Source organism: Meles meles, chromosome 9 (assembly GCF_922984935.1).
Source record: "Meles meles chromosome 9, mMelMel3.1 paternal haplotype, whole genome shotgun sequence".
NCBI lineage: Eukaryota > Metazoa > Chordata > Mammalia > Carnivora > Mustelidae > Meles > Meles meles.
Window position 1 is genome coordinate 18,924,277 of NC_060074.1, and position 242,809 is coordinate 19,167,085.

At 41.5% G+C, this 242,809-nt stretch overlaps 2 protein-coding genes and 1 long non-coding RNA gene across 18 annotated transcripts; 2 read left to right on the forward strand and 1 right to left on the reverse strand.

Annotated features, from left to right (window-relative positions):
• The first annotated feature begins 87,871 nt into the window (after positions 1-87,871).
• CREB1 (cAMP responsive element binding protein 1) lies at positions 87,872-151,177 on the forward strand. 3 transcript variants are annotated; one of them, XR_006820264.1, is made up of 10 exons: positions 87,872-88,089; positions 106,434-106,555; positions 112,734-112,880; positions 113,617-113,658; positions 119,872-119,972; positions 124,992-125,134; positions 130,243-130,425; positions 132,448-132,598; positions 144,960-145,528; positions 146,838-151,177. XR_006820264.1 is itself a non-coding variant. In XM_046018788.1 (9 exons), exons 2-9 carry the CDS (start codon positions 106,442-106,444, stop codon positions 145,102-145,104), a joined length of 1,026 nt encoding a protein of 341 aa, XP_045874744.1. In that variant the 5' UTR covers positions 87,872-88,089; positions 106,434-106,441; the 3' UTR covers positions 145,105-151,177. The 3 variants fall into 3 exon arrangements, 2 of the variants coding, with proteins under 2 accessions (XP_045874744.1, XP_045874745.1); XM_046018788.1 differs by having other exon boundaries at positions 144,960-151,177; XM_046018789.1 differs by lacking the exon at positions 113,617-113,658 and having other exon boundaries at positions 87,873-88,089; positions 144,960-151,177.
• Positions 102,424-169,276, reverse strand: METTL21A (methyltransferase 21A, HSPA lysine). Of its 11 annotated transcripts, XR_006820265.1 has the most exons (5): positions 168,026-168,146; positions 166,974-167,153; positions 166,466-166,577; positions 109,512-109,588; positions 102,424-102,966 (listed from the first exon to the last, which is right to left on the reverse strand). XR_006820265.1 is itself a non-coding variant. In XM_046018800.1 (4 exons), exons 2-4 carry the CDS (start codon positions 167,118-167,120, stop codon positions 109,575-109,577), a joined length of 273 nt encoding a protein of 90 aa, XP_045874756.1. In that variant the 5' UTR covers positions 167,121-167,153; positions 168,026-168,146; the 3' UTR covers positions 108,859-109,574. The 11 variants fall into 11 exon arrangements, 10 of the variants coding, with proteins under 10 accessions (XP_045874756.1, XP_045874750.1, XP_045874746.1 ...); XM_046018800.1 differs by lacking the exon at positions 102,424-102,966 and having other exon boundaries at positions 108,859-109,588; XM_046018794.1 differs by lacking the exons at positions 102,424-102,966; positions 109,512-109,588; positions 168,026-168,146 and adding exons at positions 156,565-158,224; positions 168,878-169,276.
• On the forward strand, positions 168,234-233,879 carry LOC123950644. 4 transcript variants are annotated; one of them, XR_006820268.1, is made up of 6 exons: positions 168,237-168,368; positions 190,079-190,202; positions 226,753-226,870; positions 231,524-231,794; positions 231,983-232,030; positions 233,379-233,879. It is a non-coding gene; the product is annotated as an uncharacterized LOC123950644 (long non-coding RNA). The 4 variants fall into 4 exon arrangements; XR_006820267.1 differs by having other exon boundaries at positions 231,538-231,794; XR_006820269.1 differs by lacking the exon at positions 226,753-226,870 and having other exon boundaries at positions 231,538-231,794.
• The last annotated feature ends 8,930 nt before the right edge of the window (positions 233,880-242,809 follow it).

Genomic DNA, 242,809 nt, shown 5'->3' on the forward strand with positions numbered 1-242,809 from the left:
CTCTTATCCTAGACCAAAGTCCTGTCATAAGTAGCCCAGAGCTTCCTTATTTTTATATTTCCAGTGCCTGATGCAGTGACTCGCATATAGTATGCATTCATTCAATAAATATTTATCAAAGGTTCACTGTTTCAAAGTACAGTACTGTTTCTGAATCCATTTACCTAAAGCAGCTAGTATGTACATCAAAAATTGTTCCTCTGATTTGCTTTTTAAAAAATAACTTTATTAGGGAAATGTTTGCTAGCTTCCTCCTACTTACGTTTCTGTAAGTTGTTAAACTTTACATCTGCAGTTCCTTACAAAATGTGGTATAATTTAGATTTTTCACTAATTCAGTCCTTTCCAAAAATTAATCTGATCTAGTGAAGCTTCGCTGTGTTAATCCAGCATTTACGTTTTCAATTTTGGGTTTAAATATACACATTCTTAAATGCAGACTCCTCATCTCCCATAAATTCACCATGGAATTGGTCATCATAATCCAAGAAAGGTGAGGCAGTGGAAGTAATTATAAATAAGCTTTTGCTGTATATTCACATTAAGACTAATGTGGCACTTATTCGGGGTGGAGAGTACACAGGTATTTGTCAGAAGATCTTTCGTATTTCCTATACTTTTTAAAATTTTTCAAAATTGAAAAAGAAGGATGAAACATTTGGAAGCTGCCTTGAAGGCTGTTGAGTGGGAAGCTGCTCTGGACCCAGCAGTTACGATGATCTGGCAGTAGGCAAGAAAGCCAAGGACAAGCAGGTCAAACATACAGAAAGAAAGTCAATGTAAGATGCGGATGAGCAGGCTAGAGCAGCAAAGGCCAGCACTGGACTCATCTTTTAACTACATGTCGTAGTAAGCTGGCGGTGGACCAGTGTGTTGTTTTGTTTTGTTAATGGTTGGTCGGTTTTTATATCTGTTAAATACCCAGAAAACACCCTTCAAGTCACAGTCTTACATCCATTCTCTTTAAAAGGACAGACATGCTCAGAAATGATGAGCTTTCCATGTCAAGCTAGGATCCGATGCTTCCTTAGCCTTGTTTGTCTTTGTGCCTTCTTTTTTTTTTTCCCCTTTTTATTTATTTTTTCAGCGTAACAGTATTCATTCTTTTTGCACAACACCCAGTGCTCCATGCAAAACGTGCCCTCCCCATCACCCACCACCTGTTCCCCCAACCTCCCACCCCTGACCCTTCAAAACCCTCAGGTTGTTTTTCAGAGTCCATAGTCTCTTATGGTTCGCCTCCCCTCCCCAATGTCCATAGCCCCCTCCCCCTCTCCCAATCCCACCTTCCCCCAGCAACCCCCAGTTTGTTTTGTGAGATTAAGAGTCATTTATGGTTTGTCTCCCTCCCAATCCCATCTTGTTTCATTTATTCTTCTCCTATCCCCCTACCCCCCCATGTTGCTTCTCCATGTCCTCATATCAGGGAGATCATATGATAGTTGTCTTTCTCCGATTGACTTATTTCACTAAGCATAATACGCTCTAGTTCCATCCACGTCGTCGCAAATGGCAAGATTTCATTTCTTTTGATGGCTGCATAGTATTCCATTGTGTATATATACCACCTCTTCTTGATCCATTCATCTGTTGATGGACATCTAGGTTCTTTCCATAGTCTGGCTATGACTTCAAGCTCTATTACAAAGCTGTCATCATCAAGACAGCATGGTACTGGCACAAAAACAGACACATAGACCAGTGGAACAGAATAGAGAGCCCAGAAATCGACCCTCAACTCTATGGTCAACTAATCTTCGACAAAGCAGGAAAGAATGTCCAATGGAAAAAAGACAGCCTCTTCAATAAATGGTGCTGGGAAAATTGGACAGCCACATGCAGAAAAATGAAATTGGACCACTTCCTTACACCACACACGAAAATAGACTCCAAATGGATGAAGGACCTCAATGTGAGAAAGGAATCCATCAAAATCCTTGAGGAGAACGCAGGCAGCAACCTCTTCGACCTCAGCCGCAGCAACATCTTCCTAGGAACAACGGCAAAGGCAAGGGAAGCAAGGGCAAAAATGAACTATTGGGATTTCATCAAGATCAAAAGCTTTTGCACAGCAAAGGAAACAGTTAACAAAACCAAAAGACAGCTGACAGAATGGGAGAAGATATTTGCAAACGACATATCAGATAAAGGGCTAGTATCCAAAATCTATAAGGAACTTAGCAAACTCAACACCCAAAGAACAAACAATCCAATCAAGAAATGGGCAGAGGACATGAACAGACATTTCTGCAAAGAAGACATCCAGATGGCCAACAGACACATGAAAAAGTGCTCCACGTCACTCGGCATCAGGGAAATACAAATCAAAACCACAATGAGATATCACCTCACACCAGTCAGAATGGCTAAAATTAACAAGTCAGGAAATGACAGATGCTGGAGAGGATGTGGAGAAAGGGGAACCCTCCTCCACTGTTGGTGGGAATGCAAGCTGGTCCAACCACTCTGGAAAACAGCATGGAGGTTCCTCAAAATGTTGAAAATAGAACTACCCTATGACCCAGCAATTGCACTACTGGGTATTTACCCTAAAGATACAAACATAGTGATCCGAAGGGGCACGTGTACCCGAATGTTTGTCTTTGTGCCTTCTTAAACTTCTCTGACAATGGTTTCTAAATTATCTAGGGTGTCCCAAGGAAAAAACAAAGATAGATGGATAAATAGAAATTTTTACAATACTCAGGGTGACAACAGAGAGAGAGAGAGAAAGTCCTCCCTGATGATAATTAGCTTTAGTCTGTACATGAGATTGTGTTACCCTTGTCTTGGCATGCAAAGGTTACTCTTCTTCATAAATTTTATCCCACCTATGGACCAATCTAATTATAGCAAATAATTTCATCAATTCACAAATCTGCTTTTCTCCAACCTGCCCATTATTTTCTATATTTCAGCAATAAGCTAGTACAAAAATTGCATGTTTCATTACCAAAGCAACGTGTCTCTAAAAATGATGCATCCCTAAGTCAATTTCTTCCCACCCTGCATCAAGAGTGCTATATTCCTCAGTCTTCCACACCATAAAATCTCTATTCAATAAAGAGTGGTTAATTTTTGATCAGGGAAGTGGGGGTTGTAATATTTTTACAACACTGGCAATATTACAAAAACAGAGAAGCAATATTTTATTTGTCAGTATGTGATGGTAGAAAAAGCACCAGATTGGGAGTCAGGGAATCTAGAGACCGATTAGTTTTGCGACCTTGGGCAGGTCTCTTTATCTTTCTGGGGTTCAAGATCATCATCTATAAAAATATCACTCATCTTCTAAGGTTATTTGGGGCTCAAATAAAATAAGTAAAAGTATTTGAAAATTGTAAAGCGCTATATAAACATGGACTATTATTATTATTATTATTATTTAAAATAACACACAACTTTTTAAAGGTTTAGCTACTACACCATTGGCATGTGACTCTACATTCCTGAAGAAAATGCCAAGATTGAATCTACCTGCCATATGTGCCCCCATTTTTACTATTTAGCCCCAAACAAATCTTTCTGCTATCTCCTTGTGTGGGTTGTTTTTTGGTTTTTTTGTGGTTTGTTTTTTTTTTTTTTTTGGTTGGTTTTTTGTTCATTTGTTTTGTTTTGTTTTAGACTTTGGTTTTTTGTGGTTTGGGGTTTGTTTTGTTTTGTCTTGTCTTGTCTTGTCTTGTTTTGCTGTGCTGATATCTGACTTATTGATTTTGTAGCTTTCCTCCATAAGGGGAAGTGAAAATTTTCATAGGTAGAAATTCATCTCCATACATGCTGTCATTCCATCACTTCAACACACCGAGGGAGACAGCCTACAGAACCCTAAACCTCTCTTTAAAGACCCCAGTGATATATGAACATTCATTTCCAAGCGCTCCCTCTAGAGCCGTTCCGATCCGGGCAGCTCTGGGACTGTTTGAACGCGGTCTATATGAAGTCGTTTCTCAGACACTTCTTCTCACTGTCATGTCGCCAACAGGCTGAATCAACCACATGCAGTAATGAAAACATCCTGTATTTATAGGAGTATTTCTCCAAGGAACATCCTTCAGCAGGAATGCCTGAAAGAGTTCTAGGAATTGAAGGACATATTTCAGACATGTCCAACCTGTCTCGAAACCCCTATAAAAATGGTCAGGATACCAAATTGTGCCTTTCCCCGCCTCATGCTGTAAAATGAAATGAGAGAGTTGTTTGGCTTTATGGCTCTCGATGTCATTGTGTCTTTTTGCTATTACACGGGTGTAAAAAAATAAATAAAAATAAGCTATATTAAGCATTATGCCATGTTGCCATCTCACCAAGCAGCTACATAACTTCAACTATGATTTTGTTTTATCTTAAAGAATTTTTTTAAACATCAGTCTGTGCAAAGTTGTCTACAAACATATAATTTTTAGATTTCCCCCTACCTCAGACAAAGCTCTTGGCATCCAGAAATACTGGGAGGAGAGAAAAAACGATGTGGAGGATTTATACCAAACCAAAGTTTACATTTTTCCCTTCCTTAAAGTGAAAGGGAGTTAGGCTACATTTACTTTAAGATCCTTGTACTGCTTTAATTCTTGAAATACATAACAAAAAGCAAACTAAACAGTTAATTATTGCACGATAGAAGATAAAATAGATATTTTTCAAAAGTTTTTCCATGGGTAGCCTTTATTTAAAGGGACCTAAGAGCAGAAAGGCTCCCAGAATTTCTGGGACAAGTGGTTGTTGATTATTTCCTAGGTCATGGGTAGGAGGGGAATTGGAGGTGAATTCTCCAGAGGAAGGTGTTTGCACACCAAAGGCCCTGTAATGGGCATTCATTTCACAAAGGTAGATAAGATATCAAACCCTACTTGGAGATTGGTGAAGGTAGATCTAATACATTGATCAGGGATCTTTTCTCAAGCGTTGGTACTGACCCAAATAGTCTAACTTTCAACCATCCTCTTTTCTGTCCTAGCCAGATTGGGAGAACTGCTCATAATTCTGGAGTTCTTTGCTTGAAACACACATTTAAAGAGGTGAAGTAAATAGAGGTAAAAAAAATATCCTTGATCACTATTTAATACCATGAAGACTGAACATAACCACTATGCTTTGAACATCTGTGGGCAGGAACTAGAAAGATGCATGCATTTCCTTAATCCAGTGTGGCCAAAAACGGTTCTCTGTTCTTTCCATGACCCTTGTCCCTTCCTACCTGCACCCCAAGATGTGACTTCAGCATAGTTACTCAAAGTGATATCGCTTCTTGAAATGTGGTTTCTATAAGCAAAAGGATGTTCTACTCTGAGGAATTATGGCATAGGGAACAGCTATGCCTATATTATGTAGGACCTTGAGAACCTACCATTCCAATGATCCTCTATCATTGCCCTCTAAAGGTGGAGACAGGAGCAAGAGTTTTACCAGTCTTAGCCATCCTAGTACCAGGAAAATGGAGTTAAAACAGTGATGGAATAGGGGGAGATGACTGGAAAGAATGAGAGAGAGAGAGAGAAAGGAAGGAATGAAGGAAGGTGGAAGGAAGGAAGAAAGGGAAAGGAAGGGAAGGGAGAGGAAAGCAAAGCAAAGCAAAGCAAAGCAAAGCAAGGCAAGGCAAGGCAAGGCAAGACTGCTGTTATACCCACTAAAGACTGATTCAGTAGACCTAAAAGGCAACCCACTGGAGGAAATTTTATATCTCATTTTGGACTTTGTGCGTATTCATGATGATCATCTTAAGCTGAGCTCTTTTAAGTAATATACCCTTTCTCAAGCCCTCTTAGATGTTGTAGGGTTATAAGATCCTTATTGCAACATACAAGTTCCAGGAGAAGAAAGCAAAACCCAGAAAAGCTATGTAATTTGCACAAGGACACAAAGCTAGCAAGCAGAAGAGTTAGGATTCCAGCCCAGGGCTGCCTGACACCAAAGTCTATGTCTTAGTCACCACACAGCATACCTTCTCACTAATGGCGATATTCCTGCTATGTCTCCTCTGACCCACTAATATACATAAGTTACATAAAAATTCTACTTTCATCATTTTCTTTAAAACAGCTATTTGTTTTGATGATATGTTTATTCACATATTTCTACATGCACCGCAATATTTGAAATAACTTCTTCCACTATTCATTTCACATTTATTCAACACATAGCTCCTAAGTTCCTAAGCTAAGCCAAGCATTGTGCTGGTGCTTTAGGAAGTCACAGTCCACTGGAAGAGATCACATTAAAATGAAAATAAGTGCTTGGTTTCCCATGGTACAGTAAGGCGTAACCAAGAGATTAGAGCTTGCTTATTGAGCTGCAATCCAAAACCACATTATTGGGCTATAATTTCCTATTTGATTGACAAGAAAGGACTGAGCAACTGGCCCAAGGTCAAGCAGCTAGTCAGCAGCAGTTCATTTCACTTACTTTATTGTCTCTGACATACCGTGTTTTCATGATTCACCCTCGCTTAATAGCCTTATGTAATGTTCAAAACATATTTTATGTTTTGCAGACATTTTTTTTTAAATTTAAGACCAAAGAAGCAAAAGTGACGAAAGCTAACGTGGGGCTGGATCACATTCTGACTGCGAGCTTCAAGGACAGCAGAGAGCTACAAGGTTTGGCTTCCCCCCAAGCATATTTCCAGGCTATGGAAGCAGTTAATTCTGCCCTAAATGCATGCTGTGTCCTCATCTCCTCAGTAGCCCTCTATCTGGGCTAAGACTTAATTGGTTTGGGTTGGGTAATTCATAGTGCCTCATTAGGGCATCAAAACACATACTAGGCTCTCTAGTAATTTTCTCCCCTGAAAGAACATTGATTGGCTCCTTCATTGGGAAAGGAATTAGCTAAAGGACTCTAGGGTTTGTGCAAGGAGATTAAGTCCACAATGGATCATTTCAAAGTGTGTTTTACAATCAGATTTCTTTGAGCCTTATCTGTGTGATCAAATTTCTCTTCTCTTGCTAAAATCTCCTGCACACCTACCCAATAACAAGTGAATGTTAGTTACCTTGAAGAAATTACTCTAAGGATTTTAAAGTTTTCGCTGGCCAGTCTTCCAGTTTTCTTTTGTCTGAGTTGAACATTGTTAATGCACTGATAGGAAAACCACTGAAAGATGGCTCTTCTTACTCTGCCTCCTTCTCTCCCTGTAACAGACTCAGTCAGTGCCCTGTCCATAGTCATTCACCTCTATACCAATGCTAACTGTGCATACCTACAATTCTCCACTTACATTTTCTGGCTTCAACAGATGGGTCAGCACTCCTGTGGAGCAAATCAATGCATTGGGATGTTTGTGCCCCCGGAATGAACCACGGACAGAGGGTATTTGGTGGATAAATATCCCAGCTTCCTGGGCAGAATAAGCTCCAGCTGCCTAAAGTGATGACTGACCTAAGAACACACCCTTTATTGGCCTCTTTCCTTCCCTGTCTTACTTCCTCACTCCACTATAAGTGTTTCCTGGGATCATCTCCCCAAAATTTCACTTCCACTTGACTCCTTGTCTCAGGATCTATTTCTGAAAAACCGAATGGAAAACACTTACCATGGTCCAGTCTTTGAAAGTCTTTGATTTCACCATCTGACATTTAAAACTTGTCATTGAAACAACTTTCCTGTTGTGGTAGGGGCAGAGCTTTCTCAATCGGCTCTGTGTTCACCAGATAATCCAGACGTATCTTGGTGGGCAAACTCCTCAGGAGCCTGTCTTCATTACGGTTCAAGAAACTTCCTGGAAAATAACTTAATCTAAAAGACGAGAGAAATGAGACCTACCCAATAGGCCCAAAACCTGAGATCACTATTGATGTGAAGACACGATGTGGGTTGGCCAGTTTTGAGCAGCATGTGAATAAACCTTCTATGTTTTCCTACTCAGGATATCCTTGCTCCAGACCCACAATCTTCTGAAGGCCCTCCAGTAGAAAATGGTAGGGGCAAGGGGGGAGAGTAATGAAAAAGAAGTAAACGAAACTAGAATAAATGAAATTGTTGCTTTCCTTAACAATTTCTGAGGGAGATCAAAACAGAAACTTGCTCTGTTTTTCGTTATTGTATCCTATTTTTACCCTCAGATCAGTATGTCATGGGGAAGCATTAGTAAAACTTTGATCAGCAACCCATAAATACAACTTCCCTGACAACAGCCAGCCTTGGTGCAGCCAAGACATCCAATTCCTAAAAACCTACAAACTCTTCTCTCAAGATAATATTCTGGGACTTTCCTACCGGAAAACAAAGGAAAGCCATTCCCTCCCTCCACTCATACAAAATATGTATTAGGCATATTGCTATTGACAGTCTTGAGAGGGCTGAACTGCTGGCTTTCTTTGTTATCCCTTGCTTTCTTATAAAATTGGTATGATCCCTAGTATCAGCATGAACAAAATTGTGAATGGGACCTACTCATGGGATTATGGATTCTGAATCCTCTGGGAGTGTCCCATAATGCCCCTGTCAGTTGGTTTTGCCTTTGGGTATCTAATTTAACTGACAAATCTGAAGAATCACATGGAGGCAGCCACCTCCCCAGCAACTTCACAGATGGGAACCCTGCAGTGAGTAAGTTATTCCAGCAAGTTTGACATTAGCTTATGTTGAACATTCTCCTGACAGGTCTGCTCATTTCTTAACAGCATAAAACAGCTCACTGTTATTAGGCATGAGTCTCCCTTGACTTGATAAATACTATGGCCCCATTTTTGGCTCTTTTTATGGACGTCCTAAAGGCATCTGAATATGGCATTTTACATTTGGCAGACACTGATCAACAACAATTTTTTCTAATTAGTCTTGGAAGCTTCAGCCTTAAATGCAGAGGGTCAAATACTCCAACAAGTGAAGGATATCCAGCTCTATGGACAAGTGCACTTTCGAGGGTGAATGGAGGTAGGGAGGGCATTTATACTGCCTGGGCACATGTGGGTACATTTTGCAAAATCAACTTAGCTGCAAATTTTACCTGAAATCAAATCATGTCTTGGCATTATGCCTAGCAGGCATTATATAGTTGTTAGCTTCCATCACAAGAACAATTACTTCACATTATGACGCAGACCAGTTTTAAAAGTCCTCAGGCCAGCAAAGTCTTCCCAGGATGCAGCTAGCTAAAAAAAAAAAAAAAATCAGTAGATGAAAGAAGTGCAATACTTGACACTTTCAGCTTTTATTAATATTTTTTCAGTCAATTGGCAACAGGCACAGAGCCCTGGCACTACACCAAACACCATGTGTATAGTGCCCAGAGAGTACAAATGAATGAGGAAGACATGACCTATGGGCTCAAAAAACATGAAGTCTACAGAGAGAGTCAGACCGTACTGACTAAGCACTCTCATAACTGGAGAGAAAACACAGAACTATAGGTGAAGATGAGATCATGATTGCAAAGAACCTAGTTCCATGCCAAGGAGGCCTGTAGTAAAGACTCAGTGAGGAGTTGCCATTATTATTATTTTATTAGAAAGCTTAATTCCATGAATACTGAGAAGGAACAAACTCAGATTGGAGGGGAATGAATTCTGCATCAGATCATGAAGGATTGGGAAGTCAGGTTGGAGTAGAGAAAACATGGGATCCATTCCCACCAGAGAGAGCTGCTTAAACCACAAAAGAGTTACAGAAGTGGGTCAAATTCATACAAGGGGCAGCAGGTCTGACTTACCTCAAATATTCCAATAAGGAGAGGTAAAAATGGGAAGTTAGCATTCTTTTTAGTGGGTGGGCATTCTCTTTAGTGACTTAGAAGAGTTTAGATTTAATAGAGTCAAAAAATAATGATCTTCCATTGATTTTTTAAGCAGACTGGTCACACAATTTTCAGGGCCCAATGCAAAACAAAACTTTGGGGCCCCTTGTTCAAAATTATTAAGAATTTCAAGACCATGAGGGCAGCTGGCTGGCTTAGTCAGGTCAGAACCTCTTGATTTCAGCTCAGGTCATGGTCTCTGGGTCCTGGGATCGAGCCCTGTGCCAGGCTTCACACTCAGTAGGGAGTCTGCTTGAGAATTCTCTCCATCTCCCTCTGCCTCTCCTTCACTTCTCTCTTTCTTTCAAATAAATAAATAAATCTTAAAAAGAAGAAGAGGAAGAAGAAGAATTATTTTAAGACCATGACGGAAGAGTATTAAACCAAGTATGGAACCTTTCTGAGTCAAGAGCCCTGTGTGAATGCACAGATCAAGTGCCTGTGAAATCTGCCTTATCATTCAGGGCATGATGGTGAAAATACTTCCCAAAGACTATGATTCTAGCCTCTGCTCATGAGATGCATTGGAGAAGGGAAATACTTGAGGTAGAGATACCCACAAAGTGGCTCTATTATAATTTGCCAAGAGACATTGCAGAGAAAAGTTTGGGAGAAGTTGACAACAAAAAGATGGAAGGCATAAAGGACAAGGAGAGGTTGAGGTTAAAATCACCTCAAGTTAAGTAGGAGGATTAGAACAAGGGAAAATATGGTAGGGATGCTTTTAACTGACCAGCTCATTTCATTAACCTATGGTGTTATTCCCTCTGTAAAATGTGCTGACCGATGTCCCAGCACACTGCATGCTAACTCGAGATGGAAGCTCCAGAAGGGCAAAGGTTTTTGCCAGTTTTGTTCACTCCTATATTCCCGGATAACTGACATATAATAGTCAGTGCCTGGCATATAGCAGACACGAAACAAATGCTGAATGAATGAACGAACCTGTACTAGTAGATACCTAAGACACTGTGATTCTACTATGAGTTGAACTCCTTTATCCTATGCAAGGACAGTTACTTCCCCAAACCTATTAATGCCATTTGTATTTGCTATTACAATCATGTGACTTCATCAATTACAGAAAGCAGTGAAGTGTGTATGAGAAGAGAGTTGTTTTTACAAAAACAAAGTTTTTACATCCTTAGAAAGACACAGTAAAAGCTGGTTGTTGGGAGAAATTGTATCAATTAGACGTGGAAAACAAAACCATGAAAGAAGAGGGAAAAATACATAAAATTCTAGAAATCTTGCCTCCGGTGGCTTTGCAATTGCTCTGCATTCTCACTCCACTTTAAACAGATGAAAACGGGAAACTGTAGCCTATTACGGATATGCTTAATGCAAGAAACACCATGCAGATGTCGTGTAGCAAACTCAGGCTGAAGAAAAGGTCTGAGCCCTACACCAAAAGACAGGTGAAGACTGTAACATATATGCCAAATGTTTGCACGATGTCTTTAACATTTTTTGTAATTTCTACTTTAACTGAGGTTTTTTTGTTTGTTATTTATTGTTACCACTTATTGAGTATCTACTATGTGCTGGACTTAGTAATACCTGCTCTATTCACATTATATGTGGTGCAACCCAGGTAGTAGTACCCTTATTCCCATTTTATAGACAAAGAATCTAACACTTAGTTGTTTTAGTTAAGTTTTTACTCACCTCAAGGCTACACAGAAAGGGCCAGAGCTGGATATAAACCCAAAATCTTCTGGCTCCAAATCCCAGCATCTTTCTACCATATCACAATTAAGTGATTTGCTCAAAGTAACTGAGATCTTCTTACTATAAACCTAATTTACTTTCCATTACATTAAGTTAACTGAATATTTTAATGAGCTGACCAACCACGAGGTCTGATTGCATCAGATAAGAATAAACCAAAATAAAATTGAATAAATAAGTGAATACATAAGCAAACTAACCTAAGGGAGATAAACTAAAATGTCAGCATATTATGCCAATGGCCTAATTATAGATTATAATTATATGTTATGTAATTATAGTTATAGATAATAGATTTTATTTATAATTTAATTTCTTTATTATTTTACATTTATATTTAACATATATTTTAATTTCTACTGACCCAATTATTTGCATTCCCTATCCTGGGAAGTTCCTTCCTGATATCAAGCTACCCGGCTGGTGAATTTTAATCAGAATGCTGATTGGTGAGCCTAGAGTAAAAATTGCTTTGGGAGGATGTTTTATGCAAACTCTAGAAAAGCCTGATGAAATATCCCTATTCCAAAACGAAATATACTGCTTTGATGACCAGATAATGAAAACCCCAATTCAGTACCCTTTTACATCAAAAGTATGAGTTCCTTTGGAGTGGAGAAAGTGGTATAGAACAAAATTGATAAGCTATATGTGATACGCAAAATGTCCCCAAAGACATCCAAGCTCTCCTCCCTGGAACCTGTGAATATGTTTCTTTGCATGACAAGAAGGGCTTCACAGATGTAATTAAGGTCATGGACAGGGATTATCCAGGTGAGCCCAATCTAATCACATAAACTCTTAGAAGCAATGAATTGTATTTTCTATCACACACACGTTTATATTTTTCACAACTCTGCTGAACATTTATTTCTTATGTAATTAGGGGAAATGTTGTGAATTCAGAAGAAAAGGAAAAAAAAGGAAATAGAAAATATCTTTCCAAACTAAAGCACCTGAGAATGAACAGGCTGGTTAGAGGGAGGCATAGGACACGTCAGAACTTTTTTTTTTTTAAGATTTTATTTATTTATTTGACAGAGAGAGAGAGATCACAAGTAGGCAGAGAGTCAGGCAGAAATTGAGGGGGAAGCAGGCTCCCTGCTGAGCAGAGAGCCCGATGAGGGGCTCGATCCCAGGACCCTGAGATCATGACCTGAGCCGAAGGCAGCGGCTTAATCCACTGAGCCACCCAGGCGCCCCGACACGTCAGAACTTTTATTTGTCAAGACTATTTAGGTTGCAAGTGACAGAAGACAGATTGGGTCACATGCCCATCCATGGACCAGTTATAGTTTCAGGAGTGTGGTGCACCAACTCTGGGTGGAAAAGCCACCAAGTTCACATGGGGTGTGGGAGCGGAAGACACGCAAAGAAGGAGTAAAGAAGGGCTTACTCTTCAAACGGTGTCCCCAACCCTAATAGAAAAAGGCAAGGTCAGGTGCATGGGGGTGGGGAGGTCCTAACGAATGGTAGGAAGAGGAATAAAGGCATGATGAGCTCAGTGTTCAACACATTCAAGTCTTCATGTCAGAAATTATCTCCAGTGTAGATGTTCAAAAGGCAAATGGAAATGGGTTACCAGAGAAGTGTCGAGATTCACAAGTCATCTGCGCTGACGCTTACAGTTTTGTGAAGACCCTTTCTACATCGAGGGCAAAGATCCACCTCAGATATCTTGAAACCAAGCAACTGAACAAGTCCAGGGTAAAATGCAGAGGATCCACTGGATCTGGATGGTGACAGGTGTCTGTCTCGCTCCCTCTTCTCAGTTCTACTTTGTCTGTGCCGATGTCATTCCCAGATACGCCCTTCCCGCAGGCAGTCCGAGCAGTCTTCCACCCCATTCATGACACCCGTGCAGAGCCCTGCCCTCACAACAGGCCCCGAGAAGGGCCTGGTGCTCTTTGGACTACCTTCGTGTCACATCTGGAAACAATCTCTGTAGCAAGAGAGGAAAAAACACATGGATGGGCCAGCCCTGGATCATATGTCCAATCCTAGAGCCTACAGGAGGGGCCGGCAGAGATATGCCAACTCAAAGTGACAGATGAGCATAAAACGTCCTTCTCCCTTTCCTTTTTCTTTTGACTTCATCCCCGTTTCAACCCAGTATGTCAACTGAGGTGCCCTCTACCTTCCGCTGCACACTCCACGACTGCTCACTCGCGTACTCGCCGAAATTAGATTTGTACATCCATCTCCTTGTCATCACAACATAGGGAGTTAGTTCCACATCTTGGGCCCCAGTTTGACACCAGTTCTTCCCTAGTGAAATCCTATGCAGCCGGTGTTCCTCCAAATGTGTGCAAAACATATTATATTCCTTTGATCAAAATTATACAAAGAACCAGATGTTCACTTTTCATTATCTTACAGATAACAGTCAGTGTTTGAATGACCTTACCTGGTCTTTCATTGTCCTTGTCCTTTGAATTCTGTTTTGGGTCATGTGTCCCCACACACAACTATGGTATTTTTCTCAGATTATTTTCTTAGATTGAACTCAAACCTATGAACATAGTGATTCAGTTTTCTATTGCTACAGTAACAAATTGCCATTTTGTATCTTCCATGGGTCAAAAGTCTGGCCAGAGCGGGGCTCAAGGGTTTTTCTCTGTTCCAGGTCTCACAAGACCAAATCAAGAGCTGCATTCCTTTCTGGAGATCTGAGGAAGAATCTACTTCCAAGCTTTTTCAGTTGTCAGAATTTCATTTCTTGCAGTTGTAGGATTGCAGTCCTTGTTTGCTTGCTGGCTATAAGCCAGGGGCTGCCTTTAGCTCTTCAAGATCTCTCTTCCGTCCTTGCAGGTGGCTCCCTGTGCTCAGAGCGGGTGACAGTGCTTCAAACCCTTCTCACACTTGGACTCTCTTGGATTCCTTCTCCTGCCTCTTATCCCACTGCCTGTCTTTGACTCCAACCAGAGTTCTCTGTTTCGTAGGGCCCACCTGGATTATCCACATCCATAATCCTAATTGCAGATACGAAGCACCTCTTGCCGTGCAAGGAAACATTCACAGACTCCAGGGAGCTGGGTTTGGACATTTTGGAGGGCCATTTTGCCTATCACGTATAGCTCATAAATTTTGTTCCATAACACTTCCTCCACTCCAAAGGAACTCATACTTTTTGATGTAAAAGGATACTGAACGTGAGGATTCCACTATCCAGTCATCAGAGTGGTGTATTCAGTTGTGAGGTAGGGATAATTCATCTGACTTTTTAGAGTTTACATGAAATATCTTCCCAAGGCAATTTTTACTCTATGCTCACCAATCAGCATTCTGATTATAATTCACCTCCCAGGTAACTAAATATCATGAAGGAACTTCTCAAGACAGAGAATGCAAATAATTAAGTCGATAGAAATTCAAATAAATAAATAAATATAAGTATAAAATGATATATAAATGTAAATTAGAAATATATATATATATTAAGTTAAAATAAAAGGATGACATTCTGATATCAACTGGAATTGGTAGTATCTATCAACAACTAAAAGAACGGTGGTGTCTAGGAGGACTAAAACTCCCAGCATTCTCACTCTGATACAGTGGCTTCACTGAGGCCATCCTGTGAGAGACGTGTCACCAGAGCCATACAGCACCCTCATCATCTCTTCACCCAATCACCACTGAAGAGAGATACCGGAAGATAAGTTTTACACAGATGCTGACTGACATCAGCATAGAAACTTCTTCAAGAATAAGTAGGGGTGGGGGCACCTAAACAGCTCAGTTATTTAAGCGTCTGTCTCTTGATTTTGGCTGAAGTCATGATCTTGGGGTCGTGGGATAGAGCCCTGTAGGGGCTCCACACTCAGTACAGAGTCTGCTTGAGATTCTTTCTCTCTCCCTCTCCCTCTGCCCCTCAGCCATGCTCTCTATCTCTCTCTCTCTCAAATAAATAAATCTTTGGAGGGGGGAAAATAGTAGGTAGGGATGAAGAGAGGGGTAATGGATGTCCCAAACAGGGAGGAACAAGCCATTCTGTAAGAGATGCCACTTTCCTAGCCTGCCTCTCTGAGTATCTTGACTGTAATTGTTAGTGAGATTCACTTGGCATCTCACATTTCTGGAGATGTTCTTTATCAATGGCTTTGCAAACATAACTAAAGAATTCCACACAGCAGAATGGAACCCAACCCACCTACCTACATACATATGTATATGCATATACATGTATATGCGTGCACATATACTTGTATATGTGTGTGTGTGTGTGTGTGTGTATGATTCTACGTGGACTTGGTATAAATTTACAATCCCTCAGGTCTCCATTGCATCTCATGCTATCTGTGTGGCCAATGGGTCTGCATCAGTCCTAAACCCAACCCCCTTTCTTATCCATATCATCTTGGTTTTCAAGCAGCTTTTATATTATCATTTGACACTATTGTGTCAAAAAAAAAAAATTTTCCCTTCTTCTCTTCTAGGTTCTTTGGCTGGTGTAATAAGTAAATCGACATAAGACAAATCAATAGGAGAAAAATAAATTTAATTTCATACATACAAAAACCCCCGAAGATATGAGACTCAATGGTAGTCAGAGAACGGAGGCTTAAAGGTCATCTTGAGCTAGGCAATGGGAAGGGGTGTGGGCCTTCCAGATGTGTGCTGGGGGTGAGGGGGTAATTCACAGAAAGATAACAAGAGCTGATATCTGCTAATCAGATGTTTGCCCTGCCATGCAAGCAAGCCTTTCTGATAGGAAAAAAGGTTATCTCTCTTTAGAAATAGCTCTCTTTCTGAGCCAGGTCCCCTGTCTAAATTCATTAAGGCAGTTAATGGATAGGTAAAAGTTTTTCCTGAGTCTGAGGGCTCTGGACAGCCTTCAGCTCAAAGTAATCCAAATACTAAAGTGGTCCATTGTGGGGGCAGCATACTCTGTTCCCCTTCAACACCAAACACTACTTTTCCTTATTGATCACAACTCAACTTACAGGATGAGTGTGCCCATCCACATGCTTCATCACCTCCCATCCGAATTCTTGTAACAGGACTTTTTTTTATTACTATGTTACTCTCTTCAATACTGTTTTTTTACTCTCTCTGTACTTGTGTGTTTATTGTTATTTATTACTGTATTACTTTTATCACTTGACAAGAATTTGTGCACCCTCTGTAGACTCTTAAATCACCAGTTGAGGAAGAGAACCAGCAGGTCAAAGAGGAAAGAAGAGCCCCTCGCCAAACTCCAAATGCAGCCAGACACCATGAATATATCATAAAACAGGTCGACTGCCTAGGACTTTTCATAAAGCTTGATTTTCATTAGATTCCCCTCCAACTTTTCCATAATCTAGGCTTCCTGCCCTGTGTTAATTATATCTCTGACCCAAAACCAACAAACTAAGAGGCTGCATGTTGTGATGGAAAGTGTGCTGGACCAGGCGCCAAAAACTGTGAGGTTTAGGGCCAATTCTGGAGCTAACCAGCTGTGTGACCTTGAACAAGTCACTTCATCTCTCAGAACTGTTGTCCCCTCACTTCTTCAAAGAATAGTGAATGAAATTAAGTCTATAATTTCTTCCCAAAGTTATGTCATTCTTTGATTCCAGTTTTCTTTATTCATACCATTAATACCCTGTATATAACAACATTGTCTACAATTTTTATACACCAGCCTAAATTTTTATTACAATTTTTTGCCTAACATAAATTATGATTCATGAGCTATCTAACACTAAAAATGAATCCTACATGCAATTTCAAAAACAATTTTGTTAAATTTATTTGAGGTACGATTCAGTGAATGAGGTATCTGACGTGCCACAGTGAAAATAAACCTTGGTTTTAAAACCCAGCAAATAAAAACCAGATCTGAAAAGCTGGAGCTAAGACTGGCTGGGGTCCATCATCTTTAGGAGAATAGAGGGACTTAGATCATAGCATTTGCCTAAGAACTGGGCAGAAAATCTGGAGCAAGAGGGCAGGGGGTGGTAAATTGGTGGGAAAATTGAAGATATATTTTCCCCAGCTGTTGGAATTTTCACGCTGTTGAGTTTTGAGGTTATAGTGTGTAACTCAAATATGAAACATCACTGGGAGGAAGGGAACTCATTTAATATTATGTTAGTTGTAGAATTATAACTAGGTGTAAAGCAAAGAAAGTAGTTATCTATTATTCATTCCTTCTGAATAGACATTTCCTGTCTGTGAATACAAAGCATGACTAGAATTCACTTGCTGAAACTCAGAGATGCTACAAGAGAACATTTCATTTTCATTTGATCTGACCTTGTGTATGATAATGGAGCTCCTTTAAAACACTGACGCTTGTCTGTTCTCCTTGGATTGCACCAGGGAGAATTATTCCTACGCCTGGCCTCCCAGGAGAGGAAATTAAACTTAGAGGGTGTCAGTGACTTGTCCAAGTCATGCCAATGCTGTCTGTTTAGGCAATCTGGAAGAGATCTGGCCACAAAACCAAGTCAAGTTAGTTATCTGTGTACTCTATGTGACTGCCTATATCATAAGAAGAATTTCTCTCACTGACATCTGAGACCACCAACTGGGAACTGGCAAGTCAGACTGACCAGAAATTAGCATACCTTGCTCTATCCACACCTCTCTAGCCGCTGAGGGAACCTGAGAAAGTAGCTTATCTTTAGAGCCGAGGCAGAAGAGTCCCAGTGAGAGCCGTTGTATAGGACACAGGCGTATGTGAGAGAAACATACTGGACATCAGTGCCCCAGCCATAGACGGATCAGACACGTCTGAGTCTCAGGGCCACCTGCTGGATCAAATGCCCTGTCTCCTCCCCAAGGCCTTGAACTGAACCAAAGCCTAAACCCCAAGCTGCAAAGAACCTCAATAAACAGAGATAAAACTCCCTTTGGTTCTCCTCTTTTGTTTTTGTTTTCTCCAATTATCTTATGCAATAAATCAACTTTAAAATTCAGTCAGTTCTGACCTAGAATCTAATCTACTCATTTTCTAAAAAATTCTTAAATCAAAACATAATCTCGTTGAACTGAAGTGTCATCTGGTTCAGCCCCTCCATAATTGATGGCTTGATGGGTGGACAGATGAGTGGGTGGGAGGATGCGTGGATGGACGGGCAGTAGATGATAAATGAAATGGATGAATTGCCTTTCCTGGGCTCCAGTTACCGGCTCCAACCTCTAAAACTACAGAATGTACATCTTCATGTAGATAACCCCTTGCTAAAATCCTGTACTGATTAAAAAGTGAATGTAAATTTTCTCTGATGAGCTTTTTATCATGTTCAGAAGAAGGAGAAGTCTGATATAAAGTAGTAAAACAAGAATAAACAAACCTATAATTTGGAGTAGCAGCTCTGGGGACAATAACAAGGTTTTCCAATCTCCCAGATCATAATTAACAGTGTAAAGAATTAAAGGGAAGTTCAGGAAGGAGTGCTTAAACCTTTTTGTAAATTTAAAAACAAGTAATGATCTCCATTGCTGTTCTCCAGGTTTATTCAAATTTGGACAATTAGGACAATTAAACATAAAACAGAGACAGTTCTAAAGAAGGAGCTGCAACAAAGCAGAATAATTGCTGGTACGGGCTATCAAATTTACATAAAAAAAGATTAAAAAGCTGATTTACATTTAAAAAACAAGATCAGGCAACATCTAAAATAGATAACACAACCCGCTGAGAAAAGCTCTTTTCATCAATAAAGGGGAAGCAAAGGTGATTATACATAACAAAACTAATCTTCTATATTGCTTTAATCACCTAAAACCACTTTAACTGTTTATTTGGGAACTGTTACGTGAAAAAAAAAAAATATTGCATGTAAAAGTGTCTAATTTCCAGGTTGCAGTAAAACATAGACACTGTCAGAATCCTGGCCACACACCCCTGTTTATCACCTCTCTCTTCTCTAGATCCTGTCTTCTCTTGGTTATCAAAATTCTCACCAATTACAAACCTGCCCTACCCATTGCAGGACTTGAAAATTTGCCCTGTAATTGGTTTAACAGATGCTTCCAGAACAGCAGTTCTGTTTATTGTTACAGCATCGCTCGAACAAAGTAGATTGTAAAGCCTTTTCCTTCCTGGACTGAGCATCTACGTGGCATTTTGAACTTTTTTTTCAAATCAAAGAATATAATTACCTGAATTGCAATATCTGCTGTGATCAGATCCTTTGTTAATATTTGTTAATATGTAGGGTTCCCCCGCCCCGCCGCCCAAGAACAGTTATTTATTCATGAGTTCAGTACTTTCATGATTTGAACTTAAAGACTCAAAAACACTTCACAAAATCGGGGGCTCAAGGCCATTAATATATGGTGATGTTCTTACAGCTTCTCGTGAAACCTCCCTAGCAATTAAGAAGAAAATTGCAGTTAACCTATCCCAATTACAACTTAGGCTAGGAAAAACAGACAGAAGCTGGAAATTGGGATAAATAGATAAATTCCATTTCAGTTCCTTTATAAAGAAGTGATGAAATACTGATGATACCAGGAGATTTTAAGTATCAAATGATGGGGTTCAGGGCATATTACCCCAAAATATGGCTCCTCTGTATATTGACCATCTTAAGCTAAAGGAGTTAGAGAAACTGAAGGGTCGGAAGGACTCTCTGCCCTCCCTCTTCTACCTCCAGCCGGTTATAGGACCCTCAGTTGAGAGACGCCCTCCCTGTCCCCAGAGGAAAGGAGCAGCCTTGTCTCAAAGAGGAGCAAGCAATCTGAACAAACAACAGAGGGGCTTGCTAGGTTTCCCCTCAGGTTGCTGCCTTTAGCTCACACTCCTTTGTCCTGTCACATTTCCCCACAACTTTTTTTTTTTATTTATGTATTTATTTGACAGACAGAGATCACAAGTAGGCAGAGAGGCAGGCAGAGAGAGAGGGGGAGAGGGGGAAGGAGGCTCCCTGCTGAGCAGAGAGCCCAATGTGGGGCTCTATCCAGGGACCCTGGGACCATGACCCGAGTCGAAGGCAGAGGCCTCAACCCACTGAGCCTCCCCACAACTTTTAATTCCATTATCCAACCTAGTATGAACACACTCCAGCCCAACTCCTTCTGCACGTCTTCCTTTCCTTATGAAGGCTCCCATAACACATAAACTCATATTAAAATATTAAATGAATGGGTATGCTTTTCCCTTGTTCCTCTCTCTGCTGTTACAGGGGCCCCAGCTGAAAACCTAGAAAGGTAGGAGGAAAACATATTTTTCCTCCCTACACAACAAACCACAGATCAAACAGCAGGAATGAAAGCAAAACTGAAATTTAAGACAAGAAAGAAGATAGATTTGACTTTAAACCGTTTTACAAGTTCTCCCAAAACTCTACAAAAATGCTCAAATCCCTGTAGCCCCTGTGGCAAGTGCCTACTGTTTGCTACCTATGATTGCATGTGTTTGTGAATCAAATAGCCAGTATTTGTATGTTATAAAAGACTTCAAATATCTAGCCATGCTGGGCATCACTTTTTTTCTTATCAAATGAATCCGATTTCCCACTCATTTCTATTATAAATAGGAAATGAGATCCCACAGGAAACAAAGGAAGAGAGATTATGGCCAAAAAAAAAAAAAAAAGAAGAAGAAAAAGAAGAAGAAGAAGGAGAAAAACAGAAATGATAAAAAGGGGGTCAGCAGGGAGGACATTGGGAGATGGAGAGGAGAAGGAAGTTGAGGGAAATTGGAAGGGGAGGCGAACCATGAGAGACTATGGACTCTGAAAAACAACCTGAGGGTTTTGAAGGGGCGGGGGTGGGAGGTTGGGGGAACCAGGTGGTGGGTAATGAGGGCACGTATTGCATGGAGCACTGGGTGTTGTGCAAAAACAATGAATACTGTTATGCTGAAAAAATAAATAAATAAATGAGAAAAAGGAGGAAAAAAAAAAAAGAAGGGGGTCAGCAATGTAGCCTCTCCTGAACTGTGGTCCCCAGGGTGCTGAATTCCCCAAAAACAGAAAATACCACATACTTTAATGTGGAACGACATCAGTTAACACCTCCCCTTATCGGGTCTGTATATTTGTAACTTCCTACATCTGATTTATTTAAAAATAATACCTATAAAAAGTATCACAAAAGGTAGAGGACAAAATAAAATTTAAGACAAGCCATCAATCCTCACTCATACAGAATGAAACAGTAGCATAACAAGAACTCCCTTAATAATAGGATTCCAAAACTTTAAACCTCTACTGATACTTGTGGTTGTACTAATGCATTTCTTTCCCTGGGAATGGTCCTAAAGTACTTCCTAGGGATGAGAGAAACCTAGGATTAGATCCAAGAGAGAGAGTGAGCTAAAACGAGGTTATAGCTTCAGTTTTGCCACTAATGTTCTCTAGGACTTGGGGTTAGAGGCTAACCCCTCAGGGCGTCTAAGTTCACCCTTCAGGAAAAGGGCCTTGCTGGCTTTGCTGCCAAGCTCCAAGAGAAATGAAAAGATGAACAGAAACTGCAAGTCACCTTGGATCCCTTGGACAGAGGTTCTACAAATATTTATTACTGTTGTCAATTCACAGTAAAACATGCTGCACCCTGGACACGACTATTTCAACCATACACACGATGCTACCAGGAAGAGAAGACAAAGCTTGCTTTCACTAAGTACCATATAGACAAGAATCGGTCAGCAATCACCCACGTCATATTTTTATACGTCCATGCTATGCTCAAATGTGGAATATATAGAAGATACAGCCCGTACTTTAAGAAGCAAGCAAGGTAAAAAGGAAAACAGGGTGAAAACATACAGAATCATAAAACATATAACAAGAAATGCTATAAACAGAAGAACAAACCATGTGGATGGCTCTCACAGGCATAATGATGACTGAAGGAGGCCAGATTACATACTGCACGATTCCATTTTATACGAAGTTCAAAAACGCACGCAACTAGTCTATAATTAGGTGAGAATTGTGGTTACCTCTTACTGGCGGGTGGATGCTAATGGACTGAGAAGGAGCATGGGGTGCTGGAAATGCTCTAAATCTTGATCCAAGTGGTGGTTTCTGGGGAAAATACAATATGTGAGAATTCATCAACCTGCACGCTTAAGATGTGTGTGCCTTTTATGTATGTACGTTATACCACATAATTTTTTTTTAATTTTTAAATAAAGAAGGGCTCCTGGAACCATAAATTCGAGTCTAGCTCTGTGGAATTATTATGCATGAATGTCAGCGAGACATAAGAGTGACCAGAGTGGCCAGAGAGGGTCAGGGTTCCTCAGAGGTTGTTTTAGTTTTCTGTATGGTGAGGGGCTTGATTCGGCAAAAAAGAAGGGAGAGGCATTCCCCAAAAGGAACAGCAAGATGTTCCCAGACAGTCCAAGGCTACGAGGTTTGCAAGTCATCACAAACACCACAGACCAAGGACTATAACCAAAGGCTCAAGGATGAGAGATCTGACAAAAACTCTCCACAGAACGAATGGCAAACAGTTTTCATGACTCAAGAATTTGGGTGACTTCAGCTGCCCGGAGACAGTTAAGGGTCAAAATATTGAAAGTCTTCTCACGCTGGTAAAAGTCAGAACTCACACAACTCTTCCCGCCGCAGACGTCTCAGATGCAGTCATCAAAATGGCATCTGTTTATTCCAAGAGCATCCGAGAAGCAGCCACTGCCAAATCACTTGGTGCACGGAAGAGGAAGAACACCTTTCTCTCTCCGCCTCTCACACTTCCCATCCTTTCCGCAAAAAAATCAGAGGAAAGGCTGGGCTTCCTGAGGCACAGCCTGAGATGGGAATTAAGGGGTGCATGATGTATGGAGGACATATCCAAAAGTAAAGAGCTGTCAGAAGGTGAGGGGAGCCGGCTGGGGAAGGAGGCCATCAAGAGGGGAGGAAGGGAGGTGCACTGGCCACGACGCTGCCCTTAAGAGGAGGAGTTTTGCCTTCTGCCCCCTCCTGTCAATCATTTACTACAGGATGGGTGGAGAGGACGGTAGCCTCCAGTTAAAGAGGTTCCTGATGGCCCACAGCAGTTTTCAGAGAAAGGGAACCTGGGGATAATATGCCAGCCGGGTGGAAGGAGGTAGGTTGGACAGTGGCCACTATAGACGCTACCGGAGCCCTGCGCCCATCTTTAAATTAGCAAGTCACGTCAGCTATCAGACCAGCCATGACATTGTCCTCATGGTCTGCACAGTCAACTTCTCAGAAACTTGTTTGTTTCTCCTACAAAAGAAATCTCATCTTCATATCAAAGATGCGACTGGTTTTTGAGATACTTCATATCTCCGGTGTTAACATCAGTAGTAAAACAAAGTGATGATCATTAGCACCAGGTTGTGGTAATAGGTTCAAGTTTGCTTTCAGAAATGAATTCCCTTCCGATCCCAGGAAATTTGGGAGGAAGAGAGAAACAGAATCAAAGTTCGGGAGGGGGACAGAAAGTGTCTTCTCTCAAGCTATAAATCATAGAAATTGAATTAGATCATCTCAAATTGAGGGACAAAAAGCCAGTTACAGATCCATTTCATGACACTGGCTGACATGGATTCCATTTGGGACTCACTGAGTAGCATTACTTATTCTGAGTGCTCCTCTGACAATGCAAGCACTTAGCATGAAGACATGTGCAACGTTACTGGAGGACAGCGGGAAGAGCGCAATCCCACGGTCTGCCTGGAAAGCAAACTGAGCGTCAGGCATATGCATTTCTGAAGGGTACTCTCAGTGTCTCTGTGAAAATCTGCTTTTTGCATAGCTCAGAATTCATAAGATCCCATTCTCTTTCCAGACACAGTCAACACAATCAAACCATTTTGATCTCAACCCTAGGGCAATAGATCAAAACTAGAAACTAATTAAGTATACGGTAACTGGATCAGTCAGGGCTGCAGCGAGGTTCCCTAAGGAGATGTTCATGAAGAGTTTATTTGCGGGTTTGGGTAGGGTTAAAGAAACCCCACAGGGATAGCGAAGCATCCTGGGGTCTATCAACAAGAGGGCTGCTACCAGCCCTAAGTGAGAGGGGGAGGGAGCTGCCCAGTGGGGCTGACTCTGGGAGAGGATGGACACCTTCTAGGACAGGGCTGGCCAAATGAATACCCCAACCACTCAATTCTCCTACCTTCTGACTACCTGTCAATGCCACACTTGTCCCGATCCATCCAGAAGCCACAGAACCCAGCCAGGTCTGCCCAATATAGTCCACAAAGGGCAAGAGCAGTTTGGAGAAAAGCAGAGAGCAGCTCTAGGGCAGCAAGCGGATAATACCCAACTCTCCTACACGTGGAGTTGATACCTTTATAAACAGGTTGGAAGTTACAGTTTGAAGGAAAAAAAAAAAAAGTCCTTCCCTTCAATGTATTCCTTCTGGGAAGTGCTTCATGTATTATTGATAATAACAACTGCCATATGCCAGGCACTGTACCAGATGCTCTACTGTTAGTTATTTTATGTTATTTAACCCTCATCATAACTCCGTGTGATGGAAAAGATTAGCTTCATTTTGCAAATGATCAACTTGAGGCTGACGGGGGGCCAAGTACCCGGCTTCTCAGGGAGGAAGCACAGGAGTCCAGGAGAGAGCAGGGACCCCCTGATGTCCAAGCCCTCAGGCAGTCTGCTCTCCTTCCCTCTAGCAAACATGCTGCCAGGGCTGAAAACCCTTCAGAAGTCCTCCTCTGAGTTGCTTTCTCTTTAAAAGAGTGCTTTTAAAGCCTTAACCCCAGCTCCCGAATCAGTCCCATTACTTTATAGTCACACATTTTTAACAACAGAAGATGGTGATGATTCATCGTCATCACGTTCACCAGATGTAAGGCCAGATGATGCTTGACTATTTCTAAAAGCCAACTCAGATTCACCCTCAAAGGACAGAGGATATTAAAAGTAAGGATTGAAAAACAATTCCAAGAAAGAAGGCTCAAAAACAACATCTGTAAGGCTGGACATCCCGATTCGGAACTCGAGGCCTTTCAAACCAGCGGCGGTTTTCCCACAGAAGAATCCTAGACCTCCAAAAGGGGCCCACTCCCTGTTTGGAGGAGCAGGGAAATTGGAAAGAACCAATCTCCTGAAATAGGGCAACAAGTAATTAAACTTTTTTGTGCACTGCCTAACCTCTCTCTGCCCTACCCCACCCTTCAGATGGAAGTCAACAAGGGACAGGAACTGGTTACCTTCTCCAACGACTCTACCCAGCTCTGGCCACTGAGCCTGGCACATCGTAGACCCTCAGTAGATATCTATTGAATGAATGAATGAATGAATGAGTGACTGAGTGAATGAATGAATGGAATTCATCTTCCTTCCTAAAGCATGACCTTTGTGTAAATATCCCATACCCTTTGGTGTCATTCTGTATGAAGAAAAATGGATAATGATGAACACAAAGTGCTTTGTTCCCTTCCATACAAGATGAGCAAATCATCTACGGAATTATCTATGGGAAAGTAAGAAACAAATAACTCCCTCCTCATCTCCTCCTCGACACTACACCCCCACGCCGGCTTCCCTCTCTCCCTCACACCCTCAAGTGTCAAAACAATCACCAGCTCTGTTTGGCAGACATCAAGCATCCTTTTCTTGCGAGGCCATCCAAAAAACTAATGAGTATTATTACATCTCCTCCACGGCCGTATAATCGGCTAATACTAAAAGTGCTAAGAGAGATGGCGTTTTGCTGGTTCACATCTAAAATTTAGACAATCAACCATGAATGCCTCAGGCTGATCACATGCTGGGAGAAGCAATAATAATACGTCTGGCCAGATTTCCCTGCCAACTGGAAGGCCCAGGTTGGGGGGCAGATGTGCTGAGGAGGTGATGCATTTGGTTTTCAGTGGGGAGGGTCTGTGGCTCTCATCTGTCTTCCGCACCCCCATCGGTCAGCTCAGAGCTCAGCACTCACGCCAGCTGCTTAAGGACCTGCTCTCGTGGGTATTCTCCAGCTGCGGGGAAGGAAGCACGCCCTACGGAGGAGACAGCCCCACGCTGTTCCGTGACCCTAGTGGCACGCTAGATTTTGCTCAGAGGCTCCTTTTCGCTGCGGAGTCGACCCTTCCTCTCCCCACAGCCCGAGTTCCGTGGCATTCTCATAGGCAGTTTCAGCACCCCGCCCCCCACTATGCTAGGGAAGTCGAGCTCCTGCATATGGAATCAGCCTGCGGATTCCGTGTCGGCTGGAAACCACGGGTGACCAGCTGCAGAATCAATAGGCCTCTGTCGCTGCCACGTGAGGGAGACCCCAAGCTTATCAGCGGCATCATGATAAGTACCTATTTGCCTGACATCTCCTCAATCAATAACTTTGTTATTGTTTGCATTATCTGACTATATGTTTGGTCAATATACCCAGCTAATGGGTAACCCGAGCCAGGATTGCATTTCAATTTTTTTTTCCTTAGGTTTAACTCTCTGTGCGCAAGGTAGGAACTGCTAAAGGAAACTCCCAGCTCACTTTGCCGTCTCTGAGTTTTACAGAACCTCGCCAAGCCATGAGCTGTCTGAGACCAGGAAATTCATGGTGCCCATGGTTAACCCAAATTAAATAAACCCTGTCTTTCTTTGCTAGTATTTTTATTGGTTTTCACAAGGATTGGCAGGTGGTTTTCTGCATGTGTGTGTTTCCTTTACTTAATGCACTGGAGAGAGGAGAATAAACTTGCTAGCAGGTGGGTTAAAATGTACGATGCAAACGGTGTTAGCTGGGTGGAGAATGGGTATGGGTCTGGAGAGGTTTTGAACCCCTTCCTATGATTAGCCTAAGAAATATACAGTAACACCACAAGAAAAGCAAATGCTCTTGAACTGTGTCACAAGTCGGCTCCATGCAGCATACTGGAAGGGCCGGGCCATTGTCGCGCAAGTTACTGGCAAATGGCCCAGCACATGGCCGTGGCTTTAGCCAGCCCCTCACCCTTCTTGGGACTGCACGCAGCTCTTGGATGAGATTGGGTTATGGCTAATCATAAAAAAAGAAATAAAACTTGTAGTAACAAAGTGTGCCATGCACAGAATGCTTTGATTTTCTTGTCACATTAAAAATATTTACTAGTTTCTCCAGTCCAGATTTAGGGGCAACCCCAAGTACGGAGGGAATCAACAAATTATTCACTGACCAGAATGAGTCTGGTAGTATCCTCACCTGTTTTATCATTCTGCCTTTTAGCTCCTTTTTTTTTTAAGATTGATTCTAATAAGTCATTCATATATAACTGCATTGATAATAGGGTAGAAATCTACAGATCAGAGGCAGCTTTCTTTTTTAATAAATGAACTTTAAAAGTGTGCTCTAGGAGTTTGGAGTTGCAAACTAGGTTCCCTGGTTCGTGAGCTCCTGGCGCCCATGAGCCAGCCCTAGAGCACAAGCAGTCTGGCCCCTGAGTTTACAGCTGAGGTCAGACAGGTGGATGACTGCTCAAGTCAACACTGCATCATCCCAGCCCTGGATCTTAACTCCTTGCCTTCAGCAACCCTGCTCCACAGGCCTCCCACACACCTTCTGACTTTGCCAGCCTTATTTCTCCACTTCTGTTCCCTCATCTGTTCGTTTCTTTGCTGTTCGTTACTGAGCACATGGAGAGAGGGGGCAGCTGCTCAATGTGAGGCAAACCCTTGCCTTCTTTCTTCAACCCTGTGTCATTCGGACCCCATTTGTAGTTTGTAAGGGAGAGGAAAACAGGAGGAGGGGGGTGGGAAACCAGACAGTGCCAGAGAGTAAAGGATGACATAGGGAAGGTGAGGGGGTGGTTCTTGTCTGTCTACTCAGACACAGGAGATGTGCATAAATGCCTGCCCCAAAGCTCCCCTTCCCTCCTACTCTGACTATTAACTTAACCTAAAGTCCTAACAAGAATTGATCCAGCTAACAAATAGATCCAAAGGGGCTAACAGGGCTGATATGGGTGTACCATGGGAAATAACGAGTCATGGAACACTATGAATGAAAAACATGCATAATCAGTATACATGACCTAGACGTGAGGGGGTGGGTAATGATCCCAAGACATGGGCTCCTTTGTTTCACACCATGACTGATGGAGTTCTGCATATGCGATCCCAAATATACACCTTGGTCTACTGATACCTTTAAGCTCCAGGCGTTAGAGATGCCGCAGGTGTAGGAAGGACTCTCTCTGACCTCCTCATCCCCTGAAGCGGGTCATCCATAAGAGCCTCGTGTGAGAGGTGCCCTCCCTATAAGAGAAAGAAAGGGCATCTTTATCTCCCAAGACGGAGGGACGCTGAAAGGAATCCAAACCAACAGACCTTGCTACATTTCCCCCGCTTCACTGCTTTGAGCTCCTACTCTTTGCCCTGTCATTCTTCCCATGGCTCTCCAACGTCGTGTAGAAACACTCAGTGTGAACATGTCTTCAGGTCTTCGTTTCCCGATGAAGGCTCCCATGTCACATAAAATTGGTATTAAATAAATGTGCATGCTTTTCTCCCGCCTATCTATCTTTGTCAGTTTAATCTTCAGACCCAGCCAGAGACCCTATGAGAGTGGAGGAAACCACTTTTCCTTCCCCTCCATGACATTTGTCACCGGAACGCGTATGCTGCAGACCAGGCCATGGGATCCAGACCAGGGTTCTAGCAACCCACACTGATGGGCTTGACTGAATCCGAGTTACTTCATTAACCTTCTTGTCTTTGGGCTAAAACCAAAAGCCAAGATTCCACGTGTGTGTCCTGCTGTTTTTCCTTCAGGCACGTGACCCAATCTTTACACTAGGGGAGGGGGGCCTGGGGAGAGAAGGTTGTTGAGAGGTGCTGCATGACCCCCCCCCCATGATCCTCAGGGAGAGCTCAAGGGAAAAGGAGGGACCAGCGAGGTTTGTGGGGAACCTTCCCGCACGTGGCATGCTGAGTTGGTGACAGACTCGGTTCCCCAGCCTAAATGCAGCCTGCTCCTTCCCCGCCGCATAGACATGCTTTGCTTTGTTGACGACTCCACAGTCTACAGCCCCAAACTCTAACCAGGTGGCCCCATTCATGAACTGGTAGGTTCTAGTTCATGATTTGCCCTTTCCAACACAGAGTTCTGATACGGGACTGACTCTAGGCTTCCCAAGTCCTGGCCAGCAGGTAACAGGATGCTGTCGAATTTAAATTCGTTTAAGGAAGCCCGTCCTCTGCACTATAAACTGAAACAGAGCGGCTCAGCCTCTCCAGTCATCTTCACATATGTGTTTCTTGCACACAGAATTACGTGGGAAGGTCAAAGTCTGAGCTGATCCGCTCTACTTCCAATCTCTTGCTTGTTTCGCTGGCAGGCAAGTGCCTGACTCTGGTATATTTTGCCTTGGTCCTACTAACACATTTCCAAGCTCTCTTGCTGCCACATTACTTGAACCAGGTCAACTCTGGGAGGAGAGGTTTGCTTTTCCTTCCTGTAACCTCCGGACTGATTTAATTAAGCATCTCTTCCAGCCCCGATTTATAGGCTGCAAAGTGTTCTCACAGCAGCCCCTCGATGTGCTGTGTTTTTCAATGAGCAGAAATGCAGTAAGTCAAATAGAAACAGCATTCTGAGTGTCTGCTGCCGCCCCGAGGGCAGTTCCGGCAAGCGCATCCGTCTCGAACGTTTGACAGCAAAGGCTTCGATAAATGTGCCGGGGTTTCCCTTGGTAACTGAGCACAGCTCTTCAAGTCGGCTGAGAGGGTCACTAAATCCACCCACCACCACCACCTCCAGGGCTCCTGGGGAAGGCAAAGCTTTCTCCCCGCCTCCTGCTGTGAGGAAATGACCTTTATACCTTATTTTATAAATGACACAATTTTTTTCAAGGTTAAAACTAAAAATAAGAAAACCCTCACCTGTAAGGGTGGGAGGGCTGAGGAAAGTAAAGAGGCAAACAGAAAGGATGTCAACAGTGTACCTCTCCAGAGTGGATCCCCAGTGACCTTGGGTTCTCCCATCAGACCCCAGATGTCCTCCCCCAGCTGGACAATCCTGACCCCCAACCTGCCACCAGGAAAAGAAGGAAACCAAATTTCCCATAGGAAATGCCCTCTCCTAGTCTCTCAAAAGCTTTAACCTCAAAATGAAATCTGACAAAAGAAACAAATTAGGTAAATTGCAGCTCTGAGGGTTTTGCGTTGTTCAGATCAAAGACTCTGTCTGCAGCACCTTTAGGCCCTGGCGCAATGATCTTCTGAAGCCAGAGGCAGAAATAAAGTTTTCCTCCCTTCGGCTCTTCTCACTGGCCGGGCTGTATTATCTGGAGATAATGAATGGACAGTGGGAAACCGAAGGACTCAGGGACACGCAGGAGCCCGGTGTCCACGGAAGGCAGACAAGTAAGTAACATGCGTGAATGAAATCAGATCTGTAAGAAGTTGTATGTGATCTCTCCAAATTTTTTAATGTTAGCAGCTCATTCGATTAAACACACACACTGCTATTCCTTTGATGTTTACTGAGCACTATGTCCCGGGCATTTATAAAATCCACGATAAAGTATACCCTCACTACAGCCCTGTGAGCTAGACGCTGTTCACGGGTGAGGGAAAGTGGGTCTCTTAAGGGGCAGGACCGACACCTGCCGGTAGCTGACATCCCATTTTATCCATCACCCCAGACTGCCCCGCCAGGGTTCCCAGAGAAGCTGGGGTTCCCTGAGGTTAAAGAATGTGGCCAGGATCATAAAAGTGCAGGGTGATTTTTTAAACAGAAATCATCAAACTACAGAACCAGGAAAGAATGTGAAAGAGACATGCTGGAAAAGAAAAAAGAAACACGAGAAAAAAAGGTATCTGCCCTTTTAAGACAAGAACAGCCTGTCTTAATGGCTGCCTAGACCAGAAGATAAAGATGTTTTATTGAGAAAATGGTGACTGTTCCAGCATAAATAATGCTGTTTCTCTTATTATTCCTTGTGTTCGAAACCAAATGGTGGAAAACCCTCCAAACAGTTATCTATGAGGTTCAAGTTCAGGCACCGTTGTGTGATTAGTGTGGGCAATGCTGCCCTCTCATGGCCAACGTCTCAATAACATGAGTCTCTGAATAAACTCAGGACGTTTTCTTATTTTCCCACAGTACCTTGAAGAATTTGCATCCACTTAGCATCGCATATGTGCATATAATATACGATTTACACGACACAATACCCTCTGCACATTTTTATATCTATATCTGGAATTGTTTTATAGGACACCAGAGGAAATGAATGGAAAATAAAATCATGGTGCTCTTGGGCTCCTGGGCCTTCAGAATTCAGTTCCTCAGGGAGAAATGTTTTTTTCATAACAGAGAACTTAGAACTCCAGAACAGAAAATTTGTTGAATGTCTCTACTCCAAACACGATCCGATGGAAATGACTCTCCCTGCCTATGCTAAGAAGTAGGATTTGTTATATTTGAAGAAAAACAAATCAGTTCATGAACATATTTTTAGAGAAAAACAACTGTTCATGGTTGTGTGTAGAAAATAACCTTCTAGTTTCCTGCAGGAAGAGACCACCTGTAATTACAGAGAAACTGCAGCCCAGGAGGAGACCATCAGATTTACCATGCCAAGGGTAGACACCGCAAGGTAATTTTCTTAGGCCTGAGCAACAACTCCCAGAACTACTGACCAGAAGCCTGCTGTCTCCAAGGCTGTCCCATGAACCCGTGTCCCATGAGAGGGCACCCTTACGTGGGAGCCATGATGTGGAAAGTGAGTAGGCAGTAGCCCGAGGAGAGGAAATGTCTTTCATGGAAACAAAGTTAGGAAGTAATTTGTAAAGAGGAAGAAATCGGGCCACCATCAGGTTCCCTCTTGAGGAATATTTCCAAGTTGAAAGGAAAATTTTCACCCACAAGATCAATTGTTATTCCTGGTGGAACTATGAATCTAAAAACATTTGAGGCTAAATATTAAGTACACCAAGGATACACGGACACCTGCAAGGCACACATTACTTGCTAAAATACCAGTGTGGACAACACTGTGTTTGTTTTTAATTGAGATATTTTCCATAAAAATATTTGCCATAATATTTCCAAAATATTTTCCATAAAAATCCCAGTTTGGGTTTTTCAGTAAAATCAGAAGACCAGACACCAATGGGCCCACTCTTCCACTACAGCTGAGGTGGGTTGTCCCCTGTAGAGGGGAGCATGCGTCCCATGATTTGCCACAGTCCCCACCACTCCCAAATGGATACCCAGCCCATTTTATTGATTTATAATACTTGTCTGTGCTTTGCACTCCTTCCTGTTATAGGTACCCTTTTGCTCTAGTTCAGAGAACTGTGATACACACGTTTATCCTCCAGCGGCCACGCACCTCAGCACACTTAAATGGCCCTCCACCTTGCAGGAGGGGAGGGCAACGTTTATGAGGTCTCATTCTAAATTGCTCTCTTTTCATTTCAGTTACACTTTCCCTCCACTGTCACCCTTTATCACAACTTCCCATAAGGATTTTAGGCATTATCTGAGTTACCGGTTACCCCTAAAGCACCTAAAGTTTTGGTAAAGAAAGTTTTTATAAAAATCTATATTTAAAATAATTAAAACAGGCTAATGGAAAGCACATTGAATTAGGAAGCAGAAAACCTGGGATCTTATTCAAACCTCTTCCTCTGATAAACTCGGTAGCATTAAGTAATCCACTTAAACCCTCTTTACCTTTTAATACTTTATAAATAAGAGATAATAATCCTTGCTCCTCCTACCTTGCCGGGATTTTGCAACAATAACCATAAATCAGGAGACATCTGAGTCTACAGAGGAAATGCACCCTATAAAGACCAAGACGGCATGACCATGATGCAGCAGTAGGCAGCAAGGAAATGTTAAAGTGTTATTCAGAGTGGACTGTCTGAAAAAGGAAGCTATGTAATCATATCTTTGGAGAATATACCTCAAAATGTTAATCCTCGTTCTATCTAAGTACTGGAATTTGGGATGGTTTCCCCCCCTTTGGCTTATCACGACTTTTGACTGTCTTTATAATGAACATGTGTAGCTGTGTAATAAAAAAATATAACAAATAATAACAAAAAAGACAGAGGTTGGGAGAAAGGAACTAAAACTTCTTACACTTTTAATTTTAATAGACTTGAATAATCATTGATTTCTTCTAGAACCATTTTTGAATTTCTTTTTTTACAGTTCATATATGATTTATGCTAGAAACCTAACATTAAAAACTCCTGGGAAGTATTCTCAAACATACCGCCAACCAGCAAGCGGACCAGACCAGCCGAAGTGACATTTCATTAGCTGTTCTGTGCCTTTCCCGTCCTTGCATTCGTCTGATCAGAAACAGTTAGGCAGACTGATCCAAGCACCGCCAGAAACTTAATCTCTGACTCCCCCTTTTATTACAGACAAGGAGCATGTACACATCTGTGCCTGTCTTCCGCATCAGCAGCGTGGGCGTTCTCGTTTTTAATATCCTCTAATAATTTTGACCTTTGTAGAGAAACTGACCCTACACTTTCAGATTAAAGAGCAGCGTAAACCAGGGGTTCTTTTTTTTTTTTTTAAAGATTTTATTTATTTATTTGACAGAGAGAGATCACAAGTAGGCAGAGAGGCAGGCAGAGAGAGAGGAGGAAGCAGGCTCCCTGCCGAGCAGAGAGCCCGATGCGGGACTCGATCCCAGGACCCTGAGATCATGACCTGAGCCGAAGGCAGTGGCCTAAACCACTGAGCCACCCAGGCGCCCCAAACCAGGGGTTCTTAACTGAGGGTGATGGGCATGCTCCCTGCTCCCTGCAGCAGGGGACGTCTGGCCATATCTGGACACATCCTTGAGTGTCGCACTGGAATAGGCACGCTACTGGCATCTAGTGGGTAGAGACCAGGGATGCCTCCAAATATCCCGTGGTGCCCAGGAAAGACCCCACAGCACAGGATTTGTGCTGGGGTTGAGAAGTCTTGCCTAAGTGAAAAAGCTTAAGTTCACTTGTAAGTGCCATGCGAGTCTTTCTGGAGTTACAAGGATGGTCATCAACCTTGTGCCTAGTAACTAAGGAGGGAGAGGTACATCTAGCCAATTTAAATTACCTGATCATTTGGTATTTCACAAACTATTTGCTAGTCCTTTTCATAATAGCAACTGCTCACTATCGAATGAGATCCTTGTTTCTTAAAATACCATGTATTTGAGGGGCACCTGGGTGGCTCAGTGGGGTAAAGCCTCTGCCTTGGGCTCAGGTCGTGATCCCAGGGTCCTGGGATCGAGCCCTGCATTGGGCTCTCTGCTCCGCAGGGAGCCTGCTTCCTCCTCTCTGCCTGCTTCTCTGCCAACTTGTAATCTATGTCTGTCAAATAAACAAAAACAAATAAAATCTTTAAAAAAAAAAAAAAACATGTATTTGAATTCCGTGGACAGTGACACCACAGAAGAAAAATCCGGGAAAGAGTCATAAAGAGCTTGATTTGTCACTGTTTACATTTCTCTTTGCTCAGGAAGATGAGAGAGAGAATGAGCTAAATGCTTTGCTGGAATAAAATAAAACCCACACCCACAACATCAGATAATGCTGTGACAAGACATCACTCCCTTGAAATTCAGAAAGAAACATCTCACCAAGAAATGTAGAAGCTCAGGGTTGCATAAATAAAAAGGAATTTTTTTTAAAAACTTATTCTAAAAAACAGTGTCCTTAACAAAGGGACATCAAATCTACACGAGTTTTTAAAACACTCAGGTTGAAGTAGAACAAAAGCAAATATATTTAGACACAAATGCTGTAAGAGTTTTCCTTTGAAAATCACTCTCCAGAAATTTCTCCCATTAGGCGAATAAAGGGGGTTAAATGCATTCTCAGATTTGCTTATTAGTGTAGATTATTGTCTCTTTTTTGTTTGCAAACAGTACAAGACAAAACAACGTTTCATCAGTCAAGGATTTTATTCAGGATAAAAATTAGCAAGTTATTGGGGGGTGAAAATTTTTACTCACTTTTAAAAGCACTATTCACCTACAGATAAGTTATGAAATAAGAACTAGAAAAAGAAAGAGAGGAGACTCATGGAGACCTTGCCTTTATTGTCTTTGAGCTGAATCCTTGCTATTCATTATTAATGTGTTATGTTCCTAATAGTCATTATAATCATTATAATTTATTTGCCTGATTATTCCCTTTTTGACCCATAGGTCATGGAGCATCTTATTTATAATTCTGGTTCAAGAGGAAATGGCAGACAAGGAAGAACACAAAATAGCCTCATTGCTCCATTGATTAACAAGGAGTTGGGCCCCCAAACCCTTGACCTCACTCTTTGGATTTGGTGCAACAGAGAGAGGGAGCAGCACACTCGAGGGAGGGCCAGGCAGGACGTTGGCTAAGGGTGTAGCACTGACTCTCATGTAGCTTAGATACCAGATACCGAGAAAGAAAATAGCGATGAAGATTAATGAATAAAATCTATTTCAGGGGCGCCTGGGTGGCTCGGTGGGTTAAAGCCTCTGCCTTCAGCTCAGGTCATGATCCCAGGGTCCTGGGATCAAGCCCCGCGTCGGGCTCTCTGCTCCGCTTCCTCCTCTCTCTCTGCCTGCCTCTCTGCCTAGCTGTGATTTCTCTCTGTCAAATATTTTTTTTTAAATTGCTTTCAAATCTATTTCAAACCACTTCCGGGTAGGGCAGAGAGGCCTAGGAAGGACCCAAAAGGGGCACGAGAGACAGATGAAGTCAGCATCTCTCTTGGCAGGTCCCACTGCTTTTCTGTGATTGGCACCCAGCTCAAGAGTACCTCGCGCTGGTTCAGGGCAGTCAGCCCGCAGAGCTGCTTCTCCCAGTCTTCAAAGCCATCTCAGCTGCTCCCTTCGTCCCCTCTGGCCCAGACAAAGAGGTCAGAACAGACGGGAACAAAATATGCAAAGAGGAAGGGGCGGGAAGAGGAGATGACTAGGAAGCATTCACGAAAACATGCATGGGACAAAAACAAGCCCCTGCTTCTAGACAGATTCTATTTTACTTCTATATAAACAATTAGGAATATGATACAATAGTAGCTCATTTTTACTGTTTACTATGTGCCATGTTCTTTCTAAGCACTTAGCATATAATAACTCCTTCATCTCCACATCAGCTCTCTATAGTTTGTACACCCTCACCCACTTTGCAGATTGAGAAAGTGAGGCATAGATCCCTCGTGACAAGCTAATAAATGACAAATCTGGAAAAGGAATCTGCATAGTCTGATGTAGGAGCCCATGCTCATCCATCACTGTCTTTCGGAGGCACTCACTCACCCATTACCTATCCTGGATGGCTATTGCTACAATTTGTATTGCACAGAGAGACTGAAAAGCAGAAAGACTATGTGAGCATCCCACAAATCATGATGCAGTGAGAATCCAAGCGTCTCATGCCCCTATTATGTTTTTCTGCGGGACTGATCATATTTAACCAAACAATTGCATGAAAACACCCCTAGCAATAAGTCCAGGTCAAAAATACATTAACATTATAAACAAATAAAAAACAAAACATAAGTGAAGCTATTATACTCTTTGCACCAGCTAGATTGTTCTCTCTTCTATGTACACGAATGCCTGAAATTGCAACTACAAGCTCTTCAAGGGTAGAAACATTTATTTTGTTTATAAACATCCTACCATGCTGACGTGAAGTGTGCTTGGTAATTAGCAGGATAATGACCCAATCAATCGAACCATCAATCAATCCACACTTACTTGTTGAATGCCGACTCGGAGGTGCATCAGGAGATGAAAGGTCATAAGAGAATAGATCAATCTTACTTCCATTTTACGGCAAATGGCATACAGCAAATGCTTTTATTTTATTTTTTTAAGATTTTGTTTATTTGACAGAGATTACACGTAGGCATAGAGGCAGGCAGAGAGAGAGGAGGAAGCAGGCTCCTCGCAGAGCAGAGAGCCCGATGCGGGGCTTGATCCCAGGACCCTGGGATCACGACCTGAGCCGAAGGCAGAGGTTTTAACCCACTGAGCCACCCAGGCGCCCCGAATACTTTTAAAATCAGGAATAGAAGCATACTGCCCTTACTCGGCTCTACTTGGGGCGGCATAGTACCTGGCTAAAAGCCCGCGCCTCTCCCAGGTTCCCTTATGGATGGAGGCGACTGTGGGAATCGGAGCTGGCTGATCGTTAAGGAAAGCAAAAATCACAGGGCAGAGCTTCTCTGCCCTTCACTTTGCGCTTCCTCCTTCTTTCCTTGCCTGGAGCGCAGCCACAATGTGGGGTAGGGGAGCCGAAGTGAGGAGCGGCAGGAAGGAGCCCAGGTCCTTCGTGACTTCATCAGCACCAGCATCTGCTCTGGACCATCCGCCCAGATTCTGTGTCATGTGAGGAAAACACCAGCGTTCCTAGTCTAAGCCGGAGAAACCCGGTCTCTCTTCCATGAAGGCGAACAAAATCCGAACTAAAGGGTCTGTCCTTTCTCTTACAAGTTTTGAGGAGCACATGTCTTCAGATTCTATCTATATGGTTACATGCAGACATACTAGAAAAAGGGAAAGAAAGGCCAAAAGAGCTACAATGAAGCATTACTGATTGCACCTTATGTAACTTTTACAGGTTTGATGATTTTTGGAAAATATGTGGAAGGAGAAACTATATGTTTGTTACATTTTTTTCCTGCAGTGCCCCCCCCAATCTGTTTACTTTTTACACCTCATTTTTACAAAATCACGGTTCATGTTATTTTCTTCTTATAGTCTTTTTTTTTTTTTTTTTCAGAGAGAGAGAAAAAACATGAGTGTGGAGGAGGGGCAGAAGGAGAGGGAGAGAGAATCTCAAGCAGACTCCCTGTGGAGCACAGAACCCAACATGGTGCTCGGTCTTACCACCCTGAGATCATGACCTGAGCAAAAATCAAGAGTCAGATGCTTAACCGATCGAGCCATCCAGGCACCCTCCTCTTAAAGTCTTTTTCTTTTTCTTTTTTTTTAAATATTTTATTAACTTATTTGACAGAGAGAAAGAGCACAGGTGGCAGGTGCGGGGGGGTTGGAATGGCAGAAGGAGAAGCAGACTCCCTGCTGAGCAGAGAGCCCAATGTGGGACTCCATCCCAGGACCCTGGGATCATGACCTGAGCTGAAGGCAGATACTTAACCAACTGAGCCCCCCAGGCTCCCCTTACTTCTTTTTTTTTTTTTAATATTTTATTTATTTATTGACAGAGAGAGAGGTCACAACTAGGCAAAGACGCAGGCAGAGAGAGAGGAGGAAGCAGGCTCCCCGCGGAGCAGAGAGCCCGATGCGGGGCTCGATCCCAGGACCCTGAGACCATGACCTGAGCCGAAGGCAGAGGCCTAAACCACTGAGCCACCCAGGTGCCCCCCCTTACTTCTTTTTAACATGAGACTTTTGAATGATCTCCTACTTAAATTTTCCATTTGATTTTAATTTCCATTTCTTGCTCCAAAACGAAACCCTAACAGGACATAGGACCTTCTAGACCATAATGAGTTTGAAACATTAGTTAATTCTTCAAGTTGAAATCTTTATCACTCCTGAATCATAGGTGTTCCACTAAAAAGTCTTCATATAACTTCTAAGGAGGTTAAAATGACTGCTCAACTATGGTGAGTGCTGTGAAGTTGTAAACCTGACAATTCACAGACTTGTACCCCTGGGGCTAATAATACATTATATGTTAATAAAAATTTTAAAAACATTAAAAAAATAAAAAACAGCATCTCGGGGCACCTGGGTGGCTCAGTGTGTTAAGCCTCTGCCTTCAGCTCAGGTCATGATCTCAGGGTCCTGGGATCAAGCCCAGAATCAGGCTCCCTGCTGAGCTTCCCCCTCTCTCTCTGCCTGCCTCTCTGCCTACTTGTGATCGCTCTCTCTGTCGAATAAATAAACAAAAGCTTAAAAAAAAAAAAAATGGCTGCTCAAAAGTATTGCTGAAGGAGTCAACATGCTCCTTCAGATATTCAAATAGCGCTCTGGTCACTGCTTAGCCTTAGACTCCAGTCACAAAGAAAAAATATTTAAACTCAGTAAATTTTAAAAACATTATATATACTTTTAACCCCACAGAAGTTAAAAAAAAAAAATTGGAAAGTTAAAGATGGCTTAAAAAAAAAAAAACTTTACAGGGGCACCTGGGTGGTGTAGTCACTGGGCTTCGGACTCTTGATTTCACCTCAGGTCATGAATTCAGGGTCTCTCTCTCTCTCTCCCTCTGCCCCTTCCCCTGCCCTCTCCCTTTCTCTCTCTTAAATAACTAAAATCTTTAATAGATAAATAAAATTTTAGAAAATTTTACAAAGTTAATATGTCAGTATATCATCAGATAGAATCTAGAGTCACAGTTGTATATCTCAAGTAAAAACACCCCTCGCTGTGTTTAATTGCCTCATTGTGGAAAGAAAAATTGGCTTGGGATTAGGAATATATCAGAATGACTGCTTTATTTACCTCAGACATCAGTCCTCTTCGCCTTTTAGTGTCTAAACCTAACTTTGAACTTGGTCACAGGAAAAAAAAAAAATAGCCCAAAATAAACTTACTGAATGAAGAGCCAAAGTCAGAAAAACTTGCCTGGCCTTTATTCAAGTTATATAAACTCATAAGTAACTAGGAGATGAAGTTTGGGGCTGATGAATTGCTTGATGGCATGGGAAATTTATTTTCTATGACAGTCTCTGGTTTGCAGATGCCTACATTTCGTACATCTCCTAAGTACAAATGACTGCACCAGCCAGGTGTCTCCCAAACCCCCCTTTCCTCTACCCTGTGTTCTTAAGGATTTCGTTCTCCTTCTGTCTCTCCTCTCCCTCCTCCTCCCCAACTACAACCCCTGTGCTATTTCAGGACAAATCTGGGGGCGGGGGACAGTCAAGGAGAAAACAAAGAAAATGTGAGGGAGGACAAAAAAGTAAACCTTCATCACTCACTTCTTCTGTCCCTTATAACTTTTTACATGGCCTGCCATGGGGAGAGGAGTCGGGGGAGGGGAGAGAAGCCTCCTACCAAACATACAAGGTCCTTTGTGGTCTGGCTCTAAATTGTCTAATGTAATATAATGTAATTTCCTAAATGGACTAATTCCTAGAGGAACCCTGCCCAGCTGAGCATCAGCATCAGCCCACTGTGGGCTAGGAGACCCCTTGACCCCCTAGGCTGTGCATTCTTTTTCTGTGCTCTTCCCCCATTTAATACCTTTTTACAGTGAGCAGCTTGAGAGTAGAAGACATCTTTCATCTGTATTTCCAGGACCTAGCAGGCTTGCTCAGTGACTGGCTCAAAAAACCAAGTGGTACGTAAAAGATAGTTGTTGTAAGACACACAGACCAGTGGAACAGAGTAGAGAGCCCAGATATGGACCCTCAATGCTATGGTCAAATAATCCTTGACAAAGCGGGAAAAAATATAAAGGTGGAAAAAAACAGTCTCTTCAATAAATGGTGCTGGGAAAATTGGACATCTGTGTATAGAAGAATGAAACTCGACCATTCTTTTACACCATACACAAATATACACTCGAAATGGATAAAAGACCTCAATGTGAGGCAGGACTCTACCAAAATCAGAGAGGAGAACACAGGCAGTAACCTCTTTGACATCAGCCACAGCAACTTCTTTTAAGACATGTCTCCAAAGGCAAAGGAAACAAAAGCGAATGGACTTTTGGGACTTCATCAAGATCAGAAGGAAACAGTCAACAAAACAAAGAGGCAACCCACAGAATGGGAGAAGATATTCACAAATGACAGTACAGGCAAAGGGCTGATATCCAAGTTCTATAAAGAACTCCTCAAACTCAACACACACAAAACAGATAATCATGTCAAAAAATGGGCAGAAGACATGAACAGACACTTCGCCAAAGAAGACATACAAATGGTTAACAGACACACGAAAAAATGTTCATCATCACTAGCCATCAGGGAGATTCAAATCAAAACCACATTGAAATACCATCTTACACCAGTTAGAACGGCCAAAATTAACAAGACAGTAAACAATATGTGTTGGAGAGAATGGGGAGAAGGGGAGCCCTCTTACACTGTTGGTGGGAATGCAAGTTGGTGCAGCCACTGTGGATAACAGTGCAGAGATTCCTTAAAAAATTAAAAATAGAGCTACCCTATGACCCTGCATGCACTACTGGGTATTTACCCCCAAAGATACAGATGTAGTGAAAAGAAGGGCCATCTGTACCCCAATGTTCATAGCAGCAATGGCCACGGTCGCCAAACTGTGGAAAGAACCAAGATGCCCTTCAACAGACAAATGGATAAAGAAGATATGGTCCATATATACAATGGAGTATTAGGCCTCCATCAGAAAGGATGAATACCCAACTTTTGTATCAACATGGATGGGACTGGAGGAGATTATGCTGAGTCAAATAAATCAAGCAGAGAGATTCCATTATCATATGGTTTCATTTACTTGTGGAACATAAGGAATAACACAGAGGATATTGGGAGCTGGAGAGAAGTTAGTTGGGGAAAATCGGGCGGGGGGGAGATGAACCATGAGAGACTGTGGATTCTGAAAAACAAACTGAGGGTTTTGGAGGGGAGTGGGGTGGTGAGTTGGGTGAGACAGGTAATGGATATTAAGGAGGGCATGTACTGCATGGACCACTGGGGTGTGGTGCATAAACAATGAATTTTGGAACACTGGAAAAAAATAAAATTAAATTAAGTTAAAAAAAAAATAGTTGGGGGCGCCTGGGTGGCTCAGTGGGTTAAAGCCTCTGCCTTCGGCTCAGGTCATGGTCTCAGGGTCCTGGGATCGAGCCCCGCATCGGGCTCTCTGCTTGGCAGGGAGCCTGCTTCCTCCTCTCTCTCTCTCTCTCTGCCTGCCTCTCCACCTACTTGTGATTTCTCTATCTGTCAAATAAATAAATAAAATCTTTTAAAAAAAAAATAGTTGTTGTAGCCTGAACGCATGGCGCCAAGACCTTTCTAACTGCTTCATCCCAGAGCCCTGTTCTGGCCTTCACCCTACTGTCCCTCCATCCAAGTAACACTTAAAAGTAACTCCTACTCACGGAAGAGGGAAGGTGAGGTGAATTGAGCTGCTTTCTTGAAATGGAAATGAAGCTACTTAGGTCCTTTCACTAGGATAAGTCACTGAATTATCAACTGTGTGAACCTTGGTCTCTAAATAGAAAAAAAGAAAAAAAAAGAATTCCCTTAAATGGGTGGGGTTTTTTAAGAGAACAAAGGTGAAGATATGGTTATAGATAAAAACAGTCAACATGCAATTAGCCTTTATTCTTTGGGATGCTACTGTAAATATGCTACTTCTATTGTAGTCTTTAATACTTCCATTAACTCTATGAGGTCTTGAAGCCCTCCCTCAGATAGAACTCAGGTACCCTTTCTCTAATCCATTAATATCCACTCAACAAAGTATTACCAGGCATTTAAAAAAAGAAAAAAAAGTGTGTGTGGGTAGCTCAGTCGAGTGTCTGCCTTCAGCTTGGGTCATTATCCCAGCGACCTGGGATCAAGCCCTACAGCGGCTTCAGTAGATAGCCTGCTTCCCCCTCTCATTCTGCCACTCCCCCTGCTTGTGCTCGCCCTCTCTCTCAAATAAATAGTCTTTTAAAAAATGTGTGTGTGTGTGTGTGTGTGTGTGTGGAATCTTAAAAGAAAAACTCATAGAGAACAACAGATTAGTGGTCATCAGAGTCAAAGAGTAGGGGGAAGGCAGAAGTGGGCAAAGGGGGTCAAAAAGTACAAACTTCCAGTTGTAAGATACACAAGTCCTGGGGTATAATGTACATCGTGAGGACTACTGTACTGCATATTCGGAAGTTTCTGAGTGAGTAGATCTTAAAAGTCCTCGTCACAAGAAAAGAATATTGTAACTGTGTGAGGTAATGGATGTCACCAAACATACAGTGGTGACCACTTCCCAATATATAAGTATATCAAATCATCATGGTGACCACCTGAAACTTAGACAAGGTTATGTGTCAATTATATCTCAGTAAAGCCTGCGGGGGGTGGGGGGTGAGTGGAGCAGCTTCCAAAAGAAAAACAAGTAAGTGTGACAGGTGGGTGGAAACACAGAGCAATGGGTATTCATTAGTAAGAACAATAAGATCAACAGTCTATGCCCCTATAACCTCCAGCCATACAAACATGTAATAAGGTCTGAAAGGGAATCTCCAAAAATGAGACCAGTGTGACTGGAATGATGAGTAGTATCTTTTTTAGATATGTTATTACTATTGACAAAAGCTTATAATATAGTTTAAAATGTACTTTTAATGAATTGGACATATGCTTCAATGCATATCAAGACCAACACATATGGGACTCTCTTAGAGAATTCTTTTTTTTTTTTTTTCCTTCTTTTCGCTTGTAGGTTTTTGTTTGTTTGTTTGTTTGTTTTTGAAAGTAGACTCCACACCCAGCATGGAGCTCAAACTCACAGCCCTGAGATCGAAGGTCAAGCACTTCACCGACTGAGCCAGCCAGATGCTCCTCTCAGAGAATTCTTGACTTTCCTTTTGCCTTTTATTTTTAGTCTCTCCCTTTTCCCCCAAATCCCTAAGCGCAGTGCTCACTTCAGACATTGAGAAGAGTGGAGGAAGGGAAGACAGAGAATTGACTTTTGTTGAGTTGGGTAGGAAGACGGGGGGGCTGGGGTGGTATTTTGGCCTCAACCTCCATCTCTCCATCAGCCTCTCCCAGTTGACTAGGAACAATGGATGTTAGCTCCATCTTATGTAAAATGGGACATAAATACAACTTCAAACCCTTTTTCCAACCAAACCAACACCCTCAAGCCTGGGTATAAGAAAATTCTGGAGTCACCAGCAGCAGAGTGTCTACTGTAGAGCAGGCCTCGGGAGGCTCTTCCTTCTGGGAACAGAGGAGAGAGTCTCGGGCCAGAAGCAACCAGACTGGCAGTAAAAGAGGAAATAAAAAAGGTCTTGGCAAAAAATCAGTGAGTGATGACTCTAAAGATGATGAGGATAAAGAGCTGTCTCAACTCAGAGGTTTGGGCAGGCTGGTTTGGGCTGCCCCTCCCCACCATATCTCCTGGCCCCCAATCCCAGACCACCCACCCACAGAAATACTCACCCTAGGCTGTCCGGTCAAATAGGGATCCTATCCTGCCAACCTTTAAGGGCTCAGAAATGTGAGAATCCCCTACCCTACAACAGGGCTGGAAGGGAGGTAGGGGGCGGGTCAGGCCAAGGCTGCTGTGGGAGGATCTGTTCCCGCCTATCTGAGCCAGAGCAAACTTTCACAGAGAGTTTTCATTGTTAGCGTCATGGCCTCGTTTTCTTGCCATATTCTCTTTCCCAGCACATAATTGCTTAAACAGGACTTTATTTTTTTAATTCAGATTTTAAAAATAGATTAAATTAAAACGTCACAGATAGAGTTAAATCCTCCCAGCACTCCTCCCCTGATTTCATTGCCTGTCCTCCATTCTTCAGGGGTGATCACTGCCCTGAATTTGGTGCTTCTCGTTCCATGCATGATAGCATATATCTATCAGTAACATATAGTTCTTTGGGGGTTTTTTTAAAGATTTTATTTATTTATCTCAGAGAGAGAACAAGTGGGGGGGAGGGGCAGAGGGAGAGAGAGAAGCAGGCTTCCCACTGAGCAGGAAGCCCAGTGCAGGGGCTGGATCCCAGGACCCTGAGATCATGAACTGGGCCGAAGGCAGACGGTCAAGCGACCGAGCCATGCAGGTGCTCCAAGAACATATAGTTTTGTTTGCATATTTTCAAACTGTACATAAATGGTACCCCAGACCTGCATCTCTTTTACTCAGTTCTTGCTCAACATTGTTTTTGAGATTTATTCATATTAACATGGCTATAATGTATTTATTTTTAAAGATTTTATTTATTTATTTGACAGACAGAGATCACAAGTAGGCAGAGAGGCAGGCCTGGGGCGGGGAAGCAGGCTCTCTGCTGAGCAGGGAGCCCAATGCAGGTCTCAGTCCCAGGACCCCAAGATCATGACCTGAGCCAAAGGCAGAGGCTTAACCCACTGAGCCACCCAGGCACCCCGGAATTTATGTTTAAGAGTAGCATTCTATGGTATGAATATATCACATTACTGTTATTATAGTAGAGTTGACTATTGAACCACGCAGGTGAGCCGAAGTCCTACACAGTTGAAAATCTGCATATACATCTGACTCCTCAAAAACTTAACTGCTAATAGCCTACCATGCAGCAGAAGACTTAACCTAACATAAACAGTAGATTAACACATATTTTGTGCCTGTATTATATGCTGAATTCTTACACTAAAGTAAGCTAGAGGAAAAAAACGTTACTAAGAAAATCATGAGGAAGAGAAAATAGAGTTACAGTCCTGTACTGTATTAATTGAAAAAAAAAAATCTACATGTAAGTGGACCTGCACCGTCCAAACCATGGTTTTCAAGGGTCAATTGTATTCTATTCCCGTTATTATTGATTGTAGTATTTCATTGCACTATTCAATTATGTGAAGATACCATCATTTGTTCCTCAGTTCTTCTCAGAGTGGAAGAGCTGGGTGGTCGCATCGAATGTGGTAACGTCAGATAAAGTGGCTGAACCGGCGGGTAACTCTGCTGGCTGTGGCTGAGCGTTTCAGAAGGGTCACGTTCTCAGACATACTTGATATTATCAAACTCTTTGGTCTTTGCTCCTGAAATGGAAATGATATGTCATCTCATTTTTGGCATGACCTTTATTCACAAATTGAAAAAGTGTTTTTGTTTTTTTGTTTCGTTTTTTTTGTTTGTTTGTTTTTTTGTTTGTTTTTTTCAAAATACTCTTTTAGGTCAATGGTTCTCAAAGTGTGTTCGGGGAACCGTGGAAGGTCCCTGGGACTCCTTCAGGCAGCCACTGAGGTTACAACTATTTCCTAAGAACACCAAGAGGTTACCTGCCTTGCTCGTTCTCGTTCTCTGAGAAGTGTGCGGTGGAATTCTCCAGAAGTTCCACGACATGCGAAGATGCCACAGACTGTGTGATCACCCAGCTGTCCTCTATTAGAAAGACATTAAGGAGACTGGCAAAAGTCTAAAGCGATGCCATTCTTCCGAGTTTTGAAAAAAAACTGATTATTTCTCATTTTAAAAAATACAGTAACATATAATGGGTTTGTTATCGTTCTTACATGAATTAATAAATATCTTAACTATTTCGATTTTAATTTCCAGTGTGTTAAGTATTACTAGAGATACATATAAACAAAAGCTCTTTGAAGTCCTCCATAATGTCTCAGAGTATATGGCCCATCCCCGCCCAAGACCAAGAAGTTTGGAAGGCACTGGCAGAGAGAACACACCTTTGTTGCCGCTTCCCACTTAAACAAATTCCAGCTGACTTTTAGAGGGTGCTTCCTGCCCTGGGCCATCCTGCTGAGTGCCCAAGGGTCAGTTTTCCTTTCTCCCTCTTGATACTCCTATAAAGCAGGTACTGTGGTTGGCCCCAGCAGAAGAGAGTGAGCTTAGGCTGAGGGTAATGGGGGGGGGGGGTGTGCCTGAGGTCAGGCACTGGGTTGAAGCCCAGCCCTGTCGCCCCCAGAGGTCTTCTGCCCTTCACCAGGAGAGGCTCTGTCCTCTTGCTTTACCCGCCCAGCCATCTTCTCTTAGTCATTCTCTGAGTCAGCCCCCTTGAAACTATCTATTCATCTTTGCATCATCTCTTTTCCCTTGAAATGATCTGAATTCCCTTCCCGAGGGAGCAGAGGGGCCGGGCCTCTGAAGCCAGCTTCCTACAGCTGGGGTTGCATGCAGTAAGTGTGGCCAGCCCCCAAGCCAGGAGTCAAGGGACCTGCACGGGATGCAGGCCTGGAAACAGACCCTCCAAAAGGGCAGTGCAGAAAGACACAATATTTGCCAGATGGGGTCTGGAAGGCAAGATTGCCAAGGTCTAGGAATAGAAAGGTAAATCCTTTGCCTCTGGATTTCTTTGCCCCAGGGCCCATAGGTGGGGAGGAAGTATTAAATCAGACTTCTGCCTCTTACTCATATCCATCTCTTAATCCCTCTTCCCACTCACTGACTTTCTCCATTCAGCAAGAACAGCGGTGTGATGAGTGGGGAGTGATGGGGTAATAGTAACAGCTAACATTTATTGGTTCAAAAGGACGCAGGTGCCTGGAAAGGGGGCTGGAGGAGAAAATGACAGCCAGCTCTTGAAGGGTTGGGATTTTACACGGAAGGTTTAATCAAGGGAGCAACCTGCTCAGCTTTGCTCTTTACAAAGATCCTCCGACTGCAAAGTGGAGAATGGATTGCAAAAGAGCAAAGACGAGGCAGAGAATAATGGCATCTGGAATCAGCATAGAACTAGTAGGGATGGACGCAGTCAAGTGATGGCAAGGCCGGAAGCAAAGATAGGAATGGCTTCCGGTATGCCTAGAATTACTGCCATAGTCTCCTAACTGCACTGCTTATCACCAGGCTGCTTTTTCCTTGTAACTAACCCTGAACATCACCACCAGATTAACTTCGCTTAAATATCCACTTATCACATTGAGGAGTACTAGACAGCCTACTGATCAAGTACATTTGCTCTGGAGCCAAACCGCTTCGGTTCAAATCCTACAACAGCTACTTTCCCATGCCTGGTCTCATTTAAAAAAATGAGACACTGAAAAGAGTGTTTACATCACAGGTTACTGTGAGTCAGTACACACAAGAGCACTTACACCACTGTCTGTATATAGTAACTGTTCAATAAAAAATGTATTACTATTATAGCATTTGTGTCCTCAAAAGCCTTCAACAGAAAACCTTCTATTTCCAGGTTGCCTGTGTGGTTCAGTCAGTTAAGTGTCCGGCTCTTGATTTCAGCTCAGGTCATGATCTCAGGGTCATAAGATTGAGCCCCCCTTCCCCCCTCCCCCACCCTTTGGGCTCTGTCAGTGGAATCTCCTTGAGATTGTCTCTCCCTATCTCTCTGCCCCTCCACCACCACCCTGGTTTGCATGCACTTGCTCTCAGGAAGAAAGGAAAAGAATAGAATAGAAAGAAAGACTTCCTATTTCCATTTGCTAAAATTCCAAGCCCTGCCTCACCGGAGCCTTCATAACCCAGGGTCACCATATTACCCAGCCCCATTAGATTCTATTCTCCAAATATGTCCGTAAACACACCGGATACAGCACTTTCGTGCCTTGGTCACATTGTTTCCCTCATTTCAAATGCTTTTCGTTTCCCCATCTATCCTCCCCAATCTGTCCCTTAAATGCTCATCAGCACTTCTAGAAAAATGACTCCAAATGCAGTGACTGGTGACCACACCTGTGTAATCATTTTCCCCCATGCAGGACGGCATGTCATTCCTCCCAGGAGGCTATCACCCCAAATAACTCACAAAGCCACTCACGCTCATACTTGTCACTGCTTTCTAAATGCCAAGTACTCACAGAAGGCCCAGAGCATAAACTTGTCTTTCCCATGCTTCGTGGAGCACTATGGATGCCCTCAGAAGCCCATAAATAAGAAATAACTTTGGTATGAGTTAAGTTTTCATCAGGACCATCAGCTATGAAATATTTAAAGGCTCTCTTGGGTTATTAAACCAAACCAATGTTGTGTGTTAAAAAGAGATAAGACCAAAAATATATGAATTAATTGACCAAAATATATTTTAAGGGAAGCAAAGTCTTACCCTCGGCAGGACTTCATAAAGCACACTTCATGTCTTTCGTTTTTATGCCTTTATTGAGATACGACTGACCAATAAGAGACTGCACAATATTAAAGTGCACAGTTTGATAAATCTCATGTTCTTTTAATCACAAAGCTTTGCAACAATCAGCATTTGTATTAGACTACTTAAAAGTCTCTTATATTTTCAAACATGATCATGTAATGATAAAACCCAAGTTTTATCATTGAGAAAACTTTTTGCGCAGTAAGACTTTCTGCACCTGTAAGTTACTAGAAATCCCCCTCGGCTGGGAAAATGTGTTCCAGAATTAGAAACTCAGACACCGAAAGGATTTCTTTTCCACTGACAAATTAGAGCTTTGCATTTTCAAACCAGGACATTGGAGGCACTTGATTTGTTCTTGGCTGGAAATAAAAGATTTCCTCTAAATTGGGCCCCTCGTTAACTACAATCTCTCTATAGATTATACTCAGTTCAATAGGAGTTTATTGAGAGAGAGGAGAACTTCTCTCACTGTTCTCAGAGGGATTCGGAGTGAGAGAGTGCCAACCAGCAGACCCTGGCAAATGTTTACTTTCATTGATTCCTTTATTCAACCAGCATTTATCCAGCCCTTGCTTTTTGCTGGGCTGGGTAGCCCTGCCCATTAGTCCCTTAAAAACTATTTTGAGACGTAAGATACAAACGGTCAGTCCCTGGGGCAACTGTGAACGGTAGGAAGCCAACATGGGAAGGAGGCTGGCAGGTAGGAACCCAGTGTACCTCATATGCGCTTTCCCCGCTGCCATGACACCCTGGTTTATATGGTTTGGTTTCTGACTCAATTTCCCAGATTCTTAACTTCTGTTTTTTCCCTGGAATATTCTTTCTGGAACTAAAATATTTCCCTGAACTCTAGCCTGCTTAGGTAAGCTCCAACTGTCAAGGACTTCCTTCAAAAAACAAAACACACACACACACACACACACACACACACCAAAACAAAACAAAACAAGGCAAAACTGGCTGGCTCTTATTTCCTGATCTTTTAGCTGCTGGTTAATGTCCAGTTGCGAATGGACTCGTCCTCCAAACTGGCCTGACCCCTGAGTCACCTTGGGCACTTGTCCAAATTATCGATTCCTGGGCTCCAATCCAAACGTATCTGAATCAGAAATTCTGGGCAAAGGGAGTCTTCCCAGAGGAGGAAGATGAGGCTCAGAGAGACTACATTACAGACCAAAATCCATACATGTGAGGGCAGAGCCAGGGTTAGACGCCAGATTCGCTCAGTCCCACCTTCTTGATGTTGTAACTCGACACAGGACAGCGCGTGAGCCGTGTTGGCTGCAGCCCCACCCGCTGTCTTCAACCACGGCCTCCTTAGTCCACTTCCTGGAGTCACACGTGTCCGTCTCTTCCGAACCTAATCCCGGGACCCAAACTCAAAAGCACCGTGGACCCGAGGGCGCGGGGGAGGAGTAAAGCGGCCCGCGGCCGAGCATGCGCAGTGTAGGGGGGGCGGAGACGCTGGGACGCCGTGGAGTTCCCCCCACGTCCGAGGGGGCGGCGCTCCTCAGCCCTCGGCGGTCTCCGGGTGGGACGATGGGCCCCTGTTCCCTGCAAGCTCCAGATTTTCAAGTGAAATCTCGAAACGCCGCTCCCGCGACGGCATTACACTCGTCCAGCACTCCAGCTCTGAGAGAATCTGCGGTTGGCCTAGAAGAAGCAAGTCGCCAGGCTGTGGACGGCGGCGGAGCGGCGGGCTGGGCCACGTGGCCGGGAGCTCCAGGCCGTGTCTAGGAACGAGCGTCTCGGCCCTATAACCAGAAGGAGCTGAATTCTAACCGCATCCAGCCATGCGAGCTTGGGAGAAGATCCCAAGTTCAGGAAAACACGCACTCAGTCGGCATGTTGTTGTACCTTTGTGAGATCCCAGCAGAGGATCCAGCTAAGCCACGTCCTGACTCCCAACCTCCAGAAACTGCGAGATAATAAATGTGTGCTATTTTAAGCGACTACGGTTGCGGTCATTCTTACACAGCAATGGGAAACCGATACACCCTCCGAGGTGTGCTTCTCGCAGGCAGCGCTTCAAGCTGCAGAGCTCCCTCTCTCCATCTGCCACCAGCATTCCCATCCCTGCCCACCCTGATCTCAGCGGACTGCCAAGAGAGAAGTGAATCTGGCCAACAGACTTACCATTTACGGCTTCCCTCCCCCTGCTAGGGAGTCTTTGCATTTCGAAAGAGAGGGCTTGGAGTGGTGCTGGCTAAATCAAATATACGATGGACTCGAAATGATGGAATTTCAGAAAAATCACTGCAGAAAACTAAAAGGAATTTGGTGCCTGGAGATTGTCCCAGTGGGCCTACGGCCATACCATAGTCTTTACCTAGGAATAAGCCTGGCCAGAAACATTCTACACTTGGAAAAGGAGCCAGGAGCCACATTGCCACTTATTAAGAAGACTTACTAGGGAAACCTTCATTTTCTTCTCTGTCAAGCCTTCATTTTCTTCTGTCAGACAAGGGTGGACCACCCCTGCCCCCCTCAAAAGGTTTTGTGAGACCATGCCCATTGATATGTGCATGTAAAGTAATGGAAAATATATACCGGTCTCTGCCCCCAGGGACTGGCACAGAGCTCCCAAACCTTGTAATTTCCTGGGTGTTAGGAACGTCTTTTTGATTCTCATAAAATGAAATCTCGGTGGGCTTCTGGATGTCTCCTGGATGAAGGATGGTCACAGGAAAGACAAGCCATGATTAGAAACTTGGAATTTCAGCTCCACGCCTTCCCCCTCCATTCTTTTAAAGAGGGAGAAGAGCAAGAAATGGAGTTAATTGCGATCCTGTCTCATAAAGTTGTCCTAAAATCCCAATAACGTGGGGTTCGGGGAGCTTCCAGGCCGATGAACTCATCCATGTCCTGGAGGGTGACACACGCCAGCTCCGTGGGAACAGAAACTCCTGCCCTTGGGACCTTCCCAACCTCGCCCTATGTATCTTTTCACCCTCCTCTTCATCTGTTTCCTTCATCAAATCCTTTCATAAACTGGGAAGTGTGTTTCCCCGAGTCCTGTGAAGTGTTCTAGCAAACTAATTGAACCTGAGGAGTGGGTCGCGAGAACATCCACTTTCTAGCCAATCGGGTAGACGTTGTGGGCAGCCAGGGACCTATAATCTGTATCTGATGTGGGGGGCCATCTCCTGACTGAGCTTTGACCTGTGGGATCAGGCCCTGATTCTAGGTAGGCAACTCAGAGAATTTCTGCTGAGATCACACATCTGGTGACCAGAAGTGTCAGAGGCGTCCAAATGGGATAGCCATGTGAGACTAAAGGAAAACACAGGGAGGGAAAGACTGTGTTTTTCTCCTCAGTGTGAGAGCACTCCGAGTAAAGAAATAGAGCCACAAAAACAAAATGAAGTGGTAAAGCAATCACAGGTCACTTAAGCCAAAAAGATCCCAGTGCACATGTTCTGATCTCAGCCCTGCAGCTTCAGTACTGACCTTGCCCATGTCTGTTGTCAGACCTCTGTCTCCTTGCTACCTCTCAGTATCAGCCAGAGGCTGACATTTATTTCTCCCAGCTTCCACGTATCTGACAAAAGCCAGGGAGGGACCAAGATGACCCTCCTCTCACATCCCAGCGTATAATTAACCAGGGAGGAAGAGGCCTCCAAGGAAGGTCACACAGATGTCTGAGGAGTCCCCTGACACCAGACCAAAAACAGCCCGTCAAAGTCCCCAGCCTCCGAAAATGAAACCACCCCTAGGGAGACCCACAGCCCGAGTCCTTCAAACCCAAGCAGTCAGGCCCCCAAGAGTTCTAGAACTCTTTCTCATCAGCAGAGATCCACTGCATCCAAGTCCATGTTTCAAACAGCAGGAGCAAGCAACCACTTCTCACATTAGGCGAAGTGTTTTATTGTATTCAAATGGATAAGAAAAAAGAGTGGGAAGGAAGGAAAGAGGATGGCTTGTCCTCTTTATAGTCAAATAAACAGAGAAAACACAGGAGAAGCAATAAGCCATTCCTGTTTTAAAGCCAGGGGTCGACGTCAAGGATCACATGACTGCTTGGAAAAGAGAAAAAACTCTCATTCCTCAACTAAATTATTAAATTGTAGAATTTAATAAGGATAATAGCATAATAGGAATTCAAAAATGGCCACTACAATATGAAACATTTACTGAATTCCCCACATGCCTGGTGCTGTGTGAAATGTTCTCCATACGTGCTCTCAATCCTCGTGTTGGCCCCGAAGAAAAGCTACCACTAGTGCCCCAAGTTCGCCGCTGAAGAAACCAAAGCTTGGTGAACTTATACAATTAATACAAGGTCATACAACTAGCAAGGATAGAGCTGGGCCCCCAAGCTGGCAAGGTCTGCCTCCAGGGCTTGTGCTCTTCCCCATAGTGCCATCTTGTCCCTCAAAACAGAAGTGTACAGCTGTGCGCCCGCTTCCTCAGAAGGGCCAAGGATGCTGACCACAAACCTGCCCTTGCTTCTCCCACCATTGTTCTTCCAGGAGTCTTGTCAGATGGGATTCTCTCTCCAGTTCCTCAAACCTCACCATGACCCTCCCCTCTTCAGAGAAAAGATAATAAGCCCCACACAATAGCTGTTAATATTAACAGCATCAACACTATGGGGGCTTTTTCTTCTCCAGAAATAAAGCATACCATTCTCAGAAAGTGGGAATCTTCTTTATTGGAGACAATCTAGATAATTCAATTTCCCCTGCAGCTTGGTGCCAAACAAACAAATGGATATAGTCTCGGAATCCAAGGAAGAAATTGTTGACTTTGCCTAGAATACTTTTCCCTGCATGGCCGGAACTTGACCCAAAAGAAATACCCTTTTATATTGTTGAGTTACTTTGCAAGACAAGATGGGATTTTGATTGCCATCTTCTTTAAGGACTTAAAATTAGTAAGCAAGAGAGAGACTTGGGAGCTAATATGCTTATGGTGGCGTCGAAGAAAGAAAAACAGGTTAAAAGTTAGGAAGTGTTTGCAACCTGAAATGAACAGTGCTTTTTGAAGAATATAAAGTTTAAGCAGAAATGAGAGCAAAAGCTATAGGAGCCATGGTGGCCTCTGCATGGCCGAGTAGATGACCATTAGATAGACATCTGATAACTGAAAAAGGTCAGTGTTAGCTTTGATGTTGCTTTCTCAGCATTGTTCTTCCACAGGGAACACATCTAGTCTTTCGTGCTGCTGGGAGTTTCCAGGATTACAGTGTAGAGGTCTATCTAATTATAAAGAGGAACGAAGAAGCCAAGGAGGGAAGCCCAGAAGGAAGACTGACAGAAAGAGGAAGAAAGGGGAAAAAAGTGGAAAAACAAAAACACAGACTCCAAGTTAAACCCAGCAGGTAGGAGTCAAATCTTCATAACAGCAACAAAAATTTCATAAAATTAAGATATTAAAAAACATAGAAATGAAAAACATCCAAGAGCATACAGGAATTATTGGTATCAGAATCTGACCTGTAATTCAGAGGACAATAATAGTGATGTTTAAGGCCACAGGAAGGAGTAGAAGAGTAGGGTAACACAAAATATTATTTTGAATGATATTTGTACTATCTGGGTACACTAAATAACACTTTTCCAATTTTTGGTTTTCATAGTAGTAGCTGTCATTTGTTGAGTGCCTGTGTACCCGTTTCTGTGCTGAACACTATTTATAATACTCTATCTGACTTAATCTTCCCAACAGGTATACCAGATAACTATAATTATCCTCATTCATACATGAGAAAACTGAAAATGAGAGTAAGTTACTCAAAGATACACAGGTAGTAAGAGGCAGAACAGCTTATGAATGCCAGCCTTGTGTGGCTAGCTAGACTCCTCTCAAACCCGCCTGGTCATGAACATCAGCATCGCCACCACCAGCATGCAAACACCTGTTGAGCAGTTTCTACCGAGTATCACTTCTAATCCCCACCAAAACCCCTTGAGGTGGTAACTCTTGTTAATCCTATTTTATAGAAAGGGAAATTGAGGCTCAACGTGGTTAAAAAATGCCTAAGTTCACCTAGCTAGTAAGATGGTAGAGTTGGGATACGAACTCAGACAAGCTGACTTCATGTGCCAAACCACTGCACACTTCAGTATTCCCTACATTTCAGAAATAGGATACTTTAAAACGTTCCTGTGCAAATAACATGGAACTAGCCTTTTCAATGAATGTGAATGAACAGCTTGCTCTAGAGTGTACTCTGAACGTGAGAATTCGCATCGAAGTCAGCTCAAACTCAGTTATAGGTCATTTAATGCAGAGATCTCTTGGCTGTGTTTCCACATTCAAATTTTGGTGAAAAAAAATTTCTGCAATGTCTTACTCATGATAAATCACACCAGTAGTCTATTGGAGTTAGAAATCAAGAAAGAGCTGATGCTGAGTTTTACTATCTTCCTAAAGCAACAGTGAATTAACAAATTAAAAGAAATATACTAAACAGAAAACAGTAAAGGAGGTACCTGGAAACCGTTCCCCTCTACAGGCTTTGAGGTGGATATGTATTTATGGATACAAACAACCTGGGCCAGTATGTCTCAGTAACTGATTGGGACTTCAGGTATATTTGTCTAGCAACAAACAGGAAAAATCATAAACTTTGAAGAGCTTAGCTGCTCTCTGCTTTTCCACTCGCTTTCTGCACTTACACTTTCATAATATGTTGGCTACGTTACAGTATTTATCAAACAACCCAGAGGTCCTCTAGAAAGTCCACATTTTATGAAACATGAATTAGTCAGGATGAGCCAGGCTGTGCTACGTGAAAACATGAGTCAGTGACTTACTCAACAGAGTTTAATTTCTTGTTCATGCAGAGCACCATGTCAGTTGAGCAACTCCCCAGGAGCCTCTGTCCTTCATTTGGAGATATCAGTCATCCTAGACAGTCACCCCGGCTGCTTCCATGGAATGGCTTCAGTATCTCAGCACCTGGCTTTCAACCTCACAACAGCAGAGGGAGGGGATGAGAGGGAGCTGTTGGATCACCCAGAGGCTCTTAAATGCTTTAGTTTAGTATTGCACAATGCTACTCCACTGCCAGTTCATCAGCCAGCGTGGCCCTCATGGGAAAGGGGGCCAGAAGCGCAGGGAAGCACACGCAAGCCTAGTGAGGAAGAAATATCTAACACAGAGCATTATACACACATCTCCCTATTGCTACCACCACCACCACCACCACTACGGTTACTACTCCCACTTATTTATCATAACCAAAGTTTGTTTTATTCATTTTTTTAAAGAACAAACTTTGGGTCTCACTAATCAATTCCACTGTGATTATTTTGCTTCATTGATTTTGTTTTTATATGTAATCTTCTGAAAACTCATCCACTCTTTAGGATTTATTTTTGTTGTGTTTTTTGTATGGGGTACTTTATGTTCAAGCTTTCTTGTTTTCTAATAGCCTGTACACTATAAATTTCCCTCTGAATGCCACTTTGGCTGCTTTCTGTGGTTTTGATACATACTACTATCATTGTGGTTCCATTCTGAATATATTGCAATTTTACCCTGATTCCCTTTTCATCCCAAAAATGAATTATTTAGGAATGTGCTTTGTTAATTCCCCAATGTATAGATTTTGAATGACTCTCTTGTTGTTAATTTACGAATACATGACATTGTAATTAAATAACATGGTACTACCTATACGATAACAACAACAATGAAAAAAAAACACTTAACAAGTAATTTCTTCTGTAGCCTATTAGTGCTACATTTATCTCATTCTCTAAAGCAAGGTAAAGAATTACATTGGGAGCTTTCACCAAAAAAACCTATAGCCAGATGCTTCGTCAGACTACTACTCAGTCAGAATCTCCCAGGGCAAGTCTAGGCATTGTATTTTCACCTGCCCTTTCACAAACACCACTGGTTGAAAACCTCTGCTCCTACTGTTTTGTAGATCTGGAGTTTGAGGAGTTGAGAGATTAGAAAAAGATAGCAAGAGGAGTAGATTGCATTGTAGCAGAGTGGAAGAATTCTTCTTGGTCATAGTAAGTAACTGTTCATCACTGCATTTCCCTTATCATTGCATGCACAGCTCCTAGCACAGGAAGGGCACTAATAAATGTGGATGATTAGATTAATCAAGTTACCTATGCAACTAGGAGCATTACACAATGACAGCTCAAGGTCTGTATTATAGAAATAAAGCCTTATTTCATCTTCTGAGTCATCAATCACTAGAAAGATGTGACAAGGTTTACATTACTTTTGTATATTCTCCCCATACACAAAGTTGAGGACATAGTAAACATTTCATAAATATGTCTTAAATGTGTATACCTTTTTCTACTGCTACTGGAACAAATTGTCACAAACTCAGTGGCTTAAAACAACACAAATGTATTATCTTGGAGTTCTGGAAGTCGGAAGTTCAAAATGGGTCTCATGGGACTAAGCAAGGTGTCGGCAGGGCTGCATTCCTTCCTGGAGGCTATAGAAAAGATTCTGCTTTTCTTGCCTGTTCCAGCTGCTAGAGGCTGTACTTTCCTTAACTAGTGAGTCCCTTCCATCTTCAAAGTCATCAAAGGCTGGTCTTTCTCACAGTGCCATTTCTCTGTTTCTGATTTTTTTGCCTCTGCCTTGCTCCCCTAAAGGAATCTTGTGATTACATCTGGCCTGCCAGATAATCCAGGATAATCTCATTCTTTTAAGGCCAGCTGATTAGCAACTTTAATTCCATCTGCAACCTTAAATCCTTTCGCCAGGTAATATAACATATACACTGTTTCTGGTGATTAGGACATGCATACCTTGGGGGGGGGGCATTATTTTGTCTACCACAACATGTAAAACAAAACAAAACCAGGAAGAACAAAGTAAGAAATAACAGTGAATGGACAAAATAAGGTGGTAACATTAATACCAGTAATAATAGTAATTAGTAACAAGATTCTGGAACAAAGTAAAAAAAGTTCTCTATTCAATGCTATAAGCCAGTTTCAAGTGAGTAGGTGCACACACATGCACACACACTCACAAACACAGGACTATCCTGGTTAACTGATGCCACACCATTTACTAATTAGACAAACTAAATGAAAAAGGAATGACATTTTGTTCCATACAGAACTTTTGTAGAAGAAGTTCTTGGGTGCCGGTGGCTCAGTCTGCTAAGCATCTGCCTTCAGCTCAGGTTATGATCCCAGGATCCTGGGACTGAGTCCTGAATTGGGCTTCCCGGTCAGACAGGAGTCTGCTTCTCCCTCTGCCCCTCCCCCCACCCCTCACTCCTGTGAACTCGTGTGAGCTCTCTCTCTCTCTTTCTCTCTCTCTCTCACACAAAAATAAATCAATAAAACCTTTTTTTTAAAAAAGTTCTCAAATTCTTTCTTCCTGAAAAAAGATTATTTTCTTGTCCATTCCAGTTTATCTCCAACATTTCTGGAAAATTTCTAGGAGGATGGATAAAAGTCTCCCCATCTGCCCATCACTGTCCAAGGATGGTTAGTGACGGTCCCAGGGCACTCACAAAATGGAGCACCACTGGCCTGAATTAGAAGGGGAGGCTGGTCGACATCACCCCCTTATGCAGAGAGGTAGAGAAATCATTCTGTATGGTTACCCAACCAGGCTGCTGGAGGAAATTTTATGGCTAAAACTCCATGGAAACCAGTTGTTTGGACAGTGATTCCCCAGAGATTTTAGAATCAACTTTTTCATCATTTGAAACCTACATATTGGGAAATCTCTCCAAACTATTGCACAAAAAAAAACAATCACACTGAATCAATACTGCATGAAAAGCTATAACAGCATAAAATAAATTCTTCATTGCCATGCCTTGTAAAGAGGCCTCTGAATGTGATTTTAACAATTCTTCCTGCCTGGGAACCTCTGTTATTTTCCTGTTCCGCAGAGTAGGTAGAATATCAGTATTCTTTTTATATGGTTGGGTAATTTTTTAAAAGGTTTTGGGTTATTGTTTCTGCTGTTTTGTTTTCATTACCGTCAGTAGTCCCTTTTTTCATTTGAGTTGGCAGTGTGGCTTCCTTTAGCAGCTTCCTTCCCCTTCTCATTTGTGGAAATAGTAACTAGGATACCAAGCTAGTTAGAATTATAAGTAAAACGAGGTTAAAGAGGCTCCTAACAAAGCTCTTTCTTGCAAGTGCGTGAGATTTCAGCCCAAACCAGAGTGACATCGCACATGGGGCGGGTGGGCAGTCCAGCTGGAATTTGTAACTCTTTGACATCTATTTGGCTACTCAGAAGCTATTTTTACCTCTTTTCTATTTTTGCTCTGAATAGGTTAGTGTAAAATTGTTATGTTTTGGCAAGATGAAATACTGCTATATTTTTCAGTGTGCCAAAGCCTTGAAACAGGATAAAAGTTCCTCAGTTCTGGGACTGGGAAGCGGGAGAGGGAGACCATCCGCCTTTTAGTGTTTATGACAACTTGATAGAAAACCAGGACTATAGTCTAAATGCCCATTAATAGAATAGGCAGCGTGACTGTTCTGTGTAATGGTGAAGATACAAACTGTGTGTATCATAACCACATACACTGACTGGAAAGTGTGTCCATTGCCATATTGTTTAGTGAGGGGAGGAGGGAGCATGCTCATAGAAGAATGTTGCCCTCTTTGTCCCGCAGCAGTCAGTCCTGAGGTAGATTTCATAAGGCCCCTCAGGAGATGCTAGAAGGTCGCCCTCCACACCGTCCCACTCGGTAATGCTTCCTTATGCTGGCTGTCCCTCTTTCCCAGATTCACTCCCTCTGTCCTTATCCCTGCTCCCTGCCATCACCTCCCCGGGCCACTGCACAACAGCCTGTGTCTCAGGTTTTGCCTTTGAGAGAAGCCAGGTTAAAAAAAAAAAAATGATGCCTTCAAATGAGAACGGGATGTGTGGAGCCCCTGCACCCATCTTGCAACCCTGAGGGGAAGACCAAGAGAATGGCCAAGAAGTTGATGCACACAGAAGCATGGCATCGCTGGGCTATAGAACAACTGTGTACTTCTAGACATCTTGTTTTGTGAAAAGAACAAATCTCTATTAAGTCAGTCACAGTTGGGTTTTCTGTTATCTGCAGCTGAAGGTACTTTAAATGATATTTATGGTCAGTCAACATCCTTCCTGGGAATGCTCTATTTAGAGTTAAAGACAAGGGCTAAGCCCTCTGTGTGGGGAAGCGTGGAGTTGGGAGCCAGGCAGCCTCGGGTGACCAGACTGCCAGCTTGTGGAGAACGCTGGTCTGTGAGAAGCAGAGAGAAAGACAGAGACATTGAGTCCTGTGGTTTAAATTCTTCTGCCAGTGAATTCCTCTTTTTGCCAGAAATGGTTGATACAGAGTTTCTATCGCTTGGAAACAGAAGTTCTACCTAATTGAAGTGTGAGCTCATTCTTGTTTCACAAATAAAAGGAGGGGGGTGTGTCTTCTATGAGTGTGTGTTCATCTCAGCCTGCAAAAAAGGTATATAGATGTACTCACAGCGACCAGTAATCATTTCTCCGGGAGAGTCAAAATAGAAGTGAATAAGGGCATATGTTACCATTTTTACTTTATAAACTGCTCAGTGTTTAAACTTGTTATTACCAGATTGTATCATTTGTGCAACTTTAAAAGACTAAAAACTTCAGAAACTGTGAGCTAATAAGTATGTGTTGGTTTGCACTGTTAAATTTGAGATATACAGTAATTGGAAACTAATAGACATGATTCATTACAAACCTGAGAACCACTGCTTACAAATGACCCAGCAAACCTCAGACAGACAACCACAGATTCTAACACCACATAAAACTTGTAACAATGTGCCCAGTAAGGAACTGATGCTGGGAAGTTGTCTCCAATCCGCCTGTGATCATAGCCCCCAACGCCACATAATTTCCATTACTACTCCCCAAATAAATCCACAATGTAAGTTTAAAAACAACAACAACATAAAACAGCATTTTGCTATACATGTAAGAGAAAGTTCAAGTTCTCACCCCTTTCCAGCCCAAGGTATTTCTAGACAGAAAAATCTACAGCTGGGGCGTCTGGGTGGTTCAGTCCTTTGAGCGTCTGCCTTCTGCTCAGGTCATGATCTCAGGGTCCTAGGATTGGAACCTGGAGTCAGGCTCCCTGTTCAGCAGGGAGTCTGCTTCTCCCTCTGCCTGCTCATGCTTTCTCACTCATTCTCATTCTCTCTCTCTCTCTCTCTCTCTCTCAAATAAATAAAAATTTAAAAAGAAAAATCTAGAGCTACCAACTCCATGAGTCGGTGCAAGTAGCCTGGAGTGCTACGGGAGGTGGGATGTATGCCAGGCCAAGCTAAGCCCCGAGGCTGGTGGGATGCAGCCAGGACCAGAACGGATGGGGTCATGGGAAACAGAAACAGCTGGCTCAGCCACAAGCCACTTGGTAAAGGGACCAAAGCACAGAACTGTAAGGACACGTCATTCTCAGGGTGGAGATGGAGCACAGACAGCTGAGAGAAAGGCAGGTAACAGTTCTGAGCAATGCCAGCAGGACCTCAAATGTCAGCCAGAGGATGCCAGGAAGAGGACACAGGGAGAGGACCAGCAAGATCTTGTGTGAGGCCAAGGGGCTGGAGATAGCATCTGAGGAGAGGTGAGACCCAGAATTCCAGTCAGGGAGACTGAGGCAGAAATTCAGGGGTAAGAATGGCAAGAGCTACACATGCGTATTTACTCCATGCTGAGTGCTCTGAACTCCTATCCCACTTAATTGCCCGCAAAATCCTGTGAGGAGGGAATGTTATTATCTCCATTTTTCAGATGAAGAAATAAGGTAGACAGAAATTATGTGATTTGCTCAAAGTCACACAGCTAGTCTACTAGTCAGCTCAGGCTGCTGTAACGAATACCACAGACTGGGTGATTTAAAAAGCAAAATTTATTTTCTCAGCATTCTGGAGGCTCAAAGACCAAGATCATGGTGCTTGGCAGGGTTGGTTTCTAGTGAAGCCTCTCTTTCTGACTTGCAGATGGCCGCCTTGCTGTCCCCACACAGCCCTTCTTTTGGGTAGAGAATGGAAGATCTCTGGCTTCCCTTTCTCTTGGTACAAGGACACGAGTGCTATGAGATTAGAGACCACCCTTACAACCTCCCTTAACCTTAGTGACCTTCTGAAAGGCCTTATCTCCCAATGCAGTCACATGGGGAGTTAGGACTTCAACAGATGTATTGGGAGAGGGGAAGGAGGGGACCCATTCAGTCTGTAATAGCTAGCCAGTAGCAAGCAGTGTGACTCCAGAGCCCAAGTCTCTTTGCATGTGTGTACTTTTACATTTTATCAAGGTACAATTTACAGATTATGGTTCAGTGACTCCTGAATAAATGCATACATGCAAGTGCCCCACATTCTTAGCGAGAAAAATACAGCACTTGTGACCACCGCACTCTCCCCTGCAATCCGCTGACGGGACACGCTGCCGCTGGTGGGAGTCATGGCAGCCAGGAGTCACTCCTGTCACTGCAGACACAAGGTTTGCTCCCAGTGAGACTCAATTCCGATCTCCCCCCACCTCTCTCTCTCTCTCTCTCTCTCTCTCCTTCACACACACACACACCCCAGGCTCCTTGCCTGGGCAGAGCTCCGTTTCCCAGGGGATTTCACTCCCTCCCTCTCTGCCTAAGGCAGTGTTTCTGGCATCTCGTCTCAGGCTCCTGCTCTCAGCTGACAGACCCACAGTGGTTTCCCACCACAGGACCCTCATGCCTCCTCCTCTTTAGTGAAAAAGCACCCCCCACACACACCATTGACCTGCGCCTTGGAAGTAGTAGTGGTGACTTCCAGCTGTTCCCATTCTTTGGGTTATCTCACCCTCCATTGTCTGGCTTCTCAGCTCTTCGGTCTCCGTATAAACACTTACCTGCATTAAATTCCCTGTTTCAAACGCTCAGCATGGTTTCTCTTTTCCTGGTTACACTTTTATAGTATACTGATCTGCTCCCGACTTGTCAAGACCAGACCAGCCCCTGGAGTGGTTCTAGGCATTCATTGGAGCCTGGGCTCAGAGGGTGGAGGCTGGAGGGTCCCTCAACACAGATTTCCCCAAGAGGGTACCGGAGGCTGAATTTACATTTGTTCTGCACCTGTTGACAATCCTCTCGGGCCACCTTGTGAGCAAATGAGCACTTTCCTCCAATTCATTCATTGCCCAGGGCTTGCCTGTTTTTCAGGTGGACCTCTGCCAGCTGTCAAGACTAGAGTGTCTGTATCACCTGGTTCTTCAGCTATCGTCATGACACCAAGCTACTGATTGGATTTGCCCGACTGCCACTTATTTTCCCAAAAAACATGCTTGTCTGTATGAAGTGGTTGGGGAGAAAGGAGTGACTAAGGAGAGCAAGACGGGACACTGGAACGAGAGGGGTCTTCAACAGCCTGTGGGTATTCCCTGGGATGCTGTCAACCATCTTAGGGAGCAGGAGTAGGAGCCCACACGGAGGCTTAAAGGACCTATTCCCGGTCACTCTTGTTTCGGTTACAGCAGCCACTGGCTGATATAAAATCCATACGGAGAAGATACCCAAGACTACAGCAGAAGGACCTCCATCTTTAGTTTGGCTGCAAAACTAAGGCTTGTCTTCCAAAAGCCTTTGGCTTTAGGAAGGAGAACCAGGAGGCAGGCTGCACCCCAGCTGGCTCACCGCCCTGTATCCCGGGACTTCTCCATAACGGTAACAGCTGTGAGTCAAGTTTCCTTTGCTGGGCCCACACCACCTAAGTGACAGGCTGTGGGCCTGTCCTGATTGCAGGAGCAGAAGCAGAAGCCCTGCTGTCGGGGGGGGGGGGGGGGGGGGAAGGGGGGGGCGGCGGTCAAAGGAAAGCAGACAGTCTCCACTTCTCGTTCACTCTGCGTGATAAATCACTTCACCCGGGAGAAACGTTGTGAAACAACCTGGCAGCTCATGGGAGAAATGTAACCCAAAAAAAAGAAAGCAACGAAGAAAGAATCCTGTTAGTCACAGAGCTTTTCATCTGAACCAGCGAACAGACTCTGGCTTTCTGCGGGAATAATGAAATCGCAGCTCTGCCCTGTGTTAGCTCCTCCAACAAAGGCAGCTCCGGAGAATGTAACTCTTCGGGGCTTCTGAGTTAGATTACTTTTCACCGGGTGAAGGCATACGTGAAAAGGAGAGACCCAGTGCCCTTAAAGAAATCAAAGACGGAAATAAGCTTGCTATTCAAACAAGGAGAACACAGGCTGTGGGGCGGCTCCCCTCTGGCCCGTTCCACACCTGGTGAGCAAACGGCAAGGTCTCCGCCCCAGCTGGAATTTTCCCACAGTGCACCGGCAAGTTCAGAGGCTCAGGAGAACACCAGCGCTGTCTTCTGGACCTTGGAAAACAGGGTGAGAGGGAAGGCCTGTAGGAGATAGTCCATTCCAAAGGAAAATCGCAGAAGTTAAAAGTTATAAGAGAAAAAAAAACCTCCAAGCAGGCGGCTGGAGCTATTTTAGGAGTAAAGAAATACTCTTTGTAAGAAATGTTTAGAAACACACACACGTACACATATATACACACACATACACACAGAATGTATGATATCATATCTTAGGAACAAAATGCTCTCTCCACAATAAAAGGGCCGGTACAGAACTGATTCTTTTAACATCGTGTAAGCCCAATGCATGCCACCTAAGCAGCAGTCCGTTTGAGGTAAAGAAATTGGGGCTTGGTAACTCCATCTTAACCATTCTTCACCTTCCCACTCCTATTTGGCCAAGCTCCTGCCTTCAGGGCCCTCTTCCTCCAAAGGCATCCAGGACTCTCAGGATTCTCTGAGAAGACTGTTCCTCTAAATTATTCATAGTACAGAGCTACTTACTTCCACCCTTCCCTTCCCAGAAGTATTTGCTACATGAGAATCAGTGAAAATGAGCAATGCTTGAACGAATAATCACTCCTGGCAAAATTTCAAGCACTCTTAGAGATTTCACTGGGGGTGGAGAGAGTAGAGTCTCTTCTCTCAGCCTAAGTAACATAATGCATAAAAATATACTATAAACTTGGCCTCTTTTAGAGCATTAATTCACATTGTATGGATATGAGAACATTATTTTTGAAATGCTGGCTTTCAAAATTTGAGATCACAACTTTCAATCAAAATAGCCACATAGCTAAAAAAGGTCAGCAAGTAAATATTGATGGACTTATTTCCAAATTGTGTCCTCCTCATGTTTGAACTTTTATATCTATAAAGGTATGAGAAAGCTATTTACAATAAACAAGACTTTCTAAAATCCTGTTTGATCTGCCATGCTTCTTTTCTAGCCATGCACCAAAAAAACCTTGGAAATGCTTTCTCCAAATTCATGTTCTGGTCCTGGTAAGGATAAAACACAATAAATGATCTATGTCCATAGTTACAATGATAAGGGGTTCCTACTATACAAATGACATTCTCATTCCTGACCAGGGCAGACTTTATTACCAGACAGATACAATAATCCTTCTCAATCACATGCTCTTTTTTGTTGTGACTTGGCCACTCCTCCTCCCCTCTGTAGTTGGAGTCCTCTCCCCTTGAATCCGGGCTGCTTTTGTGACTTGCTCTGACCAACAGAATCCGGCAGGAGGTACTCGGTGTGATTTCTAGGCTTAGAACTTGAGAAGACTTAGAATTTCCATTTCACCCACTTGCAACTCCAAGCCTCCAAGTAAGGAAGTTCAGGCTATACTGCTAGAAAGAGTCTCCTAGAGAAGTTCCAAGGTACCCAGCCCTGGATGTGTGAGTGAAGCCATGTTGCATCCTCCAGCCTTAGTCATGAGTGGCCCGCACATGGAGAAGAGAGGCAAGCCTTCTGCCCTGGGTCCCACTTGAATTGCAGACTTACAAAATCCAGGCAAATTAATGCTTTAAGCTTGCTTTGGGCTAGCATTTTACATAGCAGTAGATAACCAAAACACCTAACCTCTTACAAAAATGACAAAATGGTGTATACCTATCCAGATCTGACATATCAAAGGCGAGATACTTGACCTCAGAAAGCATAATCTGTCTCAGTACAAACATGTAAATGATCAAAGTCCAAATTGTGCTCCAAATCAGAGGCTGCTCCCCAAATAGTCATGTTCCCCTTTTAGGGTAGTGGTTCTCAAAGTGTGGTCCTGGACCAGCAATGTCAGCAACACATGGGAGCTTGCTAGAAATGCAAATTCTTGCCTCTTACTGAATGAGAAACTTGTGCTTCAGCAAGTCTTGCAGGTGATTCTGATGCATTTAGAACTGCTGTCCTATAGCAATAACACTTGTGATACGTAGCAGGTATATCAGGCCACCTGGATAAAGATTAAGTACAATGGCTGGGTAAGGCCACTAAGTTTCGGTCAATAAGAAATAAGCAAAAATGGGGAAAGGAGTGTTCCCTTGTCTGTCTCTCACCTTCATGCTGGCTGAAATACAAATGTGATGACTGGAACCCCTGAAACTGTCCCAGACCATGAGATGTTCCTAGGGAATGAAATCATGCCCCACAGAGCTACAAGATGGAAGGAGCCAGGGTCCTGAATCTATGGAGCCACATTAGCTCTGGACTGATGCTCTGACTTCCAGAACATGACAAGCGAATTCTTATTTTGCTTATGCCTCTGTTTCTTAAACTTTCTGTCCCTTCCAGTTAAATCTGACCCTAATGAATACACCATCCCAGTAAAATAAATAGTCCTTCTTCCCCTCACCTACAGAGATATTCTTTACTATAAAAATATTTTATCTTCCTTGTTTGTGATAAGCTATCTTTCAGATTATTTCTTTAGTTGTTTATTAACTGTCTCCCTATTTGACCAGAAGTTAAATGATTGAATCCTTAACATTTAGCACACCTCTGCCTTCAATAGAGACTTGGTGAATATTTATTGAATCAAATGGACAGATGCAAGGATGGATGTAGGCAAACCAAATTTGTCCAGTTTTTCAGCACTAATAAACTGACCAAGCCTTAAAATAAATCTTTTTTTTTTTTTTTTTTTTGAATACTGAACATCCAGGGGTGCGTGGGTGACTAAGTTGGTTCAAGCATCTACCTTTGGATCAGGCCATGATCCCGGGGTCTTGGGATTGAGCCCCATGTCAGGCTCCACAGTCAGTGGGGAGTCTGTTTCTCCCTCTTCCTCTGACCCTCCCCCTGCTTGTGCTGTCTTTCTCTCTCTCAAATAAATATAAAATCTTTAATGATAATAATAATACATTAAGGAAGTAATTAATAGTGAACACCCAGCAAAATGATCCCCCCCAACATCCCACTTCTGTTCCACATTTTAATGCAAAGGAAATAATAATAACAATCAACAATTTCGTAAACCCTCCAATGTGCCAAAGACAAATTCCAGTAGAGGAACAATTTACAGTATACTTGACCAGTACTCCTCAAAACTGTTGAGGTCATCAAAAACAAGAAATCCGGGGAGATTGTTACAGCCTAAGAAGATACAAATATTGGATGTAATATAGTATCCTGCATGGATCCTAAAATAGAAAAGGACATTAGTTAAACACTATGGAAATCTGAATAAGCTATAGACTTTAGTTAACAGTAATGTATCAGTATTGGTTCATTGATTGTAACTAATGTGCCTACTAGTATACAATGTTCATAACGGGAAACTGAGCTGGAGGTAGGGTGAGGGGAGGATATTTAAGTGTCTATATTCTTGCACGGTCTGCTTGCTTTTTCTGTGAATCTAAAACTGAGCTACAAAAATAAAGCCTACTAATAAAAGAAATATGCCAAACACTTACAAATATTAACTCCTGTTACACATACTAATTCTCATAAAGACTAAAATAGGTATTATGGTAAAACCTATTCTACAGATACAAGAGTATACTAAGATCAGTTTCCCCAACACCTTGAGGCTTAACCTATATGTTTCTTCTGGACCACAATTTACTTGATTTAGTCATTTTAATAATGCATATTGACTAACGTTTGTCACCCAGGGACTGAGCTTAGGTGATTCTATGAAAAGAGTCAACATTGGGAAGGTAGGAAGGGTCTCATACCTGCCTACTGAAACTCAAAGGGTGCAGGTAAACTTTGTAAAGAGCATACAATTCTAAAATGTGTTATATTTACGTGTTGACACCACATACACTCTTCCAACAGCTAGAAACAACTGAGCTTGTCATCTAATTATCAAGAATAATTATTTAATATGAAGCCACCAGATGGCACAGATTGTTAAGAACACAAATCATACATTGTAACTTAAAAAGCTGCTTTGAGAGTGGATTTGAGTCTTGTCCCAAGTACTGAAATAGCTAGGGCTCTCCCTCCAAGGACAAACCCTGGTCTGCACTGAAAAAACACCTCAAATGAGAAAAAATATCTATGTCATTGAATTCCTTTCTAAAGATAATCAATATAAACTTCTCTAACTACTATTTTGGCTAGCAGAACCTTAGAATTTCATTACTGGCTACCCTACTGACCAAAACAAAGTTTGAGGCTGGTCAAACTGAAATTCCTGGCCAATGCGGTTGGACGGTGAAATGTTATCAGTGCTCATGATAATAATAGGGTACACCCAGACAGAACTAAGCTTTGTTGAAACATTTGCTTACAAAGTTCATTGCCTATGGGATTTAACTTCCTTACTCTGAACGGTAATCATAGGTAGTGTCCAATCTGAATTTCGCCTTGAAACAATACCCAGGGGAGGACTTTGCGTCTGTGATTTCATGCTTCTCATGATACCTTCAGCCACCTCAGTCTGTTTACTGGGAAACAAGTTCAGCTGAGGCATCGGCTCCTTCACAAAATCTTTCTTGACCTGCTCAGTGCAGGCCATTTCCATACACTCCATTGGCACCTGGTGCTGACCTCGGTCATGGGATTTATCACAGTTCAGTGCACTTCAACAAGTGTTGAGGGGATGCCTCTCAGGCACCATTCCAGGCCCTTGGGAATCACCAGTGAACAAATTAAAGGTGTCTGCCCTTGTGAGAAATCTAATAAACAATGCACCGTAATCAATAAGTAAATTTTATCATATGTTATTCTGTTAAGTGCTATGGGAAAAGAAAACATGGACTGTGTTAAGGGAGGCGGGGTGGGCTAGGGTACAAAGGGAGGTTCGGGTTGCCGTATTAATTCGGGTGGCCAAAGGTAGACTTCTGTGAGAACCCGAGCAAAACCTGAAGGAGGTAAGGAAGTTAAGCCCTCGGATCCTGGAGGCAGTTTCCATGCAAAGGAAAGAGAGGGCAAAGAGAGCATGCCTGGTGAGACTAAGAACCAGCCAGGAGGCTAGTGAGTCTGGAGGAAGTGTCCAGAAGGGAGTAGGAGGGGAAGTGGGGGGCGGGGGGTGAAGCAGGGAGCATCAGTTATGGAAGGCCAGGGGAGGGGGGCACTGCAAAGACTTTGGCTTTTACTATGAGTGAAACCCGCAGCTAACACTTGGTTTCAGGTAGAGGAGGGACAAGAGCCGACTTAGTTTTGCATGATTCATTCAGGCCACTGTGTTGACGGCAGACCTGTAACTGGGCCAAGACAAAAGCAGAAAAACCTGTTGGGGGTGATTATAGGTGAAAGACGATGATGCCTTGGGCTAGAGAAGCAGCGGTGGAGAAAGGCATGTGGGAGCCAGGTTCTGGATTTGAAATCTTGGTGGGATTGGATATGGGATGTAACAAGCAACAGACAGACAAAGGTGACTCCAGGAATTTTGTCCTGAGCAACTCCTACAATGGACTTAACCATGAACTAGTGTGGGAAAGACCATGGAAGAAGCGAATTAGGATGTGGTGTGCAAGAATTGAAGGAAGAGTGTGAATTTGGTTGTTGCCTGAGAATGCTCTGTGGGCGCTTCCCGGAAAGACAAGAAGCGCAAGGACAGGGCATGGCAGTGGTTTGCAAGAAAATCTGGGATTGCGCAGAGGATTCATTTCTAATTTCCAACACTTGATATCACAGAAAATGTTGTGAGAAAAAAACATGGAGATCCACGTCTCTGTGTCAGAAAGTGATTCTGAAGAATTAGACTCTGAACATGCAATGGTTCCTTTGCATATATATGGTCTGAGGATGAAATACGATTTTTTTGTTGTTGTTGTTTGTTTAAAGATTTTACTTATTTGTTTGACAGACAGAGATCACAAGTAGGCAGAGAGGCAGGCAGAGAGAGAGGAGAGGAAGCAGGCTCCCCGTCGAGCAGGGATCCCAGGACGCTGGGATCATAACCTGAGCCAAAGGCAGAGGCTTTAACCACTGAGTCACCCAGGTGCCCCTGAAATACGATTTTTAAAATCTGTCCAAATCACTCTAAAATTTTTCAATAAATAAAAAATAATTATGATAAGAAATCATCATGTAATGGTTTAATTGATGGGTTTTTTCTTCGTGACACAAAACTATCTTTTAATTGGATACAATAAATATGGTGATAAAAATATCTAATACTTACTAATCTCTTACAGTGAGTCAGGGACACCGCTAAGTGAGATAAAGGGGTTTTTTTTTTTTTTCATTCCACCTCATGACAATCCAACAAAATAGTTCCATCCCCCACCCCACCCTTTATAGAGGAAGCTCCAAACGGTGAAGAAAACCAATGTGTTTCCTGCACGCCTCGTACAATCTCTGTACTCTGCCATTGTTTTTTTTCCCGAGACGACATTCTCTGCCTCTGGTTTAATAAGTTCCTCCCCTTTAAGAATTTTAAGAATGCCATCTTTAGCCCAGGTCTTCCTTGCCTACCCCCTCTTCCACTCAGCCCTCTCATTCCAGTCTTTCGTGTCCTGTGTTTTCCATGTTGAGTTTGGTTCACTCTGTTCAAAGCAATGAGCAGGCATGGAAGGAGGTGCATAGGTAAGACTCTGTCCCCGCCCCGAGGTGCTTGGAGTCGTCTGATGAAGCAAATTAATACCTGAATGGGGACTCTACCTCCTTACACACAAGAGGCGTTCCGCCTGCGTATGTGCAGCAAGCTCTGACGGGAGCAACAATTGAGGACAAGGCCTTGTGGAAAGAAAAGGTGTTTTTAAAACTCCTTTGGCTGTGTGCTGTGTTATGGGTCATTCCGGTAAACACTCTGGAGCTGCAGCAAGCCGCTTAAGGAGTGTTTTGATTATAAGTCTTTTCACACCTTGCGTCATGTCAGCCTAAAGCACGAACACTATCTGTTTAATCTTGGGCCAACAATGACAGATGAGGTTATATAAAAGTGAAACCAGGATATTGTACGTCGATTAGAGTTCAATTTAAAAAAAAAAAAAAAAGTCCTGAAAATGACTCAGGGCTGCCTTCCTGGAAGAAGTAGAAGAAACTGACACACAAGCACAAAAGTATTCTAATGGCTCGTTTCAAAACCACAGTGACAAAAACTGTTTAGTGTTGTGCCATAGAACAGATGTTGGGAATATTATAGGATGTCAAATGGTACCATATTAGACAATAACATTTATAGATCCCTTAGATGAAATTTACACAAGGTAAGTTTACCGTCGAGAAGGACAAAAAAAAAGGATGGGATCCATCCTGGAAGAAAACCAGTCTAGAGAGGAAGACTCCATGATCCTAGAATAAGATGTTACCCTGTTAAGGGCCAGGGCTGGGGGCATGCCAAATTCTAGTAAATTCAATTCTATATAGCCCTCCTTTGTAGTTTAAGAAGACTAAGGGACCTCTTATTTTAAGAGGATCTCAGAACTGTGAAGATATGCGTTCCAACCCAACAGATTAAGATGAAACAAAGTTGTTTTTCTGATCTGCAAATGCAGAACCCTAATGATATAACATCTGCTTGTGCTGAGGAAGCATGCTTGTCTTCCTGAAAGTTCTGTTGGCAGAAAGTTGTTTCCCGGAAGAAGCAACGTTGTAGTTAATTCAGCATACAGAACCATACAGTAAATTGTCATCGATAAGTCCCTTACAGAAAAAAAAAGAGTATGTCAAATACTGAAATATAACAATCTGGCTGACAGGACCAGGTTCCTTGCTAAGAAAATTCTACACGGAGAAGGACACTGGGAATAATGACATCGACATTTTTAAGTGTTCTCAGGCTCATTTAAGCCTGGTGACATGCACAGGTAAAAAGATTTATTCTGTCCTTCCCTATCATCCTTACACATCCAAACAAGAAAACTCTTGCTAAATTCCTTGTAGAAGGGGAGAGAGTGAAGAGGAGTTACGAGCATGGGTGGGAGGAGCTTTTGAAACTACACAGCCCTCCTCCCCCTACTCCATCTTTGGATGTTATTGGTAGAAATGTGTTATGTGAGAGAAAGAAAATTTGAAAACCACTCATCAAGTCCCTAATTGCACAAGTCAAATACCTTGATAATGGCGAGTTTTAGGAGACGCAGTGACTCCTGTCTCCAGAGCTAACCAGGTTTTGACAGCCCTTCACTGTGCAGAGATTGGCTGCTGCTCCGTGTGTGGTTTAAACCTCTATATCCTGCTCCTGAGTTTAGGTAGTCACAACTCCTGTTAGGGCAGGAGTCAGCTGTGTTCTTTTTCAGTGTCACCAGGACAACGTTTATGATAAAATCACAACTAGCAGAGACCAGAAGGGTTTTTTCAAGACACATATGAACTTCAGCGCTAAAACAGACAGAGTTACTGACGACTTCATCATTTTTGCTCATATACTGAAAAGAAATGTCACTATTCCAGGGAAGGAATGTGCTCTGGTACTTCTGAAGTGCATCCCATGATAAACTGTATTTTGCTTTATCGCTGTAAAGCACCACTTGTGAAGCCTTCAGCGACAGTTAGTATGGACGTTTTTGTCTCCTTTTAATAAGCTTTGGGTAGCGTGAGCATAAAGCCTGAAGGGAAAGAGGCAAGAACCTAACGAGCCAGTTAAAAAAGGCAAGAGAATCCCTATGCTTTTATATTGCTATTACTAATGCCTTAAGTATTTGACTATTAACATGAGAGCCGTGCAGTCAAAAATGCAGCATTTGGACAGGACTGCAAAAAAAGTAATCTTGTTAGCCTTAGAAAGTCAAAAGTCTTCACCTCAGGGTTGCTAATGCTGCTTTCCCATGGTTTCTTGGAAAACACAACTGTTTTCTTTGGACTCTTTCCAGGTGCTTTATTGAGGGGCAAGCTGGATGAAGAGGAGGATATCGTAAATAACTTTGCCACCTAAGGACAAGGAGCGCTGACCTCAATATGCTTCTGTTCTTTCTACATAATATTCTCCAAGTATAATTGAGCAGAAGGCAGCACCACTGGAGGGGTAGCATGGGTCATTTGCTGATTGTCCTACGACAATAATTCTCAAACGCTTTCATCCTAGAGCTTTACTTTAACACCCTAAATCAGTGCTTCTAAAACTGTGGCAAAGGACCACATTTTTGGGGGGCACCTGGGTGGCTCAGTGGGTTAAGCCTCTACCTTCAGCTCAGGTCATGATCTCAGGGTCCTGGCATCGAGCCCCACATCAGGCTCTCTGCTCAGCAGGGAGCCTGCTTCCTCCTCTCTCTCTGTCTGCCTCTCTACTTACTCGTGATCTCTATCTGTCAAATAAATAAATAAATCTTTAAAAAAAAAAAAAGACCACATTTTTTTAAAACTTCCAGTCCAATGCAGATGTTTGCAAAATACAGTAAAAACGAATTACTAGGGGCGCCTGGGTGGCTCAGTGGGTTAAGCCGCTGCCTTCGGCTCAGGTCATGATCTCAGGGTCCTGGGATCGAGTCCCGCATCGGGCTCTCTGCTCAGCAGGGGCCTGCTTCCCTCTCTCTCTCTGCCTGCCTATCTACTTGTGATCTCTCTCCGTCAAATAAATAAATAAATAAAAATCTTTAAAAAAAAAAAAACGAATTACTAGGAAAAAAAATTTAAAAACAAAGAATAAAAAATAGAACCCTCACATTTTGTACTATTGGTGTTTCAACAGACATAAAATACTCTGTTGAATTAATCAATTTTAATTAATGAATAATTAATTCATTGTTATTGATTAATTAATTAACTTATTAAAGCTTATAAATGTTTGCTCTCAATTTCTGTACTCAGCTTGTGGCAGACAGGTACCCAAAATTCCCAATTACAGTTTCAGAAGAACTGCCTAACCACACACATAAGGCAAACATGAGACACACACATGTCACAGAGGCACAAACACACAGCACACCGTGTAGGTAAGCTTCTACCCACTTAAAAAATAATATAGGGGCGCCTGGGTGGCTCAGTGGGTTAAAGCCTCTGCCTTCAGCTCAGGTCATGATCCCAGGGTCCTGGAATCAAGCCCCGCATCGGGCTCTCTGCTCTCCCTGCCTGCCTCTCTGACTAGTTGCAATCTCTGTCTATCAAATAAATAAATAAAATCTTTAAAAAAATAATAATAATATAAATTTGCCTTAAATTATTACATTGCATAGTGTTTGAAAGAACTCACTTTGTACCAAAAAAGCTGATGAGGAAACAGCAGTCTCTTACCCCACCACTCCAAACCTTCTAGCGTCTACCCAGACAGGTGGTCATTTGACAGTCAGACCTGTCACAAAGCTATCACTGTCCGTTCCTCCTCCTCTGCCAGACTAACCTTCCTCCTGACACTCTCTCTTTCCTTCCTCACAGGTGCTGCTGTAGATATTCCTTTTGGTTCTCTTCTCTGCAAGGGTTCCCTTTTAGATAGAGCATATTCTTGTTCAAAATATATGCTGCTCCTGCAATGAATGGGTGGATTGTACTTCCTTACCCTCCCGACAGCCCACGCCATGACTTGCGATGTTCCACCCTGTGGAAGGAGTTTACATTTCTGCCATGTTAAACTCAGAAGTCACCATGTCACTTGCCAATCCATGTGTCACCCCAAGGTAGAAGCATAAGAAAAAGATGAGATCTGTTATCTCTCTCTCTCTCTCTTTGTCTCTGCCACAAGGCTAGCCATAATGTCCCGGGTAGAGAGTGACAACAGAACTACATGGTGAACACTTGGGTGAGTAAACGTTAGACCTTTATTGTAAACCGTGGAAATTTTCACGTTGGTTGTGACTACATCATACCCTAAGCTGACAGATACATGCTTGTTTCCTGGATCTTCTTTCTTAGTTTACTCCCTCATTTTGGTAATGCTTATCTTCTTATAGTTTCCTGAGGAAATGTTCATGATGGGCAAAAATCTAGCATGTCTACAAATAACAGTAAACTGCATACGGCATTTGAAATAATTTTCCCTCAAGATCAGAACACACTAACACATTGCCTTCAAGCTTCCAGTGATGCTGTTGAGAGTTCCAGGCCCTTCTCATTCCATGTCCTCTGTACATGCCTTCAGCCCCTCGCAGAGGCATTTACTTTCTTTTTGTTTTTATACATGGTATTCTAAAATTGTATGGTCATACACTTAGACAGGGGCTCTTTTCAAGAGATTTGAATATCTCCTTCAATCTTAATGCTCATGTTTTTCAAATCCAGGAAAGTATCTTTGATAATTTTTCCCCTAAGACCACCGTTTATCCCCCCACTTTTTAAAAAGAAGAATCTAGTTTTATCAAAGTTATACATGTTCATAGTTTGAATACCACAGCCTTCTCACTGAATATTTACCCTACCCTACAGATAGCCACTGTGAGTTTTTATAGCTGGTTCTTCAGATTGACCTCCTTACCTCTACACATGTTTTATTGTGGCCACTTGGTACTTCTGCTTTAGGCATTACTTATTGACTTTGTTTATGGAAATGAGGGTTTATTTTCCTCCCTCTCTGCATGCCTACCATATACATAGTCTTTCATTGTAGATCATAATTTTTTTTTTTAAGATTTATTTATTTGAAAAAGAGAGATGTGCAGGGGGAGGGGCAGGAAGAGGGACAAGCAGACCCCATGCCCAGCACAGAGCCCAACAGGGGGCTTGATCCCATAACCCTGAGACTGGGTGGCTCAGTGGGTTAAAGCCTCTGCCTTCGGCTCAGGTCATGGTCCCAGAGCCCCGCATCGGGCTCTCTGCTCCGCAGGGAGCCTGCTTCCTCCTCTCTCTCTGCCTGCCTCTCTGCCTAGTTGTGATTTCTCTCTGTCAAATAAATAAAATATTTTTTAAAAAAGTGTCAGTTGTGCAACCATATGAGCCACCCAGCCGCCACTATCATAATTTCACTTAGATTAATAATTGGTAGTTGCGGGGCGCCTGGGTGGCTCAGTGGATTAAGCCGCTGCCTTCGGCTCAGGTCATGATCTCAGGGTCCTGGGATCGAGCCCCGCATCGGGCTCTTTGCTCCGCAGGGAGCCTGCTTCCTCCTCTCTCTCTGCCTGCCTCTCTGCCTACTTGTGATCTCTCACTGTCAAATAAATAAAATAAAATCTTTAAAAAAAAAAAAAAAAATAATTGGTAGTTGCATTTTTAGAGCCTTGTATTCTATTCTATTAGAGCCATATAATAAACTATAATTAATTTCCCCTCCTGCCTAACCTTGTTTTTCTAGAGCTAATAATTGTATTGTTCTTTTCACTTACGTGATTGTCTAAGCACATGTCACTAATTCAAAACTCTCCACCACTTTAACTCTCATCTCAATATCATCAGACTTATCAGGCTTTCTGGTTGGTTGGTTTTAGTTGGTTAAATACTTTGTTAGTTTCTCTCTTTCATGCTGATCAAGTACCCCCAAAAGGAGGTCCCTTTCTGCACTTCTCAAGATAGGACAGAATATACTTTAGTTAGCAGTTTGTTAACTGGACTTATAACTTACATTTTATAATTTACATTTTAAAGCCTCCTCTTTTCCTGGGCTCTGTAAATGGGATGCATCAGGTATGACCTCCAATTCCTGAACCCTTCTGGGTTTCTATAGGACAAGTTGCTTCCTTCTTGTTGCTATCCCTTCTCCCTCCTGCAGGCACTCAGCTATCCGCTTCTTCCGTCTTCGATCTGTTACTTTTCTTCCATCGATTGCATCTATAGCATGTGCTGAATTTTCTGAACTGCTATGGTTTCCTTTCCTGTTCTTTTTGTCCTTAGGGAACTGAATTAATTTCTTATTGTCAATGTAACAAATTACCACAAACTTAGCGGCTTAAAACACAAATTTATTATCTTATAGTTCCAAAGGTCTGAAGTCTAAAATCAGTCTTGGTAGGCTAGAGTCAAGGTGTTGGCGGAGCTGTACTCCTTCTGGACACTCTAGGGGAGGATCTGTTTCTTTGCCTTTTCTAGTTCCTAGAGACTTCTGTATTCCTTGGCTAATGACTTCATCATCTATCTTCAAAACAGAGCACCTTTCGATATCTTTTTTTCTTTCTCTCTGACTTGAATTCTCTTGCCTTCTTTTTTCCTTTATAAGGATCTTTGTGATTACTCAAATAATTCAAAATAATCTCCCCCTCTCAAAATCCTTAACTTTGTTACATCTGCAAAGTTCTTTTTGCCAGGTAAGCTAGCATATTCATAGGTTTTGGGAATTAGGACATGAGTGTCTGGGGGCAGGGTGGCATTATTCTGTCTATACCATAAGGGTTCATAGTTTTCTTACTCCTGTACTATGGAGAGTCAGGAAAGAATAGATCAAAAAGTGTGTATTTAATCATCTTGTTTGATCAGGAGCCCACTAGTATGTGTCCCAGTTCATATCTCTAAAACTCTTTTCCTATCTACTTCTGAAATAGATATAAGTAAGGAGAGCATATAATAGAAATAACCAATTATCACTAAAGCCCTCAATCTATATACAAGATTAGGACCTGCCTGAGAATGTTTTCATAAACACTGAGTGCCACTGGTTGGGAGAGGAGCCAGCAGAGTGGAAATGAGAAGAAAACAAGTAAAAAGTGATAACCAGAACAAAGGGGAGGGGGGGAAAAGCCTTGCAGAGGAGGTACGTATGTTAAGATTATGAAATATGGCTGTCAGTAATATAGGTGTTACCCATGGCCTAGTAGATACAGATTTGCAATGGGAATAGGAAGATAATGTTATATATGAAAAAAAAAAAAGGAAGATAAATTTAGAATTGGAAGCTCTAAATTCAAATCCATCTTCAAATTTACAGTTTTATCTTGTGCAAGTCAATTAGGTATCTTGAATACATGGCCAAGGAAACTGAAACCCAGAAAAGTTATCTCAGTTTTAAATTAGCACATAGATATCAAAGACCCTAGGGGAGACATCACATAGCAGTTGAATGATAGTTGAATCTGAGTCAGAAAGAAGAGCCAAATGAAGCTAACATTATGGCAAGGGCAATGATAACATGGAAACCCAATAGCTGAAGTGCAGGCTAAAAGAAAATGATCTTTTCCATTTCAGGCTAGACAGACAAATTTGGCCAGAAGAAAATACACCTTAATGCGTGGATATAATAGTCTATGGAAAAAAAACACTTTTATTCATTCACTCAAAACAATTTTACTGAACTTCTCCAATGTGAAAAACATCATGCTAGGCATTTCTCCGTGAATAAGGTGGATGTAATCTCTCCCCTCATAGAGATTACAGTCTAGCAGGAAACTAGACAATTAAATCATGACCAGTAAGTGTGATAGGCACCTTGATGGAAACAAAAACAGGCCCCTAAACTGGACCTGGGTGTTGGGGTTGGGGGTAGAACAGTTAGGTAGGGCTCAGAGCTAATGATATACCCTTCAAAGCTCAGCTAAAGAGTAGGAGCTAGTGAAGTAGGGAGGGAAGGGAATGATTTGGCCGTGTCTCAAGGAGCCTACTCCTTGCTGAGGAAGGATGGTATCTTGGAAGATAGTTGGCCTGATTACACACACACACACACACACACACACACAAAGATTTTATTTACTCGATAGAGACAGAGAGCACAAACAGGGGGAGCTGCAGGCGGAGGGAGAGGGAGAAGCAAGGGAGCCTGATGTGGGGCTCAACCCCAGGACCCTGGGATCATAACCTGAGCCGAAGGCAGACTCTTAATCAACTGGGCCAACCAGGCGCCGCTAGTTGCCCTGATTTTTGTCTTATATAGGAAAATGTCAATAGGCAGATGACAGAAAAAAAAAAGAGTTTGTATTCCTACGGGGCTTTCAGAATGGTAGACTTATGCTGATGAAATCATAATTACTCTGTTTTCCTTTCAGTGCAAAGCTCCTCCTCACTGTCCCCTCTACAACCAGGCAGGGGAGCACTGTGGTTGAGAGTAAAGCTCTGGAACCCAACTTCCTGGGCTCCCCTTCTGACCTTGACATTTCCTAGCTCTAGGACCTCAGAGACATTTCTTTGCCTTTCTGTGCTTCAGCTTACTCATCTATAAAATGGTTTTTTTAATAAGATTTTATTTATTTATTTGACAGACAGAGATCACGAGTAGGTGGAGAGGCAGGCAGAGAGAGAGGAGGAAGCAGGCTCCCTGCTGAGCAGAGAACCCAATGTGGGGCTCGATCCCGAGACCCTGGGATCATGACCCAAGCCGAAGGCAGAGGCTTTAACCTACTGAGCCACCCACACGCCCCTATAAAATGTTTTTAGTGTTAATACTTACCCTCATTGGTTTATTGTGAGGATTAAATTAATTAATACAGCAAAAGTGTTTAGAACAGTGCTTGGCAAAAAGTAAGCACTCAATAAATCACCTGTTACCACTACTGATTTCAATCACCAACCACTGGCCCTTTTGTAATTTCGAGGAGGATAAGAGGCCATCTGATTGTTTATGTAGCACTGCACTCAGTCACAGGAAGTTGAGAATGTCACGGCACTGGTAGCTTACCATTTAGTCCTCAAAATAGAAATTAAAAGTCACCAGAATCTTGCTGGTCAGTTCTTCAGTTCTGACTCTAGGACATGGGAAAATCAGAAAGCTTCAGAGGTCCTCACCTCCTTCGGGTTATATAGAACCAAGACAGAGATGGCAGAGAGCACGGCCAATGCTGAAGTCAAGCCCCGTGAGAAGGCAGTACCTGGGTGGAACCCTCATGATCCAGACTGCAGTATAGAAACTCAGTATCTTTGGATGCTTCCAGAGGTGATCAGACTGAAGGAGACCTGTTCTGCTAACCAAATACCAGGAGATTAATACTGAATCCAGAATTTCAACTACATTTGGTCAACAAATATTTGAATGCCAGCTATGTACAAGACACTGTTCTAGAGGTTAAGGACACAGCAATGGAAAAAAGAGACAAAAGTCCCTGCCCTGGAGGGATCAGATGGGCAATAAACACAATAAGTGAGTTAAGTACATAGCACGCCACAGAATGATAGGTGCCACGGAGAAAAATAAAGTGGCAAAGGGAGAGAGGGGGAGCAAAAGAGCAAAGGAAAGTGGAGTGGAAGGTGAATGATTTTCATCAGGGTAGTAGGAGAAGACCCCACAGAAATGGAGACATCTGAGCAAAAACCTGGGGAGATTAGGAAGACATGAAAACGCCTGGAAGGAGCATTTCAAGCACAAGAAACAGCAAGTGCACAATCCCCAAGGAGAAAGCAGGGCCAAGATATTTGAGGAACAGCAAGGTGGCCAACATGACCAAACAAAGAAAATTAAGGGGGAGAATAACAGGAAGTGAGAGCAGAGAGGTAATGGGAATTGTAGGCTAATTGCAAGAATCATGGCTTTCGCTCTGAGTGAGATGAGGACCTGCTGGCTAGTTCCGGATGGTGATAGCATGGTTACTTCGTGTTTTGAAAGGATCGCTCTGGCTGCTGTGTTGAGTACAGAATGAAGGTTAAGGGTAGCTGATACAAATCCTAGTCAAAGGTGACGGTGGCGGTGTCAGAGGAGATGGGGAGCGTGGTCATATATTTTGAAGGGAGAGCAACACATTTGATGACAGGCTGGACATGGGGGTATAAAACGTGCTGAGTCAACTTCTGCCGTGAGTACGACGGAGCTGCTGTTAACTGAGATAGAGAAGGTTGTAAGGAGAGAAGGTTTTTGAGGGGAGAGGAGATCCAGGGTTAAGTTTTGTTAGAATGGAAATGGATTAAACATCCATTAAACATCCAAGTAGGAATGCTGAGATACTTAGTTGAACGAGGGTCTGAAACTAGGGAGTTGTGAGCTTACTTATATCTACCGTCATAAGACCGAAAAAGATCAGTAAGGGAGAGAGTACAAAAACAGAGTTCCCAGGACCCTGGATGGCTCAGTTGGTGGTGTCTGCCTTCACCTCTGGTCATGATCTCGGGGTCCTGCCATCGAGTTCTAAGTCGGGCTCCCTGCTCAGGGGGGAGCCTGCTTCTCCCTCTGCTCCTTCCTGCTGCTTATGCTCTCACTCTCTTGCTTTATATCTCAAATAAATAAAATCTTTTTTTAAAAAGAACAAAAGAAGTCCAAGGACAATGTCCTGAGACATTCCAATATTAAGAGGTCAGTGAGCAAAGGAAACTGAGAACAGTGACCAGAAGTGTAGGACAAAAACCAGGAGAACACAGCGTCCCGGAAGCCAAGTGAAGAAAGTGTTACAGGGAGGAGGGAGGCATCAACTGTGTCAGATGCTGCTGACTGGTCAAGTGGGATGAAGACTAAAAACAGGTCATTGGATTAAGTAACATGGAGAGCAGTCAGATGGAATGCTGGGGGTAAGAGCTAGTTGCAGAAGATTTAACAGAAAGTAAGAGAAAAGGAATTGGGACAGTGAATATAGAACTCTTTCAAAGGTATTTGCTGTAGAGAGAGCAAAAAGAAAGAAGAAAGAAAGAAAGAAAAAGAAAAATGAGACTGTAGTTGCAGAAGGAAGTGGAAATCAAGAGTTGTTTTTTGTTGTTGTTAAGATTAATTTTAAGAAGCAAGGTATTAATTTACATGGAGAGCTATTACTTATAAACAGACCAGGAATCATTGTAACAGTTCAGTGCTTTCTCTTCTCTGTTGGAAAAGTATCTGGAAAGTACAATGAGAAGCACAAAATGACTTCCTGAGCATTGATAAATTTTACTGATTCCAACTACAAAGAGCCTCAAGTATCCCTCCACACTTTGCAGGAGAGGAACTCAGTAGATCATACGCTAGCATCCACTGGGAAGGGACCTCTCCCTTGACCAGTGCTGGAGAAACTCTAACCATGCTTTCATTATTTTGAAACATTACTAAGCATCTATTATATGCCAGTTACTAGGGATGCAAGTTCAACAAAACAAAACTTTGCCATTAGGGAGCTCATGGTTCAATGAAGGATGAAGACAAGCAAATGAATAGTTACAATATAATCAGTATTAAAAGAGTTACATGAACCTATAAGGGTCGAAAAATTAACTCAATAGTTAACTATTTAGTAGTGGGGATATTGGGGTCATTCATGTTTTTTTTTTCTTTTTGGTGTTATAAATAGAGAGATGTTAATGATTTCAATTATTTCCTGACCCAGAAATATTTACTGGTACCTATTACATTAAGTTTAAGATTATAAGGTAATTATGAAATAAGAAGAAAGCCTTTTATACACCTCTTCATTTTAACTGAAAAAGCAACCAAGAAAATAAATCTGAACAGTATAAACCATCTAAGATCAAAGACAGGCAAGTTGGAAATTCATTCAACAAATATGTATTGAGCACAGGGTATATGTTAGGGCATGACTCTAATACTTCACATACATCAGTGAACAAAATGAAGTTTTATTTTAAAACTTAAAATTTATTTTAAAACTTGTTTTAAAAAAAACTTGTTTTTTAGCAGAGAAGCCAGTCAACAATAAACATAAAAAGTAGTAAAATAGTATGTTTGAAGGTAATAAGTGCCACAGAAAAAAATACTAACAGGATATGGAGATTCCAGAAAAACGGGCTGGGTACGGGGGTGTGTTTGAGGTAGGTGAAAAGTCGCAATTTTAAATAGTATGGTCAAAAAAAAAAAAAAACAAACAACCCACAAGGAGATGCCCTTTTTCATCTATAAATGAGCAATCAGAGTAAATAAAGATGGACTGAGGTGGGTACTTTGATACATTGCTTAAAGGAATGTAAATTGCTATAAACTTTTTGATTAGCAATTTGATAATCAAGGACTTAAAATGCTTCATGATCTTTGCCCCAGTAATTTTACTTCCACTCTGAGGAAGTATCTCTAAATAAAACTTCATGAATAAAGCAAAAAATAGATAAGTTAAGAAAGAAAGAAAGAAAGAAAGGGAGGGAGGGAGGAATGAAGGGAGAAAAGTCAGTAAGAAACTGCTTTCTCCCTCAGCAGATTTGAAGTGAGGGAGTTAACTCTCTCCATATTTGGAAAAAGAACATTTTAGGCACTGAAACAGCCCCAAGGTGTTAAGGCAGAAGTATGGCTGGTGTATGGCCAGGCAAGAAGTAAGGAAACTTCTTCAGAAGAAATTGCAGTAATCCAGGCAAGAAATGAAGGTATTATAGACTTGGCTCACTCACAGTTGAAGGTGGTGAGCAGTCAGATTTGGATACATTTTGCAGGTATAGCCAATACATTTTCCTAAAGGAATAGATGTGAGGTGTGAGAGAAAGGAAAGCACTAAGAATCATCCAAGATTTTTAACTTCAGCTATTAGGGTGGGAAAATCAGGGAGTAAAAATGTGAGGGGGAAATTCAATTTAGATTTGGATATTTTGAGTTTGAGGTGTCTATCAACCCAGTTTAAGATAATAACCAAGTCGGGGCGCCTGGGTGGCTCAGTGGGTTAAAGCCTCTGCCTTCGGCTCAGGTCATGGTCTCAGGGTCCTGGGATCGAGCCCTGCGTCGGGCTCTCCGCTCAAGTGGGGAGCCTGCTTCCTTTCCTCCTCTCTCTCTCTGCCTGCCTCTCTGCCTACTTGTGAGCTCTGTCTGTCAAATAAATAAATAAAAATCTTAAAAAAAAAAGATAATAACCAAGTCAAGTTGTGCATAGGTACTTGTTTAAATGAGCCTGGGGTTCCTACTGTCTTGTGGGGAAGGTATGATTGTGAAAGTTGTCAGCATATACCTAGTGTTTACAGCCCTGAGACTGGATGAGAGCACAATGGAGTGGACAAAAAGAAATGTCAGAAAAGGAGAGGTTGAGGATTTTCGTATCCTTTAGACAGGAGCAATGTTTTATTCACTACTCTGCCTTCAGTTTCTAAGAGTGCATGGCACAAAGTAGTTGTTTAACCGATACTTTAAGAATAAATGAAATAGTTCACCACGGCCTTAGGGTTAGGTAGGAAAGCAAATTAAGTCATGAGAGGTGATGAACTAGAATAGGCAGGGTTCATGAAACGACTTTGTAGTGAGAGTGATAATTGGGTTCAACAGCAAAGGCAAGAGAGAAAAATAACAGGAAAAGGAAGCCGTGGTTAGAGAGAAGCTCTTAGATATCACTTTCTCCTTGAACCTTTTTATAATCAACTTATAAGACCTTTCCCCTTTTCTGGATCTGTCTCAGGGCACAAAACTTCTCCTCTTTTCCCAATATTGATCATATTTTCCAGGGGTATGACTGAGTCAAAAATAAAGTCAGCTTCGAAGTCACAGAGACAAAAAATGGATGCTGAAAGTTTGACATTTCTCCTTCATTTTCGTGGTTCATAGAGATGCTAGAGAAGATTAGATGAAATTAAGAGACTCAATTTCAAGTCGGGAGTATGTCCAAATGTTTAGTAAAATAACTTGCACTTGGATGAATGGATGATTGAATGAATGAGTGAATGAACAAACTTAGGTGAGAACAGAGGCCAAAAGAGCAGAACTCAAGGAGAATACAGGGTTTATAACTGTTGGTGGCCCATAGGTCTGACCACAGGGCACAAGGAAACAAGGGAAGTGGGCCTGCAGTCAGATCGCACCCAGGAAGTTGGCAAAGTCAGATATGAAGAGATAGGGCCTAACTGAAGATCATCGTGAACAGATGGGAAGAATGTGAGGAAATTTTGAAATAAAAAATTACCAGTTTGATTGGTGATAAAAAATAGGCTATGAGTAAATAATTCCAAGAATTTGGTATCATCTATAGGGTAAGAAGAGGAAGATGATAAGTTCAATTTTGAAAAAGTATTTAACACAAGGATAAGACGTGCAAGTAAAAGCTAGTAATATGTAACATTTTAATCAACTTATTTTACATTCCAAACATTGTTCCAAGAACACATTCCATCAACGGTCTCATTTAATTATCATAATAACACAAGGATGTAGGTGCTATTATCATCTTTATTTTGAAGATGGAAAAACTGAAAGACAAGAATGTACAATTTGCCCAGTGTCGCGTAGTTAGTAAGTGGCTGAACCAGGACTTGAACACCAAGATATTAAGGAACTTTGCCCAGGACCAGACATATTCATTATTTGTTCAATAAATAACAAGTACTGCTACATTCTAGAAATTGTTGCTAGTGCTAGGAATGGGAATGGAGGGGGAAGAGCTGGTGGTGAACAAGACAGACATAATCCCTACCTGCACAGACCTTAAATAAGTATGTATGTTGAGTTAGAAAAGAAAGTGAGAAGTTACAGTTTGGTATGGGGAATGGGTAGCAAAAAAAGAATTCCAGAGGAAGGGAACAACATCTTTAAGTACCTTTAGATGAGAGCCTGCAGTAGGGAAAAGAGAGAGAGAGAGCGCCTAGAAAAAATAAAAAGACTAATACAGCTGGAGTGCTGAGAGCTAGGACAGTTGGGAAATCTGGAGAGAATGAGAAGCCCCTATGGCAGAGGGTCTGGTGTCCATGATAAGGACCTTAGACTGTTTTCAGTAAGCAAAGGGAAGTCATTAAGAATTCAAGTAGAGTAGTGACTTGGTCAGATTTATATTTAAAAGAAAAAAAATTGACTCTGGCTACAGCATGGCAAATGGATTGGAATAAGCCAAAAGCAGTTCTGTTGGACCTAGATGGTAATCATTGCAGGACTTCAAACAATGAAGGTTGATTATACTAGAGTATGAAAAGTAGCCACAGGAAAGGAGAGGTCGCAAATCAAATTTTTTAAATTTTTAAAAGATTTTATTTATTTATTTTAGAGTGAGAGAGGGTGTAGGGGCTGGGGAGGGTGGGGCAGAGGGAGAAAAAACATCAAGTAGACTCAGCACTGAGCACAGAGCCCAATAGGAGATTTGATCCCCACTGACTGAGACCATGACCTGAGCCAAAATCAAGAGTCGGATGCTTAATCGACTGAGCCACACAGGCAACCCACGAATCCAATATTTTAGGGCAGACAAGTGTAGGTGATTTGGATGTGTGTCAGAAGTATCTTAAGTTTCTGGCTCGAACTGAGTAGATGGGTAGGATGCCCCTTACTGATCCAAGGGCTGTGAGAAGAGGATTTTGGAGGGAGTATGATGTAGGTTGAGTTCGACATGGCCCAGTCATCCAAATGAAAGTGTCACGAAGCCAGTTGGAAATATGAATGCAGAGTTCAAGAGCAAGATCCAGGCTTGAGGTATGAGTTGGACAGTCTTTGGCAGAGGGTACCTGAAGCTGCTGGAGGAGGGTGAGACCACAGAGAAAAGTGCACATGAGGGCTGGGTTATCCAAATATTTGGATAAATATTGCGTTATCCGATATTTGGCTAACAGAGAAGCTGCTTGTTAAAGAACAATCAGAGAAATGAGAGGAAAACTTTGAAATAAGAGCAGAGGGAAGAGAATGCTTAAATGAGGGTGTGGTCAATAGTTTCAAACGCTAGAACGAGGTCTTGGAAGAGGAGGACTGAATCTTCAGAACTGCTTCAGGTGAGTCGAAGGAGCAGAAGCCAGACTGGGGAGGGCTGAGGAATGGGACATGTGAGACTGTCCAGTGGGTAAGACACAACTTCGGTCCCAGCTGGAGAAAGATTTAGGGAGAGAAATATTTTTACACAAAGGAGAGACTTAAGCGTGTTCAAGTAATAGAAAAGCCAGGAGTGAAGGAAGGGTTGATTGTAACAGGCGGAAGGAGGGATCCTCTCCAGCCCAAAGTCCCTGGGAAAGCGGGAGATCTAGAGCACCAGGAAGAGCAACTCAGCTTTGTGACAGGAAGCCCTTAGGGGATGGGGCTCAGTCACATCTGAATCCACTCGGTCCCCTCGGCTTCCTAAAGATAGATTCGCCTTAAAGGACAGAAGAATTACAAGACAGGTGAGCCCGGGGAGAGGACTGCAGAGTTCAAGAAAAAGAAGAGTCAGAAAGGTGGCCTTGAGCGACCTCTGAGAAAGCAGTTTCAGAGTCAAAGGAACGTTAGTCACGCCGTCGGGTCTACCGAGCGGGCGAAGGGAAGGGCGCAGTGGCTGCAACCCACTGCGGTAAGAAACGGCGGTGAAGAGACGGCGACCCGAGACGTTGCCCGGAAAAAAAAAAAAAAAAAGGCGGGCAGGTTGGGGGCGGGGTTCATACTTCGGAGTGTCCCAGAGCAACCTCGGTCAGGACAGGTCATTTTTCGGGGATCCCCAGGGACCGAACAGGTTATCACGGCCTGGCTGCTGGGCTGCGCGTCGCGAGGTGCCACAAGTCCCGGGGCCTACGTCCCCCGAGATCGAACAGTGGGACGGGCGGCCGCCAGGTATCTCCGCGGACTCTCGGAGAGAACAGGCCGCGGGCCGGGCAAGCCCTTCCCACCCCGGCGCCACAACGCCGGGGCAGCGCAGGGGCCCCGGATCCCGGCTCGCGGCCCAGGCCCTAGGCTGCGGGGCGTTTGCAGAGCCTCCGCCACCCTCCCTCCGGGCTCGCCTCGCTCTGGCTCTCAGCAGCGTCCCAGACCGGGCGGCGCGTCGGCCACGTCCCCGCAGCGTTTTGAAAGTTCCCGGGGTCGGCGGCGCTCAGGAGCCGGGGCTCAGGCCCCCGCCGCCGCAGCCGCCCTAGAGCCCGCCGCTTACTGCCACCGGGGCAAGCGCGGGGGTTTCCACCCAACGGTTGACACGCGTCAGAAATTCCCCACAGAGCCACACACAAGCCGCCTTCCTCCTGCAAATTGCCGCCGCCGGGTTTTATCCGCCAAAACCGCGAGGTGGGGCTCAGACCTCTCCTCCCCAGCCGGTCCCTTCCCACCTTAGCCACCACCCAAGTCCAGGCGGAACGCCTTCGCCTCGGCCGAAGGACCCCGAAGGCCTTCGGCAAGTTCCGCCTCCAGCGCGGGGGGCGGGGCCGCTCGAGCTCCTCCGGGCTGAGCTCGGCTGTTTCCGTGCGCGGCCGCTGCGCACTCGGCACTGGGCGGCGCTGGCTGGCTCCCTGGCTGCGGCTCCTCAGTCGGCGGCGGCTGCTGCTGCCTGTGGCCCGGGCGGCTGGGAGAAGCGGAGTGTTGGTGAGTGACGCGGCGGAGGTGTAGTTTGACGCGGTGTGTTACGTGGGGGAGAGAATAAAACTCCAGCGAGATCCGGGCCGCGAACGAAAGCAGTGACGGAGGAGCTTGTACCACCGGTAAGAGGAGCAGGAGGAGGAGGCAGGAGCCGGAGAGAGCCGGGGGGACGGAGGGGGGACGGGGAGGCGCCGGACACCCGCGCTCGGGGCCTTCCCCTCGCAGGAGGGGCCGCGGTAAAGATGGAGCCTCCGCCCGAGCCCCACAACATCGCCGCCGCTCGCAGCGAACAAAGAATAATGGCGGCGGACTGGAGCCAGCGGCGGCCGGGGCGGCAGCGACTCTGCCTGCAGCCAGCGGCGGCGCTCATGGCGGGGGGCGGCGGGCGGCGGGCGGGGTGGGAGCCGGCGGCCGGGGGTGTGTGCGGGCGGCCGGCCGCGGCGAGCTGGCGCCCGCGTTCCCGCCGCCGCCGCCGCCGGGCCGGGCCGGGCGCGGAGCCGGGAGCCGGGAGCCGCCCCGGGGGAGGCCGCCCGCCGCCCGCCCGGCCCGGCGCTGCCCCCCGCGCCGCCCGTCCGCTCGCCCGGCCCCCGCCGCCCGCCTCGCCCCCGGCCTGGCCCGACCTGGCCCGACGGTCCGCCGGGGCAGCGCCGCCGGGGTGCCCGCGGGGGGTGGAGGAGGAAGAAGGCGACAGTTGAGGGCAGAGGAGGTGAAGGTGCCTGCCTTCCCGGTAGCCTCGGTGGCTGCCATGCCCGCTTCGCGAGGGGAAGCGCTGCAACGTCTGACCTACTCTTCTCTCCACTCTCTTTGTGCAATAAAGTTCGAAACCAAAGGTTTCCTCTCGTCCTGTATTTTATTCGTGCCCTTTCCCCCCGCTCCCACCCCATTGGGGAGACACCGTTTTCTGTTCTTTTCTGCTTAGTTGACATGATGAGAGCCGTGCTTTTAAATATAATTTTTGACTCTGTCCCTCACTCTTTTAAGTCAGTAGTCATGGAAATGCATTCTTTGGGGAGGAAGGGGGGGTGCTAAGAAAAACATATTTGTAAAACTTTTTAAAAAAGCTGTTGGGATCCTGTAAAAGGGAAGCTGGTGTTTGAAAACAGTTTCGGTTTTAACCCTTTTCAATAAGGTAATAATCCTTGAGATCTATCATTCTGAAACACTTCTTTGAAACGAATGTTAGCCGATGCACTTTTGTTTTACATCACTTTTGGGGTTAGGAGTAACCGAGTTTGGGTCCTCTGGGTCTCCCACCCCCTACCAAGGTTCCCACATTTCTGTCTAAACTTAAATAAGAGATTGATTAATACTAATTCTAAAAATAGGCATTTAGAAGTATCCAGTGTTTGCCTTCCAGGCAAGAAGTAACTCCGGCGGGGACCGACAATAGTTTAAGCCACAAGGCTTATTTTTTCTTTGCCTGTTGGGAAAAAGAAACAGCAGAGAAGTCACTGACACATTAAAGATTAAAAGACAGTTTTGAAAGGACCTGGAATATGACCTATTTAAGTTTGTGATAGCTTCCTAAGAAGTTAGAATTTTATCCTAGCCTTAGCTTGCATCAGTTCAGCCTTCTAAAGGGTTGGTGTAAAAGATACTTTGGTTGTCAGCTATTGAAATCTTTTTACACTCACGGCTCATTTCCTGCTTTAAAAGTAAAGCCAAAGCGGTTATTTTAGGTGGTGCAAAAGATGAACAAGTTATTTGTTTTAAAAATACTCTCATAGTAGGATAGCATTGTGATTGATATATACAAGGTTTCTTCTTAAGAATAAATACTGATTGATAATAGAAGCCCTGTCTTTTGGTTTTACTGTATCCAAGTCACTTTTTCAAAGCCTGCTTTACTCTGTTGTAAGTCATTTAAAAAAACAACAACAAAAAACATCTTAACAATATGTTATTTCTGAGAAACTTAATTAAGATACAGTTAAGAGTGTTTACATAAGGATTGGGGAGGTGATTTTATTTACCAACACCGAAGTTGTTACAATATCGATGATGCCATAGATTACTGTTTTTCCTTTGATTTTCTGCAGGCCAGCATCAGTTGAGTAGAATTATTTTTCCCTTATACAGACTATGCCAGTGACTCTTTTTGTGAATTTAAAGGGAAAGAAATTTTTTTCGGATGGATTTTTTTCTTGTCTTATCCAAAAAGTCTTTTGAATTTTGTTTTATTCATAGATTCATAATCTGTAATTCTTAGCAATTCCAAGTGGAATGTTTCAGACTTTTATATTCATTAATTTTTGAATGTTCACTTGGAGCGTGGTTATAAGTTATACTTATGTCACTTCTCAGGGAATTATAAAAATTACAGTTAAATCTGTACTCTTTTTTTTTTCCTTTTTTTTAGTGGTTACATCTATTCAGAAAGTGAATAAAAAGATCTTTGACTCAGACGGACTGAAAAATGTTAAAGGGCCACTTCTTGTGGAATTTAAAATTCTGGTGATACCCCTTTTTGAATGAATTTTTTCCCCCCATGTAAGAACCTAAGGAAACTTAGAAACCTGATTCATAAAATGGTACCTTCCCTTTCCTGCTTTTGAAATTAATTTTCTTGATTATAGCTGACTAATAGAAATTTTCATTTTTATGGACAAGTAGCTTTATTTTATAATCTCCCATCCTAAGGCATTGGGTTTTATTTTTTGGGTATAATGTGGTTATAATAAAACCAAGTATGCCCCACTTCATCTTATTTTACAAGTTTTAGTCATTTTTTTCCACAGTAGAAAAAATTGTAACATAATGGCTTTCAGTGTATCGCTGAAATTTATAATTCAGTTTATTCCATAAAATAATTTATCAGATATGGCTATATAGACTTGCTTATAACAGCCTGTGTAAGTCTTACAAGCATGTGTTTCTTGATGTACAGTGTTGCTTCCAGTGATGGCTTCTTTATTAAATAGTTAGGCCTCTAATCTGAATTTAAGAATATACTAGATAATCTGGGAATGGAAAAAATGCAAGGGTTTTTTTTCCTTACTCATGTGTGAACTCATCTGTACTGCAGAATCACTTGAGGCAGTAGTTGGTGGTAATTCAAATATTTAGTTGCCTGTGACAGAGTTAGTTAGTGGAAACAGCATTGGGTTTGGACTCACAGGCCTGGGTTTCATTCCTTCTGTTGCCACTGCTATCATGTGCCTACCCTCAAGAAATTTTGTGACCTGTGGGAGTTTCTTAATCTTTCAACTTTGGTTTCCTTATCTGTTAAATTAGAATACCACCTACTTTATAGAGCTGTGAGATAATTATAAAGTACCTCCTTAGGGACTTAATGATAGCTATTCATTTTAAAGCTTTTTTAACTTACTGGCTGTGGGACCTTAAGTAAATTTCTTCTCCGTTCCCCAATTTCCTTGGTCACAAATACACTATACCTACCTCACAGAAATGTAGGTGTTATTTAAGTTAATACATATTAAATGCCTAGCATTTCACAAGTGTTCAACAAACATTTCCTATAATTTTAAAATTATTCGTTATTATTACATTTAATAGACCCAACTAGAAACTGCAACAAATCCAAAGATGAATTACGCTGTTTTATCTCTACCCTCAAGGAACTTTTGGGGACACGATGACTAATGAGGCAGAATATATATCATAAGAAAGCAATCAAAGGGGAGATCACCCTTGGTGAAATAATGGAAGAAAGGAAGATTATATATTTATATTTCCAATTTTATTTTTTTAATAAGTAATTCATTCAGGAAGTCCATAACTCAAAGCATGTAAAATGTAATACAGCAGATAGTCATGTGATACACCCTCGTGCTCATTCCCATTGCCCAATTGTTTCCAATTTCTTTGTCCTTTCAGAGGTAATTCTATCCATATAAAAGCAAATACTCTGTATTCCCCACCCTTTGCCCACACGTTTTTGTTTTTTTTTTTTTAACAAATGCTGGTATACTATAATCAGTGTTCTATTATCTTCCCTTTTTTTACCTAAAATGGCTTGGCCATTGGTTTATATCAGTACATAAAGAGCGTCACCTTTTTTTAATGAGGCATCTTATTGTATGGATATACCTGTATTTAGTAATCAGTAAGTTGATTTTATTTTTGGGTTTTGTATGACCTTTTAAGCTAGGGGCTTCTGTCATTATGCCTTTATTTCTTTTGAATGAGAAATACCAGTTTCTGACAGGAAGTGGTTATTTGAACTGCCTTACTACCTTTTTAGCTCTAGTTTTTAAAAGTTTTAGTGAAATGATTCAGATATGCATAAAAAGGCAAGTGTGTAAGAGTTAATTCACAAATTGAGTTGTCTGAATTTAACTCTTGTTAAGATTCTTGTACCTTGAACAGACTTCCTTCTATTATTGCAGCCAAAAAAGTGTCTATAGTTTTTTTTTCTAAATGAGAAAGAACATCTCATGTAGTCCAGTCTTTTTTTTTTTTTTAAAGCAGACTATTCTCATGCTGTATTACTGCCTAGCAGTGCTGATAAGGGTGCAGCTTTTTCCCTGTGTTTTTTTTTTCCCCTTCTCATGATGATTTTCCAGTATTTCTTAGTGTAATCATCAGTGAGTTTTATATTTGATACCTAGGTAAGTAGCAATAAATAATAGCTAATAATATATAAATAGCAAGAAATAAATGAGTTTCACCTATATGCTTGAGTACTTAGTCTTTACTGCTTAGGTGATTGTGTGGTGTGTGAGTCTGTGTGTGTGTGTGTGTGTGTAAGTCCCCGGTCGACCAGTTGGACAAAGTAATACTCAGTTCAACTAGAACACAAAACAAGTTTCAGTACAAGTACATTTTACATGCAGTTAGTATATTTATCTTTAAAATACAAATTCTGTAAGTGTTTTAAGTTGATTAAACTTAGAAAATGATAACTAATAATCCAGCAGCAGGGACATACATAAGTCTCTTATCTTTCAAAAAAAGCCATTAAATGAAACCCTTGTGGTATATTTCATTTTCTGTATGCTCAGGCTGACAGTTACATGTGTGAAAGTTCTTAGTGTAAGAATATTGCCTTACTAATATTTTCATGATTTACAGTATTTTATATAAAATACTGACATATTGGTTTTTACCTATTCAGGGACTAAAATGTTTACAAAGCAATCATCTTTACAGATTTGAGGGGATGGAGATTCATAATTGAAATCTAAAGGCAGCGAATTTTCCTTCTAGAACGTATATGTGGGAACCAGGGACTTAAATAGTTTCTCACAGTATCCTGGAATCAGTAAATTGTCTTCTGTGGTGGAGGTAAAGATCATGAACTAAAGGGACAAACTGATAATGTGAAAATGACTGTTTTCCTCTGCCAATTTTATGTGCTTAATCATGATAGAAGAGCTTAATCCTAGTCAACCTCTGAAGCTAAAAGAAGAAAGATGGTTTTAAACTTATTCTATATTGATAGCTATAAATATTGGTTTTTGAGATATGTTTGAAACATGGATAAAGAGTAGCTGTTGGATTTTCTTACTCAGAATGCTTCTCTCCCCTTAATAAATATATATACTCTTCGTTTGGCATTCTTAGCTCTGCCAGATATGGCCCTGTTGAGATGCATTTTGTTATATCTTACCTAGAGTCTTGTTCACCTGTGTTCTAGGTTATCAAAAAGAAGGTGGGGGGGGGGATTCTTTCGTATTCTGGTGTTTATTCCAACAGATAAGTAAAAGACACTATTTTACACCTCCAAAGCTAAAAAAAATTACCTTTAATATATATTTAATCAGTTCTTGGGGCTTAGTGACATGAATTTCAATTTAAAAAGTAGAACTCCTTGATAAACTTTTAATTGCCTGAGTTGCTTTTTCTTATGGTTGAGTTGAAATAATAAAGGAGTTTACTGTGAATGAGACGGGCTGTCTGAACAAAGATGAAAAGCAGTTTTCTGGGGTGTCTGGGTGGTTCAATGGGTTAAAGCCCCTGCCTTTGGCTCAGGTCATGATTCCAGAGTCCTGGGATTGAACCCCACATTGGGCTCTCTGCTCAGTTGGGAGCCTGCTTCCCCCACTCTCTCTCTGCCTGCTTCTCTGCCTACTTGTGATCTCTGTCTGTCAAATAAATAAAATCTTTAAAAAAAAAAAAAAAAGGAAAGGAAAGCAGTTTTCTTTCTGCTGTTGAATTAGAAAATTATGATCTCTGAATAATCTAATAAACAGCAAGGTTTAGAGAGTAAGAGATCTGAGGGATTGATGGTGAGTTTTTTGCCAAAGGGCTAGAATTAAAGACTGATACTTTGTTATAGAAGAGAGAATTAAGTAGAAACTTAAAATTGCTAAAAATGACCTTGGTGTAGGAGTAAAGGACAGATCTGAAAGTTGATGGTAATAGGAAATTTTTTCCCCAGAGGTTAGTGAATCTTCTCTGAAACTAAGATTTCTTTCTTCAATTTTAATAGTATTTCTAATGAGCTGGTTATCTGGGTTTCTGGCTATAATTATATGATGGTATAGATGTAACTAAAAATGCTCGTAATTTAGCCAAAGCTGAATAACCATTATTTCTGAGGGTTGTTATCCCTGTTTCTGTAGATGATTGGCAAATAGGAGACTCAGAAATGCGTTACCTCTGAAGTGAAAATTGTTATTTGTTCCGAACTATTTGTACTCCTAAAGGAGTATCATTTCCTTGAAAGTATCAGTAGCAGCTTTGTTTGCTATGACGAGTAATACTAATGCTTTGGTTTAATTTACTGTCATTTATCAGTCTAGTCACTTATTTGGTGAACATTTATTGACCATTGACTTTATACTAAGCAAAATAATTGTAAGAAAATTTATTCAGGTAAGTATTTTTATAGATATTAAACGAAGTGTCATGCTGGTTGCTTGTAAACAGTGAAACCTGAGTATGTGGCTTCTGCCCGCAGGGAACCTACTTACGGTATAGTGGAGAGGACAAAAGGAGTGTAAGGAAGAAGGGTGTATGCATGGCACAGTGTCAGTTCTTCACTACTGTCTTGAAGAGCTGTGAGTTCAGAAGAGAACGAATTTACTGAGGAAAAGTTTTATGAGAAAGACTATAAATTGAATACTAAAGAACTTGGATGGGTAGTGAAAAAAGGTAGTATGTTCTAGGCAGTAGCAAGGACAACAAAGATGAAGACATGGAAGTAGAGTTGGGTAAAAATCAAGATACAGCAACTTTCAGTGAAACATTTTATTTGAAGTACCATATTTTGAGATTTGTTATGAACAGTTTATTATGATGTCTTTATGGGTATTACTCATAAACTCTACTATACTGGGGAATTCAAACTTAACACACTTTTGCCATTGAGGGAGTAGTAACTCCTTCATTTTTTACAGATGACTACACTGAGGCCTAGAGAGCTTAAATGATTTATTTGCTGGTAGAGCCTTTTCCCTGAGCAAGACATAACAGTAAGCATAGTCTTCATCACTGTTTTTCTAGCATTATTTCTTTTGAAGAAAGTTTTCATGTTTCTGGCTTTATTGATGATTACTGGGATTTCTGTTCCTAAACAGTAATAGTTTAGGTTTATAAAATTTCACTTGGAAGGAGTATTCTAGCCAAGGTATTAAAAAAATACATTGGTTTCATTATCTTACTAATTAGATCTACATCAATAGGAGAGATGCCTGACTGGCTCAGTTGGTAGTTTGTTGACTCCTGATCAAAGGGTCATGAGTTCAAGCCCCACATTGGCCTTGGAGCTTACTTTAAATAAATAAATAATTAAATATTTTCTTAAAAGACATGCAGCAGTAGATAGATTACCATAAATAGCCAGCTCATGCTTTATTTTTTCCATAATTCATTGTGTATCTTTCATTTCGAACTGGAATTTTATGGTTTTAAATCATTGTTATTAAATACTTGTTTGAAGGGAATTGGTAGGCAACCTGGTTATAAAAATTAGTTTATACTTGCCCAGCTCTCTCTCTCTTTGTGTGTGTGTGTATATATCTTTTTATAGAACACGTATTTTATCTCTTGTTAGCTTGAAAGCTCTTTGAGAGAAAATTTCTTACCTGTTTTAAACTCTAGTCCCCATAGTTTTTGGCAGAACACTTATTATGTAATAGGCACAGAAAATGTATTTGTTTAATGAATGATTCCCTCTTGGAAGGGTCACAGCTTTGAAAGGCAGGATTAAAAACAGTCCCCCTGTAGGGATGCACCAAGTAAAGGAAGCAGACGTACATGCTTCAGACAGTTAAAATAACTGAAATTACAGATTTTTTTTTTTTTAAGATTTTATTTATTTACTTGACAGAGATCATGAGTAGGCAGAGAGGCAGGCAGATAGAGAGCAGGGAAGCAGGCTCATAGCTGAGCAGAGAGCCTGATGCGGGGCTCCATCCCAGGACCCTGGGATCATGACCTGAGCTGAAGGTAGAGGGTTGACCCACTGAGCCACCCAGGTGCCCCCAGATTTATTTTTTAAAAGTCAAGGAAATTGGGCTCATTTTTCCATAGCTTAAAAAGAAACTTTTCTACTTAAAGTTTTCATTAAACTCTGATGCTTTACCAATCCTTCTTGCCTCTGAGGCATGAGAAATGGTATTATTAATCAAAACGACCTTACCAGAAATCACTACCAGGTTGGGTTAAGAAAAAAAAAAACAGTACATCACTGATTGGACTTGTTTTTGATTCTTTCAGGAATAAAGATACGTAAACTTGAAGTGAATATTTTATCAGAACCGTACATAAAGTCTTTGCTATTGTCTGCATGTAATTTATCAGCTTGTAGCTTTACCATGGCTAATTTTTAAATGTAGTCCAATATATTCTTGGTGCATTAGGTGCTTGGGCTTTTTCTAGCAAGCAAAACATAATAAAAATGCTTAGCCAAAAAAATTGCTTAGCATGTGGCTTAATTATCCATGCTGTTCCATTGCCAAATACAAAGAATTCTTCGCATTTTATAATACTGGAGGTTACGTGGTATACCTCTGCAGTCTTATAAACTCCTTGCAAATCTCTTAACATGTCTAATTCTCCATCTGTGAAGTGAGAGCTAAAACCGGGATTCCTGTCTTATAACTCCTCCTGTAACACATGCTGTCTCACTTCAGGAAAAGTGAATTGTCACTCTTCCATGTCTAATTTGTAAATAATTCACCAAGAATAGCATTTTAAAATATAGTTCAAAACAGACCTGTCAAAATAATGAATGTTAACTTTATAAACACCCTTGGATATTCATTTTCCATTTGAATTTAGTGATTTTCACATAGTTCCTCTGGTTTTATTGAGCAAATGGAATAGTAGGCTTTAAATATTTAACTTCAAGGCATAACTTTTGTGGGTCCTTACAGTTTTAGCGTTGAGCTAGTTTATGAATCAGAACTTAAAATATGAAGACAGTTTCACTTTTTAGTCAACACAGAAATTGCTTTTCTATAAGTAACTGCTCGTAGGAGGTGTATAATCCTTTTTTCCTTAAAAAAAAAATCATCTCCAAAAAAATCGGTTTAGTAGAACTTCATATAGGAAGTTTATGTAGGATCACATCTTTGAAATGCTTAAGGTGTGAAAAGCTGTAAACATAGTATTGGATGAGAAAGAAAGGAAATTGGGAAGGGAATGGGATCAAATGTTATTACCTAAAATAATGCACAGTCATGGTTGCTGCCTTGCTAAGCAACACTGTCTCTTGGTGACCAGATACATGAAGGCTTGTTTGAGAGCTGCGAGTAGTCAGTCTTCCTTGAAGGCAAACAAGGCAAATATATTTGCTAGTACTTACAAAATAATGACTTTGATTTGAGAAAACACTAAAGCTTTTCTCTTGAAAGTTACTGTAGAATTAGTCACATGTTATAGGATGGCTGTCATCATGCAGTACATTTCTATAAATCACATAACATGTTTCTAATTCACTTCTGTTAAAATATTTGAGAACAGTGTCTTTTTTTCTGATTTTTAAACTATTACTTTAATTTTATTTTTTTTATTAACATATAATGTATTCTTTGCCCCAGGGGCACAGGTCTGTGAATCATCAGGTTTACACATTTCATAGCACTCACCGTAGCACATACCCTCCATAATGTCCATAACCCAGCCACTTAATCCCTACCCCCTCCTCACTCCCCAGCAACCCTCAGTTTGTTTTGTGGGATTAAGAGTCTCTTATGGTTTATCTCCCTCTTGTAGCACATGCTACATATTTAAAAATAACTTATTAAAAATAGCATCCAAATACTGTGGTGATTACAGAAGTGCAGTAAATTGTAAAATATGAATATTGAACTTAAAGCAGGTTCTCTCACTTCAATCCAGTGAATAAGTAAGTCAGGGAATTAACATTATTAAATGACATTGAAAAGTTTCCCTGTTACTGTATGTTGCCTTTTTTGGTAGTAGTGGTTGGGTGATACTGATATTTACTATTAAAAACAAAGAATTTATTAAAATATATACACAAATTTTCAGGCTTTTATTTTTCTCTTGTAAATGTTTAAATCTCATCAAGTTCAAATCACACAATTAACTTCAGGTACAACTTTTCTTGCCTTTAATATCTAGACTAGAGGCGGAAATGTGGATTTATTCTCCTAATTAAGGGAGAAAGACTTTGGTAGGAGCACAGAGTAAACTTTCTGAAAACTCTGTCAAAATTTACTTAGTTTAATAAAGACACCAGTTTATTTTAGTTTATCACGTTTCCTGTCCATACTCTTTCTTAAAGATGTATTTAACTTTATTTTGATAGTATGTGATTATTCTAATTTAATAAAATTTTAGAATTGAAGTTGGTATCTGTGTTGCGGGGTGTGTGTGTGTAATGTACATGTACGCATACCTACATGTTATGTATACACATGCAACATTGAATCAGCTGTTTTCCTTTCAAGTTTCAGTGAAGAGATACTAAATTTATTACCACAAGACTATTTATTATTAGCATCAGAAACCCAGAGCATTGCTAAATTTCCAGTATTGGTTGCATACACCTCATTTGCTCTAGATTAAGCATACGATAAGTGACAACTGTTTCCAAGTTAACAACCCCCCAAAATGTACAGGGGTGGGGTGGGGGAGAGAGGGGAGTAGGCAGTGCAACGTAGTTACTGATTTCTTAGAAAGCCAAAGTCTGTTGTGTAACACCTGGACATTTTGTTACTTTATTTAGTAAACTAATCATAACACTTTAGAAAATGGTTTAATCAAGTCCTCTTGGAGTTGTTGAGAATGTGTTAGCAATGCTTTGAGTCAGTTATATTATCCTAAAAACTAAGTAAGAGGTACAAAATATGTACAAGATATTCTGTACCACCCATAGCTGTTTCTAGGTATTCTTCTGTAAAATATTTTTAGTATTGTATTTGACTATGACAACAAAATACTCATATAGTTTTAAAATCATGTGCCCAAATGTTCCTTTTGCTATGGTTACCTTAGAGACCTTAGATTTCTGCTTGTGTGATTTCCTTAAATCCCTGGGCTTTTGAGTTTAGGCGGAGTCAGCCACTTGCTAGGGTGCAGGAGGAGGTTTTTTCTCATTTATAATGAAGTTCATTTACGTTTTTAACAATCACAGTATTCATATGTTCCATTAGTTATGGATGCATTATTCTTCAGTCAAAATTCATAGTTCATTTCTCTGAATATGGTAGTTATCCATCTCATCCTAAACTGGATTGAATTGGTTATAGATTTAAGGGATTAAAAAGTAAATTAGGTTGGGGAGATAGATGGGTTTATTTTTTATAAACTTGAATAGAATGTTTAGGATCCTATGGACTGGGGCACTTCCTAAAAGTCAGAATATTTCAGGAGGAAAGAACAAGGTAAAGATCTACCGCATTTGTTTCTTTTGTTTAATGATTTTTAGCAGAAAGTGAGAATATGGGCTTGCTTTCTTGTTGATGAACTTCGGTTAACTTGGTAGAGGCAGGTAGGTATGGAAATAGTACTTCCAGAAATTGTCTATGATTTGGTATAGTTTTGTATAGGTGTTGAGTAGGTGAATTAAAATGCTACTTTAGCAACGAGATTTTCACTTGTTAGCTTTAAAACTATTGAAAATCCTCCATCCTTCTCAGCTTGCTTTTTATTTATATGTATGTTTATTTTAGAGAGTGAGAGAAGGAGAGGAGGGGTAGAGGGAGAGAGAATTTTTTTTTTTTTTTTTTTTTGACAGAAATCATAAGTAGGCAGAGAGGCAGGCAGAGAGAGAGGGGGAAAACAGGCTCCCTGCTGAGCAGACAGCCCAATGCGGGGCTTGATCCCAGGACCCTGAGATCATGACCCGAGCTAAAGGCAGAGGCTTTAACCCACTGAGCCATCCAGGCGCCCCAGGAGAGAGAATCTTAAGCAGGCTCCACACCCCACATGGTGCCCAGTGTGGGGCTTGATCTCACAACCCTGAGATCATGACCTGAGCCAAAGTCAAGTCAGACACGTAACTGACTATGCCACGCAGGTGCCCTTCAGCTTTATTTTTTACGCAATACCTCTCACCATCTGATTTATTACACACTTTACCTACTTTCTCTTCCTTGCTCCACACACGAGAATGTAAGTTGCACAAAGTTTTAAAAATTTATATTGTATATTTCTTTTTCCCCAGTAATTTGACAGTGCCTGAAATATAAGTCCTCAGATATGATAACCTAATACAAGTATAATATATATAATGCCAGTTGTTAAAACTGAAGATATTGTTGGTTTTATTTAAAGTTACTAATGGTGAATTCTCTCAGGATATGTTGGTATATAGAGTAGAAGTAAAATTCATTGCGATATGAAAGTTCTAAACACAGTTACTTTAAAGAGACATTATTTTTATTTTTATTTTGTCCTAGTAGGCAGTTGCTGATTGCTTTTTGAGTGACTTTTCTGATATCATTTGCCCTCTCTCCTTCCTTCTATATAATATCTGGCACTAGCCACTGATTCACTCATTTCTCTAAAGGCATAGTAATGTAAGCCTTTGCTCATGCCATTTTTCTTACCAGAGAAGTTATCCTCCTTCCCCAGATTTATGGTGCTGTGTCCATTCTCAGTGCTTCTTTGGAATTCCCCCACTCTCTTGACTATTGCAGAACATTTTCTGTTCTTTTAAATGTCATGGAAGCACTCATTTGACACTTTACTGAGAGGTTTATCTAAACTACATTCTAAGGTTTTAAATACTGTCTTTACTGTATGAAGGATACAAAAGTGGTACAGTCTTAGGTAAATTTCTTGAAGCTTTCTAAGATGAGAAGGAAAAACTTTGTCCTCTTTGAAAATTAACAAAAGGGGACTATAAAACTATTTAATAATGAACAATACTTGTGACCAGATCAATGTAATGAGTAAAAGAGTTGCTCTCCAACATGTGAGAGAATCTTTATCGACTAGTAGTCTGGTCTTGTAGCATTTTTTTTTTTTTAAGATTTTATTTACTTATTTGACAGAGATCACAAGTAAGCAGAGAGGCAGGCAGAGAGAGAGAGAGAGGAGGAAGCAGGCTCCCCACTGAGCAGAGAACCTGATGTGGGGCTCGATCCCAGCACCCTGAGATCATGACCTGAGCCGAAGGCAGAGGCTTTAACCCACTGAGCCACCCAGGCACCCCTGTAGCATTTTTTAAAGGTACTGCTAATTATGTCAAGTTGTATTGTATTCTCATGATTTTATAAATCAGTAAGTGGTGATAGCTCTGTATTAATCCAAGATCAAGAGGCTAGATGACCTATTCTTAGTGAATCTGTCTTTTACTGTCTACATATATTACTATAGAGTAAAAGGAAATACTTCATTTATTATATATACTATTTTATTAAGTGGCCTGCATAATTATGTTTGCATACATACATCTTGTGTCATTTCCTAGGATCAGAGCATTTAAAATTGGAAGAGCTCTTTAATTCATCTTCCTAGTTTTTACAGATGAGGAAACCTAAAGCACAAAAAGTTTAATTTTTCCAATGATCACTTGGTGACAGATCCAGCTTTCTATCAAGTGTTTAGGCTCTCTTTCCCCACTACTCACAGCAGCATTATTTATTTCTCTCAATAACACTAAGAACCACTTCGCTTTTTATTTTTTGTATTAAGAGGGACAACTCTAAAGAGCATTATATAGCAAAATGACACATATCTTTGTGAATTGGTTTAAACATTTTTGTTTCCTTTACACATAATACTGTTTTGAAATTTATTATAAATTTATGGTTTCCAAAGGATTATGTTAATTTTTAGGGGATAAATCATGAAAATTCCCAAATCTTAAATATCCCACATTTTGTAACTCTGAATTATTGGAAAAACAAGAATCCCCAAACTCAAGCTAATACTAGATTTTCAGTGATTTCTTTTTTTTTAATATTATTTACTTATTTTTTGTTTATTGAACAGACAGAGATCACAAGTAGGCAGAGAGGCAGGCAGAGAGATAGGAGGAAGCAGGCTCCTGGCAGAGCACAGAGCCGGATGTGGGGCTTGATCCCAGGACTCTGGGATCATGACCTGAGCTGAAGGCAGAGGCTTTAACCCACTGAACTACCCATCGCCCAGATTTTCAGTGATTTCTAAGCTCCAATCTGTTTCTAATATTCCAGACCCAGTATTTATAGAACATTCTTTCTGAGTTTTTATGTACCTGATCTTTTACTTATTTTATAGTAGTATTCAGTCTTTTTATTTTTGTATTCCTTGAAAAGCATTCATTTGTGTAGTGAATCAAGAATCTCCTTTCTTGGGACACCCAAGTGGCTCAGTCAGTTAGGCATCTGCCTTCGACTTGGGTTGTGATCCAGGGTCCTGGGATCAAGTCCTGCATCCATCTCATTGCTAGGTATGAGCTTGCTTCTCCCTTTGCCTGCTGCTCCCCTTGCCTGTGCTGTCTCTCTCTGAAAAATGAAATAAATCTTTAAAAAAAAAAAATCTCGTTTCTTCAAACAACTTCGGAAATCCACATATTGGCTGTAGTAATTGATCATGTGTCTGGATACTACACTTCTGGCTGGACTGCTCCTTGGTTGATAGGAAAATTGAAGACTGTAGATGTGATACTGTAGTATCTCTTCCCTCACCACCTGAAGATAGAAAAGAACAAAAGTTTTCGAAGTCCAAAAAGAATACACCCACTTTAAATATTAGTTTAGTCTAGTTGAGAAGCCATTTCAGTACTTTCGGGTAAAGGCCAAAAGAGTATGTCTGTGTTAGTTCAGTCATTGAATTGTTTATCTGAAACAAATTTTTATTCCTTAAATAATTCTCACCTGCACTTTGAGAATTTTCTGATGAAAGACTTTGGATTTGTTGCTTTGGATATTGATATCTACTTGAGCTAAGAGTTATAAAAATTAAGAATGCTGTACCCTTCTCTAAAAAAAGATTAATAGTCTGCCTGAATGAAAGAAATGATAATAAAACCCAGGCAGTTTATATGAGAGAATCATATCCGTTGGAAATATCACTCTTTTTGTTTGTTTGTTTGTTTTTTAAGAATTTTACCAAGTTGGGGAGTGAAGAAGAATGCAAATCACATTCCTGTTTTGAATGTATCCTTGTAGCTATAATTATTTATGTTAACTAGTGGTTTTGTGTCTTTATTATAATAACATCACATTTTATTTTCTGCAACAAAAAATTATAATGATGTCCTATACCTTAAGTGTCAGAAAAAAAGTAGTCCTAATTCTTGTATAATAAACAAAAAGAAAAGAAATATGATCTGTGCCATAGATTGCTTTTAATCAAATGGGGAAGTTAAAAATATATGGATGACAGCACAGGTTTAAAAAAAAAAAAACAAAAAACATGGCCTGAAATAGTCTTTCAAAAATGGATGGTGCATACTCTCTACAAAGAATATATTATGATGATAAATTTGTATTTGTTTTCATTCTCATTAAAATGATGGCGTAGGGAGAAGATGAAAAAAAGTTTATGGAATTCTGCCCTTATTTAGCTTGACTCAGTTCAGTCTTGTCCTCAAATGGATTCACTGCTTGTTCCCGAGATTAGGTTTTAATGTTTTCACATGCCATTTTCTTGCAGACCAAAAGCATGAACAACATTTAGGATACATAAACCAGTTTGTTGTTGATGTTTTTTGTTATTTTGATGTCTTTCTTAAATTTTTTAGTTTAAAAGAGCACAGATTGTAAGTATATAATTCCAGTTATCACAATTAAAATAAAATTATTTGATAATTTTTTAATATTTTTACTCTTTGGAAATGTGGGGTAAACAATTTAGGCAAGATATAAATAAAAATAGTTTCATATAAAAAATATCTAGGATTTATGGAGAAAGACAACTATCATATGATCTCCCTGATATGAGGACCTGGAGATGCAACATGGGGGGTTAGGGGGATAGGAGAAGAATAAATGAAACAAGATGGGATTGGGAGGGAGACAAACCATAAGTGACTCTTAATCTCACAAAACAAACAGGGTTGCTGGGGGGGTGGGTTATGGACATTGGGGAGGGTATGTGCTATGGAGAGTGCTGTGAAGTGTGTAAACCTGGCGATTCACAGATCTGTACCCCTGGGGATAAAAATACATTATATGTTTATAAAAAAAATAAGAAATAAATAAAAAATTTTAAAAAATATCTAGGATTTATAACTTTTTTTTCAACAGGTATCTCAAAATCATGATTGAAATACAGTTTTTGGTTCAGTTTTCAAAATGTTATTCATGACTTCTGGTATTAAAATCTTAAATTGTACAAGTAATCCTGAAACGATGCTGATGGAAAGAAAATAAATACTAAAATATGTAAAAAGTAGAAGGTGAAAGTCATCATCCTATCCAATTCTACAACATCTTCCTCTCCTCAGAGCTACCACTTACAATTTAGTATATAACTCATCATACCTTTTTTGATGCACATACATGGGAAACGTTTTATAACAATTCGTTTTTGCTTTTTTTCTTTTAACATAAATAGAATTCTCTTTTTTACAGTATGCTCTGTGACTTGCCCTTCTCAGTTTGTCTTAGAAAACTTTATATGTCATGACATTACAGCTAGATTTTTCTCTTTCATCGCTATGACTTCTCAAAAGGTCCTTCGAATGATGGATACTCGATTCCAGTATTTTACTTTTATAAAAAAAAATTCTACAATGAATATCCTTGCATACATCTTGTGAACTAGTCAGTAATGGAGTTTCCTATTGACTAGTAGTTTCTCCGTATTCTAGGTGTTACTGTGTCGATTATACATGGCAGGTATTTTCTCCCTGTGCGCTTGTCTTGGTGTCTTTTGTCATTTGAATGTTTTAAATGATTATGTAGTCAGGTCTGTTGATCTTTTCATTTGTCATCTCTTTTATGGATTCTGTATTTCTAAATTATTTATACTTCTTTCCACAGATATTTTTACTTCCATTTTTACCTGTCACTTGTAAAACTTTTTATAGAACCCTGTGAATGATGGAAAATATATTAGTATGTGATATGTTCTGATGATGTGTAGTAATGATATAAGGATTGGTTGCAATTTTGATGATCAGTTTCAGAGTTATAAAATAAATGTAATAAATTCTGGAAAAGTATTGGGGTTTTGTGTTATTTATGGAATTGCTATAGGTAGTCATCACTATTAATAAATTCATTTTTGACAGGTAATATGCCAGGCACTAAATGATAACAGTAGAACACAAGTGAGAAGTAATCCCTTTTTTTGTGACTCCTTTAGACATGATTATCACCAAAAGTTTATTTATTTCTGTTATCAGAAATATCTGCATGTAGCTGCTGCTGCTTAGAATTGTTCTCCACTAACTCTTGCTGCCATTCAGTGCCAGATTACCCAACAAATATACTACCAAGCAGGGTCCCAAAGTAAAAAAGAGCAGCCTTGATTAACTTACTCAAAATTTCATTTCATGTTTGTGTGCATGTGTAGTGTTGCACACTGTACATGGGGTGAGGAGTAGAATGCTAAGACCTATAGTGTTTGGGGTCTCTGATTTGGCTTTGCGTCTATTTATCCCACCTTTCTATCTTGATACCCCACAACCTGGGCTGCTTTTGTCCCACCACCAGTAATTATCTTTGAAGAAGCTTATACTGTTATGTTTCTGCCCTATAATAGAAGGGAATGCCCTCATATGAAGTACCTTGAAGCCAATATCTCATAGACCCTGATATCAGCTCACTTCTACTCTCTACCTTCTCTCCATACCTGATGAGTACAGTTTGAAAAAAATTAGAATTTTACTGGCACCTTCTTCCCCTTGTTAATAGGGGAGATTCATGAAAGGGAGGAATTCCTTCTTTCTAGATGAAATAACAAGGGAAAAGAGAGGTTTTTTTTTGTTTTTTTTTGGGAGGAGGTTTTTTGAAGGGGTTAGAATTTTACAGCTCAGCAGACTTGGATAAGTTTACAATAATTGAGCTAGATTATGTTTTAACTAGATTTCTGAGTGCATTTTCTAGCCTAACCACACATATACCTATTTATAACCTGAAATTTGCCTTTAAAGTCACAAAAGCATAAAGCACTGTAGTGCTTGTAACACTCTTCCATATTATTGTAGGTAACTAAATGACCATGGAATCTGGAGCAGAGAACCAGCAGAGTGGAGATGCAGCTGTAACAGAAGCTGAAAACCAGCAAATGACAGTTCAAGCCCAGCCACAGATTGCCACATTAGCCCAGGTATAAAATACATGGAGAGATTCCAAGTTATGTCTCTTCCAAGAGGAATATGTTTTAGACAAGAGGATTTAGTTTTTATTGCAGAGATAGGCATAGAATTGAGCAGAGACATTCTTAGGATTAGCATAATTTTAGAATGACTCAGTAACGGAACAGAAAAATGTATTGTTAAAACATTATTTGTAGTGACCTGATTCAGAATAATGACATTTTAACTAATGGGTAGAGATTATCTCTCCTAAACGAGGGAAGAAAACCTGATATGGTAACTGCTTTTTTTTTTTTTTATCACACAGATTTATTTTGAGGCATGGGAATTTAGGTAATCTGAGAGGCTAAGTTTTCTATGTGCTTAAACTAAAAAATAGGATAAGCAGATAAATTGACACACAAGTAAATTTCAAGGATGATAAGTTTTGTTTCCTTTATCTTTTAAATATAATTTATGATTCCTTTATTTTGTCTTTGTCTTAAACATTCTACCTCTAGAGTTATATTCTTTCATCCTTATTTTTTATTCTGATTTATTTTTCCTCAAATATTTTATTAACCATTATTTGTATATATAAGAAATTAAGTTACTATAAGAACATTATATAACTTTATGCCTTATATAAGAAAGGTAGTTATAGATATATAGATAAATAACAGACATAAACCTGCTAGGTAAAGGAGTATGATACTGCCTCTTTCTTTTTTTTTTTTTTTTTTAAAGATTTTATTTATTTATTTGACAGAAATCACAAGAGAGGCAGGCAGAGAGAGAGAGGAAGGGAAGCAGGCTCTACGCTGAGCAGAGAGCCCGATGTGGGACTCGATCCCAGGACCCTGAGATCATGACCTGAGCTGAAGGCAGCGGCTTAACCCACTGAGCCACCCAGGCGCCCTGATACTGCCTCTTTCTGATAAAGGCTCCCAGGAGAAAATAATCCTAGCAGAGGCTCTACAGTGTTGAGCTTCAGCTTCCTGAAGAATTTAAAAGCCCTCCTAAGGAAGTCCCTGAGCAAAAATGAGTCTTGGCTAGTAGGGGGCTGACCGCAAGTGGTTACTACACTGAATTAAAGTGTGGCCCAAATACTGGATCTCCAGCAGGAATATAGTCAGAAGTGGGCTGCTCTGTGTTTTCTTCTGAGAGTATTAGGGTTTACCTCCAACCCTCAGGAGTAAGGCAAAGCAGAAAATATCTGGGGTTAAAGTAAATACTTGGATAAGGCAGATGGAGGAATGAAGGGGAAAGAGCCAGGACTTCATCAGTACATGGTCAAGGCAAACATGCACAGATCAGAATCTGGGCTCACCCAAGCATTTGACCCTATGGTAAAAATAAGATACAATCCCAGAAAGGATCTTGGTGATGACAGCCCTCCACATAACTGTCTTTGGGGGCACTTTTCTGTCTGATCCGGTTGTCCTCTTAAGTCTGTTATACAGTACAGCCCTGGAAATTGCTTTCCCCCTGCTTTCTATTATTGAATTTGTGTTTTTGGTATAATAAAGCATGTTTTCCAGTGGTTTCTTGAGCAGTTTGGGTAAAAAATTCTTGGTAAGGATATCCTTTTTCTTGGGGCACCTGGGTGGCTCCGTTAAGCATCCAACTCTTGGTTTCCGCTCAGGTCATGATCTCCCAATCCTGGGATGGAGCCCCATGACGGGCTACACGCTCAGTGAGGAGTCTGCTTCAGATTCTTTCTCCTTCTCCCTCCACCCCTCTCCACGTGTGTGTACTCTCTCTCTCTCTCAAATCAATAAATAAAATATTTTTTAAAAAACGATTTTTCTTCCAAAGTTTGAAGGCCTTGATCCCCAGTCACCATGTGGTCTTGCTGTTGGAAAAGACTAAGTCCATTTATTTTCCCTCTCTGGTATCTTATTTCTCTTTGTTCACAGTGCTTCACTATTTCATTACTAGGGTCTTGGTTTGAATAGTTTTTATCCATTGTGCTGCATATTTTCAGTGGGCCCTTTTTAGTGGAAGCTCACGTCTTCAATTCTGGGCAATTTCTTTAAATTATTTGGTTGAAGATTTTTCTCTCTCTCCTTTTTTCCTTGTGATCTAGATGTTATACCTATAGGATTGTTTCTCTGATTTTCTCATCTTTTCTCTATTGCTTTCTCTTTGTCTTTTTGCTCTGCTTTGTGGGAGACTTCTTCAGTTTGATGTTCCAACCCATTTGTTGAACGTTTTATTTCTGCTGTCATGTTTCCAAGAGTTCCTTTTGTTCTCTGAATAGTCCTTTTGTGTTTTAATAGCATCCTGTTTATGTTTAACAAAGGGAATATTTTCTATCATCTCTGAGAATATTAATTAGGTTTTAAGTTTTCTTCTCCCCACATAGATTTTCCTCTGTATAGCTTTTTGCCCTTCAATTGTTTCGGTCTCCATCTTTCATATTAGAAGCTTTCCTCAAATGTTTTATAATTGTGGTTGTCTGCTCAAGTTTAAACTGTCGGAAGCTCTAAGTGTGTTGGGGGCCTAACAACTATGAGTTGTGTGTGAGCTTCACTATAGGGTGGTTATGGCCTTCCCAATGTCAGTATCTTTTAAGTCTTTGTTTAGCCCCTTGTCACTGATTAGGTTCCTCCAGGAAGGCTTTATTGATCCCTTGCTTATAGGGTAAAGACCAGGGAGCTAAGAGAGAGTAGACTGGAGGTTAGTAACCCAGCCTTCAGCAGTGTCTGTTGTAGGCAGTCAGGAGATCCACTACCCAGAAATTAATTCTCCATTTTTCTGTCAGCATGGGGTAGATTAGTTATTCTTCCGCAGAGAGTGTGGGGAGGGGATCCAGTTGCTTCTCAAAGAGCCTTCAATCAGCCTTCCTTATTTTCAGCTTCTCCCTTTACTCCACCTTCCAGGATGACTTAGATCCTGAGCCTCTTAAGGATTTTGTGGTTCAAATCAGGCTTTCCCTGTTTCTATGTCATGAGTTGGCCTTCTGAGGTCTCCCAAGTTCATTACCATTCATCCATCTTCTTTCCAGCCTCCAAAACTCTTACTGTTATCTCCTATCCCATTCTTTGCTCATGTAATTGTGCCTGTAAAAACAAAATCAATTTTATGAAGTTTAATTGAAGATTCAGAAAGGAGCAAAATAATATACACATGTTTAATTTATCATCCTTATCAGGCACTCCTTTAGCATTTACTTTGAAGAGCAGAATGACATGATGTTTGAGTTTTAGAAAAGCTGGTTTTCTATTCCTATTTGTGTAGTTTTTGTTCTTTTTATTCCTAATTACAGAGTTTTTTCACTTGGTCATCCAAGTCCTTAACACATACATGATGCATTTTTGTCATAATTACCTTTCATAATTCTGATACCTGGTATTTTTTTGTTGTCAGTATTTAATAATAGAAAAATACGATAAAATTGTCAAATCCAAGACTAGTGATTTGAACAGTGAACAGGAAAAAATTCAGCCCAGCTAGCAAAGGAAGAAAACCAATCTAAAACAATAATGAGATGCTTTATTTTACTTTTAGAATTTATGGAGTTTTGTTTTGTTTTTTTAAGTGTGGGGCTTGAACTTTCAACCCTGAGATCAAGACCTGAGCTGAGATCAAGAATCAGATGCTTAACCTACTAAGCCACCCAGGCACCCCTACAGAGATTTTTTTTTAAGTGGGAAGGAAAAAAATACATGAGAATGTAAACTTTTATGGATTTAACTAAGGAGTTGGGTAAAAGGATGATCATTGCAGCTTCCTTGTAACAGGCAAATTTGAAAACCTAAATATCCAATAATAAGGAATTTATTAAACAAAGTGATTTTTATTGTACAGCCCTAAAACCACTAAAGAAAATTATTAATGGTATGAAAAGATATTTATAATGGATTTGAAAGATTAAATTAGATTCCACGATTGTGTGTTATAAAAATTGAGTGTGTGTATGCACCTTTAAAAGCACCTAGATCTTCAGCAAAAATATTAACAGCGATTAGCTCTGAGTGGTAGGAACATAAGGGATTTTTATCTTATCTATCTGTATTGTTTACGAAGTTATAATGAGAAGAACTGTTCTGTAGAATGATCCGGGTACAGAAGAGATTAATTAGCTCCTTGAGTTAGCTTGTTATATTTATTCTATAAAATAGAGAAGAGGATATAATAATTGCTTCAGATATCAGAAGAGCCCTTGTACGGAACTAAGAAGAAATACTCTGAATAACTTAGGGTTGTGGTTCTCAAATTTCAGTATGGGGAAAGTGTCCTTAGGTCCACCAAGAGTCTGACTTTATAAATAGGCACATGGTGTAACTCTGTTGGAGGTAGTCCATGAACCACATTTTGAGAACCAGGTAAAACCAAACGAAATTTACAGTGGCCAGAGAGAAAATGATTATATTAAGGAGGGACGTCCTAACTACCCAAAGATGGATACTCATAGTTTTAACTTCTCATTTCATTAGGGATCTTTCCTGCCCAAGCTTCTCCTTACTTCCTGTGTTCTCTGTTTCAGTTGATAGCATAGTTTATAGATTCTTAGCCAAACATGAAATACGTGGGTCATCCTGGATTCCTGTCTCACCTCCTTCAAGCAGTCATTCCTGAAGCTCTTTCTAGTCTGCCTCCTGAATTTTCCTTGAATCAGTTCTCTCATTCTCCTCTATACCACAGCTAGCACTTTCCTTCTGGCTTTATCATCTCACCTTACTACTACTATATAAGCTTTCTCAATCTCCTCCCCTCCACTTTGTTCTTTCTCTGAAATAAATGTTTTTCATACTGCCACTGAAGTGATCTATCTAAAATTCAAACCTCACCATGTGATACTCCAGAGTGTGAAAGCTGTTCAGTGCCTTTCCCAATCTCAAGATATAGCGCAACTTTTTTAATGGGATATATATGGTTTTTCATGACGAGCTCATTTAGCCCCTGCCTATTTGTGTTACAATTTTATCTTGCCCTGGTTCCTACATTCATACAGTAACGCGCTTAGACGGTCCAGTAGTACTAACTGTCATTTATCCCTTCTTCCCCGAAATTCTGTGCCTCTCCCCTGGGAGTCAAAATATGCCTAATTTGTAATCTTTATTTCAAATTTGCATTTTTCCCTTTTTAGGGGAGGTTGGGTAGCTTTCCTCAGTGTGTGTATTTTTCTCTTGGCAAGCCTCCTTACGTCACTGGGTTTTATTTATTTGTGTTCTTTTCCCCATGCCTTCATACATGTACCCCAGTAATTTCCTTCATGTTTGTAGTTTCAGTTCTGACATTGCTCTTAGCACATGGGTCCACAATTACTGTTTACCAAATGAGCAAAAATTATTGAATCTCTGAATGTGTTCAAGCATCGGAACAAGAAATACTATCTGATACATACAGATATGACATAAGAGCTCTTTGGACCTGGATATTGATTCATTAAAATTGCTTTCTTTGTGCCTCAGGAGAAAATTGCTATCTCTTAAATTCACTCAGTTCTGTTCTTTTATTCCTTTAAGAGGAAAATAAATCCTTAAAATATCAACTGTCCTATCAGTTTGATTTGGGAAGGGTAGAAATTTTCAGTTTATAATACATATTAATACTTTCTCACTAATAAAAGGAATACTTGTAATTAGTTTAAAAAAGAGAGGACTCTGCTGTATATTTTTAGATGTATATTTGTTCTAGACTTAGCTAAGTTTTGCCCAAGTCTGAGAGCAGTTGTGTTTTGGAATATGAGTTATTTAACCCAAAATATTCTTAAGACTTTTATGTTTCTTCAAAGCTAGCATAGCTTTTGACCTTGGGTAAGTTACTTAATCTCTTGAATAGTTGATATTTCTGACTCTAAAATGGAGATAATCCTTATTATCCAGTCATGATTTCTTCGAAGAGCAAAATGAGAAACTGGACATGAAAGCAGGTAGGAAAATTTAAAGCACCATACAATTAAAGTGTATTTAGTATTCAGAGAAAGTCTGTGTTACAAATTTTAAATATTACCAAAAAAGCCTAAATTGTAAATATTACACTAAAATAGTTTTTTGTCATGTGGAAGGATTTGAAGGGGGAGGCATGTACAGTTTTTTGTTTTTTTATATTAAATGTAATCATTAGTTTCTTTCACACCAGTGAAATACTTGGCTAGCAGAAGTCATCTTTTTCCTGCTAAAAAAGTTGCTTCATACTGAACGTGACTACTCTCAAGAAGGTATCTGTGATGATGATTTTTTTCCATGTTCAACACCATAGGTATCTATGCCAGCAGCTCATGCAACATCATCTGCTCCCACCGTAACTTTAGTACAGCTGCCCAATGGGCAGACAGTTCAAGTCCATGGCGTTATTCAGGCGGCCCAGCCATCAGTTATTCAGTCTCCACAAGTCCAGACAGTTCAGGTATGTGTATAAAAAAGTTCTGCATCTACTTTCTTAACTGTCATTTATAGCCATATCTCTCTCCTTTCATTAGTTATGGAAATAGGAACATATCTAGTTCAGAGTTTATTTTGTTTACGGTAAAGGAATATGCTGCGTCTGTATAGTCACCTTATGTATAGAAACACATATACACAGAAGAACCGACATAAAAAAAACCTTTTCTTAAGCTACAGAAGAAAAAGACTTGATTGGGGAAAATCTTAAAGTACATTGGGTAAAGTGGAAACGTTTGGGAAAGACTAAGGCTGATATACCTTAGTTCAGGAAAATTGAGATAACAAAAATAACTTTGTAATTATTTTCTAAACATGAAATTGGAAAAAATAAGCCCTTGTCAAAATTAATAACCTAACGTAAGATACTAACTTGAATTTAGAGATCATAGAAAGCATTACAAAACCAGCTATGTCTAGGGGTGTAAGTTAGAGTATATAATTTTGAAATAATGATATATTCAGGGATTACACTGCACATGTTTATCTAATTCTTTGGAGAGATTGTTCCTTTGGATTGAATCCAGGGATAATAAAAGCGCACAGAGCTCTGAATGAAGGTGACTACTCTACTGAACTGTAGGGAACCTCGAGTAGTAGACATCTTTGCAGTGAGCTTATTGAAAGAAGAAAAAAGACTTGAACGTTCATTCAAGTAGGCCATAACCCCAGCCTCCCATTTCATATTTTTTGCTTCACAGTCTTCCTGTAAGGACTTAAAAAGACTTTTCTCCGGAACTCAGGTGAGTCCTAGGTCCTAGATTTGGAAAGAACTATTTTTAGAAAGGAAGGTGAGAAATTATTCTTTATGTTGTTATCCTTCTATAAACATGCAATTTAAGGTTTGCATAAAGATCTTAGAGATCATCCAGGTCTAGGCCGGACTTGTTATCTGCCCAGCCCTTAGTGTATTGCTCACTTTCCCCGTGTATCTTTTCTCCTCTCCTCCAAATGGTAGTCCAGCATTACTTAAACACTAGGGAAATGGAAGCCCTGTCTCCCAAGGTAACCAATTTATAAAAAGGGGTAATTGCTGAACTGTGGTGAGCCAGAATATACCTTTCTAAAAACTTCTACCTGGTGGTCCCAGTTCCATCCTCAGAAACTAATTAAGCAAATTTAATTCTTTCTCTTTTGGACCACTTCTTCTCCCTTGTCTCTTGCGCCCTTCCTACTTTTTAAAAAAAAACAATGTCCAGACTAAACAAAAGTCTATTTTTCTTCAGTCATTTATTATACGCTGTAGCTTTTATTGCTCTTTACTGTCCTTGCTGTCATCCTGTGGATGAGAGCTGCTGTGTTTTCTTTGAGTATGGTAGCCAGACTGATTGATATTTGTAGAGGGGAGAAGTGCTTCCTTTGCCCTGGAAGCATTTTGTTAATGTCCTCGAACGGTATATTTGATTTAGTCAGCCGTGTATTGTGTTATTGAGTCCTTGAGCCACCATTACCCACCTCTACTTATGCTTTTGGTTCGCTTGGACACTTACATGGAAGAGAAAAAAAGAATGTTTTCATGTAAAAATATCAGCATGTGTGAATTTGCATAGTGGAAGATACTCGAAATGGAATTTGTTACCAAGATGGAGACAGTGTTGTCCTGGTGAAAACTAAAGAATGAGACATTTCTGTGAAATCACACTGACTGACCAGTAGTCTCCGATCCTTTGCCTCAGTTTTTATATCATTGAGTGCTACGTTACTGTTCTCCATACGATGCCATTACTAATTCCCCACTCATTTTCTTCTTGGTAATAGTGGAAAGAACCTGACCTGCTATCAGGAGACCTAGATTCCAAATCACATTAAACCTTACTTTCTCTTTTTCACTTACGAGTAGGAGACCTCTCTATAAAGAACACACCAACATTTTCAAAACTTAAGATTATAATTTTTGGTCATAATATGTTATATATAATTGTCAATTATATTTTTAATTTTAATCTTTACTTTGTGACAATAATAATTTGGACCTGGGGATTGTATGGCTATTAACTTTGTAGAAGTATTTATTCATCTTCTCAAGAGCACATTTTTCCATCAAGGTGAGCTATATTTATAACTGAAAGCCTGAATTCTACAAATAGAGACACAATTTTTTTCACTTTATTTTTTTCTTTAAAGGGCCTAAATCATGAAGAATACATTAAACTTCATGGGTCATTTTAGCTGGTTAACAGGGATTAGTATTTTGGTAACTAGGAAGTAGTTTACATCAGAAGAGATGTGTTTAAACAAAGAGAGAAATGATCCCGCGAACTTCTACATGGGAAAATATGAGTATTCTAGAACATCATTTTCAAAAAATACAAGACACATTTCTCTTGATGTGAGAATAAGATATTAGGATCTGTTTCTGTTTTTAATCTAAGAATATTAGAAATTACACTGTACTAATATTTCATATATGGCTTGACATTAGTGCCCTAACTTTATCCTTATGTATGTCAAGTCTCACAGATTATATGAGAATCCCTGCAAAAATAGTGGGAGTTACACGAATGTATAGAAGTTAACAGTGGCATCTTCACTTTTCATTTGTTAGCTTTAAATGCATTTTTAATAAAGTGCAGTTTAAACGTGTCAGAATTATGGATTATGTTACCTTAAATTATTACAGTCATTTCTTCAACGAATTTTTATTGATCACATGCTATGTGCCAGTCACTGTTCTAGGTGCTATGAAAGACAGCAGTGAACAAATAATACTTCTCTATTCTCATGAAGATCACATTTGAGCGAAGAGAAACAATGAAAAAATAAAATATGTCAGGTGAGGATAAGTGCTGGGAAGATAATGAAAGCAGGGGAAGGGATAGAGAATGTGGAGGGAAGGGGGTTCTGTTTTATGTAGGGTGGTCAGGGAACACAGTGAACAGAAACCAGAAGGCAGTGCAGGAGGCTAAGCCATGCAAACAGTAAAGCAAGTCCCAAAGGCTTAGAAGTAAGAATATGCTTCATATATCAAGGTATTATATAGTAAAGAGATGTGGTTCAAATAGAATGAGCAAGGGGAAGAGTGGTTGGATGAAACGTTTCATAGAGTCTTTATAATACTTTTTAATATGATGGGAACAGTAATAACTTTGTGCAAAAATAGGATCAGTAGTTATTATTGCAGCAAAGTATTTAAGAGTGGTCTAACATGAGGCTGAGTTACATGTTTGTGTTTTACATGAAACAAGTGTTCCAAAGTTTCTGGTCTTTTTAATGATGGTGAGTAAGGATTTGCAAGGGATTTGTTATCTAACAGATACTTTTGAAAGAAGAAATCCGTCTCAACTATCCTGGGAGAAAATGACATTTTAACAATGCAAGAGGGTAACTAACTGCTTTTTGAAAGAAAGTTGTGCTGTGGAGAGAGCATTTTGAAAGAAGTTCGGAAATTTTTTCATACTTTTTTTTTTTTTTAAACTGCAGTTAGTATAAATTTGTCAGCTCAAAACTCAAATATATATATAAAAATCTCTGGAAATAGAATTCTTTAAACTATTTGTAAGTCTTCTAGAATTTCAGTAGGTTTTGTACTTGTTAAAATATAAAACTGTAACACCGATTATTATTAGCATACAATTATTAACAGCCAGGGAGATGAAAATACACTAGGTAAATCTCATCAAAGGTTTGTATAATTGATAGATGAAAATGAAAAACGATGTTGTATTTAGTAAGCCCAGTCAAAAATGCACTTACTTTTATGTCTACTTCTCATGAGTTCCCCTTTTCAACAATAGCAAATGCTAAATCAGGTTTTAAAAAGCCCAAGCTTAGGATCAGAGGTACTGTTATAAAATATTAAGTGATTTTTTAAATGAAGCATATTAAATCACATCGTTCTTGCTCTATAAAAATGGGATGATTTACGTTTTAAGAAATTTACAAGTATTTTGATACTTATACTCCTCTCTTTAAAAACCGTTTTTCTTTTGGTTTTGTTTTTGTTTTTTTTTAAGATGTTATTTATTTGGCAGAGATTACAAGTAGACAGAGAGGCAGGCAGAGAGAAAGGAAGAGAAGCAGGCTCCCTGCTGAGCAGAGAGCCCGATGCGGGGCTCGATCCCAGGACCCTGGGATCATGACCTGAGCCGAAGGCAGAGGCTTTAACCCGCTGAGCCACCCAGGCGCCCCTAAAAACTGTTTTATTATAAAAACGACAGTTAAAATTTACAGAGGAAATATATATGCTTATGTAAAATTTTCCTGTTTATAAGGAAAATCTGCAGGTGAAAAGAATTTGGAAATCATTCTTCTAGATGTTTATTAATGTTCTTGATCCAGGGAGTAAATAACTATATCTAAACCATAAGTCTGAGTTTCAAAGGGACCATGTGTAACTTGAGAAAGCATCTAATTTGGTTTTAGTCACTGTATATTTAATTTTGAAATTTCAAATATCTTCAAAATGGGAAGATTGTCCTCCTTACAAATAGGAGGTATGGGTTTTTAACAAACTAAAAATTGAGAAATAAAGATCTAAAACTTTACATCTACAAGTTGTGATTGGCTTTTGAAAATGCCTCAACTTCTAAGTGGTAAGGTTAAAGACCTATTTAAGGAGCTAAGTAGAGGGTTAATGAAAGCGATGACAGGAGGTGAGGGACCAGAGGAAGGGCCTCTACCAGTGGAATGTGGTGGTAGTTTGTGATACCTATGGTTGGGATAGCATTTTTATCTGGGTATTTCTAATAACAGTTAATTATATTTTAAATTGTAATTAATAGTTGTTATTTATAAAAAGGATTTTTTGACATGATTTTTATTAGTCTCAGAAATGTAGATCCAGTGTGTGCCTTGGATTTTGTTTTTGTTTTTGTTTGTTTTGGTAGGCAGTCCATAGGAAGTGGCTTCATAGCTTATAAATTCTCCCTGGATAATATTCCCAAAGAGGAAACGTTATATTCGTTATGTGTTACTGAATAATTCTGAATTCCCTTTACATGAAAATAGTTGTAATTATTACATAGTGACAAGTTAATTCCTTCTATCTGAAATCACAAAATCTTTTAGATGAGAGAAAAGAAGGCTTTTTTCCCTGCTAAAAGAGCAATAGATCCACTGAGTTTGGAAAAAGAAACAATCAAAGGCCATATATTAAAATGCAACTTTAACTTATTTCATTTCAAAACTTCCCTGTGGGTAGTTTATATAGAATGTTTTAAAATTATTATTTTAATGACTTTCAACTTGGGAGATTATGCCTATGTCACTATCTGTCCTTAAGAAAAGGTGGTAAGGATGAGAGTCATGCAAAGAAGGCAGAGAACAATAGAGGAACTGAGGTTCTGAGAAGTACTGTGAAGGTAAACACTTGTCACAGTACTGTCCACTTTGAGTTCAGTCTTGTTAGTCCTTGAAATTCTGACGCTCTTCTAAGGTCTTCATAGCTCCTCATCTGCTGTACCTCTGAGATGAGTGGGAATTGTTCTCTGTGCTCCTTTGGCAGTAAGGGTAGCATTATTACTCTGCACGGAATCACAGACTAAATTCAGACTCACACATCTTTTTATCTGTCTTTCCTGGATTCATTAAGTGTTGCCTTTTAATGTGTAGGTCGTTAAGAGTTCTTACACTTTAAAGTGTTTGGGTGGGGCACGTTACTTGATGGTAGGTAAATTCTGAGAGGCATGACTAGATTTACCTAATTTCATTTTAAAGTGAGTGCCTTTTTACAAAGTGCCCTGTCAAAATGAGTCCTTACTCTCCAGAACTCATGAGCTCAGACCACAGAGGAGTCCGTGTGGGATTCCTCAGATTCCTCTGAATAGGTTTTTTCTTGTTGCCATTGCCCTAAATTTTGACATGGAGCTGAACCACACAGACTCTGCAGCCTTCAGTAAATCTAATTATTCTCTCTGTGATGGCATCATGCGCATCTAGTCAGGAAAGAGCAGAAGACTCCTGCTGATGAGACTGGAGAAGCTTCATGGTATATATTTTGATACATATGCCTGAGTGAGTGACCTTCTCGTCTAAAAATGGTCTAAAACATCTCTGGATTGTTCCTTCTGACAAAACTGGTTTGAGATTGGAACCAGCAGGATTTGGATGCTGGTAAGGATATCTAAAATTGAGATGCCAGCTGTTGACAGTGGCTCCATTACTTCCTAGCTTTGTGACTTGGGTGAGTCACTTAACCTCTTTGTGCCTTAGTTCTTCCCATCTACAAAATGGATATAGTAATTGTACTTGTTTAGTACCTGATATTACTGTATTAGTGTCAAATAATGTAATGTGTGTATGTGCTTTAGCATAGTATCTGGCACATAGTAAGTTCTCAATAAATGCTTGTTGCTATTATTGATATTAATCTCATGTAACGTCTTTGTTCAGCTTATCTTTTACTTTTCAGTCCAGGGATACTTTTCCAGAAATGCACAGTTCTTTACCTTGAGTTTTTGCTTAATACAAATTGTCGAATGCCAATTTTGAAAGTCTATATGTAAACTAACTTGCTAGGAACAACCATCTGGAACATGGTGAGGGATCACCAATCCTTATTTATACAGTTGTAAATATATTCATAAGTGTTTAAAGGAAAATATTTGTATAGTCACTATGTAGACTTATGATCAAATATTTGCTCATTTATTCCTCCATCATGTCAGAAACCTTATTTTACTTAGTAGTTTTGCTCTAACAATTTTAAGAAAACAACTGACAGTAATATTGATGCATTCAAGATTGGTTACATGAGGTTCTGAAAGAGGTGAAACTGAACTTGGATATCACAACAGCTTGGTTTTGACAAAAAAAATTTAGGTCCTGTGACTTCTATATATAAGTAAAGGGGAACGGAATGTGATTGCTATGGTTGTCTCCCATAAAAATTGACTTTTTACTACTGGCATGTATAAGGTTTATATATGTCCTTTTATATTTAACTTTTTCTTAGAATTCATAAAAATTTTATGGGAACTAAACTCGATTATCAAGATAAAGTTCTTCTTTATTTTCAGATTTCAACTATTGCAGAAAGTGAAGATTCACAGGAGTCAGTGGATAGTGTAACTGATTCCCAAAAACGAAGAGAAATTCTTTCAAGGAGGCCTTCCTACAGGTATGGAATTTGATTGTTTAAAGAATTAGAATCAAAGATGTCAGTAAGCCTTAGGTAGTTAGAGGTGAAAAGATGTCAGAAGATCGGGCCACCTGGGTGGCTTGTTGGTTAAATGTCTGCCTTCGGCTCAGGTCAAGATCCCAGGGTCGTGGGATTGAGCCCCACATCAGGCTCCCTGCTTAGCAGAGAGCCTGCTTCTCCCTCTGCCTGCCACTCCCCCTGCTTGCGTGCTCACTCTCACTCACTCGCTCGCTCTCTCTTGAAAAATTCTAAAAAGAAAAGATGTCAGAAGACCAATTAGGTGCTCAATTCGGGACCACAGAGTTTACTTCTCTTCATCTTGAGGTATTTCTCTTTCTCAAGTTGAAGTTTATTGTACAGAATAAGAGAACTTTTTACTCTGAACAGTCCTGGATCAACAGTGATTTTTTTCTTTCTGCTTCTGTTTTTATAGACTATGCCAGCTGCTGCTTTTTTGTTTAAAAGTTTGGAATGTATTTCATTAAGTTAGAGCATTTCTAGTTATTTGTCAGTTCTGACACGATACTGTTTATCTGTTTAACAGCACATTTGCAAACCATTTCTTGTGCCATGGTGCTTAGTAGCTATTTATTAATTTAATATTTGTTTCAGGATGATGCTTTGCTGATATCCCCTAATTTTAGGGGCACCCTACTATAGTTTTTGTGTTTAATTGTGGAGTTTGTCTAGTCTATGACCTGCCTCCAAGATATACCAAAATCATTTTTTTAATATGTAGAAATTGGCTCCATGCTAAATACCTCCAGGAAGAGCAATTCCATAAATACTCGTAAGCTTGCTTCAAAGTTCAACAAATTTCAGACTTCTAATATTTCTTCTTGTTATTAGCCTAAGTTATTTTTGTTTTCAAAGGGATGGTTAAAAATTTTACCACTCGACTACTAAGCTAGCCCTTTTCTCCTTTAAAAGGAAGGATCCTAAACGAGTGTCAATAAACTGATTTTGAGTTCTTAAGAAATTTTGATACCAAGTATGTGTTGTATGCATTTATGCTCATAATTTTTTTTAATACAGTTAATTTTAGATTTGAACTTTGAAATATATCTCATGTTAGTTTTTTAACACTTTAAATCTTGAAGCAAATCCAACCAGCTTTGGAGACATAAGGCTTCTCTGTATATAAATTTCAGGCAAATAGTTGTAAATAAGTTTTGTAAATTCTAGTTGTAGACCTTATAAGAACTTTAGGACGCCTGAGTGGCTCAGTTAGTTAGGTGTCTGATTCTTGATTTCATCTCATCAAGAGATCAAGCCCCGAGTCTGCTCAATGTGAAGTCTGCTTGAGATTCTCTCTCTCCCCTTCCCTCTGCTCCTTTACCCACTTGTGCTCTTTTTCTCTCTAAATAAATGAAGTCTTAAAAACATAAAGTAAAATAATAAGAACTTTATGCTGAAAAAGATCTTTTGTTATAACCTGTAGCTTAGCAAAGATCATTTAAATAGTAACACCTTAATTCATAATCAGATAGAAGATGCCTGAGACCACACATACGTAGAGAGTTCTGTTCATGAAAGATAATACATCTTCCCTTAAAATCATTATGTATCATTATTTTGTTTTAGGCTTATAAATTCTTGATATCTAGCTTTTATGTCTTGACTATAACAACATCTTTAACAGAATCCTTATGATACACTTGTAACGTTGGAGAAATGGGGATTAATTGATACACCCAGCTTTATAGTGATTAAATTATACAGAGAAAGTTCTTGAAGGGCTCTCACTTCATCTCCCCTGGCTTGGTATTTTTACCAGCAGTTCAGCTGAAAAACACAGAAGCCATGCTTATCAGATTGCACGTGACAGAACTTTAAGGGAGAGTGCCCTAACCGGTATGAGAATAAGTGCTTTGAAAGGTCTTAGCCAAGGAAAATCTGTCAGTTGTTGGTGATAATTATAAAATTTCTGAAATTGAGTCTAAAATAAAACCAGTTCTTTAAGTGTAAGATTCTGGATTAAGAATTCATTTTTAAAAGATAATTATGCTCTTTAATTATCATTAAGATATACGTATATAGCCTACATTAAGGGAGGGAATTAATCTCACTGCTCAGACCACATCTGGAATATACTATGAGAGAAAGTGAAATGTATGTCCAAGATACAAGAATGACCAAAATGGTCTAGGACAATATTAGATAGTAGAAAGAGAAGACAAGATATGATTACTGGCTTCACGCAAAAGATAAGATTTATTTGCAGGTCCAGAGTACTAGCTTTTAAACTTTTATTTTGACCATAATACACAATAAGAAATATATCTTTACATTTTTCTCTGTGTATATATACAGTTATCTATATTCATTTATGGATACACACACATACAGGTACACACATATTTCTACCTATATATAGGCATCTGAAGCAAAGTACACAGCAGTACTCACCTTTATCATGTATGATATCCAGCTGTTTTTTTTATTTGTTTCACGTTGATTGCAACATACATAACTCTTTTCACGGCAATGTATGGGTTGTGACCTAAGTTTGAAAAACATTGCACTGAGGATCACTCTATTCAAAATGTGGTCCAGAGACCACACTGGCAGTCAGAATCTGGTTAGAAGTACAACTTCTTATGCCCCTACCACATACTCTAATGAGTTAGAATCTGTGGAGTGAGGACCTGGGAATCTGTTTTGACATGCCCTTCAAGTGCTTCAGTGCTAAAGTTTGAAATGATGTTCTAGAGCAATGATGCCCAGAGCATGATTCCCCACCCCCTCCCAAAAAAAAAAAAAAAAAAAAAAAAAGATTGATTTATTTATTTGAGAAAAAAGAGTGCATGCATGGGAGAAGGGGCAGAGGAAAAGAATCTTCAAACAGAGCCCCAGTGCAGGCCTCCCAAGACCCATGAGATCACAACCTGAGCCAAAACCCAGAGTTGGACACTCAACCGAGTCACCCAGGCGCCCCCCCAGAGTTGATATTTTGACCAGCTGTCAGTCTATAAACTGTTGAAAATAGTTGTATTTCTCATTTGCAAAGAGATAGGGAGAGAAAATAGGAGTTTGCTAAATGAAAACAAACAGATGTCGTAAAGAAATGATTAACAAGTCGGAGAAATGAGATATACAATTAGTGGAATTAAGAAATATAACAGCCAGTTAGTGGGATAAACTATGAGTAGCTGATGAGAGAATTGGTAAACTGGAAGGAAACTAAAGAAATAACTGAGAATAGAGAACAGAAATACGGAGAAAATGGGAAAGACAGATGAAAAGTCATGGGGAATAGAGTGAGGCGCTCCAGTAGATAAAGCATTTACAGAATTTTCAGAGGGGAAATAGGGCCAAAAGAAATATTAGAAGAGATAATAGAATACTTTCTACAATTCCAGTAAAGGTAATTAACATGGGTAAATATAAAAGCCAATATTATAATTCCTTGCTTTGAAATGCTTTTTTTCCTGTTTGATTGGAAAGACAAGTGCATAAAATAATAATTATGACTTTGTTAATGCACACACAGTATATGAAAATGTAATTGTAACTGTAGCAGCATAAAGCAGTGGGAAGCTGATAATTTAGCGAAGCTAAATTATTAATTCATACTGGTTTGTTAGAAGTTTAAGATGTCAGAAATTACTTGGGTGGGGTTTTTTCCCTCCTCTTCTGTGATTATGTCACTCATTGGGAATATTTGTATTCCATTTTAGAATTTTTCCTCCATCCTTCTTGGTTTTTTTTTAATATGTGAAACATGAAAGGGTTCTTTGAAAAGTCAGGATTATACCAAAAAATACACATGCTCAGAAGTATCCCCTCCCAATTTTTCCTGTCTTTTTTTTTAACTTCTTTCTTACCAGTCCCAGTGGATTAAGCAATCTCATTAACTTTATCTGGTTTATTCTTTCTGAGTTTCTTTCAATAAAAGAGCAAATGCATGTATATTATTTCACTTTCTTTCTTATAAAAAAGGTACCATGCTATACCCATTATCTGGATGAACCGTAGTTTATTCAGCCGCTCTCCTATGTAAACTGTTTCAAGTATTTTGCAGCTACAAACACTGCCACCGTGAATAACCTTATGTATGTATTTTTGTACTGTAGTAAGTATATCTTAAGGATATATTCCTGGGAGTAAGATTGCTGTGTAAAGATGTAGATTTGTTACATGTCACCAAATTCATTCCATAAGGGTTGTGCCAATTTTTTCTCAAAACAGTGAGTGTCTGTTTTCTCACAGTTTTGCTAAGAGACTGTATTGTTAACCTTTTTTGTTTGTTTGTTTGTTTTTACTTTTTACCAGTCTGAGAGTTGAAAAGCTTAAAATCAGGTTTTTGGTATTTATTTACTCATTCATTCATTTATTTATTTTTGCCTAAATTTTCACGAGTTCTTTATATATCAAGGCTATTGACCCTTTATCTGTAATATATGTAAACATTTTCTCCTAGTCTTGTTAATCATTTTTAACTTTTTTTTTTTTTGGTGTTCTTTGCCCTGCAGAAGGATTTTTTTTACTGTGGTCAGTGTTAATCTCTGCTTACACCTGTATTTCCAATCACAGCTTTCCTTTTCATTCAGATTAAAGAGAAATTCATTTTTTTTTTTTTTTTTTTTTTAGTCCTTGTATGATTTCATTTTGACATTTAGATCTCTGATCCATGTATGTTCTATTCTCGTTCTTACATTTTAAGCTGCTGTCCTGGACATCTGGGTGGCTCAGTCCGTTAAGACTCCAACTCTTGATTTTGGCTCAGGTCATGATCTCAAGGATCGCGAGATTGAGCCCTGCATGGGGCTCCACACTCAGCACTGAGTGTGCTTGTCTCTCTCCCTCTGCTCCTTTCCCCACCCACAGGCCTGTGTGCGCGCGCGCGCTCTCTCTCTGAAATGAATAAATAAATACAGTCTTCTAACTGCTGCTCTTAGTATTAGCAGCTTTCTGCCCATTTTCTTTTGCTATTATGTATATTTAGCCAGTATATGTCATTTTCATTTTGATTAATGTAGATTTCTATTTTTGTAGGAAAATTTTGAATGACTTATCTTCAGATGCACCGGGAGTGCCAAGGATTGAAGAAGAGAAGTCTGAAGAGGAGACTTCAGCACCTGCCATCACCACTGTAACGGTGCCAACTCCAATTTACCAAACTAGCAGCGGACAGTATAGTGAGTAAAAAAGATATTTCTGCTTTAGAAAATGAGATTAAAAAAAAAATAATAATAATAATGGCCGCATTCTCCTTAAAGGAATCCTACAAGTGCCAACCTTTTCTCAGTTTTGGATGCCATTATTATATTTCCTTTATTGTTCAGTATGCAAAGTTCTGTAACAGAAGTATTTTCTTTTCTTCAGGATTTTTGTTAGTACTGCTCAAGCACATTAGCCCTTTAGGTGGCCCTTTGTTTTGCACAGATGCCAGGAGAGTCTTGGAAGTTTTTTGAACCACTGCTTGAAACTCTAGATTTTCGTCCTTGTGTAATATATGATGCTAATAAAGGAACTACTTCTTCAGATAAGATAGATAACTGTTCTGTGGTTATGTTTAAGGACAAAAATGGTCTCACTATTCATCTATATTATTAATTCACCTTCCCTTCTAAAAGTAGCATTTTAAAGTCATATTTAATGTTTTCTGGTGGGGGTTGAGAGTCTTGGTCGCAGCCTACCAGCACATTCACTTATTCTTTTTTAATATAAAATGTAATGTAGTGAATTAGGGTAATATAGACAAGGACTACTGAAATTGGCTCACACAAAGTAAAGGTTTTATTGTGTGTGTGCACAATTAATCAAAGTCTCTGTTTCTGTCTGACACTTAGGTCTCTCTTCTTATCTTTCACCCAAATCTGTTAACAGTCTTTCCAGTTCTGCTTTTGCTTGATCAGAGGCATTTGTGTGAATGGTATGTTTTTCTATCTGTTCCCAATACCTTTTGACTCCCAGAGTGCCTCTTACATAGATTTCTTCATTTTGATTTATCCATTAAATCCAGTACTTCCCATTATGTAGTTTTCCCCCTTTTTCCTCCTTACTACAAATTAAATGTACACATTGACACTCCCTTGTTGCATTAATTTTCTAATACCCTGGGGTGGTCTGTGTCAGGAATATGTGTAAAAGTTTGACTCCCAGGGGGGCGCCTGGGTGGCTCAGTGGGTTAAGCCTCTGCCTTCGGCTCAGGTCATGATCTCAGGGTCCTGGGATCGAGCCCCACATCGGTCTCTCTGCTCAGCAGGGAGCCTGCTTCCCCCTCTCTCTCTACTTGCCTCTCTTATCTACTTGTGATCTCTCTATATATATCAAATAAATAAAATCTTTAAAAAAAAAAAAAGTTTGACTCCCAAGTTAATAGTTTTCACAGTACAACTCAACCTTGGTTTAACCATAACTAATTTGCTTTCTAACTGATTAAAAACAGATTCCCAAGTACCAGACTTTATAGCTCTTCCAAAGCTGAAACTTTGGAAAGCGAGCAGAAGGATGGCATTTTTGACTAACCTTCCTGTTCACTCTGTGCTTACTGGAGTTCAGTCCCGTTTTCCCTTCTTGAGTTCTTTGTTGACAAAGATAAACAGGTACTATCTATGGACACGGATGTGTGTATTTTTAGCCCTATATCCAGATAATTTGAGTTACTCCAGATGTATGCATGCTGAGACATTGATACATGAACTTTACTTTTCCCCTGCCTCAAGAAAAACCTGAGGGATACAGCGTACTTCTGTTAGTGACAGTGATTCAGTGATTGCAGGGATTCTCGCTTGCAGGAGAAAGCATGCTCTTTTGGAAATAGGCATATCAGAATCTCAAATAGGGAAATGAAATTAGAAATGTGTATATTTAATTTGACACACCACTCTCTTCCAGGAACTAAAAATTGCTGGTTTTAAAGGTTAATACTTCAGATTTTTAAAGCTTTATTACATTATCTATATCCCTTATTTCCATAGAGCCTTGACAGAATTGATGTAGCATGTTCTTGATTGTCATTAAGAATTATTCTAATAAAAAAAAAGAATTTTTCTAATGAAAAAAAGTCAATCTAATGACTACTTAAATATATACATCATTATACGTTCCTTTTTTTTTTTTTTTTTAAGATTTTTATTTTAGAGAGAGACACAGCAAGAGGGGAACATAAGCAGGGGGAGTGGGAGAGGGAGAAGCAGGCTCCCCGCTGGGCGGGGAACCCGATGCAGGGCTCGATTCCCAGGAGACTGGGATCATGACCTGAGCCGAAGGCAGACGCTTAATGACTGAGCCCCCAGGCGCCCCTATATATTTCTTAACTTAAAACCCTTTTCATCTCTCCCTGGTAGTTAAAAGTTTAGTATATATCCATTCTTTTTCATTCTATTTATACATAAATATATTACCATGTATTTTGATATAAGTGAGACCTACATTATTTATATACTACAGACAAATGTATATATACAGATATATACAATTTAACAGCTATATTGTGTTTTGCTGTATAAATATAACTTTTAGAAATGAAATCTTGCCATTTGCAACAACGTTGATGGAACTAGAGGGCATTATGCTGAGCGAAATAAGTCAATCAGAGAAAGACAATATCATGTGATCTCCCTGATTTGAGGAAGTTGAGAGGCAACGTGGGGGGTTTGGGGGTAGGAAAAGAATAAATGAAACAAGATGGGATTGGGAGGGAGACAAACCATAAGAGACTCTTAATCTCACAAAACAAACTGAGGGTTGCCGGTGGGGGGGAGGAGGGGGCGGGGTGTAGGGAGAGGGGGATGGGGTTATGGACATTGGGGAAGATATGTGCTATGGTGAGTGCTGTGAAGTGTGTAAACCTGGCGATTCACAGACCTGTACCCCTGGGGCTAATAATGCATTATGTTAGTAAAAAATTAAAAATTAATAAAAATAAAATAAATATAACTTCTATTTAAACATCCCCCCCCTTTAATATTCCCTCCCCACCCCCACACGCACTGATGAACATTTAAGGCATTTCTGCTGTTTCAAGCACTGCGACAGGAACATTCTTATATATGTAGTAGGGTCTCAGTGGGATTGGATCCAAAGAGTGGAATTGTTGAATCAAAGCACATCCTGCCCAATTTCCCTTCCCAGTATCTGCACCAGTTTGTATTCCTTCCATAAACTGGTTATTTTTTTGCATTTTAAATGCTGTCAGTAGTTTTCTCTATTACTTGGTTTACTATTCCTGATAAAGTCTTATTTGAGAAATTCTGTTCTAAGGTAGAAACATATGTGTCTATCATTTTGAACTTGAATTTTTTGCTTCACTAAATACAAGTGTAACCCATGATGTTTTCCTCTTTACTTTGGCTATTCAGAATCTTGGCTAAGTTCATGTTTAATTGTATTCTTTTCTAGATTTTCTGGTAGAATCTCTGTGGTTAGAGACATCAGTTACTTGACTTCTAGCTTCCTCTTCTTGTTTTAATGAATTTAGTTTTATTGAAAGACCTCTCAAATCCTTTTGGAATAATCAAGGATATAAATATGTATTATAGGGAAAAACACATCTGATAGGATCAGACTTCCATTTTCAGAATACTTTAACCTACATGATCTCATTTAATTTTTATAGTTGTATTTAGTGCCTAGAACCAGGTATTTTTATTTTTATAGAAGAGATAACAGAGGGGCGCCTGGGTGGCTCAGTGGGTTAAAGCCTCTGCCTTCGGCTCAGGTCATGATCCCAGGGTCCTGGGATCGAGCCCCACATCGGGCTCTCTGCTCCGCGGGGGGCCTGCTTCCTCCTCTCTCTCTGCCTGCCTCTCTGCCTACTTGTGATTTCTCTCTGTCAAATAAATAAAATATAAAAAAAAAAAAAGAGAGAGAGAGAGATAACAGATTCAAATAACAATTTAGTGATAGAATCTGGACTAGAACCCAGGTCTGATACCTAGTTTCCTACTTCTTTTCTCCCTTGAGTTTATTATTATATAACCAAGAAGAAAGCTATGTATGTTAAGTACAGTAGAATTTGCTTATTAACTCTATATGAGAAATTGTGTTTTAATTCTGTTAATCTTCTGATTCCTTCAAGTTACCTGCAATATTAATCTCAGAATAGTTCTTATATATTCCTTTTTAGTTGTCAAAGGTAAGTAAAACTTATGGGAATGGCTAAAGTGAATAGATTGTATATGCCAGTATCTTAATTTCCGTAGGTATCATTTGTCATTTGTAAACCAAATCATAACTTACTTACTGTTACTATTTCTTGACCAAACAGTGGATAATCAATTTTCTTTATATAGGCGACTCAGGATATTAGTTGCCTAGAGTTGGCTAAAAAATGATCCCAAATAATTCCCTTCTAACAGACCAAAAAAAAAAGGAACTTGAGTAAGTCACACGTTTGTTGACTTATTTAGTTAAAATCCATTATGCAATTTTATATGTAATATTGTGATTTGTAGGCCTCTTTCCAGAAAACTTTTAATAGGGAGAGTGTCTAGAGAGGATTTAACTGCCTATCTTGATGGTAGTATCTGAAAGACTGCTTTATTCAAATAAAATAATAACCTACTTCTTTCTGTTAACTTTTTCCATGTACTGTTGCATGAAGGTGAATTCATTTTTCTAATAAAGTGAAATATCTTTTAGTGTGAGCCAAAGTAGATTACTTCATAACAGATGAATGATGTATGGTTAATTAGTGAATAATCAAAGGATCCTGTATGAGAATGCATGGATATGTAATTGACAGTTTATGCATTGCTAGCCGAGTTAGAAAACAGAATGCACTACTGAACTGTTTTTATTTAATCATGCATTAAAATAACCATTTATTGGGTGCCTATTACTTCCCATTTCTGTGCTAAGTATGTGAAAGTAGAGAAGAAAAATCACATTTCCTGCCTTCCAGAAATTTATTTGCTAGTGGAACAGCAAATATTAAACAATTAAAATATGGCCCAAGTAAGACTAGAATAAAGGAAGTGTGGATCACAGTGTGGTACCTCTTCTGAACCAAACAACTTTGAAAGGAATTTAACATCTTCTCTTTTTTTTTTAATTGTTAATGGGTATTATTGTAAATTATAATACAGTTCATAAAGTGCATTTGTATTATAGCAATTGGATGTGGGTTTCCAGAGCAGAAAGTTACCTGAGTATACCAAAATCTTTCTTGCCAGTGTTATTTGTTATAATAATTTCTCCTCGATTATTTCTTACACATTATTCTACTTTGAATTTAGTGTGTTGTAAGTCTTACATGGCATTAATTAAACTGATAACAATAAAATCCATTGGGTTTTAGTTGCCATTACCCAGGGAGGAGCAATACAGCTGGCTAACAATGGTACCGATGGGGTACAGGGCCTGCAAACATTAACCATGACCAATGCAGCTGCCACTCAGCCGGGTACTACCATCCTACAGTACGCACAGACCACTGATGGACAGCAGATCTTAGTGCCCAGCAACCAAGTCGTCGTTCAAGGTAAGAGAATTCAGAATTCACAAGTGTGGTAAATTCTTTGAAAGGCTAAAATTTTTATAAACTCAGAAAAAGTAAGTATGATACTGTCAAGCACTATGAAAATGTAGTTAATTTTTTTAATGATAGATAATGTTCTCCATGAACTCTTCCATTATTCCAGTTGGACCCAAATGTCATGGCATAAAAACAACTGTTTCCTCTTTTAAAAATATAACATCTTTAACACTTTCAGCATTTGGGGATAGGAGAAAGAGGGTAGATTACAGGGCAAGACAGCGAAATCAGGAGTTAGGAAAGCTAGATTCTGGCTCTAACTACATAGATTTGCTATGTGATCTTGAGGAAGAATCACCTCTCTGCGCCTCTTTTTTTTTTTTTTTTTTTTTTAATGTGTCAAATAAAGAGTTAAACTAAATCACTGGTGAGAATCTCTGGAGGTTCTGGCCGCCTGACTGGCTCAGTTGGTGCATGCAACTCTTGATCTTGGGGCTGAATTCAAGCCTTACATTAGGTATAGAGCTTACTTTAAAAAAGAAATCTTTGAAGGTTCAAAATTCTGTTTTTCTGACTTTTGCTCAGAAAATTTACGCCCTCATTTCTAAGATCATCATTTTTTATTTCAAATGAAAACAATATGCTTTGAAAAATCTTATACCAGTATGCTTGTCTACCAGTCTATGGAGAAAAAGTAGTAGTTAAATCCTTGATGAACTATAGAAATAGCTTTTTTCTGTTTTATTTTATTTTTTTATTTAATTTTCTTGCTTTAGGAATCTTTATGGATAGGAGTTGACCATTTTTCTTTGAATCCATTTGAATATTTGTTTTTATTTGAATATTTTAAGAATATAACTTATGCCAGATTGAAATTTGCATATTGAGGAAATAATGTTAAAAATCTATCTAAAAATATTTTTATTAATAATAATATATTTTGCCTCTGTTAAATAGTGACCATTGTACCCCTTCAGCATGGATGATAATTTTTGAATAATCCTAAAACATCCAACTAGAGACTCATCATTTATTTTTAAAGGCCCTAATGTATTTACAGAACATATTCTGTTACTAAACAAATAATATTTGAAGAAGATAATATTTTGTTTATTAATGGGAGTAAAACACCTTTTCACTTTACATGCAGGTACTCAAAAATTGTAAAGCAGGATGTCAGTGAATTTGAATTCTGAACGTCAGTTTGAAGATGGTAACATGTTTAGTATATAAATCTTTTCCACTCAAACCACACATTTTAATTGATATTAATAACAAATATGGATAATTTTATAAAGACCTTCAAATTCTCTCAGATAATTTTAGGTTCTTTATTCTTAGTAGGGCATATTACTAAGCTGTTTTTAGAAGCATTTTGACATAATGATTGTGTTTCTTTTTACAAGTGATGGATCACTTAGAAAAAACTTCAATTTATTTAGTAATTAGCATTTACATTAAAACATATATAGTTGACATCAAGTGGTACACTTTTTCATACTTTCAGTTTTGTTTCAATTAGAAATTTATAATAGTTGACCATAATGCTTTATTTTCTCTCCCATTTTGCTATTTTATGAAAAATCATGGTCGTTTTTATGTCGTGGCAAGAGTCTACTTGAAATTTTTTAATATGAATTTACCAATATCAAAGGAAGACATTGAGGAGTATACTCTATCTAGGAAGATCATCCAAGCTGTGCCCTACTTACCTTTTAGACTTAAGGTTGGTAAGCATGTTAACAACAGAATAGAACTACATTTCAATGAAAGATAAATACAAGACCCGGCAGACGTAGGTTAAGGCTCTTTCACCCAAGTGTCTATACTAATAAATATGTTAAATTGAAAATTATTTGTTAGTAATGACCCAAAGAGTGCTGATTCTTTCAGTGTTTTAGTTAGAATCATGTTCCTCTTTTTCCCTTTCAATCCAAAATGTATGTTTAAATTAATGATTGACACACGTAGTTTTACTGAGTCATATGCTTCTGTGTCTTATGCCATGTTCACTGTTTTTCTTTTCAGCTGCCTCTGGAGATGTACAGACATACCAGATTCGCACAGCACCCACTAGCACCATCGCTCCTGGAGTTGTTATGGCATCCTCCCCAGCACTTCCTACACAGCCTGCTGAAGAAGCAGCACGAAAGAGAGAGGTTCGCCTAATGAAGAACAGGTACATGCATTGCATTTACTTAGATTGCGGTAGGTCATGTTATCTTCAGATTCTGTCAGACATGAATTTGATAACTGGATCTTTGCAATGAATTTTTTTCTGGTAGAATTGATGGATTTGTTAAAACTTTTTTAATAAGCTGCACATGTGAAATGGCTAATGGGATTATGGGTCAAATCTTTATTTTTTTTAAGATTTTACTTATTTATTTGACAGCACAAGCAGGGGGAGAGGGAGAGGGAGAAGCAGCTGCACCCCCTCACTAAGCAGGGAGCCCATTGTGAGGCTCAATCCCAGAACCCCAGGATCATGACCTGAGCCGAAGGCAGATGCTTAACCCACGGATCCACCCAGGAGCCCCATGGGTCGATCTGTAATCATAGTTTTCTTTTGTGTAATTTTTCCATGAAAGGTTTAATACACAACTCTTATAACAATTTTCACTATGCTCTAACTAGCAGCTTAGGTTATTTAAATACTGTTTCTTTTCATGAATAGTATTGTTCAAGAAGATCAAGAGTTTCAGGTATGTATATTAATATTAAATGTTTCATTTATGTAAAATTTATTTAAAAGAAAGGAAATATGATGGCCAGTCCATGTTTTAATGAATATTATCTTCACTCAAAATTGACAATTTAGTACTTAAAGAGTCTTCAAAAATAGATTAAATCTAAGATTACCTTGTTCTTAGACAAAATCTTAAAGTAGAGTTAGTCTTCAACAATAAAAATGCTACACAACAAAATCTATGAAGTGTGGGTAAAGTAATTCTCATAAAGTAAATTTATAGCTGTAAATGGTTTTGTCATCTAAAAAAATAGTAAGGGGTGCCTGGATGGGTGAGTAGGTTAAACATCCAACTCTTATCTTGGCTCAGGTCATGAGCTCAGGTTTGTGAGATGGAGCCCCAGGTTGGGCTTTTAAAACTGGGTGTGGAGCCTGCTTAAGATTTTCTCTTTCTCTCTTCTTTCCTCTCTCTGCCCCTCCCCCCCAAAAAAACAATAAAATGTTTTTATTGTATTTACTTTAGTATTTTTATTTAGTTTAGGATTTAAATATTTAGCTGAGGATTTAAAATGGAAATGACCTAAGACAAACCATAGAAAATGAAAATAAAGGTTTATAAAGATAAAATTTGAAATTGGTGAAAATATTCTTCTGTTCTTTTTTTTTTTTTTTTAAAGATTGTATTTATTTATTTGACAGGCAGTGATTACAGTTAGGCAGAGAGGCAGGCGGGGGGTGGGGGAAGCAGGCTCCCTGCTGAGCAGAGAGCCCCGATGTGGGGCTCTATCCCAGGACCCTGAGGTCATGACCTGAGCCGAAGGCAAAGGCTTAACCCACTGAGCCACCCAGGCACCCCTCCTCTGTTCTTGACCCCAAGATTTTTCAAACGCTGCCATAAAGTAAAAGAAACATAGGGATTGAATTTAGACGGTCTGGATTCAAGTCCTGGATCTACTCTTCTTGCTGTGACTTTGGAAGAACACACTAACCCCCTCTAAACCTCCTTTTTCTTCTTTGAAAAAAAAGATTCTGCCACCCACCCAAATGGCTGTTCTATGAGACAAATATCATTCCTCTCAAAGCACTTTAACTGTAGTGTTCTATCGAAGTGTTTGTTTTTATGAAGTTTCATATCTCCACTCAGCTCAACCTCTTTTGTCCCTAAAATACCTAGCTATTATAGAGTATCAGTAAATGACATCTAAGCTATGGGAAATGGCAGGACTTTTTCTGGAATATTAGGAAGAGAGTTGGAAATAAGCCATAAGAAGCTTATTTTATTTGCCCTCTATCAATCCAAGATTTTCCTTAGGGGTAGTAATAGTAATAAACAGAAGCATCAGAAGCTGCATTCATTTAAATGTATTCTAAATTACTCATTAAATTTTGTATTTAAATCTTTTCAGCTTTAAAATGTTTGTAAAGAAATGTTTAACCCTTTCTAAAATTAGAAGTAAGTCCGATTAAGAAGTCTTAAGTAAAGGCCAGGTTTTAAAACTTAAGACAGTAGCACTTACTAAATAAACCAGTTTTAAGCAAGACACAGCAAAGCAATCAGATGAAAAAAAAAAAACACCTTACTGATTATAAAAACAGCAGAAGGACTTTATGTTGTGTCCTTGTAGTCGTCTCTGTGGGACAGAAACATTCCCCCCCCCCGCCCCGCCACTTTTTAAAGATTTATCTATCCATTTCAGAGAGTGAGTGCGAGTGGGGGCAGGGGCAGATGGAGAAGATCTTCAAGCAGACTTCCCATGACACGAGATCCTGACCTGAGCTGAAACCCAGAGTCGGTCACTCAACCGACTGAGCCACACACAAGTGCCCCAGAGACGTTTCCCCTTATACAGAAAAGACCAAGAGGTGGTGTAATTAGTGGGTGGGTGAGGAGGCGGCGCTATGGCTTCTTGTCAGCTCTGTTGTATGGAGTAGAGAGTTGCCCATTTATAAACACATGTTCATTTGTCTAGCAAACCAAATTTCCTTTTTTCTTTATTTTTTTAGTTTATGTATCCCCCCACCCCCTATATACATATATTCCAAGTTAGGGACAGGGCTCACAAAACTACAGTTTTTTTTGTTTTGTTTTGTTTTTTTAAAGATTTTATTTATTTATTTGACAGAGAGATCACAAGTAGATAGAGAGGCAGGCAGAGAGAGAGAGAGAGGGAAGCAGGCTCCCTGTTGAGCAGAGAGCCCGATGCGGGACTCGATCCCAGGACCCTGAGATCATGATCTGAGCCGAAGGCAGCGGCTTAACCCACTGAGCCACCCAGGCGCCCCACAAAGCTACAGTTCTTAACAACCTTTGCTGGTGTGAAATATTTAGCATGGTCTCTTTAATAAAATACTTTTGCTTGGATTTAGTTTTAAGGAAACTTCCCGTTGAATCTGCTATAGTTCCCTTTTCCCTTTATTCCCACGTTACTACTGCTTCCTCTTTTCCAACTTCCATTCATTAGAATCTGGCTTCTATGCTCACCATAGTACTCTTAATATCTTTAAAAAATACAGATTCCCGGGCGCCTGGGTGGCTCAGTGGGTTAAGCCACTGCCTTCAGCTCAGGTCATGATCTCGGGGTCCTGGGATCGAGTCCCGCATCGGGCTCTCTGCTCAGCGGAGAGCCTGCTTCCCTTCCTCTCTCTCTGCCTGCCTCTCTTGTGATTTCTCTCTGTCAAATAAATAAATCTTTAAAAAAAAAAAAAAAAAAAAAATACAGATTCCCTCGCACTTGGCAATCTGGTATTCTTTTTTCATTTCATTTTACTTCTGTTGAATATTTGACACTTTTTTTTTTTAAGATTTTATGTATTTATTTGACAGAGAGACACAGCGAGAGAGGGAACACACGGAGGGGGAATGGGAGAGGGAGAAGCAGGCCTCCGGCGGAGCAAGGAGCCTGATGTGGGGCTCGATCCCAGGACCCTGGGATCATGACCTGAGCCGAAGGCAGATGCTTAATGACTGAGCCACCCAGGTGCCCCATATTTGACACTTTGGACTTATTCTCCTGAACTCTGATTTATTCATCTGGTTTTCTAACTACTTTTAAGTTTTCCCTTAGAATGTTCATTCATAACCATGTATTTCAGGCATCAGCTATATGCTGACACCTTCTAATTCTAAATGCTGGCTTTGACCTTTTTCCTGAGATACTATTTACTAAGGGCCAGTTTATGCTAGACATCACACATAGTTTCTTTACATATTTTATATTGCCTACAATGAGGGAGAAGCCTATCTCCCTTTTACAGAGGCGCTATAGTTCAGAATGAAGTTAAGTATCTTGCCAAAGGTCACACCTTTAAAGAATTAGAATTACTGTTTCTACCCCCACAGTGCCTTACTGGCTGGCTCAGTCAGTAGAGCCTATGACTCTTGATCTTGGGGTTATGAGTTTGAGCCCCACATTGTAGATGCTACTTAAAAATAAAATCTTCCAAATTTTCATTTAAATTGGTAGACCTGAGGCTTGAGCCTGTGTCTGGGGCCAAAGCCCTGTCTACATGTTAATTCTGAGATCTCAGCATACAGCTCTCTCCTGCTATACTTCTCAAACCAGTGTGGTGGAGATAATGTAGCCCCAAGAGGTAAACATGGAATGCTCTCCTCGAATGTTTATCTTGCTCAAAAATTAGAAATATTTTTAAGATAAGAGACTTAAAAGAAGTTCACACCAGCAGTGGTTGCTTTGGGCTGTGTCCCCAGAATCCCCATTTTCGTTTCCTCTGCCACTAGGGGTACACTTAAGTAGAAAAATTAGGGGATCGCTCTCCTCCTGAACATACTCACTAGGATGAATGTCCCTTATATGTACCTCAAACACAGCCTATCTTAAACTGAAATTTGATGAAAAAAGTTATGATCCCCAAATTCTACACTGTTCAGATTACCATTTACTCAGAAATGAAGTTATAAGTGGTCTAAAAGAAAGGATAAATGGTTGTTATATTAATTTTTGTTGCTGTAGTAACAACAGAAACCTCAAAATCCGTGTCTTAGAACAACAAAATTTCTTCCTCACGTTACATTTGACAGCTGCAAGCCAGCTGCTGTGTCTCTTCCACGTGCTCCCAGCTACAGGAGGAACACCTTTTCTGAGACATGTCATTTTGTAGCAGAGGAAAAAAGGCAGTGTTCCTTTAAATCCTCTGCTTGATGGTGATGTCCACTTATGTACCACTGGCCAAAGTACAGACAAGGAGAAGCCCAGTATCAGTGGAGTGGGAACGTGTGCTCTTCCCATGGGGAAGGTGGAATAAAAAATTACGGAATTAATGCAGTCTACATCCTTGTCTTACAATTTTAGGATGCAGTATTTTAATAGGTTTCCTAAAGGCAAAATAATAGATGTAAATATTAGGTGGGTTTGACTGTATGAAAATATAAAACCTCTGTTTAGCCAAGAAAAAGATAAAGTAGCAAAGCAAACAACAAGCTAGAAACATTTAACAAGTCAGAAGACTAATAATGAGTTAAGGATATGAATAGACAGATTCATAGATACTGGGCTTCCCATTAAGTATAGTTTATTTACATATATATTTAACTCTAGTGTACATTTAAAATAGTTACAAAATTGTTAACTTGTATACCTGTGAGAAACAAATTTACCAAATACAATACAGTATTTATGTACGGTTCTTCTTTGTTTTTTAGCCTTAAAGTATCAGTGAAAGTACTGTTTTCCAAGCTATTTAGGTCTGTTCCTTTTTCCGCCCCCAGAAGATTAAGATTATATCACACAGTTGTAGTATGAGATATTCGTCGCCATCTTCATTCAATTCTAGGATTGCATGTAGTTTGCCATAAAAAGTATAAAAGTTCTATAGTTCTTTTGGTTTTGACAGATGTATGGTGCCATGTTTCTACCCTCACAGTGCCTTACAAAACAGTTCCACTACCCTAGAATGAATCTCTTTGATACCCCATGGGTAGTCGGCTTCTGCCCTCTTTCCCAGACTCTGGAAGCACTGAACTGTTTTCTGTCCTTAGGATTTTGCCTTTTCCAGAATCTCATATAATCAGAAACATACAATATATGTAGCCTTTAGGGTCTGGCCTCTTTCATTTAGCAAAATGCATTCAAGATTTATTGATAGTGTTACATGGATCAGTATTTGGTTTTATCCCTAGTATTCCATTGTACACATATTGTGGTTTATTTGTCTGTTGACCTTGATGTTCATCATGGTTTCCAGTTTGGGAGGATTATGAATGAAGTTACTATAAACATCACAGGAATTAGTATGAACTTTCGGTTCACTTGAATAAATACGTAGGAGTGGGCTGGCCAGGTGGAATGGTAAGTGTATATTTAACTTTATAAGAAATGGCCAAATTGTTTTCCGGAGTGGCTGTACAATTTATGTTTTACATTTAGGTCTGTGATCCCTTTTGAGTTAACTTTTACATAAGATGTGAGGTGTGTCATGGTTCATATTTTTTGTGTATGGATATATATTTGCTTCAGCATATTTGTTAAAAAGATTATCCTTTATTGAATTGCCATTGCACTTTTGTCAAAAATCATTTAACCATATTTGTGTGCGTATATTTCTGGCTAGCTTGTTTCATGGGTCTTTGTGTTTATCCTTTAGCTAATACTGTGCTGTCTTGATTACTGTAGCATCTTAGTAAGCTTTAAATTTGACAGTGTGAGTCCTCCAACTTTGCTCTTTTGCAAAATTGTTTTGGCTGTTCTGGTTCCTTTGCATTTTCATATTTATTTTAGAATTGGTTTGTTGATGTCTCTGAGAAAGTTTTCTGGGATTTTGATTAGGGTTATGTTGAGTTTATAAATCAACTTGAGGAGAATTAATATCTTAAAAGAATACTGAGTATTCCATTCTGGGAACACAATGTTCTTTCCATTTTTTAGCATATAGATTCCATACATTTTTTGTTAGACGTATACCTAAACACTTCTGGGCTTTTGGTTATGGTTTTCTTGGGTGGTGGGGGGACTGTTTAATAGGGATTTCATTCCTGATATTGAGAATTTGTGGCCTTTCTCTCTCTCACTTAGTCTGAGTAGAAGTTTAAAAATTATTTAAAACAGACTATGTGGATTTGACCCATGGGTCATAGATGACTAAACCTTGTCTAACCCATGTAAAAGACCAAACAAAAAAACCAAGACCTAACTATATGCTATTTATAAGAATCTCACTTCAAATATCAAGCATAGATAAATTAGAAGGAAGGGAGTAGAAAAGGATAGAGCATGCAGATAGCAATCAAAAGGAAGCTGGAACATTGTCGGGGATAAAATTTTTAAAAGGACAATATGTAAAGATAAAAGGATTGTTTCTCTAAAAAAAAATAGTAATTTTGCATGTATATGCTCCTAACAGAGCTTTAATGTAAATGAGGCCAAATATGATGAAACTAAACAGAGAATTGAATAGTTGAAAACTTCAGGGCAACCCTTGCAGGTCCCCTCCCTCTTCGGGAGCTTTGTGCTATCACTTCACCATTGCTCAGTAAACCTTGCTTTGCTGCCCACCAAAAAAAGAAAACTTCAGCATTCTTTTCTGAATGATGAAAGAAGCCAGAGACAACCTGAATGACAATCAACCAACTTTACCTATTTGGCATTTTAATGACACTTGTTAATTTAAGAGAATAGAAATAATAGAATATGCTCTTGGCCCATAAAGCATCCAGGAAAATCCCCAGTTGTATGGAAATTAAGTATCAAACATTTCTAAGTCTATGGTCAAAAAGGATGTTTCAAAGGAAGTATCTTTAACTAAATGCAAATTGAAATATGACAGAAATTTGTGGGAGTTCAGTCAGTGCTTAGAGGGAAATTTATACCATTAAACACTTAATGTTAGAAAACAAAGTCTTAAATCAGTCATCTATGTCAAGGGTTAGCAAACTATACCTCATTGTCTGTTTTTTATAAATAAAGTTTTACTGGAACATAGCTGTGCTCATTCAGTTATGTGTTATCCAAGGCTGCTTTCATGCTACAATAGCAGTAGTTGTGACAGAGCCCGTTTGGTCTGAGAAGCCAAAAATATTTACCAAAAACAAGTTTTTCAACCTAACTTCCATCTTAAGAAACTAGAAAAAGAAGACCAAATTAAAATTTAAAAAAACTGTGGGAGCATGGGGGCTCAGTTGGTTGAGTGTCTGCCTTCAGCTCAGGTCAAAATCCCAGAGTTCTGGGGTCAGGTCCCACATTGGGCTCCCTAGTCAGTGGGGAGCCTGCTACTCCCTTGCCCTCTCCCTGCCACTCCCCCACCTTTTCTCTCTGTCAAATAAATAAAATCTTTTAAAAATAAATAAATAAAATCAATAAAACTGAAAAGAGAAAACCAATAGAGGAAAATCAGTGTAACAAAAGCCTGTTGTTTTTTGTTTGTTTCTTAAAGTACAATTGATAAACTTTGAAGGTAAAAGAGAAAAAAATCAGGTAGTTTGGAATTATGGAGGATGCTGAAAATGAGAGAATAAGAATCATATAGAGGCAAAGAACTAGTTCAGTGAATGGAGGAGGATGTTGGGACACATTATGTGAAAGAACTTTATTCTAAAAATATGCCTATCACATCAATTGCAGAATTTATAAGCCATCTGTTTGCATAAATGCTTAAAATCATAAAATCCTATTTCTGTACTGGAAGAAACATCAGTGGTCAATTTAGTCTTCACACCATGTTGTCAGACCAATCCGCTGGGAGAATCCTTTCATTTTCTTCTTCTTTCTTAATATATATATAAAAATTTTTGAGAAGCTTTAAGTAGCATTCTCCAAACTAAGGATTTCTTTAAAATTTTTATTTAAAGTTCATTTGTATTCTGTATTATACTCCAAAATATAATAATGCTTTTTTAAATATGAAAATGCTTGCCACCCCTCTGACCCATTAATCAGAATTGGTGCTTTAGAATGACATGGCAGGTTTATTCCCGTTTTTGCATATTCCTTAATACAAACCTAAAGGTCCTAGTTGGAAACATCTTGATTAGTCCTTTTAAAAAAAAAAAAAAAAAAAACAGATGAAGAAATAGTTCTTCCCTGGTACCTGTTGGAAACTATACAACTAGTTAGTTTCAAAGCCAGGATCTGAACCCAAGATTTCTGATCCTCAGTTTAGAAGTCTTGCTATTCTAGGGGCGCCTGGGTGGCTCAGTGGGTTAAAGCCTCTGTCTTCGGCTCGGGTCATGGTCCCAGGGTCCTGGGATCGAGCCCCGCATTGGGCTCTCTGCTCAGCGAGCAGCCTGCTTTCCTCTCTCTCTGCCTACTTGTGATCTCTCTCTGTCGAATAAACATTAGAAGAAAAAAAAAAGTCTTGCTATTCTATCATACTATATTAAATTTGTATCCAAGTTGTTTATTTTAAACTGTGAGCATCATTCTGCAAGACAGTACTTGAAATTTATTTGGTGTTCCTCCAGAAAGGTATTGTATACCCATAATCAGCTTGGCATTTGCTAGTTAGAATTCCTCTTTGGAGAGAGTCTCAATTTACATTAAGTATACTGAAAGGATCAAAGGTGTTAACATTAAAGAAATAAGTTAATTATCTTAATCCAGTGTTCCTTTTTTTTCTTTTTGCCTTTGAGAAACTTGAGCTTTAGCAACACTATAGTATACTAACTTTACTAGAGCAAAATTAGAAGATACTAACCTATGGGATCATATTAATTTAACTTTTTGGAAGCTAGCATGTAGATAGATACTGCTTTCATATGAGCACTTGTGAACTCTAAATTCTCAAATGATGGGGGAGAAAGCAAGGAAAACAAGATAACAGCCCTGGATAGAAGTAGATTTGTCGGTGTGTACTTACATCCTACAGACTCTCTGTATTGTTAGATTTCACCACATACAGAACATCCAGATTGACCTCAGAATCGAAAATTCCCACCTGTGATCCTTTACATCACTCATGGCCTCATCGCACTTCTTGGCTTGTTGTCTTCACTGTGCATGAGAATGTTTGGCCATTTTTAAGTCCTTACCCCCCAAAATTTTCACCAGTGGTACAGTGATGCAGTGGATCATATATCGTCCATATATGTCATGGATGATACAACATTAGGTGCAGCTTTTTATTATTCCAAAAGTCAGCTTGCTCCTTTTTTCTGACTCAGGCTATATGGGGATGAAGACATTAATGAAGGTATTAGAATTATCTAGAAATACAGCAGACACATGCATAGCATTTACAAAATGCAAGCCACTATTTCATACACTTTTTATTTTTTTTTTTAATTAATTTACTTATTTATTTTTTTAATAAACATATAATGTATTTTTATCCCCAGGGGTATAGGTCTGTGAATCGCCAGGTTTACACACTTCACAGCACTCTCCATAGCACATACCCTCCCCAATGTCCACACCCCCCTCCCCCTCTTCCAACCCCCCCTCCCCCCAGCAACCCTCAGGTTGTTTTGTGAGATTAAGAGTCACTTATGGTTTGTCTCCCTCCCAATCCCATCTTGTTTCATTTATTCTTCTCCTACCCCCTTAACCCCCCATGTTGCATCTCCACGTCCTCATATCAGGGAGATCATATGATAGTTGTCTTTCTCCGATTGATCATACACTTTTTATATATTGATTCCTTTAATCCTCATAAAATTTTTGAGGTAGGTAGTATTTTCTCTATTTTACAGTCAGGAAACTAAGGTCATGTAATTGCCTTAATTTGCTTATGGTCATATAATTGGTAAGAGGTAACCACTTAAGCCTAAGAACCCGACACTGAAGTTACTACTCTTCAGTGCTGTGCTGTATGGCCACTGTTGTAAATGAGTGATTGTAAGTTGCTGCTTTTTTCTATTTTTTAAAGACTTAGAGCCTTTTTCTTTCAACTCTTATGTCCACTCAGGAATAAGGACCTACCTTATGCAAGGCCCTTGGCTAGTGACTGAGGATATAATATGTGGTGCTTATTCCATAGAGCTAAAAAAATTTACCAGTTTGGACTTTCTGGCTCACTAAAAATATTTTTTATTCTTGGGGTGCCTGGGTGGCTCAGTGGGTTAAAGCCTCTGCCTTCGGCTCGGGTCATGATCTCAGGGTCCTGGGATGGAGCCCCACATCGGGCTCTCTGCTCGGCAGGGAGCCTGCTTCCCTTCCTCTCTCTCTGCCTGCCTCTCTGCCTACTTGTGATCTCTCTCTGTCAAATAAATAAATAAAAATCTTTTTAAAAATATATTTTTTATTCTTAATCTGCTAGATTTTTAAAAATAGTTTAACAGTTTTTAATTGTGGTACAAAACTTAAAATTTATCATCTTAAGCGGTTTTAAATATACAGTTCAGTAGTGTGAAGTATATTCATACTGTTGTGCAACAGATCTCCAGAACTTTTTTTTTTACCTAGTAAAACTGAAACTCTATTAAAAATAAATTCCCTCATTTTCCTCTTCTGTGAGTCCTTGGCAATCACCATTCTCCTTTCTGTTCTTATGAGTTCGACTACTTTGGATTCTTCATATAAGTGAAATCATACAATTTTCTTTTCTGTGGCAGGCGTATTTTGCTTATTAGCATTTTGTTCTCAAGGTTCATCCATGTTGTAGCATTTGGTGGGATTTCCTTCTTTTTTAAGGCTGAATAATATTCCATTGTATGTATATACCACTTTTTTTTTTTTTTTTTTATATACCACATTTTTAAAGTGTGTCTATGTGTTGATGAATACTTGGGTTGCTTCCACATCTTGGCTATTGTGGATAATGCTTTATGAACATAGGCATGCCCGTATCCCTTCAATATCCTATTCTGTGTTGTTTGGGTATATATCTAAAAGTTGGATTGCTGGATTATAGGGTAATTCTATTTTTAATTTTTTAAGGAATTGCTATAGTGTTTTCTGTAGTGGCTGGGCCATTTTACAACCCACAGACAGTGCACAGGGTTCACATTTCTTCATGTCCTGGTCAACACTATTTTCTGTCTGGGTTTGGAGGAGGGGTGGTTTTTTGGTTTTTTTTGTGTAAATACAGTAGCCATCCTAAAGGGTGTGAAATGTTACCTCGTCATGGCTTTGATTTGCATTTCTCTAATAATTAGATTGGTGTTGAGCATCTTTTTATATGCTTGTTAGCTATTTGTACATCTTTGGAGAGATGTCTATTCAGGTCCTTTCTCATTCTTTAATCAAGTTATTTTGTTAAGTTGTAAAAGTTCTTTGTATGTCCTAGATATTAAGTCCCTATTAGATACATGATTTGCGAGTATTTTCTCCCATTTCATGGGTTGCCTTTTCACCTTACTGATTGTGTCCCCTTTCATGCACAGAAGTTTTTAAGTTTGATGTCGCCCCATTTGTTTATTTTTGTTTTTGGTGGCATAGCAAGAAATCATGCCAACCCAATGTCTTGAAGCTTTTCTCCTGTTTTCTTCTGAAGTTTTATAGTTTTAGGTCTTATATTTAGTTCTTTAATCTATTTTCAGTTAGTTTTTGTATATGGTATAAGGTAAGGATCCAACTTCATTCTTTTTGTATGTGGATATACAGTTTTCTCAACATCATTTGTGGAAGAGACCCATGTTAGGCTTTTTTTTAATACCCTGAAATGATGAGTTTATGAGATTTTTTTTTTTTAAAGATTTTATTTATTTGAAAGACAGAAATTACAAGCAGGCAGAGAGGCAGGCAGAGAGAGAGAGAGGAGGAAGCAGGCATATAAGTGTCAAACTTATATGGTATGTTTAATGCCATCTCCAAATCATTCTGTATAGTTTTTTCAAATGCTTAATCTTTAATATATTAAAATACGTGTTGCTTTGAGCTAAATATTTAAAAGTACTCTAGCCCAAAATAAATGATATATAAATAAATGTTGCATAATTTCTCCTGTCCTTTTTTGCTCATAGGGAAGCAGCACGAGAGTGTCGTAGAAAGAAGAAGGAATATGTGAAATGTTTAGAAAACAGAGTGGCAGTGCTTGAAAACCAAAATAAGACACTCATTGAGGAGCTAAAAGCACTTAAGGACCTTTACTGCCACAAATCAGATTAATTTGGGATTTAAATTTCACCTGTTAACGGTGGAAAAGGACTGGCTTGGCCACAACCAGAAAGACAAAATAAACATTTTATTTTCTAAACATTTCTTTTTTTCTATTCGCAAAACTGCCTGAAAGCAACTACAGAATTTCATTCATTTGTGCTTTTGCATTAAACTGTGAATGTTCCAACACCTGCCTCCACTTCTCCCCTCAAGAAATTTTCAGCACCAGGAATCATGAAGAGACTTCTGCTTTTCATCCCCCTCCCTCTTCAAGAAGTAATAATTTGTTTACTTGTAAATTGATGGGGGAAATGAGGAAAAGAAAATCTTTTTTAAAATGATTTCAAGGTTTGTGCTGAGCTCCTTGATTGCCTTAGGGACAGAATTACCCCAGCCTCTTGAGCTGAAGTAATGTGTGGGCCGCATGCATAAAGTAAGTAAGGTGCAATGAAGAAGTGTTGATTGCCAAATTGACATGTTTTCACATTTTCATTGTGAATTATGTAAAATTGTTAAGAGATATACCCTCTAAAAAAGAATTTTAATATGGTGTTGAAGAAATTAAGAATGAATTCGAGTGCTTTCTATGTCCATTCTCTTCTTCAATACTGAAAACTTGTCCTTGGTTCTTAAAAACATTCTGTATTAACTCTAGCTCTTCCATAGGGCAGTTGTTGCTTCTTAATTCAGTTCTGTATGTGTTCAGCATTTTTGAATACATTAAAAGAAGTAACCAACTGAATGAAAAAGCATGGTATTTGAATTTTAAATTAAGTTGAAGCAAAAGTACAAAGCTTGTTTTAGTTAGTACTGAATTCTTATTAGTAAAAAGATGCTCATTAGTAATCCAGCCCCTTGAGTTATAGAACAAGGTTTTTAAATAAATGTTTTTGTCATCGCCTTCAAAAAATATTTATGTCACTCATTTACTTAAAGATACTTCTAATCCAACTGTTCCCATTTGCACTTACAGTATACCACCAACAGGAAAGCCTTCAAGATGTTAAATAAAACAAAATGATGTATTTGTTTATAAAATGTTATGTGTTGTAGAAAAATACTGATTTGAAATCTTTTCCATATTAACATACTTAACAGAGTATCTCTAGTGAATTTTTTAATGAAAGAAGTTGTAAGGTATAGTTATAAAAAGTACAGGATTAGATGTACACAAGGAAAGTTATTTTCTTCAGAGATATTTGAATGACTGCTGTACTACAATATTTGGATTGTCACTCTTCCAAAACATTTTTTTTGGTTTGTTTTCTCCTAAAAAGGACAGTTTTGCTTTAGCTTTCCAATATGCTATATAGCCTTGGTCGTTCTACAAAGGAGCTACCTGTTTGAACCCCTGACTATAACAGTCTGTATTTATATGTATCATACATTGTTTCCAGTACTACTTCTAATTATTAATTACTCATCTTACTCACTAAGCTTGATAAATCTAAAAGTTACCCTTTAAGAGAAAAATAGGACTAAGGTGGATTTTAAAAATTGGAGACTGACATAATGTTAGATATAATTTCTCATTTAAGAAGGTTATTCGTTTTAAAAGAAGAGTATAGAAAATTGATGTTTTATATTTAGTCATGAGGGTTTTTTTTAAACATTAAGTTTATTAATATGTTAACAAAATATGCATTTGCGTGTTATCGGGTCCATTTTGAAAAATAAGGCTTTTAATTAATACTTGTATATGGTATATTTTTGTTTATAACAAACCATTGTCTTTTTTCAAGGATGAACAGAGTTTATGAAGGAGCATCATTCTAAGAATTGAGTGATGTAGTCTTATATTTGGACAATTCACCAGATTCTCAAGAAGGCTTTCAAATGACTGTAAAGTTTGATGTTTATCCTGCTGAGCTAATGGGGAAAGTTGTAGCATAAAAATTATTTGTATATCAGTATAGATCTGTCATTTTCCAAAACTTCAACAGAAACTAAGCAAAATCACAAATCTGTTCACAAACTAGAATTCCTAATGAGTCGAAATGTTTTGAATGTCATAAACTTTATAAATGAAAATCGCCTAGGATTTAGCAAGTTGTATTCTCTAAACCATTTTCCAAAGGTTGAGGCATTCTGTTTAATTAGAAATTTGGTGGTCCTCTTAGTCCCTGATAAATCAAGGCAGTCACATCCGTATGAGCTGGTTGAATTTATAAGTTTTTATAAATACCAGGTCCTTTGTACTTTGAGGATGATTGCCCTGGTTTGAAGTCGGTTACTTCATGGTGAGGTAAGAAATGTATTCTGTTGCTAAGTCTGTTTTAGACCCTTAAAGAGACTTGAAGATATTTCAGTTTATACAGATAAGCATCTTTTATGCAACTTTTTTTTTAACAAGAATTGGAAAAAAGGTGTTTGTTTTTAAGCATGCAACGTTGAGAATCTTTATTAAGAAAATGACATAATTAAAAAAAAATCTTGTAGCCAAGGACATATATGGGCCACATTACCAGTAATGTTTTTTCATATTGGCCAAAAGGGAATGAAAACATCATAGGAATCTGTACATATGCTACTGATTTGCCTAGAAAATAGCAAGTTTGATATCGCTTACTTTGCAAATATAGGGCCATGTGGCACTTTTATCTATAGGACAGATTAACTAATAAAAATGAAGTGGGAGGGGTTTATTTTTGATATATTACTCTCATGAGTTTTCAAGCTTTGATAGTGTGTAACTGAAAAGTGGTTTAGAAAGGGCTAGATCCAATGTGTTCACATCATTTTAAAAAATTGATATCAGATATAATTTTAATTTCATTCTTTTCAAACTCAAGTACCATATTGGCAACCATCATATTGTCATAGGTGCTCTGTTCATTTAGATATTATTGGGGGGGAATGGCATTTGTATAATATATGTGTAAATATATATAAATACATACAGTATATAATCTGAAGCTCTGAGAGCTCTTAAGTCAGGAATGCTGAGTATTATAGATATTATTGAGGTCAGATGAAATTTTACATTTTTGTGTGTTCTGTTGCATCCCTTTTGGTAGTTTCTTGGACTGCATTACTTCAGCACTCATGATTGATTTTTGTCTTCTAATTTTCTTCCAAGTCTTTTTTTTATTGTTAGTTTTCTTTGGCTGGATACTTTTAGATATGTTACTAGTCACTTGAAAACTCCCCCACGGGCCCTTCCTCTCCTCCCCCCTCCCCAGTATTTGGTTTTTATGCTTTGTCTCTGGCAGCTATAACAGTGGTAACAACATTTTGAAGATAGCTTCTAAAAGGTACCACTGATTTTTCAAAACTCATCCTGGGGGAGGAATTTTGGTGTTTTCATTTGAGCAGGGATTTTGTCAGAAAATGTGTTTTTGATGGTAGGTCAGCAGCAGCGCTAGTGTCTGAAAGCACACACCAGTGGGGCAGGCTGTGTGGTCAGAGGTCATCTGGCTGAAGTTTCTCTCGGTCTCTCAGGCCTCATCCCTACTGTCATTTTGACCATGTGGGGTGACATGTGGAATCATACAAAGGCTTAGGAAGAAACAACAAGTTTGTTTAAACCAGGATGCTTTTACTTACTTGAAGTGACTTCAATCTAGATTTCTTCTTTACATTTTTAAAATGTACTTAATTTTGTGATCTGCTTACAGTCAGCTACTAGCATAAATTGGTCTCTTTATTTTGAAGATCAAAAAGGCTGCTTCATTTTGCAGGATTAAATAAGGCTAATATGGTAAAGTTAATTAACATGGGTTTTAAGAACAGTAGTTACACACCTTTTCAGTTATTTCAGGAGGCTTTATTTTGTTGCCTTTGTGGCTCTGAAAATTTTTGGTATATTGTTTCCCATTGACCTAATACAAAACTTGTATATTTATTTGGATTATATTTACATTGTATTCTTTGTAAATGTTTGGTGTAACTTGCACTTTTAAAAATGACCCAGTTGGGTATTAACAACTTGAGAAGTTCCCTCATCAATTAATTGTCAACTGACTTATGTCTTTCTCCTCTTTTCAAATCATGTGACTTTTTTAAAATGGAAACTTTTCATTAAAATATTTTAGCACCTAAAGGCTAGTCTCATAAATAGCTATAAAGGAAAAATAACAGGAAATTAGATTTGCCTAGCCCAGTTAGTTAAAAGATGATTTTTGGATCCAATGTTACTCTTTTTCATCATGGATAAAGATAGAAGGAAAAGCAACTCACGTGAATAGATGTTAATTTCCAACACTGATGTTGTCTATAGGATGCCAAGATATCTATGAATTTGTCCAGAACAGTAAAATAATTTTTTAAGTAATTACTATCATGATGGAGACCACGTGTAATCATTTGACAAAGGTTTTTCACTTTAAATTGGCTTTCTTAACATCAAAGAAATGCTGCCTAAATTTGACTGATGTCAGGTGAGACAGGAGAAAGTGCTGTGTGCTTTAGCAAGCCTGTGGGTGAAGAGTTGGGGGATATGTTTGCTCACTCAATTGTACAAAGCACAACTAGAACTTTTGTTGGATGGTTTGCATACATCTTGAATACTTTTAATATTGATATGTTGACTTTTTTAAGTTGACTGCACAGTCACTGTATGTACTGGGAACTGGTTTCCTTGACTTTCTCGAATTGATGGCTAGGAGAGGCACTAATCCCTGAGGGGTTGAACTATCATGAAGTTGAGTCAGTATGGAAGAATTTCAAATAAATCAAACAGGGTGCTGAAGTTCCATCTGTCTCATATGCTTCAGATAAGTTCTTACTGATTAGTGAATGTAGCTTAAGCCTTTGTATGTGTCCTCAGGGGGCAGACAAACTTTAAGAGGGACCAGATAACGTCTGAATGGAGGGATTATATTTCAGGTGTTTTAGCTTGAAATTTATTTTTTAAAAAAATAAAAATAGAAAAAAAAATAGAACAAAGCCTGTGAAGCAAGATGATATTATAAACAGGCAGAGTTGTTTAGCACAGAGGGAAGATATTGACCTGTCTGCATTCTGGTACTGTGGGTGCAGGTCCTAGCTGGGCATAACATGATACATTTTTAATTATTCTCACCAGCAAGTAAAAGAAAAATGAACAATCTATGGGAAATGTCTTTGAAAAGGGTCAAACAGTAGGAAATTTAGATTTACCTACTTTACACAGGCATTATATGATACTTGCCTACACAAGTATGGCATTTCCAAGCTTCTGTCTGAGGAGCATCTCAGAAATGTGAGAGTAAATCTGAGATAGTTTAAAAATTGGTAGGGAAGGAAGAAAATCCCTGCAGATAATAATCTTATGTTAGTTGGCCAAGTGAAATGATCTATCATTGTGTTTGGGAGGTTTTATTTTCTTATGTTTTTAAAATTGAATTGGTAAATGCTTTATAGACGTATTTTTATCCAGGTGCCACTCCAATTTGTGTATGTAATAAAATTATTTATATTAAAAGTGGGAAATAATTTGTCAACATTGTTCTGTGAGTATGGATTTATTAGGGGTGGCAAAGAAGAGTGCTAGTTAGCAGCTTTCCATGTAGAGTTGTCCCTAACTGATTTGTCCACATGTCAGTTGTCATCCCCACCAACAGAAGGAATGATTTCTAACCTAGATGTATCACTTGAAACTTTTTAGAAACAAAATAATCAGGGAAGTTTCTAGAGAGAAAGATGCTTTTTGTTTTGAATTTTTCCTTGAGGATTGGGGTAAAGAATACCTCCCCCGCAAAACTATCAGCACAAAACAGGGTATTGATTTTTAACTCTGATGTTGCTATTGGAGTTGAATACTAAATAAATAACTATAATGAGGGAAATACATTTCTAATAAAATTCCCTACATTCTAGAAACATCCCTGTTTTAATTTTTTACCTATAAATCTTTTTGTGCTCTGTGTAAAGAGAGAAAATGTACTGAGTTATAATGCATTTTATTAACACTATGTACATATTAGCTGCTTTGTGTTCAGAATGGTAGCAATTGCTTTGTATATTAAAGTGATCCTTGTGAATTTGTGAAATATTGTCATAAAGTGCTTTTTTCTTACTGTAATCTTTGTGGTATCAACTGTCATAATGCCCTTTTTACACACATTTATGTGCAGTCACATAAACATGCTTTTAAAAACTCTGTAAGTCTCTTTTTTGGGGATGGGATCTCTATATTTTCTTTTTTGTCAGTAGTGTTGTTATATTTTCTTGAACTTAGGTTTATTACTTTTGTTAAAAGAGCAAATTTTATGTTAGAATATTTCGCAAGCTTGTTGCACAGCAACAAAACTAATGTGAGCAACAAGAACATATCTTCTTCAGTTACTTACTTTTACTGTATTCCTCATTTTTAGCACAGGATTTCTTTGTTCAGTAAGATTGAACAGGTGCCTATTTGAAGATTTGGAGATACCACCACCCTATTGAGAAAACCAGTGGGAGACGAACGAAGGGCTGTCTCCAGTATAAAATACACGTTTGCGTTGGAAGAACAGTAAGAATAGGTAACTTCTCAGGTCCCCTTGTAATTCTAAAGTTCTGTGATCATATAAAATGGAAGGAAATGGGAGAGGGTGTGGTTAATCTGCTCTTTGCTTAAAGCATAATAAAAGATTCTCCTATTGATTCAATTTCTGAGAATAAGCAGTTGCATTTATTCCAAAGAACTTTTTTATTTTTTTATTTTTTTTAAAGAATTTATTTTTCAAAGAACTTTTAAAAAAAAAATTACCATGATGTTTATGAAGCTTGTTATATAAATTTTATTCTTTTTCTGCAGAGCATGACCATGTAATCTGCAGACATTTTTAAGAGTAAAAGGGTGATACTAATTAATAGGGACAAACGGGGTAAACCAGGATTGTGCTGAGTAAATCAGGACATATGGTCATCCTCCTTGTAACCCATGTTGTTCAGGTGCTTGGGCCTCTGATAAAACCATACAGTACCTTACAGCACCTGTCTTCTCTTTATCCATACCTTTGTTGTCTCTCTTACTTCACAAATACTTGAAGACACACTTCTGGGCAATAAGAAGTCCCTGCCCTCAAGAAGCTAAGACAGCCAAAGAAACCTTTCTAAAACATACAATTTCAACTCTGTGCTACAAACTCCGATTTGTCATCTCTACTCAGATTGCAAAACTGAGGTCCAAAACAGAACTTCTAATTTCTCCTCTTAATCTGTTCATTCTTCAGCTGGTTTTTTCCATCCTATAAAAGATGCCACTATGCCACTAAACTGCTTAAGGCAAAAGCCCAGAATTGCCTTAATCAGCATTAGCCTTCCATTCTCCACATCTTTCTTGGACACACTGACCAAATTTGGGGCTTAGAATTCTCATGAAGGCCTAACAAGTGAAGAGGAGAGGTATTTCTAGGCGCTTGAATGCTACTTTTGTTTTTGAGCTGCAATTCATGTAACAAAATTGACCATTTTTTTAAGTTAACAGTTCAGTGGTATTTAGTGCCTTCGCAATGTGCCACCGCCCCGTGTATCCAGTTCCAAAACATCACTGCCAAATCCTGTACCTATTAAAGAGTTACTCCATTTTCCTCTTCCTCCAGCCGCTGGCAGCCACCAGTCTGCTGTTTCTATAGTTACCTGTTCTGAATATTTCATGTAAATAGAACCATATGTGACCTTTTGTGTCTGGCTTCTTTCACTTAGCATGTTTTTGAATTTCCTCCACATTAGTTCTTACCATTACTTCATTCCTCTTTATGGCTGAGTAATAATCCATCATGTGAGCCACAGTTTATCCAGTCATCCACTGATGGACACTGGGTATTTCCATTTTTTGGCTATTGTGCATAGTGCCGCTATTAACATTCGTGTGCAAGTATTTGAGTCCCGTTTTCAGTTCTGTTGGAGAGCTCCCTAGGAGCGGAACTGCTGGGCCATATGGCAACTCTGTGTTTACTTTCTGAGGAACTGCCAGATTTCCCCCAAGCTGCTGCATCACTTCACACTCCTCCAAGAGGTGGATGAGGGTCCCAACTTCTCCATGCCCTGGCCAACGTTTGTTCTTTGTTTTTGTTTTAATTATGCCTATCCTTATGGGTATGAAGAGGTATCTCGTGGTTTTGATTTGCAGCTCTTTAATGATGTGGAGAATCATTTCTTGGGTCTGTTGGTTATTTGTAAATCTTACTTGGAGAAATGTCCAAGTCCTTTGCGCATTTTTTAATGGTGTTTTTTGTTGTTGAGTTTTAGGAGTTCCTTACATATTTTTGGATACTAGACTCTCATCAGGTAATGTGATTCGCAGTTATTTCTCCCATTTTCTTAAGTTTCCTTTTCACTTTCTTGATAATGTTCTGATTTTTTTCACTTCATTTCCTTAAGTACTATGTACATTTGGAAAAAACTACAAATGGGGAAGCAGTACAAAGCAGTTTCTTGTGTATCCTTTTAGTGACAATCTGCGCGCACATGCAAATGTAATGTCTATTCTCTCCTCCTCTCCCTTTTACATAAATGGTACTTTTTCCACTGCATGTGTCTTGTCAGTTCTATTTCAGTATATGTACATCTGCCTCAGTCTTGCTAACTGGTGTGCACTGTCCTACTGTATAGGTATCTCATAGTTTATTTAGTAAGGACCCTCTTGTGCACACGTAGGTTGTGACTTTTGACTGTTACAGATACACACAAGTTAGTATAAATACAAGCTAGTTTATCTTTAGGATAGATACCAAGAAGTGGAAATTGCTATTAAGTATGGTTTTATTCATATTTGGAGGTTGCTTCCTAAGCATTAAGAATCTGCTAAATTAATAAAAAAAATGTTGGCTAGTATTTTTTAATGTCAAACTTTATATATAGTGTAATTTTTTTTTTTTTTTTTAAGGAGTTAAGAATAGCAGAACCAGTCTTAACACAAGGCTCTGTAGTAGGTAGGCCTTCTTTTCACGCCTCTTTCACAGGGTTTTCCCTTCTAATCTTCCTCAGAAGCAGTTGTTCTTAGCTAGGAAAGAGTTTCTCATCATGCCGGCTTTTCTAGTGTTAAATTTTAACACTTTGCTGGTTGTGGAAAGAAAAGCATAACATGACTTAGGAGTGGGAAGAAACTTCTGAGCTAACAAATCCTGTTTTTAAAGTGACAAAAAAGAACTGAGAAGAAATCTGCCCTGATTCCATGTAGTGCTTGTATGTCCAGAGAAACAAAGCCTCTTGTTTCCCAGAACAGGGTTCTCCATGCCCACAACAGGGTCTTGCCTCATTCTTGTTAAAGACCTTGAAAATGCCACTAAGTCTGCCTAGCTGGTGGTTCGGGGGTAGCAGAACTGTGACCAACATCTCTGACGCTAAAATAAATCACATGACTATTTCACCAACTACGGTATCAGGCCCTATGTCTAGGGCCTCTTACCAATATGGGTACATTAAAAATGATTTTTTAATTAAAATTTTGTTTTCTTGATTTAAAAATTGATAAATCCTATCAACCACCATAAACTAAAAGCATAGAGAGTAAATGGATTTGATATTCGAGGTGAATCTTCTCTATAAGTTGATAACTTTATGAGAGTAGGCTTCATTTTTTGATCTCCCTGATTATCCCTACACCTTGGGCAAGGGAAAGTAAAGCACAGAAATTAGGCAATAAGGTAACTCTATAAAGGAATCTGTTGGGGTTTTTTTGAATCTGTATTTTTGAGTAAACATTTATTTACCCCTTTGAAAACACCTGCCCTTTATGAAGAGGGCACCACAGTAACACTTGAAAGAGGTATAGGCCTTGTCTTCTAGGAGCATAATTTGTATTTGGTAAGATAAAACATTCCAGACACTTGTTATTCTGTCCTGAGTTTTCAATTTAACATTCAGTTAATTTAGATAAAGTATTTTGATTAGAATTCTGATCCTTCTGTATGAAGGAATAAATGTTCCACTACAAACTAACCAAAGATGGTAGCAGGGCTTCGGATACATCTTTCATGAACTAAAGCAAGGTACCACCAAGAAGTAATCCACTTAGAAGATGACAGCGTACTTCATAGTAGTGGTAGTTCTAAGAACCTGATGTCATATATACATATATTTTAACCTAGCATTTTGGCACCAGTATTTGGCTTTAGTTCTGGGAAAAGTCACTGAGAGCCACTGGATAACTAAGAGTTCTAAGAAACGGAGCAATGTGAGAATCAAGGCTTAGTGTACAGTAAGTTTACATTGGGTTTCTATCCTTGAGGGTAAAACAAGCACACTTAGAATGCACACTTTGGGGATCAATTAAATCCCTGAACATAAGAGAAAAATGTCACAACTTTACTGACATCTATAGTAAAACAGTCACTTAGCCAGCTTCCGGGAATGTTGGCTGAGATCCTCTCCAGTTATTTTCTTTCCCCTAAGGTCAGGCCCCTCAGGTCACACAACTAATCTCCTCCCCTGGGATATAAAGTCCCACCCCCTTGCCTCAATAGGCCCAAATGCAGGGCCATTCTAGCTCTCAGTTCTCAGAGGATTCATAACTGCATCCCAGCCCAACTTCCCCCTCCTTCCCAGGCTTGCTACTTTTTACCTCCTCAGAGATGTCGATCTGAAAGCATTCCCACTTAAACTTTGCACCCTAACCTCCACCCAGGGAACTTAGCCTGTGACAACATTTGAAACCGAAAGCCAAAAAAAAAAAAAAATCACTTGATTTTTCAGTGAAACCACCCAACTATTCCTGATGAATTTTCTTGCCTTTTATTTTCTTCTGTTAAAACAACAACAAAAAATTACCTTCAACCTTTCCCGATTCTTATTATGAACATGTAAAACCACCAATTTATGCTTGCTTCACTTTACTGGTAGCGCGTCCAGGCTTCTTGAAGCTCCCCATCCCCAGCCCCCACCTGTCTCCATCCACACCAACAACCATTTTAATATCTGTCCTCCAAGGTCAAGGATATTAAAGTAGAGGAGCTGAACTCAAAATACTTCTAAAAGGTGGGTGGCTCAGTGGGTTAAAGCCTCTGCCTTCAGCCCAGGGTATGATCCCAGGGTCCTGGGATCAAGCCCTGCATCGGGCTCTCTGCTCAGCAGGGAGCATGCTTCTCTTCCTCTCTGCCTCTCTGCCTACTTGTGATCTCTGTCAAATAAATAAAATCTTAAAAAAAATATATATATATACTTCTAAAAGGGACCCCTGGGTGACTCAGCCGTTAAGCGTCTGCCTTCGGCTCAGGTCATGATCCCAGCATCCTGGGATGGAGCCCCGCATGCGGTTCACTACTCAGTGGAAAGCCTGCTTCTCCCCTTCCCACTCCCCTTGCTTGTGTTCCCTCTTTCGCTGTGTCTCTGTCAAATAAATAAAAGCTTAAAAAAAAAAAAAAATACAACATACCTGAACGGGACTGGCCTTTCATTACAGCGTTGATGATATGCACGGCTCCTCCTTCACTTGTTTCAAAGACTTTCCACGTTCACGGCACACTACTGGTATTTTACGGATTTGCTAAGCTATGGATATTTCTCTTGCATGTGCACATATAAGAACTGTGTTGAACCAGTACATCACAGAATGCTCAGAACTTTTAATTCATAATTCATCTTTATTAAAGTAAAACCTCTAAAATAAATGCAGAAAATAACGTATTGGGTATTTTCACATCCAAGATAGTCATTGAAAGGTTAAGAGGAAAAAGGTCTTGTTTCTAATGTTTTACAAAGGAACTCTATCTCTAGTACCAAATACCATACTGAGATAATATTCTTCTCATCTAAATTTGAAGCTGTTAAGCTTGTACCTTGTTAAAAAAAATGTGTGTGTGACTTCATTCATAAGGTCTGTCAAAGGTAATCATAAAACAACGAAGCAATCATTTACCCCAAAGACCAGTCCTCTCTAAATGGAATGTATCATTTTCATTCAGCACTATTTGGCTCTGAGACACTGGCTACTGGGAGGCAGCCGGGGAAGAGGCAGGGAACAGTCCTGGTTCTCCAGAGCCCCCGCCCCAGTCTTTCAGGAAATCTAGTATGGAAGGAGCTCCTCTTCAGGGAGCTAACCTCCCATGAAGGGGTGAGATTTAAAACCAATTTCATTGTCACCCTATGCATTACAAAGAGGAGGGGAAAGCCTAAGCAAGAAGTACAAGAACATTTGAAAAAGGGGAGTGCTAAGGGAAAACCTACAGCTTTTGAGGAAGACAGCCTGTGCACAGCACATGGAGGGCTGAGATTTTAGGAGTTTTCAAAAAGTAGCTAAAATTTATTTGTATTTAATCCTTTGTTTATATACCTAAATCAGAAATTAAGCCAAAAAGCATGAAATAAGAACCTCCAAGAACTCATATCCTACTCTCAAATAACCAAAACTACTTAGCCCTTAATGGGGCAGACAGAAACTTCTCAAGGGCATTAACAGCTCAGGGGATATACATCAAGCCTCTTGCTTTATATTCACAAAATTAGAAAACGGGGCTAAACATACATCTCAAATGTGTGTCAAATAATTTGCATGGGTTAGCCTCCCAAAACAAGCTCGCTGCTTTAAAGACACGCTTATACCAACCCTTCATTACATCATCAGGGAAATTATGAGTCAAGAGGGAACAGTATGGGACATAAATATCTCATACATTCCTTTAATGGTAGTTGAATTTTTCAGAGTCAAATAGGACTGAAATGTCACAGCAATGGGACAAAATGCTGCTTTGTTTTAACCATGTGCTCTGGCCCTTAAGAACCTTTGGTTAGACTTTTCGTTCAGTAATCCATTTCATTAAATATCGTTCAATTCCCAAAGACCTCCACTGACACTCAGTAACAACATTCTTATAAATTAAAGCCAGTTATAAGTCCTCCCTCTGGTTTCTCTTCTGTGCTTTGTATATATGTACATCTTTTTCAGGATCATAATGAACCTTACTCACAGTAAATTGCCTCTCCAGCATCGCTAAGAAGTTGTTGTCGCGTTCATAGCGAATTCGGCAAGCTAAAAGAATCACAGAGCGCTTGCTACTGAGATGTTCCAAGGTTTGAAGAAGATCTGCGAATGTTTCTTCTAAATATATGATATCAGCTCCAAGTATCAGGTCAAATTCTCCAGGTGAATAACGCCCCAAATTTTGTCCCCAGGTCAGCTCCTTAACAACAGCTTTGGGTTGGATATGGGGAGGTAAGTTGGCTTGAACATTTGACTTAAGAAATTCTAATGCTACTTTTCGGTCCGTGATAGTCACATGAGCACCTAGAATGTGGGACAGAAAGACAGTCATGTGCACATCAATACAACTAATAGCTTGGCCGGGGTGGGGGAGGGGGTAGAGTGAGTGTCTCTAGTATTCCACCACATAGCCAGAAGATCAGGCCCTTCAGGGACGGCTGCAGAAGAGCAGAACCACGACCAGCAGCTCCTTCCGCACTGCCTACTGGCAAAGGTGAATCTTTGATTTGCCTCTCCGACACACCTGCAGGCAGAGCTGGCCCACCCTCACAAGTGTCTACCACTACACTTCATTAGGTCATGATCTTCAGGTCAGCAGACCTGAGGGTAAAATGGAATCCACAGAAGAAAAATTTAGGAGCAAATGATTATGAAGATGACAAGATACCAAAAACAGGGAAAGGCCACTTTCTGGAGTCTAAGCTTTAAAAGAAATCAAGGGAGAGATTAACTGGCTATTATGAAATCCCAGTCCACATCTGCTGTTAGGGAGCAGCATTATGTATTTTATGCATTTATGTATATGCAAATTATATATTTATATCATTATATATTTATATTTTAATTATGTATTTATCAATTAAATTATATGTTTATCAATTTAAATTATATATGTATATCATTTCTGAAAAGTGGTATACTTAGAGGAGTATATACAAATACTAGATTGTATCAAAGCACTATAGGTTAAAATGTGAGATCATGTTTCCTAAATGCTAAGTTTCTATGTACGGTGTATACAGTTAATAAGAAACACTGTTCGTGTTTCTTGTGAGTTATTTACCATGAACCAGTACGGCTGGGAGAAGACTGAGCTGGCAGTTCACTCTTGCAGTGAAAGAAGCACATAAGGTCAGCCCTGAAACAGATCATCTGCGCTGCAGTAACGATACAGCGTGCGTAATCCTGTTGGGGTTGGGCCTAGTGAATTCCCAACACTGTAACATTAGGTTCCTTCTTTCATGAGATGACCTCTCTTCTGCACCCTTCTGTACTTGGAGTCATCATGGGTAATTCCCCACAGGGCTCCAGACCAGCTACAGCAAGCACCATTTCAGTGGCAGCTCGGACTGATGTTTCTCATCTTGGCCTGTGATGTAGGACGGCGTGTGATTCAACCTGACATTTATGGTCCCAGGTGTGACACGGGAGACAGTGCTCAAGCTGTTGGGTTTTACAAGCTGCCACCACGGGGACCATTCAGTGCGACGCAGCATGCTGCCTGATGAGAATCCGGAGATACTGCTCATCTCTCCTGATGACAAGAAAATCACAGACAGCCCTTTCCTGGTTTAACTCAAAACTTTATCTCTGGCTTTCTTAACAGTCTGCATTTACAGGCAATCCTGGAGTGATCTAGTTTTCTGCATATCACCTCAGTGTTCATTTCAGTGCTTCTTACAGGTAGACCTTTTCAGTGCCTGTCTCAGGAGGTTTCTGAGGCAACTGCAACCTAACCTGCTGGGTGTTCCAGGAGTTTTGGCAAACCTTGATGTGAGTTGGCCACTTTCCCCTGTAATATCTGTCAACTGTACAAAGAGCCAAGTAGCTACCATCGGCCAGAAGACAAAAGCCTCTGCCCTCATGGAACTTACATTCAAGTGAGGAGCCAGGCAGTAAGATGGGTTTTTAAAATGAGAATAGCCAGTAGTCATTTGGAGACAGGCACTAGGGGGAAAATAAAGCAGGAAAGAGAGGTGTGAAATGTCTGCAAGTCAGGGAGGTGGGGCTGACGTTTCAGATTGAAAAGGGAAGGGACAGTGTGGCAGCGGGACAGTCCTCCTGGCAGGCCAAAGACCATGTGCCAAGGCCTCCATGGGGGCAGGTGAGGAGATTGCTGTGGCTGGAATGACTGAATGAGGAATGACTAGATGATGAGGTCGAACAGGTAAAAGGCGGGAGGCAGATGGCCTCACAGGTCACGTTTCTGAGATGGGAAGCCAGTGGAGAGTGCTGAGGAGAAGTGCCAATGATTTCAGGCTTTAACAGAATTTCTAGAAGTAGGTCAAGGCCAGAAACAAGGAGTTGCGTGAAGAGGTCACCACAATGACCCAGGTGAAGGAGGCGGATAGTTTGCCCCTTGCTGTAACCACCAGAGGCCAGCTCCCAGTACACTGCCCAGGAGCAGCCTCGCTCCCTGCACAGGGCAGCTCTGCCTGTGGTTTCCTTCTGGGTGTGTGTTTAGAGGGAGGGGCATGGAAGAGGTCTTAGATTTCTTTGAATCTATTAGTTTCCTTCGAATCTTTCTTCCCCTTGCAATTTGGGGAAGCTATAGATCATTTGCCCTGTAGTTTCCCACAATCTGGATTTTGCTGATTGTACCATTTATATAATTCAGCATGTCCCCGGCTCCTCTGTGTCTCCTATAAATTTGAGTTTAATGTTTCGAGCAAGACTATTTCAGAGGTGGTGGTGTGTTCTTCATCGAGAGGTATGTAGTACTGGGTAGGCTCTATTTTTGTGATGTGAGCAGGCACAAATACTCAATGCCCAGATCTTCATTCACTAGATTCCTTTTGCATTTGTGTGTTGAGAAATTCCTGTAAAGGGAGGTTTCTTTCAACTACTACTTGATTACTCACTTTGTACAGAACCTTAATGGAAAGGCAGGATAAACTATGCTCCTCCCTCCCCTTTTATTTTTTAAAGATTTTATTTATTTATTTGACAGAGAGCACAAGTAAGCAGAGCAGCAGGCAGAGGGAGAGAGAGAAGCAGGCTCTTTGCTGAGCAGGGAGCCTGATGCGGGGCTGGATCCCAGGATCCTGGAATCATGACCTGAGCCAAAGGCAGCCGCTTAACAAACTGAGCCACCCAGGTGCCCCTCCCTCCCCTTTTATACACCAGATTCCAAAGATCTGGTTTCTAAGCATCTTTGAAAGATGACTGATTGGGTTTATTTTGCTGGCGTTGTATCATGAACTCATGGATTAAATATATTTGGTATGTTTAAACCCAGTGCCACTATGAATATTGGTGTTCAGTTTGTCCTATCTTTTGCCAGTGGTCTTTTGACACAACCCCGTGTCATCCTTGTTAGCTTCCTTGCTAACGAGATTTACCGGGGTCATCTTACCCATTTCCTGCTAAAGAAAACACATTTCCATTACACATTCATTACCCATGGTCAGGTGGAAAGAGAGAAGAAAAGTGAGGATGCCGGCGAGGGGAGAAGGAAGAACGGGTCAGCCCGTGCAGGGCAGACAGCGCACGTGAGGATGTCCCACGGAGGGCAAAGGCGGAGACACTGGGCCCAGGCACGGGAGGGTTAGAGGCGGGAGGCTACAGAAGCTCTCTTCTGCCCGCAGCAATCTTCTCCGAGAAATCAGAAATGTCACCAGCTGGGAGTGTGGGCGGAGGACAGAGGAGGTCAGCAGAATAAGAGAGGAAGCAGAATGGGGCCGCTCAGTGGCATCACCTGCCCCCTGAGGTTCCGGACCCACTCTGCAAAGTGAGGCCCAGCAGCGGCGTGTTCCTGCAGCCGCACGGGGCTACATGGACACCGGCCTGGAATCAGCCGAGGGCTACCCTCCACCTGCTATTCAGGTGAGGAGAAGCAAGGACAGGCAGAGTGCCTGTGGACGTGAAGAAATGACCCCCCGGAGGCTCATGCTGCGTGTGGAGGGCACAGCAACACTTAGCTCATGACGGATTCATGAGAGCTGACCCAGCACGATCACGTGTCCCACGGCCACTCACTCGGTAGCGGAGAAAGAACACAAACACCTACCATCACTTTAGCTGGTACTTTTATAAGCAACACCTTACTCTATTCGAACATGGGAGCACATGCTACGTACCAGAGACACAGAGATGAGCAAAACCACCCTTGGCCGCTAGGGGCTCAGGCTCAGGAGGAAGGGAGACACAGAGACACAACTGTGATGCGAGGTGGGGAGTAAAATATGGAAGCGGGTTGCCAGGAAATGATGTGGTCCCAATGGAGACCCTCCTCGAGAGGGGCAGAGGTCAGAGAAGAACTCGGAAGGAAGGGAATCTGAACTTACACGGGGAAGATGTGACATTAACCAGGGGAAAGGGGTGATGAAAGGCACTCAGGGCAGAAGGGACAGCCCAGAAGCCGTGGGTGTGTCCCTGGAACCACAGACAATGCAGCCACTCTGCAATAGGAGCCCAAATGGTCAGGCAAAATGGGGTAGAGCCTCATGAGTTTCAGGCCGTGGGGAGGCACAGGGCTTTCTTTTTTTTTTTTTTTTTTTTTTTAATTAGACTCCACACCCACTGTGGGGCTTGCACTCCCAACCCTGAGATCAAGGAATGCTTCACCGACTGAGCCAGCCAGGCACCCGGAGGCACAGGGGTGTGTAAGTCTGGGCCACCCCAGCACTTCTGCATGGAGGATGGGCCGCTCCGGCGTACTGGGAGGTGGGCCTGAGAAGACAAAGCGAGGCAGGGCAGTCAGCTGTGGGGATGCACCTGGCATCACAGGGGAGAAAGATGCTGGGAGCTCAGGACAGGCTGGGGGGTCGGGGGGCATACAAAGGGAGAACTGGAATCAGGAAATTAGACAATAGATCAACAGGGCTCGGGGAGGGAGACGGGGCTGGGAGAGTGGGTCAAGCAGCTGGCTTGAGAGAGGACTTTGATGGCGGAGCTAAATCAGAACAAAAGAAAAGGATGAGTTTGCAACGAGGAGCAGAGTTCAAGTGTAAACACATGTTCTGTCTGAGATGCTGAGAAACAGTCAGGTAGAGACACCCAGCCTTCAGTTAAACACACAAGTGCAAAGTGGAGACTTACACCAGAAGTACAGAAAACTAAAAGACAATGCTCTTCCCTGAGCATTATATTTTAAGACTGCTCCCCAGACTTGGTGGGCATCAAATCACCTCAAAAGCTTTTAAAATCCAGATTCCCTGACCCCACCCCAATTTACAGAACCCTATCTTTAAAATGGGATACTTTTTTCTAAGAATAGTTTCTAGGCAGTACAAAGAGATTTTCAAAGCAAGAACCAGAGTTTAAGAGTCAGAACTAGATTCCAATTCTAATCCACAATCCATGAGCTTTGTGACCTTGGGCAAGTTCCCTAACCTCTACCAAGCCTTCATTTCACCACTGAAGAGAGCTCCAACTGGACCTACCCACTACACAGGGGCACGCTGAGAAGGACAGACTAAAGACCTGGGACCTGGGAACTGCCTAGTAATTAACAGGTGTTTTTATTCTTTTATCAGGAAAATCTCATCACTCATTATTAAAGCTCTGCGAAAACTCACCAGGGCTTTTTTTGGGTGTTCCCTGAATTCAGGAATAAATGACTCAGGATACGAAAAACCAAAATACTTTAAAAAGGGGAATGATCAACCTCTTACATTTCAAAATCACTACCTATTCTGTTCTCACTGCCTCCTTTCTAAAGAGACTTTTTCTTTAGTCTCAGGTTTCAACCTCAAGACTAACACCTGATACTTTGCAGCCACAACAAATAATGGGTATGCAAATCACACAGCACAGAGAGGAACGCAGGATGTAATGTTAAACGAGACGTGTGTGTGTATCCGTATGCATGTGCGCGCACACACACACACTCTGTAGCAGTGACTCACAGCTGTGATTACAAACGCAGGTGGAGGTGGAGCACCTGGACGGCTCAGTCAGTTAAGCACCTGCCTTGGGCTCATGATCCTGGGGTTCTGGGATGGAAACCTGCATCAGGCTCTCTGCTCAGTGGGGAGTCTGCTTCTCCCTCTCCTCCCTGCTCATGCACTCTCTCTCAAATAAATAAATCTTTAAAAAAAAAAAAAATGCAGGGGGAGGAAAAGGAATGGAAGGAAATACACCACAATGGCAACAGTATGTATGTTGCAGAGTCATGAATAATTGGGACATTTGATGAGTTCGTCATCCCCTTTCTGTATTCTGCTTCTAGGGGTACTTTTGAAAGAGAGTGACATCACTTTTGTAAAAGAAACATGACTTTTCATGATCTTCTAGTCTGTCCAACTCTGATTCCAGAGCTACTGGAGTATCGACTGTGTGGCAAGTGGTGTGTGGGGCCAAGGACACACAGAGTAAGGGGCAGTCCTGAGTCTCAGGAACCTCAGCCAGCCAGGACAGACAGACACAAGGACAAACTGCCTGTTACAAAATGTGACACAGTGGGGACACAGGTGGTGAGCAGACAAAGCACCGTGGGGAGAAGAAATCAGGCAGCAATGAATTCTGCTGTGGGGCAGGAAAGGATTCCAAGAGGTGACAGTGAAACCCGGCCAGGAAGCACACATCCCCCCTCAGGAGCACACAGTCTGCGGCTCCCTTCCAGCCACTCCCGGAGCTGTCCATCTTGTGAGGCAACAATTAACCATCCCTCGCTCTGCCCTAGTCTTTGAAGAAGCTCATCAGGTTTTCCCCACCCCACAGATCCAGATTTCTAGATCACAAACAGAAGTACTCAGAGGGGCAATCAACATTTATTTGAGCATCTGCTTTGTGCCAGTTAATGAGCTAACCGCTTCCTGTGCCTGATCTCACTGGATCCTCAGGCATGAACTAATTATTATCCCCAGTTTACAGGAAAACTGAAGCTGAGAGATTAAGCAACTTGCCGAAGGTCACAGAGCTGGTAAGAGTTAAAAGAGGTGTCAAAACCAAGTATAACTCTAAAGCTATGCACTTGGCCAACTAAACCGTTTCTATGCCAGCTACTGCAGAAACAGAAGAAACCTCGTCTCCCTTCCAGGTAACTCCTCTCACATCAGCAAAGTTAGCATCAAGGAAAGGTAATAAAGGACCGCAGTGTCTGAGGAGCCTGGTTTGACTCTCGGGTCTCCACTGACCAGGACTTCACAAAGGGCTTCATCTCCCAGAACCCCAGTTTCCCTGGAAAATAAGAAGTTCCAAATAATACCTAACACCCATGGGGATGTTACAAGGCTAACAAAAGGCAGGGTACGAGCAAGGGCTTCACCAGTGCCTGCAAGGGCTATGGTGTGCGGCGACGGAATCCTAGCTCCCCACCACCCTGCCCCGCTCTCCGTCACGTTTGGAAAGGCAAGAGCTAAACAGAGAAAGGAGGACTGAAGAAAGAAAGAAGTTACCAGAAAGAGAACACAATAAAGGACGGGCTTTTGTGGGTCCTTGAGTACCTGCACATAAGGGGACGGAATTCTCGCTCCTGACCACCAAAGTCCGGTCTGACTGCCCAAAGTGTCAGCACCACCCCGGGAGCTTGCTAGAAGGGAGGCTCTTGGGCCTGACCGCAGACCTACAGAAGCCCAAACGGCATTTTAACGAGAGCCCCGGGTGCCAATACTGAAATGAATGTTATATCTCATTGGATAGTTTGAACTGCATGAGTCAGAAGCTGTAGAAAGGAATCAACAAAGGATTTTTTAAAATTGTAAAATAAAAACAAAGCTTAAGGGCGCCAGGGTGGCTCAGTCGGCTGAGCGTCCATCTTTGGTTCAGGTTCTGATCTCAGGGTCCTGGGATCGAGTCCTGAGTGGGCTCCCTGCTCGGTGCAGTCTGTTTCTCCACACACCCCCCCCACCCCCGGCCCCTCCCCACTGTTCGGTGATCTTTCTCTTTCTCAAATAAATAAAATCTTTAAGAAAAAAAAAAAGGCTTAAAAATGCTCTAGGCCTAAGTTAATATATGTGTACCAAACAAAAAATGGCAAACCTTGATATCAATTCAGGACTGCATGCTGTGAATACAATTTTTAAATATGTCAGGCCAAACTATAGCAGGGCCGACCCTTCTTAGAAGAGAAAAACCAGCAAGGTTTTCTCAGCAGGGAAACTATAAGAATGAGACTACCTGCTCGACCTGCATCACAGGGTTAAATCCAACAGAGTATGGAAAGGACCCTAAATTGTAAAAAAAAAAGCTGTGCGCGTGAATATGAGAATTCTCTTTGAACTGAAAGTTGCCTTCAGATCATATTACTGGCATAAAACTGAAAGGGGGCAGGAACCTAATTCAGACAACCTAATAGTCTCCCCAGTTGCAATTCTAATTGCCCAAATAAATGTGCTTGCTTAAAAGACAAAATTAAAAAAAAAAAACTGAAGAAGGCAAAGCAATCTTTCATGAGAAGTATAAATAACAGGATGAGAGCAAGAACAAGAGAGAAGAAACCAGGCTTACTGGAGTTAAGGGCACCAGCAGCTGACTCACAAGCACAGGGCACAGAAAAATCCAGCAAGGGGAAAACTAGTATGGGTCTGTCTCAAGGAAACAGCAATCACACCACGCAATGAGTTCCACTCACAGCCAAGCGAGCCAGTGTATGGCACTCACCCAGCAGGGCCGCCACTATGCCCACCAGCCCGGTGCCGGCACCCAGCTCCACAGCAGAGCAGCCCCGGAGCTCCACAGCTCCCATCTCCAGATACGTGCAAAGAACGACAGCCTGCGTCAAAGCACAGCGGGATGATTCAAGTCAACAAGTGGTTTAGGAACCCATTTCAGGCAGACTTCCCACTGGCGGGAAGATATCACACACCCCTCTCCCCCTGCAAGGTTCCAGTCCCAGTTCAGCAACAACAGGCAGAAACTCAGCAGCTGCTGGGAGGTGACCCCCTAAATCGGGCACAGACACAGGCGTCAGGCCCCACAAGATCCCCCCTGAGGACAATAGGGGTCAAGGACACCGCCCACACAACACAGGGTGCCACTCTGTGTGGCAAATTTAATTTCTATCTGGTATACGAATTATATCTCACTATAAAACTGCTATTAAAAATAAGTAAAGAAAGTCCAGTCTTATCAGTTGCAGTGGTCTTCAGAGGCCCAGAGGTGTACTTACCGCGTCCCACACCACGGCTGCGACTCCCAGCTGTCTCCAGTCCTGCCGGATCTGGATGGTGTGGTTGGCAAAGGAGAAGGTGGCTAGAGGCTTGTGGAATTTCTGCAAGCCCACTCCCGCTGTCTCCTCATAGGGCACCAGGGCCATTTCGCCTGCACTCCACTCTCGGCTCCCTCAAAGCTGTTGGGCAAAAGAAGCCTGAGTGACCCTCTGGCCAGAAAAAAAATGCACTCTCTTAAGTAGCCCCAAATGCTTTTTAAGGCAATTTTTTTACAGGTTCAAAAGAAGACAACAAAGGGGGGGAGGGGCGGGGGACTTTGTCTAATTCCTTTCTGCATGGCTCTTCCTCATCTGGGAGGGGAGATTCCGTTCTGAAACATGCCAGACGAGGTCTCTGGGCAAAAGCACGCACACCCGTACCACTCCCGCAGGATGCCCTAGGCACTCCGCGGTCACCACCCGGGCCGCAGTAAGAGCGAGCGCAGCGGGGCTGCTGGCCTCGGCCTCGGTCAAAGTAGTGCTTTCTCCACCGTCCGGGCCCGTCTGGACCGCGGCCGCCACTCGCGGCGGTCGGCGGGATAGAGTTCGCTGTTTCGTTTTGGTCTTCCCTCCAGCCCCTCTAAATTCAGCGCGTTCAACAGCGACTGCCCTGGGCCCGAGTGTTAACGGTTTGGTCATCCGGCTTTCTGACACGGTCGCAGTTCCATCTCGCCCGGACTGGAAGTGAAAGCCACTCGTGACCCCCGAGTCGCGGGCGGGGAGAGCGGGAGCCCGGGTCCGGGAGGGGCTCGGGCGTCCGCGGCTCAGAGGCCTGCCCTGAGTGCCCCGAACCCGCCCAGTCGCCTCCAAATGGTCCAGGTACGCACTCGCTTCCGGCGGGCCCCAGAGCTCCCGGAACCCGCGGGGTGGGCGTGGGGGGTTGGGGAGGGACCCCCCCAGCCGCGTTGGACACGCCCCGCCCCGGGAGTGCCGCCCACTTCCCCAGCCCAGGCCGCCCCCGAAGCGGGGCCGGCGACACGGCAGGGCCCGAGGTGGGCCTCGCTTCTACTTACTGCCGGGGAGCCGGCCCCGCGTAGGCGCCTCCCTTTCCCCGCCCCGAGCGCGGCCGCCGCCGCCGCCGCAGCCACCCGCCTTAAAGGGCCGGGTGGGCGGCGGGGGTGGGCGGTGCGTGCGCCGGGAGACACGCGTTTCCGGTCCCTCCTACTCCGGACAGGTGCCCCGCGGCGCGCAGGGGCGAAGGTGTGCCGGGCGCGCGCTGGAGGAGGACGCTGAGGGAGAGGGGATCCGGCCTCCCTGCGGGGGGTCCCCGAGGTCCTCGGTCCGCCCAGTCAGTTTCCGGGACTCGGAGGGCAGCCTGGGCGAGGAGCCAGAGGCGAGCGAGGTGCAGAGTCGCGGGTAGGTGCGCGGAGAGGGCGCGGGGTGCCCTGGCGGGGTGAGACGGAGCCCACCCGTCTGGAGGGGGAGACGTTCCGGTGCTCGCTCCACTTTTCTGTCCGTGAGCTGGTTCTCAACCCTCCCCCGCCCCGCGCTGTGTGTGTGTGTCTTGTTTTCTTCTAGTTTGTGCGCTGGCCTGTTTTTAGTGTTAAAGGTCACTAATGAGCAGGTGTAGACAAAAGTTTGCTCCGAAGTAGACACGGTCACCCGTTCGTCCTCGCGTCACCAGAGGGAAGCCCGAAGTGGTGTAATCGCCACTTGGTGGCAATAGAGTAGGGAAAGTGACAAAGCCCTTGTCAGCTAGAGCGCGAACTCGGAGCCGCACGCTGCGCCCGGGACTCGGTCGTGAAAAGCGTCCCGCGGCAGCGGTGGGGCCGGGGGCGCGGGATGTGGCCCCACACCCGGTGCCGGGCGGTTGCCGCAAACCCGAGGCCCTAGCGTCCCTCCAGGAGGGCCGACGGTTGGCTCACCTGCCTCGGGACCCCTGTGCTTGACGCGAAAGCCACTGACCCAAGCTGGAAAGCGCGGCTGGAGGGAGCACCCCACCGCACGACCCCGCGGGCAGCGGCGTCCGCCTCTCCGGGAAAGTTTCCTTTGCTTCCTGACCCCCAGTTCCTCCCCCACGTGCCGCCGCTCGGTCCCGGGGATTCCCAGCCCCGGCTGCGTGTTAGAATGCACGCGAGCTATTTTCAACTCCCCCGGCCCGGACTCTGCCGCTGGGAAGTCTCCGTCGGCGTGAGGCGACCCTTGCACTGGTATTTTTCAGCGCTTCCTGGTAATTCCCTTTTGCCACCTGCTGTAGGAGCCTAAGGCCAAGCCTGAACCCCCCGCTACTCGCCCCTCCCCGCCTGCAGGGGGCGTGCCGGCATCTCTGCACACCTCGGCCTTCCAGAGGAACGTGGGGCTGCACAGGAGACTTGATCAACTTCAAAGATCAGCAGTGAAGTTCTTTCACTTTTTTTTTTCTTGCTCGGTTCATTGATTTTTATTTTTGTCATAGAATTTATTTTTATAGCAGTTTTAAGTTCACAGCAAATTTGGGAAGAAGGTACAGAGATTTCATATTCACTTCCTGCTCCAACACCTGCATAGCCTCCGCCCATGATCAGTAACCCCCCGCCAGAGTGGGACATTTGTTACAACCGATGAACCTACACTGACACATCATTATTACCCCAAGTTTACCTTGGGATTCATTCTTGGTATTGAGCATTTTATGAGTTTGGACCAATCTGTAATGGCACATACCCACCATAATAGCATCATACAGAGATGGGTCCCCTCCCTAAAATTCCCCTGTGCTCCACCTAGTCCTCTCCTTCCCTCTGCCATAACCACTCATCTTCTTACTCAGCCCCTTTGGGCCCATACTGTGATGACCGAATCTTACGGTAAAAGTATATATTGAGTTTTGTAAGAAACCACCAGACTGTCTTGCAAAGTGGCTGTACCATTTTTTGCATTTCCACCAGCAGTGAATGAGAGTTTCTGTTGCTCCACATCCTTGTCCATATTGGGTGTTGTGAGTGTTTTTAAATTTTAGCCATTATGGTAGGTGTGTACTAGTTGTTTTAATTTGCAGTTCCCTAGTGACATAGGATGTGGAGCATCTTTTCATATGCTTATTTGCCATCTATATATCTTCTTTAATGGAGTGTCTGCTAAGTCTTTGGCACATTTTTTTAGATCTTTATTTAAGTTCAATTAACATATAATGTATTATTAGTTTCAGAGGTAGAGATTGATGATTCATCAGTCTTATCTAACGCCCGGTGTTCATTATGTCACATGCTCTCCTTAATGTCCATCACCCAGTCACCCCATTCTCTCAGCCCCCTCCCCTCTAGCAACCCTCAAGTTTCCTATGATTAAGAATCTCTAGCGGTTTCTCTCCCTCTCTGATTGCGCTTTATTTTTTCCTCTCTTCCACTATGATCCTCTATTTTGTTTCTTAAATTGTACATATGTCTGAGATCATATGGTAATTGTCTTTCTCTGATTTACTTATTTCTCTTAACATAATACCCTCTATTCCATCCATGTCATTGCAAATGGCAGGGTTTCATTTTTTGATGACTGCATAATATTCCATTGTGTCTCTATACCACATTTTTTTTATCCATTCATCTGTCTATGGACTTCTGGGCTCTTTCCATAGTTTGACTATTGTGGACATTGCTGCTATAAACACTGGGGTGCAGGTGCCCCTTCAAATCACTACATTTGTATATTTGTGGTAAATACCCAGTAGTGAGATTGCTGGGTCGTAGGGTAGCCCTAGTTTCAACATTTTGAGGAACCTCCATACTATATTCCAGAGCACCTGCACCAGCTTCCATTCCTACCAACAGTGTCAGAGGGTTCCCCTTTCCCTGCATCCTCGCCAACCTGTTATTTCCTGACTTGTTCATTTTAGCCATTCTGACTAATGTGAGGTAGTATCTCATTGTGGTTTTGATTTGTATTTCCCTGATGCTGAATAATGTGGAGCACTTTTTCATGTGTCTGTTGGGCGTCTGGATGTCTTCCTTGCAGAAATGTCTTCCTGTTTTCTGCCCGTTCCTTGATTGAATTATTTGTTCTTTGGGTATTGAGTTTGATAAGTTCTTTATAGATTTTGGATACTAGCCCTTTATCTAATAAGACATTTGCAAATATCTTCTCCCATTCTGTTGGTTGTCTTTTGATTTTGTTAATTGTTTCCTTTGCTCTGAGTAAAAGCTTTTTATCTTGATGAAGTCCCAATAATTCATTTTTGCTTTTGTTTCCCTTGCCTTTGGAGACGTATCTAGTAAGAAGTTGTGCGGAGGTCACAGAGGTTGCTGCCTATGTTCTCCTCTAGGATTTTGATGGATTCCTGTCTCACATGTAGGTCCTTCATTGATTTTGAGTCTGTTTTTGTTTATGGTATATGGTATAGGTATTCTTCTCCATGTGGCTGTCCAATTTTCCCAACACCATTTTTTAAAGAGACTGTCTTTTTTCCAGTGGACATTCTCTCCTGCTTTGTTGAAGATTAGTTGACCATAGACTTGAGGGTCCATCTCTGGGCTCTCTATTCTCTTCCATTGATCTGGAACACATAGTCTATTTTTGTGCCAGTACCATACTGTCTTGATGACGACAGCTTTGTAATAGAGCTTGAAGTTTGGAATTGTGATGCCACCAGCTCTGGTTTTCTTTTTCAGTCTTTCTTTAGCTACTCGGGGACTTCTCTGGTTCCATACAAATTTTAGGGTTATTTGTTCCAGCTCTGTGAAAAAAGTTGATGGTATTTTGATAGGGACTGCATTGGATATATAAATTGCTCTAGATACCATAGACATTTTAACAATATTTGTTCTTCCAGTTTATGAGCATGTAATGTTTTTCCATTTCTTTATGTCTTCCTCAATTTCTTTCATGAGTGTTCCCTATTTTTCTGAGTATAGATTCTTTGCTTCTTTGATTAGGTTTATTTCTAAGTATCTTATGATTTTTGGTGGCCCCTGTTTTGGGTCCTATTTTATTTTCCAGCTGTATTGAGATATAATTGACATATTTAAGTTTAAGATATATAATATGATTTTGTTCATGTATATATTGCAAAATTGTTATTATAATAAAGTTAGTTATCACATCTATCATCTCACATAATTTGTATGTGTATGCATGTGTGTAGTAAGAATATTTAAGGTCTAGTCTCTTAACAACTATCAAGTATAGGGGTGCCTGGGTGGCTCAGTGGGCTAAGCCTCTGCCTTCAGCTCAGGTCATGATCCCAGGGTCCTGGGATTGAGCCCCACATCGAGCTCTCTGCTCGGTGGGGAGCCTGCTTCCCCCTCTCTCTGTGCCTGCCTCTCTGCCTACTTGTGATCTCTCTCTCTCTGTCAAATAAATAAATAAAATGCTTTTAAAAAAAAAAACAACTATCAAGTATATGATATGGTATTGTTAACTATAAGCACCATGCTGAATATCAGATTCCTAGAACTTATACATCTTATAACTGTAAGTTGTACCCTCTGAACAACATCTTGTCATTCTCCCACCCCCAGCTCCTGGCAACCACCATTCTACTCTGTTTCTATGAATTTAGCTTTTTAAAAAATAGATTCCACATAGGAGTGCCTGAGTGGCTCAGTGGGTTAAGCATCCAACTCTTGGTTTCAAGTCAGGTCATGCTTTCGGGATAGTGAGATTGAGCCCAGCATCAGACTCTCCACTGGGTGTGGAGCCTGCTTAAGATTCTCTCCCTCTCTCCCTCCTCTCACTCCCCACCTGCTCATTCACTCTGTCTAAAAAAAATATAGAGATTCCATATATAAGTAAGATCATATAATATTTGTTTAGCTTCTTTTGCTTAGCATAGGACCCTTGGGATCCAAATATGTTGTTGCCAATAGCAAGATTGCCTTCTTCTTTATGGCTCAATAATATTCCAACGTATATTTGTATACCTCTGATGTGTATTATATGATATATATGAGATATATCACCCCACACACCACATTTTCTTTATCCATTTGTCTGTCAATGGGACTATGTTGTTTCCTTGTCTTGGACATTGTAAATAATGCTATAATCAAAGAACATGAGGGTATAGGTATCTTTTTGAGATAATGATTTCATTTCTTTCAGATATAAACTCAGAAGTGGAATTACTGGATCATACGATAGCTCTGTGTTTAATTTTTTGAGGAAGTTCTATGATGTTCATGCTGTTTTCCATAGTGGCCATTCCAAATTTTATCCCACCAGCAGTGTACTGGCATCCCCTTTTCTCCATATCCTCTCCAACACTTGTTACCTCTTATCTTTTTGATAGTTGCCACTCTCACGGATGTGAGGTGATATCTTATTGTGGTTTTGATTTACATTTCCCTTATGAGTAGTGATGCTGAGCATTTTCTCATGTACCTGTTGTAGTCCCATTTTTACTCTGATTATTTTCTTATTGTTGGGTTTTTTTTTTTAAGATTCATTCATTTATTTTAGTGGTAGAGCATGATGGTGCCAGCGGTGGGGGGGGGGGGGCGTGGGGAGGGAGCAATGGGAAAGAGAATCCTTAAGGTAACTCCCCACTGAGCGCAGAGCCAGACTCAGGGCTCTGGGGCTCAATCCCAGGACCCTGAGATTATGACCTCAGCTGAAATCAAGAGCCAGCTGCTTCACTGATTGAGACACCCAGGCGCCCCTTATTGTTGAGTTTTAAGAGTTCTTTGTATATCTTGGATAACAGTCCTCTATCAGATAGCTCTTTGGTTGGTCTTTTCCTTCTTTTGACAGCATTTTCGGCAGACCAGAAATTTTTTATTGTAAAAAGTCACCTTATCAATTATTTCTTCCATGGATATTGCCTTTGGCCTCACACTGAAAAAAATCATTGCCAGACCCAAGGTTGCCTGCATTTTCTGCTATGTTATCTTGTCAGAGTTTCACTGCTTTGCATTTTAATTTAGGTCTGTGGTCATTTCCAGTTAAGTTTTGTGAAGGGTGTAAGGTCTGTGTTTAGATTCATGTTTTTGCATGGGGATGTCCCGGCTGTTCCAGCACCATTTTTTTAGGTTTTGCCTTTTCTCCATTGTATTGCCTTTGCCACCTTGTCCGAGATCAGCTGACTGTGTTTCCCTGGGTGTTTTTGTGAGCGCGCCACTCCACTGATCCGTTCACCTATTCTCTCACCAGCCCCACCCTGTCTCAGTGATTGCCGCTTGTACTAAATCTGACGTCAGGTAGGGCAGTCCGACTGGATCCTTCTCCTTCAGTATTATTTTTCCTTCTCTGGCCTTTTCTCCTCCTTTTCCCTCTCCCAGGGTCTCCTTTCTCTCTTACTTCCTCTCCGACTCTGTGTGGCTGCTGCCTCTCAGCTTTCCTCTCATTCCATTTTCTTCTTCCCTCTCTTGGTCCCTTTCCTTTGGGAAGTTGGGATTGGGCACAAGAAAAAGGATGGGCTTTGGGCCAGAGAGACCATGAATGTAGAAACTGCCTCTGACACTTTCATCTGGATGACCCTGAATAATGTGTAAAGCTCCCTAGATCCCAAGCTCCTCATGTGTGAAGGCTGGCACAGAGATCCCGACCCGCTCCTCCCTCCTTCTCTGCACTCTCCATTGTTTTTGCTGAAATCATGCACAGAACTTTATGAGACAGAACCTTCCAGGCCTCTCCAACACTCCACTGACACAGGACGTTTGTCTCATTATATTTACTTACATTTCATCTCGAAATGTATGTCCCATCGCCCTCTCAAGGTTCTAATTGGTGTCACTTGGCTCAGGAAGCACCAGAAAGAACATTCAGGGCATACAACTTGTATAGCAGTGTAGAATGAAGTGGAGCTCTGGTTTTTATAAAAAATAAACCAAACAGCCGCTGGTTCTCTGTGAATACTTGAAAATAAATGTTTAATCCTCAAAAAATACCGGGTATGTAGTAGATGATAATTATTTTCAATATCCAGTCCACCTTCCCCAGGCCTATCCTTGGTGTCCTTTCTGGAGGAAGCTTCCCACCCACCCTGGGCCAGGACAGGATCAGGCTTGGCTGTGGGACTTGCTCTGGCCAGTGGGACGTGGGTGGAAATGACACTGGCCACCTGCAGGCAGGAGCACGAGGTGCCTTGCACAGCGGTGACATTGCTTCTCCCCTGCTCAAGAACTGCGTGTCTCAGAGCAGGACACAGCCTCACTGGGTCCCATGGACCAGAACCACAGCTGCCCTGTGCAATACGGGAAACGAGTGAGAAATAAACCTTGTGGAGATCACCACTAAGATCTGGGGTTGTTACTACAGCACAGCTCAGCAGAAGCTGACAGAACAAGGTGTGAAAGAGACAGGAATCTCAAGCATGAGGTACAAGTTGTTAGCAGGTGGCTCAGTTTAGCTCTCCAGTAAAGTGGACCCTGGTTTGGAGCTCTGCCCATCTCATAATGGCTCCTGGGCCCCAGCGTCAATGTCAGCCGAGACCGCTACCACCTTCCTCCAGCTGGGATTCGAAGCCTCGAAAGCACTTCTCCTACTGACAGTCTTGCTGGAGGTATACAAAAAAATAGATTCCATTTTTGCATTACCCACATTTCAAAGTACAGTTCAACCGTAATATAGCAATCCAAAAATGATAGGCTTTTTCCTAATAGCAAGGGGAGCTTGCTAACTAATTAGGGAATGTGCTCGGGCGTCCCCCCAGCCCAGGGGGTTCCCTCTGCACCTTCATGGTGCGCTGTCGGACTTCTCTGCGCACCATTGAACTCTTCATGCCCACGCAGCCTCTTGCAGAGAAGCAGAACTTAGGAAGAGTTAAAATATAAATACGTCCACCCAGAGGCCTATGGTTGAGAGCTTTTTATTTTTATCCGCATGATTAATTGCCTTTCCCCAACCACCTCCCCAGAGAATAATGGTGGAAGGGTGCTTATTCTTTTGTCCCTCCTGTGTTTTGGAACTAGTCCATGTACTAGGTCATGGACTGTAGAAGCAGCCACCTTGGAACAACATGGTCCCACCCTGGGTCGTGGTGGATACCCCACCCAGGCTGGATCCGTAATTCTCTCCACAGAGTGAAAACTCAGAGGGCTGTTGGACAGCTGTTCTTATTATTAGCCCAGCATCCATGTCGCATTTTGCTGGTGACAGATCCCTTGTGCTAGCTGTCAAGAGCCCAGCTTTTTTTTTTTTTTTTAAACTTTTTCTTTTTTTTTTTTTTAAGATTTTATTTATTTATTTGACAGAGAGAGATCACAAGTAGGCAGAGAGGCAGGCAGAGAGAGAGAGAGAGAGAGAGGGAAGCAGGCTCCCCGCTGAGCAGAGAGCCCGATGTGGGACTCGATCCCAGGACCCTGAGATCATGACCTGAGCCGAAGGCAGCGGACCAACCCACTGAGCCACCCAAGTGCCCCAAGAGCCCAGCTTTTGTGGCGTGACAGTTTAGGTCAAATCCCAGCTCTTGCAGGTTACAGCTGTGTGGCCTTAGAGAGACACATTCATGTGTGCCTCAGTTTCCCCACCTACAAAAGGGGACAGTGTGCTGATTAAATTAGCAAACAAAGAAGATAAGGTTAAAATGATTTAACTTATCTAAAGCACCTAAAATTGTACCTGACAGTGGACTTCATGTATCATTTGCTCTTATGTGTTTGGGGGAGAGCCAGCCTTGGCCCTGGCTCCAGACCTGGCAGTGAGCATTTCCTTCCATCTGCCCACGGGTGGTCCAGAAGTAGGCACATGACCAAAGCTGTGCTTGCTTGCAGCCCTTCCCAAGACTTGCTGAGACTCTCAGAAGAGCAGAGTGTTGGCAAAGGGTAGAAGTCTGGAGGTCCTTTTGGTCATCTGGTCCCACGAGGGCTGAGCCAGCTGGGAATGGAGCCGGTGGTGGTGCTAGAGGAGGGAGAGGCTGCTGCTTAGGGTGCCCTGTGACCACCTGGATCCAGCTGACTGAGAAGTTTGAGTTATTTGAGCCGTGAAACTCCCCAATTCGCTTATGCCAGGTTGAACGGCTTTCTTTGTCCCCTGCAGGAGCCAAACAGTCCTGACATGTTCAGTCTGGGCTGCTCCCTTGAATAAAGGAGATATAAAGCCATAGCAGCGCAGGGCATCCTCAGTTTGGATGGTATATGTATGGAGAGGCTGGTCGCAGGGAGCAGCTGAGGGCACCCCGGCCACAGCCTTTCCTGGCTGCACCTGGCTTCTCAGAGCCTACGGGACACAAGTGTAACCTGAGAATACATTTTCTTTTCTTGCTTAAGCTGGCTGGAGTGCCCGATGCGCACCTCGAGAGTCATGGGAGTCCTAATGAGTGGTGTGTTTTCTGTTGTTTTTAGGAAGAAAAAGTACACAGAATACAAACATTCTATAAGTCCCTGACATATAACTCAGAGATAGCTAGCTTACTGTCCTATTTGCCAAAGAACAAATATGATCCTAACAGATGAACATGTGTTTGAAAAACAAAAGTCTGTCTCCTCTCCACACTTGTGGTCAACAGATGACCTGAGTTAGCCCAGACCGTGATAAATGTTGGTGGAAAGGAAGCCTGATCTCTGGTGACATCTTTCTACCCATTCTAGGCTGAAGAGGTGCCCCCCTATACCAAAAGTACCACCTCTGGGACACCTTGGTGGCTCAATCGAGGGAGCATCAGACTCTTGGTTTGGGCTCAGGTCATGATCTCAGGGTCCCGGGATCAAGCCCTGCATTGGGCTCAGCGCTCAGTGCAGTGTCAGCTTGAAAAATAAAAAAAGGTACCAGCTCCCTCACTGTGCAGTGCAAGAGCTGGGGGGGCGGTAGTTAGAGTTGCCCGGACTTGAATGCTATCTCCCCTCTTGCTAGTGCCTAATCATGCAGCCTTAGGCAAGGCACCGCCACTCCCCTGGTTTCCATTTTCTTACCTGTAAATGGGGTTGATGATAATGCCCACCTCACTCAAGGCTTGCCGTGTGCCCCAGAGGAGGGCAAGTCCGTAAAAGTGAATTAGCATCTCTGGGCCTCATTTCTCTTGCTCTGAGAAAGGAGGATCTTCCCACAAGGCCGAGGCTGCCACCTTGATGTGAGGAGGAAGTGCCCTCATGCTCAGGGCTGACCACAGTGCCTGGCCTGCAGTAAGCACTCACCGAATCCTGGTTGTTACCGGTTCCTTCACTGTGGCCCCAGCTTCTTCCTGCCTAGCAGGGTTGGAGACCTTCCTGCCTCTCAGTGCCCATTTAAAATTTCTGTTCGGTCGCTGTCCATATAAGCCCAGGTGGTTGCGGTGACCAGAGTGTCCCCCCACCGCGGTCACTTGGCCTGCACACCGTCTTTAGAGTTGCATTTCAGTGGCTCCCCATTGCTTACAAGTTCATGGCATCCAGTTCAAAGACCTAATTTTTTTCTTTATATCCTGCCTTTGTTCCAGAAGATATTCAAATATCTGGCAATATCTCATTTTTGTTGAAGATGCTCCATGACCTCTCACTACAAAACTAGGCCCACAATAGTCTTTGGACCCAGACCCCATTATCAGTTCAATTTGGTCCTGTCATCCATTGGTTTGGTGGGGATCTCTCCAGTGGGCATCTGTGTGGTGCCAGGCACAGGGATGCCTTGTGGAGGCCTCGCTCTTAGGGTCTTGGGTTCAGCTGGGCCTCCAGCCCATGAAGCTGGTGTATTAGTTGCCAAGAGCTGCCATAACAAAGTACCACGGACTGGGTGGTTTATAAAAAGCAGAAATGTGTTTCTCCTAGTTCAGGAGGCTAAGGGTCTGAAATCAAGGTGTTGGCTGGGCCATAACTTCTCCAAAGGCTCTAAGGAAAGAATCCTTCCTTGCCTCTTCCATCTTCTGGTGGCCCCTGGCCTTCCTTGGTTGGTGGCAGCTTCCCCCCGTCTCTGCCTCCATCTTCATGTGGCAGTCTTCTCCCTGGGTGTCTTTGTCTCCAAATCTCCCATTCATCATAAGGACACCAGTCATTGGATGGAAGGCCCATCCTAATCCAGTAGGACCTCATCTTTAGTTGATTACATCTGCAAAGAGCCTCTTTCCATATAAAGTCGCATTCGTGGATGCTAGATGTTAAGACTTCAGTGTCTCTTTTTTTTTTTTTTTAATTTTTATTTATTTATTTGATAGAGATTGCAACTAGTCAGAGAGGCAGGCAGGGAGAGAGAGGAGGAAGCAGGCTCTCTGCTGAGCAGAGAGACCGATGTGGGGCTCGATCCCAGGACCCTGGGATCATGACCCGAGCTGAAGGCAGAGGCTTTAACCCACTGAGCCACCCAGGTGCCCCTTCAGTGTCTCTTTTGAGAAGACACAATTCAACCCATTATAGCAGCCAAGGCAGCAAGAAACAAATAAATGAGGGCAAAATTTAAATGAAAATACCTTTTTTAGGGACACCTGGCATGCTCAGTCAGTTAAGTGTCTGCCGTCAGCTTAGGTCATACTCCTGGGGTCCTGGGATCAAGCCCCATGTCAGGCTCCCTGCTCAGTGAGGAGTCTGCCTCTCCCTCTGACCCTCTCCCCTGCTCATGCTCTCACTTGTGCTTTTTCTCTCTCTCAATAAATTTTTTAAAAAGAAAATAACTAAAATTCACAATTTTATAGTGGAAAATGGTATAGGACAGTGTTTGAGAGTGTGGGAAAAGTAGAATAGTAGTAATAATGCCCCCATCTTTGGACCGTTTGGAGGAGGAGGTGGGCAGTGAGTTAACACATGTCAATCACCACATGTAACACCATAACACCTGCACGTAGTAATCTCTTAATAAGACCATCCATTCTTTACTTTTTTTCATTTCTTATTTAGAATCTTAAAATCTGCAAATATGAGAACAAATAAATCCACTGTTATTAAGCCTTAAATCAAACATCATTGTGCACTTAAGGAGGTTTTATCTGTCATCTTGTAAATGGGATACTCTGTGCTCGCACAGCTTACTTCCTATTGAAGTAACAGGGATTATAATATCAAGTTATCAGACATTGTATTCTGTCCCAGTGAATGTGCCGCCCACATAGCTAACCCTTTGAAGGTAAAATGGAGTATAAAGACCAAGTGCTTGGGGCGTCGGGTCGCATACCACTGCAGTGAACGGGAGAGAGTGGCTACTTGGTTTCTTTAAACTGAAATTTACCATAGTGGCAGCAGCTTGAGAAAACACACCAAGCCACCACCCAAGCTCAGGAGCCGTTTCTTTACACAGTATGCAGTTAAGATGAATTTTGTTACCATGAAATTTCATCTGTCATGACTATTTTCATTAATGTGAGCCACGGCAAATTGATTAGCCTACTGATCTCCAAAAAGTAGAAGACTTCATGGACGGAATGTTGTGCTGAAAGCAAAGTGGACCCATTTTCCTATTATTCTTGAGAAAGAACGGAGGTGAGAAAAGGAACAGAAAGTTGAAGAAATTTCTTTTAATTTATTGTTAATGCTGCTCTCTTAGTTTTTCTTTAGACTGCTTAGTCCTCATCCAAGTTACTATGGTCAATGTTTTTAGCTTATGTTTTATTTAATATTGTAATAGAGATTAGTATTATAGTTGTGCTATAACCTCATTTTAAAGACATAGAAATTGAGACATAGGCATTTTTAAAAGATATTTTCTAAACTGAGACTCCTAATTGCTATGCACTAGAGTTTAAAGTGTTATCAGAAAACACATTGCCTTGAACTTCTAACCCAATAGCACTTCTCAGATTTTATGATCTCAGGGTTTTTGGGTTTTTTTAAGATTTTGTTTATTTATCAGAGAGAGAGCACAGTGCAGGGAGGGCAGGCAGAGGGAGAAGCAGGCTCCCCACTGAGCAAGGAACCCAATGCAAGACTCAGTCCCAGGACCCTGGGATCATGACCTGAGCCAAAGGAAGATGCTCGGCCTACTCAGCCACCCAGGCATCCTGGTCTCACCTTTACACTTTAAAATTATTGAGGACCCCAAAGAACTTTTGTTTGTGTGGATTTTATCTATTGATACATACCATATTAGAAATTTTAAGAAGTTAAAACCTAGAACAATCATTTGTTAATTCATTTTCAAGTAACAATCATACTTCGATTACATACTAGCATCACAGCAATGAAATCATCATATGTAGGGAGCTTCTGGAAAACTCCATAGTACACTCATGAGAGAATGAGAGTGAAAAAGACAAATAACAAACATCTTAGTATTATTATGAAAACAATTTTGGTCTTGTGGATTCCCTAGATAGGTCTCACTGTTTCCCAGGAGCTTCAGGACAGACTTTGAGAACCATTCATCTAGGTGGTTCCCATGCCTTCCTATATAGCAAAACTGTATTTTTTGTTTAAACTATGACTATTCAAGGAAAAGGAACAAGCATGCTTACTTGTAAGACTCAGCTTTGCTAACACTGAATAAAATATATAGTTGAGGGGCGCCTGGGTGGCTCAGTGGATTAAGCCGCTGCCTTCGGCTCAGGTCGTGATCTCAGGGTCCTGGGATCGAGCCCCGCATTGGGCTCTCTGCTCCGCGGGGAGCCTGCTTCCTCCTCTCTCTCTGCCTGCCTCTCTGCCTACTTGTGATCTCTCTCTCTCACTGTCAAATAAATAAAATAAAATTTAAAAAAATATATATATAGTTGATACGTTATCAATCTTCTTGTTGTCTTTAACATGGAAGCAATATGGGCAGTACAGAGTACGTGCTCTGAGAGGACTCTGGGTTCTAATCCCAGCCCTGCCACTTAAGCCACATGGCCTTGAGGGGGTCACGTAGCGTCTTAGCCTCGGCTTCCCATCTGGAAAATGAGCAGGCCGCTCCTACGGACCTCAGAGGCTTGCTGTGAGCATTAACTGGAATAATCTCTGTGAGGGAAGATGACTTCCCAGCCCCCTTCCAGGGAACCTGGGGCCTTGTGCCTGGTTCTGGGCCATATCGCCACTGCCTGAGCCTCTCTTGCCCATCTCACACCCTCAGCAGCCGACAGACTAGAGGAGCTGGATTTCTGAGTCCCTGGATTGTGACGTGTGCAAGAAGTAAGCCTTTGTGGTGGCAAACCGCTGGTGAGGTTTCAGTTGACACCCTCCTGCGTGGTAGCCTGGTCTCTTCACTAACACAGAGGGGAGGGGAGGACACGCGGGGTGACATTTAAATGGAAACTTAGAAGAATAGAACCTTCATAAATTAAAAGATTTGAAGAAAGGAGCTTCCTAAAGGTGGGGGCAGGGAGGCCTTCCCAGCAGGGAACTAGAAAACGCAAAAGCCCCCAGGCAGATGCCAGAAACTTTCCAGAGACTGGCCCCAAACAAGGGGGAAGTGGCGAGAGATAAGTGTGGAGAGTACGTCCCAGGGGTACTGAGACCTTTGCAGTCCCCAAACCCCATGAACAGCGTGCAGCTGTTGGGGAGGCATCTCTGCGTCTTCTACCCGGGCCCCTGGGTGGGAGTCACAGTCAAAGAGGTTAGGCCTCACGCTATGCAAGACTACAGAAGGAATAAAGCTTCAGTTGGTGCCACTGAAAGATAAGCTTGTAGAGTCCCGGCGTAACTGCAGTCCTAATCCTGCAGCTTCTCCCTGTCCAAGTGCTCACAGGCCCTCCCTGGCACCAGGAAGAGGAGAGCTGCCCATGTACACGGAGGGCATGAGCAACCTCAGTGGCGACGCTGGAGTTCTTCATTTTGCCGGAGAAGTAGTGCCTGTTCCCAGCAGCTGGGGCCCAGGAGCCCCCATGTTCTCCTTCAGCACACAATAGAAGCTGCACCTGGGGGAGGAGTTTCCAGCATTGCCTCCTGGGGGGCGTGGCCATCGCAGGGGTGGTTCAGAGAAGGGCGGAGGAAATACCTGACAATGGATGGAATGAAAGTTACAGAACTATCCTACCCAATTATTGCCTGCCTTACTTCCGGGGTTTTAAGTTCAAATTCCATTCTTAGATGCTTCCGAGTCAATGATGCCCAAGAGTTTGTAGAGGTTGTCATCTTCTCTGTGTGTTTTCTCAACCTGGGGTTCGGTGGTACCCACAGGTATGGTGCCTCCTTGGGTAAGGCATGGTGGACTGTTTATCTTTTGATGATTCCAAGGAAAAGGATGGAACCATTTGCCTTTCCTTTGCCTGTGCTTATTAATTCGTGTGTAACTCTCAAAGTGGATGCATTTCACGTGGCATCAAAATAAAAATGCTAGCTTGCAGTTCTAAACTAACTCACAACCTTACAAGAGTACCCCTCCCCGGAAGACACGAGGTCTTTGGAGTCCGAGTATCCTGATGAAATCTAAGGACATTTTTCCAGCTGGATGATGGAATTAGAATTACCTGCACACGGGACCAGGAGGATGGCACCCTGGGGGTCCAGGACCGGGTGCAGGCAGCTGTCTCAGACTGGCAGTGTGTTTTGTTCATCCCACACCATGGGGTTTTGTATTTTTAGTTTCGCTGTCAACATTGAGGAGTAGGGAAGTAGCAGATAGAAACCAAGACCTCTGGCTTTCTTTGAAAGTTTGAAATATCTGGGCACCTGGGTGGCTCGTTTGGTTAGGTGACTGCCTTCTGCTCAGGTCGTGATCCTGGAGTCCTGGGATCAAGTCCCACATCGGGCTCCCTGCTCAGCAGGGAGTCTGCTTCTCCCTCTGACCTCTCTCCTCCCATGCTCTCTCTCTTTCTCTCTGTCTCTCTGAAATAAATAGGTGAAATCTTTAAAAAAAAAAAAAAAAAAAAGTTTGAACTCTCTGGCCAAAGTGGGTCCAAATGCCCACAAGATAGCAATGAACTGACTCTACCCTCTTGACCGCACCTTCTCCTCAGTGTCCCACATTCCCCTCTACTGCCTTTCCCCTAGCCGGCTTCATTCATTGACAGTACCAATGGGGTCTTGGAGGGAACCCCAAGAAATAGAATCTCTCCTGTTCTTCTCTGGGTTCTAAACAAGCTGAGAAGTAAGACAGTGCATAAAGCTGAAGGCAAAAAAGATCTTTGTTTACAGAGAGAGAAGAGGTTGGAAGGCACGGCTTCCAGCTGCGGGTAAAACCAAGCTGGTTTAGCCAGCAGGGTTCTGGGGACTGTAGTTCAGGGTAGGCCGCCCAGTCCTTCCTACAGCAGAAGAGCGGGAGAGCGTGGGTTCTGGGTGCAGGCGTGCTCTCAGAAGAAGGAGGACAGAACGGCCACATGTCAGAACTTCAGGCTTCCCAAAGTGTGTCAAAGGGCACAGAGTCCTGGCGCGACAGTCGAGGGAATTCCCAGGGAGGGGAAGGAGCACCAGGCGCTTGGAGCCGCTGGGGCTGGTGAAGGCTGGGAGAAGGTTAATTCTTTAACAAGCCGAGCAAAGAACATCTGTGCCCTCCCAGGCGTGCAGTGAAATCACCCGGGCCCTTAGCTCAAGGTCAGTAAATGTGGGGACCCTAAGCAACCATGGAAACCAAGTTTCTAGGAAAAAAAAAAAAAAAAGAACTCACTCTCTACGGGGGTAAATCAACCGGAATGAAAAGCATGAAAAACAAAAGCAACAGAACAAAAAGACAAAGCACTTAACGGCAACCCAGGATGTATTTTATGACACAGAGCTAAATTCAGGAAAGCAAGAGTGAGACCTGGCATGGATGGGTGAACAGTCGAGTCCGGGGCCGGCCACTGAGGCATAGCCTTGCTCAATGAGCACTAGTGAGTGCCACGCACATTCACTACCACGCAAAGCACGTAACGTGAACCCCTTTACAGATGAGGAAACTGAGACCCCGAATGACTGATTCGAGGTGGCTGGTAGAGGGATCCCAGGGCCGGGCTCACCAGCTCTGAAACCCTTCCCCTCTCCCTGCCTGTCCTTTTGGGCCACGTGTAAGTGGTTTCCCGAGAACAGGAACAGCTCCTTCAGAGAACTGCTGGTCTGCGGTCAGAGACCCGGGCCGACTGGGCCAGGCTGGGCCGAGCTAGGCAGGCACTCCAGCCTGCCCTGCCCCTGGACCAGTTGGCATCCTGGCTTCTCCCAGCCAGTAAGCTGGTTATCTCTGGTCTGTGAGGCCATGATCTGACCTTTCCCATCCTCTGTCTGCCCACTCCCCACAGAGCAGAGATGCCAAAGGGGGCATGAATTTGGCCTCCACACCTACCGTGCAGGGCCCTCCTGGTCCATCAGCAGCAAGTTTTCCAGAAAAGATGGGGTGCTGCGGGGCACAACTTTGTTGGAGGGGCTTCCTTCCCCCTGGTTTAGCTGTGATGCCACCGACACACATAGCTCAGTCATGCCTGCCTGAGGTCGTGTTCACTCAGTAGTTCTCCACGAGATCAACTAGTGAAAATCCCTTAATAGGGAATGTTTTTAGAAGGAACATATGGGAAATGAAAAAAGGGCTAAATATAAACCTGTATTTACAGAACTGAATAAGGAGCAAAGAAAAGCTGAGCAGAGAGAGCCGGATGGAGAAGCCTTCTCCCAAGACAGGTTTTCCCGGTGGGTGTGAGTGCGCATTTTGCTGGATATGTGAATTCGTGGGACACTGGAGTTGCCTATAATTAAACAAAGAAAAAAAGCAGCTCATGAAGCCAAAAACAGTTCTGATGCCAATCATATTATGGAAGCACCTGAGGCTATACCCACTGACTTTATCAGAACTACCATTTGGTGCATTTCAGACTTAGAAACGATCAAATGGAGCATAAACTTCTAAAATAGAAGTTTCATATTGAAGGCATTTTTTAGGTAGCTAAGGCAACTCTGAGAAATGATCTACATCACGAATGCTAAGAGAAAAAAGAGGCCAACTCTGAAATCAGGGCATAAGCAGGCATGAAAGAAATCCCCGTCGACCAAAGAACGTGAGGAAGGAATAAACACATATTTATTGAGCAGCTACCATAGGCAGGATGATTGGTAAGCATTCTCTTGTTTGACCCTCTTGATGTTGTTAAGTTGAAGGAATTATTTTTCTCCCCTCTGTAGACTGAAGATCTCAGTGTCAGAGGTTACACTGCTAGCCCACAGCAGGCTTGGGATCCAAAGCTAGTTCAAATCCAGTTGTCTGGGGCACCTGGTGTCCATTAAACTGAGCCTTGGGCTCAGGTCATGGTCCCAAAGTCCCGAGGTCGAGCCCTGTGTCAGGCTCCGTGCTCAGCGGGGAGTCACTTTTCCTTCTCCCTCTGCTGCACCCTATTAGTGCTTGTTCTCTCTCTCTCTCTCTCTCTCTCTCAAATAAAGAAATAAAATCTTTAAAAAACAAAACCTAGTTGTCTGGCTCCAGAGACACCTGCCCTTTCAAATACAGCTGACCCTTTGGGGTGGCATCAGCAGGTCCTGCTCCGGAGGCTCTCATTCTCTCCTTGTCAAAGTTTTTAAATCAAATCTATTTAAGAAGTTTCTTCTCTCTTTAGGGAAAGGTATTTCCTTGAAAGCACTTGGTGGTAAATTTTACCGTAAAGACATCCCTGCCACAACTTTTGTGTGTTGTATCTTTCATTACGTCAGTTAGATTTTACGTTATTTTGTGTGTTTATTTCTCTATCCAGAGACCTTACATGTTGACACAATATGGTGTGAACCAAATACTTGACTCACTTGGTTCACTGTGGCGCAAAATTTACGGAACCAGCCAAGGGTGGGACCTGACCAGGATCCTGCTTCACCTGCCTTTACTCAAATGTCAAGGCCATCTTTGAACAAGCAGATTAGCCACAGACGGTGAGACAGCAGAGAGCAAGCAGAGCCAGAAAGGTTCCCAGTCCTCACACGAAGTGTGCATTGGAGGACGCAGCCTGCGCTTTGCTGAACAGCCTGTCCCGGTGTCAGCTGCCCTTCAACAGCACCCATAGAAAGTGCTGGTTTATACAGCCCACTGGTCGGTGGTGGAGGTGGTGGAGGTCTGGCTCCCTAAGAAATGTGTCAACAGCCCACCTGCTCAGACGGGAGACAACCCGCTTTCATGCAGCTACTCTAGAGCGGGGACTCCAACGTGCAGAGTCCAAAAGGCAGCACCACCGAGCAGCAGGAAGGAACGGAGCTGCCAGTTATATATGTTTTTAATGTCACCCTTTAAAATTGTGGCTTTCAGGGGCTTCTGGGTGGCTCCATCAGTTAAGCATCTGACTCTTGATTTCAGCTCAAGTCATGATCGCAGGGTCAAGATCCCAGCCTCCGGCTCAGTGTGAGGTCCGTTTGGGATTCTCTCTCCCTCTCCCTCTGCCCACCCCCCCCCCCCCCGCCCCTGCACATGAGCTTGTGCACGTGTGTGCTCTCTCAAGTAAATAAATGAAATCTTTAAAATTCTGAGTTTCATGTAATGGATTTATATGCACTTAATACATTAAAATTTATACTACGTGCATAGATTTTATTAGTTAATAGGTGTAACCTAGAAAGACATGCTTGAAAATGGTTTGCCAGCATGGAGGCAAAACCAAAAAAGCTTGGAAACTCTCTGCCTAGGGGAAGGTGAATATCAGTGGAGGTGTGACCAAAGCCCGCTGCTAAATTCCTAAAACCCAAAAGATATACCCAAATTGCCTGGGTCACGGAGCAGGGAGAGGCAAAGTGCCAGGAGCAAGGTACAACTGGACTCTCCTTGCTTCTCTTTTTTGCCAATAAAGATGACACCCTCAGAAATTGCCTGAGAAGCAGGTGTCATATGAGTCACAAGACAGCCCTTTCATTCCCTGAGTAGCCCCGGCTATGGCCCCCAAGAGTCCCAGAGACCAGCTCTCCTTCCCAAACCAATGAGTTCTGCTGGTCAAAGGAGCAAATAGTAAAAGATACTTAACAATTTCAATATCATACGCCCTACAAGAAATGTACATTAGAACTAGTAAGAATACCCTATTCTCTGACCATCAATTACATAGATTTCAACAAGTCAGTCTTTGGCTGGGGTGGAGAAGCAGGTGTTCCCATATACACCCAGTGGGTGTGTAAATTGGCAAAAACGTTCTGTAGGCAATTTGAAAATTCTGACCAAGGGTTTAAAAAACATACACATCTACCCAGCCATCAATTTCTCCTCTGGGTATTTTTTGAAGAAAATAATCAAATTTGGAATTAAAGGTTTAAATACCTTTTAAAGTTTGTTATTCAATTACTTATTCATTCTACACACACTGGTGTCTTTTTCGAGACAGATTCTATGCTAGGTGCTGCCACACAACAAAAAATAAAAGAAGGCTCTGCTCGCCTAAAGATTATTAATCATCATTTCAGTGTTATTTATAACAGGGAAAAAATAGAAACAACATGACCAAAATCAGTGCTGTTATTGTTGTTCTGCAGTTATTAATTCCTATGCAGCCATTATAAATTGTGTTGAAGAAGACACTGGAGGGACGCCTGGCTCAATCAGTTGGAAGAGCATGCCACTCTTGATCTCGGGGTCGTGAGTCTGAGTCCCACCTTAGGTGTAGAGATCACTTAAATAGATAAGCTTAAAAATAAGACGACGGACGATGACGACGGCAGTGGAAAATGTTCACATCAGGTCGTTTGAGTGGAAAAAAACAGTTAACAAAACAGACATTGTATGTCTCCCCACAGCCTTGAGTGCCCAGGGAAGGGTCACCGTTGACCCTATCATTTGAGACAGAGGTCATTTAGAACGAACAGACTTCTCTTGAGGGAGAAACAAAACAGAATAGAACAAAAAAGCATTGGGAAATGTGCCCATCATTTCTTCCTACTTTATGAATATTTTCTGAGGGTAATTCTAACAGAGCAGGTGACAGCAACATCGTCGGAAGATTCTGAGAGGCAGTAAGACTCACCTCAGGAACCATGGCCCAACTGAAAATACGTTTCCTCATCCAATATTTGAAAAGACTCTCCAACATAATCCATAAAAAGCCCCTAAGAGAAATGGGCTTGCTCGGACACTGTGGGTATGAGGCTTGTTATAAACATTTGAGAAGGCAATTAGCCATATTTATCAAAGCTTGTAATGTCACTGTCATAACCTCGCAATTTTATCTGTAGGAATAAATCTATTGGAGTACTTGTGGCTGCATACAAAAATTTAATAAGGAAATGGAAATTAACCAACTAATGCATATTGGGAGTCTGTAAGGAGACCAGAGAAAAAGAGGCAGCAAGAATACTTGAAGAAATAATGGCCAAAATTCCCCAAATTTGATGGAAAAGGTTAATCTGCACATCCTAGAAACTCAACAAACTCAATCAACCCAAAGAGAGGCACGCTGAAATACACCATAGACTGACTGTCCAACTGCCTAAAGCCAGAGATAGGGGGAGAATCTTGAAAACAGCAAGAGAGAAATCCAGTATCATGTATAATTGATCATTAGTATATAAACAGTTGACTTTTCTCACCAGAAACCGTGGAGGCCAGTCGTGAGGGGGATAACCTATCAGAGTGCTGAAACAAAAACAGAATTGTTCATCCAGCAAACTACCCGTCAAAAAAACATCATTGAAGAGTGCTTGGGTGGCTCAGCTGGTTGAGCGTCCAACTTGATTTTGGCTCAGGTCATGATCTCAGGGTGGTGGGACTGACCCGTGTCGGGTTCTGTGCTCAGTGGGGAGTCTGCTGAAGATTCTCTCTCCCTCTCCCTCCACCCTTCTTCCCACACCTCCCCCCACCCCCATTTCACACACACACATACACACACACACACACACACACACACAATCTCTCTCTCTCTCTCTCTCTAAAATGAATGGATAAATCTTTTTGTAAAATGTGTCATTGCAAGTTATTCAAATAAACAAGTACAAACAAAACCTGAAAGAATTTGTCAGTAGTTGACCTATCCTGCAAGAAGAACTTGAGGGACTTCTTCAGGTTGTATGAGGGGACACTGGACTACACTTGAATCCCCATGATGAGATAAAGATCTCACCCTTGACTAAGTGCTAGAAACGTGGAGGGAAAGAGCAGACATAGCACACTTCTGGTTACCTTGTCGTCTTCTTACTCTTCAAGCTTTTCACTCTTGGGTTTTTAATGCACTATCTAACAAATCCCCAGTCATACTGAGTCAGCCTGATGTTTGATTTGGAGGGCTGATGACCCATGCTTGTTTTGATTTGATGAAATTTGGAGCTTGGAGCTAAGACATATCTCCCTTTTGTATGACTGAGCACAACCTAAGAAATAACACCACCAGTAATAGCATCATCAATTTATAATGTAAGTCTCATAGGAGGGTGAATGGAAGTGCTATTGGCCAAGGGCCCCTATCCACTAGTTATGTCGTATTAGAAAATCTGACCCAAGAATCTGACAATCAAAAAAGGATTATCTTTCATTTTACCATTATTTGTTTACAGTTATGCCATCTGGCTCATATAACCAGAGGAAACTTGGCACCCACATTCAACTGGAATGACCGTCAATTCACAAAACACCCTATTTTCTCTTTGCCAAGAACAAAGTGACAACTGATCTCAATGTGTAAGTACTTATAATGTAAGACGATGACTTGAGCAAGAAATATTTTTTAAGAAGTTAGGGTTAAAAGTATATTTTAGTATCATCAGATATCTCCAACTATGTTCTAATAGAATGACCTGATTTATCTTTCTTTGTGTTTGTCTCTGAATTTTCCTTCGATTTAACAAATACTTTTGGACCACCTGCTTTATAAAATGGAATGAGCCAAACACTGAAAGGATACCAAGCTCTATTAGGCAGGAAATGGCTCTAGCTCTATAAGAAAGAAAACATCAGATTTCAGTGGCTTAACCCAATATAACTTAATTTCGTGCTCACTCAATGTGAGCTCAGTGATGCTGTCCTAGATCATCAGGCAACTCTCTTCCACCTGGTGATCCAGGGATTTGGGCTCCTTCTGTCTTGAGTTCCTGCCATCTTCTCAGACATCAGAATCTTGGTTCAAGCTGCCTAAGCATTAGAAGAGTAAAGAAGGCATGGATACTTCTTAAGACGCCCAGCCCATTAAGTGACACTTGTCACTGCCACTTGCATCCACCTGTAAGAACAAGTCCCTTACCTGGGTGGCTCAGGGGGTTAAGCCTCTGCCTTCCCCTCAGGTCATGATCTCAGAGTCCTGGGATCAAGCCCCGCATCTGGGATCTCTGCTCAGCGGGGAGCCTGCTTCCCCCTCTCTCTGCCTGCCTCTCTGCCTACTTGTGATTGCTCGCTCTCTCTGTCAAATAAATAAATAAAATCTTTAAAAAAAAAAAAAAAAGAGCAAGTCCCTTGGGCACACCTGGATGTCAGAGATTGGCCAATATGGTCTCTAGCTGGGTAGTCATTTCCTTGCAACAACTTGATACTCGGGAATGAGGGGAACAAGCTAGAGGTCTATTATTCCTGTTGTGTGAGATGTAGCTTCTATCTTCAGAGAACCTTTGTCAGAGTAGAGAAAAAAGTTCACAGGAGAGAAACATCATGGAGGAGGTGGCATTTGAGATGATCCTAGATGGTCAGAACTGCCAGACCACGTGTTGGTGAGAGGGGCATTCTAGACGGAGTGACTGCCACTGAGGAAGCAGGGAGGTGGGAAGGGAATGTTGAGTAACTAGTTTTCCTGGAACAAAGATTTGCACAGGGAAGAGATGGAGCTTAGAAGTTTTGTTAGGTCACTGTTATGTAAGGCCCTGAATGTCAGGACAAAGAGCTGGAATTCCATGCTTCCTTTATGATGATTATCCTGCATTTTTAACACAAAGTTTCCAGAACAGTGATAGCATTGATCATTAACAAGTATCAGTCACAGAACAGACAATACATTCACTGTGAAGGGATTTCATTTTTCAGGTGGTAATGCTAGTAATGGCATCATAGGACATTCACAGGCTGTAATGATTTCGGAAGTTTGCATCTGTTCTCACGTGTCTTGATACTTACAAAATACAATCCAAACACTTTCATTTTTCTCTTGCTCCTTCTCCCAGGATTATCTCACATAGTTCTCTAGAGACGCCCGAGGGTAGCTTTACACACTGACATCACAAACCAGCAGGGCCTCCCCTTGGGCGGGGCAGAAGACCTTTCTAGGGCTGTGAACTCTGAATACTGTTGGGACGCAAAATGAGCAAACCCTTTAGAATCTCTGAAAGTAAGAAAGAGAGTTATATTGGAGCCCAAGTTAAGACAGATGCCCAGGAAACACACTCTTCACAGGAAAAAAAGAGCTCTGGAGAATGAACAATTTTTACAGGGTTACACACTTTTTACATCTTTTAGAAGCTCAAAAGATTATAGATTAACATAGAGGCAGGAATCATGAGGGTTTTTTTGTTGTTGTTTTAGTGTGGTTTTTTTTTTCTTTTTTTTTTTTTTTAAGAATTCCAGTAAGAAGCAAGTCACACAGCTTTTTTTCTCCTGTTTTTTTTTTTTAAGATTTTATTTATTTATTTGAGAGAGAGAGAGAGAGCAGAAGCAGGGAAAGGGTCAGAGGAAGAGGGAGAAGCAGGCTCCCTGCATGACACGGGACTCCATCCCAGGACTCTGAGATCATGACCTGAGCCAAAAGCAGACACCCACCCAACTGAGCCCCAGGAATCACAAGTTTCAATGTCAAGGAATGCAGGGAGTAGGAACACTGACTGCTAGCATTAGGACAAGATGGTTTTCCTTTAAGCCACTCATTTATAAAGTAGGTTCGCAATGTATGGTTGGTGGGCCATAAATCAGGCTTTCAGTTTAAAAAAAGTTTATGTACGGTCATACTGACTTACAAAGAAATCAAATGGCTTTCCTCATACATCAGGCCTTTAGAGAGCTTTCCTCTCTTCAATACCAATACCAATCACTACAACCCCATAAACATAATTCCCTTCACCTTCATCAGACAGCATTCTCACAGCATCAGGGTCAATGTTGGCATGGAAATTGTACTGAAAATTTAACAGGAATAAATATTTGTTTAAAAAACATTCGGGTACAAAAGGACAGGTGGGGCACATAGAGCAACATTGGGGAGCCTTAGCAAAGTAGTAACTGGACTAGGAATTGAACTTTTTCTGAAGGCATTTAGATTTCTAACAGTAGCGTTTTGTGGATTGTGACTTTGGTGTATATCTCTCCAAATTGGCAGTGGCTTTAAAGTAGACCCAAGTAGGGCGCCTGCGTGGCTCAGTGGGTTAAGGCCTCTGTCTTTGGCTCGGGTCATGATCCCAGGGTCCTGGGATGGAGCTCCACATCAGGCTCTCTGCTCAGCAGGGAGCCTGCTTCCCTTCCTCTCTCTCTGCCTGCCTCTCTGCCTACTTGTGATCTCTGTCAAATAAATAAATAAAATCTTTAAAAAAAAAATAGACCCAAGTAGAACATTTAAGAAATCCTGATTGCAGGTGGGGTGTCATTGTTCTCATTGTGATGCCCATCATATCTTCCCTTTTTGGAACGTCATAGGAAAGAGACAAACAGATTACAGAGAGATGCTGCCTTCATTTCTTCTACAGAATTCTTACTTGGGGGCGCCTGGGTGGCTAAGTTGATTTCCATTTAATATAATGCAATTTTGCAAAACTGTTTTTAAGCCATTGTTTTAAGGCTTGTATTTAAAGCCTTGGTTTAATATAGTCTAAATAGGTATGATATAAGCTAGAGTTTAGTTATACAGAGCTCTTAATATTACATGGTTAACCTTACTTCATAAAATATGACAAATATAAGCAATAATTTCACAATTAATATTTTTTAGTAAGTTCACATTCATAACCATTTTTCCCATGATAAAATTAAGAAAAATTTTGAAAAGATAACATCTAAAGTTGGTGAGCATGTTGTGAGATGAGCATTCTCATTCACCAATTCTGCTGATTTAAATAAGCATAAACTTTCTGGATAGCAATTTGGGAAAATGTATCAAGGGTTTAAAAATATCTATTCCATTTGTCTCGATTATATACACACACACACACACACACACACAGAGCAAAGAAACATTCTCCACAGCAAAAAAAAAAAAAGCAAAACAAAACAAACAACCGAATTAATGGTGGTTATCTCTTATTGATGGGAAAATAGTTTTTACTTCAGAATTATATTTTTAAAAAAATCTATCCCTACTGAGCAAATATTATTTTTATGATTATGATGAAAATTCTTTCCATCATTTAAGAATATTTCTAGGGGCGCCTAGGTGGCTCAGTGGGTTAAAGCCTCTGCCTTCTGCTCAGGTCATGATCCCAGGGTCCTGGGATCGAGCCCCGCGTCGGGCTCTCTGCTTGGCGGGCAGCCTGCCTCCCCCTCTCTCTGTGCCTGCCTCTCTGCCTACTTGTGATTTCTGTCAAATAAATTTTTTTAAAAATCTAAAAAAAAAAGAATATTTCTAAAGAATTTTAATAAAATAGGAAAATATTCATGATGTTCAGTGAGAACAGTACCATATTTTATAAAGACTATAATGTTAACTAATTATGTATGTACATGTGTATATATACAAATGCATAGTCATTTGCCTGATAGATACATCTGTTTCCTAAGGTCTAGCATGTACCAATGAGCTAAGTCTAAAGCCACATTTATCAATAAGAGTTAGGGCAATTGGAATAGGAATTACAGATATTTAAAGTTTCTCATTTACAGTTTTTCAGCATTGAGCTTGTATTGCTTTTAAATTCAAAATAGAACACTTAAAACTCAAACAGAAAAAAATCTCTGCAGAGCATGATGACATCATTCTATTCACTGTACAGTTTATAAGCTGTGTCAGGCTGTCAGGCTTCTCGTTTGTAAATGAGGGCATTAGATGAGATGTTCGCTAAGATATCTCTCAGGCTTAGGAGACTCGATGGCTGTGAACTGTACAGCACATACCTAATAAATAATTATCAAAACAACAAACCATGTCTATCGTAAATCTTAAAAGACTTCGACCTTGAGGTGTCATGGTATCATAATGAGAGCATGGCCTTAGCGTTAAAAAAACTTGGCTAGGGGCGCCTGGGTGGCTCAGTCGGTGGAGCATCTGCCTTTGGCTTAGTTCCTCATCCCAGGGCCTGTGTCATGGGGCTTCCTGCTCAGCTGGGACTCTCTTCTCCTTCCTCCCCCTCCCCCTGCTCGTGCTCTCTTTCTCTCCAATAAATTTTAAAAATCTTTGAAAATAAACACTTGGCTAGCATCCTGGCTGAGTCTCATTTCCCTCAGTAGACAAGTGAGGGTAACAATTCTTCTGAAAGGATTGAAAAGAGGTTGAAATATGATTAACAAATCCAAAGGCCTTCACGTGCCGGCTGGCTTGGAGTAGAGGCTCCGTAAATGATACTTCCCTCGCTAATCTAAAACCCGTTAGGATATTGGCCAGATTGCCCTGGAACTCAGTGTGTAGTCCCTGGATCTAAACTCCCATTTTGCACCCTGCAGCAGGAAGCAGAGAGTAACCTTTGTGAGGACTAAGCCATTTCAGCGTGGGGAAGTGGAGACGAGCTCAGGCGGGACCTGAGTGTGGCACGCCTGGTCCCCAGGTCTTCAGGGTTGTCGTCCTTTGGGAAGAGAAGTAGGAGGCACCGGGAGTTGAAATGGGACACAGAGAAGCCTGGTTGTGTGTTTTCCTTTGTGCTGGCTTGCTCACCTGCCTGCCAGACTTTCTTCCTTCTCCCCTCCCTTCCTTAGGAAAATGTTTAATGGTACAGATGATGTGGCAGTCTCCCTGCATGGCGTCAGAGTTTGAATATTAAATAAGATACTGGTTCTGATCCTTAGCTAGCTTCCACTCTAGTAGGAGAGACCGATAATAATAAAAATCACAGACCCATGTGATCAGCAGTGCACACAGGGTGGGTGGATGGTCCAGAAGCCAGAGAACTCCATGCTTGGGGGGATAGTGGACTTCAGGACCTGGTGATAGAAGGCCTCCCAAAGACAATTCCTTCAAGGTCATTTTTCCTTCCGGCAGAAGTAGATGTTGCTCCAGTGGTTTGCACCCTGTCAGGAACAACACGTGAAAAGATCATTAAAATGGCTCTTCCATTGGGGAACCTCATAGAAACGAGCTGCCACAAAGAAGCGGGTGATGTACAGAGAGGAGGAAAATGAGGCTTACAGCCAGACCATGAAGGATGTAGACCACGCTTAGGAACTAGGAATAACAGTTCAACAACCGGAAAACCAAAAACCCAGTTAAAGAATGAACAAAGAAGTCGAATAGACATTTCTCCAAAGAAGACACACAAGTGGGCAACAAACATGAAAAGATCCCCAATTTCAATAATAACAAGGGGGAAAAATAATAACAAGGGGATGACCATTTATAATGATGATGATGATGATGATGATGATGATCGAAGTGTTGGTGAAAGGGGCGCCTGGGTGGCTCAGTGGGTTAAAGCCTCTGCCTTTCGCTCAGGTCATGATCCTAGAGTCCTGGGATCGAGCCCCACATCGGGCTCTCTGCTTGGCAGGGAGCCTGCTTCCTCCTCTCTCTCTCTCTGCCTGCCTCTCTCCCTACTTGTGATCTCTATCTGTCAAATAAATAAATAAAATCTTTAAAAAAAAAAAAAAAAGAAGTGTTGGTGAAAGTGTGGAAAAATTAAAACCTTTGTGCGCAGCCACTAAGGAAAACAGTCTGGTAATTCCTCAAAAAATTAAAATGGAATTACCATATGATCCAACAACCCCACGTCTTGGTATTTATCCACAGAAATTGAAAGCAGAATCTTGAAGAGGTATTTGTACCCCTGTGCTCACAGCAGCAATACTCACAACAGCCCAGAGGGGAGAACAACGCAAATGTCCATCCACGGATGATGAACGGCTAGACAACGTGTGGTAAACACATACAACGGAGTATTATTCGGCCTTAAAAGGAAGGAGATTTGGACAGGCGCTACCACATGGATGAATGTTGAGGACATTCTGCTAAGTGAAATATGCCAGTAGCCAGGGGACAGATACTGCATGATTCCACTTCTGTGAGGTATCTAAAGTTGTCAGACTCCTAGAAATAGAAAGTAGAATGGTGGTTGCCAGGGCTAGGGGGAGGTGGAAGAGAGGAGCTGTTTTGTGGGTATGGTGTCAATTTTGCAAGGTGAAAAAGTTCTCGAGATCCACTGCACGACGACGGAATATAGTTAACGCTACACTATTGGACACCTGAAAATGATGAGGATGGCAAATCTCATGCTAGGTATTCTTTACCACAATAAAAAAGAAAGAGTTGGGACCAGTCCTTGGAAGGCCGCAGACGTTCCCTGCAGCATTTTAAAGCCGGAGAGACACGGTCAACACACTCTTCTGGGAGTAGCCTCCGGGAAAAGCGTTTCGTGGATTAGTGATGGAAGAGGCTGGAGCCCTGGGGAGACCAGCTGGAGGGACTTGGAGGGTCCAGACGTGGCCTGATGAGGGTGTGACACGCTCAGAGAGAAAGAGGAAGGAGACGTGACAGCAGGAAGGAATGCAGGCGTGGCTGGGAACCACCGTCATTATGCCTGAGGTGTGTGACTGTGGACACTGTCCGCCTGAGCAGTTCTGGGCATTGTCCCACTTGGCAAGTTGTTAATCTTGCCCAGAGAGACATCTGATTCAAGAGGACTCCCGGTCAGGAATTCCCATGAACTGCTTGCTCTGTAGGATTCTGAAACTGGGTCCTCTCCCCATCCCGCTCCTCTAGCTTCTTTTTCTTTTTTTCTTTTTTTTCCTATCCTTCTTTTTTTTAAACAGTAACACCAATTCCCTTGAATATCAAAGTTGCCATTCTCCTAAAGCCAATTAAGGAGAGTCCTGATTCAGGCAACATCTCTAGAAATTTGGTAACTTTCCATTTATCTTTCTTTTATCTGAATTCTATGGAATTTCCCAGCAACTCTTATCATCCTCCAGAAATGCATCCTAGGTGAAACCTTTTTGAATCTCCACCTTTGAGAAAAACCATTGTAGTGAATGTTTTCCTTCTCACAAATGCATTAACATGTGATTTCTGGAGACAGAGTATGTCACCATCAGTGGGTGAGGAGGATGAGGTCCCCCCAAAAGTCAGGTGTGGTGGGGGGTGGTCGGTGAGGGATTCTGAGGGACTCTATCAAGCATACCATGCTCTCAGCACAATTCACATTTTGAGTCAACAAAATAACATAGTACTTTATACCCCTAGCTTTTGGAATTACTTTTGAAATGTGGACACGACTGAATGCCAAAAGCCAAGAATAGTTTCTTCTAAATTAATCATGTGTGGCCTTTGTTAAAGTAATATTGCTTGTTAAAATCGTATTTAATAGTACAATTTACAAATCATCAAATCTCTTATTTTTGTCCTTTGATATTTCATTTACTGCTTCCAAGCTTAGAGAATTTATAACTCCTCTAAAGATATAACGATTTATTCCTGTTTTCTGCTACTTTACTATGACTTGATTTATATATTGAATTGTCAAACCTACCTAAAGTGTTTTGGGTTTTTTTGGTATAATGTAAATTAAATCATGTTTCAATATTGCTAGCACCAAGAAGTAAATCCAAAAGGGGTTTTCCTCCTCTATAAAGCCGATCATTTGCATGTTCTGTAAAATGCTTAGCACAGTATGAACGTGAGGTAATTTAACCCATAGGGGAAAAACGTTTTCACTCCACAGCTCCCTTGGAAAATATTTAAAACACAGCAGTCATAAATCTAATTTTCTTTGAAGGTACTTTTGGATAGAATCCAGGAAAACTACCCTTTGTAAAATAGATGAATATTTCATCTGAAAACTTGGTCCATTTAAAAAAATTAACTACCAAGCATGTTTAAGTGTCTATGTTAGTTACTGTGGTACAAATTATAGTCAATAGAAGTTTCATGCTGAGAAAAACCATGAAGTACATAAGATGAATGCCATTCACTGTGATTATTCTCTTCAGGAGCTAGAAAATAACTACTTAGATTATGCATGAGGGTAATTGCTGTTTAATGGAGAAAACTAGGGGAAATAATTATAAGAGTGAAGAAGACATTTCCTAACCATCTGTCATTGAAAAATAAGAAACAAAAAAGGAAACGTAGTGCATTTTCCAGAAAGACTTGGACATGATGCCAAAAGGCAACAATCTGAGGCTCCACACACAAAAGAACTTCCCATGAAGAAATCTGAGATTGTTGTATGTAAAGTTCCTTCTAGAGCCATCGCGAAGATGTGTTTTACTGTTACAGTCACTCACCTTTATTTGACATTTTTACACAGCCAAGGTGGAAAAACACGCCCACCCGAGACGTCAGTAATTGGAAGGAGACGCCAATAGAAAGACATTTCTTCCTTCCGGGAAAATAAAAGTAGGGGGCAGTGGCAAGAAGCAACCTTTGAATTACTTACTTGTTTATAGATCTATATGTATGGCCTATAAAGGTCTATATTTATGGCCCCGTGTAGGCTTTATTCAGATAATAGTTAATCGGTGATCTCTTCTGTTGAAACTGGTCTTCTTCGCGCCTGCCATATGCCTACCTGGGCTTCAGCCCTGCCTCAGAGGAGCTGATGCCCTGGAGGCAGCGGAGGGAGCAACTCCGAGAATTATTCCGGGACTGCGTTGCTGTCGTTCAATAACATAGGCTGTGATAACAAGACGAGGCAGCAGTACTAGAGTTGCGGTGAGGCAATATGTGATTAAGGGTGCAGCTGGAAGTCATCTCTCTCTCTCTCTGAATTTCCAGAGCACTTTATCTGTGCCTCTTAAGGCATTTTTCCCTTTCTTCTTTGATGGGACTGTTATTTCTCTCTCTTCCCCCTCTTAGAGAGTGAATGACTCGGGGGCAGTTTCCAGGTCTGACTCATTTTGGATCCCCCGTAGACCCTAGCCTACACCTGCCTAGCATTGCTGCAAGTAGACATTTGTTATTTATTTTTTTAAAGCTTTTAGTTATTTATTTCTCTCTCTCTCTCTCTCTCTCTCACACACACGCACACACCCAGAGCAAGAGGGCCCAGGGAGAGGGAAAAGCAGGCTCCCCGCTGAGCAGAGATCCTGGTGGGCCACAGGCTGGATCCCAGGACCCTGGGACCACGACCTGAGACAAAGGCAGACTCTCAACCAATTGAGCCACCCAGACACCCCAAGACCTTTGTTATTTAAATAAAATGAGGGACACAGAGAATAGTATGAGTGTGAAGGGGGTGGGGGAGGGGCATGAGTTTATGTGAAGATTTCACATTGGACAAAAAAAGATTTAAAGCAAACAATAAATGCCTGAAGCAAACATTGTTTTTACCTCTGTAGCATCCATTCATCCTTTTTGTGGTGAGAACACCTTGATTTTCTTTTGAGGAACTGCCACTCCATTATTGTGTGCCTTTGGTTGGACTGTGATCAAGGGGGCTTGCCCTCCCTTGGCCTGGATAATCACACTCTCATGGAGATAGAACTCAGGCAGAACAAGGACAGAAATTGCCAGTGACTCATCCCAGCTGTAACCTATCCACTAGGATAATAGATTGTCCATTTGGATGCCATTCTTTGGCAGATTAAAGATGGCTGCTCATTCTTTGTCAGCTCTCATGTCAGGAGGCAGAGTCTATGCCCCTTTCCTTCAATCTGGACAATATGTCCCTTCCATGATTAAAAGAATCAATGGAAGTGACCGGGTCAGTTTCAGTGCCTAGGTCTTCATAGTTTGGCCACTTCCACTGCTTGTCTTTTGGAAGGTGACCTCTTAGAGCCCTGAGCCACCATTTAAGTCCAGCTACCCTGACCCCACCATGCTGTGAGGAAGCTGAAGCTCACCACGTGGAGAGATGCTGTGGAGAAACATATCCAACCATCACCCAGCATCCTGACCCAAGCAGCTGACCTATGAGTAAAGAATCCTTTACATGACTCTAGTCTCAGAAGCCATCCGACTACAGCTGCATGAGTGATCCCTATAAGAACTCTCCAGATGAGTCCATCAACCATGAGAGAGAACAGTAAAATGTTTTAATCCACTAAGTTGTGAGGTGATGTGTTACACAGCACAAGAACCGGAACACATCGAGACTCTTCAGAATACCGTTGTTCGGCTTTCCCCTCAGATGCTTCAAGAGTCCTCTTCTCCCCCATCAGGATTGTGGGACTGCCTTGTGTTCCTGTAACACACAGTCTGCTGTCCGGAGCATGCTAATGTCTCTCATCTCCTCTGTTCTTTTCTATACCTCAACTTCCTGTGTGTGAAATGGGGTTGCAAGGTACATTCATCATAGCATTGCTGTGAGGAAGAAATGAATACTGTAAAGCACTTCAAACATTGCCTAGCACAAAGTAAGCATTTACTGAATATAGCTTTTGTTAAGTATTAATCCATATAATAATGCTATGATTTAGATGAGACTATTAAGCTTAAACAAGTGAAATCAGAAACTGCAAACTGACCATTCACTGTTGGCCTTCCTAGTTTAAATATTTGAATTAATTGCAGGCATTTCCAAATCTGGTAGAGTTCATATGAATATCTAGAATTCTGGCTTATTGCACAAATGGGATGATCTCCGCAAGATGCCTGGTGGCTCTTGCTGACCAGTGACTTCCCATTTCACACGGAGCCTGTCCTCTCTGGTTCACCACTGCCCGCCCCCGACTCCCTACCGTGGTATCCATCACCTTCGTTCCTTTGTGTTGCTTGCCTGCCTTTATGGACATTTGAGTTTGTAATTCAAGGAAGTGAGCAAAGATGGGAAAGAAGAGAGGAAGGAAGAGAGGCAGCGAGGAAGGCTGAATTCAGCACGCGGGCATGTTCTTTCTGGCTATAGCTACCTTGGCAAACATTGTAATAATCAAAACATACTTCATCTGGTAGGAGGATCAAATCCACCTTTATAAAACAAGAACTTATTTCAATCATTAAGATAAAACCAATGTTTGATTTGGACAAGTGTTCTCATTCAAATGCTTGAAAATATAATTTCTTGTCTGGGAGATGCTCTCTTTAGGAAAAATCTTGGGGGTCTATGAATGTGTTAGTAAGAGAGGATAGCCAGAATATTTTATTTATGTATTTATTTATTTGTTTATAAAGATTTTATTTATTTGCAAGAGAGAGAGAGAAAGCACACAAGCATGTGGGGTGGGGTGAGGGAGAAGGAGACTCCCTGCTGTGCAGGGACTCCCCCACCAACTCGGGGCTCGATCCCAGGACCCTGGGATCATGACCTGAGCTGAAGGCAAACGCTTAATCAACAGAACCACCCAACACCAGTCTTGGAATAACTAAAATCCTTTCCAGACCCTTCCACTTGCTGCTTTGTTCTAAATTATTTGAACTATTTAACTTTCCCATTTCATCACAGGGGAGCCTGTCTGTACAGTGTGAGTTTAAAGATTCCCTGTCTTCCACCTGAGTGCATTTGCAGGTCTGTCTCCCCTGTCCTATACCAGTTCAGAAGTGGGGAAATCAGGTCCGTTGCAAAGCGAGGGCGGAGGCTCTGGCTATATCAAACAGCCAGTTGAGCAGCTCAGTCTCCCTCTGGGCCAGGGCCTGGATGCGGTTTACTAACAGGAGAACACTGGGAGACCAAAGGAGACTTTGTTGCGTTAAGATTCCAGAGGGCACCTCCCAGGGGAGAAGTGCACAGTTAATGTTATATTTAACAATCTGTCAATCCAGGAAAAATGCTGACATTAAAGCAGCTTGTGTAAAGGTTATTATTAAAGTAATATAAACACAAAGAACAATAGAAAAATAGGAATAATAGAAGAAAAGATGACCCATCATCCAAAAAATAATCAGGTTTGCCATAAAGATATAGTTTCTGCCAAGCTTTTTTCTTACAAATCTTAATAATCATAAGGAATAGTTTTGAACATGGTCTTTTCACTTGACCTGCTGTTAAAAGCATTTCCTCTGATATTATTACCTGACCTTTGTAGGCAAAACTGTAGTGGCTACAAAATATCTCTAGAGGATATGTCATAATTTGTAGGATTACTTTCCTGATATTTGTATATTTAATTTGTTTCTAATTCTTATAAATAACACGGCTCTGAACATCATTGTATATAAAATTTTTAATATATTTGGGATGAGGTCCCTATGCCAGATCTTCAGAAATGGAATTATGGAGTTAAAAAAACAAGGAAGGGGTGCCTGGACGACTCAGTCAGTTAGGTGTTAAACTCTTGGTTTCATCTCAGGTCATGATCTCATCATGAACTTTGCATTCATCAGGGAGTCAGCTTGAAAATTCTCTTACTCTACCCCTCCCCCCACTTCCATGCTCTCTTTCTTTCTCTCTCTCCAAAATAAATAAATAAGTAAATAAATCTTCTTTAAAAACGGAAACTATTACAGCTCTTGTTATGTAATGACTTTTCTGAAAAAGATGTATTTACTTATTTGAGAGAGAGAGAACACACACGTGCAAGGCAGTTGGGGCAGAGGGAGACAGAGAGAGAATCTCAAGCAGACTCCCTGCTGAGCACAGAGCTGGCATGGGCTTGAGATCAAGCCCCTGAGACCATTACCTGAGCTGAGATCAAGAGTCCAGTGCTTATGGGGCACCTAGGTGGCTCAGTCATTAAGTGTCTGTCTTTGGCTCAGGTCATGATCCCAGGGTTCTAGAATCAAGCCCTGCATCCAGCTCCCTGCTTGGAAGGAAGCTTGCTTCTCCCTCTCCCACTCCCCCTGCTGTGTTCCCTCTCTCACCGCATCTCTCTCTGTCAAATAAAAAAATTAATTAAATTTTTTAAAAAAGTGTTTAACCAACTGAGCCATCCAGCTACCCCACTTGTTGCACATTATTAAATTGTTTTCCGAAATGTTTTCACCAAGTTAGACAGCCTCCTCGAATGAATGAGAGGCGATGTGTTGTCACTTCCTTTTCAACAGTTCGTATGATCCGTTTTTTTTTTTTTTTAAGATTTTATTTATTTATTTGACAGCGAGAGAGAGAGAGAGAGAGAGATCACAAGTAGGCAGAGAGGCAGGCAGAGAGAGAGAGAGGGAAGCAGGCTCCCCGCCGAGCAGAGAGCCTGATGCGGGACTCGATCCCAGGACCCTGAGATCATGACCTGAGCCGAAGGCAGCGGCTTAACCCACTGAACCACCCAGGCGCCCCTGATCCGTTTTTTTTAAATCTTACATTGGTTAGCATGGCATTTCACAGTCTTAATTTCAGTTTCCTTGACTCTGTTCAGAATGAACCTTCTTCCATGTGTGGAGTACTTGTTTTTTCTTCATGTTGAATGTTATTCAGTGTCTTTTGTGCACTTACATAGGAACTTTTTAGAGGTTTTCTTATCTTTTTGTAAGCTCTTTCTATAAAGTGTTATTAACCTGCTGTTGTATTTGTTGGAAACATACTCCTCTAGTGGTTTGAATTTTTTTAATATTTTATTCATATGTTGGAAACATACAGAGATTAATACAGCAAATACCGATGAACCTACACCCAACTTAACCAAATAGTATTTTGCCGAAACTTCAAAAATGTTTCAAGAATAAAAAATTACAAACAAGTATATGTAATCTGTATGGTACTGATTTTTGGAAATTTGTTGAGACTTACTCTGTGACCTTGCATGTTGTCAGTTTTTATAATTGTTTCGACTGTTTGGGAAAAGAAGAAAGAGTCTCTGTTTACCACCTGCAGGATTCTCTCAATCCAAACTTGATAAAGCTCCTTAGTTTTACTTTCTAAATAGTCTTTATCCTTGCCAAAGTTTTTTGTCTTTTTGACCTAATAGTTTCTGAAGAAGGTGTTAAACATTTCCCACCAGGATATTAGATTTGTAACTGTATCCTATCATTCTATCATTCTGTCAGCTTCTGCCAACATGTTGTTGGGCATTTACCACTCATGATGGTCCATGACTCTCCCCCTTGATCCTGATGTGGCATCCCAGTTACCTAAGGTTTTTGCTTCATGTTCTATTTTATCTAATATAACTACTATACTGGCTTTTAAAAGTAATATTTCCTCTATTTCTCGATTTGTCTTTTATGTCTTCATTCTCCTGTTCTCTTTTTTTCTTTCAAACTTCATATGGTTTTGTTTTAGGTATAATTTAGCGGTATTCACCTTAGCAGGACATTAAGAATCACCTGGGAAGTTTTTAAAAATACCCACTGCTGGGGCGCCTGGGTGGCTCAGTGGATTAAGCCGCTGCCTTCGGCTCAGGTCATGATCTCAGGGTCCTGGGATCGAGCCCCGCATCGGGCTCTCTGCTCTGCGGGGAGCCTGCTTCCTCCTCTCTCTCTGCCTGCCTCTCTGCCTACTTGTGATCTCTCTCTCTGTCAAATAAATAAATAAAATCTTAAAAAAAAAAAAAATACCCACTGCCTACCCTTCCCACCCTCCGCCTGTACCCACAGAGATACTATGTTAGAATTGCTTTGTTGTGTTTTTTTTATTGTAGTAAAAGACACATAAAATTTACAGTCTTAACCATTTTTAAGTACAGAGTTCAGTAGCATTAAGCACATTCACTTTGTCATGTGACTGGATCTCCAGAACTTTTTCATCTTGCAAAACTGAAACTCTGTTAAACAACAACTCGCCTTTTCCCCCTCCCCTTCAGCCCCTCGCAACCACCATTTCACTGTTTTTATGAGTTTGACTCATAAAAATGGAATCTTAATCTCATATAAGTGGTATCATACAATATTTGTCTTTTGCAATTGGCTTATTTCACTTAGCAGAGTTGACCCATGTTGTAGTACATGACAGGATTTCCTTTGGGGGGGTGTGTGCAGAGAGGGGCAGAGGGAGGGGGAGATGGAGAATCCTAAGTAGGGCATGGAGCCCACTGTGGGGATCAGTCTTACAACCCTGAGGTCATGACCTGAGCAGAAATCAAGAGTCAGATGCTTAACCAACTGAGTCATCCAGGCATTCCCAGGATTTTCTTCTTCTGTAAGGCTAAATACCATTCCACGTGGAAATATATACAACATTTCACTTAGCCGTTTATTCATCCATGAATGGATGGACATTTGGGTTGCTTCCACTTCTTGGCTCTTGTGAATAATGCTGCTGTGAACATGGGTGTGCAAATATCTCTTCAAGATCCTGCTTCAGTTCTTTTGGATATACACCAAAAAGTGGGATTGCTGGATCATATGGTAATTCTATTTTTAATTTTTTGAGAAACTGCAAATAGTGTTTTTTAAAGCAACTGCACCATTTTACATTCTCACCAACAGTACACAGGGGTTCCAATAAACATGGATATTTTGAAAAGGTCTCCCTGCAGGAACTACTTACTTTCCTTCTTTTACTTTCCTTTTACTTTCCTTCCTTCTTCCCCACTGCTGCTTTAACACAACCTAATCTTTTTTACAATCAGTTGGTAACAAATTTTCTGTCTTAAGTTATCAGTTCATTTGCTAGAATCTATTTTCTGTTTACAGATCTTCTACCTGGGACACTTTTCCTCTTGGCAAAGTATATACCTTATTAGCTTTTGTAGAGGACTTGTTGCAAAGGTATTGTCCAAAATATTTAAAACCAAGATTCTGCAGTCAAAATGAATTGACCAATCAGAATGAGCTCTTCCCACAGGGCAGAAGCAGGATTTTGGGAGAACCCCTACAGTGACACCCATGAACTCTTTAGTTATAAAATACGGATCAATCTGGGCAGGGTCCCCAGGGAAGGTTAAGATGTCCGGAGCACACCTGAGTGTTTGGGGCAAAGGTTTTTACTAACCAGTAAGGAAGCGCTCAGGAGTGATATTAAAGATATTACATCCTAGTATAGCGTGGGGAGTAGTCAACCAGAACAGACACTGACCATAAGCAGCCTCTGCTCTTGCCAGTGCCATTTTGGATATAAACCCCAGTGTGCAGGTGGCTAAATTCGTGGTCTTATGCTTTACTATTTGAAAATGGTTTCATTTTTGCATACATATGGCAAGCGTTTAGCTGTGTGCACATCTATGTTCCCTCAGTTCCTTGAAGATACTTCTTCACTGGCTTTTTTGTGTCATCTGATGGGAAGACTGTTCCCTGATTGCATGTAATCTGTCTTCTATCATTGATAGTCCTTAAGATGTTCTCATTCTTGATGTTTTGAGCTCACCCTGCAATGATTTAATTTTTTAATTTTTTTTTGGTGTATACGATACAGTTTCAGTGTGAGGATTTCGGCTCTTTCTCTTCATTTTCTTCTTCGGAAGTCCTTGCATGATATCCTCAGCACCCCTTAATTGTTCTCTCCTATTTTTCTTTTCTTTGGTCAGGAACTGGGTGAGTTCTTTTTTTCCAAAACAGTCATTCTCTCTTTGAAACTTTCTACCCTAACATTTATTCTTTCAATTGATTTTTTAATTTTAATGTCTGTATTTTATGTTTCTATTTGTTTCTCTTTCAGATGCATTTGTTTCTTGTTTCATTAGTGATTTTTTTGCTTCATTCTCTTGTGTTCTTTTTTTTCCTAAAGATTTTTTTTTCTTTATTTAACACAGAGAGAGAGCACAGCACGGGAATTGGCAGGCAGAGGGACAGGGAGAAGCCGGCTTTCCACTGATTGGGGAGCCCAATGTGAGGCTCGATCCCAAGACCCTGGGATCATGACCTGAGCCCAAGGCAGATGCTTAACCAACTAAGCCACCCAGGTTCCCGTTGTTGTTGTTCTTTCTTTTTTTTTTTTTTTTTTTTTTAAGATTTTATTTATTTATTTGACACAGAGAGAGAGTGAGAGAGAGAGCACAAGCAGGGGGACAGGGAGAGAAAGAAGCAGGCTCCCCACAGAACAGGGAGCAGGACTCCAGCCTCGATCCTAGGACACTGTGATTATGACCCAAGCCAAAGGCTGATACCCAAACAACTGAGCCACCCAGTAGCTCCTGTGGGGTTTTTTTTCTTGCTTTTTGTTTTGTTTTTTTTTTTTAACATTTTATTTATTTATTTGACAAAGAAAGACACAGCGAGAGAGGGAACACAAGCAGGGGGAGTGGGAGAGGGAGAAGCAGGGTTCCTGCTGAGCAGGGAGCTCAATGCACCGCTCAATCCCAGGATCCTGGGATCATGACCTGAGCTGAGGCAGATGCTTAACGACTGAGCCCCACCAGGCGCCCCCAGCCCCGTGTTCTTTTTTAATAGAAAGGTTATATTCATATATCTTTTTGATATATGACGCAGCACATTTATTTTCAATTCCTTGTCAAATAATTCCTTAAAATCAGTTTTATCTAGAGAGGGGAAGTGGGACTCATATTCTTTCTTATGTTAGATATTTTAATATGGTTTTGGAATTTGTTTTGCCAGAGGCTCATTTTTAATAAAAAACTGTTTCATCTTTTATTTATTTCCTCTTCCTCTTTTTCTCTCCATGCTCACCTCTTCCTGTCTGACTAAATTGCTTTCACCACCTACCACCCTGGGGCTCCCATCCAGAATGGATACACGTGGTATTTTGGTATTCCTGGCTTCACTTTGGTATTATAGATGCCACCGATTCCTTCTCGTCATCGGGCTTATCTGAATTCCTACTTCCCAACATTTGCAGCTTCCTATGAGTCCAGACCTCTCAGCAATGTGTGAGCAAACTTTTTTTTTATTCTCTGTGGCAAACGGGAGCGCCAGCCGTGATCTGTGTCCTCCAAGATCTGTTTTGAGTCTGTACACTTAGTCTTCATGAACCTTCCGCAGCTGAAGCCTTGGGCGCAGGGATGGAAGGCCACTTGGTATCCAGCAGCAGTTCTGTTTTCTTCATGGTGGTATTTTTTTGTTTCTATTCCATGGAGGTATTTATTTTTATGCCTTTCGAACCCAATTTTATCATTTCTATTTTCCCTTTTTATATCCTATTTAATATTGCTGTGTGTTTGTAATGGGTGTGGGGAGTTCAGGTGGGAGGGGACGTTCTATCAGAGCGTGAGGCTGCTGTATCACTGGACTGGACGTGGGTTTTTACTTCACTTATAGTTAGTTTGCAAAGTGATCAGATATTACCTCATTCCTCTTTTGAGTCCTCTTCATGCTTCTGACCTTCAAGAATGCTCCCTTCCTGATGTTGGATAAATACTCTTTTTGTCCCCTTTGTCTGAAGATTTTTCTATTTTATTTGACTCTTTAGTATGTAAGTATATATGTATGTATGTATATGTATGTATATATGTAACTGTTTATTTATAAGTTGGCTCCACCCCAGCGTGGAGCCCAACTTGGGCTTGAACTCACAGCTCTGAGATCAAGACCTGAGCTGAGATCAAGAGTCGGACACTTAACAACCCAGAAGCCCCTGAATCTAGTTTTTAAATTCCACTTGGAACACATTTGAGTGTAAGGCATGAGATGGGGAATTTCCTCTTAAAGAGCTAAGATTTTCTCAACACCATGTATTGAAAAACTGTTTCTTTTCTCATTATTATTCCCTAAAGTATTTTTATGTAATAGGATTTATTTCTGAGCTATCTGTTCTGTTCTATTAATTTATTTCTCTAGTCAACTTCTAATAGCATTCTGCTTTAATTACTGAAGATTTTATATATATGTATATATGTATATATATATGTATATATTTTATATATATGTATATATATTATTTATATGTATATATTTTATTTATTTGATAGAGCGCACAAGCAGGAGGAGTGACAGGCAGAGGGAGCAGGGGTTCCAATGTAGGTCTGGATCCTAGGACCCTGGGATCATGACCTGAGCCAAAGTCAGATGCACAACCAAGTGAGCCACTGAGGCACCCTGCTTTTATTTATTTTAATATCAGGTAGAACTAGTCACAGTGCATTTATTTTTTCTTTTCTCAAAATGTGTTTTAACTCTTCTTACCTATTTAGTTTTTCTCAATAAACTTTACGTCATTTTTCTAATTAAAAAAATCACTTGGGAATTTTAATTAGTATTTGTACTAAACAAATAAAAATTGTATTAAATTTGAGGATAATTTACAGGAGTATGACATGCATTAATAGGTCATTCTCTAAATATCCCATTAAAATGGTTTTGAGGGGCACCTGGGTAGCTCAGTGGGTTAAAGCCTCTGCCTTCAGCTTGGGTCATGATCCCAGGGTCCTGGGATCCAGGACTCGGGCTCTCTGCTCAGCAGGGAGCCTGCTTCCCCTCTCTCTCTGCCTGCCTCTCTGCCTACTTGTGATCTCTGTCAAGTAAATAAAATCTTTTTTAAAAAATGGTTTTGGTTTTCTTCTTCTAGGTTATATTTATTTTTAAAGGTAATTCTAGCTTCTTAATGCCTTTTTTTCCCTTTTTCCATTGTTTTCTGGAAATAATTGTGGCCCATGGGACAACTCTATCTGATTAAATATTTCTTATGCTGGCTGGAATTTCCATCTCTTTTTTTTTATTAGTGAAAATGTTTAAAGAACCTCTTTGGTTCTGAAAGAACTCCTTGCCCTTTTTGAAAAATTCTGTTCAAGTTTTAGTTCAAAACTTTTAAGTAAAAAAAAAAAAAAGTTATTAAGTAATTTTTAGTTTTTACTTTCAAATGAAAGTATTGTGGTGTTCCTGAAGTAAGGAAGACACACACATGAGGCTGGAAATGAGTTGGGATGAGATTTTGGAGATCTTAGAATGTTTGGGCTCAAGAATTTGGCATTACTGCACTATAGGAAGTGACAATCCAAGTTCCACATTTGTCCTTAAAAACTCAACTTCCGGAATACACGAAATTCCTGTAAAGCTCATTTTGCGCTACAACACATAGAAGCACAATGTTATATTTGAGAATCACTATTTGTTCATTTCCTGTAAGACATGTTTGAATGTAAAATGGGAGGAAAAGCCTTGTATTTCAGTTCCTTCCTGATTTTTTTTTCCTTAAAGGGAGGGGAAAGCTTTGCACAGTTATACCCCTCAGTTGAACACAAGCAAAACTCCGCATCTTTGCGCCACTGTTAAACACAGTCACAGAAACAGCACTGTAACTATAAACACAGAAAACATTTTTTATTGCTGGAAAAGCAAAGTTACAACTGGTAAAGATTCTTTGTAATGTTGTTTAAAACCTGAGAAATCTATAGTTTTGGTTGTTTTCCCACCAAGCTGGAAGGACTTCTTCCCTCCACCCCCCGCCCTTAAATCTTGGATTTAATTTTTCTTGGTCGAAGGCCCAATGCACCAACGGTGGTGAGTCAGAAGGGATGCCTGAAATAGTTCACGTACCAGTTATCTGTGTTCCTGTCTTATCTTTCTTGGATGGCCAGGACTGTCTCTTATTCATCTATTTATTCCACAAAAGCCCAGCCAAGTTCCTATATTAAATGTTTGCTGAATTATATTAAAAAGATTTCAACTCCTCTGTCAAAGCTGTGAGACAACAAATAGCATTTTGTGATGCGTATGTTGATGTGAACTTAAGGTTTGTAGTTAGAATCATAAGGCCAGAAGTAACCCAGAAATTTCCTTATACCTTTCCTCGACTGGAAGAATTGCCCCATGAATGCTGTCGGCTGCTGATGAAAAATCTCTGGGGAAGATAGTTTTCTCAAATTATGAATAATAAAGTAAAAACATTTCCTCATAGAAAGTGATCATCATTATCTAGGAGAAAACTGAAATACACATGAAATAGTGACATCCATCTTTCAGGGGTGAGATAGACCAACAGATGCAGAATCACTAAGCCCCCTCTCCAAAACTCTTTAAAAAATTAAAAAATCAGTTGGCCAGTAAATAATATCCTAGCAGTGTGCAAAACTAAGGAAAGCCACACATTTTGAAGAATGTCATCCTGCTGTAGACTGAGGGGATTTTAGGAGTCTTGTCACTTCTCTCTTCTACCCTACCCTCCACAGTCCTTGGTGGCCGGCCTCCAGAGCACTTCTCGGTGCTACAAGTACCCCTGTAATAGCTTTTTTTTTTTTTTTAAGATTATTTATTTATTTATTTATTTGACAGATAGAGATCACAAGTAGGCAAAGAGGCAGGCAGGAGAGAGGAGGAAGCGGGCTCCCCACTGAGCAGAGAGCCCAATGCGGGCCTCGATCCCAGGACCCCGAGAACATGACCTGAGCTGAAGGCAGAGGCTTTAACCAACTGAGCCACCCAGGCGCCCCCCTGTAATAGCTTCTATTGGCCATAAATATGAGTATCAAGTCCAGAGAGGGTAAGATGTTGGATAGGAAGGGTTGAGGCAAAATTGTTACCAAAGTTTGTCATTGACACCAACCAAAAGAGAAGAAAGATATGCCCTAGGTATGTTTTGGCAAGGGGTGACTTGGTGTTGCTCCAAACTAAAGAAACAGAGGGGATTCTGAGAACTCTTCCTCCCTGGGGCTCCTAGACATTCTTCATCGTTTCATCATCACCATGTATCTCCGTCAACCACTCTCCAGTGCTGGATTGGAAAGTAGCCTAAGATATGATTCTTAAAAATAGATTGGTGGTTGCCAGGGGCTGGGGGTCAGGGGGATGGGGAGATGCTCATCAGAGAAGACAAATTTCCAGTCATAAAATGAATACATTCTGGGGATCTAATGTATGACATAGTGATTATAGTTAATACAGTATTGTGTACTTGAAAATTGCTAAAAGAGCAGATCTTAAATATTCTCACTTAAATATTCTCATATGCATGCACACTGATGATAATTATGGGAGGTGATGGATGTGTTAATTAACCTTATTATGACGATCATTCTGAAATATATACCTATGTCATATTATACCATTGTTCACCTTAAACTAATACAATGCTATATATCAGTTATATCTCAATAAACCTGGGGGAAAAAAAGACATGGATCTCAATGTGCTTATGGGTCTGCTGGTGGAGATTCATTTAATCATTCAACATTTTGCAGCACCTATGAGCCACAGATATATGACAGAAGACAGAGGGTTTGCCAAAGGAATTGTGCAGCTACTCCATGCTGTGGGATTTAGAAAATGATACTCATACGTTGGGTGGCCTGGGAAGGCATTGACAAAGCACTCGTGATTAGATGGGACTCATGGAATGGGTAGGATTTAGACTGGAAGAGAGAGAGGTGGTGATGGCTGGAAGTGAGAAGGCATGAGTAGGAGATCCAAGAGAACTCAAGCTAGAAAGGGAGATCTGGGCCTGTTTGGGGAACACATGGAGGTTTGGAAATGTGGGAGGGAAGGGAAAGTGTGGTAGGCAGAATAATGTCACCCCCAAAAGATGTCCACGTTCTAGTTCCTGATTCTGTGAATATGTCACCTTAAATGGCAGATGGAGCTTCACATATGTGAGAAGGTTGAGGATCTTGAGATGGAGAGATTTTCCTGGATTATCAGGATGGACCCAATGCAATCACAAGAGTCCTTATATACAAGAGGGAGGCAAAGAAGAGGGTCAAAGAAGATGTGACCGTGGAAGCAGAGCTTGGAGGGATGGGAGGCAAGGAAACGGATTGTTTCCTAGAGCCTCCAAAAGGAACACAGCCCTGCCAACCTTGTCTGATCACTTTCCTTTCCAAATGTTAAAATCTGAATTTACTTTTCTTTAAGAAGATCTGTATACTTTAAAAGGAGATTTCTCTTTGCTCTGTAGATCTCTTGTGCCATGTTAAACCCATCATTAAGACCAAATTTATACCCTAAAAGGGTGCATTTTTTGCTATGTGAATTATATCTCAACTTATAAACAAATTCAGGGGCACCTGGGTGGCTCCATGGGTTAAAGCCTTTGCCTTCGGCTCAGGTCATGATTTCAGGGTCCAGGGATCAAGACCCGCATTGGGCTTTCTGCTCAGTAGGGAGCCTGCTTCCTCCTCTCTCTCTCTCTCTCTCTCTCTCTCTCTCTCTGCCTACTTGTAATCTCTGCCTGTCAAATAAATAAATAAAATCTTAAAAGAAGAATTAGTTCTTAGTTAAGATCCCTGGAAGGAATTAAAGTAAATGTTAAATTTTACCCTAAAATCAAGACTAAAGTCACTGTTTAAACAAAGGTTATGTTTTACACAGCATGTCAAATGAAAATTATGCCTACTCTGTGACAATTACCCTGGAAAAATCCCTTGAATTGCCCAGGGCATAGTAATAGTCAGAATTAGTATATTCTTTACCATTGCTTAAATCCAGCACAGCCAGCCTTTCTTCCCGGAGTCCGTCACTGTTTCTATTGTAAGGCAACAGATGAAGTTGTTGGCTTGCATGTCAGGCCTAGGCTGTGTGAAAAATGCAATTTGAATGTGCATTCTTGACTTGTCGGAAATTACAGTGGTGCCTGGGTGGCCCAGTGGGTTAAGCCTCTGCCTTCGGCTCAGGTCATGATCTCAGGGCCCAGGGATCAAGCCCCGAGTCAGGCTCTCTGCTCGGCGGGGAGCCTGCTTCTCCCTCTCTCTCTGCCTGCCTCTCTGCCTACTTGTGATTTCTCTCTCTGCCGAATAAATGAATAAAATCTTTAAAAAAAAAAAAAAAGAAAGCCATACATGATGCAATTTCACTGTATTGTTAAATTCTACTATATACCTCAGATTCTTTCATCTAGTCACTGTCTTCACTTCTGTTCAGCTTGTGATTGAATTCAACTGTCTAGCCCTAGTGAACCTTACCATTCTTTCTGTATATCATGGGTGCCCCTGCAAAAAAACAGGAGCCATAGTCCTTCCAAGTAGATACATGTAGTCTTAACACATTCATATTTTTCTCTTTGTTTTATTTTTAAAATACTTTTTTAAAAAAGATCTCATTTATTTGAGAGAGAGAACACATGTGCGAGTGTGGGAGGGGAGGTAGAAGAGGGAGAGGATGTCAAGCGGACTCCATGCTGAGCCAGGAGCCCGATGTGAGGCGTGATCTCACAGCCCTGAGATCACGATCTGAGCCGAAACCACGAGTCGAACACTTCACCAACTGAGCCACCCAGGCTCATGTATTATTTCTTTCTAACTCTTTTTAAATTTTTTAAAAATTTTCTTAAAGATTTTATTTATTTATTTGACACAGAGAGAGAGAGATCACAAGTAGGCAGAGAGGCAGGCAGAGAGAGAGGGGGGAAGCAGGCTCCCTGCCGAGCAGAGAGCCCGACACGGGGCTCGATCCCAGGACCCCGAGATCATGACCGGAGCCAAAGGCAGAGGCTTTAACCCACTGAGCCACCCAGGCGCTCCTAACCCTTTTTTTTTTTTTTAATTATTTTTTAAAAGATTTTATTTATTTATTTGACAGATAGAGATCACAAGTAGGCAGACAGGCAGGCAGAGAGAGAGGAGGAAGCAGGTTCCCTGCTGAGCAGAGAGCCCGATGCGGGGCTCGATCCCAGGACTCTGGGATCATGACCTGGGCCGAAGGCAGAGGCTTTAACCCACTGAGCCACCCAGCTGCCCCTAACCCTTTTTTTTAAAGAGAGAGAGTGGGAGTGGGGGTGGGGAGGGCAGAAGTGGGAAGGTGTGAGGCAGAGGGAGGACGAGAGAGAGAATCCTAAGCAGGCTCCATACCCACTGCAGAGCCCAACACAGGGCTGGATCTCACAACCCTGAGATCATGACCTGAGCCAAAATCAATCAGACACTTAACCAAATAAGCCACCCACGGGCCCCTCTTTTTTTTCTATTTTTTTTTAAATTTTATTTATTTATTTGACAGATAGAGATCACAAGTAGGGAGAGAAGCAGGCAGAGAGAGAGAGGAGGAAGCAGGCTCCCCGCCAAGCAGAGAGCCCGACGCGGGACTCGATCCCAGGACCCCGAGATCATGACCTGAGCTGAAGGCAGCAGCTTAAACCACTGAGCCACCCAGGCACCCCTTTTTTCTATTTTTTAAACACAGTTGAGATCAGCCTGTATAAATTGTCACACGATTTCACTTTTCTGGTATTATAAATAATGCTGCAGTGGACGTATATGAACGTAATTCTTGACCTGTCCAACTGTACTTTTTCACTTTTGAAATTTTGCAATAACAATAGACTTAAACAAACAGATACAGGAAAGTTGGAAGTGCAGTTCAAAGAATTTTATTTTCCCTAATCATTTGAGAGTACGTTATCAACCTGATACTACATCACCCCTAAATATTTGTTTCCCTAAGAACACTTTCCAACATGACCCTAAAATAACAACCTGAACCTAGAAAGTCACACTGATATACCACTACCGCTTACTCACACTTAGTGCTCATTCAACTCTGCCCAAATCTGCCAGTGCTGCCGTGAGAGCAGAAGCATCCAATTCGGAATCAGGTCTTACCTTGGGTGATACCTGCGTCTCTTTAGCAGCTACACACTGGAACACTGGCTCAGCCTTTTCTTAATCTCCTGGACTCGACAGTCTAGAAGAATACAACCCATTATTTTGTAGAATGACCCTCAGTTTGGGTTTGATTGATGTTTCCTCATGATTAAACTCAAGTTTATCTTGGATTTTTGGCAAGAAGAACCCAGGACTGAGGCTGAGTTCTCACTGGATCCCCCCAGGTGGTGCATAATTTAACTTTGGTATAATTTAACTGTGCTGATGTCCACTAGGATCATTTCATTAAGTAGTGTCTGCCAGTCTTCCTCACTGTAAAACTGCTCTTTCCCCCTTTGTTGGTGGGAAATATTTTGTGGGATTATCCTTTAAAAGTAGACAAAGATCCCATTTCTTATTAAACTTTCCATTTATTTATTCATCCTTGTACCTTGGTGTGGATTTGCAGATTCTTGTTGTATTCAGTGGGTTATAATCCACTGACATTATCATTCATGCTCAAATTGTCCTTGATTTGGCAGTTGGGGAGCCCATTCACCTGGCTTTCGTGTCCTTTGGCATATCCCCTTTATTCTTTGAGTATCTTTTTGTTTTCTGGTATAGCAAAATATTGTAGGCTTTCCTTGTACTTTCCTTGTATCAACCGTGGAATCAACTATTTCTCCAAGGAAATCTGACCCCCTTTAGTGGGAAATGGTATTTAAAAGCCAAGATCCAGGCACTAGATGTACTCTTTGCTATTGGCATATCACTGGCCAATAGATAGCACAAACACACACAGGCAGACATTTACATCTAGAATTATTCCTATCCTCATCTATAAAACCATCAGTTAACCCTGATCCACCTAATTCCAATTCAATATCTTTTCATACTGTTCTCCTGTAGGGAAAACCAGGCTTGCATGATCTTTAAAATATTTGCTTATTTGATCAGTTCCCTATATGTTACTGTCCTGGGTTGAATGGTAGGCACCCCCCCCCCAAAAGATTTGTTCACAATCCTAAGCCCTGGAGACTGTGGATGTGACTTTACTTGGAAAACGGGACTCTGCGGATGAGTCATGTTGGATTATGAGCAAGCCCTAAACCCAAGGACCACTGTCTTTATAAAAGACACACACATGGGGAGACACACAGGGAGAAGAGGGGAAGGCCACCTAGAGACAGAGGCAGAGACTGGAGTACTGCAGCCGTAAGCCTAGAGATGCCGGTAGCCACCTAAAGCTGGAAGAGGCAAGGAGGGATTCTCCCCTAGAGCCGCCGAAGGTGACCCGGCCCTGCAGACATCTCATTTTCAGACTTCTGTCCTTCGGATCTGGGAGAGAATAGATTTCTCTCCTTTCAAGCTACCAGATAAGTGGTCATGTGTTACAGCAGCCCTAGGAACCTCACAGTCCCTCTGCTGCCCCATCTCCCAGGCCAAGGCTCTCCTTTCTTGGCTTCGGCTCCAAGCCCCCCATTTTGGGCCACTTCCCACCTCCCTCGTGGATGCCCTCCTCACCCCCCACGTGAGCTAACACACCCCACTCCAGACCACCTTCTGTGTTGATGTCCTCCTCACAATGTGGCCAGATAAAATACAGGATTGTCCAGTTAAATTTGAATTTCAGATAAACTACAAATAATTCATACAAGATTTGAGACACATTTATACTAACAAAATAGTCATTGTTTATCTGAAACTCAAACTTAACTGGGTGTCATGTTTTGCTTTGCTAACTTTCTTTCTTTCTTTCTTTTTTTGTTTTTCCCCTAAATCTGGTAACCCTATCTCCTCACCCTACTCAGGCCAGGACCTTCACTCCTGATCTCCCAGGCCACCTCTCCCTGGGCAGGCTCAACACTCCAGGGCAGCTCCGACATTTGCACCAGGCTGCCCCCCTGGTGGGCTACCCGTTCCCTCTGCTCAGACTCTAGTACCCCACACTGGACCACTGCAGCTCCCCAGGCAACCTCCTACCACCGTAGACACATCCCTTGTTTGGCTCCACTTCATGGCTTCAAGACTGAATTATTTAGGAAGAGAAGAGAAAGGAAGGAAGAGAAATAGAAGAAGAGTGATTATTCTTTTAAGTGTGGCTTCCATTCTCCCTAAAGTAGATTTTTATGGGAGGAAAGGACCCGTGTTAGAGTTCTCCAGAGAAACAGAACCAATAGGATATAATGTGTGTGTGTGTGTGTGTGTGTGTGTATCATAATATATATACATTGTATGTGCATGTATCATAGTGTATAAATTGTAGGAATTGTAGGAATTAGAGCAATTGGCTCACGTGACTATGGAGGTTAAGAAGTCCAACAGTCTGACCTCTGCAAGCTGGAGAACCAGGAAAACCAGTGGTATAATTCAGTCTGTCCGAAGTGTGTGTGGTGGGTAGCCGTGGGCCTTGTGTAAGTCCTGCAGTCCAAACCCAAGCACCAAGAGCTCTGATGTCCAAGGGAAGGTTGACATCCCAGCTCGAGAAGAGAAGGCCAAGAATTTGTCTTTCCTTCATCTTTTTCTGTTCCATTCAGTCCCTCGGCAGATTGGGTGCTGCCCACCCACCCCAGTGGGGGGGGTTCTCCTTTACCCAGTCTACTGAATCAGATACTAGTCTCTTCCAGAGACGCCCTTGTGGACAACACCCATAATAACACTTTACCAGCGACCTGGGCGTTCTTTTTTCTTTTTTTTTTTAAGATTTTATTTATTTTACAGACAGAGATCACAAGTAGGCAGAGCAGCAGGCAGAGAGAGAGAGAGAGGAGGAAGCAGTCTCCCTACTGAGCAGAAAGCCCAATGCGGTCTTGATCCTTGGACCCTGAAATCATGACCTGAGCCGAAGGCAAAGGCTTTAACCCACTGAGCCACCCAGCGCCCTACCTGGGCATTCTTTAGACCAGTCATGTCGACACATAAAATTAATTATCACATGGCCTGTGTGGGAAATTGATGGCCCTTTGTCAGCCATTAAGTAGAAAATGAGGGGCACCTGGGTGGCTCAGCATCCTGGGATCAAGCCCCTTATTGGGCTCTCTGCTCAGTGGGGAGCCTGCTTCCCTCTCTCTCTGCCTGCCTCTCTGCCTACTTGTGATCTCTCTGTCAAATAAATAAATAAAATCTTTAAAAAAAAAGTAGAAAATGAATTGTGTTTTTGAGGATTACCTGAGGATAGTGAGATTTTGAAAAGTTCAAATGCTGGGAGAAATATCATTTGAAGGGACTTCAGTGTCTTCTCTTTTGACCTCCTCCCCCTTTTTCCGCTTCTGTCTTTGTTACTGCCTCTCATGTTTCGACCTTGTGTTACTCGGGATTTTTATGAGTTTTCTGAATAAGGACCCATGAGCGCCAACTTAGAATTTCCCACCTATTCCCAAAAGTCATTGTCTCAGCTTCAACCAAACCTTTGATTGAAAGAGAAAAAAGGGAGTGGGGGAATATTTAAAACCAGATCCAGTGTATCCACTAAATGTTGCAACGAAACCGATAATCAATAATCCCTCTCAGAGTGATTTTCCTGCCAGGTTCAGTTGCTCTCCTCTGGGATCATCGGATGACCCCAGACCATCTCTCCAACATACACACCAGCCATCCCTTGGCGCCATGACCTTGCGGATCTGCGTTTTTCATGTGCTCTTTGGCCCATGCTGCATCACCATCCTATGCCCGGGCAGGGGCCAAAGCTGGAGGCCTGGCCCCTCTCTTCTCTGCTCACTTTCTGTCACCGGCACAGCTCCGTTCCTCTTTGTACCATAGCCTTGTTGCTCGTGGCCCCTTCCCTTTCCACTCCCTGCTGTTTCCTGCTCATCACCCATGGAACTGTGACCCCGGGCAGGTCCTTCTCTTCAGGCTAAAGCCATGTGAAGAGCCTTCCCCGGCTCTAAATGATCTACTTAGCCCTTTTGACTCGTCCATATAACTCTTACAAAATTATAGGGACAAAATCAAAAGTCAAGCAGCGTTTGGGGCTGAAATAACAAGCAAATCAGAAACTCTAATTTAGGGAAGCAGCTCCATTTCCTACGTGCTCTCTAGTTATGTTTTTTAATTTACAGTGCAGCCACTCACCACCATAAATTAAAAGGCTATGGTTCGAGCACCCATTTCTGATCCAATATATCACAAATCCAAGTCAGCCAGTCAAGGCTTAATATGCTCGTTTCAGTGTTTATAGCCATAGGAAGCCATAAACGACAAGGGCTATCGTGCAATAAAGCTGTCACCACACGGTGAGAAAACCCCCGTCTATCAGTAGCTACACCGTAGCTACGCCAGCCTCACAAATTCAGATGCCTTCTCTACGTCGGAATAGTTTTCCATCACAAGTGAGGTACCCAGTAATGTTTGTCTTTCCGAAGATTTGTCACAGTCATTTCTACCATTCCTGCGTGAATCACGCTGGTTCCTCTATTATGACTTAGAACGTTGTGGCCAATGGTCCACGGAAGGCAAAGGACAAATGCACAGTTGGCTCGTGTGAAAACCCCTCTGGACTCGTTTCAGGAATAACAGGGGGAAGATTTACGGTGGGAGGGCAGTGCCATCTGTGGGAATTCTAGCCGTGCTGGAGCTGGGACACGGAGCAATCAGGACAGGGTTAGAGCCACCGACTGAGCTAAGAGAAAGTCTGGAGAGAAGCACTGAGTGGAAATCATGGTTGCAAAGAAAAACCTGCGGCAGATGACGGCTTCGGGTCAGGGCTGACTTGGATGCCCCAGGTTTGCCGGGGAAACACCTGGGGTCCTTCAGCACTGAGCAGCTTCTGCCATGAAGTGTGTAGTAATGAGCCAATGAGGTGACAGGTGACAAAAATAGCTTACAAAAATCTTGGGGCGCCTGGGTGGCTCAGTGGATTAAGCTGCTGCCTTCGGCTCGGGTCATGATATCAGGGTCCTGGGATCGAGCCCTGCGTCGGGCTCTCTGCTCCGCAGGGAGCCTGCTTCCTCCTCTCTCTCTGCCTGCCTCTCTGCCTACTTGTGATCTCTCTCTCTGTTGAATAAATAAAATAAAATCTTTAAAAAAAAAAATCTTGGTAATGTTTGGGGCACCTGGGTGGCTCAGTGGGTTAAGCCTCTGCCTTGGGCTCAGGTCATGATCTTGGGTCCTGGTGATCAAGCCCCGAGTCGGGTTCTCTGCTCCGTAGGGAGCCTTCTTCCTCCTCTCTCTCTGCCTGCCTCTCTGCCTGCTTGTGATCTCTGTCTGTCAAATAAATAAATAAAATCTTAAAAAAAAAATCTTGATAATGTTCTACCCAGCAAGAAACAAATTTTATGTCTTTTTTTTAAAAAATCATTACCCTTTCTTTAGGTATCACATATTTGAGTAAAACTCATTTTATTAATGTAGATAAAAATCAGAACCTCTGGATCAGTTATCCCTGGGTTGTGCTTGTCTCTCCCCGGCATTCTCCCCACCCCCACCTTGAGTTTTCCTCCACCCATAAGGAGGACATAGGTGCAAATGCCCACGATCTCAGGAGTGACAGTGACCACTGTCATGGAGCAGTGGCAGAAGGTGAGGGATGCCCCATTGAGGTAGGTTTCACTTTCCTTCTGTCGGGCTCGTAGCCTCAGCTCAGGGCTGGACTCACCGTGAGGGAGGAAGCCCAGTTCAGTTCCCTATTATGGTAACTGGGCAGCCACAGCCACACACTTTATGAAATATGTTTCATGTGGGTGAAGCCACACTTTGGAATTAATCATAAGAAAAATTGTGGGAAAGATGCAGAAGGTAAATTTAGTTTCCTGCTTGTTGTCATGAAGCATGGTGTTTGCTTTTTTCCTTTTTTTTAAGATTTTATTTATTTATTTGACAGGGAGAGATCACAAGCAGGCAGAGAGGCAGGCAGAGAGAGCGGAGGAAGCAGGTGCCCCGCCAAGCAGAGAGCCCGATGCGGGACTCGATCCTAGGACCCTGGGATTAAGACCGGAGCTGAGGGCAGAGGCTTTAACCCACTGAGCCACCCAGGTGTCCCTGATGTTTGCTTTTTAAGAATTAATTTGATAATGGTTTGGTGTTGAAGGTGTCTTTTGATGACATGAAGAGGGTGGTGAATAGAGTTTAGAGAAGCTTCTTAGCCTCGGCACACATAAAGCGTGACCTTCTTGGAGCATTTCTACCCAGTGAAGAATTTAAGGAAATGAAGATCATGCTATTATACATCAAAGAGCCTTTATTTTTTAATTAATTAATTTATTTGAAGTAATCTCTCCACCCAACGTGGGCCTTGAACTCATGACCCTATGATCAAGAGTCACATGCTCTACCAACTGAGCCAGCCAGGTGCCCTGAGCCTTGAGTTTATTTTAAAAGATGAAAAATTGGGAAAACTTAGATGCTCTAACTGTTGTTAATGATTAGTCTCTTGTGACTCTCTTCAAAGGGGACAGAACAGGGGCGCCTGGGTGGCTCAGTGGTTTAAGCCTCTGCCTTCAGCTCAGGTCATGATCTCGGGGTCCTGGGATCGAGCCCCGCGTCGGGCTCTCTGCTCAGTGGGGAGCCTGTTTCTCCCTCTCTCTCTGCCTGCCTCTCTGCCTACTTGTGTCCTCTCTCTCTGTCAAATAAAATAAATAAAATATTAAAAAAAGGGGGGGACCAGAACACAGCAGATGTGCTAATAATGCAGTCTGGGGTGCTCTTATCTTGAACACTGCTTGAGGACTCAAAATTTAGCAGAGGCAGCTCTTCCCATTCCAAGCCACAGGATTCCTGAATAAAATGCAATAACCTTAAAAATGTATCGATAGTTTGTGAAAGGAAACGCCTAGGTGACCAAACAAAAGATGGAACTCAAAACGAGAGCAACAGTTGTATGAGATGAGGACAAAGTCCCAGGACTGCTATACCCAGACGTAGGTCCTAACGGCCATGGGCTGACATTAGAAGACAGAGGCTGTGACCAAGGGCTCACACCAGGTAGGAAGCTGGAATCAAGACCTCTGTTTCCGAGCACAGGGAGAGCTGACCCCTCTGTGAAAAAAAGGTTACCCACACCGTACCCAGGGCCCACAGGAAACTTATGCCTCCACCACTTTGTGTGTAAGACGTGGAAACCCCATGCAAAGATATAAGATCTGAATTTATACTGTCCACATGGGATGAGACTCCCAACCCTAGAGGTTAGTATAAAAATGGGCCCTGAGGGGTGCCTGGGGGGCTCAGTGGGTTAAGCCTCTGCCTTCGGCTCAGGTGGTGATCTCAGGGTCCTGGATCAAGTTCTGCATCGGGCTCTCGGCTCAGCGGGGAGGCTGCTTCCCTTGCTCTCTCTGCCTGCCTCTCTGCCTACTTGTGATCTCTCTTCCTCTGTCAAATAATAAATAAAATCTTTAAAAAAAAAAAAAAATGGGCCCTGAAAGGGATGGAGTCCCAAAGAGCCGTGGCTGAAGCAAATGCAAAATCTCTCTTTGAGGGCACTTTTTTAACTCAAGGCCCATGGAACGTTTAAAGAAACAATGCACCTTGCTAAAGATATGCTCACAATGAAAAACTACAGACCACATGAGGAAAGGATCCAGCGGGAGGGAGTCAGGAGATAGTAGGTGGGAGAATGAGCACCCCAAGAACTTGAGATAATAGAATGATACAATAAAACAATCCAGAGATCATAAAATAAGAAAACAGAGGAAGAGATGGCATGGTAAGTTGTTAGCAAAAGAAAGATGTTAGAATACGACAGCACACATATTCCCATAAGTTATCAATTCATAATGAAACTGAAACCAAAACATTTGAAGGTAAGCTTGAAATTTTTTGATCACTCTACTTGGGAATAGATTACCTGCAGGAATTATGGAAACTGGATTATGTGATTCTTAGAAGATTATAGTTAAAACTCCCCAATGGGCTTAGCTTACATCATAAATGTAGAATGTTTTCACTGATTTTGAGCTGCTGTATGAATAAATTTTGCCCATAGGAATGTCTTCTAGTTTTTCATTTTTTTCGAATTATCAAAATAATACATCTACATTGTTTGAGACAAATTGTGAAATATGAAAAAGCAGAAATAGTCTCACTACCCTGAAACACTGTTCACATTTTAGCATATTCCTTTCCAGTTTTGCTTCTATTCAGTGTACCCTTACGGAGCTCAACTTATACTGAAATGAAATTGTTATTCCTTTTATTTTGTAAATTCTACATTATGTCATAAGCATTTTTCCATGTTCTGAAACATGTTCTTAGTATAGTTTACATGGTTGCATAATATTTTCTTATGGATAGGGTTGCCTGGGTGGCTCAGTTGTTTAAGCATCCATCTCTTGGTTTCTGCTCAGGTCATGATCTCAGGGTTGTGAGATCGAGTCCTGTGTCAGGCTCTGTACTCAGGGTGGAGACTGCTTGAGATTCTCTCTCTGCCCCTATCCCTGCTTGCTCTCTCTTTCTCTGTCAAATAAATAATATCTTTTCTAAAAATCTCCTCATGGATATACCATTTGTTTCATAATTCTCTTAAAATTATTTATTTACATTGCCTCCGCGTTTTCATTGTTGTAACTCTGCGATAAATATCTGTGCATAGATCTTGGCTTATGGGATTGACTATGTCCTTAGGCTATATCTGTGTTCTTAAACCAAGGGACAATTTGGAGCACCTGGCTGGCTCAGTTGGAAGAGCACACGACACTTGATCTCAGGGTTGTAAGTTCAAGTCCCATGTTGGGTATGGAGATAATTTCTTAAAAAGGGGAGAGACGAGTCTTGATGTTTTACAATTTATGTTTTCAAATGTATTTTATTTCGCTTCAACAAAATTCATTAAGTACCTGCTATGTGCCATATAACCTTTCTGTATACACCTATTATTGTGTGTTTCTTTTCCTTTTGTCGGAATCATCATATGCCCTGCAGAAAATCTGACATGCATTCATGAATGCTTGTGTGTTTCTGTGTGTGTGTGTGTGTGTGTGTGTGTGTGTGTGTGTGTGTCTAAAAAGGCAAGAGCAGGAAAAAGGAAGCATGAGGAAATTCAGCTACCTTCTATGTTCAGCGTTTAGGATCCAAGTCAGCAAAGAGAAAATTCTAGAATTTTTGTGGGGCACTTAAAAATTTTGCAAAACAAATTTCCTGATTAGATGGAAAGGTGAGTTTCAATCTGTTTGAGCCTTAGACGAGGCCTGCGTTAAATCAGCAATGTGTGTCACATGACCCCCTTCCCAGACTTTCTTTCTATTATAATACGAGGATTTGATGACAACTTTTGTAGCTGTTTTCAAAACCTATGTTAGCTTAACAAAATGTCTATTCGACCAAAACATACACCTCCCAGGACGAAGTTTGCAAACTCCAGCTCTTCCTGACCTATCTCCAATAAGAGAAGCAATACTAACCCTTGGCAAATGAACCAAATTTACTCCACAACAATAATCTCCCAGAAAACCTTAATTAAATAATACTCATAAATGGAACCTATTTCAAATAAGCCAACAACTGATTCTGTCTTGGGCACATAAGTAGATACACTGTTTTGTTTGTCTGTTCGGGTTCTGCAATAGCAGAGAAAGAATTTAGAAGTCACAATGCTAAAATCTTGAAATAAGGGAAAGGGTTGTGGATAAAGCAGAGGAGAAACAAGGAAAGGAAATTTCTGTTGCTGTGTTCTTTGCTCCAGTGCTTGGTTCTTCTAGCACAGAGCTCTGGGGGTGACGGGGCGGTGGGTATGGAATAATCCTAGGGGCCGTCATTCACAGTGAGCCCCGGCGAAGGCCTCAAGAATTGTAAGTCAATTTGTGATTATGTAAATGTCTATACATATATATAAACTACAATAAACTGAGATAACTTCAGAAAGAAGAAATGAGGGGTGCCTGGGTGGCTCAAGTCAGTTAAGCAACTGCCTTCGGCTCAGGTCATGGTGCTGGGATCAAGCCCCACATTGGGCTCCCTACTCACTGGGGAGCCTGTTTCTCTCTCCTCCCTTTCCCTGCTTGCCTTCCCTCTCTCTGTGTGTCTCTCTCTGTGTCAAATAAATAAATAAAATCTTTAAGAAAAAAAAAAAAGAAAGAAGAAATGACGTGGATGACCGTGTGAAAAGACTCATTGCTGAAGAGAAAAGACAAGGGACGGCGGTGTATATACAGTTCAGGGAAATGCAACATCTCTTTTTCAGGAGCGGTGTCTTTTGCGCAGTGCACACATCTGGGCTGGCACCATTGCCAAATTTTTGAAAGGTTTTGCTGTCAAAAGCTGAGGCGAAGAATATATGTCTAGGAGTAATTTAAGAAAATAGAAGTGACTGCAGCTTAGCACTTAAGTAAGCCCTCAAACAATGTTCAATGGTAAGGAAGAGGAAACCCAAAATGAATAACAGGAAAGCTACAGGCTGGTTTTCACTCTGCAGAAACGGTTTCTCTGCTGCTTCCTACGGCTGGCCTGTCACTCGGACCTTTCCAACTACTGGCCTACACAAATGACTCAAAAACATGTGGAGTTGGGACCCGTGAGGATGGATTCTGACCATATGTCGTCCAACCTGGGCAAGCCCGGAACGAGTTGGACTTGCCACAAGGCTGTTGGAGGCCTGCGAGGGCTGGTTTCTGGAGACAGCAGCCTCATGGGCTCACCCTGGAAGGGGCAGGGTGACACAAGGAGAGGGTGTCATCCAGTTCTCCACTCCTGTGTGTCTAACGGACAGCATGCTGTGCTTATGCAGTGTTTCTCCTACTTCAGGCCCTGATTAATTGGGTTTCCACAAGGTGTTTACTTTTCCCTTGGAGTCACCATCCACCTTTAGAAACCGTACCCACTTTTCTGTGCAATAAAATGGAAAGAGAATGAGCTTGGGAGTTGGATCAGACCAGGCTTTGAACCCTGAGCAAATGGCCCGTGCCTGACTTTTCTCATCTGAAAAATGGGAAAACAATGAGCTCCTCCAGGAAGAATAATGACCACATGAAGATCATTTGATACAGAGCCCGGCACCTAAAAGGCTCAAAGAAAATGTAATTCGTGTTGAGCAGCTGTTTGGTAAGGAAGAGGTAAACTTGGAGCCAGAGTTAAGGGTTCATCATGTGACTTACAGCTTTGTGGCCTTTGGCAGGTCGCTTCAACTCTGTACCTTAGTCTTCTCATCCCTAAAATGGGAAGAATGAGAGCACCTGCTTTGTGGAGAGTCATGAGGAATGAATGAGTGAATATCTGACAGCACCTGGCACATGGTAAGTTCTCGATAAAAATCTCAGCCATTCACTAGAATAAGAATTAACAAATTACTTTTCCCAGCCCATGAGATTGTTGGGAGGTTTATATAAAATAACCCATGGGACGCTGAAAAAATAAATAAATAAATTAGAATTATAATTTAAATAAAAAAAAATAACCCATGGGAGTGCTTAACTAGCAAACCTTTAGCTCATATTAAGTACTCGATCAGAGTTACTTATTACATTGGTGATTATTACTACTACAGTTATAGGTATCTCACTATATTGTATAATTCTACAATATAAGGCAAATTTTTCTGCATTTCTAACAACATGGACGTGTTACAGAGTAATTAATTAGATGCTGTCATGAGTTGGTAAAAACAGCATTTTCACATGTGGAATTGAAAAGGGTTGCAATAATAGAACTAAAGAAAATTTTACAAAATTTATTAGCCTTTATGGAAATGTCTCATTTTTACTACTTTCCAAGTCCCTGTAACACAGATTTTCTGAGTTTTCAATGTGTTGCCCTCTGAGTTAAAGATACATTTTTTTTTTCCTTCAACGTAATTTGAGTCAGTCCCCTGGTATTTAGCTAAATTGAACTCTGGTATTTTGGAACGGTGTTTGTTGACACAAATATATTTGGCATCACTGGGGAACCTAAAACTACATACAGCCCGTGTCATGATCCCTCAAACTCAAGATGACAGCAATATTATGAAACACAGGCGTTGCTAAAAGGTTTGATGCTGTCGTTCCTCTCCTGAACACGGAGGCACATTAGTGTCTGGGATAGCAATGGCAGTTACAAAGGTCAAACTAGAATTTTATGAACATTCTTAACAGAGTACATGAGGTACTTTGCCATTTTGCTCAAGCAAAGAAGAATGAGAATCTGGTAATATACAGCAAAACCTGTGTAACTCCCCCTCACCTTACCTGATTGTGAGATGACCACGAGGGTGAAAATCAGCTGCCTTGCTCTCACTTCACCCCAGAGGCTTATCTGGTTCTCCCTCAACCTGGAGGATGTGCATTCACACTTGACGTTTTGTTTTGGTCTCACGTAGGTATTTCTAGTCTAGAAAATTCCCTGACAGCTCAGTGAAGTGAAAAATCTAAGGACTCAGAAACTGGCTGGCCTGGGCAGAACATCTGCGACTCTGGATGTTCTGCAACAACACTATATTTTTCTAAGTAAAGAAGTAATATGAGGAGGCCCGTCTGCTGAATGACCAGACTTTGTCACCTTGCCTCGGTTTCAGGTTTTCATACAGCCTTTCAGAGGTCAAGAGAGGCACAGGCCACTTCCATATTAAAGCAAACCAAACCAACACAAAACAAAAGGGAGAAGAAAAAGAAATGCCAAAATAGGGTTACAATGTTTGTGGTGTATTTTAAATGGATCTAAGAAGTAAACAATTTCGACCCACATGTACCCACCCCACACACATTCAGTTCACCGCAGTTATGTTATTCCCAAGATGATTAAGGGAATTATTAGAGGATTTATTAAAACTACTGTTTCATCATTCATGACAGATAGGGCCCAGTAATGAGACACAGAGTTAAGTTGGGAGGAAATCATCTTCCTTCTTCAAATCCACCAATGCTTCTCTGTACATATAGGTATAAGCTGGAGGAACTGAGGTCCTTTGTGACCGTGAGGACCCCAGCCAGTAACCCTCCTGGTGTTCCCCTTCTTAAGCCCGGGGTGTTTGCACTTGGCACTACCCAGCTGCCTGTTTTTATAACGTCAGCTGTCATCTGTGCTCAGGTGAACAGATCAGCCCAAGAGTCTGGGCTGAACTGGGATCCTTACTAATGGCATCCATTTGGGTTTTTTCCAGTTCTGTGTGTTTATTGCACTGGAGAAAAGAATCAGATCGATCTCCTAGTTTCGTGAAGCAAGTAACAGTCAAAACGCAGCCTAGAACAGATTAAGTATAGGTTGATGGAGGCAGTTGGCCTTGGGGGGGGAAGACAGTACTGACCTTCAGCAGGAGGCAAACGTATGCACATCGTTAAAGGAAGCTACTGACGAGGGCTGCTGCCAAGACAGAAACCCCCTCAGGAGCCTAAGAAGAGTCTGGAAACTAACAAAAGCTTTCTCAGAGGGGCGCACAGGTTGAAATTCGGTCCAACCCTGAGCTAGTTACTGCCCCTGTGGCCATTACGTCTGATTTGACAGAAGGCCTGAGGCTTCAAATTGGGCAGAGTGGCCATGACTTCAGTCCCCTGACTGACTGATGGACATGGTCTACTTCCCTGAAATTTCACTTGCAGATCTGGGATATGACTTCCATTTCTCCATTCCCTAGAGGAAGCCAGGTGTGAGGGGATGGGAGGCAGAGAGGGGGAGAGAAGAGTAAGATGGAATTCTGGCCCATGGCAGTTGGTGCCGATGAGCTAGGAAGGTTTGAGTTGGGGCAGAGGGAGCTTGAGGATTGGGAACCTGGGTGTAAGCTCCAGAAAGAGGGAAAAAGAGATAAACAAGAGGAAATGTTAACACCTTAACAGGGAGGAAGAGAGGTCTTGGTGAATGACCCTATGGGAAAGGACTCATGGAAAAAAGGCTGAGGCTGGTTTAAAATGATGGTTTATCCGGTTTATCAGATGAGGGATGGGATGGCCCAGTGGGATGGTGGAGGAACAGCGAGGGCTTAGGACTCGGGGCCAGTGTCCCTGAAGCCTTGCCCCCTGCCTCTCCCTGCAAACCTTTACCAGGCCCTGCTACGTAATTTCACTGATTGATAAGAGGGTTACACACTTTCTGATGCATCTAGACCAGGCTCCTCACAGAGCCAAGGCCCTTCGTTAAAATAGGTCGGGTCCAGGGGTTCTCCAGCGGTTTCCTCTTTCCCAGAATACACTCTGAAGTCCTTTGTGAGGCCGGCAGGCTGCTTTAGGACCTAGTGGTACCTGCTTCCTCCTCTAACCTCATCTCTTTCCATTCTCCCCTCAGTGACCCTTCCAGAATACCCGGCTCCCTTGCTTTCCTCTAAAGCAAAGCAAGCAAACTCCACTCTAGGGCCCTGGCACTCACCATTCCCTGGATCCTGCAGGACCTGAACCCTCTCGCTGTGCTCAGACCTCTCGCTGCCCTCAGACCACTCTCTGCCTCTGTTAGTCTGCTAGGGCTACCCTAACAAAGCCCCCAGACGGGCGATTTAAACAACAGGAACGACTTTGCTCACAGTTCCAGAGACTGGAAGTCCAAGACAGTGAGACAGATCTGGTTTTCTCTGAGGGACATGTGAGAAAAATCTGTTCTAGGTCCCTCTCCTTGGTTTATAGATGACTGTCTTCTCCCTGTGTCTTCACATGATCTTCCCTCGATGTATGTCTGTGTCCAAACTTCTTCAAAGGGCACCAGTTTTGGATTAGGGCTCACCCTAATGATCTAATTTTAACTTATTACCTCTCTAAGGACACTATCTCCAAATACAGTCATCAGGACACTATAGTCATAAGGACACTATCTCCAAATACACTCCAAAAACAGTGGAGGTCACGACTTCAACATATGAATGGGGCTGGGGAGGATACAGTTCAGCCCCAAACAGCTTCCAATCACAGAAGACTCCCTTACAATATCCAAAATAGTGTCCCTATTAACTGACACACATTCCTGTAAAAAGATTTTATTTATTTCTTTGTCATAGAGAGAGACAGAGGGAGCACAAGCAGGGGGAGCAGCAGGCAGAGGTAGAAGCAGGCTCCCTGTTGAGTAAGGATCTCAATGCAGGGCTTGATCCCAAGACCCTGGGCTCATGACCTGAGCCCTGAGCTGAAGGCAGACACTCAACCGACTAAGCCACCCAGGTGCCCCTAACTGACACACATTTATTCATTCATTCGTCAAAGGTCTTCCTCCGTGTAAAGGTCAACCCTAGAGGGGCGCCTGGGTGGCTCAGTGGTTTAAGCCTCTGCTTTCGGCTCGGGTCATGATCTCAGGGTCCTGGGATCGAGCCCCGCAGCGGGCTCTCTGCTCAGTGGGGAGCCTGTTTCTCCCTCTCTCTCTGCCTACTTGTCACCTCTCTCTCTGTCAAATAAATAAATAAAATATTTAAAAAAAAAAAAAAAGGTCAACCCTAGAGGGACAAATTCTTTATTTTGTTAACTGATGCATCTCTAGCGCCTGCCTAGTTGCTGCCTAGAGAGTAGTAGGCCCCCAATAAATATTCATGAACGGGTGAATATGCATATTATGAATCTATTGCAAATTACTCTGCAAAAAATCAACGACAGGAACAGATACTCATGGATACTGTTAAGAAAGTATGTTAAAAACAACTGCGTGTGTATCATTTTATTTTTAAATCGTATGCATATAATTTATCTTTATTAAAATAAAACTTGGAGATGCAACCAAATGCTAATGGTGGTTCTTGGTGTAGAATTTTGATTTATTTTGATTTCCCTCACTTCTGTGTATTTTCTTATTTCTCTTCAATGAATATATATAACTTTTGTACCAGGAAAAAAGTTAAAAGTTAACAGAAGATATTTTTGTTGTGACTTTTAGCTGGCCTGATATTCAGAGAAAAAAATACATCATTAATCATTTTTGTGGGGACACAGTGAATGTGCAGTCTCTCTGAGCACAGACTATCAGAGTCGACCTGGTATGGAATCAAGTCCTTACTTTCCACTTTCTAGATCTCTCTTTTTAGGCATGTCAGTCACACGCACTGACCCCCTGTTTCTCATCTGGTAACTGGACTACAGAAGACCTGGGCTGTCTTTCATCCCTGACTAGAACTGGATTATTCTCATCTCTGTTGTCTGGAAATTTCAAGACACCAAGGATCAGAGAGACCAGTCCAAGGGTTTGGTTCTCCCTCTTTTCCCTGTCCAGGGCAGGCCAAGCAGTATCCAGATACCCCTCCTATTGTTTCTGGGCTTAAGGAAACCTGGCCTGAGGAGAGAGGTAAGCGAGGCACTTGCCATAGGATCCCCATGGAAGGGGGCACAAACACTCACTAATTAAGATAAGTAATAAGTAAATACATGTTTTGAAAAATAAAATTATTTTAAAAATCTATAACAAAATTGAACAAAATACCAACAATTTTAATAAAGATGGGATAAGTATTGCCAATTTCCCCTTTGCCTCAGGCTCCATTATGGCTCAGTGTGTTGCTGCTTCCAACCCGCAGCCTGAAGGTAGGGAACCTGCAATTATTCAAATCATTATTAATTGCTACTTAATTATAATTAATTATCCAAATGGTCCTAAGCCTCAGAATCGCCATTGTTCACTCTGATTGTTTGGCCTCTAGTCAAACTCCTGTAGGGATACCCACAGGGAAAGGTGTATTTTTCTGACCGTTTCTTTCTTTCTCCTCTAAAGAGACCTAATCACAACTGCCAACTAATCAGCCTTCTTACCTCACCGTAAACTCTGAGGGGCAAACCTCTCCCTATTCTTTTATAGAAACATAAAGTGCCAGCAAAGCATGATCTCTACCCCAAAGAGAGCTGAGCAGAGTTTGCAGACGTGGCAGGTTCCTCCCCTGATATTCCTGGGGAAGGGCACACAAGACCTTGGCATACTTTGCTTCAAAAATAGGTGGTAGGGGCGCCTGGGTGGCTCAGTGGGTTAAGCCTCTGTCTTTGGCTCAGGTCGTGATCTCAGGGTCCTGGGATCGAGCCCCGCATTGGGCTCTCTGCTCAGCGGGGAGCCTGCTACCTGCTCTCTCTCTGTCTCTCTGCCTGCCTCTCTGCCTATTAGTGATCTCTGTCAAATAAATAAAATCATTTTTTTTTTAATAGGCAATAGCAAACAGCATGACCCTTCCACCTACTTCCCAGGAGAAGGGAAAATCCTTACATAATGGGATCAGATGGGTCAGTGGTGCCAGGTGGAGAGTTGCCCTGAGGGGCTTTCACATCACCACATCCGGAGATTTTGGTGGCTATATTATTATATATGCATGTAAAGAACTTCCCAGTGCACGTTCGCAAGGAAATTACTAGTTAAATGTAGCAATGATAGTAACACTTAAAGTCTTCTTTTCACACGATGGTTTCATTTCACACTGGACACTTCATTTGCTGAAACCACCGATTCTAAGTTGCTCTACGGAGGTAATCACTAGGAAAATGTGATGTTTTCAGCATGTAGATTTTAGGAGATTTCTCTGACTGCTCCTGAATTTGATTTAATGTGAATGTTATTTTCAAACATTCAATTCCAAACATCACAAAACGCACATAACCAATGGCAAGTTTGTTTCTGAAAGCACCTGCAGAAATCCGTGTTCTTTCTAACTACTAAAACACTCAGAGAGGAAGACTGGGGGCGGGGGGGGGGGGGCGGGGTGCGTCGAAGCCAGGTAGTGCAGAAGACTGAGATTTGGCTACAGTAAATTTACCACGATCCATGGTAAGGTGATGATCTCCACCAACTTCATAAAGTGAAGGAGCTGGCTTTGGGGGTGGGGAGACGAAATGTTGCTCACCATACCTCTCCCTTCCTTCCCCACATTTTCATTTTAATCGTGTTTACTAGAGAAGTGAAACGCACTGGGATTTATATTTGTGTAATAAGAAGTCTGAGCACTCTGAGGCCATCACACCCCGAAGGATACACAACCAGTCCCAGTTGTTCCAGCCTCGGCAGGCCAGGCCCCTGATGGAGGAATGAAGAAGCTGCCCAGATGTTCAGGCCTCAGAAGTCAGGACTTGCAGAAACCTGGAGGAGTCCGGCTGACAGCCAGAACTGCGGGTCCAGACCTACACCCCCAGGTGAGCCGCCCTCGGCCCGCTCCAGTGACCAGACTGGCTCCCGCTGAGGCTTCGGTGGTGCCGGAGCGCCTGCGCAGTTCTCACCGCGTCCTGCCTGCTTTCCTCACCTACACACACTCGAGAGCATTAGAAAATAGCTGTTGTTGGGCGCCTGGGTGGCTCAGTGGGTTAAAGCCTCTGCCTTTCGCTCAGGTCATGATCTCAGGGTCCTGGGATCGAGCCCCGCATCAGGCTCTCTGCTCAGCAGGGAGCCTGCTTCCTCCTCTCTCTCTGCCTGCCTCTCTGCCTACTTGTGATCTCTGTCTGTCAAATAAATAAATAAAATCTTAAAAAAGAAAAAAGAAAATAGCTGTTGTTTGAAAAAACGCTATCCGGCAGCAGAAACTAGGAGCAGAGGCACAAGAGAGAATAGAGAATACCGAAAAATAAGGAATGGTTATAATCGCTCTTGAATTGTGATTGTTGTTCCTCTCAGGTTCAACTGTTTCATTCATGTATCCATTCATTCAAGAAGTGTCTGAGAGGGCGCCTGGGTGGCTCAGTGGGTTAAGCCGCTGCCTTCGGTTCAGGTCATGATCTCGGGGTCCTGGGATCGAGTCCCGTATGGGGCTCTCTGCTCAGCAGGGAGCCTGCTTCTCTCTCTCTCTCTCTCTCTCTCTCTGCCTCTCTGTCTACTTGTGATCTCTCTCTGTCAAATAAATAAATAAAATCTTTAAAAAAAAAAAAAAAAGAAGTGTCTGAGACCGCTGCAAACCAGGCATTGATTGTACTTTGCCTGGGGATACAAAACCTGAATAAAATAGCTCTGCCCTGGGGGCAGTGCCTAGTTTACTGTTGGGGGGGCCTCAAACAAGGAAGCAATTATCATACAATGTGATACAAGGCTGCATCATAGTGGACGTTTGCAGAAGCAAACGACTGCACCAAAGATGCAGAATTTTCCAGGCTTAAGGGAGTCAGAGAGCTTGGCAGCAGGCTCTGCTGAATACAAGCCTCAGAGCGTGAGTCGAGGTTGACCGAATGGCCCAGCTGGGGCAGCTCCCACCCTGGGACAGGCAGACTGGGTGTGGGCACTGGCTTTAGCGGTTGCCTCTTCTCTCCTCAGTTTTTCTTGGACTCTTCTCCGCCAAGCATTGACTCTATAGCCAGACTACTTTTTTTTCCAGAAGAGTATTCTATGTTATCTGTATAGTAAGTACAACAGAGAAGACAGAGCTCATGGGATGTGGGGCATCACTCAAAGGAGCACCTTAAGGAAGCCGGGCCTGCTCAGCAGAGTGGCCAAGACCCTAGCTCAACGCCCACACCCCTCCATCCCCCCTCCCCCGCCATCCAATCTAAGTTGTACATTTTGTTGTTGTCATTGGTTTAAGTTCACTTTCTCTACAAATGTGTCCCTTAAGACAAATTTCTTGGTCCCTCCATCTATCCAGTCTGCCATCCTAATCCCTTCTGATGGAAAATTCTAGAGGTAGTGCAGGGTGCACTCCATGCTGTGAGGATAAAAATTGATATGTCTCCACAATAGGGCAATAGAGTCATCACGAGGAAAAGATTGTGCCCTAAAATCTATGAGCTCTGTTTCTAGGGGACAAACTTGGTTAAGAAGACTTCTTTAAACTTTCCCCTGCTGTCAAGTTTAATGAGACTGCTCCTCCTACAGTGTTTCTAATATCAGCTTGACTTCAGGAGGCTGCTGTCAAAAAGGCTACCAGAAGACACTGAGGGGAACACACTAAATCATTACAAGAAAAAAGTTCTAACTTCAGTAAGCCAACTTGGCCAAAAATTCCATTTTAAGAGTAAAATTGGCACATCAAACGCTGACACATCTTAAAAGCAACAAGATATCACACGCGTGAAACAAGTAGAAATAGTGAAGTTTGGTGGGGGGAGGGGTTAGCATCTGCAAGATTGGGAAAAAACACCTGCAAGCATTATTTATATTCTACCTTGCTTTTTTTTTTTAAGATTTTATTTATTTATTTGACAGACAGAGATCACAAGTAGGTAGAGAGGCAGGCAGAGAGAGAGGAGGAAGCAGGTTCCCCGCCGAGCAGAGAGCCCGATGTGGGGCTCGATCCCAGAACCCTGGGATCATGACCTGAGCCGAAGACAGAGGCCTTAACCCACTGAGCCACCCAGGCGCCCCTGCTTTTTTTTTTTTTAAGAGTATATTTATTTATTTATTTGAAAGAGAGAGAGAGTGAGGGAGAGAGCACGAGCAAGGTGAGGGGCAAAGGGAGAAGCAGAATCGTTTCTGAGCAGGGAGCCTGATATGGGGTTTGATCCTGGGACTCTGTGATCATGACCTGAGCCGAGGCAGACATTTAACTGACTGAACCACCACAGGTGCCCCTCTACTTCGCCTTGTTCTAAAGTGGATTTGGCAGTGAGGTTATTTCCAGGGCAAGTGTGCTGGGCAGCTCTTTCCGGAAACTGGTTGAGTGTAGATCACATGCCTTTATAACCTTTGGATCTGGGTTGAAAGCTGGCATCTGCTTTAGAAAACTAGGAGCCCGAACAGCTGTGGGCTAAGATTTTAGATTTCCTATAGTACTTAGACAAAGGCAACTGGAAGCAAACAAGCCATTAAATGGCAAAGAAGAGAAAAGCCTTTGGAAAGGAAAGGAAAAAAGAAAACCCAAGGCTCTTAAAACTGTAGGTCCTTCCTAGAACTTGTCCTAGAAAGTGCCCTGATGTTTGGAGTTGTAATCACAATGGACATTTGGGGCCAGAACTGACCTGTCCAATGGACATTAACTCCCCAAGTGGTATGGCAAACTAATACCTTTTAAATTTTTTTCAGAGCATCATTTCAAATAAATTAACATTCTCATCTCAACTGACTTCAGTGGGCAGAAGGAAACCTTCATACAACGAGAAGAGAGAAGGTAGGAGAACAGTTCAGAAGGTGTGGAAAGAGACAGATGGAAAAGGCCCTGGATAGTTTTCTTAAATACGAATGCCAGGACTATCAAATGCCCCACTTACTAAAAAGTACCAATTATAATTTTCTGAAGTTGGGAATGAGAGAAGTCAAGTTCCACATCAAATCAGATATAGTAATAATTCTTAACGTTTGTACTTGCATATGTCATTGAGAATATGGTGATAAGGGTAGACTCTCTTCCCAGAAAAAGAAAATGTACATGTTACTTACACACAGAATCCTATTCTGTAATACTTGTCATCATAGTCAAGATGAAATCCTGTTAGTCACAACACACATGTAATACATAGTCCTAATCACCTGTCATAAAATCTCGTGCATATAAGCTAGTTTTATTCTATAGTTTAAGCCTCTCTCCACTTTCTCTGTCCTCTTAAGATCATTACAGAACTCTCTGTTTAAGTTTTCATATATGCTTGCAAAAGGATATGAAATTTTATCATGATCCCTTTTGCTTTAAGCTGAAACTTCTCTAAACTTTCCTTGTAGGTGGTAGCATAGAGTGCTAGTTACTATCCATACCCTGTTATGCCTTCTACAGTAGTTACTCAGCTGTTTGATTACATTTTCTGAGCCTTTCTTGCAGCCATGTGTGGTCGTATGAGCACGCTTTAAGTCAGTGATATGTAAGTTCTGGGCTATGTGCATCTTAAAAATCTCCATTCCTTTCCTCTGCTCTGATCTCTGGAATGAAGGTTCTGTAGTCATTCTGGGCCATGATTTTGAGGTGTGACAAACAACACTGGCTGTTGACTCACTTATTGGAAGATAAATTTCATGAGAACAGGGACTCATTTATTTTGATCAGAACATCTTCAGCACTTAAAAGTGGGTGGTATGTGGTAAAGGCTTAAGTATTGAACAGGTATTGAATGGATGAAATATGAGTTTATTCCAGACCCATATAAAACACTAATCACAAAGTCCTCCCGAGGGCTCCTGGGTGGCTCAGTCACTTAAGCATCTGCCTTGGGATCAGGTCATGATCTCGGAGTCCTGGGATCCAGTCCCACATTGGGCTCCCTTCTCAGCTGGGAGACTCCTTCTCTCTCTCCCTCTGCCACTCCCCCTGCTTGTGCTCTCTCACTTTCTCTCTCTCTCACAAATAAATAAATTAATTAATTAAAAAAAATTCTCCCCAGGGGATATTCTGGCATCAGTAGGCACATGCAAGTTCTCAGTTTCTATCGCAGAATCAAACTCTTGCTTAATTCAAATCACATTGCTACTCTTTGCTTCCCTTTGTTCTGTCATTGAAGGATAGAGTTGTTCTTTTTTCTCACCACAGCACATACACTCCCTAATGTCCATCACCCAACCACCCCATCCCTCTCACCCCCTTCCCCTCCAGAAACCCTCAGTTTGTTTCCTGAGATTCAGAGTCTCTTATGGTTTGTCTCCCTCTCTGGTTTCGTCTTGTTTCATTTTTCCCTCCCTTCCCCTATGATCCTCTGTCTTGTTTCTCAAATTCCTCCTGTCAGTGAGATCATATGATAATTGTAATAGAGTCTTTTCTTAATGCTCTCCAATGTCTTTTTAACCCACTGAGCCACCCAGGCGCCCTTCTCCAATGTCTTTTTCAAACAAAATATTTTAAAATCTATTTTTATAACAATGCTTTCCAATGTTTTCTTTTTTTAAAGATTTTATTTTTATTTATTTGACAGAGAGAGACACAGTGAGAGAGGGAACACAAGCTGGGGGAGTGGGAGAGGAAGAAGCAGGCTCCCCACTGAGTGAAGAGTCCGATGTAGGGCTCGATCCCAGGACCCTGAGATCACGACCTGAGCCAAAGACAGATGCTTAATGACTGAGCCACCCAGGTGCTCTGCTTTCCAATGTTTTCTTAGCAAGTTTTAAGATTCTTTAATTTTCAAAGTCATGCATATCTATTTTGATGTGTGTCTATTGCTTTTTTTTTTTTTAAGATTTTATTTATTTATTTGACACAGAGAAAGAGAGATCACAAGTAGGCAGAGAGGCAGGCAGAGAGAGAGGGGAAGCAGGCTCCCTGCTGAGCAGTGAGCCTGATGCAGGGCTCGATCCCAGGACCCTGAGATCATGACCTGAGCCGAAGGCAAAGGCTCAACTCACTGAGCCACCCAGGCACCCTTGATGTGTGTCTGTTGTTAAAAGCAAGTACTATTTTATAACATAATCTTAGGCATTGTCTCAAGTCTATAGGAATCATCCAAAATGGCATTTGAAGGGGTCCCTGGGTGGTGCAGTTCGTTAAGCGAACAACTCTTGGTTTTGGCTAGAGTCGTGATTTCAGGATTGTGGGATCGAGCCTGCATTGGGCTTTACAATCTGCACAGAGTCAGCTTGGGATTCTCTCTACCTATCCCCATCATTGCTCATACGCTCTCTCTAAAATGAACAAATCTTTGGGGAGCCTGGCTGGTGGCTCAGTTGGTTAAGCATCTGCCTTCAGCTCAGGTCATGATCTTGGGGTCTGGGATCAAGTCCTACATCTGACTCCTTGCCCAGTGGGGAGTCTGCTTCTCCCTCTGCCCCTCCTCCTGCTCATGCTCTCTCTTGCTTTCTCTCTCTCAAATAAGTAAAATCTTTAAAAAAAAAACCAAAATGGCATCTCATGACATTCCTAGAACTTCAGACAATATTATTATTATTATTATTTTAGATTATATTTATTTATTTGACAGAGAGAGGGAAATCACAAGTAGTCAGAGATCCAGGCATTGTGGGGGGTGCGTCTCCCCGCTGAGCAGAGAGTCCGATACAGGGCTCGATCCCAGGACCCCGAGACCATGACCAAGCCGAAGGCAGGGGCTTAACCCACTGAGCCACCCAGGCGCCCCTCAGACAATATTATTATTATCATGGAATGTAGTCACAAGAATTTAACAAGATGTTGTTCACGGAAACCTAAACTTTACTGAATCTTTTACAATTCTACTGTGGTTTCCCACATTTCAATTTATTGTCAATTTTTGTCCCCCAACCTTATTTTACATCTTTTAAACAATTAAATTAAGTATTAATCATCCCTGCTTATCTGATTTTTAGATTTTTCTCTATTTTTTTCTTTTGAGTATAGTTGACACATCAAAGTTACATTAGTGTCAGATGTGCCTGCTTCTCTGATTTTTGAGCTTACCTTTTCTTTCTGCCATCCTAATAAAGGAGGACATTCCTCCCCTTGGTCCTTTTTTAGGTACCTTATGTGGTTAAAGTGTTTGTAAATGTTCACATTTTTTGCAATTACGTGTCATTTTCTTTTTCTTTTTTTAAAGATTTTATTTATTTATTTGACAGCTAGAAATCACAAGAGAGGCAGGCAGAGAGAGAGGGAGAAGCAGGCTCCCCGCTGAGCGGAGAGCCCGATGTGGGACTCGATCCCAGGACCCTGAGATCATGACCTGAGCTGAAGGCAGCGGCTTAACCCACTGAGCCACCCAGGCACCCTGTCATTTTCTTCTTAATTTTGTTTTTACTTGCACCCCAGGTTGTTGTAACTTCTTTTAACTATCTGGGGGAAATAATTAGCCCCATCTACTTTTGCAACATACCTGCTTATACTAGAGCTCCTTGATTTGTGGTCAAATGTCTCTTCAATTTGCCCACCTTTGAGGGAAGATATTTACTTTTTGTAGATAAATATACTGAGCTTTTATGAAGTGTTGACTTCTCTACACATCATTCTCTCTTCCCCAGAGGAGATTTCTAAATAGAAGCTCATTAAAATAGAGAAACATAGAGGTCACCAGATGAGCTCTTCCTAAGCCTCTCCTTTATTAGAAATGTCTATGTGGTCACACAGATCCTTCCCTCTTCGTGCTTTCCTATCAGTCAAGGCTAATCTATCCTAACGCTGGAGTACACTCACTTCTGCCTTCTCGGAGACCTTGTTCTTTAATTCTCTCATCTTCTGTAACTTCAAACATTTTTTCTCCATTGACTCTTACCTTTAACAAATAAATAGACTCACTTTTTTTTTCATCTTAAAAAAAAATCCTTAATCATACACCTCCTCTAACTACAACTGCATCTCTCAGTCAAATGTTTGGGAAAATGTTTGTTCCCTGTCCCACCTCTGATTCACTTCTTTACACACTACCTGCTGTCTGCCTCACACACATCCCCAGTCTCCCAGTTGCCATAGCCAATGGCATTTGTAGCTCCCCCCCCCCCTTGACTCCGCAGGGAATTGCTTGTTGCCTGCCCACCTGCCAGGCACTGTTCAAGGTGTAGCCCTGTAATGAGAGGCAGATGTGGCCCCCACCCTCTCAGGACTCACTGGATCCATCAGCTGTTCCTGATTAATACTCAGGTCCTTTGAATTCACTGCTCACCTTTTCAGGCTTTACTTAAATGTCTCTTAAATCTCTCTATTCTCCAGTCTTTCTTTTTTAAAAAAATCTTTTTAATTACACACATCTTAAGACCGTCATTTCTGTACCCATGGCTTAAATTACTTTCTATATATTCTAATGAAAACACAATTTTACATGATTTTTCATTTAACAGTTTTATTTTACATAAAATGCTTCATTCGCTAAAACCATAGTCTTCTATGAATAACCAAGTTGTTCTATGAAAGTAATCATTAACAAATGTTATATTTTTAGCATGTCAGCTTTAGGAAATATCCCCGATTATGTTTCTTTCTTGGTTTAATATATGTTATTTTGGGGGGCGCCTGGGTGGCTCAGTAGGTTAAAGCCTCTGCCTTCGGCTCGGGTCATGATCCCAGGGTCCTGGGATGGAGCCCCGCATCAAACCCGGAATCTGGCTCTCTGCTCCGCGGGGAGCCTTCTTCCTCCTCTCTTTCTGCCTGCCTCTCTGCCTAGTTGTGATTTCTCTCTGTCAAATAAATAAAATATTAAATATATATATATATATGCGTGTGTGTGTGTTATTTTTGAAAATATAAGTTGGGATATCACAAAACAGATTAGTCAAAAGAAGTATATATTCAACTTTCCACCAGACAACTCCTTTTGCATGTCCCACTTAACAGGCAAATATTACTTTCCTCCTCAAACCTGCAAACCTGTTCCTCTTCCTGTATTCTCTCTCTAGGAGAGTCACTGCTGTCTGTCTACCCAGTCCTCCAAGCCAGGACCCTAGTAGCCATTTTTGCTTCCCCCTTCACTTGTCTCTCCATATCTAGTCATTAAGCCCTTCCATTCCATCTCCCTAAAGATCTGAAGCCCCTTCCCTCCACTTCAGTCACCGCCATTGCCTTCTGTCCTAGTTGAACACAAAGTCTCTGAATTGGTCTTTTTGCTTCCTCCAGTCCTTATTTGTCTCGCAACAAACCATCTGAAAGTGACTCCTCCACTTTGTTATTCAATTGTCTCATGTTTGCAGGATAAAATCTATCCTCTGTCCCCCAGCATCTACTTTGGAGTGGGTTAGTTCTAGGTGTGAATCCCAGACTCAAGCCCTTTCCAGCAGTCTGACCTCAGACAGTAGGATTCTCTAAGCCTTTGTTTTGTCATCTGTGTGAGCTCACTGAGGGCAGGAGGCTTTCTCACATATAGTGCCTAGCATGTGGGAGAGGATGTTAAATGAAAGGAAAACATTTTAAAATCTACATTAAAAAATTGTCCTTCCTGGGGCGCCTGGGTGGCTCAGTGGGTTGAAGCCTCTGCCTTTGGCTCAAGTCATGATCCCAGGGTCCTGGGATGGAGCCCACTGGACTCTGCCCAGCAGGGAGCCTGCTTCCTCCTCTCTCTCTCTCTGCCTCTCTGCCTGCCTGTGATCTCTGTCTGTCAAATAAATAAATAAAAATCTTTAAAAAATCCTGATATAAATGTCACTTCCTCTCAAGTTTTACTTCTGTCTTTATTTTCTGGTAATTACCATAAGGTGCCTGCACTATCTGGGATCAAAATCCCGGCCCCACCCCTGAGCAATCACGTGTCCTTAGGAATGTTATTTCGTCTCAATTTCTTCTTTAATATCTGTAAAAGGATTGTGTTTGGGGGTTAAATGAGTGCCTCACTTGGAACGGGGTTGGGCACGCAGTTAAGTGCTTGCCAAACTATCATCATCATCTTCATCAAATCAGGACCGTGTCACCCCGTTTTGTGGTTCTCAATTTCGTATGAGAAAATCGTGCTTAATGGACTGTGGGCCAAAGAAGACAAGCCTGGAAACTCCTGCCTTGGAAGGGAGTAACAGAAGGGAGAAGAGCGAGTTGGTGAATCCCAGCGTTTCTGGGCTGGGAGGGACCAATTCGGTCCCCATTTCACCGATAACGAAAGGGAGGG

Excerpts from the sequence above, each read along its gene's own strand:
- METTL21A (XM_046018794.1), bottom strand. The coding sequence starts at position 167,120 with ATGGCCCTGGTGCCCTATGAGGAGACAGCGGGAGTGGGCTTGCAGAAA. Across the intron at positions 166,578-166,973 it reads CAGCCGTGGTGTGGGACGCG|GCTGTCGTTCTTTGCACGTA; the intron begins GTAAGTACACCT and ends GCTTTGACGCAG. Across the intron at positions 158,225-166,465 it reads CATAGTGGCGGCCCTGCTGG|GTGCTCATGTGACTATCACG; the intron begins GTGAGTGCCATA and ends CCCACATTCTAG.
- CREB1 (XM_046018788.1), top strand. The coding sequence starts at position 106,442 with ATGACCATGGAATCTGGAGCAGAGAACCAGCAGAGTGGAGATGCAGCT. Across the intron at positions 112,881-113,616 it reads CACAAGTCCAGACAGTTCAG|TCTTCCTGTAAGGACTTAAA; the intron begins GTATGTGTATAA and ends TTTGCTTCACAG. Across the intron at positions 119,973-124,991 it reads TCAAGGAGGCCTTCCTACAG|GAAAATTTTGAATGACTTAT; the intron begins GTATGGAATTTG and ends CTATTTTTGTAG.